This window comes from Cheilinus undulatus, linkage group 6 (genome assembly GCF_018320785.1).
Source record: "Cheilinus undulatus linkage group 6, ASM1832078v1, whole genome shotgun sequence".
In the NCBI taxonomy this organism is placed as follows: domain Eukaryota; kingdom Metazoa; phylum Chordata; class Actinopteri; order Labriformes; family Labridae; genus Cheilinus; species Cheilinus undulatus.
This window is the reverse complement of record NC_054870.1, coordinates 7501480-7788337: the sequence shown is the minus strand read 5'-3', so window position 1 is coordinate 7788337 and position 286858 is coordinate 7501480. Positions and strand designations below refer to the sequence as shown.

General features: G+C 39.5%; 3 protein-coding genes across 8 annotated transcripts; 2 read left to right on the top strand and 1 right to left on the bottom strand.

Moving 5' to 3' along the window:
- The first annotated feature begins 12949 nt into the window (after nucleotides 1-12949).
- On the top strand, nucleotides 12950-16908 carry chchd1 (coiled-coil-helix-coiled-coil-helix domain containing 1). The gene is made up of 3 exons (XM_041789828.1): nucleotides 12950-13360; nucleotides 15669-15787; nucleotides 16524-16908. The coding sequence occupies exons 1-3, from the start codon at nucleotides 13222-13224 to the stop codon at nucleotides 16632-16634; spliced, it is 369 nt and encodes a 122-aa protein (XP_041645762.1). The 5' UTR covers nucleotides 12950-13221; the 3' UTR covers nucleotides 16635-16908.
- Nucleotides 16909-50330: 33422 nt separating this feature from the next.
- mmrn2a (multimerin 2a) lies at nucleotides 50331-120384 on the top strand. 4 transcript variants are annotated; one of them, XM_041789147.1, is made up of 11 exons: nucleotides 50331-50564; nucleotides 76339-76461; nucleotides 80528-80634; nucleotides 81671-81751; nucleotides 89958-90185; nucleotides 103011-103408; nucleotides 104356-104550; nucleotides 104635-105099; nucleotides 108499-108862; nucleotides 113431-113925; nucleotides 117179-120384. In XM_041789147.1, exons 1-11 carry the CDS (start codon nucleotides 50341-50343, stop codon nucleotides 117580-117582), a joined length of 3084 nt encoding a protein of 1027 aa, XP_041645081.1. In that variant the 5' UTR covers nucleotides 50331-50340; the 3' UTR covers nucleotides 117583-120384. The 4 variants fall into 4 exon arrangements, with proteins under 4 accessions (XP_041645081.1, XP_041645080.1, XP_041645083.1 ...); XM_041789146.1 differs by having other exon boundaries at nucleotides 113428-113925; XM_041789149.1 differs by having other exon boundaries at nucleotides 113428-113925; nucleotides 117155-117273.
- Nucleotides 120385-121185: 801 nt separating this feature from the next.
- Nucleotides 121186-219790, bottom strand: usp54a (ubiquitin specific peptidase 54a). 3 transcript variants are annotated; one of them, XM_041789743.1, is made up of 22 exons: nucleotides 219712-219790; nucleotides 187957-188754; nucleotides 168744-168836; nucleotides 168514-168648; nucleotides 168307-168420; nucleotides 162260-162342; nucleotides 160132-160234; nucleotides 159876-160022; nucleotides 158023-158172; nucleotides 153045-153213; nucleotides 152532-152723; nucleotides 151404-151538; nucleotides 149872-150541; nucleotides 148290-148414; nucleotides 147874-148041; nucleotides 144953-145072; nucleotides 138744-138933; nucleotides 137512-138398; nucleotides 135589-135686; nucleotides 133136-133249; nucleotides 128925-129192; nucleotides 121186-125534 (listed from the first exon to the last, which is right to left on the bottom strand). In XM_041789743.1, exons 2-22 carry the CDS (start codon nucleotides 188134-188136, stop codon nucleotides 124927-124929), a joined length of 4749 nt encoding a protein of 1582 aa, XP_041645677.1. In that variant the 5' UTR covers nucleotides 188137-188754; nucleotides 219712-219790; the 3' UTR covers nucleotides 121186-124926. The 3 variants fall into 3 exon arrangements, with proteins under 3 accessions (XP_041645677.1, XP_041645678.1, XP_041645679.1); XM_041789744.1 differs by lacking the exon at nucleotides 219712-219790 and adding an exon at nucleotides 209817-209917; XM_041789745.1 differs by lacking the exon at nucleotides 128925-129192 and having other exon boundaries at nucleotides 125311-125534.
- Between the last annotated feature and the right edge of the window lie 67068 nt (nucleotides 219791-286858).

The following is a 286858-nucleotide window of genomic DNA, read 5'->3' as shown; positions in this document are numbered from 1 at the left end:
ATTACAAAACTGTATACATTAAGAGATGAAAACTCCAGAGATCTTCCCCTAGTATAGAGGCTGTGTTTCTCCAGATGCCTCTGTTTTGTCTGTTAAGTTGGATGGTTGAGCCGACAGTGGGTACACCTCAGGAATCCTCAGCTGGTGTAAGCTTGTCACTGTTTGACAGCTTGTCTTCTTCTAATAAACCATTCAAATAATTTTACAAGGTTGCCAGATGGTCCACAGCTTTCTGCTGTGAAGTGACAACAAATTACTGCTGGCTAAGTTTCTGCAACCAGCTCAGTTACATCCATAAAAGATGTCATCACAGAAATGCTCTATTGAAGATGAAACAGAATGATTGGCTGGTTTGAACAGCTTTGATTGTTTGTGTTGGTGTTTCCTCTCCCTAATTATTATTAATGATTCCATCCCACCAGCTCAGGCTCGCTCTAGCTCTCTCTCTGTATTTGTGTGTGTGCCTGTGTGTGTGTGTGTGGGTGTGTGTATGTGTGTGATATTCAGGATGCGATACGCAGGGAGGGGAAATGTTTGTGTGTGATGAGTTCAGATAAACAGACCCAGTAGAAAAAAATCAAACACTCCCACAATAATGTCCGTAACTTGAAAACACAGCGTCCTGTTCAGCAGACAAAACATCAAACACACACTGTACACACTATCTTCCACAAAACACACACTATCTCACATTAAACACACACTATCTCACATTAAACTCTCTCTATCTCACATTAAACTCTCTCTATCTGTTTCGCAGTGTTTATCAGGTCTGACATAAACACATAGCAGAGGGTATTTAAAAAGATGAAACAGTTTAATCAGATGTTTGAATAAAATGAATAAATAAAGTTCTGGAAGCTTCCCAAGCATGACAGTTTCACTCTCTGATGTTTTATTATCTGATCTTCATTGCCTTTATAAACCTGGAATCAAAAATTGAAATAAATGAGGACAGATAAAATAAACAGAAAAAGAAATCTTGCATTTTACAGTGAAAATTTTCATGTTAATCCTTTCAAAACTAAAAGGCATTATTATTATTATTTTAATTAATTAATTAATTTATTTTTTAACTGCCTCTTAAAATCATAGAAGAAACACTTCTAGAATTGTTTAAGGAATGGTTCAGGGACTGAAAGATTCAGAGTTGAGTGATAAGGAAACATACTGTATCATGAAAAACCCTGTTTTCAGTCATAGTATTTTTGAATATTCAGGGTTTGTCCCAAGCAGAAGCAGTGAAAGTAAAAGACTATCATACTGAAGTAAAAGTGCACTTACTTTGGTTAAAATTCTCTTAAGCAGAAGCACGGCTGCCCATAAGGGGGATCAAGGGGGGAGCTTACTGGGGCCCAACCACACTGGGCAAAGTTGTAAAGTTAAGCTGTATTAACTATATTTTATTTCCTGACTAATAATCAGTCTTATCAAAGTAACAAAAAAGAATGTTATTTATTTATGCTGTTGCTCAATAGAACTTTTTTTCTGATATGTAAACCCCTTTTTCTAAAACAGAATTACATTTTTAAGTGATGTTAAGAACCTGGATGGGCAGGATAAACTAAACAAAAAGGAAGTAATATCAGACATCATTGAAAAGCCCTGATGTAGGCCACACAAACGTCAGGATGCCTGAAAATAATATATCAGAAAATGAAAAATCTTAAATGGAAAGAATTGAATAATTGGGTAGGAGAAGGGGGGCAAAATGGGTTAACAGTGGCAAATGGGCACGAAATGGTTAAATAAAAAGCTGGATGACAAGGGTGGAAGCAGCAACTATGGGTTAAAAGTGGATAAACAGGGCAAAAAATGGGTAAAAGTGGCAATTACAGACAAGTGTTTAAAAAGTTGGTAAATGTTGTAAAAATGGGTAAAGGTGGCAAGAAAAGGGCGTTAAAAGTAGCAAAAAAGGGCAAAAAATAGCAAAATGGCAACACCAGATATGAGTGGCAAGAAGTCGTAACAATGGATTACAAGTGGCAAAAAACTGATTAAAAGAGGCAAAACAGGGCAAAAGTGGGTAAATGTGGTGTGGCAGTTACCGATGACTAGGAGCTAAAAATTGGCAAAAAGAGGCAAAAATAGGGCAAAAAGTGGCATAAATTTGTTAAAACTTAACAAAAACGGACGAAAAGTGGCAAAAGTAATGGGAAAACGTCCTAGAGTTGGAAAATAGGGCTTAAATGGCAAAAATCGATGACAATGGCAAAGGTGGATGACAAGGGTGGAGGCAGCAGAGCTGCTGTTTTGATGTGAACTGCCTCCCACCCTCATAGATCTTTAGCTTGAGGATGCTCCAAAGGTTCTCAGCAGGGTGGAGGTCAGGGGAGGATGGGGGCCACACCATGAGTTTCTCTCCTTTTATGCTCATAGCAGCCAATGACACAGAGGGATTCTTTGCAGCATGAGATGGTGCATTGTCATGCATGAAGATCATTTTGCTACTGGAGGCACTGTTCTTCTTTTTGTACCAATGGAAGAGAGTGGTCAGTCATAAACTCTATATACTTTGCTGAGGTCATTTTCACACCTTCAGGGACCCTAAAGGGGCCTACCAGCTCTGTCTTCATGAATCTGACCCAGAACATGACTCCACCCCCTCCTTGCTGACGTCACAGCCTCGTTGGGACATGGTGGCCATCCACCAACCATCCACTACTCCTCCATCTGGACCATCCAGGGTTGCACGGCACTCATCAGTCAACAAGACTGTTTGAAAATGAGTCTTCATGTATTTCTGGACCCACTGCAACCATTTCTGCTTGTGAGCACTGGTTAGGGGTGGCTGAATAGTAGGTTTATACACGACTGCAAGCCTCTGGAGGATCCTACACCTTGAGGTTGGTGGGACTCCAGAGGCACCAGCAGCTTCAAATACCTGTTTGCTGCTTTGTAATGGCATTTTAGCATCTGCTCTCTTAATCTTATGTATTTGTCCGTCAGAAACCTTCCTCATTATGTCTTTATCTGCATGAGCCCATCTGTGCTCTGAATCAGCCGCAAATTTCTTTACAGTATGATGATAACGCTTAATTTTTCATGAAATGTATAATGTTTTTATACCTTGTCCAAGGCATTGCTCTATTTGACACTTTTCAGCAGCAGAGGTCCTTTTTTTCACATATTTCTTGAAACCGGTTTCCTGCTTAATAATGTGGAACAGTGCATTTTGAGGTTTTTATTTAAAAAAAATTATGGTTATCTTTATGAAGTTTGTTCAAAAACATTTGAATTATACTCTAAAGGCTGATGGCTTGAAAAATAATCTGACTGTCATTTGCATTAATATTTAGGAAAATAAGAGGAAAAATATAATTTGCATAATAATTTGGAACACGGTGTATAGTGCATGAATTTGTTTATCTCTCACACAAAAAAATATCAGGAGTTTTTTTAAACAACACCAGCTCTGTCTTGTTTTCAACCCTCCAGACTGTATTCTATCTGAATTAGTGATCCCATTTTTATCTGTGGGCCAAAGCAGCAGAGAACTTTGTGTTGTTTGCTGAAGAGGAGCTGTCATGTTAGTAAAAAGAGCACAAGTGATGCAAGGACACAAGCCCTATTCTCAAAAACACAAAAGCCTGGTCAATTTTCTGACCTTGAAAAATTGCTCATTTTTCAAAGTCTGAAACCCATCACCAGAGTCTGGCTAAAGTTTGATTTACACAACAACTGTAGTTTGAAAGTGGGCTCCAGAGTGCAAACGTCTAAAAACAGATTCAAATTGCTTTTGGAAAAAAAGGCCAATGAGAAAAAGAATGATCCAGATTGTTATCAACACAAAGTCCAAAGGCCAGCATCTGTGATGGTGTGTGTGTGTGTGGGGGGGGTATTAGTACCAATGTTATGGGTAACTTGCACATCTGTGAAGCTACTATTAATACTTAGATGTACACAGAGGTTTGGAGCAATATATTCTTCCATCCAGAAAGGTCTTATGGATGCTCCTGCTTAATTTTAGCAAGACCATGCCAAGTCACATTCTGCATGAGTTACAACTGGATTCACAGTAAAAGAGTGTAGGCCACTGATCATCAACTGGCGGCCCGGGGGCCATATCAGGCCCCCCAAAGCTTCCTGTCCGGCCCCTGAAAGATCATTAAATTCAGAAAAGGAGGAAAAGAAGATGTTGTGGTTTTAAGAGTATCCTTTGGCTTTAAATGCCTGCTACTGTTAAGCACCCCACAAACAGTTCATGTTGAAATAGTTTGAGAATGACTAAACATTTGGTCTGTTTTACAGAAATTTAAAGTCATAATTAGTAGATATTTAAAAATAGGGTTAAGGTTGGTAAAAGAGCTGCAAAAATGACCAGATAAAGTGGTGAAAAGAGGTTTAAATGAGGCAAAAAATTGGTTAAAGAGGGAAAAAATGGGGAAAGGGGGAAAAGTATCATAAATTGGTTAAAAATGACAAAAATTGTTCAAAAAAGTAATGAAAATGGGTTAAAATGGGCAAAAATACAAGAAAGGTGTCAAAAATGGATACAAGAGTGGCACAAAGGGGATAAAACGTGGAAAAAGTGGTTTAAATGGGAAGGGAAATGGCAAAAATTGGGTTAAAGAGGCAAAAAGTATCAAAAATGGATTAAAAGTGGCAAAAATAGCCTGGCAAATCAGTAAAAAGGTGTTCAAGAGTGGTACACAAAGGGAAAAATTGGCAGGAAAGTTGCAAAAGGGGGTTAAAGAATAGCAAAAGTGGGTGAAAATTGGCCAAAATTGGTTAAAAGTTGAAAGTATTGTTGAAAAAATTTAAAGAAAAGAGGTTAAAAAGTGACAAAAATAGAAGAAAAGTGGCAAAAATGGATAAGAGTGGCACAAAGGTGATAAAACATGCAGGAAAAGTGGTTTAAAGGGGTTAGAGAATGGTTAAAATTGGGTTAAAGAGGCAAAAAGGGGTTAAAATGAGTTTATACTGGTGCTAAATCAGAACTGTGGAGGGCCCAGTCTCTGGGACTTTCTGGGGCTCAGCCAACTCTGTTGTCAGGCCTGTCTCCTTGTGGCCTGCTGCATTATAGATAACAGGGTTTGATCTCATTGGTAATGTCTAAAAATGTCCTGCATTTTGAAAGAACATACAAATATGTTAACCAGACCAAAATATTTATATAATTTTTGTGTATTGTAAAGTCCAGCTCCCAGAGTCTCTGTCCAGACTATCTCTGGCCCTTGTGCAAATGTACTTGATGACCCCTGGTGTAGGCAGTCCCTTTGTCACTCTCCCTTACAGGTTTTACTGGTGAAGAACCTGAGCAGCAGTTGTTGCATGTAATCTTCCCCATCTCAGCAGCTGAAGCTTGTAACTCCCTCGGAGCAGTCATGGGTGTCTTGGTGGTCTCTCTCACGAGTCTCCTTCTTCACTCAGTTCGTGAGAACGGCTAACCTTGCAAAGCAGATGGATACGCCCGTGTCTGTGTTTCTCACTGGCGAATCCATCTTGCAATGCTCCCATCTGAACTGTTTGGGCCCGGTTAGAAAGTGACAGGACCAATCAGTGTTGAGAGGCAGTACTTTCAGGTGCAGTGGAGTCGTGACGTAAACAAGCAGCGACAAGAGGTCAATGCAATTATGGTGGAAGAGATTAGCATGGATGCTGCCAGTGCCAGTTTTATCAGAACTTTTCTTAAAAGAAGAATAAAGAACAGCATTGAGTTTTTTTCTTTTCAAAACCCACAAAAGTTGTGTACTGACATGTCTACAGTCGCCATGGTTTGCATTATGCAGATCTCTAGTTTACTCCTTCAGTAGGGGCGCATCGCGGTAACAGCTACGTCACGTGTTTTGTTGCGCTGATTGGCCTGTAAAGATGTGACAGACAGAACGTTCATCCAATCACCCTCCGAGTGTTTTTTCAAAGGCTCTGCCCTTTCCCAGACACTGTCTATGTAAGGTTTACCAGATGGATGTGTGAAACAAACCCATCTGGCGTGTCCGGTTAGAGGACGGCCTGATCTCGGCAGATTTACACGTGCAATATTCCTTACATTTCTTGATGACAGACCAAACTGAACTCCAGAGGATGTTGAGTGCCTTGATATTTATTTTGTTTTCATCCACTGACTTAAAATGTTCTATGATCTTTTCTCTGAGTTGCTTGGATTGTTCTTTTATCTTCAGGGTGTGGTGGTAGCCAGGAATTTGGATTAACCAGTGACTGGACCTTCCAGACACAGGTGTCTTTATACAACTGTCACTTGAGGCATATTTACTGCACTCAGGTGGTCCCCTGTATTTTTCACATTTTTGTTTAAACTGCATTACTTCATAGAAATCTGTTTTACCTTGATATTAAATTTTTTTGTTTTGTTTCTTTCAAAAAAGCCAAATTATATTGACCATAACTGGGGGTGTGTGGTCCTCATCCCTGATGTTTACCTTGAGTCCCTTGGTGCACAAGGCCCCAAGCAACTACCTACCTTTGCCTGATGGTAAAACCACCTATAATGGAGAGCCCAGTGCCAGTGCCAAGCAGGCATCTGTTTGAGTGTTGTTAGATTTCCTTTGCACGTTTTCAATTTGTCTGTTTCAGGTTTGATTTATATATATATAGTTCTGTCTCTTTAAACCACAACATGCTGTGAAGTGTCTGATTTGATTCACTGCAGGCTGTGGTTAGAAGATCAAACTGTGACGTCAACATGTTGGCTGATATCGTGACTGAACACCTGAATAAATTGAGCTTTATTTAATGTGTGAAGACACCACATTGATAGTCTTATCTTCATATTTGATAACCGTATGTTTATTTACACACTGATATTATTGATAACTAACATACTAAATAAATATAACTATATAAACTTTACAGATGATGTGACTCTTTTCTTAAACCTGGCCTAAATGTCTGTTGAGTTTTATGGTTTCACTTTCGACAGTGTATTCTGTGTATGCATTTTATTGCAGTAATAACCCGCTGTGTGTGTTTGTCTCCTGCAGGAATGCTCAAACATTTCATTGTGTCTGTGTGTGTCAAAGGTTAAAAGTTCATACATCCTCTCAATTTTGAAAACTTCAAAATAGAAGCTCTGTCACACGTCAGCTCCTACTGACACGAAGTGCCATGACAAACAGAGAGAGCGAGGTGAGAGTCAGGAGTCTGTGTGGATGAAGTGGTCTTCAGGTTCAGATCTGTCTCTGCAGAGTCAGCAGGTGAAACATTTCTTGCAGGTAGAGAACGTGCAGAGACACAAACGTCACACAGCTTCAGGCACACACGGCAGGAATGTTCCAGAAAAAAAAAAAAAAGGCTCATCCCTTACTCTCTGCACAAACTGTGGCTGTTAGCTCCATCTGATCTGGATAAAACAGATTTTAACCTTTTCCACATCAGTTGTTTTCTAAAATCAGACACATCCTCTCTCAGAAAGATGCAGAAACACTTGCCCATGCATTTGTTACCTCTAGACTGGATTATTTAATGGCATCAGTCTGTCCAGTTTCAGCTGGCCCAAAACGCAGCAGCCCTTTTACTTGGAGATCACGACTCCTGTTTAAACTTTTCTTCACTGGCTTCATGTAACCTAGAAAGAATTTAAAATTCTTCCTCTCACTTACAACGCCTTTAATACATGAACACCAATATATCTCATAGCTCATAGTGCTTTATAACTCCTGGAGGACACTGGGCTTCCAGACTGCAGGCCTGCTCTTTGTACCTTCTGTCTCTAGTACAGGAGGCAGAGAATTTAGTCATCAGGTCCCTCTCTCATGTAGTATGCACCTACCAGTCAGGGTCCAGGGTGCTGACTTCTCTGCCTTTGACAGTAGGCTTGAAACTGTCCTTACTGATAGCATTTATTGTTATAACTGTAGTTGCTATAAGCTTAGACTGATATAGCTGCCATAGGCTTTAGACCGGTGACACTCAACGTGTGGCTCTGGAGCCACATCTTTGCAAAACTCTTTTGTGATTATTTGTGACTCTTTTCTGTCTTAATTTTAAAAATTATTCCCCCAGAAAACCTTACGAAAGGAAGACTTTTTTTTGCCCTTTTCTCACAGTTTTTTGCCACTTTTTATCCATTTAAGCTATCCTTTGCCATTAAATAACACATTTTTCCTATTTTTTTGCCCATTTTTGCCACTTTAATCCCATTTTTTTGAATTTAATTTGCCTTTTGCCATTAACTACCACTTTTTCCCTACTATTTTCAAATTTTTGACACGTATTTTTTTTATTACTTTTACCATTTTTTTCCACTTTGTTCCATTTTTGTCTCTTTTCACCATTTTTTTCTCCTCATTGAAGCTACTTTTTGTCATTAAATACCACTTTCTTCCTCGTTGGTGCCCATTTTAGCCTCTCCTATTTGGCAATTTTATGCCATTTTTGCCCTTTTTGACCCTTCTTTTGCCACTTTTTGCCCATTTAAGCAACTTTTTGCCATTAAATACCACTTGTTTACTCTTTTTTGGCACTTCTTTTTGTCCCTTTTATCTCATTTTTGCCCTTTTTCATCACTTTTCACCCATTTCATCTACTCTTTGCCACTCAGTACTACTTGTTTCCCATTGATGCCCATTTTTGCCACTCTTGTCTGCTTTTTGCCCATTTTAGTCACTTTTCACTAATTTTTTGCTAGTTTTTGCCACTTTTAAAAATTTTTTTCCACCTGTAACTCAATTTTTTGTCACTTCTCACCCAATTTTGCTACTTTTTGACCCTTTTTCCATGTTTCCTCCCCAATTTCGCCCCTTTTTACCCATTTATGTTGCTATTCGACCATTTTTGCCACTGTTAACTTATTATATTGCTACTAAAAGCTTTTTTGCCACTTTTCACCATTTAGATTATGGCTCTTTCAAAGGTATTTTTCAACAATTCGGCTCTTTGGTTGAGTAGGGTTGAGTTACACTGCTCTAGACTGATGTAGATGCTTGAGGCTTGGGCTACAAATGTTGACTTCGACTGACATGGCTGCTACTGGCCTGGAGTAATGCAGGAAATATAGGCTTAGACTGATGTAGCTGCCATAAGCTTGGACTAATATCACTGATATAGACTTAGACTGATTAAGCTGCAATAAACTCAGGCTGAAATAGCAACTAGAGTGTTGATTTCTCATTGTTGAGTTTTCAGTGTTGGAGTTATTTAACAGTGGCGATCCATTCATTGTTAATCCAACTCTGGAGAGAGTCGAATGATCTAATCTCTGCCTACTACCATTTAAAATCTGCACAATTTTCCCATTATGCCCTCAGGTAGAGTGTTGATATGTGTTTTAGATGTTCTGCTCAAGTCTATCTATTTAACTATGCCTCAGCCACCCTTAGGTACACTGGGTCCCCCGGTCTGCGGCACTGTTACTTTGGGTGTCGCAGGCTGAAAGTTGAGAACCCATGAAAAAGAGTACACACCAAGTGGCAACCTCCGGCCCTGGAAAATATGGGCAGTTATGGTTAGTTGAATTAATGTAGTCTTTGGCATGAGGCATGAACATGTCAACATCCTTTCATCCATCCATCCAGAAATATTTTTCAGCCCTTTGTGGGGGATTCTGAGGCGTTTCCATGACCAGGTGGGATATTCAATCTCCCCTGTGAGTTCTGGATCTGGCCTGGGGTTTCCTCCAAGTTGGATTTGTCTGGAAGACCTCCAAAGAGCTGTTCCCTGGAGGCGTCCTGATCAGATGCATGAACCAACCTCAATGACTCCTTTCAACATGAAGGAGCAGCAGCTCTCACTTGTCTCTTTTCTAAAGCTGAGTCCAGCCACGCTCTTTAGGACTGTCATTCTGACTGCTTGTTTCCATGATCTCATTCTTTCTGTCACTACCAAAAGCTATCATGTTATTCAGTATTGTTCTGGTTCTGAGGGGTTTTTACAGTCTTAATGAGATTCAACTTTAAATTGTCCTCATGATAAACAGAACACAGAATGTCTGACAATTATAAAACAACTTTATCAACATTGATCATGTTTTAAGTGAAGGAGACATCTTTCCTTATTAGTTCACCTGAAGGTGTCTTAAACATGTTCACGTGGTCATATTAGCCACACATTCTTCATTTGAAACAGTTTACCTGTCAGAGCTGAACACTCAGGCTGGATGATTTCTGCCTCAGGTATTCACAGCTCACAGGATTCAACAGGTGAGTGTGTAGGTGTGTTTTTATACCTGATCTCACCTGAAATGATTCAGACTTTAATTCCTGAAGCAGATCGCTGTCACAACTCGCCTGAATTCTCCCTAAAGGTCACAAAGGAGGAAAAACAAATTTTCTACAGAGTCAGCAAGGCAAGTTTATCCATAGAGCACCATTCATAAACCACTGATGAATAAAAACAGAATATTAAGAGGTGTTGCACACTGAGCAGGAAGAACACAGAAATATAAAATAATTGAATATAAGATCAAAAAGACATACAGAATTTAAGGACATTTAAAACACATTATTGATAAGTTATCTGCTCTGTACACCTGTCAGTGTTATAGTGTTCTGAAGTCCCTAACCACAAAGTCTTATCTTCCTGATGCAGATTCACCAACGCCCTTGTCTTAACGATACAGGTCCAGTTTAACAATCCATCCCAGGACGTCTTCCCAGGGCTCACAGTAGAAAATGCCTGCAACAGTGATGGGGTGGAAAAAATCCACTTACAATCTTTAAATCCAGACACTCCCACTTTGTTGGAACAATTCATTAAAGTTTTCTTGAATTGTTACACAATATGGACAAAAGTATTCGGTCACACCTGTTAATTATTGAACTCAGGTGTTTCACTCTGATCTGTTGATACACAAGAAGTATCCAGTGTGGGCCCTTGGCCAAGATCCTTCATGCCACAAACACCTGTCCCAGATCGTCACTTTGGATAAATCTGCTAAATGACATTGTAACATTGTAAGGTGCATGGTGTGTGAAAGTCACCAAAGCTCTGCTGATTCCATTGATGGAGAGATCTGAACTTCCACTGACATTAGTGTAGGCACAAAAACTGTGTGGCTGGAACTTTGGGAATGGGTTTCCACGGCTGAGGATGGCTGCAAACAAGCCTCACATCACCAAGGCCAATGCTAAGCGTCTAATGGAGTAGTGTAAAGCAGTGGTTCTCAACCTTTTCGGCCCCCAAAATAACCCCCAAAATAAAGGTGCCAGAGACCAGGGGCCCCCACTGTACCTGAAGGTGTTTGAACACAGCCATGAAAATTCTAGAATAGTCATGTGCAGACAAGGCTGTCCATGAAGGGGGAGGGTTCTGGGACCCAGCCAAATTGGGGGGCCCATGGAGGTCAGCAAAACCATGGTCCATTGTGAAGTTAACATGTGAAAACCATATTTTATATTTGACCTGAATAATAACCACTCTTTTTAAAGAACGATATCTTTATTCAGTTACATAGTAAATAGCCTTCTTTAAATGAAAATAAGTTCTCTTCAAAACATAATTAAAATGGGTTTAAAAAATACTAAAATTGGTTAATAATGGCAAAAAAAATGGTGTAAAAGGTGATAAAATTGGATTTTTTAAGAACATAAATGGGTTAAAAGTGGCAAAAATGACCAAAAATGGATTAAAGTGGCAAAAACGGGCACAAAAAAGCAGTAAAAGGGATTAAAAGTGGCTGAAATGGCTTTCTAAGTGCAAAAAACTGGTGGAAATTTGGTGGAATGGGATAAAAAATTGATAAACTGGCTAAAATAGGTTAACTGTGGTTAAAATGGGCAAAAAGAAGAGTAAAAAGTGGTCTTTAGGGGAAATTATGGGTCAACAGAATCAATAATAGGCACAAAGTGGCAAGAATTGGTTTAGAAGTGACAAAAACAAGTAGAAAAAAGGCGACGGAAAGGGTTTAAAATGGACAAAAGTGTTTTTTTAGTGGCAAAAATGTGCTAAAATGGGCAAAATTGGTGCTAAAGACTGATGAAAAAGGGTTAACATAATTTGGTAAAATTGGTGTAAAGTGGCAACAGTGGAATTTAAAAAAATATTCTTTGTTTTTTTTTAAGGATTCTGGTGACCCCCTGTCAGTGTCTCGTGACCCCCAATGGGGTCCCGACCCCAAGGTTGAGAATCACTGGTGTAAAGCACACCAACACTGGACTGTGGAGCGGTAGAAACATGTTTGGAGGAGGGATAATGTCATGAGGCTGTTTTTTGTTTGGGCTGGGCCCTTCACCTCCAGTGAAGGTCAATCTTAATGCTTCAGCATACCAAGACATTTTTGACAGTGCTACGCTTCCAACTTCATGGCAACAGTTTGGGGAAGGCCCTTTTCTATTCTAACATGATTGTGCTCCAGTGCACAAAGCAAGGACTATAAAGACATGGTTTGATGAGTTTAGTGTGGAAGAGCTTGAGTCCTGACCTTAACGCCGCTGAGCACCTTTGGGACCAACTGGAATGGAGAGACCTTCTCGTCCAACATCAGTGCCTGACCTCATAATGCTCTACAGAATGAATGGGCACCAATCCAAAGTCTTGTGGAAAGTCTTCTAAAAGACTGCAGAATACTTTTGTCCATATTGTGTATTACAATTCATGTTAACAGCAAAAAAGAAAAAAAAATCTGGAAATAATTTAAGCTCTAATCAGTTGGAGTGTGGCACAAAGGAACATTTTACCTTGGACTTAAAAGTGGCCTGAGTCAGGCCTCATCTTGCAACATAAAGAATATATTTTTTCAACTCTGATCTCCATGATAACAAACTCACAGATTATCAGGAATAAAAGAGATTCCAAATACGCTATATGCCGTACATTTTACCTATGTTATCTTTGTTTAAAGATTTAAAGATTATAGACTTTGATTCTGTCAGGTTCGCATAAAACGTGGGTCCTCTGTATAGAAATATATGATTCTAAATAAATACGTCAACTACGTCAATTATTGGGATACTTAAGTTTTCATCCATCCACACTCTATTTGGCTCAGTTTCTGTCGGACTGTCCCGAAACACATCACTACCTAAAGTGTATTTTACGACAGTGACACGATTTACGTTAAAGATGGCGGCACCCAGACCAGCGCTGTAGCGGAGTGTCAAAAGGATAACTATTTATTCTTTCTAATTTACTCGATTCACAATATTATTAAACATCAGAGCGGAGTAGCGAGGAGCCCTGTCAGGCTATAAAGATCTGTTTATGAGCTTATTTTATGAGGAAGAGTTGGTCGAGGACGAGCTGTTAGTGAGGAGCCCTGACTGTGACGGTTCCGATTAAAAGGTTCATATTATTAAGAGGAGTTTGTCTACGAGGAGAGCCGGGATGGCAGGACCGATGGGTGTATCTTTTCAGGAGAAAGTCAACAGGTTAATCAACAAACAGAACCGGAGACCCGTCCTCAAACCGAACCGACCCCTGATCCTCAGAGACAATGTGGCCAACCGGAAACCCAAGAAAGGAGGTAAGAGATGAATAGTTGGTACAGAAATTTAACACAACACAAGAGATCCTTTATCATTAAAATAATTAAAATACGTCTCATTAAATCAGAGAGCCTAAGTCAATTTAACCATTAAATCTAGCATTAATCGGGTGATCCCCAATCATTAAAATTGTCAATAATAAGAGCTGTCCAGTCATTGAAATCTATCCTTAAATAAAATACTTATTTAATTAAAATGGTGATGTAGCTGTCAGAGTCTATGGACTGGTTCATGTCCTCTAGTCCTCTCTCAGAGCTTTATAAGAGTTTAACACCGTAATGCAGTGGTGTGCGGGGGGGTCCAGTTGACCTATGGCTAAGCCACGCCCCCTCCACTCACTCGGACAAACAATGAACATTCAGTGACAGACGCTATGGCAGCAGGCGACATTTTACAGGAGACCACTGATGATTTTTGGAGACAGAAGGATCACATATCATCTAGAAGTCACCAAAAGGGTCTAAACTACACATTGGAGGGATAAATTAATCATTTTATTGTCGAGAAGGTCAATAAAAAGCTTCAGTTACAAGCCAAAATTTACAGGTCCCAGTGCAAACATGATAAACCGCATCTCGCTGTCATCACAATCTCAGACCACAAGATAGAGGATAAACATCAAAGTGCCACTGAAGTTAAGGTTTTTGGCTCAGAATATGAGAAAAATATAACGGCCTTTTTATCATCTTTACCAAGAGTGTCTCTCCGTTAGTCTGGTGCTACAGTATTTACATTGAATCATTAAAATTAACGCTTGCCAACCATTGTTATCTCAGCTATTACAGATAAGTTAACGAAGCTAAGCTCTGCGCTGCTGTATGTGCCCTTTTTTTCTTTTCGCCCCTGCCCTTGAAAAGGTCTATGCACACCACTGCCATAATGCCTCCATTAGTAATGAGAGTTAAAAAATCTGATTTATCATGAACTTCTTTAAACTCCAAGGCCTCATTTTCTACCTGTCCCAGCTATCTAACATTATAGTTTATTACAATTTAGCAATGTTTATTTTTCAAAGCATTTTTTTGTTAGAATAAAGGAATGACGTAATGATTTTTTTAATGGAGCTGAACATTAAGGACCTACACTCATATTAATTTAAAAAATTCTAAGTGAATATGGAATATTTATACATATGTTAAAAAGTCACTGGAAATAACTACAGTGTCTATTAAAATGTTCACTCTCTTGGATATTTTACACATCTATCGATTTTGTAAATCAGTCATAGTCAATATAATTTGGCGTTTTTGACCACAATTTGCAGGTCATTGTTTTGCTAGAAAACAAATCTTCTCCTAAGCTGTATTTCTCTTGCAGACTGAATAAGATTTTCCTCCAGGAATTTCCTGTATTTTTCAGCATTCATTTTAACTCTCTACCTTTACAAGCCTTTCAGGGCCAGCTGCTGAGAAACATCCCCACGACATGACGCTGCCACAGTGGGGATGGTGTGTTCGCGGTGATGTGCAGTGTTTGGTGTCAACCAAACATAGCGTCTTATCTGATGGCCAAAAAGCACCATTTTTGTCTCATCAGACCAAATAAATTTTTCCCACTTGACCATGAAGCCTCCCATAAAGCTTTGACTGGTGAAGAACCTGGGTAACAGTTGTTGTGTTCAGAGTCTCTTCCATCTCAGCTGCTGAAGCTTGTAACTCCTTCAGAGTAGTCATAGGTGTCTTGGTTTCCTCTCTCACTCGTCTCCTTCTTGCGCAGTCACTGAGTTTGTGAGGACGGCCCGATCTAGACAGATTTACACACGTACCATATTCCTTCCATTTCTTGATAATGGATTTAACTGAACTCCAGAGGATGTGCAGAGCCTTGGAAATGCTTTTTCAAATCTATCTCCTGATGTAAAATTTTCAATAACCTTTTCTCTGAGTTGCTTGGAGTGTTCTTTTGTCTTCATGGTGTAATGGTAGCCAGGAACACTAATACAGCCACTTTAAAGAGGTTGGATATTTATGCAGTCAGTTATTTTACCTTACTTATTTTTGTTTAGTGACATTACTTTGTAGGACCCTGTTCTCACTTTGACATTTTTGTCAAAAAGCCTAATTATATTGACCACAACTGATTGAAGGCCAATAAAAGGGTAAATATCCAAGTGGGTGAATACTTTTTATAGGCATTGAATTTTTACATATAGTTAATTCTACTATTAATAAATTAATGTTAGATCATTAAGTCCTTTAGTGAGTGTTATAAAGAAATGTATTAAATGAATAAATCTTGTAATGAAAAAACATTTACTGATAAAGTTCTTGTGTTTTTTGTTTTCAGAGGCGACCTGTGTGACAGAGATGTCCGTCATGATGGCGTGCTGGAGGCAGAATAACTTCATGGATGGTTTTTGTTCTGAAGAGATGAACAAGTTTTACACCTGTGTGGAGAAAGCTCAGGTACATTTTTACTCACCTATACAGGTGTGTCATTTTTAAGCAACTGTGCATAAGTAGTTAGAGTATCTCTTTAAAAATCAGAAGGTCATGGGCTCAATCCTGAGCCCTTTTAAGTCACATGGCGATGTGCTTTTGGGTAAGACACACGTCAGACGCGTGTGGATGTGTATGGATCGGTTTGAATGGGATTAGTTTATAGTCTCTACATAGCAGCCCTCATTATCAGTGTGTCACTGTAGAGTGAATGGTTGGGACTGAGTCAGTGTGATCTACAGTGGAGGAATTGTGTTGAGTGGTCACATGACTAGAAAAGCACTATACAAGCTTAAGTCCATTTATCATTCTCAAGATGTTTTTATAACATAAACACGTGTCTTGACACAATCTATGAAAATTAAATACGAATTTAATAGAAATCATTGAGCTTTGTGTGTTTCACATTAAAAAATATTTTTGAACTTTAATAAATCTGCAAACATGTAAATATGTTGTTTGCAGATATTTGGGGCTGGTCCATAATAATCAATTTCTGTTAAAAATACACGAACCAAACAAATGGGTTTTATTCTGTAATATATTGATCAGTTTATCTATAAATCAGTCACTCCATTCATCAGTGATATAAATGTATCACAGAGAAGAGTTTTAATCTTAGCTTTCCTCACACTGAAGACCACTTTGGTCGGCTGTTTTTAGCCTGTATCTTAACCATGGTAACTCTGCGCCTCTTTCACAGATGGCTATGAAGAATAAATCTGACCAGAGTGTCATGCAAGGAGGACAACTCCCCGCGAAACATGCCACAACTCTACTGAGGAGATTCCCCAACCTGACCTCTGAGACTTGACCAGAGAGGAAGAGGAGGAAGGAGATATACAGACTGTTGAATGACGAAGAACTGCAGGCTCAGGCACTACACACATTTAATCAGATAAAACAATTTCCTGTGTGATATCTTCAGACTACACCTTCATATTTGTGATATCTGTGATGCTGCAGCCTATCTACTGTTTAAAAATCATCCCTCTGTTTGATATGTGCTTTATATTCAACCAAGCTGTGTATGCAACCTGGTTTAAATGTGATCTGTTTCTGATGGATAAAATATAATATGCCCGTGATAACTGACTCTGTATGTTTAATGTGATTAAACTGAGAGCTCTCCACAGTCCGATGATGGTATTAGGGGATTTAATGGAGTTAGGTTTCAGGCTGTCTCCACAGTTTCCCATCATTACCTGAACAACTCACCGCCCTGAAAGTCAAACAGAAATATCTCAGATTATTAACAGTAAATAACTCAGAGGGCGTCATCTGAAAACTTAATTTAAACTGTTTAAATCTAAATGGGCAATCGTCTGTATGTTTAATGTCTTGATAGCTTCATAAACACAAACTTGTCAGTGTGAATTTTAATGTTTCATTGAATACAAGGCTAATGGGTATTTTGACATCACAATAACAACCAAACAAAAGACATTCAGGAGGACTCTTCTGTTTTTTTGCCAGCTGCTGTAACAATGACATCTACGATCGCAGTTGGCTGAAAGCCACCAGTTAACATGGGCACTAATTAAACCGATACCCCAAGAAAAACGTAGAAACAACGTGCAGTTTTACTTTTAACCACTGATATTATGTTAGCTCTGATCTCAGAGTTAACATCATAGTTACTTCCTTGAGTGTTGCCTTTTGTTGTAATTAACATCCCACTCATCACGTAGTTGAAAACAGCCTGAGCTCTCTGGTGTAGAGGTGCTCTTTGGTACACTGGTTCCCAACAGGGGGGCACCAAAGATCTCCGGGGTTACATGAGGCCCTGTCTGCTTTGAGGTTGTCAAAATTAGACTTGCGTATAATTCCTTTCTGGATCGTGATTGGAGCCATAATGGACACAAGGATCTTTTGGCAAGAACACAAACATTTTCTGTTGGGATTTTATAAATGAAAACAATTTAAATCAATATTATTTTTTTTCTGTGTAGATCCAGGGGGGCAGGGGCTTAACAACATGGGTGGAAATGTACCAGACCATTGTATTTAAGGAAAATTACAGTTACTTTAAAAAAATGTACTTGAGTAAAAATAAAATTAAGGGTCTATAAATCTACTCAAGTAAACTAAAAGAAGTTATTTAAAGTTTACCCACAGTACTGGGTAGCTTTCATACCCAAGCGCCTTTCACACTGTAATCGGATCTTTCCTTAATGCACTAACTACAGGAGAATATGAATGTCCAACCAGGGTGTTCTTGGTCACCTCTCTTACTAAGGTCTGTCTCCACAGATTGCTCAGTTTGGCCAAGCGACCAGCTCTTGGAAGAGTCCTGGTTGTGCCAAACTTCTCACATTTGAGAATTAAGGAGGCCACTGTGCTCATTAGAACCTTTAGTGAAGCAGGAGTTTTTGTAGCCTTCCTCAGATCTGTGCATTGCAACAATCCTGTCTCTGAGCTCTGCAGGCAGTTCCTTCGACCTCATGGCTTGGCTTTTGCTCTGATATGCATTGTCAGCTGTGAGACCTTAAAGAGAGGTGTGTGCCTTTTCAAATCATTTCCAAACATTATCAGTATAGATTAATAAGAAAACAAATTAGTTTTCAGACTGTAGCATCAGGCTGAAACATAGAATTGAAAAAGTGAAGGTGCACTTATGTCTATGGCAGTGTTTCCCAATGATTTTTCCTTGGAGCCCCCCCCCACCCCCACTGCATGTACCTAAGAAAAGCAGTGCCCCCCTAGGAACCAAGAAAGAAGAAAAAGTGACACACTGCTGCCGAAAAATCAACATAAATTTTAATTGTTTTATTGATAACCCCTAAAAAAGGCCTATGCATGCTTTTGTTATCAAAATACCTTTGTATAAACTGCTTAATAACTGCTTTATCATGGTTTTAGTCAATATTTGCAAATCAAATTTTAGCAGCCTCAGATCCTTGCCCCCCCCAGATCTTTGGGGGGTCCTGGACCCTAGTTTAGGAACCACTCATCTATGGCCTGTAACACCCTTTCTTGTAAGGCTTGATTTTTTGTGTCTCTCTCTTTAAATGTCAGTAAAACCCTACTTCTTCAGCCCTTTCTTGTATCCACATCAGTAGAGTCCATAATCGTGGGTGGAGATACCAGGTGAGTGCCAATTCTGAACAGACAACCAGATTTTGTGTTTTCAGTCGTAAGCAGACTGTGAATAAAAGACACACTGTCCAGATCTTATTTCACTGTGCAAAAACCCAGAGAATGAGTTATCAATGCATGTGTGTTGGATCAGTAGCATTGGTCCTGGTTAACAGTTCCCCAGTTTGAAGCTGAAAAGTGTATGAAGCTATTATTGGATTTTAATTTTGAAATGATTCATTCTGGCCACGTTTTAACCCTTTTCACCACTTTCTCCGCCCATTTTTGCCACAAACCCAACATTTGCTGTTTTTTCCCTTGTCTGACACCTTTTCTTGTCAATTTAAAATACTTTTGACCATATTCCCCCCTTATTTTGTCAATTTTTGTAATTTTTTACAAATTTATGGTACTTTTTGCCTATTTTTGCCTCTTTACCATGCTTTAGCCACTAGTCATTTGTTACTGCCACTTCTTGAAACCACATTTACCCACTTTTTGCTCTATTTATCCACTTTTAACCTGTAGTTGCGAAGCCACTATTCATACACAAGTTACAACAAATAACGTCCCCTTTTTTGATATTTGCACTTCAATAAAGATAAGCATGTAAAGGGCCCTGTGCACATTTTTAAAGGGTAGCGCTGAAATATCTCCAGCATTCATAAATGAAATCGCAAAGGATTGTGGGAGACGTAGCTCCTTAACTTTTGGTAAAAATAAATACTCTCAAAAACTTGTTCCTAAGCACACTGCCCCCTTTTCAATGCCGTTTTTGCACTGAATTAAATGACTTACAGTCACGAATATTCATGTAGCTGGTTGGCTTAATTCCAGGATGAAAAATATTTAAAAAAGGATTTTCTGAAATGCTAATGGAGCATTTGAATGAAGAAGTTGAAATTCGCGACTGCTAGCTATGCTAGCTATCACAGCCCAGTGTTTTGCAAACATTAATCTCAACAGACATGCCATCAGGCTACAGGACATAAAAGCACTTATATAACTGGACTTGTGCAGTCTTTCACTTCATTAACATTTTAAAACAGTAGTTTTTCATGCTTGCTGGGTTAGTGATGACGTGCTACCATAGCTCCAGAGAAAGCAGGCAGCTTGAGCGTCTCAGGTGACGTCATGACGCTCCAAGCATGAAGCCTGGATCTGAGGGAGTCTGCAGGCCATTAAAATAGATGCGAGGAGTCAACCCAGGGCCTGTTGCACAAAAGTAGGATTCAGACATCCAGGGGAAATGACTGAGGCCCTGTCCACATGGAGACAAAACCGATATATTGCTGTTTCGTTTTGAAAAAGTTTTCTGTAAAGACGGATAGTTTCAGGAAATAGTCGCGTAACCACGGAACTACTGAAAACAACGGAAAACGCTGTAGTGCATATGCCAAGCCTTTACTTTGCGCTGTAACGCTGCCATGGAAATGCATTAAAAGAGAGAAAACCGCGCAGAAAACTGCCCCAAACTTTCTCCTAGCTGCCTTCCTTGTTGTTCTCGGCATTGGATTTGAAAACATATGTGACCAAAGCTGGTAAAAACTCCAGCAAGTCATCCGAGGTCATTTTTGAGTTTTTACACATTATGAAAGCGTAGATTCCAAGCTTTCAAATGGTGTATCACACACCCTAATCTGAGCATATTTTACAAAGATATGCTCATTTGAATGTTATCATCTAGTTTCTGTTTGTTCTGAGAAAACCAGGTTCAAAGTTTCAGGACTTTTCCTACCTTCAGGCAGGCCAGGTAATGGGCGTGAACAATAGGACCACATTTACATAAAGTCTACCAAAACCAAGCTTCTGAATCAGACTGGTGACGCTCATCAAAATATTCCCATAGGAAATCCACCTTCATCAAACTTTCACTGTCAAGTGATCTTGAAGTTGTCCCAAGTCTGTTGATAAATCTTGCTGCTTCTTCATCGTCTCTTCTACTTTTCTTCGCTGCAGGGCGCATCTTGAGGCTTGTTGATAAAGGTGGTAACTAGAAACAGCTGTAGTTACGTGCCGAGGGGGGTGGCGTTTGAGCCATATGATGTTTGTTATTGTTGATTTCAATGGGTGAAACTGGAAACAATGCCAGGCTGAGTGGCCAATTATCACCCAGTAGTTTCGCTTTCCCCTCCCCTCAATCTCCCCACAGAAACTACGAAAAGAGGGCATTTTTTTAACACAAAATTAACCCTTTTAAATATGACATTTGTGTTACTTTTTTCATCGAATGAGTAGTTTAAATGTCGGACTTGTGTGAAATGAGAAAAAAAAACAAAAAATGATCATTTTGAAGAAAATAACTTTGTATCCATTTTTCTCAACCACCAGAATACCGACTTGCAGGAACTTTATCTGGCTTCAGTCACATATGGTGTATACGTTTTGCGGTGGTGGTAAAGGAGCATCAGATTTTGCTCTAAAAGTTGTAATAAGCTCAGTCGCTTCTGCAGCACGAACACATCCCTGTAGTCCGCCATGTTTGTTTTGGTTGGACCCGCACAAGCGCCTTAAGGGTGCTATGCTGTGTGTGATGTAATCGTTTCAAAAAAGATATGGATAGGGGAGCAGGTGGCCTAGTGGTTAAAGGCGCTCCCCATGTACGCAGGCGGCCGGGGTTCGAATCCGGCCTGAGGCCCTTCACCGCATGTCTCTCCCCCACTCTAGACCCTGTTTCCGGCTCTATCCACTGTCCTCCTCTATCTAATAAAGGCACAAAAATGCCCAAAAATAAATCTTAAAAAAAAAGAAAGATGCAGATAGCTGTCCACACAGAGATAAAACAGCAGTCGTTTACGGATTTAGGCACTCTGGGACCCATTTTCGAAAAGTATCGTTTACAGTCACCCAAAACGCCGTTTCCATGTGGACAAAATGCTGATACCACAAAAAAAACTTTTGCGTATACTCCTGAATTCATCTCCGTGTGGACGAGGCCTGCGCTGGGTTCAACGAATCCAAAACAAGAGCATCCAGGCTTAATTGGTTGCCCAAAGACCAAGCCAGGATGAGCAGACATGGATTCATCAAGCCAGGTGAAACCAATCCTGGATTAGTGCGCACATGCGGCTTCCTCAAATACACCCCGCCATCGATCACAGATTCACCATGACAATGAGAGCGGCGTACTTTTTCCCATCGGAGGCAGAAATCCTCATGGAGGCTTACGAGGAGGTAAAAGACCAAATAAAAAAAGAAAGGCAACACCACCACAGGTATAAAACTAGAGAAAGCGTGGCAGAGTATTGCAGACTGCCTGAATGCGTAAGTAGTGCGCAAATACACACTTACTGCTCCGCTGAGACCATCACAATTAGCCTACAATCCAAATAGTTAATTAACATCTCCGAAATTGTAGTTGTACTCTGATTACGAATCATTTGGGATTGTAAATGAAATTGATGCAGATTTGAGTGAAATTGTATTAATGTAACTCCATCAGATTGTAAAATCTTATCTTAGCTCCTCATGCTCCATGCTCCTCTGCTGTTTCATTAGCCTGTATGTATGCAAGTGTATGCAATAGTCTTCATTATAATTTCAGATGGTCTGCAATGCTGACTGTCTTATCAGCAATGTTGTGGCAAAGTGGCCTGGCTTGTTCCATGACTCCCAAGTCTTTCGGACCTCTGGAATCTATCAGTGCCTATCACAAGGTTAGCCACACAACCTCTCTTAATAACCACTTTTTACATCATGGCTGCTTCAAGAAAGTCACTCTGTTATGAGGTTGTGATGATGAGATTTTGTATTGACAGGTGAACTCTCTCGTGTGCTGCTGGGGGACAGGGGGTATACCTGCCAGCCTTTTCTCCTGACACCATTCACAGACCCCCAGGAAGCACAGCAGGCCTACAATCATGCCCATGCCAGGACAAGGGCCAGGACTGAAATGACCTTTGGCCTCCTGAAGTCACGCTTTCACTGTCTTCAAGACTTAAGAGTCAGCTCTTTGAGGGCATGTGACATCACTGTGGCCTGCCTGAGGAAGGAGGCCCCCAGAGTGCCATCACACATGGACTGAGACAATCCTGCCATCTTCCCTGATGATAACAATGGTCGGCTGGTCAGGGACCAATATGTGTTACTTTTTTTTTTTTTTAATTTAACATGCATGCTTTAAATTTAAATTAAATATGTCCTGCAGTGGTAGAGACGCATGCTGTGAATTTCAGTTAAATATGACATGCATTGGCAGAAGAAGTTGTCTTTTTTTAAATTCAATTTAAATTGATTTGGTCTCTTATGATGTTTGTATACTGTGTGTATACAAGCTTGCAGGGAGGCTACTGCATCCATTATTCATTTGTTGTATATGGATTTGTCCTGCATTTATTTCAGTGTGCAGACATGTGGGGTGTATTATATAAAGACCTTTGAATGTGTATTTATTCTTATGTTCTATAATATGCTTTGATTCTTTCTACAGTCTATGGTCTCTGCTAACATGTAAACACTTTGTCCGTTTTGTCGCTTTGATGCATGTTTAAACTGCTGCTTGCAGATCTCTCTCTTTTGCTCCCTCTCTCCCTTTTGTTGACTGTCCCTTGATTCCACTGTTGAAAATACATGCCCATACACTTAGCCAGTGCCCTCCATGGTACTGACACAACATCACACAATCTATTGTTAAACACACTGCATGCTACGCACACAGTAAGAGCCACATCACAATACGTTTCAGTAGGTTTAGGCTGGGTCAGTGAGGCTGCACGTTTTATCATGCTGAGATACTTTTCCTCTGTAAGTTCCACCACTGTCCAGCGTGGGCCCGTGATTTAGAATAAATCTCAGCCTCCAGTGGCACGATCCCTTCCGTCAGCGCAGATGAGATCATATGAAACAATTTGGCAATTTTTGAGGTCAGGTTTTCAACCTCGCTGTCCTCTCCAAACAGAAAGCATATGAATGCAGCAGTCGCCTAAAGTACAGCAAAGTCTTGGGAGCGTGTGTCAAAGTCTGAGAGGACTATCAGTCTCTAAAGCGCTCTCTGATGCGTGCCAAGTGCGCTCCTTGTTTTTCTGTTTCTGTTGTCTTTTGCTCCCCACATGTTACGTATTAATTTAAGATAGGCTGGGATGTTTGCTCATAAAATCAGTTAGTTAACTGGCACGCCTTGCATTTTGGGTTTGACAGACTGGCCGCTTTTCACGTCAATCACGTCACCACTGGAGTGACTTATAGATAGCCTATCTGTCATACGACTTTATTAAAATGACACATGATCGGCCAGCGTAGCAGTCGATCGCGATCGACGTATTGGGCACCCCTGCTCTGAAACGGTCTGGATCCTGTTCCATTCTGTAGAACTTCAGTTCATTTTTAAGCTGCTGATAACATAAATATCAAGACGTAGATAACGTGTTCACCATCTGATGGTACGTCTAAGTGGCCGCCATCTTGGTGCGGGCAAAAGAGTGAGAGCTCAACAGAGTTAAATGGGCAGACAGCAATGAAAATGCCAACTTCATGTGCTGACGCCCACAGAAACAGATACCTCGCTCTGATGTTAGTGCTCTGGCCTTACATATGTACGAGACTTCTGACCGGGTTGTTGTTACCTTACTTAAAGTACAGTGCACCCGCTGTTTTGGAAGGAAATGTGGAATCTTTCTCTCGCTATGTGCAAGTACTGACCGTCATCTGATTGTTAAAGGTACAATGTGCAGAATTTGGCATTTTAGCGACATCTAGCGTTCAGATTTTAGAATGAGCCGATGTTACCAAAACGTCACATCACTAAGCGACGAGAGCCTGTGAAGACCAAGAAGGATCATGAGCCAGACATTATTTACAGCAGTGACGAGGTGGGGGTTTATTCATTCATTTTTGTAACCATTATTTTTATAGATTATAGGTCAGTCTTCTTCTCCAACTGCCTTCCAAGTAGCTTGCAGGACCGGCGGGCAGGTTCGTATTTAAAAATCGCATTTCGCTCTTTCTGTCCCCAAAACATTGCCTTAGACAACATGGCAGTTCGTTATGTCAGCCTTCGTGAGGGCGACCCGCGGTAATGTAAATTTAAAAAGCTTTTTTCTAATTTTGTAAAAAGAAAACAAAAGTTTAAAGGGGATGATTGTGCACTTATTTTAACATACTTCACATAGATATATAAACATTATATCCCATGTACACCGTTTCTGTTTGGTGAAATGCAGCCAAATTCTACACATTGTACCTTTAAGCCAGACTGGTCGTTTTGATGTTGCTGGCAGAAAGCTTGGACCTCCTTGTTGTGGCCTGAAGTATTTATTTTTTTACTCAGTGTTATTTTAATAATATCATTAAGTACAATACTTAAAATTACAGTGGTGTATTGCATTCACTTAAAAAAAAAAAAAAAATTCTCCTATTTTTACAACATAACTATCTCGTAAAAAGAAGAATTTATTTTATGATTTTCCTGTTTTTACGAGATACTATCTCGTAAAAACAGGATTCCCCCTGACGCTCTCCTGCATGACTGGTTGCTTCATTTATCAGCCAGTAATTAGAGGTGCGGGGTTAAGAAGTAGCTAAATCCTTAAAGATATTGATCCAGTGCATATTGTTTCCTCAAAAATCCCCACCAGTTCTCTATGCATTGGTTATGATTGCTTGAGCCATCCAAATAGCATCTGCATGAAAACTCATCCACATGACCATGTCTCAGGAATATCTGCATCTGCTCCACGCAACAGTTCTCTGTCCCTAGGTGTGATCAAATTCTGTTTTTCAAGTTACTATCTCATAAAAACAGGAAATTCAAAAATAAAGTCCTGTTTTTACGAGATAGTATCTTGTAAAAACAGGAAATTCAAAAATGAATTTTAAAAATCCTGTTTTTATGAGATAGTTATGTCGTAAAAACAGGAGGATTTTTTTAATGTTCAATTGAATTCAGCAAATTCCACCAGCTTGGCTGCGTGGTCATTAAAGAATCAATCAATCAATCAATCAATATGCCACCATATAAAATATACAACTAAGTCACGTAAATTTTATTGGCGTTAGTAAAGCACACAGTTTTTATCGCCTACTCAAAAAATATGATTGCCTTAATTTTCTGCTATCCCAAAGACCCATAAATCAGTTATCAGAAGACTGGTATATGCAGGAAAATTCTCTCGTTTTGACAATATATATTATTTACATCGCAGAGAGAGTCAGTGTGAGAGTGCCAGAGTGTGAGAGTCAGGCACCATTTAAAGGGAAATAAACAGGCTTTCCAACTGTATAAAATGTATTGTCATAAGCATTGTTACAACAAAGACAACAATCTACCAAATACAAATTTCCTAACTTTTTGGGGGAGTAGGAGACCATTGAGGGGGAGGTGTCAATTTACTCCTCCATCTCACTGATCTCCTCCTCCCCCTCTACAACATCTTGTCCCAAATCTTCTGTGACATTTTCAAGGTCAACAATTACTCCAGAGACATATGTTAGCAGCAGTCTCTGTGGGATTTTGACGGCTTCTTCAGGAAATTCGCTGCTCCAAATTTTCATTGGGATTCCATACGTGGCAAAATACTTGTCAAGGATTTCCATCGCATCTTCGAGATGCCTCAGTCCTTTTATGGTGATGTCCAGCTGGATATCAACAGCCTAAAAAGTTAGAACAATAATTAATACATATACATGCATACATAATTATATTTTTACTTTGCCGCCCATTGATCACTCATGACTCAGGTTCCTTTTTCACTGATGATTACTTTATAGCTTCATAAACACCGTTGAACTAAATATACAAACAAATAAATACAATCAGAGAAAAAGTTCATTGTTAAATTAATAAATCTTCATAAAAGAAAACTTTCTTATGAAAACAAATGTTTATATAATCATATGCAAATAAAAGACAAAATATATTAACCACTTTGCCTGCTTGCAACCAACGGGAGGGGTTAGAACGAATGCTTTTGAAGAGCTCTGGACCTTTTCTTGAACATTATAAACATATCTTTCATTAGTATATATTGTACACAATCTTGATAGTCTCCAATATATATCTCCCATCAAACTACTCACTTTCTTGATACATACAACACTCCCACAATAACTCCAGACTGCTTCCCGACAGGAAAAACATGGGTCTACTGCCAGCATGCAACCAAAACAAAAGAAAAAAGCAGTAGAAACTGCAAGACAAAGGACTTAAACTTACAAAAATAGAGTGACACCATGACAAGTGGTCAAACGCTGCAACTACACCAAACAATTAATGACTGCATTTACAATTAGACCACCTGTCATAACACAAATATTTTAGAAATCTTTCAAAAATGTGTTTAAAACTAAAAATGTTATTTATTTGGCAAATAACAAACTGAAACAAATAAATAGTCCTATTTCACACATAATAACCCAAAAACTTCATATTTTGTGTGGCCTCCTTTGGCCTTGATAACAGCTTGCATTCTTGCTGCTGTTGTTTTTACTTTTCCACAGTCTCTTTTGTTATTGAGTTCCAAATAGTTTCTAGCTGTTCCCACAAACTTGCTTTAGATGAAACTTTTGTGCCATCAATCTTTGAATCTACTAAATCCCAAATTTGTTCAACAGGAATCAAATCTGGACTTTGACTTGGCCAGTCCATCAGTTCCAGTACTCCAGATTCCTTTCTCTTGGTCAAATAGTCTCTGCACAGCTTTGAAGTCTGCTTGGGGTCATTGTCTTGTTGGTATATGAACCCACGACCAATCAGATTCAGTCCAGAAGGGATTCCATGATGCACTAAGATGTTGTGGTAGACGTTCTTGTTCATGATACCGTCGATTTTCACTCATTTGCCCTGATCTAGAAGCACTCATCTCTGCCTGAAGATCAGCAGTGGTCTTCCTTCTGTCTCTAGTACTTCAGATCTTGAGGTGTCTGACATCTGCTTCAGTTAATTTGGTTTCCTGCCTCTTTCTTGGCGCATTTTGTAAGTACCAGTCTCAGCATTGACTCCAAAGCATCCTTGACCACACTGTGAGAACACTTTATGTCTTTCCCTGTTTGTCTCAGAGACCATCCAGCATCATGAAGTGCTTTACTAAAACTCATTTTTCTGTTCAGGAATGCAAGTAAATAACTATAATTTGACAAATTAATCAAGAAACATTAATATGCTTTACTATTTTTTCAGTTTTCTGTAAATCAGTAAATTTGAACATGCATGGATAACAATAATAATTATATTTTAACATTAAAAATATCATTTGGGTTAAAGAGCTTCTACACATTGGTGTATTAACCATTGCAGAAACATAAAAAATGATTTTGGTAATTACCAATGCTGTTAATTTAGGGCAGCTGTGGCATAAACCTTACTTTGGGTGGTGGTCTAATAAATTTGTTAAGCACTGTATGTAATGATATTAAGTCAAATGATCATGAGTCCGGCCACAGGAAATCTAAAAAAGGCATTTACTTACTTCAACTTCTGAGGCAGAATGAAGAATGAAGAATGAACCCTTCTTGTGGATTTCACCTCCTCACAAGATGAGTTATTTGTCCCAACTATGATGTGGGTGAGGTTGGCTTCACACCAAAGGTGAATCGTGGCCTCTGCACCTTTCTGTGTTAATAGTTAAACATAAATAAAAACATTTTTGACTTTGTATAACCCATAAAAAGATATGAATGCATAGTATAGTAATGGGAATCAAAGAATCATATTATGAAATGTTTTTTCTTACCAGAGACATTCTAATGCTTCTCACTGGTGACCAAACACCTTTGGGCTCCATATGTTTCTTGACTGGGTCCATCTAATGGAAAAGGAAAATAACAGCAAAGTAAGAAAAAAAATGTTTTCATCAATCTACTCATATGTATATTTCTTTATATATTTTTGTACTCATTCATACATTATTTCATGTATTAATAAATGCATTACTTTTTTTTGTTGGTCTAGTCATTTATATTTCAATAAATTCATTTAATTGTTTATTTTTTTCAAATGTATTCATAATTTTGTTATTTACTGTGGAGATGGATATGTCTGTTGATATGAGTGTGGATATGTCTGTGAATAAGAATCTTGATATGAGTGAGGATATGATTGTCAAACTGACTAAATAGAGCGGTGTGTGGATAGGGCAGTGTTACATCCACAGACATATTACCTATTCAAATATATGTATCTATTTGTATCTATTCAGTAGTCATTTTATATTTTAACCATAGCTTTACTTGATTTATTGTTGATATTTTTGTTTTATAAACAAAATGTTATTTTTTTATAGTTATCACCATTTTTTTGTTATTACCTTTCCATTTATTCATGTATTTATTCAAATGTTCAGTAATTTATATCTATATTAAGCAACAATATTTAAATACTTTTTACATTATTCATTTATTTATTCATACATTTATTCATACATTATTCACTTTTTTTCTGTTAATCATGTTTCATAATTCTCATTATTTTTATACACCTCATTCCACATTATTATGCAAATGACATTTCTCTCTGATTTTCCTACATATTAAAGCAAATGACAGAATATTTTTCAAGCCATCAGCCATAACAGCATAATTCAAATGTTTTGGAACAAACTTCATAATGACAAGAATTTAAAAAAATAAAAAATAAAAACCCCAAAATGCACTGTTCCACATTATTAAACAGGCCACCGGCCTCAAGCAATATGTGAAAGAAAAAGGATACCTGGTGCTGAAAAGTGTCAAATAGTGTAATGCCTTGGACAAGGAATGAAAACATTTGATATTTCATGAAAAATTAAGCGTGATCATCGTACTCTGAAGAAATTTGTGGCTGATTCAGAGCACAGATGGGTTCATGCAGATAAAGACATAATGAGGAAGGTTTCTGATGGACAAATTCATCAGATTAAGAGAGCAGATGCTAAAATGCCATTACAAAGCAGCAAACAGGTATTTGAAGCTGCTGGTGCCTCTGGAGTCCCACCAACCTCAAGGTGTAGGATCCTCCAGAGGCTTGCAGTCGTGTATAAACCTACTATTCAGCCACCTCTAACCAATGCTCACAAGCAGAAACGGTTGCAGTGGGCCCAGAAATACATGAAGACTAATTTTCAGTCTTGTTGACTGATGAGTGTGCAACCCTGAATGGTCCAGATGGAGGAGTAGTGGATGGTTGGTGGATGGCCACCATGTCCCAACAAGGCTGTGACATCAGCAAGGAGGGGGGCGGAGTCATGTTCTGGGCCGGATTCATGAGGACAGAGCTGGTAGGCGCCTTTAGGGTCCCTGAAGGTGTGAAAATGACCTCGGCAATGTATATAGAGTTTCTGACTGACCACTTTCTTCCATGGTAAACCAAAAAAAAAAAAAAGAAAAAAAGAGCAGTGCCTTCTGTAGCAAAATCTTCATTAATAACAATGCTCCATCTCATGCTGCAAAGAATCCCTCTCTGCCATTTGCTGCTATGGGCATAAAAGGAGAGAAACTCATGGTGTGGCCCCCATCCTCTCCTGACCTCAACCCTGTTGAGAACCTTTGGAGCATCCTCAATTAAGAGGGTGGAGGGTTATTCTGACATCCTGCAAAGAAATTCAAGCAGAAACTCTCCAGAAACTCACAAGTTCGATGGATGCAAGAATAGTGAAGGTGATATCAAAGAAGGGCTCCTATGTTAACACAATCCCCAACCCATCAAGTCAACAATCACAATTTGCAGACAAAAAAGGAAATGTACTTCAAATACAAGTAAAAGCCCAAGACAAAGCCCTGTGGTTCAGAGGAAAAAGGTTTCAACTCTTGTAACTTCACAGGCATCAAAATCCAAGACTTCTAGTCTGCTTTTCAAAATTTTTAATGGTACCAATGAAAATGAACATAAAACATGAGAAAGACCAAAGGGAATCTAAAAAAACCCTAAGAGGGTATCATTTACCCCTAGTGCATCAGTGCCAAAATTTACAACCAGTATTCCCCTCAAGCTTTCAGAGAAATCCACAAAAAAACAGCACACAAAAAACTACAAAGAGACCTGAGACCACAGTTGACCTGTTTCGGAAGAAAAAGGTTTCAACACCTTCGTCAAGACCATGTCATGAACCATGAACTAGAACACAGAATAAACAGGACCCAAAATGCAGACTCTGGAGACAGGTTATCGTGGAGCAAAAATCAGAATCTTTAATACAGTCCAAAGTCAAAAACCAGAGATTCAAAAAACTCACAGGCTAAGGTACAAACAGGTAGCAGGCTGGAGCAGGGTCAGTAAGGCAGGCGAGGTTGTGATAAAAAAAAACTAGACGTGAGTAAACTAGAGAGCTGGAACGTGACTGTGAAGATCAACGGACTAACAAAGGAGGTGAGTGAGCAGGTGAGTATTATACTATGGCTAATTAGTGATGCAGGACCGGTGTGAGGAGCAGGGTGCAGGACGGAGAGCAGCAGAGGGAGGAGGTGAGGTGAGTGACACATGAGGTACGGAGAGTCAGTGAGGAAAAGGCGGGGTGGAGTGAGCAGAACATGATCAATCCAAAACAGAAAAGAGAAATTATAACATGCAAACATAAAGTGGACATGAAGGTGCAAAAATAAAAGTGAAAAAATAGACTTAACAGACAGGGATCGTGACAGACCAGGGCCAAAATCAACAGTGTGCCTGGCCCCCAAGCCCCTGGCAAAATCAACAGCTTCACCCTACTGTGGTGAGAAGTCCCAGACCGTCTCAGTGAGCTTCAATGATGCTCGGGACACAAACCAAACAGACCAGCAGGATGTAATGGAGGGCTGGAACATGAGAAAACCCCACCAATGAAAGTCCCCTCAGCGTGGTCCTCCTTGGGTTCAGGTGTGATCCGTATTGAAGTGAAGTCTGTGGTCGTGGTAGAAGAAGGACTCAGAACCACCACACCACCTCCAGGATCAGCCGGCTCTCTTAAATCTTCATCAGGAGACTTTGAAGAGGACCAAAACATGGAGGAAAGCAGCAAAGGCCGATCAACAGGCTCTGGCTCTGTGATACAGGAGGAGCAAGACCTCAAAGAAGGCTCTGGAACAAAACACTTGTGGCGTGGACATTGAGGTGGTGACATATAAATATTTAGGTGTGCACCTGGATAATAAGTTGGACTGGTCTAAAAGCGTAGACTTCATCCACTAAAAGGGGCAGAGCCGCCTCTTTTGCCTGAGAAGACTCCGATCAATAGACATCTGCAGGTAGATGCTGCAGATGTTTTATCAGTCTGTGGTGGCAAGCATTCTGTTTTATGCTGGGGAGGCAGTGTAAAACACAAGGATGCAAGGCGTCTGAACAAACTGGTTAAAAAAGCTGGCTCTGTGGTTGGAATCAAGTTGAACTTATTGGAGGATGAGGTGGAGAGACGCACAATGAAGAAGGTGGAGGCCATTCTGAGGAACATGGATCATCCACTTCATATCTCCCTAAATGACCAAAAAACAACAGTGGTGGACGGCTCCTCTCTCTTCGCTGCAGGACACAAAGATATAGAAGATCTTTCATACCATCAGCAATAAGACTATATAATTCTACCATAAACAGATGAGACTCCAGACAGGGATAAATAAAGTTATTATTGTATTGTACTGCATTAAAGTCTCCTGATATTATTATAAGTGCCACAGGATGTTGAGTCTGTATCCTAGCAACAGGATCATGCAAAACTTCGCACAGAACCAAATCAGTTGTCTTGGGTGGGATGTGTACAAGTATTGTTATGATATGACTGAACTCCCGTGGAACATAATATGGCCGAAGGGCAACTGCCAGCAGTTCAATATCTGGACAACACAGCTTCTCCTTGACAGTTATGTGTGAAGAGTTACACCATCTCTGGTTAACAAATAAAGCCTGTCCCCCTCCTTTCTCCTTGCCACTAGCTTTAGCATCTCTGTCTGACCTCATGAGAGTGAAGCCAGGTAGATCCACAGTAGAGTCCGAGTTGTTTTGATTCAACCAGGTTTCAGTAAAACACAGGAGACTGTATTCACGGTATGTTTTGTCAGTCTTAACCAATATCTCCAGCTCGTCGCTTTTGTTGGGCAGAGAGTTGATGTTTCCCATGATGACTGATGGAAGAAAGGGCTTGTATTTCCATTTCCTAGCCTTCATCTTTGCACCAGCACAGCAACCATTAAAAAACGCCTGAAGATGTCCTCTGGAATTGGATATTGTCCAGATTTGTTCCATCTCAATGAAAGAAGCTCCTCTCTTGAATAAACTCTTCTCCCAGCAGAAAAATCCACCAGTAGTTGACAAAAATATGACAAAAATATGAAAAAAAGAGTAAATTGCATAAAATTCAGAGAGAGACCAGACTTTGCAGCCACTTGATCAAGCGCAGGTTCCAGAATGAATCAATTTGGTTATGTTAACAAAATCTTAACTCATTTATTTCAGTATTTTAGGAATTTAACAATGATAGACTAAATAATGATAATTATATGTTTTTTCTTAAGTTCCTGAGAAATGATCTCCTTATCATGGGACTGGAGTTAGACAAAAATGTGTTTTTCATGCCTTTGTGCTTAAAAATGTATGTCTTCAAAACAAAATTCCACTCACAGAACATCTTGTTTACCATCACAGCCCCCCCTAACCCAAAACTATTGTCAATTCATGAATAATATAAATATTTACTCTTTAACAGCATGCTGCTGTACCTGGGCACATGCTTCATAGCAGATCTGGTGCCCTTCATTTGGTGTAAAAGCCAATGATTGTCTTCAGGATTTCTGGATTTTTCTGCCAGTCCAGAGACTGAAGGTAGTTGGCAGCCATGATGAAGAGCTCCTTATGGTGACAAATGTTGGCCAAGTATACAATCGTTTCTGTATCGCCTGACTTCAGGAGTGCCCTCATGGCTTGTTTGAAAAATATACACAACATAAATAGATGTCTATGGTTGAGTGCTGAAATATTTGACTTTAGAAGTTTATCCAAAGAGGAGCCTCGTCGCAAACGACTGCCTGAATAATCCTCGTGTGTGTGGTGTCAACACCATTGTTTCACTGCTCCAAATCATGTCGTAGCCTTCAAAATCCCAAATCATAAATATCAAACACGTTTGATATTTAGCCTCTGGGAGGATATTCTTGTAAAGAAATTAAGGCAGAAACTCTCCAAAAACTCTCAAGTTCAGTGGATGCCAGAATAGTGAAGGTGATTTCACAGAAGGGCTCCTATGTTAACATGTTACTTGTCCTGTTTAGATGTTTTTGATTGAAATAGCTGTGATTTCAGTAAATATGACCTCCTAATGCTGCAAATTCATCAAATGACCATTTTCATTTCTTCACAACCTATAAAATCTTTTAAAACTTTGTTTTGCATAATAATGTGGAACAGTGCGTTTTGAGGTTTTTATAAAAAAAAATAATGGTGAACATTATGAAGTTTGTTCAAAACATTTGAATTATGCTCTAACGGTTGATGACTTGAAAAATTTTCTGTCATTTCCATTAGTATTTAGGAAAATCAGAGAAAAATCTCATTTGCATTAATATTTAGGAACGCGATGTAAATGGAACTGAAAGTGGACATGAATCTGCAGGCATGAACTGAGTCCACAGGCTGTCTGAGCGCTTAAACACACACACAGTGCCCTGCAGTGTTGTGTGTTAGTGTGTGTGTGACCTTGCCTACAAGTGGAGTGCTAATCTACAGCCACAGCTGTTAAACTGATAAGTGTGTAAAGCGGTAGAGGAGACAACACATGATGAGCCTTGATCAGTCACTGAATGTCCAGTAAATCCTACTGTAACATGGATGGTGGCCAGGGTTATACAGTTAGTACACCAGATCATTACCAGTTAGTGCAACTGCTTTATTCAGTCAGTACACTAAATTCAAATTGGATTGTAATCAGCAGTAAACTGGATTATAACCAGTAGTTCACTGGATTATATCCAGCTAATAATCTGCATTACCACCAGTAAGTGAACTGGCTAGTACACTGGGTTAAAACCAGTCTGAGTTATAACCACACAGGAAGGTTGATGTGTACTGCACAGTGCATTGGATTATAACCACTCAGTTTACTAGATTATATAAACTCAGCACACTGGATTAAAATCATTTTGTGTACTGGATTATAACCAGTCAGTACACTGGATTATAACCAGTCAGTACACTGGATTATAACCATTCAATACATTGAATGATAACCAGACAGTACATTGGATTACAATCATTTTATACAGTGGATGATAACCATCCAGTACACTGGATTATAACCATTCAGTAAACTGGATTATTAACCAGCCAGTACACTGGATTATAACCATTTAGTATGCTGGATTATTAACCAGACAGTACACTGTATTATAACTATTTAGTACACTGGATATAACCAGGCAGTACACTTGATTATAACTAGACAGTACATTGGATTAAAAACAGACAGTATGTTGGATTTTTTACTGGACAGTTCTGTGGATTATAACCACTCAGTACACTAGATTATTACTTTTCAGTACACTAGATAATGATAAAAGAGCCCACTGGATCATACCCAAACAGTACACTGCTTTTTAACTCATATATTTTTGATTTGTGTCAGGACGTTTCATCCTGACCTCTGCTCCCTCTTCTTGATGTTCTCTGGGGTTCAGGGTTTAAATCCTGTCTTGGGTCTTCCTGGGTGGAGCTGGAGACATCTACTTCTCTTCAGCTGAATCAAAAACAATAAACAGGAAGAAGCCTATAGTTATGTAAAGAACACAAACTTAAAAGAGCCAAACACTGACAGGCAGCCCAGTGGTGTAGTGGTTAAACTGCTGCCTTACAGTGTGAGGAATCAGAGACTAAGTCCAGCAGAGAACAGGAAGACAGGGTAAAAAGTTACATGGTTGATAAAACTGAGCTTGTATAGTTCTTTTCTGGTCTTCTGACCACTGAAGGCACCTTATACACTGCAGATCACATTCACCCAGTAACATCCACACACTGATAGTGGAGAATTTGACCACTAGTATTCATTAATCTCAATCGTTCAGATGCTACTGACCACAGCAGAGGGAGCAGTTTAGGGTTCAGTTAATTGCCAAAGGAAACACCAACATATCAACCATCTGACCTTTTGATTGTTGGGTTTAAAAGAGGCCAATATGAGCAAAAATAATTATGTGAACAATTACTAACAGTGAACTGATACCAGATAAACAACTTAAATGTGTTGTTATGTCTTTAAACAGGTTAGAATCAGTTTGTTCAAAGTTTGTTTTCTTGATTTTTCTTTCTGTCGCAGGGTGGGGGTGGGAGGGTTATAGTTTACAAGAAGCTGTCATAATTTAAAGTAGCTGCAGAGTAACCTCATCCTCTGATTACATACTAATGATGAAACTGGATGTAAGCCCAGTCCTCCTTCTGTGTGTGCGTGTGTTGGTTTTTAAGTGGACCCCACACTTAAAAATATTTGATGATTTTTGGCCTGATTTCCCTGCTTCTGACCAAAGTCAGCAAGAGCTTAATTAACTGATGGTTCTACAGTTTATTTTACCAGATTTTTCTGTTGTTTCAGGGGTTAAAAGTGATTTTACCCCCTGATGTGCACAGATGATGATCAGGGCTGCCCTGATTTTAAATAATAAATGTAGAAATATTCACAGCAGGATAACCTTTTCATTTCTAATGATAACAATGTGGACTGGCATACTTAATGAAACAATCAGCAAAGTAATGTCAGACTTCAGAGCTAAGCCATGCTCTAGACCAGTGTTTCTCAACCCTTTCAACCCAGGACCCTCAAAATAAAGGTGTCAGAGACCGGGGCCCCCCACTGAACCTGAAGGTGGTTGAACAGAATAGTCATGTGCAGACAAGGCCGTCCATAAGGGGGGATAAATAGGAAATCTTTCTGGGACCTAGCATAACTGGGGGCCAGCAAAATCACGGTGCATTGTAAAGTTAAACTGTGATATTTTATTTTAGACCTGAATCCTAACCACTCTTATCAAAGAATATTTTTTAAATTCATTTGTGTAGTAAGTATCCCTCTTAAAAATGTAAATCCTTTTGTTAAAACAGAATTAAAATACATAAAAAATAGCTAAAATGGGTTAATAGTGACAAAAATGGTGGGAAAGGTGGTGGGATTAGATTTTAAAAGTAGCAGAAATGGGTTAGAAATGCCAAAAAATATATAAAAGTGGCAAAAAAAAATGGTTAAAGTGGAAAACATGGGTATATTAAATGGTAAAAGGGGATTCAAAGGTGGCCAAAATGGTGTTAAAGTGGCAAAAATAGGTGGAAATTTGGTGAAATGGGATGTAAATTGTGGCTAAAAAGTGGTAAAAGGGTTTAATAGTGGCAATAATGTGTTAACAGAGCCATCAGTAGGCAGAGTTGTAAGATTTGGTTTAGAAGTGGCCAAAGCATGGGTTTTAAATTGGTTATAAAAATTGTTATAAAGTGGCAAAAGTGTAATTAAAAAATGTTTTTAGTGTTTTTAAGGCATCTGGAGACCCCCTCTCAGTGTCTTGCGACCCCAAAACAAACAAAAATCTCTGAGATAATCTTAATAGTAAGTAATTACATAATTATGAAAAGAGTCAAAAATGGGCTAAAAATGGGGAAAAAATGTTAAATTTGGCAAGAAAATGCAATAAAAAGGCCAAGATGCAACAGGAAAGTGGCAAATGAAGTGTCAAACATAGACAAAAGTGGCAAGACAGAGTGAAAAACATCAAAAATGGGTTTAAAGAGGTTAAAATAGTGGCGAAACAGCGGCATAATTGGGTGTACAGTGGTAAAACATCAGCAGCAGGAAAAGCAGGAAAAATGGTTAAAAAAACAAAAACAAAAATGGGTTAAAAGTGGAAACAAAATGTTTAAAATGGCAAAGGGGTTAAGAGTGTTTCTAAAAAAGGGCAGGCCGAAAAAATATTAACCAAAAATTTGAAGGGGACATAATGTGCAAAAATCACTTTTTCAGGCTTTTCTAACAAAAATATGTACCCCTGGGCCTGTCCACAATCCCCCCAAGAATCAGAACGCCACCTCCCACCCCTCCTTCTCCACCTTTCAGAAAATGTGTGCCAAAACAAATCGTTCTCAGATTTTCCCCTCATGATGTCATGTGGGGAGTTAGCACCTCCCCCAGGTTCGGTTGGCCCTCCCCACTTGGCAGGGCGGCTGGCAGCTGAGAGGGGGGTCAGGAGAGCCACATCCATTTCCTGAGAGGGGCGGGGTCAGGGACCGGAGTCAGACAGCTCATTCACATTTGAAGCCACGGACACAGAAACAGCTCATTCTGAGCAGCGGTGAAACAGAAAATCCAGTACTTCTGTGTTTTTTCTGCAACAAACTTCACAGGTATGTTTTGGGGACCTCTGAGACCAATATAAACTGGTCTTGAAAGGGTAAAATATGTCTCCTTTGAGGTCCACACACCATTATTTGTTCAGTCCAAGGCAATTTATCCGTTCAAGGAGACTGCTGTAAAGATTCATTTAATTACTACTATTGCTGCACAAATCCCAGGGGTGTCTTTATATTCTTCCATTTTTTAAGGGTGCTTTGACAGAAAAAGGCCGAGTACCACTGCTTCAGAGTGTCAGTTCTGTTAACAGCCTATCGGAGCAGACACTAGTGCAAACACTCCCCCTGCTGGCCAAGTAGCCACAGTTCACACTACCACACCATGCTTCTCTGCAGAGTGAATTCATCTTTCTCTGCATTGTTTATAGACTGGGATTATCAGGAAGCTTCTATACAGTGATGTGTCCATCATCTGAGAGCTTACATCATATTTGACTCCATCAGAGTGATCTCGGTCAACTGCTGCAAAATAATACACTTGAAAAAGCATGGAACAACATGAAATCATGTTTAAACCAATGCAAGTGGTCTTCAATGATTAAACACAACTCTACTTTAAATCTATTTATTCATACAGGATTTTAAACACCAAAGTTCTGCACAGTTAGTTAAAGTAGCAAAGCTAAAAATGTTAAAACACATAGAGATCAATGGAAACCTGAAAAAGGTCTGACCACCACACTCTAAAGAAGCAGAGCTGCACCCTAAGGGTGTCACTTCCTTCTTGATGTGACCTTTCTACTATAACAGATCATTTCAACATAACTATGCACCAAACTGAACATCCACATACATTAGGAAAGCAGACCAAGATGAGTTTGAAGCAGAAAAGCAACAAACTTATATACACAATCCATAGACAAATCTGCCTCACTCTCTTCTGCTGTTATTTCTTTAACATTTCGTCCGTCTCAGTCATGCTGTGCTGATGGCAGACTTTCCACATATAAAAACATCACAGTCTATTTGCATAAAAATAAATAAAGTTGAATTTGCAGCCAGCTGCAGCTCTGTAGTTTTGGCCAGCAGATGGCAACAAAGTGAAATAAATGGGCAGTTTTTCTTTTGGGTTTACTTAATAATGAAAAAAAGGCTCTGTTTCACTTCTTTATGTTTTCAGTTTAAAATAAAATAAAATCAGGACGCTTGAAATTTTGATTTGTTTAATTTGTGTTTGTAATAATTTCTCTGTTCTGTGTCTGTAAATCTGTGATTGTGCTCCTGCCTGTGTTGGCCAGGACACTCTTGTAAATGAGATTCTTTATCTCAGTGAGGTTCTCCTGGTTAAATATATTTGAGTGAATAAATAAAATTTACTTTTAATCATAATCATAAAAAAAAAAATGACAACAATAAAACTTTGCAACCTTTAGAGGAGTAAAATATGACACTCTGACATTTAAGACATTTGAGGTGCACCCTACAAGATTTTGCAAAGACTGAGTGTCCTGCTGGGGGCAACGTTGCAACATTTTTGTCCATTAGAGAGTTTTATGCTCTTTTTTTGGCCATTCTAAACATCCATTGAGATTTAAACTCCAAAAAACCTTTATATCATCAAGGCAAAAATGATACAGTTTCATCCATGATGAACTCCTTCAGGGCCAACACCATTAATAATTTCTGGTTGTTCTCAGGGTGTTAAATCATTCTGAAACCACAATACAACATCATTCAGAGAGACATCCCTGGAACCAGGGATTTCCAATCTTTTAAGCCTGCAACCCCTAAAATAATGGCGTCAGAGATCGGGGACCCCCACCTTGCCTTGAGGGGATAAACTGCATGTTGCACAGAGTACCATGTAAAAACTTTTTTATTTCATTTTAAATTGAACTTTTATTTTAACTTTATTTTAAAATAAATAATAAAATGTATGATTTTAGACCATTTAAACCATTTTTTGCCTTAAACCATGGGTGCTTATGGAAGGGAATGCTTGTTGAAGGCCTGGACCTGGATCATTTCTACCAGTGATTCTCCTCCACATGTAGATGGACAGATCAATATACTTTAACCACATTAAAAGAGCAGGAATTTTAAATGTTTATTTTTTAAAGTTGCGTAACACAAATAGGGTAGGAATTTCTGCTTCCAGATGTTGATTTTAAAAACAAAAATGCTTTCATTTTTTCAGTTCGACTACAAGGATAAAACTTCCATGTTGTGATCAGCAGGTACATCGATTGGTCTAATTTCCTCTGCTTATTCAGGGCCAGGTTGGGACAGCAGCTTAAGAATATCATCCCAGACAGTCATCAAGTACATTTGCACAAGGGCCAGATTTAGTCTAGACTCTGGGGAACTTTCAAATACACAAAAACTATATAAATATTTTGGTCTGGTTAACATATTTGTATGTTCTTTCAAAATGCAGGACATTTTTAGACATTACCAATGAGATCAAACCCTGTTATCTATAATGCAGCAGGCCACAAGGAGACAGGCCTGATAATAGAGTTGGCTGAGCCCCAGAAAGTCCCAGAGACTGGGCCCTCCACAATTCTGATTTAGCACCAGTATAAACTCATTTGAACCCCTTTTTGCCTCTTTAACTCAATTGTAACCCTTCTCTAACCCCTTTAAACCACTTTTCCTGCATGTTTTATCCCCTTTGTGCCACTCTTATCCATTTTTGCCACTTTTCTTCTATTTTTGTCACGTTTTAACCTCTTTTCTTTACATTTTTCAACAATAGTTGCAAATTTTAACCAATTTTGGTCAATTTTCACCCACTTTTGCTATTCTTTAACACCCTTTTGCAACTTTTCTGCGAATTTTTGCCTTTGTGTGCCACTCTTGACCATCTTTTCACTAATTTACCAGGCTATTTTTGCCATTTTTAACCCATTTTTGATCATTTTTGCCTCTTTAACCCAATTTTTGCCATTCCCTTACCCATTTAAACCAATTTTTCCGCATGTTTTATCCCCTTTGTGCCACTCTTTTATCCATTTTTTACACATTTCTTCTATTTTTGCCCATTTAAACCCATTTTCATTACTTTATGAACATTTTTTTTGTCATTTTTAACCAATTTATGATATGTTTTGCCCCCTTTTTCCCTCTTTAACCAATTTTTGCCTCATTTTAACCTCTTTTCACCACTTTATCTGGTAATTTTTGCAGCACTTCTGCCAACCTTAACCCTTATTCTAATTATCCACTAATTATGACTGTAAATTTCTGTAAAACAGTTCAAATGTTTAGTCATTCTTAAACTATTTCAACATGAATTGTTTGTGGGGTGCTTAACAGTAGCAGGCATTTAAAGCCAAAGGATAATCTTAAAACCACAACATCTTCTTTTCCTCCTTTTCTGAATTTAATGATCTGTCGGAGACGGACAGGAAGCTTCGGGGGCCTGATATGGCCCCCGGGCCGCCAGTTGATGATCAGAGCTCTACTCAATAATGTTTTCCAGTAGGGCTGCAACCAACAATAATTTAAACCAGTACTTTGATCAGAAAACATCCTATTGATCAGAAGATTAATATAATCTAGATTGTTGAATAAGAGAAAGAAGACATTTTATTAAAAAGGAACTTTATATTCATGTTGCATACAGTAGATTACAATCTGCAGCAGTTTGGATTAACAATGAGGTTTTTTCAGCATGTCACCCCATTTGCACTGTTTTGAACAGGCACCTGCACAGACACCTGTATTTTCTTTCCTTAAAACTCACTTTGTGACAACACAAACACCTTCCTCATGACCTTAATGTCTCTATAGACAAGAGTAAAGTCCTATAGTAGAGCAGCAGGCAGGGTTATTGCATTTTAATGCTATATAAGGCCATCAACCGAAGCCACGCCCCCTGAACATCTACCTCGATTGTCTAATCTGAAGCCTGTTACCATGGGCTGTTGTAGTTTTGTGTATGTTTAGCTTTATCATTTTATAATTATGTGTATCAATGCCACGATGATGACTGATATATTTAGATCCTGACTCTGTCGATATATTTTTGAACAAATGTGGCTTCAGAATGCTGAAACTTAATTTATATGTAATAATAAAGTATTACAGTCTCTCACGTCAGTATCTGTCAACACTTTCTCTTTCACTGGCACACATTTTGAATTTCCTCTCCTCCTCCTCTTCCTCCTGCACCTCCTCACAGCTGTAAAACAATCCTCGGAAATGACCCCCACCCACTCACTGATCAACCCACCCCCCTCTGGCCCGGTGGAAAAGTCCCCTGCTCTCTCAGCCTGGCAGGAACCGGCAGCCTCTCTACCCCAGGCTCTGTCTCCTCCTCCACATTTTAATTAACTTTAATCTGCTTTATTATTGTTTGCCTGATTTTTTCAAGATTAATTTTCAGAATATTCTATATTCTTAAAAGAAGAGGCAGGCTGATGAGAGACAGATTTTGTTATGTTGCAGGATGATGCTACAACTGTTTGAATTCCATTTTTTCATTTATTAATCTATTCTGAGTGTGCCATCATGACAAAGTAAGAATTGAATATCAGAAAATTTTGCAAATTTATCAAAAATAAAAAATCACATTGACTCAAGTATTATGGCCCTTTACTCCAAACTCTGTTGGCAGCATTTATAGCCTTGAGTCTTTTTAAATAAGACTCAACAAGCTTTGCACACCTTGACTGGATGATTTTCTGCCATTCTTCTTTGAAAATCCTCTCAAACTCAGTCAGTTTGGATGGGGACCGTTGGTTGACAGCCATTTTCAGGTCTCTCCAGAGATGTTTGATACAGTTCAGGTAAAGGCGCATTTATGCTCAACGTTAAATATGGATATGGATACGGAGAGAGCCTTCTGTCCGTGCTCCGCGTTCATTTCGTCCATATTTCTGCACGTTTCCATAAAGCTTACGGATACGGGACAAACGGAGCAGTGCCACTGTAAACTGTGGGGGCAGTGTTGCTGTCACTACCCGATACGTAGCTCTAGTGAGACACGAAGAAGACATAACGATGGCGGAACTTTTTTAAGGAAAAGTTGTGTGAGTTGGTTAGAAACGCTGCCTCCGTTTTCGTCTTTTATGCAAGAGGTACATTATCAATACCTCCTCCACAGTCGCCATGTTTGTTTTTGAGTTTGTTGTTGTCATAAACTTTTGACTCTGGACTGCCCCCTCTGGTGGATGTATTGGTTAACATCCATGCCAATGTAAAGGACACATGGAAGTATGTGAGCAGTGACGGTAACATCGTTTGAAAAGGACTAAAATACATTTCGTACATAAAGGGAGTATAAATGGGCCTTAAGGGCTCCCGCTGGACCACTCTCACAGCGATGTCCCTAAACCACTCTTGTGTTGTCTTGGCTGTGAGCTTAGAGTCATTGTCACTTTGGAAGCTGAACCTTTGGTCCAGTCTGTCCTGAGCGATGTGAAATAGGTTTTTTTTTATTGAGGATATGACTAAACTTTTCTCCATTCAGCCTCTCTCAGCCCTGACCAGTCTCTCAGTCCCTGCTGCGGAGAAACACCCCCACAACATGATGCTGTCATCACCATGTTTCTCTGTCAGGATGGTATTAGGCAGGTGATGAGCAGTGCCTGGTTTCCTTCATCAATCTTTCATCGGACCAGGGAATCTTGTTTCTCATGGTCTGAGAGTCCTTCAGGTGCTGTCTAGCCACTCTGCCATAAAGCCCGGACCAGTGTAAGGCTTTAGTGATGGTGGTCTTTCTGGAACTTTGTTCCATCTCCACACAAGATCTCTGGAGCTTAGGCTGGCCACACACTACAGGATTTTAAGTGCGATTTGGAGCAAGATTTGCCTCCCCCGACGATCGTGGGGGTGTGTACCGACTGGAGCCCCGTCACAAACGATTATTTGTCTGCGTAGTCTGCATGTGTGTGGTGTCAACACGATTCATTTACTGCTCCAAATCGCGTCATGGCCTCCCAGATCCTGAATTGTAAATATCAAACATGTTTGATGTCGTAGTGCCGCTGACGGAGTACCCACAACAACCAATGAAAGCGAGCACACCGGGTAGCGTCACCAGATAAATCATACGTACTTTCACCACTCACGACCATGAACACAACTGTACCTTAATTACAGCCAGGATTTTGTCCTGAGTCTTTCCCTTGTTTTATGATTGTTGCTGCACCTGTAATGCATGCCAGGACAGCTTGTTGTGGAGAGACAGCAAGACGGTATTGACAGACATCCGTGTTTTTTTTCTGAAGTCACGTGATCACACGAGATCGTAGGTAGGTTGGCAGGTGTGTGGTTTCAAGTGATCTGACAATCTGGCTGAGTCGTCTAGTGTGTGCGTTCAGAGGATTAAAGATGAAAAATATTTGCAAACTGTCCTGAAGTCTATGGTCTCCCATGGTTTTAAATTAGTTTCAGATTAAAAAATCGTCTAGTGTGTGGCCAGCCTTAGTCAGAGTAACCATCAGGTTCTTGGTCACCTCTCTTATTAAGGCCCTTCTCCCTTGATTGCTCACTTTGGCCAGGCGTCCAGCTCTTGCAGGAGAACTGGTTGAGCCAAATGTCTTCTGTTTGAGAATTGTGGAGGCCTCTGTGCTCTTGGGAACCTTCAATGCAGCAGATTGTTTTTCTAGCCTTCACCACATCTGTGCCTTGCAACAATCCTGTCTCTGAGCTCTGCAGGCAGTTCCTTTGACCTCATGGCTTGGCTTTTTCTCTGGTATGCATCCTCAGCTGTGAGGCCTTCTATAGAGGCGTTAGTGCCTTTCCAAATCATGTCCACTCAATTTAATTTACCACAGGTGGACTCCAGTCAAGGTGAGAAAAATCTCAGTAACACTTCATAGAAATGTGACGACCCTGAGCAAAATTTGTGTTTTTGCAAAGGGTCTGTCAGTGTGATATTTCTTTTTTTTTTTTAAATTCAATAATATATAATAGCAGAGAAACAAAAATATAATGTTATTTAGGGGGGCTAAGATGTAGTTAAGGGGTGCTTGAGCACCCCTATAAAGGGTCTAAAACAGGGGTGTCCAACCTTTTTTCCACTGAGGGCCTCAGACAGAAATATACAGGTACATCTAAAAAATTTGAATACGATGAAAAAGTTCAATATTTTTACCACTCTTTTCTGAAAGTGAAACCCATGTATTGTATAGACTTGTTATACATAGAGTGAAATATTTCAAGCCTTTATTTCTTGAAATGTTGATGATTATGGCTTACAGATAAGAAAAACCAAAATTCAGTGTCTCAGAAAATTAGAATGTTACATAAGATCAATAACAAAAGGATATTTTAAACAGAAATGTCAGGCTTCTGAAAAGTATGTTCATTCCTATGCACTCAATACTTTGTTGGGCCTCCTTTTGCATGAATTACTGCATCAATGTGGTGTGGCATGGAGGCGATCAGCCTGTGGCACTGCTCAGGTCATCTGCATTGCTGGGTCTGGTGTCTCTCATCTTCCTCTTGACAATATCCTATAGATTCTCTATGGGGTTCAGGTCAGGCCAGTTTGCTGGCCAATCAAGCACAGTAACACCATGGTCGTTGAACCAGCTTTGGTACCTTTGGCAGTGTGGGCAGGTGCCAAGTCCTGCTGGAAAATGACATCAGCATCTCCATAAAGCTTGTCAGCAGAAGGAAGCATGAAGGCCTCTAAAATGTCCTGGTAGATGGCTGCGTTGACTGTGGACTTCAGAAAACAGAGTGGACCAACACCAGAAGATGCCATGGCAGCCCAAATTATCACTGACTGAGGAAACTTCACACTGGAAACTTCAAGCAACGTGAATTCTGTGCCTCTCTGCTTTTCCTCCAGACTCTGGGACTTTGATTTCCAAATGATAAGCAAAATTTACTTTCATCTGAAAAGAGGACTTTGGACCATTGAGCAACAGTCCAGTTCTTTTACTCCACAGTCCAGGTAAGATGCTTCTGACATTGTCTGTGGTTCAGGAGTGGACTGATATGAGGAATGCCACATTTGTAGTCCATGTCTAGGATTGGTCTGTGCATAGTGGCTCTTGATGTGCTGACTCCAGCCTCAGTCCACTCCTTGTGAAGCTCCCAAAAATTCTTGAATGGATTTTGCTTGACAATCCTCTCAAGGCTGCGGTTCTCCCTTATGCTGGTGCACCTTTTCCTACCACACTTTTCCTTCCACTCAACTTTCTATGAATCTGCTTGGATACAGCACTCTGTGAACAAGCAGCTTCTTTAGCAATGACCTTTTGTGGTCTTCTGGACATCTGTCAAGTCTGCAGTCTTCTCCATGATTATGTAGCCTTCTGACCCAGACCGAGAGACCACTTAAAGGCTCAGGAAACCTTTGCAGGTGTTTGGAGTTTATTAGCTGATTAGGGTGTGACACCATGACTTTCCAATATTGAACTTTTTCACAATATTCTAATTTTCTGAGACACTGAATTTTGGGTTTTCATTATCTGTAAGCCATAATCATCAACATTTCAAGAAATAAAGGCTTGACATATTTCAATCTGTGTGTAAAGAGTCTATATAATATATGGGTTTCACTTTCAGAAAAGAGTGACAGAAAATATTGAACTTTTTTCCTGATATTCTAATTTTTTTGAGATGTACCTGTATATGACAGTCTATTCAGTGTGTTAGGTTAACCATATCTACTAAGTGTGAATATAAATGATATTGATCAATTCTTCCACCTTTCTGATTGTTATCCATAATTGAGCATGCTACAGCTGTTCTTATGCTGTTACTTTTGTTTAGCTCCTTCTGTAGCTGGTAATGTATTTATCCAAGAAACTCTGCAGGTCAGAGGTGGCAGCTCACTTTAAAAGACTTGACTTGTTTCCTTATCACATCATGATTACAGTGTATTTACATCTTTTAGCACAGCTGGATTTGGTTTAATCCTACATGAAGACTCGACTCCCAAAAAGGAGATGATCTGAAGTTCAGTCCAAACCAAATGTCCCGACTCTCCTAAATGTCCTAACTGTGCAGTTATACAACTTTTAATAATCCCTATAAAAGCAGGAACATACACATACATACACAAAGGAAGGAGGTCATTTCTCCTGCAGGTTAGTGGATTTCCTCTCCTCTTATCACTTCCACAGGAAGGGAATGAAGACAGACAGAGAGGTCTGAGACAGGCAGGATCAGGCTTCAGGAGATTAAAACCTTAACTGATTCAAAACTGGGTTTAATCACACACATAAGGAGAAGTTTTTACAGATAAACTCATTACATACATGCACTCACAAATGAAAAATACAGGCAAGCCTCAAACTACAGGATATTAGAGATAATCATGCATTTAGGATGGCACAATTGTTACACATTTCATCATCTTACAAGAAGACAGACATAAACAATACATAAGTGCTGCTTTCTTGTAATTAGGCTGTATGGTGTCAGTGCAGCTGAAGAGCATTTTGGCTTTGTTTTGTACTGGCCACAAAATCCATCACTTTAATATTTGTTACCACTGGCATGGCTGCAGCTGTTAGGTTCAGGCCAATAATATTTCACCAGTGACTTTTTCCCTTTATGTCTTTAAGTCATTAACTGGGTTTCTATTACAGTTTTTCACAAAATAAAAGTGATATGTCTTAAATTTCAACTAAGTACAATTGCGCTTTGAATGTGTTTCCATTGAAGGGAGTTTTGGGCATGAGTCCATCTCATTTCATGCAGATGTCCAGTAGATTTTCTAAATGGCTAGAATTCTTGAGGACTGCTGGCCAGTTTGGCTGTTGACAAAACAGTCAAGTGAAAACTCTGCTCTACAGATATATGAAACTTTCCCTGCACACATCACAGTTTACTTCTAAGCCTTTTAAGTCCAACCAAGTTCTGGCAGACTTAATTTTTGTTTTCAAAAGTAGACATATAACATTCTCTATCTTTTACAGATTTGTAATTATTCCTATTAAAGTTTTATTTTCATTTTTGGCTTTTAGACTTTAACAGTTAGCAAACGTGACAGGTAGATCCCGTACTTGTTTCCTATTGGTTGGTTCATCTAAAGCAGTTGTTCTTGAATTTTTCTGGGCTAGGAACCCCTTACAGGACAGAAAATTTTCCAAGGACCCCCACATTACTCTCACGCTGATTAAACATGTTAACTGCCGTTTGTACTCCTAGATGCAGTATTTTCAACCCTTCAACCTAAATACAAGCTCTTGTCCAGTTGAGTGTGGCTTCTTACACAGTTCACAGTTCACTTCACAGTTTACACTCTATTGTTTTACATGCTACACACACTTACAGAGTGATGGCCTTGCTGCTCTCGTTGAAGCGCTGCTGTGAGCTGTTGGGGGTTTTGTGCCTTGCTCAAGGGCACTTTGACAGTGCCCAGGAGGTGATCTGGCACCTCACCAGCTACCAGGCCAAAGTCCAGACATGGTCTGACCGGGACTCGACCCGGCGACCTTTCGATTCCCAGCCCAATTTTATCAGAAAAATATTATAGTTTGCCCTTAAACTCTGCATGTTTTATTATCAGATGACGCTTTAGCCTGGCGAGCTTCATGGCTTCATATAAAGACACATGACACATTTTGGTCTTCTGTCACTGCTTTCAATAAAACCAAACTGGAGATACATGTCATGTCTGTTTCCCCAGTTTAGTTGGCTTTGGCCTAGCATCACCTAATGGAGTGGACACCCTTAAATATTCATCCATTGTTGCTGGACCTGCACACCAAATGCATCCTGAGCAATGACTGATGAGTAATGACTGATAGATTTACGTGATGTCACAATCATATCTGAGTTTCCATTGGCCCAAAGCTGACTTATGTGGGAGTCCTTGGTTTAGTATGGTTGTTTTATGGTGCTGTGGTCCCTGTATGTATTTATTTGTTTTTTATTAACATGACATTACTTTAAACATTTATTTTGAATTATTTCACGGACCCCCAAGCTGCAGCTTGTGAACCCCAGTTTAAGAGCCACTGATCTAAAGATCCAAGAGCAGAAATACAGCTCAAATTTTTTTTGGTGGCACTGGTTTCGGCAGTGAAATTCTACGTTTAAATCCCCTGTAAGACTCTAGCTCTGACTCTGAGAAAGGAACTATATATCCCAGAATCCTTTGTGATCCATTCTATTTGTTAAGGATAGATTTTCTAGCTTTCAAACCATATATGTACCTTTTACTGCACTTATTTTTTTAAGTGATTTTTTTTTGTGAAGTCATAGTACATCAAAGTTTGAGCATTTATTGCTTCATACTGTGGTGGCATTTTTTGTCATCTCAGTACATATTTCAAACATAACCGGAGACCTCACCAATCAGAGACATTACTGTAACACTCTAGGATTATGGGTATTTTAGTGTTGTTGGCTAAGATCGGAAATAAACATACTTTTTTAAAAACAAGGTTGGTATCTTACAAATGTTTGTCTTCTCCAGGAGCATGTACAATTGCTTCTCACACATGGGGATCGTAGTAAGTCTAGTTTGGTGCTTCGGCTAATATGGCTATTAATTAGATCTGCTAAGGAGAAAATGAATGGGATTTTCATGGTAGCAGAATTACACCGTTGAGCCCTATAGGTTTTGAGTATGCAAAGAAAGTTTCGTACGCCTGTAGAGAGAGTTTTGTACACCTGCACTGAGAAAACTCAGAGTGGTAGTTTCATAACAAGTAGAAGCAACCTGACTGAAAATTTTTAAAACACAAGGGAAAGAAATTTGTGCTAGCAACTACAGATTTGAGAGCAAGCAGACATTTTAAGCACAAACAGAGAAAATCTCAACACAAGGAGGTGAATTTGAATCAAAAGCGGGTTTGAATGAATGTTTGAATCCAAAATCAATACGCCTTAAAATGTGCTTTTGAGTTTTGAAACAATAATTGCTCCATAATATGGAGCAATTAACGAGATCATGTTCTGAGTAAAAGGTTGACTGGGCTGATCCTCTGAATAGTGAGCTAATTTTCGACATGATTACCATAACACTTGTTTCTGCAACCTGTGGAGCCCCCTGCTGGCCATTAGAAAGGATAAAGGTTAGGATTAACGTTCTAAACCAGAGGGCTAAATCTTCTTATTATACATCGTCTATGGTCAGACTGAATTTTCTCCACAACTATTGGATGGGGTATTTCCTCCCACCCAGAGAGAGAGAGGGGGTCATAATAACACACTACAACAGCAGAGGAAATAGGAGGTGTGTCCTCCCCCTCCTCTTCTCTCTCTCTCCTCCAGCTGTTTAAAAGCTGCTGGTGGTCGTGCAAGCTCCCACTCAGTGATGTGGCTGGGAGCAGACATGGCAGCAGTGGGAGAGCTGGTGCTGGTACTGGGCTTACTGGTGAGCGCTAACTGTGAGGTGAGGGCGCGAGACCCCGAGGTGGAGGAGGAGGAGGAGTTTGGAGGAAGAGTAGCACCGGGGGGAGGGGGAGGAGTGTTCCCCCCTCACCTCGCGGGGTTGACCCCTGGGGCGACAGAGACACCCCCTCAGGGAGAGGGAGGAAACTACCCAGCCAGGACGGGGTAAGTCCAAACAAAAATATCTTCACTCTCACAAACTTCATCTCTGGGAGATTTTAATAGCGTCCCATCTGGGCTCCATTCACCAAGGGCAGCTGTGTGATGAAACACAGTGATTAATCAGCCTGATTGAGAAATTACCCGCTGGTTTCATAACTGAATTATTGTTGGAGTCAGTTGTAGGCAAGAGATATACATTTTCATGTTAAGATTTTCTGCTGTTGTTCAGCAGCTATCAGTAAATTGAGCCTTGTTAGGCCCTGACATGTGGACAGTTTTCCCTTTTTCTGATTTTTATTTTGTATCTTCCAGAAAATAATGGACAGATGGAGGAGAAAATGAATGGAATAGTTTGTCATACAGTCATCTTTATCTTCACTAATAATGCTTCACTCTTAAAGTTATCACAACTACAGTGTAAGTTATTTTAATGTACAGCAACTTGAAATAATCTCTTACCAAGTTAGCATAACATTGAATTTAATTTGGTAAATTTAAGCCTAGTGGGCCTGGCAACAATTTCGAAGCAGTCATATTCCACTTCATCTCATAGGGATTTGGTTGACTTTTTACTCCAGTTTACCCTTTAAACTTGATGTTTGCATGTATTTCTCCAACTTCTGGTTTTCCTTAAAGCACAAAACAAGGTTGGTTGTGAGTGTCTTCCTCATAATCTTTGTCCTGTGTGACTTCATGGCAACTTTTAGTTCCTTAATTATTTTCAGTTTGACTAGAGACACTTTGGTTTAATTTTAATGTCTCTCTAGGCATAACATTGTGATATCAATAAATATATAAAAATACAACCTCTTTTCTTTCCTCTACCATTAAAAATAATACAATGTTTGTGTGTGGATTATGTCCTTTTATTTTATGGATTGAACCAGTTCACTGTGTAGGGATCAGTTCAAGCCACTAAAGTTGAATGGTGTGTATTTCTGTGTGTTAAATGCTCAGTTTTAGTTGTAAGCATGCCAATATTGTGGTTCTGACTAAACCAGTGTTTCTGATCTGTACACTGGGAGAATTAGTGACTGAATCAAATGAAAATCTGAGCTGCATTTCCTGTGTGTCATTTCGTGTGTGCATGGGCACATGATCAGCTGGAGAGGGGTCTGGCAGCAGACCGATCATTTCTGATGGCCACTCTCACAGACCGTTCATCTGGGACACCGTACATCTCAGAAAGCAAATGCTGTAATTTGCCAGAACAACATATTTACAGTTTTAGATTTCTTTTTATTTAACTTTACTCATAAACAAAGTCTGGCAGTTACATTCATGTAGTCACCACACTGCAAAAATTACAGACCAGGAAACATTTCAGAAATAAAGTAGAGAGAAATGACAGAATCTAATCTCGGATTAAATTATGCATAGATCTGGTTTAAGAAGGTGTTAATTGAACAGTGACTTGCTTTAGCTTCGTTAACTTGAGCTAAAGCTAACAGCTGCACTAGCTTTGTAATTAACGTTACTCCATAGGCCGATGTAGCTAGGCTAGCTTTAGCAATGTGAGCAAACATAGCTATAGCTAACATAGCTAAATAGAAAACCTATACGCATAGCTTACATAGCTGCTTTGTGAGCTTAGCTTTAGCAATGTAGATCTGTTCTCCATATTTAAATTAGCTTTAGCAACAGGAGCTTTAGCAAACATAGCAAAAGCTGACTTAGTTACACATAATAATGCAGATATGTTGCTCCATTAGCTGCGCCATCTACATAGCTAACCAAGCTATGTAAGCTACACTGGCTGCGTTGGAATGTTTTCATTGAGGATGGCCTTTTTTCCTGTGAGCAGACTGGTTACTCTATGTTATTGAACATTTTGTAAACAGGTTTTGCAGGTCAGGTTTTTGACTTTCTAATTTTGGAGTCCTAACCCTTACCCTAACCCTAAATGAAAGTTGCATCCAGACTGTCTTGAATTTCTGGCATGTCTAATAATTTGATCGTACCACTACATACACTCCCACAGTAAGGGCAGAGCCACTAGCAGAATCCTAAACCTTTCTTTTGTAAACTATCAGACAGGATGTTTAATCATGCTGTTTTGATGTACCTTCCCCAGGTGTAATAAAGGAAATGAACAAGAAGGAAATAGGCCTCCCAGCTGAAATGAGATATTTGTTGTTATCTAACTGCTAGTTGTGTTTGCTGGCAATGCTGAGAGAGAGATCCTAGAGTGGTTTTGTTGCTGTAGGTAGCTGAAGCATGAAAACGAGACAATAGATATGACTTAAACTCCATGTGGGAAACTTTTCCAAGGAAACGTATTGTTACAGTCCATCCTGACTTCACTCGTACAGTGTGAGCTTGTAAATCATGTGCGATTGGTCATGCATCCAAAGGATTCAGTTGTTCAGAGTGAGCTGACTCACCATTACTGTTATACTTAAAATCACACAGACCCGGCCCTGCTTCAGTATGCATGTGCATGCATACATTTTACTTTTCTCCATTTTGCCATGATAACATGTACATTTTTCTGGGATCTTGAAGAATGACTTTGTTACTGAGGAGAATTAAGCTTTTCCTGAGGATGTAAGTTGAAATCTTGATTAAAAACAAAGTATCCAGTATCAAAGGAAATGGAGTAAAATGAAATTATAGGTGTCCATCTGTGTAGGGCTTCCAAACATCACAGAACGTTTTTTCTTGACCCACTTTGGGGTCCTGACCCACCAGTTGAGAACCACTACACTAAACCCTTTGTTGAAACTAACTGGTTTGTAACTTAAGTTGCGCCACTGATTGCGTTCACTCGAGGGTTTTTCTAACGGATGGATTGGCCATTCCACGTCTGTCGTCAGGTGGATCCACCTTGCAAAGCTCAATCTGAAATGCTCGCTCCCAGTGCATGGATGAAGCCACATGGGCAGTTTTAGCATTTCTTTACAAAAATAGCAAAGAACCACACTGACTGTTTTTACTGGTAGAACTGGTAAAGATGCTTTTGCTCTTTTTCCAACTGGCTCTGGTAAGAGTTTAATTCACTGTATCAACTGATTGTGAAGAACTTTGTCCTGACAAAAACAGGTGGCCGGTTGAGCTCAGGTTAATGTAGTTAAGTCATTGGTGGTGAAGTGTGCCTACTATGTTATTTGTTTTGTGACTCTGATGGCCTGTAATGAATGTGACAGACTGAATTTTGTCTATTCCACTTGGAGTTTTGTTGTTAGAAAGGTTCTGCCCCTCCCAGACACTGTCTATGGCAGGGGTTTCCACTGAGGGCCACATAGAGGAATATATAAGAATGGTGAGGCCACTTTCATATTCCACACCTTGAGGATTTTAAAGTTATTAAAATCAGTCTAATGTAGTTTAAGAGATTCTGATTGAGTGTGCTCACATGGCTAGTTAGTGGTGGACCAGGCAAAACAGCCAATCAATTTAAGGATTTTGGGGAGGCCAATCAGATTTCAGGGTGCCCTTGATGGCCCTGGCAACCACCAGAACTGGCCCTGGAATGCTATTGGTCCTGCTATTTGTTTAATCAAACAGGCAATTATAAATCAACATATCTATATATAATTTTGGTTGCCTATATATTTACCGTTTACAGTATCCTCTTAGTTTAGTCACAAATTTCAAAAAACAGATCATTAAATTCTTCTTGTCAATTTGTTTGTTTACAGAATTAGCACGCTAGCAATTTGTGCCACCTAGTACCACCTTGTGCTGAAACTAAGGATTATAAAACACTTGAGCAAAAACTTAATGTTCCAATATGGGCCCTACGTGATTTTATTTTTAGAATTTGCTGTGGGCCAATTAAAAGTGGACCACAGGCTGTATTTTGCCCTGGGCCATAGTTTGGACACCCCTGGTCTATGGGCTGTTTTCCAAATCGATGTGAGGTATATTGTCAAATATCCCATATATGAAACAATCTCTAATGTGTCAGGTTAGAGGTTAAAGGCAACATATTTTACCCTTTAAGGCAAGTTTACACTAGTCTAAGAGGTCCCAAAACATGCCTGTGAGCTTTGCTGTTGAAAAAAACACTCCAGTAATGGATGTTTGCATGTCTAAAAAAACCCTCTGTTTCAGCCCTGCTCAGAACAAGCTGTTTCTGTGTCTGTGGCTTTAAATGTTAATGACCTGTCTGACCCCGTCCCTCTTAGGAAATGGATGTGGCTTAATGGAGCTGGCAGCTGAGAGGAGGATCAGGAAAGGAGGGAACTTTCTTCCATTCTTCTAAGCAGGGAGGGCCAACCCAACCTGGGGGTGGAGCTAACTCCACACATGACATCATGAAGGGAAAATCTGAGAACAGCCTGTTTCAGCACACATTTTCTGAAAGGTGGAGGGGGGGGTTCTGGTTTTGCAAAATATGTCCCCTTTAATAGCCAGATTTACAGAATATTTCTTTACTTAAAATGTTTTAAGTTTATGTGACAATCATTGATTCCTCTCTTGTTTATTTACTTCTGAGGAGACTCTAAGCAGAAAATAACTTCTGTCATAACAGACATCCACAAACAGATGGATAACTTTGACCTAATTTCCTAATCTGCAATCGGTTTAAAATAACAGCAGTGACTTCATGTGTTGAACGACTGCAATATTGATTACAAGGTAATTAGAAAGCACACTTGGACTTGGAAAAATGACAACAGGAGCACAAATCAAAGACATTTTACATTTCTGGGAATGAAATCTATTGCAGTGAACACACTGTTGATGCCAAACAGCTGTTAAATCTGCTTTTCCTCATTCTCCAATTAGTTCACAATAAAACACCATGACAACTGTAATTCAGGCAGGACCACTTTGTCAAGAAACACACATGATTAGTGGTTATAGATGTTTTTCTTTATTAGCATTTATTTATTTATCGCTGTTATTTATACTTGGAGGTTTGGCTGTTCTGGATTCCCCTGCCCTTACACAAGCCTATTTGGAAAGCATCAAACAGAAACAGCATATGTTCCAGCTTCCCTGTGCATGCCTGAGGCAGGGATAGAAGCAGCACAATACCCCTGAGCTGAGCAGGTATCAGTGACAACAGAAAGACACTGGTTAAGTCAGAAGCAGAAGAAAGGAGGAGCTGGGGTGGAGGAGGGTTGCAAAAGCAGCTTGCAGAGAGGGCAGCAAAGCGTAGCCAGGTCAGAGCAGGTTAAATATGGCAGCATGAGTAAGATTGGCCAATTGCGTGATTAGAAGCAAATCAGCTGGCCATCAGCTCATGAGGGCTTGTGTAAGATCAGCTGATCTCAACTTTATGGCAGAATTTGAATTCATGGCCTGCCAAACTAATGCTTTTACTCATGAAGAGGAAATTTCCCCATTTAAGAGTAAATTTAATATTTACTGTAGGTGCCTAAAGTAAAACTATCTCAGCTAATGCAACGCTTTAAGGAGCACAATTAGTGCTTATTTTCAGTTTGTTATTCCCTTCTATAATGCGTCAGGGAAATGCATTGTTGATTATTTACCGTTTATGTTCAGAACAGGCTTAAGAGACTCAGTTGGGTTTTTTTCAATGAGCTGAACTTGTTTATTCCAGTCTTATCAGTGCTTCATGTGGTGTAAAGATTCCTGTGGAGACTTAAGTTTGAACATCTGTATGAATCATGGACTCTTTAATGACCAGCAGACATGGTGTATTAACTCAGCTGAGACTGAAAACGAGTGAAATTGGTCCGTGTGGGCAGAGTAATGTGAGCAACAGCTTTTGTGGTTCCTTTTGAGGCTAATTACAAATGATTTTATCATTTATTTTGGATGGCTTGTTATCAAAACACTTCTCAAGGAACATATGCAGAGCCTCTAAACAGCCGTCTGATGAAGTGGACCACTCAGAATGGTCTTACTTTCCAAAAATATCCAGACCAAACTCTTGAGCTGGTCTTACAAAGATAGAAAGGTCAAACACAGACACACGAAGACAAACACAGTTATACGAGTCAGGCTTAAAGTATACATGAGTACAGAGCAGGGAGCTTTTACATGTTTTGACTTCCAGCATGCTTATAATAGGCTGCTACCACCCAGGCTGCTGCCACAGAGACACACAACCCAGACGCCATACATTAATTTTTTGATTTTACGAGTCTGAGACAGGCAGTAGATGTTCTCTCTGTGTATTTCCCCCAGGAATTAGACCGAGCCGATCTTCACAGGCTTCATATGGAGTATAAAACAATCTTCAACCTTTGCTTGTTGTTTTATGTCTTAGCTGAAAATAAAAGTGCAGTGGCATGTTGAGCTCTGTCGCCTCACAGCAGGAATGATGGAGGGCCTAAAAATCCTCTAGAGTTGAAGATCAGTGAAGATTTGGCATTCAGCTGCCAGAAGGGCATTAAATCAAAATATACTAAATTTTCACAGAGATGGTTTCAGAGGACCTCCATAAGCTAATTTATTGTCAACCCAAATTTATGCGGGCATAATAGATTATCTATTAGGAGTTCGGGGAAAAGGACCAGGGACACTGAGGCCCCGTCTCGTTTCGGAGACGAAAATGATATATTTCTGTTTCGTTTTGAAAAAGTTTTCTGTAAAGATGGGATCGTTTCAGGAAGTATCAGCGTAAGCACAGAACCACTGAAAACGCTGCAGTGCATATGCCAAGCCTGTAGTGCTGTAATACTGCAACAGAAGTGCACCAAGGAGAGAAGAAGATCACAGAAAACTGAAACAAACTTTCTTCTAGTTGCCCTTCTGGTTGTTCTCGTCGGATTAAAAAACATATGGTGCGTGCGTTTCACAGTGGTGGTAAAGGAGCATCAGATTTTGCTGTAAAAGCCAAAACAAGCTCTGTAGCTTCTGCAGCACGAACACAACCCTGTAATTTTCCATTGTTGTTTTTGTCAGACCCGCACAGGCGCCTTAAAAGAGCTACACTATGTGTGACGTAATGGTTTCAAGAAAGCTGTGGTTGGCTGTCCACACGGAGACGAAACGGTAGTCGTTAACGGATTTGTGCACTCTGGGATCCAGTTACAGAAAGTATCATTTACAGTCACCAAAAATGTAGTTTCCGTGTGAATGAAACACCGATATGACAAAAAACTTTTGCGTATACGCCTGAATTCGTCTCCATGTGGACGGGGCATGAAAGGGAACTCCTGAATTGGGTGTCTTTCAACATATTAGGCAGGGAAGCCAAACAAACACAAATAAAGGCAAAACAACCACAAAGACATGCAGAATAACTACAAAGAAATGAAACACAATGAAAAAGAATTTTGGAAAGTTGCCCTAAAGCAGGGGTGTCCAAACTTTTTTCACTGAGGGCCTCATACAGAGTGGGACTTTAATGATTAAATCCACACCAGTAAGCCCGATATTGAACATCTTTTTATCCATTTTAATCCAATTATGATCATTTATTACCCCTAGCTTGAATGCTAACTCGAATGTTAATTGCCAAAGTTGTTTGGGTCTGTCAGTCAGTTGCAGGCTTGTTCTATGATCACATGGTGCTCCCTGGATAGAGCATAACGCAGAGAGAGAGCCTGTGATGCAGCCCCTTGTATTACTGTTGTTTTAATATTTAGCAGTAAAACTTAATTATCAGCAGAAAAACAACTTTAGGGTCACAGAGGTTTTGTATATTATGATTCTATTTGTTGACTCATGTTCTGAGTCGAATACAGGTCTAAAATAATTTGCTAGTCTGCACAGTCAGTCCAGAAAGTTCACACTGGTATCGGATCAGTACTCGGCATCAGCAGATTCCCAACACCTTGGTATCAGAATTGTATCTGGAAGGAAAAAATGGTATAGGAACATCCCTACTACAAAGACATAAAATTACAGTTCAATTACCAAAATGTTAACAAACACAGAACAGCTAATCCAAATCAGCAACAGAAAGACACAAAAGTTACGTTAAAGCCACACAAATGTTGTAGGGTTGACGGGTGTCAGAAAGAGAAAGAATGATAAAGAAGATAACATGGACCGTTTAGTTCACGTATATTTCCTGGAGTGAAATGACCTGCTGCCTTCTGAGATCCGAACGTCACTTTCAGGAACAGTTTTCAAACCTGTGCCACTCTCACAGACTGACAGACTAAATAAGGGGATCACATGTCTCGGGTGACATTTTTCCAAGCGAGCTCATACAAGCCTTCGTCATTTTTCTGACCCACATCCATACATTAAACCGCAGGACTGAACCACAGATTCTCAGATAAAATAATCCCTGAGGGTTCCTGACAAAACAACCCACCATTACCTCAAAGACCCACCCCCCACCATCGCTGATCCCTCCACTTTAAATGCTGTTTTAATGACATCGTTCACAAACGGAGCTCTTTGTGCTGTAATGGAGAGCAGCTTTCAGGGTCCCTCTGTTATTTGTAGCCTCAGTTATCATTGGAGGCTGATTGGTGAGGGAGGGGAGGAGGTGAGGGGGTTATTCATACATGCTTTAGAGGCCAGAGGTCAACAGGTAGTTAAGTACTGATGAAGTGGATGTGGACAAATTTGTTGTTTAGCAGCAAGAGAGAAGATTTTGTCAATTTCGAAGAACTCAAAGGATTGTGTTTTTTTCCTATCGAAAAGAAACCTTATGGATTTTTATTGTTGTAATAGAGCCACATTTTTGCTTTTCAGAATGACTTTACTACGGCCAGGAGCGGATAATTCAATTTCATTTCTTTGAAACCAGCTTTAAGCATAAACAGCATGCTCTTATTCTGGAGCATGCATGTTTTTTTTCTCTCTGTGCACTGTTTTTGTTTCTCCAAAAGAAGACAAAGACAAGGAAGCGCAGTGAGCAGAGATTCGGACGGACTCACATCAAAGTGAGCCAAACCTTCAGATAATGCATCATCACCGCTCATTCAGCCATTATCCAGAGGTGCACAGCTGGCAGATGAAAGGATGAATCTGAATAGTCAAAGAGGAGAGAGTAAGAAAGTGTTATCAGTCTTTAGATCATGCAGGTGGATTTATACTGCTGCTGAGATGGTGACTCTGAACATGGCCAGCAGCCAGATAATGTCTTTTGCTGAATAAGAGAGGTGAGGGTCTTGACTTTTCAAGCAAAAGTTTAGTATTGGAAGGCTAAAAGCTGTTGATGGTAACCTAACAATAGATAGCAGACTGTCCAACTTTTTCTACAAACCCTAGATAAGTGTAAATCAGAATATTGCTCACATACAAATGAATGAAGTCACATGACTCTCCTCATAATATATATTTTTGTTGCTAAAATCATTAAGAAAGTACTAGTATATATAATTGGAAATAAGTGATTGCATAAATATTCACCCCCTCCAAGCCAGTCTTTAGTAGCACCTTTGGCAGCAGTCACAGCACCGGTGTCAATCAGGCTCAAATATCTGGACACTGCAGTTTTGCTCCATTCTTCTTTGCAGAACTGCTCAAGCTCTGTCAGGTTGCACAGGGATTGGGTGTGAACAGTACTTTCAGTCCAGACACAAACTCTCTATTGGACTGAGGCCTGGGGTTTGACTCTGCCACTTCAGAACATTCACCTTGTTGTCTGTATCAGTGGTTCTCAAATGGTGTGCCTTAAGGCAAGTCTAGGTGTGCCATGGGAATTTGTACCATATGTTATTACTACAACTTCATGGCAAGAGCTGTAACCAGGTCTGCCCACAGATCTGGCTGGACCCCTGAAAAACCCCAGATAATGGGACCTCCCCAGTCGGGATTTATTGATGATATCAGTGTGTGTGTGTTGGATCAGTAGCATTGGTGCTAGCATCCTGGCTAACAGCTACCTCATCTAGAGCTGGAAAGCATGGCAAGCTATTATTGGGTGAGAATTGGTGTTAAAGTTATGAATTTGTGCATTTTTAACCAAGTTAAAAAGAATTTCTACCCATTTTTGCCACTTATTTTGACTGCTTTTTTGCCACTTTTTATTACTACTTTTGACCCATTTTTGCCACTTTTTTGGGGGGAACTTTTTGCCACATTTAACTGATTTTAGCTACCTTTTTGCCACTTTTTGCACAATTTTGCTATTGTTTGGCCATTTTTTGCCATTTTCTCCCATCACTTTTAACCCCTTTTTACCACATTGTAGTAACTTTAACCCTATTTGCCACTTTTCTGCCACTTGTGATTTATTTATGCCACCTTTTAGCCACTTTTTGCCCACTTTTGCCTTTGACCACTTTTTTGCCCACTTTCTCCCTTTTTCCTTATCACTTTTATCCCATATTTACCACCTTTTCACACGGTTATTCCTTTTAGGCCAATTAAAACCCATTTTTGCCACTATTTTGACATTTTCAACAAGTTTTGGCCAATTTTAACCCTTTAGTTGGCCACTTTTTACCCAATTTTGCCATGTTTTGTCATCACTTTTAACCCATTTTTGCCACCTTTTGTCTACTTTTGCCATCTCCATGATCCCCCAGGTGGCTGGGCCCCAGAAAGCTCTCCCCTTTATCTCCCCTTATAGGCCACCTTGATTGTAACATTATTTAAAAAGTCTGTTTTGTATCGATTTAAATATGGTGTACCTTGAGATTTTGGCTTAACTTTAGGTGTGCCTTGGGTGAAAAAAGTTTGAAAACCACTGGTCTATATAATCATTTCTGTAATCTTCAGGTCATTGTCTTGCTTGAAAAAAAAAAAAAATCTTCTCCTAAGCCAGAGTTTTCTTGCAGACTGAATAAGACTGTCCGCTGGGAATTTCCTGTATTTTGCCGCATTCATTTTACCCTCTATCTTTACAAGCCTTCCAGGCCGGCTGCCAAGATTTCCACAGCATGATGCTGCCACCACAGTCCTTCACATGGGGACTTCAGTTTGGCCTGAGAGGTTCATATATATATATATACTAAAAACAGAACTTTCTGTCATCCATGGCCCCCAGTATTTTCTGTCATTTTTCTTCAGTTTCTGGCTCCTGGATTTTTTGCATTTCAGCTTTTGGCATTTTCCCAAACATCCTTTAATCTGATTATGAACTTGTGGACTCTTATCTTCCGCAGACTCTCTCAGGAAGAGTCAAGGTCTTTGCTCTGACACTCTAAAATCTTCCTATTGCAAAACCAAAGCAAAGTGACGGACTGCAGCTGTGACCCTTTAAGTAGCCTCTACTAAAGAAGGGAAGCCCAGTGAGATTTTGTTCCATATTGAGAAATACTGTTCGAAGGAACTTCCTGTACAGAATGACTGACAGAAGAAAATTAAACCAAATGCTGGGATGTTTGTGTTGGACAGATGGAAAATCCCATTTGTTCTCTTTCACAAGGTCCCAGAAATTTATTCTGACACGTGTTTTTTAATTGTGGGACAGTTTTAATCACAAAAGTTTAAAAGTCAAATTGTGATTGTCTCTTGTGCCTATTTGGGGCCAAAAGTTTCAAATAGGAAATCCAGAACCTCTTTGAACACATGAAAAAAGGTTGACGTATCCCATGGGGTCTCACCTCTTCCTAGTAGAGATGTCTACTCATGCAATAGGCAGGGCTGGAGAGTAACTAATTACATTTACTCAAATTGCTGTAATTGAGTAGTTTTTTTTATACTTGTACTTTTTTAGTACATTTTGAAATCAGTACTTTTACGTCTACATACGTGAGTTTGAAACAGAGTAACTGTACTTTTACTTGAGTACAACACTCTTGTGCTTTTCCGCCTCTGTTGACTACACAGTAGGACACGGAGAGAGAATGATTCCACAGCACATCCCAAAACAGCAAAAATGGGAGTGTTGATATCTCAGGGTTTAACATTTCAGAGTTCTTTTATGGGGCTTTTCCACTACTGCTTTTGGCTGCACCGAGCCGAACCAGGCTGTGCTGATTTGCATTTCCATCACCAGTGTGGCCGCCCGGGCCGCCTTCAAATAGCCCTGCTCATGAGCAGGGCCAAAGCAGGCCAGCCCCAGCTTCAAGCGTGCCACGCTGATGTTGAAGCACTTCACGGGGTCTGCTTTGTTGGGGGGATTTACCCCCTCTGCTACTGATAACCCCTCCAAGACAAATTTTCACCCACGGGGAGACGGGGGAGATATGTTTCATTCCTGCCTCTGCTCCAGCTGTCCATAACTCTGTTACAGCAATGTCAGCACTCACTGTATGACTTAAATATTTATGACACAAGAACAAAACTCCAGATTTTTGTGCATTCAAGGTCTGATAGTTGTGCACAACTTCTCGCACTGATGAGTGGGATCAGGAAAGACCAGGCACTGATCCAGGAAAGCTTTTTCTGCAACTACTAATAACAAAAGTTTGACCCTTTCCCCTTCTTATAGTCAAATAAATTATAGACTTTTAAAAATAAAATGGAAATGTTCGAAACATTTCACCCATGACGGAGTCCGTCTTTAATTTATTAACTGGCGCTGAAAAAGCATGCAGTTCTTACCTCCCCATCCAAAAATATGATTCTGTTCATTTCCTGCTCTTTAGAAACCCATAAATCAATAATAAGGAGACTGTTCTTCAACTTATATGCAGGAAAATTCTTACCTTTGATGATAAGCGTGAATTATTGTTTGTTTACAGATCGTGGATAGCAGAGAGAGGGAGAGAGAGACAGGGGAGAGAGCAGCGTGCAGCTCTGTCGGCCTACAGTTTGATTTTTGCTTTAAAACGTTGTAAAGTCATTCAGATCAGAAAGTGTAGAGAGATCGAGGAGGGCTCAAAACACCGTGTCATCAGCTCTAGACTCACCCTCAAACGGGTAGCTCGGTTGTGGTAGAAAAGCAACTCCCCTGCTGCGCTTGGCTGTCATGCCGAGTTAAGCGAGCCATGCCATGTAATGGAAAAGCCCCATTACTTTCAAAGTGTCATTTTGACTTCATTCTGAGTGAAATGGTCTTTAGTGTTGGCTTTAGTGTCATACTCAAGAACACACCATCTGAGACCAGGACTTGACCAAGACCAGAGTGCACCCAGACCAAGACAAGACCAAGACTTCTGGGGGTCGAGACCAAGTCAAGACCAAGACAGAGACAAGCTGAGACCGAGAAAAGACCAAGACCATAAAAATCAATTTAAAAAAAAACCATGACAAGGTTGAACAGTTAAAGAGCATTCTCTCTTTAGTTTTAGTTTTCTTTTTAATAAATTTGACTCATAAAAACAAGGTGTGTGCAACTCTTTCAAAGCACAACATGCAAAAATCTGAAATCTAAACTTATTTGTACAATTAACTTCTTGTAAAAAATAAATTATTGTGTGTAGTTAAAACCCACTGACAAGTCTGCAACTATTCTAAATATCTGAAAAGAGATGTTTATCTAGATTTGTCAGGTGAACGAGGCCTAAAGTAAGTTTTAGAGGTATTTCTGACTAGAAAGAAGATGGACTGATGTCTGAGTTTTTGCAGGTGTAGCTATTTGTTGTTTCAGCAAGTTCTTCTCCTCATTATCACATTCATGAAGTAGAAGAAAAGCAGATCAGTGCTGGTCTCGACCAGTCTTGATGGAAAATCCCAAGTCCGGCCAGTCAGAGTAAAAATGCTCTAGAGCCGAGACAATACCAAGACATTCAAAATGTGGTCTTGAAACATGTTTCAAGACCAAGACTAGTCTCAAGTACTACAACAGTAGTTGGAGTTATTTGACAGTGTTGATCCACCAGTTCAACTCTATGAAGAGTCAATTGATCTGAGCTCCACCCACTGTGATTACTAATCTTTGGGGATGTGTGGGCAGAGTGTTTGGATGTGTTTTATTTGTGTTTGGATGTTGTCTGTTGTATAGTGATCTCTGTTGGGGTTTTTTTGTTCTTAAAGGGCATGTAGAGTGTAATCCTCACCATTATGCATTGCCTTACTTGAGTAGATTTTTACTTGTAGTTAAGATAATTTTAACCAGAGTACCTGTACTTTTACTTTACTATAACAGTCCTGTACTTTGTCCACCTCTGTCTGGTGCCTATGGTCTGTCTAGGGATGGGTAAAAAGTGTTTCAGGTACGCTGCTCTTACAGCCTGGAATCTTCTGCATTAAAAAGTATGTCTTGGGGAGCTGGTATCTTTAAATTGTTTTAAAAGTAGATTGAAGGCATTGGAGGAAGATGTATCAGGATGTAGATGTTTTGACTGATGACTTTCTGATCTGTTGACTTGGGATTAGTTGATCTGTGTTTTGCAATGTTGTTATGTTTGAATGTTTCATGTTTGTAACTCTGTGAATGTGCTGCTGCTTGTCTTGGCCAGGATATAGATCTTTCATCAGTACTCAGGAAATGAACAGGGACCTCCCTAACACCCAGACCAGTCTCATACTTTGATCTTTTCTGGGACTAGAACTGTTGGTCCATCAGTGATGGGTATCTTATGTTGCATAAATGGCTGTCATCTTGTTTCCACATCTTATTGTGACTCAGACATCTTCAATGCTCTGCTCAGGGTGGTAACATGACAAGTTTCACAAGTCCCATTGTTGTGTAAGCAGCCGTGAATTTGCTGACCAAATCTGTTTTGTCAGCGTTGGGCCTTTTAACACCTAAGGCCAGGGGTGTCAAAACTTTTTCCACTGAGGGCCTCATACATTAATATATAACAATAGTGGGGCCACTTTCATATTCCTCACCTAAATGAGGAATACACCTAAATGGCTTGTTAATGGCTGACAAGGTAAATAGACAGTCATTTTCAGGATTTGGGGGAGCCAATCAGATTTTCGGGGGCCCTTTTGGGCTCCAGCTACCACTGGTTACGCCTCTAAAATGCTATTGGCGCTGCTATTTGCTGCAATAATCTATCAAGACATTATTAATCAATATATCTTCTTGTCAAAATGTTTGTTTACAGAATCAACATGCTGGAACTAAAAAGTGTAATACTATTTTGCACAAGCTTTATCATCTCTTGGGCCATGTTTCATTTTATTTCTAGATTTAGTCTCGGGCCAATCAAAAATGGACGACAGGCCACATTTGGCTTCCGGGCCATAGTTTGGACACCCCTGCCTTAGGAAAAACTATCAAGATAATGTCAAGTATTGACCAAATGAAGTTTGAATTGAATAGAATTGTTGTGACTAAAGTGTGTACTTGAATGCAGGAATCTTAACATTGAAACGTGATGACAATATGAAAAACCTGTTTCTTTGCATTGTGGGACTGAGGGCCATTTTTCACATTAGAAATGACAGTCATTCATTAAAAAAGGTAACTCCTGGATTTAATTAATCTCCTCTACAGTCAGGGAGCATCAAAGAGGGCTTTAGATGATCCAACATGAATATACCATCACATTAGTTTCCACCTATGCTGTAAATTGAGAAAATGTACATCATGTTCCTCTTTAAATTTGGTAATAAGGCGTGATATCAGACAGTGAAAGATCCCAGAGGAGTTTTCTTCTGTTTGGACTTAACTTGGTGAACTCCTGAATCGAACTCTGCTGCACAGGTTGCCCATAATTCTGCTCTCACAATAAAGCTAGTTTACATCGGACTAAATGAGATCATAAGAGGACACATCTGAGCATAAGCTGCATCACATGAAGGAAGAATATGGGTCAGAAAAATATAAAGGCTTTAATTGATGCAATTTGGTGCCCAGAATTCAGCCTGACAGGATGGATTAACCTAAAGGTGAAGATTAGAGATTTACTCTCTGAAGTTGATCCAGTGCCCTCCGATCTGTCCTCGGCTCACTCCTGATGTTTTTAAGTTCACCTCTGCATGAAAGTGCTCTGACCTGCAGCAGCCTGCAGGTGTGTTTGTATTCAGCTGACCCTGTTCACTGTTAATTATACCCTATACAAACATTTATCAGGAGCACGCTTGTCAAGGGTCAGAGGTGGAGAGCTGTGGTATAAAGCAGAGACCAGGCTGACGTCCTCCTGAGACTTATGTGTGGTCAGATTTAGACTTTCCTTAAGGAGATACTGGATGTTATAATAATCACAATGTAGAAAATGAAAACGTCAAAATGTCATTTTCAAGGATACAATATTTGATGCAAGAGACTAAGGTTCTGTATGAAACAAAAAACAACTTTTAATTTAGTATTTTAGCCAAGTACAGGATTTGTATTATGCCCATGGGAACTGAAAAACCAAAATACCTACAATTTAAGTAATTAAAGGTTGAGTACATGGTTTTTAACATCTAAAATGCATTTTTACATTTTATAAATAATTGGTCATGGGGAAAAAAACAAACATTGTGATTTAGGACTCTGTGAACTTTTGTAGTTAAACTGGGCTTGGTGGTTCTTGGCTATTTACTGCAAAAATGAGCAGTAAATGAGCAGATTAGTCCCCCGTCTTGTTCCTGTGACATAATCCCTTCAAAATTCGTAAAATCAGCTTTGCTATGAGTCACAAACCATCCGCTTTTGCAGGCAGACAAAAGTCAATATTCAATTCAGTCCCTCTCAATTTAACTGCAGCACTGACACCATCAATCATGCCATTTTACTTTAAAGAGGGGGTATTATACTTTTCTGATTTTTAAAACATAAATATTAAGTCACAATGTTGGGTGTCCATACTCCACGTATGCAGTTTTTCAAACCGCAAGATAAACGTATGTGCCAGTAAGCTTGAAATTCGAGTGTAAACTGATGAAAACGGTTTGTTGGGAATCTCTCCGAGATCTTCCCAAGATGAGATTTCGATAGCCTTCAGCCTTTTTTAATCTCATTTAAATAATAGACATTTTAAGGTCTATATTAACAATCCTGTTTCCTCATCTGCTGTGTGGAGTTCCCCAGGGTTCAGTTCTTGGACTAATCCTTTTCTCCCTCTACATGTTGTCGCTGGGCAGTCTATTCAGTCTGAGGATGTTTCATATCACTGTTATGCTGATGATACTCAGATTTATTTTTATGCTTAACCACATTCCCTCAATCAGCTCTTATCTCTCCATAACTGCTTAGCCTCTGTCAAAGACTGGATTAGGGATGGGAGCAATTAATCGATGATCGATTAATTGGTCGTTAAGAATTTGGTCAATCACAGGGAATCCAATCCAATATACAATGTTTGTGCCAAACCAAAAATGGTCACCAAATGCATCACCTTCCTCTAAATGAGTGGTTCTCAACTGGTGGGTTTGGACCCAAAAGTGGGTCACAGAGTAGTTTTTCCTGGGTCACAGATGTGTAATGGTAAAAAATGGTAAGAGCATGTATCCATACCTTTTATTTTACCCTTTTTTATTGTAATAATGGGTAAATGTTTATTTACATTTACACTAATTTATCTCCTTTTCTTGCAATAGAAAAACTGCTTAAACCAAGAAAATGAAGTAATTTCTCAAGATCTCTGGAAAATAGTTATTATGGGGAAAGGGGATGTAACCCATGTCAGTTTTGTCCTGTCTTTTTCCTGTCATAAATTATGTTCCTCCAAAAGCCTAAGTGTAACATTTTTGTTTACTAAACCTGCATTTTTTATGTTTTTTTTTTTTTTTTAATTTGGGCTGTGATTTGATCCTTAAAGATATTGGTGGGTCCTGAGACTGGACCAGTTGGGAACCACTCCTCTAAATCAATTTATCATCCGGGGAGCAAAAAGTTATTCCATCGTGGTTATGACCACTTAAGTAAATATGTGATGGTCCTGCATAACAAAAATTTTGTAAAAATGTTTGATTTTAGACCCTTTCTCTTGTTTTTGATTTTTATTTTTGGTTTTGTTTTTTTTGTTTTTTTTTTTTGGTGTGTTTTTAAGGCAAGGAAGTTCTAGTACTTGTAGTTCTGAGCTTAATCAAGGTGTAAAATGCTGAACTATCGTGCTATTATATGGAAGTTTCTCAACCTGAGTCCCAGTGTTTATCATGAATAAACATTCTTGTGGGTGTTCATGTCTGGTTTGTGTGTTTATTCTGAGGCGTATTTGTGGTCTGGATCCTAATAGATCAACTGCACAGTGGCTCAGGATGAGGAGGATCTTCCTGCCCTCTCTGAATCATTGATGTCACGGCTCTTCACAGGAAACGACACCAGAGGAAACGACACAAAGATTTTCCCTGTCAGGGAAGTTTTTCACATGTAGAGACTGAGGATGTGCCTGATTAGCTGGCTAGACGATTAAAGTCAGCGCTCTCACTTGATGGAGTTGATGTGTTAGTTGACTGGGAGCCAGCAGAGCCGCTGAAGGAGAGGACTGATGTGATTACTGGATGGTGTTATAGAGATGATACCATTCAGCACAACCCCCCACCGGGGGCCACGAGACACTGAGAGGGGGTCTGCAAATGCCTTAAAAAAAACTAGAAACATTTTTAATTTTCACTGTTGCCACTTTACACCAGTTTTCCCAGATTTCAACCCGTTGTCAGCACTTTTTTCCCACCAATTTTGCCAACGGTAACACATTTTTGCCACTTAAAACCTATTTTTTGTCAGTTTTAAACCCTTTCCACTACTTTTTTCCTGCCTGTTTTTGTCACTTCTAAACCAAATCTTGACACTCTCTGCCTATTGTTGGCTCTGTTAAACATAGATGCCACTAAAAAGCCCTCTTCACCACTTTTTACTCCACATTTCACAATTTAATATGCCAATTTTTGCAAGTTTAACCCATTTCTGCCTATTTCTGCCTCAGCTAACCCTTTATTGCCAGTTTATATCAGTTTTTCAACCCATTTTCAGCTATTTGTGCCACTTAAGCACCACTTAAGCCACTTTTAGAATCCCCTTTTACCACTTAATATGCCAGTTGTTGCCATTTTAACCCATTTTTGCTTATTTTTTTCCACTTTTATCCAATCTATGGCACTTCTAACCCATTTCTGCTACTTTTAAACTCCAATTTCACCACCGTTCCCAGCATTTTTTGCCATTATTAACCCATTTTAGCTTTTTTTTAATGTATTTTCAGTCTGTTTTAAACAAAAGAATTTACATTTTTAAGAGGGCTACTTACTACATTGAATGAATTAAAAGAAAATATTTGTTTCTTTGACAAGAGTGGTTATGATGCATGCCAAAAATAAAATACCACAGCCTAACTTTACAATGGACCATGATTTTGCTGGCCCCCAATTTGGCTGGGCCATTTTTCCATTGCCTTGTCTCCACATGACTATTCTTGAATGTGCATGACTGTGTTCAGCTTCCTTCAGGTACAGTGGGGGTCCCTAGTCGCTGACACCTTTATTTTGGGGGTCGTGGGCTGAAAGGTTGAGAACCCCTGCCATAGGCCATGCATAGTCGATACATCCACTGCTTCCTGTGCCCTAAAGGTGTGGACTTTGTTATTTCCCCATGATCCTGGTACTATGCTAGGAAATACAGAGCTCAACCATTAAAACCAGTGCATCAGTGTCCTCCTAAATCATGTTTTATCAAGAGGAAGAAGATGAGAAGAAAATCAAACTTTCAGCTGCTCTGGAAGTTCAAGGCTAACAGCCTGACTTTTTTTCATATAAGGGACAGAGGTTATCTAGTCAGCCTGAGTCCATCTGGTTGGTCCAAGATGGCGACGATGATAAACAGGAAGGAGATCAGTGGGATTTCTGTGTGTGTTTGCTGACTTACAGTTGAGCGTTGAGTTTGTGTTTGAGGAGTCTCTTCAGAAACAAAGGGCTGATTGTGAGACATGAAAGTGAGGCTGAACTGTTGGTGACACTGTCAGCCAGAGTCCACAGACAGGAAGTACTGAGACAAACAGTCCAACAGCAAACAAGCACACAATCACACACATGCAAACACACACATATACCATCAGGGTCACATACAGAAGATGCGGTACAGTGGGGTCTTTGCTTATTTACAAACCAGAACAATGGCAAACTCAGAGTAACTATAATATCTGCTGTGACTGACACAGCCACAGAAACAAACAGAAAATATAAAAACAGCAAAGACTACAGAAATAACTGACCAGATGTGTCATTATATCAATACTAGAACATTTTTTCTGAAATGCAACAGGTGTTATTTCAGAAAACAAGTGCTGTCATTGCCAGTACAACATTTTTTATTAAACTTTATGCATAAACAAAGTCTGGCAGTTACATTAATGAAACAATCACACTAAAAACATTACAGTCAAAGCAACATTTCATACATAAAACAGAGAGGTCTTATCCAGGTGGCCTGCTTTAGCTTCATTACCCTTAGCTAAAGCTAACATAGCTATGCTAGTTACATACACAACATTAATACATAAGCTAATGTAGCTTAGTTAGCAAAGTAAGCTTTAGCATATGTAGCTAAAGCTAACATATATACATAGAGGTCATAGCTACGTGGCTTACGTAGCTGCTTTTTAGCCTTTAATTTAGCTACATTTTCTATGTAGCTGTACAAATCTTGAAATTGCATTTCATTTAAATTAACAAGTTGATTAAAAAGTCATGAACACAAAAGTAAAATGTCGCAGTTGTTTGTGTAAATTCGTGAATATTTTAAAGGAAAATTCACTCAACCTGACATCTGTTGAGCTTATGTGCTATACTGAGTTTGTCCAGGAGGTGGTGCTCTGCACACAGTAACAAGAAGTCTGAGTTCTGGCTAAGAGTAAAAGAGCCAGGAGGCGATAAAAACGTCAGAACAAGCTACACAAGCAACTCTGTGATTTCCTGTCTTTGTTCTCAGGTTAGTAAACTGTTAAAAGCATATAAAAGCACACTTAAAATGTGCAGAATACCAGCAGGTTAATTCATAAGCTATGTGAGAAATGTCAAAAGTGACTGGGTGATTATAGAACGTTGTTAACTGTGAGTTTAAGATTATATTAGCCACTATTTTTTTTTTCAAGCTAATATGTTAGCTTTGTGCTTGTAGGCTGTAGCCATATTGCAATGTAAACTCAAGTGCATAGCTTGCACACTGTTCATGTATGTGTTTTAGTCAATGTGTAGAAGCTACAGTAAGTTGTTGCTAAAGTAAATTAATGATAAGATGAAGTAGTAAATGTCACATAGGCTCAAGGATGTGATGTTAGGGATAAGTTTGGCAGCAATTGACCTATGGCTAAGCCACGCCCCCTCCACTCACTCGGATGAACAATGAACATTCAGTGACAGGCGCTATGGCAGGTGTCACAGTAGGAGACATTTCAAAGGAGGCTATTGGTGATTTTTGGAGACAGAAAAATCACACATCATCTAGAAGACACCAAAAGGGTCTAAATTACGCGTTGGAGAGATCTAATAATCATTTTATTGTTGAGAAGGTCGATGAAAAAAAAAAAGCTTCAGTTACAAGCCAAAATTTACCGCATCTCGTTGCCATCACAATCTCAGACCACAAGATAGAGGATCGGCATCAAAGTGCCACTGAAGTTAAAGTTTTTGGCTCAAAATATGAGAAAATATAACGGCCTTTTTACCATCTTTACCAAGAGTTTCTCTCCATTAGTTTGGTGCTACAGTATTTACATTAAATCATTCAGCATAACGTTCGCCAACCTTTGTTATCTCGGCTATTACAGATAAGTTCATGAAGCTAAGCTCTAGAAGTTAACGTTAGTTTAGCTAGAGCCCTTTGGACAACAGCTAACAATGATGTACGATCACCACAGGATAAAAACTAGAACAAACAATGTCAATGAACTCCCAACAAACAACGTGACACAATGAACAATGCAACTAGGAGCTAACGTTAGGCTAACTTTGGCTAACATTAGCTAACGTCAGAGATGTTAAAGATAACTTTATATTTCTTTCCTGCAAAGTGACAATATGCTGCCTCAAATACGATCTTGGCTTACCTTAGAACAGATGTAGACATCCTTGTTAATTTTAATCCATGTTGAGTTGATGTTGAGATCTACTGCGCAACTTTATCCAGAGAAAACACTTTTCTCGGTTTAGATGTGGCTTAGGAAAGGGTAAAAAAAAAACACTCCGTCGCCCAGCCTCTCAGGATACCTTGTGCTGGAGTCGCATGTACCCCATGAACACTGTTTGACCATTTTAAAACTTAAAATCTCAAAAAAAAAAAAAAAAAAAACCTCATAAAACCGGACGAAAACTGACTTTCTCCCATTCAATTCAATGGATGTCCAGGCAGCAGATGTCCGACTGTATGGAACGGCTATACGCACTGTGATTGGCTCATCGCGTTTGAGGGCGGGACTTAGCCATAGGTCAATTATTACTGAAGGTGATTAACACTAGCATAGCCTATATTATGCGCGATCCATTGTCAAAAGGAAGGTTTTATTAAGTGTGTATTGATAAGTTAGCAGGGAGTTCACTGTCTTAAAGCTTTTTTTTTTTGTTTGTTTTGTGGTCCACTAAGAAATACTTACCTTAGCAGTGGGTTTATAGGGATTTTGCACGGTACTGTTTAAGACTCAAGAACTAATTACCCACACTGATGAAATCGGCAGGGGGTTTGTTTGTTTGTTTGTTTGTTTGTTTGTTTGTTTGTTTGTTTGTATGTGTACAAGATAACTCAAGAAGGGAAAGTCGGATCTTCACCAAACTTTCAGGGAATATTGGGATAGTGACAGGGAAGACTCGATTAGATTTTGGTGATGATCCGTGCTCCCATTCAGTTTTTCTCAGACATAGAAATTTTGAACACCATAGTAATCAATGGGAGTGAGAGTTCCTTACTGACGCTGCTTAGGCGTGGGTCTGCCCCCTCAGACGGCCATTCTAGTTTGTATGTGAGAATATTTACATTATTGTTAATAAACAGAACAAGCTACACAAACAACTGTGTGACTTCCTGTCTTTGTTTTCAGCCGTTCTCAAGGTGCAATCTTGAGGCCGGTAACATGGCTTATGCAGTAAATGGAGCACTGTGAGCGACTTTTCCTGCATTAGAGTGTTCTCCTGTAAGCAGACTGTTTACTCAACTTTGTTAAACATTTCTTAATCAGTTTTTTTTCAGGTTTTTAATGTTTAACTTTTATCCTAACCCCTACCTTAACCCTTATCCTAACCTAACCCTAAATGAACGTTTAATCTGGTTTTATTCCAAAAGTTTAATGTGAGGAGATGTTCAGTCTGCAGCTAGACCCAAAGACTGTAGAAAGAATTGGACAAAGCCTGTGTGACGTCAGCTGTCTGCTTACAATATGCAGACTCAAACTGCTTTGAAGCAAATAAGCGGCGGGCTCCATATTGAAATCGCTGTCCCAACAGAACTTTGAATCAACCTAATGGCAGACAAGAGCCCGCCCACTGAGCTTGTCTTCCTGTCAGCTAGCTAGCTAGCATTCTAGTCGACAAATAGGTAGCTTCTGCCTGTCAAGCTATCTGTCAATCAAATGAGACGCACCAGTCAGTGTGAAGGGAGGTTGTATTGCAACTTTTTGTACTTCCGCATTGGCTTCATTTTTCAGGACCGAAGACTGCTGCTTGGCCAGACCCCATCTGTGTAGTGAGTCCTCTTAAAGGGACAACACTGAAATCACTGGAGGGTAGTGCTGCTACAATTGCTAGTATTTAATGTGACTCAGCTTTAAAAACACTGAAACATCCCTTTGACTATTTATCTCCTAACCATGAAAAAATCTTTCACAAAGATGGTTGGAAAAAAAATGCTTTTTTGTTGTTTTTTTATTTAAGTTTTTAACATTCAAATAACATAAAACAACATTTAATACAGAGGACAAGTGACAAAATACAATAAACAATAATAAGGGGGACAATAAGTTAATGAGTGAATATACAGAAGGGAATGAATAATAAACAAATGATAATTGAGCATATTGAGCTCAGTCCTCTCCAATACAAGTAATTGCTGACCACTCGTTATCAAGAACACATTAAGGGGGGCTACTCTTTTAGGAATTCATCAAGGGTTCCTTGTAGTACATTTGATAACCTCTCATACAGAAGGACTGATTATAATTTATCATACCAAACTGATGATGATGGTGGGTGTCCATCAAGCCAGACATGTAGAAATGAAAGGTGTGCTGCATACAGCATGACACTGAGCAGTTTTCCTTTTAGGTCAGACCTGGAGTTTTGGATCCATTCCTATTCTGATGTTAAGATGTTTTTCAGTCTCTTGATGAACAGAGGACCAGGAAGTTGTTATGACTGGACTTGACCATATTAGATGATATGTGAACCTACTTCTTTTTGACATTTCCTACAAATTGCAGAGCATGAATTGTCATATTTACTCCCTATTTGAGGAGTAACATGTAATCTATTAATAATCTTATACTGTGTTTTATGTGATTTATCTGACCTTGTAATCTTTTTCGCATTGTACAACACTTTGCACCAGGTCTGATCATCAAGTTGTTCACCAAAGCCCCAGCTTTCTTTCATATTCATTGTGATCTTAGCATTTATTATCAGCTGATCATATATACAATCACTTTCTTTTTAAGTGTTGCTGCTTTTTTCATAACAATGTCAAGTAGCATATGCTTCATTCCACTTCTGTATTATAATATTGAGTTCAGATGATTTCTAGTTTGTAGATACCGATAGAAGTGTGTACGAAGAAAATTAAATTCTTCCTGTAATTGCTGAAAGGACTTTAATGTCTTACCCTGATACAAGTCAGAGACAGAATGCCAGCAGCCTTCCAATCTCAAAACCCCACATCCATACACGAATATTCAAAATCAGGATTGTTGGCAACAGGTGCTACAAAGAATATTGGCTTAAACCACAGTGTTTTTGTATAAAACTCAGACTGTAATACATTTCTAACAATGAAATTATTATTGACTTTTTTTGTAATTTCCTGAAGCATACAAAGGGAATATCAGCTTATGACACACTATCTTAACCTATACTTTGTAAGTCAGAGAAACAGGCCTGTCCATCTTTAACCCATTCTGTGACAAATCTCAGTTGTGGCGACCAGTGATAATACAACAAATTAGGTAGGGCTAACCCACCATTTCTAATAGGATACTGTAGCTTTTCTAATTGAATCCTTGGACGTTTATTTTTTCAAACAAAGCTTCTATTTGCATTCTGTAATGATTTGAACATCTTTGAGGGAATGCAGGCAGGTAGCATCTGTATTGGGTATAATAGACGAGGAAGGACGTTCATCCACCTCTGCAAATCTGATTTAACTTTAGTCATGACAGGTAAAAAATTGGATTTTATTAAATTATATAGCTTTGGTGGGATGAAGATGCCTAAATATTTAAATCCATTTTCAGCCACCGTAAAAGGTAAATATTCCGACAGATCGATACTGCTGCTCTTTGCAAGTGGTACTGCCAATCTGTTATTGATTCAGATGGATTTTTCATAAATAAAAGCACGTCATCTGCATATAATGAAATTTTATGTGTTTTAGTTTTAGTTTGAATACCATTCAAAAATGCTCAAAATGCTTTTAAGACAGTACAGCTTGTCTTTTTGTGGTGCTTTGTGTTACTCAGTTTATGTTGTTCATGTCTAGTGGATTTTTGTCTCTTCAACTAGTTGACTTTGTGTTGATATCCTTCAATTTTATTTTTATTCTGTTAGTCTATATTGGAGTCTTTATCTCCTAGCTGTGGTTTTATATATGATGGTGTATGTTTTGTGTATGTTCTTGTTATGTTTGAGAATGCATGTTTGGGTTTTATCTGTAGGTTCTTTTACTGTTGATGTTGTTTGGGGGCCTTATCTGTTGGTCGTTTTGTTGTCTATCTTTTGTTTGGGCTGTGTCTCTTTTCTTCTGTAAACCCTTATTCTTAAAAACTGTACATTCTGTTCTCAGCAGGTTGGTGCAATTCACTCATCAGATTCTTTCCCAAATGTCAAACTTTCTTTCACTGAATTGTTGGTGGTCAGTGAGGAGGCAACCAACAATCACGGGTGAATTTCAGCAGCATTTTAATACTGTGTTTATGTGTGTTAATGTGTGTGTGTGTGCACATTTCGTGACTCCAGTTTTGCCTAATGATCTCATCTGTTTTCCTGAAACACTGTGGACGTGCTATCACCCAGCATCAGCATCCTGACCCTGTGTGTTTGTGTGTTGCAGTAATTGGTGTGCATTCGTGCAGAAGCGTGTGGTTACCACGGCGATAGCGTGTGGGTCAGAGGAGTACACAGTCAAGTCTCAAAGCCCCTGTCCAAGTGGGACGCCCGACTGTCAGCTGGTCATGTGAGTATGCTCTTTACGGTGGTAAAAGTTCTAAAAACTACATAGTGAGAGCAATTTATAAAGTATGTAATTTAAAACCCTACATTCATCCTGTGCTGTTAGTAAGAAGTGTGAAAGTATGATCATGAAAATGTAGAGGATTCACATGAGCTAGACTTAACTGAGGAGACGCTCATTGTACACCACTTTGTAAAGAAAAAATATCACTTCAGCTTATCACTTGTTTTGCTTAAAACTTTTTGGACTTTGGCCTTTAACCCTCTGAGTATGTGTTATTTGAAGTTAGATAAATTTTAAATTGTGGCCACTTGTTTCTTTCCTCTGAAAGCCCTCCATTGTGCTGTTCTAATTACACTATTCATGCCTTTGTAGCTCTTACAGAATGTTTTGGAGTGAGTCTGACTCTTGGGTGACTTTCTGGAGTTTTTAAAGATTTAATCCACACCAGTTACTCTGATATTGGATGTCTTTTTATCTATTTATTATCCCTTTTTCAATTGTTACAGCAGCTAGCAAGTTAGCCTGCTGCCATATTTTCTGCTTGCATCCCAGAATGCATTGTGACTGTGGCCGTGGCCATGAGAACCAATGGCAGAATGTTTCACATCGTGCTTTGCTGCACAGCGCATAAGCACAGACTCAGAAACTGAAGAAGAGAGCCAGAATGACTCATGATAGAGAGAAAAAGACACAGAGAGGCTGTAATCTGTCCCTAAGAGTCACTGCAGACAGGAAACGCTTTGAATAATGACTCAAATTCCCAGAAGCGCAAGAACTTTTTAGTAAAAATGTGAACGTTTTGAAGACTTTTTGTCACAGAATGTTTATTTTTTTAACTTTTTGGTCTCAAGGAGATGGGAGAAGAAGTTTGTGCAAAAATTTTCTTATTCATTATTTTTTAACTGTGTTTAATACATACTTTTTACAGTTTCAGTGGCATTACTGCAGCACAAATATTCTTAAAGCCCATGTTATCCTGAAGCCAAGGATGTTTAGAGATTGTGCAACACAGGGTTGATGTTTTATAAGCTTCTAAAGACAAAAAGTCCAGGAGAGACACAATAGTTAAAGAATAGCTGAGGGCTCAGAGGGTTAAGACTGATCAATTAATCAATCGATCCTTGTTTGTATTCATATGTGCCAATTCATAACCGAAGCTAACTCAAGACACTTTACAAAGAGGACAGGCCTAGACCGGACTCTTGGATTTAATATAATAAAGAGTCATGCTAATAGACGCTCATAATTTAATCACAAATAAAGAACATTTTCCCTTAAAATGATAAATATAATTAAAACCGCCAAAATGATCTGACAGCTCCAAATATTGACTGATAAGTCATGATATATTTCATATCAAAGTGATTACTATGACAGTGTTTCATATGAAGCTGATAAATATATGACTCAGTGTACCCTGTTAGCTAGCTAGCCCCTTGTTTACTTGCATCCTGCCTTATGGTATCTCCGAAATTGACCTCAAAAGTTCATTTTTTTCTACAAACTCTTGGCACATTCTGGTCAAAAATATTACAGTGGGAGGCAAAAAAAAATGCATGCGCAACTGCTGTAAGTTTCTAATAAGTGAAGTCTTTAGTTCACTGATTTAAGTGCATGTGTTTTTGGCTAAGGCGTCAGATGATAATTTGCCTTAAAGTTGAACAACGTCAGGGTGCAGGTGGCCTAGTGGTTTAAGGCGCGCCCCATGTACATGGTCAGCCTAGGTTCGAATCTGGCCTGTGGCGCTTTCCCACAAGACTCTCCCCAGCTCTCTCATCCCTGTTTCCGATTCTATCCACTGTCCTCCACTGTCAGTAAAGTCATAACAAGCCCAAAAATAAATCTAAAAAAGTTGAGCAACTTCCTAAAAAAATGTAGGTTTCCTTCTGTTTGTTCCAAAATGTCTCTACAAGTTTGCTTGTGTTTTTCATTTTGATCATGAGTCAGAAGCTTTGGGACAACTTTGACACACACTTCTGTCATGTTCAAATTTTCATGCAAAATTTGCCAAACTGTCTCTTTATCAATGGAGATCATTTCTTCTATCAATCTTTAACGAGTTGTTGATCATTTTTTTCATTTTGTTGAATGTTATGAGTGATTTTTGATGTGACTGGACCAGCGTTTCTGCTAGACCTTTTTGTCCCCGGTCAAAACAACCAGCGGTCCTCAAGAATTCCGTCCATTTAGAACAACTACCGGACATTTGCTTTAACATTATTTTGCTGCATTAACAGCAGCAAAACGCAGAAATCTCTCTCTTATTTTTTTGTGTAAGTGGTTTAAAGTATCAAAATGAAAGCTGCGCGCTTTTCCTTACACACGCAGTCAGTTACACAATATACGCCCACGTTAAACTCATAAACAACAACCATTAGCTTCCCATCAGCACCATTAGCCTGTTAGCACATTGGCCGCTATCATAACTTTGCAGCTTGCAGCAGCCAAATACCTTCCTCCACCGACAACAACGAAGCATCTAAACACATATCAAAAGGGCTCTGTTAACTGGACACTGCGTTAGAACTCTACATTTCAAATGAAAAATGAGTCTTACCGTCAGCTGCTAATATCAGTCCTCATGATGGTATAACTGTAACCTCTCTGAAGAGAGACAGAGCCTGCGTTATAAGCTCCAAGCGGTCCATGCCGTTCTGCATGATGTGAATCTGTGTTGACTACAATCCAACTTTATCTGAGGATTGGTCATAGGTAGTTTAGTGAAGTCCACTACAACTCTGTCCAGCGTAGGCCTCCTCTCTCTGCTGCTGCATCGGTGTTTACGACGCTCAGCTATGCAATTCCCTTTGTTTCAACCTCTCCATTACTCACAGCGATGACACTAAATCCCTCCATACCGCTGATGATATTAAGCCTTTGGTTAACCAGGAAAACCTCACTGAGATTAAAATTCTGCTTTACGAGAAAGCTCTGGTCAAACTTTCCCACTGTCCCTGCATAGTCCCCAGCAATACTGAGTTCACACAGAGAGAAAGATTTGCTTTGATGTCATTGTGCATACATAATTAGCCATGTGCTTGCCGTCTGAGGAGATAAACAACCCCAGCACCGCAGGACAGTAGAGGTAGTAAGATTAGGCAACTTTAGTTTATATTAATACATTCTCCCACCATATCTTCTAGGTCACACAAAATATAATATGCAAGTATTCAGTGTTTCCTTATCTGGCCATTTTCATGTTTTCTGCTGGACATTTTGACCGGTTTTATTTTAATCTGCCGGACTTCCGCCCTTTTTACCGGCCAATGGTCGGCAAATGCCGGCTGACAGAAACTCAGGATTGGACTTCATCTTGGACATCCTCTCTGCCTTCACAGAATCTTTTGTGCCATTCAAACACATGTGCACGTGGCATGTAGTGTTCCTCATACACCTCAGTTAATGTACCAAAAGATTCAGCTTCTGTTTTGTTTGATTTCACCAAAAATTTAAAGTTAATGCGTTGCTCACCCTTTAAGCTAATAATTTATGACTCCTTTGCAAAAACAAGTGCACTTCAATCAGTAGCAAGCAATGAACTGAAGATGTCACTGATTGGAAACTTACAGCAGTTGTGCTTGAAAACCCAGCTTTTAGTATGTAACCACATGGGTTTATCCTCATGAGTGCAGTTCCATTTTTTGATAGCAATACTTCGTATATGGATATGAGGCATCAGCTTAGCACTAGCAATATTTATTCTGGTTAAAGTTATGAGGAAAGCCTTCTCTTTTACAGGCAGATACCTGCATGCTGGAAATGGTTAGGGGGGTAAGGGGTAGGGGAGAAGCAGGAAGAGAGAGGAGGGGATGCATGTTAACAACAAGATTTTATCCCAACTTTTAAAAATTGAAATTACGGTGTGTTAAAGTTGACATAAAGGGATAACTACTAAAAAGCCAATCATCAAATGGAGGTGGGGAACCTCAGAGCACTGCCAGCTTCTGTTTCACTCTGACCCTGAGAGTAGCAGAACTCTGATCTGAGATCATTTCTCTCACTCTCACTTCAGGTTTGTTTAAAATACTGTAAGGAATAGATTTATAATGTGTGTTTTTGTGTGCAGGTACAAGCTGTCCACCCGGCCGGTCTACAGGCAGAAGCATCGGATCATCACTGCTCTCCTGTGGCGCTGCTGTCCAGGACATGGAGGACACAACTGTGAGGACACAGGTAGATAAGCTCCTGGATATACAGGCAACAGGACACCCATGATGGATGGATGGAGATTTTTTTTTAAACAAGCTTTTTGCCACTTTCTGTCAGCAGTGCTATTGTCAAATATGGTCATTCACTGATGAGTTTGAATTATTGATATAACTATTTATCTGATAGAAATCATGCATTTACTCTTAAAGCCTTTATGCACAGTTCTGATTATTTTTGCTTCGGTGACAGCTGAAGCTGTAGGTCGTCTGTCCATGTGTTCGTACCATAAATGTTTGCCATGACTCAAGATGAAGTGATCTGGTTTTGGAAGTCAGGGGGTCAAGGACATTGGGCCTCAGGTTAATCCCTTGCCTTCCAGGCCATTGTTCTTAAGAACCCTTTGGGGGATTTTCTTCAAACTTTGCACGAATGCTCACACTAACCCAAGGATGAACTAATCAGGTTTGGAGGTCTCATGGACAGCCCATGCTTATAACATTTAAAAAAATTCACAACAGGAAATGGCAGTTGGATACCTTGCAGAGGCATAAAGCTGCCAGGCAGTGGGTCTAGTTTTGGTTGAACTTTCAGATTCAGATTCAGGTTGCTTTGGCCTGCAGAGGGATTGTAGTCTAAACACTAAGGTGTCAGCTGTTCAGGATTATAAGCAGGTTATTTTAGACCTGGACTGTTGGTTTAGTCTAGTTTTAGTTTCAGAAAAGAGCACAACCCAAACTTTCTCCTTATTTTGTTCTATTTTTCTCTGCTGGAGTCTAATTTAAACATCCTTTCCACAAACTTGGGTATCACTCAGGAACTTAATTTAATACAGATTGTCTGTGTGGGAAGCCGCAGTGTTTACCAGATGTCCGAAAAAGGACGTCCTCTCTTCTATTCTCAGAGTTTCTCTTTTTGCTCGTGCTGAAAGTCAAAGTTTATCAGCGTGGGAAAAAAGCAGTTTCCTTTGACCTTAGGAGAGGAAGATCCTTCATTTCCACTGTCACAGGTGACGGCTGAGTGCAGATGTTAAGTTTCCTATTGGTTGTGTTTTCTCTTCCAGTGTTTGGCACAGAGCTGAAATCTGAAAACTCGGATCAGGCTGAAGGACCTGAAGTACAGAAAACAGAGTTCCACACCTCAGGTATGCTGACCACATGGCTCAGTTTCACTCAGGTGTTTAATGCAATGTTTTATAGAATATAGCAAAAAAACCAGACACGCAAGTACTGTGTCTGTGTGTGTCAGCCACTTTTATTTAGCCAGCCAGTAGGGGGAGCTACAGATATTTTTGGAGATAGCGTTTTGTCGTATGGGTATGACCAACATGATGAATATAACACTTGCTAAACAGCACGTGAGCAATGCTGTGATTGATGTGGTTGTATTTAGTCCACTGATCACTGTGTCTACATACAGCCTCTCAATGCTGCTATCATGGCTGAGGTTGAAGCCTCTTCCTGCTGATTCCTTGGACTTAATGATAACAAAACACATCTCTCTCCTATTTCTGTGCTGTCTGTGGAGGTAACTGCCACACAAAGCATGCTTTGTCCAAAATCTGGAGCAGCAAAGAGAGTGATTACTTAGTACTGGAGGGGAAGAATTTATTTACAGGTTTAGATGATAAATATTTGAAATCTGATTTAACTTCAGAGTGGGAAAAAGCCAACAAAGCAAATCTGACAAGGAAGGTAACTAACAAAAGCTGAGAGAACCAGAGAACTCTGAGGTGAACAGGAGGAAACATGGTAAACGTCCCTTTCAAATGCTTTCTATGGAACATTTCCCAGATGAATGTGAAATAAATCCATGCAGTAGATGTGTCAGATGTGTCTGGTGTGTCAGGCTAGTAAATCACAGCCACTTTTCCTCTTGCAGTGTGTCATTTGCTGTTCCAAAGACACTATCCAAAGATTAAAGATTTAATCCACACTGGTTCTTCCAATGGTGAATGTTTTTCAAACCATTTTTATTCCATTTTTAATTGTTTTTGCTGCTAACGGCTAGTGCCACAATGCGTTCTGATGGGCTGTGACAGCCAATGGCAGGCTGCTCTGTTCGTACGTCATGCCTGGTGAAACTGTGCATGTCTTTACACTTAGATCAGTGGTTTTCAACTGGTCTGGTGTCAGGACCCACCACCCCCTACTTGACATCAAATTGCAATCCAAATATCTTAAATATTTCAGTCATTACCAAATGTTTTTTAATGAAAACTGGGACAGTTTGGACTTGAGATGGAAAAGGGATGAGATGGAACACAGCAACAGAGACACATCCTTCAAAATAAAAGCACATCAAAGATTTTTTTGACATATTTTTTTTACCAGTTGCACGCTCTTGACCCTTTTTTGGGTCCATACTTACCAGTTGAGAAATCAGGACTTGGATCATGGTGGAGACGGCCTGAATAGCTAATACTGGTGAGAATGAGAGACAGAAAGCCTGTGATGTAGCCCTCTGTGTCTCTGCTGACAGAAAGTGCTTTGGAAAATGGCAGATAGAGCTAACACAAAAAAGGTACATGACTTTTTCTGTAACTATGTGAATATTTCAAAGATTTTTTTTGTCACAGGATGATTATTTTTCACTTTATGGTCCCCAAATGGGAGAACAAGTTTGTACATAAAAAGTCAAAGTCGTTATTGATTACTGTGTGTCACACATAAAAATCCCTGAGTTTTAATTTCTGTTAATTTTTTTTTTTTCCATTGTCTTTTGACCCATCAATTTGTTACAAGTTCAGTTCACATTACTGCAGCACACATATTCTTAGAGCTCAGGTTGTCCTTTAAATAACATGTGTAGCTCTTAGGGGTCCATGATCATTATACATTGCAATCACTTCATGTGGAAAGCATGATCTTTAAGGTTTCTTTCAGTTTTTGTCTGATGTCAATAGGCCAAGTAAAACAGGAAATATGATCATTTTAATTTGATATAAAAATTAATGTTACACATAGGGGACAGTGGACCATGCTGCACAGGACTGGCACTGGTATTTTTTCATAATTTCAGCATTTTATACTTTCTTTTTAAAAATGACAATATATTGTTTTAAATAATTATTTTTAAGAATCTATTTTTGTGGGGTGTTGTGTTTTTTGGAGGCCCTATTTCTAATACAGTAAATGAAACTTTAGAAAATATATAGTTTTCATTTTATAAAGTTGAGGTAATGCTGAAAAAATTATACCAAACATGAGCATGGTAAACATTTTCTGAGAGGTTTATTTTGTCAAAAGAAAATTAACAAAATGGCAAAATAGCCAGCGGACCTCCAAGGGTTAAAGCTTGACTGTGCACCACAGGGCTGATGTTTTACAAGCTTTTAAGGCAATTGGTCTATTTTTAACCACTTGTCTGACAAAATAGTTAAGAATAACCTAGAGCTCAAAGGGTTGATTTAAAATCCCTTGAATAAATTGTACCGACATACAACCAGGGTTGAAACAACAGTTAAAAGTTGCAGAGATGTTTAAGTGGAACTTGAGTTGGTCGAACTGGCAGTCTTACACCCTGCTCTAATTATTTTTGATTACACTGATTACTTCTGTAATATTCGGACAGCATGAAAGCTGTGCGGAGCAAAAGCACAGCATTTTCCCCCATCACCCTGTTCTTATTTTCTACTCTCTGTTGCTCTTGGGGCAAGGAACAAGGAAAGAGGGGGGTGAGAAGGCATCAGCAGTGTTGGAAAGGAATATTTTGTTACTTCTCTTTCCCTTTACTAGTTCAACAGAGCTTGTTTGCTTGCCTTACAAAGTGGATATAGTTGTGCATTTATAATGTGCACATCTGTTTTAGAAATATTGGTCTCTGGCTTATGTTATTACAGCAACAAAACTATACTGCTCAAAGCTGTCAAAGGCTCATTGATAGAAAGCGCTACATTTTTGTTTGTATATATTCAAAATAAAAGTGGTAGATGTCCACATTTTTACAAGTGAAGCCTGAAATGTACAGAATTAGATTTGTTGACAGAATATACTGTGAACGGGAAACAGGAGATGCGATGTGATTGGACACGATGCTCCTAGGGCACAGTGCAGTTTCCTAGAGCTCAGAGTAGCTTTCAAACATTACCCACATTGTGTTCAGAATTTGCAATAAAGGCTGTGACCTCGGTCAAGCTTCATCCTCATTGTCTGACACAAAAGGTTTAATCATCCATCTGATTTCGACTCCCCAACACCTCTTCTATGAGATGTGCAGTGTTTGATTCTGGCTTGCTGAAGGCTTAGACACAAAATTCTCCATTAACAGCCAAACATTTCTCTAAAGATAGGATCCTAAACAGTGGCTTTTCAACCTGACGCACCAGATTGACTGTTCCACTCCTCATGGAGATCATGACATATGCGTCAACTCCTTGTGATAAGACCTGTGCCCATGACCTTAAGCAATATCCTTTCCTTTTCCTTTCCATCAGAGATGGAAAGATTGCTACGGGGACTTCCAAAACCAAGGGGACTCTCCATGTTGTGCAAAAAGATTTATGACCCCTCAACATAAGCATTACAAATCCACACTAAAACACATCTAACCCCCAGCCTCTAAATATGAACATGTCAGAGTGCTCTGACTCATTCCTGCCTCTTTAACAAAGTGAGGAAGCTGAGAGGCTCAACTTCGATAAACCTTCAACTCAGGTCACAAGGAGGTCCAACCTTCCTCCAATACCCCCTCCCACATGGGAAGAGGGTGTGGGCGAGCTGCTCCCATAGGACCGCTGACCAAGGTCAAACCCCCCACACATGCATCCTCGGCGTGTAAACACAGTGACTCACACTCTGGAGAAGATAGAGTGCGTCATTGTCCTGATGAAGGTTTGTCATCAGCCAGCACAGTTAGACTCTGTTCCAGATGTCAGAGGTTACAGCAGCTTGATGGTGGATGAATCTGATGTATGTAAACGTGACCTAATGAGGTAAAGGAAGAGCTTTGTCCTTTTTTTCTTACCTTTTATCCAGGGTGGCTGACCCTTGGGTGGAAGCTTGACGATCACATGTAGTTGTGGTGAATCGATGTTTGAGATGTAGATAACAGTGTTTGGACTCTACTTCACCTGAGGAAGTGTGTGCATATCTTTCCACTGAGAATTTATTCTTGCCATCAAGCTTTTTGAACATTTTTTAACATTATCAAGTTTAACTTCTGACAAGATAAATGTGACACCCCTCTCGCAGACCATTCATGTGAGATGCCGTCTCAGGAGAAACTTCTGTTTAGGGTTAGACGAAGGGTTGAGGTAACAGGACATCAAAACATATAAATTAAAAACCTGGTAACAAAATTTTTAATGAAGTTGAGTAAAGAGTCTGGCTGCATGAAAACACTCTAATACAGCAAGCTTAGCTTACAAAGCTCTTTTAGCTGCATAAGCTACATAGGTACATAGGCAAGGAGATGGTGTGTGGATGGAACGGGCAGAGGAACCCTAAAGCCTGATGATGTCACACTAACCAGCAGTCTAAAACATGGCGGCCTCCTAGTAAGTTCATAATTTCAAATTTTCCAAAAATACAGATATCTAGTAAGGTCTTTTTTTTTTGTTCACTATACATTTACAAGATAAAAATATATATCCACCTAGATATATTTACATCATGTAGGTTTTCTTTTAAGATGAAACCAACCAAATTACTCTGCACAGACAGGGGAAGGAAAGTTGAAGTGTATGATAAAAAGCTTCACCTTCTCTTCTCTGCAGATGACCAACTGGGACGTCCTATATATGCAGGGTGGTTTGCAGCCAAGTGTAACACAGTATGCCTGAGAGTCAGAGGTCATTGTTCTCTGTAGGGCTTCAGTGAGGGTAAAATGGATTGTGAGATTATCAGATTACTGCAGTGCCAGAGGCCTTGCAGATGTTATGAAGCTTATATTTACCAGCCATATATATTTTACAACCCTCATCTGTCTGGGTCAACCTCTCTCATTGAGAGCAGTCAGCCTTGGTAGTCTTGGCACCTGATTAGGAATTCTAGTGTTCCTTTGGAGTTTTTCTATTAGTTTTGAACTGGGGGGAAACCTGAGTTGGTTGAAGGGTTTATACATCTCATCTGTCCTCGAAAGACCTCAGGATGTCCCAGGTGGAACTGGAAAATGTTGCCTTGGAGAGGCACATCTGGATTAACTTATTTAACCTGCTGCTATGGTGATCTGGTCCTGGGATAAGTAGATGGAAGGGTATTTATTCATGAATGGAGGAGTAAAAAGGACTGTACAGATACTACTCAAAGTGCTTTGAGGCTATGCACCCTAAAAAAATGGTTTCAGTGTCTTTCCAAGAAGGTACTGACATGTAGTCTGCAGGAGCTGGGATCAAACCACCATTCCTCTATTGTAAGCGACCGACCACTGACCCACAGACAAAACCTGTTGCAGATGATGACATTAGCAGCTGAACATGGTCGAGATATCTGCAAGGCTTAGCCTCATTCTGACCCTTATTTTGATCCAGTGTAAGTTTCTCTAGTTGGTATATACCTCATCGGGCACCTGGATGACAGGTCATTGTCACTAGAGGGTCTTTAAAAACAAGTTCACAGGCTTGAAATTGAAGGCTTTGCCTTCTGCAGCAAGATTCTGCAGATGTTCCACCAGTCTGTGATGGTCTGAGCTACTGTATCTTTAATGAGGCTGTTTGCTGCATGATAATGACAAGTACATTAAGAAAGTTGGAAGGACTCTTCAGTGATTTGTAGGAAGAAGTAAAATTGGACTGTGGAGGCACTGAACAAGATGCTGATGCTGTCCAAGCATGCATATATCATGAAGAACAGCTTGCCAAAACCGCAAGCTCTGGACTTCAGACAACTCCTACAGAACTCTAAATGGTCTTAAATGTTACAGTGGCTTGCAAAAATATTCATACCCCTTGAATTTTCCCACATTTCTCCATGTTACAACCACAGATGTAAATATATTTTATTGTGATTTTGCATGACAGAAGATCACAAAGTAGCACATAATTGTGAAGTAGGAGGAAAATTATTCATGGCTTTCAGATTTTTTTACAAATGAAAATATTAAAAGTTTGGTGTGCAAAAGCCATAAGGAGTCTCGTTTATGCCAAAAGCCATGTGGGGGACATACCAAACACGTGGAAGAAGGTGTTTTTGTCTGATCAGACCAAAATTGAACTTTTTGACCTAAACACAAGGCGCTATGTGTGTCAGAAAACTAATACTGCACATCACCCTGAACACACCATCCCCACAGTGAAACATGGGGGTGGCAGCATCATGCTGTGGGGATGCTTTTCTTTAGCTGGGACAGGGAAGCTGGTCAGACTTGAATACAAGATGGATGGAGCCAAATAAAGGGCAATCTTGGAGGAAAACCTGTTAGAATTGGCAAAAGACCTGAGACTGGGGCCGAGGTTCACCTTCGAGCAGGACAACGACCCAAACATACAGCCAGAGCTACAATGGGATGGTTTAGATTGAAGCATACTCGTGTGTTTGAATAGCCCAGTCAAAGATCTAAATCCCATTGAGAACCTGTAGCGAGACTTGAAAATTGCTGTTCACAGATGCTCTCCATCAAATCTGACTGAGCTGGAGCTATTTTGCAAAGAGGAATGGGCAAAATTTCTGTTTCTAGGTGTGCAAAGTTGGTAGACACCTAGCTCAAAAGACTTGCAGCTGTAATTGCATTGAACGATGGCTCTACACAGTATTGACTCCAGAGAGCTGAATACTTTTGCACACCACACAGATATTTATTTGTAAAAAATTTTGAAAACCATGTATTATTTTCCTCACACTTCACAATTATTCGCCGCTTTATGCTGATCTATCACATGAAATCCCAATAAAATATAATTATGTTTGTGGTTGTAACGTGAAGAAATGTGGAAAAGTTCAAGGGGTTTGAATACTTTTGCAAGCTACTGTACATATCTGTTCCTTCTGGCTCTTTGCACTCTGTCTTAACTCTTGCATGTCTGTCCTAAAATGGCAGAGTCTTAAACTTTTATGATCGTAGTTACATTGACACTGTTCAGGTCAGTGGGAACAGAAGAATCAGTCCAGAGTATTTCTGCAGCACAACAGGAAACATGCTGTGTATATAGCATGAATTATATGCACCACTCTCTCAGAGAACATGGTGAATCAAAACAATAAGTGTTTTGGATGGAAATCAGACAAAAATACACTTTTGGCCTTTAGAGGTTTGATATAACAAAGAAAGAAAAACAAAGAGGCTTTAGACACTCACACAGACCTCCACATGGTACAATCCGCTCCCACCACACCTCTGATTGAACCTACTTCCTGCAAGGTCAAGTCAACGTAATTAAATTGTGAAAACAGCAGAAACAGCTATGACACAATAGCAGGAACACCTTTAAATAAAACATGGACACCTCAGAGGTGAGTCATCGACTCTGACACCATTAAACGTAATTCTCTGGAGGTTAATCACAACCAGAGACACCCAGCATTCAACAGATTTATGATGTTTGGTTTTTATTTTTATTGTAAGGCAGCTTTAGTGTGGGATGGGGTGGGATGGTGGGGCGGTCCTACAGCCCACCATTTGGTTGGCCTTTTCTTATATCCCTTTTGTTCTGTTTGCCTGTGTGAGAGGTTGTACATGCCAGGCATAACTAATCATTCATCTCTGATTTTACAGGTGTCCATCCTCATCCAAAGATGCCCTAATTCATTTGCAACATTGCAGTCAATTCCCTAATAATAACTCTGTCTCCTGCAGACACATTTTTGATTGAGAGTCCGGGACTGCAACCATCATAATCTCATCATAACAAGTCTTAAGTCTGTGCCAACATGTTAAAAGTGATGATGAAAACAGATTTGATGATGCTGCTCATTGTAAATCCAGCTCTGCTGTGTTTCTGCCCTCAGCTCTGACTGCAGGTCACTGATACTGAGCTCCTTTTTCCTGCTGTCGCTCTGATTCTGTCACTCACTGAGTGTTCAACAATAAACTCGGAGCGAGGGCTGAGGAAACTCTGCAAACAAATTTCCAAATACATCAGCCTGTTTCCCATCAGCCCCTCTGTCTCATTCTCCACCTGTCTTATAAACTTCCTGTCAAGCGCTGTCTCTCTCACTTCACTTCAGTTTGCAAAGATGGTTAACATTATACTATCACCACTGTGAATGCTCTGGAGCTGGTTATGGTTAGTGTTCAAAACTTTGCCTACAGAATTATCTGATGTTTTGATACAAGTGAAACTGAGCTTGGTGAAAAGGAGGGAGGAGGGCGAAATTGTGTAATCTATTTGGATGATGTTTTACATGAAATATTTAACCATAACATACTTAAACAGAGGCTTAACATGTAATCTTATTGTTATCTGTGTATTTCAGGTGTTAAGGAGAAGCTCCAGCTGCAGCGTGTTGACCCAGACCGTGAGCAGAATGACCACCAGACCTCTGGCTACACAGACGACCAGCACAACAGCACACGTCCTGCTCAGACCCAAGGCACTGCCCACAACCCCCATCCTGCATCACATCAAGCTGCAGACTCTTATGACCATCACCATCAACACCATTCCCAACATCCTCACTATCCTCAGCCCCAGCACCTGTCTAGTGAGTTTTACTTCAGTATGACTCCAACAATGTCTCCACTAATGTCAGCAGGTTCTTTGTCAGATTAGAGTTTCTGTGTGTGTGCGGGCATAAAAATCCCAATGTCTCAGTCACGTCCTCAAAGGAAACTCTAACACTGAGTCATGCACACAAAGACACACACTGGCATCCATTCGTTTGTAGTGACACAGCCATCAACCACCCACACACACACTAACACAGACACTTCCTCCACAGGAAATCCTCTCTTTCTCCTGTTCTTTTGTCTCCCATACGTTGTGTTGTTGTGTCACATTATAAGATGTTTGCTGACACTTTATTATATCTCTTATGTCACCAGGCCAGCATGCAGATTACATCAGACACACCGACACAAATTCTTCCCTCTTCCTGTGTCTGTGTGGCTTGTTATGGGTTCCCACAGCACTCTGTTGTCTTTGACCTTTGACCCCACTGAGCGGCAAGCATTACTTCATCCGTAAAGGAAACATCGACTCACTTCATTCAGATCAGTTTCCCATTAATTTACACTGGCATCTGGGTTCAGTTTCATAATATGATGAGCTGTGCTCAGGCATTATCTCAAATGTTTCCACTGATCTAGAAAACAGATTAATGTGTTATTTTATTTGAGGTGACAGTGTGTTTCATTGGGTCGCCTTTGTTCAGGGAAAACACCCTGCGATATACATCAGAGTGAGGAAGGAAGTTGACCTACTGAACATTGTGTTCAAAGTAAAAGTGAGATCAATTTTTCACTTTGTGTACAATTCAAAGACAGTTCAAAGACAGGGAAACACAATCACACAATTAATCTGAACTCTGCTTGGTATTATATATGGTACCTACAGTATATAAAGTATTCACCACCCCGGATGCTAATGTAATTTGGCTTTTTAACAAAAAAAAAAAAAAATCCAAAAAAACCTCTTTAATGTCAAAGTTAAAACAGATTTCTACTATGTAATGTGAATTTCCTAAAAATATTGGTAAAATAAGTAAATGCATAAATATTCACCCCCTTTAAAGTGACTGACCTCATTAAACATTATTATAGTTAACTTAAACTAACTAAATAACTAAAGTTAAAATGTAAAAATCATTTAGTTAACAGAAACTAAATAAAAACAAAGCTTTCAAAAAAAAAAGAAAACAAACTAAAATGAAATCAAATTAAGACAAAATCTCTGTGGTTTTAGTCTTTGACAACAGCATAATGACTGACATGTGTACCCGAGCCTGAAGAGAGTGAAATCACCCTATTTGATTGGAGGAGACCTGACACAATGGTACTTTTTGGTTCTTAATTTGTATAGAAACATCGAATTGAATAATTGAAATGAAAAGTGAGGAGCCCTTTTGAGTCACACCTCTGAAAGAAATCCAATATTGCCAACAGACTAAAACTAACAAAGTTAATAAAAACTAAACTAAAAGAAGCACTTTTGCAAAATAAAAACTAAACTAAACTAGCAACATAGCAGGAAAAACGAAATAAAACTACACTGAAATGTAAAACACGAGGTATAAATAAAAACTAATGAAAACCCCAAATTATTAAAACCTTGGTCCAAACAACTGGTGCAGTGGTCTCACAATTAGTGTAAATGGGAATCACCTGAGTGCATTGAATGTGTCTCAAGTGATTCTAGTATAAAGATGCCTGTGTCTGCAAGGTCCAGTCACTGGTTAATATCAGTATTCCTGGCTACCATTACACCATGAAGACAAAAGAACACTCCAAGCAAGTCAGAGAAAAGGTTATTGAAAAGTATAAGTCAGGGTATGGCATACATTAAAACTTCCCAAGCACTGAACCTCTTCTGGAGTTCAGTTAAATCCATCATCAAAAAATGGAAGTCCTCACAAACTGAATGACTGTGCAAGAAGGAGAATAGTGAAAGAGGTACTCAAGACACCTGGGACTACTATTCAGAGTTAATGTGCTATGCTACATCAGAAATGGCTGATCATTTCTTTTATGGGACACCCATCCATTCATCCATTTTCTGTACTACTTATCCCATTCAAGGGGGGCTTTTCTGGTCATCTAGCATGAGAAACAAACAATCAACATAAAGAGACAGACAACCAGGCACGCTCGCATTCACACCTACAGCCAATTTAGAGTCACCAATTAACCTAATGAGCATGTATTTGGTGGTGGGAGAGAACCCACGCATGCACAGGGAGAACATGCAAACTCCCCACAGAGAGGCCCTGACTGGGACGGAACAGCACTAACCCCTGCACTGCCGTTTAGCCCAAGTAATAACTCAGATATATGGTAATATTAAGGAAGTATTTATGTAGTACATGTCCTTGTGGGGATTCTTAACTTACAAGTGAAAAGGCTGAAGCATTGTGAATGCCTGTTATCTGCATGTGTGAAAACAAAAATCCAGGAGTTTTCCTTGGATACTCCTATCGAATCTGTATCTGTGTCTGCTAATTGTGAGACAGAGCTTTAACAAAAGTCAGAGTCTTTCAGTCATTGGTCCACCCAGTCTTCCTATACTCTTGTGTGGGACGTTTATGCTTACTGGACTCCTGTGCTACAGCTTTTCTTCTGGGCATCTTTGGGTGTTGTTGGTAAGATCGTGTGTCTAATGCTGACTGGGAAGCGAGAATGGGAAGGGTAATTGGTTTGATATGGGAACAGCAGCTGCACCTGGCATTATTTCCAGGTCCTGACCCAGCTCACTGCATACTGGGTGCCCTGGACTCGGTGGGCTGGTTCAGATCCCAGGGCGATTGTGTGGTTGTGGAGTGGGCAGCTGGTAGGATACCCTGAGACATGGGGCATGGGTCTGGCACAGGCCTGGAGGATGGTCAGGAGGCCGGAACAGTACAGGACCAAGGTTTGTCACTGCAACAAGGCAAACTGATATATGCGATCATACCTGAGCTAACCTGAGCAGAGAATTCCTATATTTACGAGGAAGTTCTTGATTGATAATACATTATTACCTTGTAAAATACTTATTTGATATACCATCTTTCCAAGTTACTTGGTAATATGCCAACTTATTACGTGGTAATTACTACCTCTGATGTCTCTTCAACTCACTAGTGCTGCAACTTTCCCATTCACTTTACTCTTTAGCCCTTAGGATCGGGTTCAGTGTCAGTCTAATCATCGTGCAGCTTAACACAAACCACTTTAACTCACTGTAAAGGTCTCCTCTGATCTCCTGAGGGACTAAACATAGTAACAGGCAAAGCCATGATCCGTAGTAAAAGAGTGGGATATGACTGAGATGCAATACATCATAACGAGACCTGAACTCGAGCCCATACATCCCCTCTGGCAGGGTCTGAATTGTAGGGTCCTGGTAGTCCCATGAGGACTAGTAATGAGTTAATGAAATGATGCAGTGATTGCAATGAGTGAATTAGCTTTGGGCTACTTTTTGACCTCTTTTCACCTATTTTTCTTTCCATATCATCTAATTGCTTCCATTAATAATCAATGACTTATTTGTTTTATAAATGCCCTCACAGGACACAAATAGCATACCTTTAGTTTTACTATTTACAAAGACCCAACTGTTACACACAAAGCAACTGGTATCATTTTTAAAGTATCAATGGCAAAGAAAACATAACTTTTAAGAGTCCTCAAGCAACTGAACAACCATACGTAAAACTGAATATAGTATTAGCAGGAAAAGCAAAGTTTACCACATACTCATACACAAATAACAGGATCCAACTTGACATAATTGTATTGGAATGATGATTCAGAGTCAGATGACGTTAAATGTCTTGCTGTCATCAATTTGGGGATGTTTCTCAGGGGATCTGCCATAAATAAAGAGTGAGAGGGAGGCTAGGGTAAGGTTTGAATTTATTGGAAAGCTGGAAGAGCGGTGGTTGAGGTGTAGTCCTGCTCCTGTGCTATAGCATCACTAAAGTCACATTAAAATGGAGGAGAACTGATGATTTCGATCAAAGATGGTCAAACACTAGCTCCACATTAACATTTATAATAATGGTGACTTTAAACTGGTTTAGCTGTAGCAGTCGGAGTCAGGCACAGCGGCAGAAAAAAAAATTGGCAGTTCCTTTGAATGCAACGATGTGCAAACAAATACTGCATTGCTACTCACCAACAAAAAACAAATAAAACTGCATGAATTGGGCATGACTCCAGAGAGTAAATGGATGTTTATTTCAGTTAGTGGCAATTTTATCCTCCTTAAGTATGCATGCCTGACAACCCAAAACTATGTGTGTAGAAACTACTAAAGCTTCAATATGTCTATTTTTTTTCACTGAAATGTGTATAAATTTAAAAAAATGACAACTCCCATCTTACATACAGTACTGTGTATAACCTGTAGGCATGTTTGGGCCCAAAACTGAGACTGCACTATGACATAGATTTGGCAAGTAAGCTGCCTGAGGGCACCATTGGGTGTGAAGGAGGATTGACACAACCCAAATTGGGCTTTGGATGCCCCTGCATATTTAGGAGGGTGTGGGAAAATAATCTGTTGAAAAAATAACGAAGTCCACACCTTTGGGGTGGTGTGCAGGGTGGATGTGAGGTATAATAGATTTCCATGAGCCCCTGGATGGGCTGTAGATGTTCTAGGGGCCCGAAAAACACCAGTGGTCTCCAGGGGTGCAAAGGTCCATACAAAAGAAATACTGTTGAACTTGATGTTAGCTGCTGGGCGTCAGATGTGTTGACATGTACCAAGCTTGACACTGGCCACCCTCCCCACTCTCTCCAGCTCCAGGTTGTGGCACATCGGCCCCCCGTAATGAATCCCTAGGGCCCTACATCCCTAAAACTTACATAACTGTATATTTTTCAGTTATGGTCTTAAATTACCTCCAGTGTTTCCAACAGTTTTCAGTTTGAACTGCTACTGGAAGATGTGATGTGAAGATGTGATGGACAATGGTTATTCTCTGTCACCAGTTACAAATTCAGTCACCCAAACTCATTCCCCCGGGACACTGAGGCATCAGAAGGCTTTCCTGGGTTGAGTAGAGACCAGGTCAGCTGTTCATGGAGCCAGCCTGCATGGCTTAAGGACTGTTCGTTAAAAACGACACTCCATACAGTGTATTTACTGAACAGTAAACAGATGTTTGGTTTCATGAATGAGTTTCTCATGATGAGGGAGAAAAACTGTTAAAGTGGACTGCCTGGTTTGGCTTAGCTCAGCTGATAAAGCAGCTACTGTATACAGAAACACAGTCTTCAATGCACCGGTCAGTGGTACAATTTCAGATCCTGACCATTTTTAGGCCGTGTTTTCTTCACTCTCTCTCCCCACATACTGTCCCACATAAATCTCTCTTGGCCAACATTTTTTTGTCACCATTCAAATTCTTGAGCATCATTGAAAAGTTATAAGCATATAAACTCTTTGAAATGTCCCTTTTCCTTCAGTGTTTTTGCACTCATTCCTCCACAGTTTGGAGCTGTTTTGTCCCCATTTCCCCTCACAGCTCATTAAAGTGTCCTCTTACCTTTTAATTGTGACATTTACAACAAAACGTTAGAAGAAGCAAACAAACCCACAGACGTTGTTTTGTCCGAACAGGAAGTGGACTCAGCCCGCCTCAGTAAATCACGCTGACAGTCATTAGATACAAACACTAACAGCTGACTGGCCTGTGTTGGATTTCAAGCTTTTGATCGCGCCCCTTTCACTCCTGCAGCTGGAGTCGGAGGAGGTGACCTGAACTTCCTGTCGAAGTGTGGCCTCACTGTAGCGTGACCTTTGACCTCTCAGCACCCTGCAGCATGTGGAGAAAGAGAAAGAGAGTTTGGTTTGTCCTAAGTAAAACAGGTTGTGATGAAAGAGGCTGAGGTTACTGTGTCTGGACTGTGTCTCTACGGGAGAGTGACAGCAGTGACCCGAGGTGAACGCTCTCTCGTGTTTGTGTTTCCATACGTACCTGTGAGGCCACCGTACATTCCTGAGCTGTTAACCCTGAACTGAACCTAAACCTGATGTTAACCTGAAAAGAAAGTCTGAGCCTTCAAACAGCCGAAAGGAAAAGTGAGGACAGCTCACAAATCTATTCTAACATTAGTTTTTAAAACCACAGTGAAACTTTTCATGTTTTTACAGTTTGGGGCCCACTGAGATTGAGTCTCTATGAAACACTTTGTGGTTGTCCGAGACCAGAGTGCACTGAGACTAAGACAAGACCAAGATTTTTGGAGGTTGAGGCCGAGTCAAGGCCGAGACAAGCTGAAATTTTAAAAACCATGACAAGGTCAAACAGTTAAAGAGCATTCTCTCTTTAATTTTGTTTTATTTTTAATATATTTGACAAAAACAAGGTGTCTGCAACTCTTCCAAAGCACAACTTGCAAAAATCTCAAATCTTAACAAATTTGTTAAACTAACTTCTTGTAAAAGATAAATCCTTGTATGTATCTAACAGCCACTGACAAGTGTGGAATTATTTTAAATATCTGAAAATGAGATGTTTATTTAGATTTGTCAGGTGAATGAGGCCTAAAGAAAGTGTTCGGAGGAATTTCCGACTAGACATAAGATGGACTGAGTTTTGCAGGTGTAGCTATTCGTTGTTTTAGCAGGTTCTTCTCCTTATTATCTCATGAATGAAGCTGAAGAATAGCAGATCAGTCTTGATGGAAAATTCCGAGCCAGTCTGAGACCAAGACACGACTGAGTAAAAATGCTCTCGAGTCTGAGACAAGACCAAGACATTCAAAATGTGGTCTTGAGACCGGTTTCAAGATCAAGACCATTCTTGAGTACCACAACACTAATATGTACTACACTGTTTTGATTGTTTTTGCCAATCTGTGAGCATGGTGGTTGTTATCCACTAAAAAACGAAGGAAAAACAGATATTCTGTTTTCAGTGGATCTTTTCCTTGTAAGAACAGCATTAATCTATATTTATACACTCTACTGTAAATGATGTTGGTGTCAGAAACATCTATAGTTTTCCAGCTGTAGTCTGAGTAGTAACCTCAGGCTCTGCCTCTTTTCAGAACAGCTGCTCATGAGAGTAGAAGGGGAGGAAAGCATCATCTTACACAGGAAACAGTCATCTTACTTTGATTTAGCTTTGACCAAAACCTTTATTTGGCATCAGTATAGCTCAGTTAGTAGAGCAGATCCTCCATAATCAAGGGCTACAGCCCTCTTTACTTTTGTCACAGGTTCAACTACTGATCCTAAGGATATTTGGTGCATGCCATTCTCAGTTCTCTCCCCCATATTTCCTGTCTTTCTTCAGCTATCTTAATAAATAAAGACCTAAAGCCTAAAAATCATCCCAAAACATATATCTGCATGCTAATGGAGTAAACAACCCTCTAATGACAGTAATTTCTGAACAGCTACTGCTCGTTAGACTGTAAACATTAAGCTACATGTAGTGAAAAAAAGAGTTGTTAGTTTGACTAAAACTCAACTTTTTAAATGCATGTTAACGTGTTAGTCTGAGTGAAATTTTACTAAATCTAATTTGCCCTAATTAATGCAGTTGAAGATCATTTTAGTCTCTCCTGTGTGCCTGAATTGCACCAATATTGGATTAGGCATATCTGTGCATGCTGCAGTTTCTTTGAGGAACTTCTTACTGCAAGTTGAAAAGCATCAATGCTAAACATAGCTGAAGTCACATTGTTATCTGCCTTCAGATATCATTCTCAGCCTGAGGGATAGCATGCATCTGATTAATGTAGAGTATATGTGAAAAGTTTAAGCTTTATAGTTTATATTTTCACTATTTGACATACAACAGGTTAGCTGCCTGCTAAGTTATTTGCAATTTCAACTTGAAAAACTGAACCTGAAGGGATGCATGTTGCCACCTAGCATTGTGGAGTCAAAGTACTTAAGCTATTCTCTGTTACATAAAGAGACTAGTGCAGTAGTCCAGTTTAGTATCCTAATTGAGATAGGCTACACTTTATTGACAAAGATATTTGCCCATGTCAATGATTGAATGAGGTGTTTCAATCAGACCCATTGACACAGATGTGTAAGATCAACCTGGCCATGCAGTCTCCATTTACAAACATTTGTGACACAAACGGGTCATTCTGGTGAGCTCAGGGACTTCAAACGTGGTACTGTGATGGATGCCACTTTTGTAATAAGATGGTTTGAGGAATGTGTGTAAAAGTCACCAACGCTCTGGTGAAGAGTTCTGAACTCCCACTGGTGTAATGTTAGCAGCTTTCTGTGTGGCAGGGGCTTCATGACATGTGTTCCCATGGCTGAGGAGCTGCATGCAAGCTTAACATCACCAAGTACAATGCCAAGCATCAGATGGAGTGGTGTAAAGCACAGCGTGGAGTTACAAATCATACTCCTCTGTTTGTCAGTCAGATGGGCGAGTATGGGTTCATTGGCTGCCAAGAGAACATTACCTGCCTGACTGCACTGTGCTAACTATGACGTTTGGTGGAGGAGGGATAATGGTATGGGGCTGTTTTTCAGGGTTTGGGCTAGGCCACTTATCTCCAGTGAAGGCTAATCTTAATGCTTCAGCATACCAAGACATTTGGGACAATGCTTCCAACTTTGTGACAGCAGTTTGGAGAAGGCCCTTTTCTATTCTAACGTGACTGTACCCCATCAACAAGGCAAGGACTATAAAGACATGGTTTGATGAGTTTGGTGTGGAAGATGTTGACACAGAGCACTGACCTCAACCCCATCAAGCACCTTGATGAACTGGAATGGAGATAGTGAGCCAGGCCTTCTCATCCAACATCAGTGCCTGATCTCATCAATGCTTTACAGAATGAATGGGCACAAATTCCCACAGAAACACTCCAAAACCTTGTGGAAAGCCTTCCAAGAAAAGTGGAGACTGTTGTAGCAGCAGATGAGGGCCACCTCCATATTAAAGTACATGCATTACAGTCCTTGTTGGTGTAACAGTCAGGCGGCTAAATACTTTTGCCAGTATAGTGCATATCTAGCTCAGCATAACTGTGCATGTAAACATATGGGATGGCAACACCCAGAGGAGAAAGTCCCTGCTCAGAATTCTTTACTGCTAACCACAGGCCACGTCAGAATAATTAGCTGTCATCCCAAGACGCTATAACTTTATCAGAGGATGGCTGATGGGTAATAGCATGTCTGATTTTGTGACTGTAAGAAAACATTGAGGGGGCTCTTCAAATTTAAATACACCTCCTGAGAGCGATCACCTCCATTACACTAAAGCGTGAGTCATTAACGTAACATTAAATATTTTTGTCTAATATATTTTTATATAAGAGTGACTAACATCTGATGTATTGCTCTTTGGGGAAACGTCTGGGTTCTATGCCGTCATTTAGAGTCTCTAATCTGGATCGGCAAGAGAATAAATAGCAGGAAATTTCACCACAGTTGGGTTTGTTTCAAACTCCAGAAATAACAACAACACAGAGGATCAGATGGATCCAGTGATCCCCGAGGCGTCTCCGACCCCCGATCAATGAGGTCCATCTGGGGAAGTGTCAGCGTCCTGTGGTCTCTCTGTTCTGGCTTCAGCCTGTTGGTCTGCTGCACCAACAGAGACAGACATACAAAGCCTTTGAGCATCTGTCCTGCCTGAAACACAGTGTCGACTACCTCCTGAATGTCCCCGCTGCCCTTCTGTGGGTCCCTGTTATCAACATCTGCAGAGGACAGGAACACCAGCACGGCGCTCTGAGCTGTTTTCATACGTTTTTGTTGACGATTTGCCAGGCGAAGGCTGTGTCCTGTTTATGTTTGACTTTGGAAACTTAACTGGTTCAATTTTAGAGCAGATCCATTTACTACTGGTCCCCAGAGAGCAACGGTTCAGCAGGGAGGGTGTGTGTTTTTGTTGTCTCTCATGTTTTAAGATTAGCTTGGTGTTTTTGTAGCAGAGAGGGGTGTGTGGGTGGATGGAAGAAAAACTATCTCATCATGTTTTTATTTTAGAGGGACTAAATGGAGAAATCTGGGAAGTTTTCCCACAAGAAGAACCCTGATAAGTTTAAGAAGCTTTAAGTATTTTTAGCATTTTAACAGTATAGCATGCTAGCTACCATGCTAACTGTATACATATATAAATTAGGGTGACCATACGTTCCAATTTAATCGTAACCATCCCATTTTCAGGCTCTGTTTTGAACAACTCTGATGGAAATAGCAAAATAATGCACCATGCCTCCAACACTTTGTATTTTTCTTCATAAACTTAGCACAGAAAGTAAGGAAATTTGTGTTTGGTAGATTATTATTTGTTGTAACAATGCTTCTTGGCAATACATCTTATACTGCGGGAAAGCCTGTGTATTTCTCTTTTAAATGGTGCCATATTTATAAGGAACATGCATTTGTGGGATGAGCAGCAGAGCTGAGTATGTTGGTTGCATCCATGAAAAATGCCAAATCTTCTCTGCAGATGCTGAACAGCTTATTTTCCTGTTGCTTTTGACTCTTGTTTGAGCTTCTGGTACCCCTGGGTGCTGCCAGTCAGGTACCTGGTTGGCATTGTCAGCACCTGTAAGCCTTTGCAATAAGGCAACTTCAGGGATATCAAAGTGGGAGTCCCAAGAAGCAACACCCCAAGAAGACCGTTTCCTCACCCTTTCAGCCTTCAGGAACTGTACGTTGTCTTCTACAGATTTGCAGTCAAGGTTTGCAGGACATTATGGCCAACAGCTCTCTGCCTAGACAATCCTGAACAGACTGTATGCACCCAATCTTTGGTTTCATAGGGTCGCCAGGAGGCCTGCCATGACTGCCCTTCACCGTCAGGCCTGTTTGTGCTGGTGCCGGCACTGGAACCCGAACATGTGGAGGAAAGTTATTGTGATGAGTTCAGATTTTGCCTATGGAAGTTAGATCATAAGGTCAAAGTGTGGAGAAGAGGTGAAGCATGCTATGCTGATTGCTGCAGCGATAGAGTAACATCTTTAGGAGGAGGTAGTGTTGACGGTGTGGGGCAGCATCTCCCTCACTGGAAAAACAAGGCTTGTGCAGTGCCAGGGACCCAACTCTGTCCTCCAAGATGACAACACTTGCCCCCACAGAGTGGGATTTGTCAAAAGCTGTGTTTCCATTACCCTTAGAGATGCACTAAATCTAAATAGTGCAATAAAAAAAACTGGTAATGGGAACGCCTGAATTTCAAAAAAACCTCTCAAATATCGCAAAAAAGTTTTAATGCTCTCATGAGGAGGTTTTTCAGACATTTTGATATAGAAATAAATCTCAAATGTGCAATGAAAACACTTTTTCTGCATTTACAAGTCATTGGACATAGTGTACAGTGTCAAATGACCAGTTTACCCCGAGACAACATTGCACGGTACATGTGGACAGAAGAGGAGATCGAGACTTCTCTTAACATTATACTAACACCCTTATACATGGCTTTTAGCCCACAGACGGACTTTGCCTCTGAACTATCATCTGTTGCCTTCGTCTTTTGTTCAGAATTATCAAGACAGCCGCTGTAAATGCAATCATACCCGTACCAACTCTCAACAGGTCTCACAAGATAAGATTTTACGAGAATTACAAGGCTAATGCCAAAGAATCATTCAGTGGAAACACATTCAAAGCACAAGTGTACTTAGTCGAAATTTTAAAAATATCACTTTTATTTTGCGAAAAACTGTAATGGAAACGCAGCTAGAGACTCCAGAATCTGGGAGTGAAGAGGATGGAATGGCCTGCCGGCATTCGTGACTTCAACCCCGTTGAACACTTTTGAGATCAACTTGGGCGTGCTGTCCGTGCCAGAGTGACCAACACAACCACATTGGCAAGGGAAATAAAATGTCTATTCAAGGGTATGAAATCCATTCCCAAGAATCATTGTTACAACAAGGAAATTATCTACCAAACACAAAGTTCCCTACTTTTTGTGCCAAGTTTAATTTGTCAGTCAATGTCATTGTGCAGGCTGTTGTCCAAACATAGCTGATGTACCTGACGTCAAAGCTCACTACTGATTTGTCGACAGATGTGTCAGTCGGTCTTGGATTGCTGCCTGGACCTGCTGCATAACATCATATAGGCTAGCTGTCATGTTATGATGGATGTCAGTGTTTTGCTTGGAGCCCAGAGAGAAAAACCTTTCTTCACGAGTAATAAGTAATGATATGCTGTTTTTTTTCATACATCCCAAGTGTTTATCTGCTTACAGTCTGATATATGTCATGTTAGAACTAGCAAACACAAACCATGGGTATGCTGGGAATAGCTACAGTATGTTACGGCCCAATTCAGTGAGGCAAATGCCGAAGACATGTAGTCCTAGTTGTTCAGTAGGGCTAACCTGACAGCCAGATAGACTGTTTCATTTACTCTATTGCATGGGATATATTCACATTTATTGAGTAAACCTCCCAGACAGAGTGTTTGGTAATGGCAGGAATTTTCAAAAAACATTCTCAGAAGGTGAAAAGTATGTCTGGTCTGTCTGTCACAATAATTACAGGCCAATCAGAGCGACGGGAGGAAGTGAGGTATAGCTCCGGTCACTAACGTGAGTGTGGCGCGTGCTTTTAGTTGGGTGAGCTTGTTGATGGATAAAACTCATGCTGAGACTGGTCAGAGAGTGTTAAAACACCTTCCCCACCAAGAAAAGTTTTCAACTTTTCTGAATGAAATGGAAATGTTCACACAGGAGGAGGGTTTAAACGTTTTTTCTTTGGGAGATTTGAAAATTCCTTTAAAAAGGATTATGATATTCTCTTTTTGTTCATTTACTCTTAATATGTCCACATAGTACAGCATGTCTCTCTCAAAATAATCTTGATGTGTGATTAGATCATTTATTTCTTTTCAATCATGGATCATGTGGTTGCTGCCCCCCTCACATACCCAGACGCCCCTGCTGCCCTCCCTGCCCCCCACATGATGGCTCTGGTCATGTCCCAGCTTCAGCCAGTCCTGGAGGGCTTTAATCGCTCCCTGGAGCACCTGAGCCGACAGGTGGGGGACCTGGCCCGCGACGTGGCCCAGCTGAAGAGCAACCAGCTTGGGGCTGGGCTACAGGCGCAGCCGCCAGATGTCTCAGAGCTGGATGAAGCAGCGGAGGAGCGCCTGAATACCAGACTGGATGAAACGCTTCAGCAGATCAGTGAGGTCAGGAGGCAGGTGGAGAGACAGAGGATCGACATGGAGAACAGGCTGCATTCCCAGCATGCAATGCTGCACTACAACCTCACAAGCTTCAAGACAGACATTGACATGAAGCTGAAACGCCACCAGAAGATGCTGCAGGTCAGTGACAACAAGATGATATCCCTTATCAGAAGACCTTTGGATAATGATTAAGGACACAACTTCTGATTAGTATTACCAAATTGTTCTGATTAGTTATTGTCTTATTTGTTTAACCAGCCTTTATTTAGTATCAGTAAGTAAAGCGACTTAAGAAATGTCTCCAAAAAAATTAAAAATCTCTATTCCACTCAAAAAGTCTGGCATAGAGACACAAAACATTAAAGTTATTCTTTTTTGTTTACCCACATTATCAGCCAATCAACAATCTATGATTCATCCTCTACAGTTTATCCGAAAAGCTACCAGAGGGCAAGACTACAAGAAAAACATATGACCAACAAGACATCCAACAGAATACCGCATACAATAAAATAAATAAGATACCTTATGTACATTTAGTTTTAAAAAGGAAGGCCAAAACAGGGATTTGAAGGTGCATAAAATTACAACCAGAAAGCTTTCATGAGTGAGGATACACTCACACTAGGCAATCCTCACTCGTACCATGCTAAAGCCATTTGACATGTGTTTTCTGTCATCAGGCTGCTTTTATTTTATGATAAAAATATTACAAAGGTTATGAACCTCCATCATTTTCCACACAGTTCTACACACAGGGTAAGATCCAGTAGGGAAAGTACTGCTTTTTAGATAATCTGCATGAAACTTTGACCAATTACTGAGCATTTTTACAGCGCATTACATATTTTGGTCCTCATGTAAAAGTCCCCATGTCAGCACAGACTAAGCTTGACGTAATTATGCAAAAATGCAGCAAATTGGTCCATGAGTGAGACCAGAGTAAACAACAATGGGTGTGAAAACACCCTTAAACACTTCAGAAACCAAAGGTTGACATCTCTGACACTGCATTTATGTTTCAGAGACTATGCTTGATAAAAGATTCCTCCTCACAGTCAGTAACCACCTGTGTCTGGTCTCAGATCAACCTGCAGGCCATGAACAACACGCTGGCTGAGCTGAAGATGGATCAGGATCAGGCCCCTGAGGATCTGCCGGAGGATCACTCTCCTCCTCCAGTCCTGCCTACACCCCATCCTCTGCAGCCCGCAGACACCTCAGCGCTGTGGGTGGCCATCGAGCGGCTGGACAACATGGTGGTCAACAACACTGTGAAAGTGGGTTGTAGAAAAAGTTTGAAACAGATAAAGTAACAAAAGTGTGTCAGTGTCAGTTAAAGTACACTCTCTGTTGTTCCTCAGGTGGATGGGCTGATGGAGGACCTAGAGGTGACCTCAGGGAGTGTGCAGCAGCTGAGGCGAGACTTGAAGGATCTAGGGAAGCAGATCAACCAAACAGCCCGGACCAGTCAGATGCAGTTCATGGAGACAGGCTTGGAGGTGGAGGCGGCGAGGGAGGTGGTGCTGAGACGGGTCGGTGAGCTTGCAGGGAACCTGAGTCTGCAGGATGTGAGGCTGCAGGAGCTGGATCAGGACTTGGAATATTTGTGGAACCACTTCCACAGACATAACTCATCTGTAGACCATGACTGCAAGAGCCTGAAGGCCGCCATGGCTAAACTGGAGAAGAGCGTCGCCAGTGTGACAGAGCTGGCAAATGAGAACAAATTAGCCCTGGACGAAAGCAACGAGGGAGGGGCGGGGCAGTGGGAAGGGACCAGCGACTGGGAGCCGGCAGTAGGGACTCTCCAACAAGGTCTCCAGCAGGTATACAATAGCTGTTAGTGCTGTTGCCTCACAGCAAGAAAGTTCATGACAGGGTCTCTCTGTGTATGAGTTGCACGTTTTCCCCATGCATGTGTGGGTTCTCTCTGGGTACTCCAGTTTCCTCTAAACACCATAGACACGCTCATTAGGTTAATTGGTGACTCTTAATTGGCTGTAAGTGTGAGCGTGCCTGGTTGTTTGTCTTTGCATGTCAGTCCTGTGATTGACTGGTGACCAGTCCAGGGTGAACCCCTCCTCTCACCCAATGACAGCTGGGATAGGCTCCAGCCCCCCATGACCCCCCAACGGGATTAGCAGTGTAGAAAATGAATGAATGGATAGCTGACAGTCACATAAAGAGACATTACCAGCTAAAAAGTCAGATATTTCTCTAAAGAGTAGGTGGGGACCAAAAACAGACATGAAAGACAGTAAATATCTGACTAACATCTATTAGGAGGATAAGCTTTACGTGTTTTAACTGTTGCCATGATGTCCATAGAGTCTGGCTGATTGGCTACAGCGGAGAGAGTCATTTATTACCTTTGTAAGCGGGTCATGAAGCCATTTTCAGCAGGGCATGGATGTATGCATGGAAAAATTTGAGGCAAAAGGTCTATGATGTGTTTTTATTTTGAAGGATGTGTCTCCATTGCTTGATTTCATCACATCTTTTCTTCTACCTTAGGTCCAAATGCCCCATCCTTCAACAAAAATATGCCTCATAAGGTCCCAAACTTACGTAGCTAACAGAAGATCAAAAAGAAAGAGACGCCCTATTCCCATGACATCTGAGCCATTACTTTCGTTAGATGACTTTCTTCATCTGGTAAAGCTGCTAAACATGAGACAAAGATAACATCGATTACGATATGTAGAAATCTTTTTTGAATATCTACAGGGATGTACACCCTGTAGCACCACATTATGTAATAACAGTTACCATAGGACTTAGTGTGGGCTCCAAGGTATGCCCTACCCAACTACTTTGCCCTAACTCTAACTGCTTAGTGACTTATGCCTAAGCCTAACCCCCCTTTAGGGCTCTAGACTGAACACCTAACCTTAAACCAATCCAAATTATTGTGCAAATTGAATTTTTAGTGTCATAAACATTCAATCTTTTGTTTTTCAATGAAACTCATGGATGGTATTGTGTCTCAGGACTCTTTGGATTGCTGAAATTTTCATCCCTTGGACAAGGGATGAAAACATTCAATATTTCATGAAAACTTAAGCGCGATCATTGTACTGTGAAGAAATCTGTGGCTGATTCAGAGCACAGATGGGTTCATGCAGATAAAGGCATAATGAGGAAGGTTTCTGACAGACAAATTCATGGGATTAAGACAGCAGATGCTAAAATGTCATTACAAAGCAGCAAACAAGTATTTGAAGCTGGTGGAGCCTCTGGAGTCCCACCAACCTCAAGGTGTAGGATCCTCCAGAGGCTTGCAGTCGTGCATGAACCTACTATTCGGGCCCCCCCTAACCAATACTCACAAGCAGAAACGGTTGCAGTGGGTTCAGTTCTTTACAACGTTTAAAATGTTTTGAAACTCTGTTGTGCATAATAATGTGGAACAGTGCATTTTGAGTTTTTTTAATTTTTAAAAAAAAAGTTATCATTGGGAGGTTTGTTGAATCAAAATTTGAATTATGCTCTAATGATTGATGACTCAGAAATTAAACTGACTGTCATTTTGCAGAAAATCAGAGTAAAAATGATTTGCACAATAATTTGGAATATGGTGGAGTCTGGACTCTTGTATAGTTACTCTCCTCATCCATCACCATCCTTTTCTGTTTGTCAAGCCAAGGTCAGATGACATGATGGGTCACTGTGTTGGTTTAGGCAATCCCAAAGCCATAAATTCATACCAACAGAAATGATAACTATCAGTGGTTGTGACCAGTGTGAGGATGTTAGAAGGAAGAGGGGCTGAGTTAGATTACACCCAGAAGGAAGGCTGTAAACAAACACTATTTTTTTGTTTATCCAAACGTTATGATGAATGATATGCTTGCTTGATGCCATGCCAATGGCAGTGACTCATCAGCTGCTATTTCTGGCCAAGTATTCTGTTTTCCATCTGTCACTGTAGTCCCGTATCATAAAGGCTGTGATATTGTTGTCAGAGCTCAACCAGCTTTTCCACTGTGTCACTGTTGCATCTCACAGCACCAGCTTCCTCACTCTTCATTCACTTTGCTGTTTGGTTTGTTTACATTGGTGATGGCTGCATGTGCAGAGCGCTCTGTGCTCAAACTGCAAAGGACAGAAATCAAACATGCTAGACTTTATGTCAGGAGGTTGTGAGGTTTCTCAGATGTGTTCATGACTGCTGTTCACATATCCTCCAACAGTATTGGAACAATTGGCCAATTCCTTTATTTTTGCTGTAGGCTAAAAACATTTGGGTTTGACATCAAAAGATGAAAATGACACAAGAGATCAACATTTCAGCTTTTTATTTCCAGGTATTCACATCTGGATCTGATACACAACTTTGAAGATCGCACCTTTTGTCTGAACCCAACCAATTTTCATGTGAGCAAAAGTATTGGAACATGTGGCTGACAGGTGTGTTTTGTTGCCCAGGTGTTTCCTATTACATTGATTATTCACACAGTAAATAGTACTGCATGTCTACACTCAGTTTCAGATTTGGGTTTTGCCTGTGCAGACTGCATTTATAGTTAGAGGTGAAACCAACATGAAAGCCAGAGAGCTGTCTATGCGTGAAAAACAAGCGATTATGAAGCTGAGAGAAGATGGAAGATCCATCAGAGCCACTACAAAAACATTTGGCCAGTACAACCATTAGGAATTTCCTGAAAAAGAAAGAAACCACTGGTGTACTCAGTAACAGTTGTGAATGGTCAGACCAAGGAAAACAGCAGCAGTTGATGACAGAAACATTGTGAGAGCTGTAAAGAAAGACCCTAAAACAACTGTTAGTGACATCAGCAACAACCTCCAGAGGGCAGGAGTGAAGGTATCACCATCTACTGTTCACAGAAGTCGTCATGAATAAAAGTACAGAGGCTACACCAGAACATGCTAACCACTAACTAGCAAGAAGGAAGGGAAGGTCAGGCTGGAATTTGCCAAAAAGGGCAGAGACGAGCCTCAAAAATTATGTCAGTGGGTCACAGACTTGATGAAGTTACAGCAAGAAAAGGATTTGCAACTGAATATTAAATCTTATTCACTTTAATTTGTTTCAAGTCTATCTGTTCCAATACTTTTGCTCACCTAAAATTTTGGTGCGCTGTTACAAATAAAGCTATTTTGTGGGGAGTTTATATTGTCTTCATAACAACAAGAAAAATTTGAATAATAAGAAATATAAAGTCTTTGTACCATCGATCACTTTTCTGTCCCTTGCTTTGCAGGTGAAGGAGACTCTGACCTCGGAGCAGAGCAGGACCAGTGCTCTGGAGCATAGCCTGTCCCAGCTGAGCAGCTCGTTGACGATTGGTCTAGCAGAGATCTCAGGCCTGAAGGCGATCGACAAGAGGCTGGTGGAGGATATGAAACGCCTGGACGGCTCCTTCAAATCTCTGCTGAAAGACGCCATCAGACACAGCGACGTGCTGGAGCTGCTGCTGGGGGAGGACGTGCTGGAGTTCCTGGAGTGGCCCATCCAGGACCAGGATGCTCACTCCATTCCAGCCCTGAAGGTTCAGCTGAGCCACCTGCAGGAGCAACTGAGAGAACAAAACCAGAGCATTACCTCTCTGCTGGGGAACAGGCCAGGTATGAAACACCTGCAGAGAAGTTTATCTTTAAAACAAAGCTAAAGAAGCTGTAGGTCAGTGACAGGGGTGTAGCATGGGGGGATACGGGTACTGATTACCCAGGCCCACAGTAGGGAGGGGCCCTTGAGGAGCCTGCTATTAAAAGTTTATTTTTTTCTCAGTAATTAGTGTCATTATTGAATTAAAAGCGACAAAATGAACGGGTCAACAGACCAAAATTTGTATCAAATGGAGTAAAATAAATACTGGGGGGCCTCAACTCCTCCCCTAAAAATGTCCAAATGGTACAGTCCGGCACTGTGACATAATGCTAGTAAATTAAATTCAACCATAGTAAAAATATCGTTCATAAATAGGGAAATTATGCTTAAAAAATGCATTAAAATTCATATATATTTGCAAAAAATGATGCAATATTTGTTGCTTGGCTAGCCAGTTAGGGGAGCCTGTGTAATACTCTTTTTGGGGGCCCAAAATCCCTAGCTATGCCGTTGGTCAGTGATCATCAACTGGAGGCACAGGGGCCATATCAGGCCCCCCAAAGCTCCCCATCCGGCCTCAAAAAGATAAATTTCTGAAAATATGAGAAGAAAAAAGGTTGGATTTTTAGAGTGTCTTTTGTTTTTCAATCCCAACAACTATGAAAATCAACTCCAAAACAATCAACACTAAAACACTTTTATCAGGAATGATTTAATATTTTTTGTTTATTTATTCTTTTAGAGAGATCCACTTGTCAGTCATTATTAGTAAACATGATGCATGATGATCATACTTAATAGTCCAGTCCTGATTAATCAGGCATTTTTTTGTGTCAGCTTACCACTTCAGGCTCTTGGAGAGTGCAACTTCCCTGCTCAAGAACCAAAACAATACACCTTTTTCCTACACGTTATTCACCAATGCAGCAAATAAGCCTAAACCCAGTGATGGATAACATGACAGCCCCAAAAATATCTAGATAATATTTTTTAATTGCCCCCTTGTAGCTGGCTGCAGTATATGCTGTAGAGACTGATCTCACTGCTAATGTCTAAAAAATGCATTTTGAAATAAAATACAAATTCTGATCTAATGTTAATTAGATCAGAACATCTGTTTTATTTTCATTAAGTTAGATGTCCGGCCCCCAAAGAGTCTGCCAAGATAAAATGTGGCCCATGTTTAAATGTTGTTAATGACCTCTTCTGAAGGTGAAACTGTTTGCTGTCAGAATTTATTTATTAATTTTCGTGCAAAGCACGATTTCTAATGTGCTTCCCTGAAATGAAATTTTGACATTACACTCCTTTTCGGAGTTCTTCCACTTCATTTGGTTTGCTCATTTAAATTAAATGCACAATAAGTAAATTCTGCAGCTCTCAGTCATCATTACAGTAACAAACTAGAGAAGCACCCAGAGAGCACAGACCTCCGCCATTAGTCCTATCTCCCAATAGTGAAGAATACTTTAAAAACATTGAGACACTGTGAGGTAAAGTATTGGCTTCACTACGTGTGGGCTGTCATGGCGGAAGCACCCATACTCTCACTGGATGACTGGAAGTCATGGCAGAGGGTGAATATTCCTCTCTTCCTCCCAGCATTGTGAGTATTCTCACTACAATTCGCTGTCTTTCTCTCTGTTACACTCCAACTTATGTCCTGGACTGGGCGTGTGTCTTTCAAACTCTATAAACTCCGAAACTTTGAATGGAAACACACCAAAAACATGCTGCTGGGATTGAAGTTACTCATGTCCGCCATCTCCTGGTGTAAAATGGTAACAGCGCAGACCGCCGCCACTAGCCCTATCTCCCAATAATAAAGAATCCTTTAAAAAAATTCCTGGATCAAGACGGTGATCTGGATCACTCCCAAAATGTAATCAGTTTTTCCTTTTGCCATTTCTCACACTTCCTGAAAATGTCCTGAAAATCCATAATCTGTTATGTTGCAAACAAACAAACAAACAAACAAACAAACAAACAAACAAACACACAAACAAACCCACCCGATCACATAACCTCCTTGGCAGAGGTAATGATGACCAGTGGAAACATGCTGCTCATGTACCCCAACCTTCTCTGCTTACATCTTGCCCAGTCTCTTTCTTATTGTTCATTAATGAACTCTGACCTTAACTTAGTCAAGTGAAGCCTGCAGGTCTTTGGATGTTGTTCTGGGTTCTTTTGTGACCTCCTGGATAAGTCATAAGTCATTGATGTGCTCTTAGAGTAGGTTAACCACTGTTCCAAGTTTTCACCATTTGTGGATAATGGCTCTCACCAGGGTTTGTGGAGTCCCAGTGCCTTAGAAATGGATTCCCAGATTGACAGATGTTAAAGACTATGTTTCTGTTCTTGAATTTCTTTAGATAGCGGCATTAAGTGTTGCTTTTTGAAATCTTTTAGCCAAGATAGATAGATAGATAGATAGATAGATAGATAGATAGATAGAGAGAGAGAGAGAGAGAGAGAGAGAGAGAGATAGATAGATAGATAGATAGATAGATAGATAGATAGATAGATAGAGAGAGAGAGAGAGATAGATAGATAGATAGATAGATAGATAGATAGATAGATAGAGAGAGAGAGAGAGAGAGAGAGAGAGAGAGAGAGAGAGAGATAGATAGATAGATAGATAGATAGATAGATAGATAGAGAGAGAGAGAGAGAGAGAGAGAGAGAGAGATAGATAGATAGATAGATAGATAGATAGATAGATAGATAGATAGATAGATAGAGAGAGAGAGAGAGAGAGAGATAGATAGATAGATAGATAGATAGATAGATAGATAGAGAGAGAGAGAGAGAGAGAGAGAGAGAGAGAGAGATAGATAGATAGATAGATAGATAGATAGATAGATAGATAGATAGATAGAGAGATAGATAGATAGATAGATAGATAGATAGATAGATAGAGAGAGAGAGAGAGAGAGAGAGAGAGAGAGATAGATAGATAGATAGATAGATAGATAGATAGATAGATAGATAGATAGATAGATAGATAGATAGATAGATAGATAGATAGATAGATAGAAAGATAGATAGATAGATAGATAGATAGATAGATAGATAGATAGATAGATAGACAGACAGACAGAGAGAGAGAGAGATAGATAGATAGATAGATAGATAGATAGATAGATAGATAGATAGACAGACAGAGAGACAGAGAGATAGATAGATAGATAGATAGATAGATAGATAGAGAGAGAGAGAGAGAGAGAGAGAGAGAGAGATAGATAGATAGATAGATAGAGAGATAGATAGAGAGAGAGAGATAGATAGATAGATAGATAGATAGATAGATAGATAGATAGATAGATAGATAGATAGATAGATAGATAGATAGATAGATAGAGAGAGAGATAGATAGATAGATAGATAGATAGATAGATAGATAGATAGATAGATAGATAGATAGATAGAGAGAGAGAGAGAGAGAGAGATAGATAGATAGATAGATAGAGAGAGAGAGAGAGAGAGAGAGAGAGAGAGAGAGAGAGAGAGAGAGAGAGAGATAGATAGATAGATAGATAGATAGATAGATAGAAAGAAAGAATTTTCCTCTTATGTTTTTGACTTTTTCTCTCCTATTGATGAAGCACTGTATATTTTCTTTTTGACGAGCCTGTGATGAAAAAAAGATGATTAATATTATCTTGTGAAATATTTGTAATACATTCTTATAACTGTAAATCTATGCCAGGTAGAGGTAGATCAAAGGTTCCATCCATTTTCAAAATGTAAATAGCTTTGTCTCATTACAACCATGATGAGATTATTGGCTTTGTCAGGTCAGTTGTCTTCAACATCTTTAAAATGCTAATATTCTTTTTTCTTCTTTTTTTTTATGGTTCTTTTCCTTTCGCATGTCAGAGGCTTCAGAATTAAAGCTGCAGTGTTTTATGGCAGGTAAAATATATTGACAGGATAACGAAGATAGTTTCTGTATCTTATGTTTTTTACCTTACAATTTCATGGTCTTTTAAGATGATTTTAATAAAAGATCTTGGATTTAAAAAAAAAAAAAAAAAAAACTGAGTTAAACCTCAGATTGTCTTTTGAACTGATGTCACTTGAACGTAACTTTATACCACCATCTAGTGGTAAATGTCAGAAACTACAATATCACAGTTCACCAGTCTGGCTGTGATTAAAGGGGAACATTTTCAAAGGGAGTTTAATCAGTTCTGTATTTTGTTCTTTAACTAAAAACCAACGTGTACCTATTTGAACATGCCCTACAACAACCTCCTGAGTTTGTTTCATTTATAAAGATTTTCAGACCAATTGATGAATGAACTGACAGTAAAATTCAACACTAATAAACTTCAGCCACCCACTGACTAACATCTGTGCTACATTTAAACCATCCATTCAGCCACAGTTATAAATAAAAAGTAAATCGTTCATGACCGTCCTCAGGTACTTTGTTTTAGACACAAAACAGGTGAGTTAGCTGCAGTGTCATTGTCAGCGTTCATTTTAAGAGAGTGCTGGGAATTTTCTTGAATTCATCATGACTTTGGAAAAGTTGCCCTCTGTTGGACTGAGTCTTTACTCTTTGTGCCCCCAGAAGGCAGAGAAGAGGCACCATCTGCTGATCAGCCCCCCTCCTCCTCCCACCCTGAAGATTGGCCCCCTGCAATCAGCAGCAGTGGAGTCCCAACTAGAGAGCGACAGCTCCTCCAGAGGAGGCATCCTGAGCTCGGAGGAGACGGCAGCGATCTGTGGAACCTGGAGAAAACCGTGGAAGAGCTAGGGAGGAAGGTGCACCACCTGGAGGAGAAACACCGCAACAACAGTGTAGAGAGAACAGCGCATCCCAGTGGTGTGGAGGCCAAACTGCAGGCAGAGGTGCTGTGGCTGAAAAGAGGATTGGAGGATCATTTGAGAGTGTTCAAGAACGTCTTCAGTAACGCTCATGTGCTTATGAGCTCTGATGCCACGCTGCAGCTGGACAAACTGTGGCAGCTGGTGAAGAACAGAGAGAGGAAGAAGGAGAAGAAGACAGGAGAAAGGAGGGAGAGTGGAGGAAGAGGAGGAAACCAGCGGAGCAGGAGGGAGGCATCAGGTGAGTGAACTAATAAGTACAATCAGTTTTCAATCTATTCTTCCCAAACATTCCCATCCTTACATCTAATCTGGTTACCACAATGCCACAGGAGCCTAATTTGTCAACAGAGCTTTCAGTCATGGTATTTACCAGCTGTTTATAGCATCAAATTATTAAATTAAACTTATTCTTAGAAACGTTAATACTCATGCATAAATCACCATAATAAGATGTAACTTTAATGGCAGGAACCATTTTGTAAAACATTTCATCAAAGGTGTGTCATGATGTTACAGTTTGGCTCATGCCCCATCTGTTAACATGGAGGAGCTTATGATCTATAATTTAACCAGTCAGTAGTGGGGGGTTTAAATATTTTTGCTTCACTTTTGGGGAGATGCCAGGTCAGCCAAGATGAGTGGAGGCCATTATTGCTGCAAAAGGGGAAGTACTTCCATATTAAAGTGCATGTGCATGCAAGTGGCCAAGGCGTGCACCATATACGCAGGCGACCCGGGTTTGAATCTGTCCCATGGCACTGCTTCCTGCATGTCTCTCCCCGCTCTCTTCCCTGTTTCCAACTCTGTCCACTGTCCTGTCTCTAATAAAGGCACGAAAAAGCCCCCAAAGTGCATGTATTTGAATATTACAGTCACGGTTGGTGTAATGGTCAGGTGTCTGAATACTTTTGTCCATATAGTGTATGTAGCCTAAATGCATTAAAAAATTCTTGTACAGACGTTGTTCCCAGATTCACCCATATAATAAAGAAGCTTTACTTTAGATTGTTCCTTGTTTTAACAGTACCAGAACCTTTGTTAAACAATAATCCACTGTTAAAGGCAGTTTCTTTGACTCTGTTGTAGACAGCAGGAAGTTTATGCTCCAGCCAGGAAATAGCCAGTAAACTGTATAACCTAAACAACAACTGTATTCGGGTTTAGTGCTGATTGAAAACAGGAAATATCTTGCTTATTTGTGAGAATTAAGGGGTTTAAAGTTCATAAACCCTGGTTGGATTCATTTATATCCACCAAAGGAACTTTCTATGTACATATTGGCACTTCCACTTCCTCCATAGCTAATTTAACTGGCAGGGTCCCTCAAAGAGGCTCTATTCTGTTCTCTCATACCAAGTCTTGGCAATATAAAAACCTGGACAGCCACACTTTCCTTGAACAACAGTAAAACCAAGGCAGTTCTTTTCCTCAATAGCATCTCCTCAATAACTCAATAACCTTCGACACAATATCCCACACCATCCTCCTTGACTGCCAGTCTCACCATCTTGGCATCACTGGTACAGCTCTCTCCTGGTTTCACTCATATCTCTCACAAAGAAAACAGTTTGTTACCATCGGCACCTCTCACTCATCCCCCACCCCAGTTAACCAGGGTGTGCCTCAAGACTCTGTTCTTGGACCTCTCCTTTTCACCATCTACATGCTTCCCCTTGGACAGATTATTCACAAACACAGTCTCAGCTTTTACTCTTATGCAGATGACACCCAACTCTATCTCAGCACCAAACCATCCACTCAGCTCCCTCCCCACTCCCTGGTAAACTGCCTCCATGACATCAAAGCCTGGATGACCTCTAACCAACTCAAATTCAACAGCAATAAAACAGAGCTCATGGTTGTGGCCCCCAAAGCGCTGCAGCAGAAGGTTTGAGATCTCATGCTCGATGTGGACGGGACCTCCATCTGTCCGTCCTCCAAGGTCCGAAACCTGGGCGTAATCCTGGACTCCACCCTCTCCTTCCAGTCCCACATAAAGTCTGTCACCAAATCTGCCTTCTATCATCTCAAGAACATCTCCAGACTCCGACCATCACTCCCTGATTCTGTGGCTGAAACACTCATTTATGCTTTCATAACCTCCCGCCTGGGCTACTGTAATGGAGTCCTGTCTGGAGGTCCCAGCAAAACCCTGGACAGGCTTCAGTACGTCCAAAACTCTGCAGCTAGAGTTCTCACCCGCACTAGACCCTGGCAACACATCACTCCGACCCTTATCCACCTCCACTGGCTCCCTATCAAGTCCCATATCAACTACAAAGTCCTCCTCCTCACATACAAATCTCTCCATGCTCTGGCTCCCCAGTACCTTTCTGATCTCCTCCATCCATACACACCATCCCGCAACCTTCGATCTTCAGACACCGGCCTACTTTCCATGCCCAAAACCAAACTCCGAACCTATGGAGACAGAGCCTTCAGTGCTGCAGCTCCCACCCTCTGGAACACTCTTCCTGCAGACATTCGTAGTGCTCCATCTCTGGACATTTTCAAAAAACGTCTCAAGCACCACCTGTTCACCACAGCCTACAGTCTTCACTAAACCACCCCTTAAATTCATCATACCCCTCACATAGTTTGTCCATGTATATGTGTTCCTGTAAAGCGTCCTTGGGTTTCTTGAAAGGCGCTATATAAATTCAAGATATATAAATAACCTAGGTCATTTATCTTCATATAGTAAGCCCCATGCTAAAAATTAGGGATGTTCCCAAACCATTTATTCCTTCCCGATACGATTCTGATACCAAGGTGAAGAAGAATCATTTCTTTTTAGCATGGCTAAACTAAACAAAATATAAAGCTAAACCTAAAGGTGTTGGATCGGTGCATAAATTTGTGTACTTGCTGATACTAATACCTGCATTTTAAGCAGCGTTGGACATATTTCTGACTCTGGTATCAGAATCAGAACAACCCTACTTAAAAACCTTGGATTCATTTATGGCCACACCTCTACATTTGATAATCAGGTAAAATCAGTTGGGCCTTCTGGAAGTCCCTTATTCTATAAACTTAAAGGTAATCATGTTTTCTCAGTCATGGCCCCTCGACTGTGGAACAGCCTTCCAATCAGAACTGCCCTGTTGGTTGACATGTTCAAATCCCGCCTCAAGACATTTATATGCTAGCATTTGAATCTTCTGATCCTCCGTAGGAGTTTTCTTGTATTGGGTCTGTGATTTGTGTTTGCAGTATGTATCGGTGCATACCTATGTGGATTATGTGTGTGTGTTTACATATGTGTATGTATGTATTTATACACACATTTGTATTATTTCTGCTTTATCTGTGTTTTTGTGCATGTGTTTTTTTCTCTTTTTCAGCTGTTTCTATTTGTTGTATTTCATTCCTCTTTAATGTACAACACTTTGGTCAGCTCCTGTGGTTATTTGTAAATGTGCCATATAAATAGAACTGATTTGATTGTTTGTGTTTGGTTTCAGACTGCTGATGCTCCTTTTTTTCAGGTGTTGTCCCCACCATGTACAGCCAATCAGACGACCCTCTGCCGCTTGTGGCTGGATCTCCACGGAGCGTCTCAAACGGAGTCATCTTGTTAGACGCCTCACTGAACCGTGGTCAGCTGTACTCTGACACCGGTACTTTCACTGCTCCAGTGAATGGGATCTATCTGTTCGTCCTCACTCTGGACCTGAGGCCAGGCCCCGCCCACGTGGTCCTGAAGAGGGGGTCAGGAGGAGCTCCAGTGTCTCTACATCAACAGGAGGTGACGGAGACGGGGCCTGTCACAGGAGTAAGTCTCTTGGTGCTGAGTGAGGGGGAGGAGGTGAGGCTGGAACTGAACGGAGGAGGGTGGAAGGAGTCAGAGGACAATGTGTTCACCACACTGCTGATCCACCGGACCACCTGAGGGCGCTGTGGACCAATCAGCTCAACAGAGACCCTGATCAGAGACTCTGGGAGGGGCCAAATCAGAGACCACAGAGAGACTTTTTTTTAAATGAAAGTTTAACTTAAGTTTGTGGAGGTTTGTTCCAGTGCACCTTTGGAGTCATGAAATTAAAACATAAAACACTTTACATCATGCTTCTATTTGAATATTTACCTCCTAAAATATTCTGGACAAAAATCTTAGCAGACTTCCAAATCATCCAACTGAATGATATTTTTTCAAATGTTAAATATTCATGTTATTTTTTCAATTTTCCCTCATGTAAAAGGGCATGTTAGGCTCCTGTTAGCCTAGCCTAGCTTAGCATAAGTAGGATGAAGACGAAACAACTCACCTGTCTCTGAGTTTAGGCCCGATATGTGACGTTTTGAAAATCAACACAGAAAACATAAAAAATACACCATGTAAATACGATGTGGAGTATTCACTTCCTTAAAAGACAGTACAGTCTAACTCCCCTTGGGTTTGTTGCTCTCAGCTCAGTGTTTACACTGATGGTGTCCTTCAGTTTGTTTATATTTCACTCAAAGGTCAATCATCTTTCATGCTTTATGAGTGCCTGAGCACTGACCTCTGATTCACGTTTTAACTAACTACTCCATGGGATTTCACCAGAATGTCTCCAGATTTTTTTGGTTCATTCTAGATATGAATGAGATTTAAAGTTGTGCAAGCAATGAGTTTTCGCCATAGGGCCGGGGGGTTGACCAATCTTTTAAAAATGTTTTTTTGCAATGTTTCTATACAGATGACTCAATAGCTTTTCAGTGCTTTTGTCAATCAGCACCAAATTTCACAGGGATAATCACATATTCAACCTGAGTAGATTGATGCCCCTGATTTTTTTTTCTGTGTGGCAACAGAAATTTCATCCTTTTTTTTTTCTCCTACAGAACATTAAAACATACAGTCCCTGCTCTGCTTAAGGACTAGACCAGTGATTTTTAGCATGTGTACTAGGGATGCACAATATTATGAGCCTGATATCGGTGTCGGCAGATAGGAAATTTCTGCCAATATTTACCTTAAATATTTTGGTCATGAATATCGGCATATATCAACTGTAAACTTTGGCCATAAATACTAATAAATTAGTGGATTTTTGGGCTAGGCCAACAGATCTATGTAAGTAGAGATTACTTTTCTTTATTCATCCTCATTCTTTAAACTTTAAAGTCGTTTTAAGAAAAAAAGTTTCTTAGTTCATCTTCAAACCTTAAACTGTGTTCAAAGGACTGAATTTTTAGTTAAATAAAGCTTTTTTAAATATAAGTATTGGCTAAATTGAATCTGTAAATATCGGCATATTGGATATCGTTAAATTTAAAATTGTGCATCCCTAATGCGTACACAACATGCCCACACCCACACAACAGCCTCTTAGACCCATACCAGGATAACAGAAACAGGAAGTCAGCCAGCTTCACCTCAATTTTAAAATAATGCCTTTTTGAATCTTATTTACTGAATCCTGTGTAACTTTGGGTAACATTATTATATGTTCTTCAAAACTTTAATTTAGTATAACAATGAACACACCAATATGCAAACATCTCATCATGGCACCCTCTGTTGCCAACAGGAAGTGACACATGAAGGTCATTTGTTTATCCCTCTTACGGCACTGAACCCACACTCAGATTTTGAACTGAAGTCCTAATTAATTGTCACCAACACTGACATGTTTAAATCTTCACTGGTGATGGTGAGCATTTCAATATCTTGCCAGTGTCATCGGAAGTAGACATAACTTTGGCATGAAACATCTAATTTCATTCAAATTTCAAATGTATGATCGAGGTCTGACCCTCTACACATCCAGAGGTTAATTTTATTGTTTTGCTGTAGTGCCCCCTACTGGCAACAAGGCGTGACACAATTAGTCTATTTCTGTATTCCTATTACTGAACTGAACTTATCAAGCTCAGATTTTGGTAGAAGGCCTCCATATTTGTCCACAACATTGACACGTCTTATTAAATGAAGCCTCACTGGTGATAGCGAGCATTTAGATATCTCGCTAATTTCACAGGAAGTTGGCCTAATTCTGATTAAAAAACATCTGATTTGCTTTAAATTTATCATGACTGATCAGTATCTGCCCATCTACATATTTAAATGTTTATTTGGGTGGAGGTCTGTTGGTGGATGTGCCAGGTAGGGGGCAGGTATTAAAATGCCTGGGTAGGCTTATTTTACATTTTGTTGGTCAGTAGGCTCTCACAAACATAACTGCAAAACTACAAAAAGGGAGTTTTTTTTTCATGACACCCCCCTTTAAAGTTCAAAAAAAGGAAAAAATGATGTAGTAAAGTTTGGATTTTAGACCTTCAGGGTTCCAAAGTTGCAATGCAAAAATATAATTGTCTTGTGATATATCAATAATTTGACCTCCAAATATGACTGAGGTCTACTTTGTATCCTGACTTGTGAAGGGTGTGAAGTGTTAGCTGCAGCTCTATGGAGGCCACACCATCGTCTCTGGTGTTTGAGCAGGATTAAAGATGTAGAGGATGTTGATCTCAATTTCATTAAAGTGCGTTTTAAGGGAATTTTGTACCAGATGTGAAGAAAATAGTCCGATGTCAAATCAGCAGTTATTTTTGGTATTTGTAAAGTTTTGATATAGTTACATGAGCCCTCACAGAGCAGTTAGTATTTCTATAAAGGAGCCAAGCTGTTTGTCGTAAACATAGTGATGGATGTTTTTATAAAGTTTTATCTGAACTGTCACCAGCCTGTAACTTAATAAAGTTCTATCTAAACAAGTCACTTTGTGATGTTTGAAGGCTGCAAACACAGATTTTGTTCTTCAGCATTCAATGGACTAAGCCACTGGTTCCCAACTTGGGGTCTGGGATCCCTGGGGGGGCCAAAGATCTTAGGGGGGGGCACAAGGCTTTGTCGGCTCTGAGGCTGCCAAAATTAGATTTGCAAATATTGACTAAAACCACGATAAAGCAGTCATTATTTTATTATTTAAGTGGTTTATACGAATGCCTTTTTGTAGGGTTTTATCAGTAAAACAATTCAAATCTATGTTGAAATTTGGCAGCAGTGTGTCACTTTTTCTTCTCTCTTGCATATTGGTGGGAGGGGGGGGCTACAGGGAAAAATGGCTGGGAAACACTGGACTAAGACAGCATTAACTTGATGTGATAGCTGTCACCTCACAACAAGAAGGGTCTTCGTTTGAATCCTGGTCAGACAGGGCCTGTGTGGAGGTTGCATGTCCAGGGTGTACCCTGCATTTCCCCCTATGAGAGCTGGGATAGGCACCATCTACCTGTAACCCTGAACAGGATGAGGGGTGTAGATAATGAATGGATGTTTGAGAAAGGTGTGTAATGTTCATGATCGTCTGTGGAGAGGGAAATGTGAACTTTTTACTCTCATCATAATCTTTTGTTCAAAGGTTTGAAAAGAAGTTGGTTTTAAGGGTTAAACTTGATCACTTTTGCAGGAAGTAAGCCCCAGCGTTTAAGGAAATAAAGGTTTGTGTGACAGATGTGTTCACTGCAAGCTAAAAATTTAGACGCACAAACACTGAGGATTTTCCATTAAACAATTTAATCATCTTATCTTCTCTGTTAGGTCTACAGTGTAGAAAAATAAGCATCAAAAATATACCAAAATCAACAAAATAAAATCTGGCAAAGCAAAACATGTCAAAAAGAAAAACAAAACTTTAACATGTTGAAAAAATAATTTCTTTCCATGTGAATTAATTAATTTTAATTCACCAGTATGATTATTAATATAATGAACTCAGGTCTGGTCAGAGCTTTTATTCTGAAAAGACGGCATCCTGTTGATTTAACAGCACAGGAAGTTTTGGAGCAAATGAATCATGATATCCAAACTGATTAAACAAGTCTTCATAATTGTAATAAATGTTGTTTATATTATCAGCAGACCAGACGTGGGTTTGTTTGTTTTTCTCACCTTTAACACCAGGTGAGCCGGGTGGGTTCTTGGCAGTCAAACAGATCTTATATCAAACATGATGATGCTTTTTTTCCTTCATGATAAAACCAAACTCAAGAGTCCTTAAATGAAACAGGAAGCGTCTCCCTGAACAACGGGAGAGATGTCAAAATAAAACAAGCAACAAGCACAGAAAGAAAACTATGGTCAACACTTCTGAAGTGCACTAAAGTCGAGTTACATGCAGCCAAGCCGCTGCACTAAAAAAGATCTGCATATATCATCGACATTACAATAAATGTACACACAGTTGAGTGATTCTCTCAAGGCTATTATATGTCTGAAAACATCATGCTAAATATTAGCTGCAACTCCATCAAAATAAAAGCTTTAGTCATTAATCTAAAATCTTCTAATGAATACAAGAAGGCTTCACATCCCAAACCAGGCAACTAACTAGCTTTAGAAAATTAGATGAGGTCTATAGAGAGTATATTCAGGTTAGCCAGGTAGAATAATTTGTTAATATACGCATGACTCAGTCAACAAGCCTACAAAAATAAATAGAGTAATAAGTAGAGGAGATTTATATAGAAAGACACTGAAGAAAAGAGCTTTTCTACATCCTGTCGTGTCTTCACATCCTTCACTTTCTGTTTAGATTTGTGCAGCTCTGAGGGTAAACCTCATAGGTATAAAATACATTTTATAACTGGCAAATAAAACATATTTTAAACAAATGCTGCAGCTGTACCCCAGTAACATCAGCTTAACTTTACACCCAAAGATCAAATGTGACACACTGAAGCTGAAGAGATGAGGAAATATTGCTCACTATGCCTACATCTGTCTGCAAAATTTATCTGCCTACATTTGTGATCGTTCTGTTGTTTAAAGTCCTTTTGAGATCCAAAAAAAAAAAAAAGATCCTCAGTACTTGTTTTCCATAACAGCAAACTGAACATGTTTGTATTTTGGACTGTTGGTTGAAAAAAAAAAAAGAAAAAAAAAAAAAAAAGACACAACAACAACCGATAAAAATAATGAAGACTTTCAAACAACAACTACACTCAGCTGTAACAGTTTAAAAGGAAAGCACACTTTGCTCTATCAAAATGTTCAACATCTTTTAAATGTTCATCATTAAATCCTGTGATATATATATACACTAATATATTCATCAGAATGACCCCAAAGTATTTCTATTCACAGCTAATGCTCATAAATCATATTATTATACAAATAAAATGAATAATGTACCCACAGCTGGAATATACATTTTTTGCAGAACTGGTTTGTAGTTAACTTAGTTAACTTTCTATTTCAGATAAAAATCAGACTGGAGAAATATTTAGAAGCCACTCCAAGCTGTCCATAAATCTACATCTCTACCTGCACAAAGACCCTTTTAACTTAAGTGTCTGCTAAATTTGAACTCGTGCAAACCTGACAAGCCGTATAACACAACAGAACTGCTTGGATGTTTTCATCAAGGTTGGCCTAAATATCACCCAAAAACAACATGAAGGATGGGTGCAGAGCATGCCGGGACACATAAAGTCTGTAATTCAAAATCAGAATTATTCTACATATTATCACTTCTTAACTCCAAAACATGACATGAGGAAAATAAACCTGCTTCAGTACGATTATTCACAGCCTGACAAAAAATACACATTTCTGTGTCTTAACCATCAGTCATTTTCTACATTTAAGAACCAGAGATGAGAGTATTTTATCCCTGACCTTGGGAGAATGTTTTTTTTTTAAATAAAAAGTGGTTGCTATCTTGCTCACCCCTTTTTTTTATAAAGAAAAAGACAGAGCTATCCAAAAACCACAGAAAAAACTGATCTACTGCTGTCAAAAGATTAACATTAATTCATGTTACCTCAACAGATTAGGTCTAAAAACTCTTTCTTGCCAAAAGTCTTTGGTATAAACAATTTAATGAGTGTTTCATCATGATTTTAGTTTGTAAGTGCAAATCGAATTTTGAAAACCCAGAAGCAGACGAAACATCCTACCCCTTGCGATCTTTGGCACCTTCTAAACTTAGGTAAAAAAAGAGCAACATTATGGCAGAGGATCAATTGTAGTTTCTCTCTAATTTTTCAACTAGCATTTTGTTAAATGTAAGAAGGAAGCGCCTGTAGAGGTACGTGCTCTGCTCACTGTTATTGAACGTGCACGCCGAGAAGTGCCCATATTATGTGGTTTTTAAACAACTGGCAGTAATACCGTATACTCCGGTAAAATTTGAGGAGGGTATGATGGTATTAAAAAGTGAATTAAGCCCAATCCTAGCATCACCTGTAACACTGAATGTATAATCTTCTTTAAATTTTATATGACAAATATGAATCCTGCCCTGATCACATTTGGTAGTGCCTAGTGCCTATGCATTAGTGTCTGGCTTTGTCATTGTGCCACATGCTCATTATTTTTGATTTTTTACTTTCCTAGGAGAGTCTACATGGTCTCTCTGCTGTACTGCAGCACACTGCATGATTTATGAACACCTAGCTGTGGCAGCTGTGACACACCCCGACATGCGCCAAGGTGCAAGGGCCATTCAGTGCTGCTTGCAGCCCTGGTTTATTTCTGGGCTTAATAATGTCAGAAAAATGCAGCTATTTTCCCAACCAACAGTCAAGCACTCAAATACGTTCAGTTTGCTGTCATAAACAACCTGGATTTATTAAACTATTTCCGAAAATAACAATGTTTGTTGTTCTGTCTAAACAAGCTTATTTTTCCTTACTTTTCATTATCCAACTCATAAAATAATTACCTAAAGCATCCTGCATGTCTTGTGTGTCAGTATTTTGATCAGACTGAAGGTGCAAAGTTAAACAGACTGCAGGTATTGACCGCTCTCAACTGCATGTGTTGCATTCAGTGTCTGTGTCCTCGTGCTTTTCTCTGTTATAAATCTTCATGTGCTTTAATCCAGTAGACATTCATCGACGGATTCTGTTTATAGTTCTGTCTTTGTGAGATTGTTTGTGTGCATGTGCAGGTTGGCAAGTGGGTCCAGAGTGTGGAGGAGCCAGCGGATTGTAGAGAATCTCAGTTTGTGTTGAGGTGACTGCTTCTAGAGTTGGAAACTAAAGTGATTAAACTGAATTAGGAGAGTTTTTGCTAAAGTTTGGTTTCCTTGGATGAAGCTGCAGACCAATCAGAGAGCTTATTCCACAGTGAGGTCTCCACCAACCAGAAGGGGGCAGGGCCTCACAATCAGAAGAGGCTATACTGATGTATTGGCACGATTTATAAACAAAAAAAAAAAAAAATTATATCCCTTACATGTTAATTGAAACTCTTCTATCTTGGTGTTTGCAGAATGGTTGTTAGTAAAAGCCTTAGTCCCGATCAGCTGACTGGGCGGAACCGAGCCACATAAGCACCACAGGACGCACAGTAGGAGCGTGACGGCTCAGCAGGAAGCTGCTGGCACAGTGAGCAGAGGTGGGGGTCCCTGCGGGGCCGGGTGTTAGGGAGCTGGTGCGAAATGGACCGCTGGAGGGGGTGGTGGAGGTGAGCAGTGCGGGGGTCCCTGGAGGAGCTGGGCTGGACAGTCCTGTAGTCTGCCTCCCTACGCCAATCGGTCTCAGGGGGCACATCGAGACGGAGTGGCTGGGAGGGGCCCTCCCCATGTACCCTAATGGGGTGTGGAGCATAGCAAGAAGATCCGTTGATTTTACTGGGCAGCGATGGTTGTCTGTAGTGGCCATTAGTGTTGGCAGAGTGGCGAGGGTGGGAGAGGGTGGCATAGAGACTTTGTGGACCTGGAGGGGGTGCCGGACCGGAGCTTGTACGGGGTCGAGGAAGGGAGGCAGTGGAGGAGGGAGGTGGAGCTCTTCGAGGAGCCCTGGGCAGGGTGCCGTAACTCATCGCGACACTGTGGAGGCTTTGACCTGAGAGAGCCTGATGCCTGTCAGACACAGCCAGAAACTGCTGCTGGACTCCTGATCCAGGTCCTGAGGGGGGTAAAGGGAGGGGATAATTGTTAAAAAATGATTAAAACATGATAAAGAAGAGCCTTGAATACAGGTCCTCTTTAACCATTAAGAAAAAACAAAACAACTTGTGAAAAAAACACTGAGAAACAGGATTGAGTTCAGCTTCCTCTGGCTGCTGAGTGCAACAACCCCTCTGATATCAGGGCCTCAAGAGAATAGGAGAGATCTAAGACCGTATAAAGGAAGAGGACTTGTCCTAAGCAGCCAATACCGTGTCCTATCACATGAGTGAGTGTCAGTGACAACATTTTCTTGGTGATTGATTCCTTTTAACTTTTCTTACAGAGCTTCTTAGCTTGTTTTAAAAAGAGTAAAAACAGGTTTGCATTAACAAGGACCACATTTGTATTAAAATGGTTTTCTTCCATTTGTCTGCATTCAGAAAAAAAAAACATCAGATATCATATTAACAAAAGCACGTCTGAAATTCCCAAGGTAGAGACTTAAGTTTTTAACGAATGCAGTGTGGATAGTTAGTGTGGGATGCTGTGACACCAAGTCTACTGCTTGCGTCTATTAGGACATGGAGTAAGAAGTGTGAATATCATGAAGAACTTTTTTTCTTCCTTTGATTGATATCAAGAGTTAAACATTGGTATATTCTAGATCACTGGTTCTCAACTGGTGGGTCAGGACCCAAAAGTGGGTTGCGGAGCAGTTTTCAGTGGGTCGTAACTAGGTGTCTAAAAAAAATGGTGGCAAAGTCCTTAAGTCCTTTATGGACGTACATTGATACCTTTTATTTTACCCATTTTTTTTGGTAAATTTCAATATTGGATCAATATTTCAACGAATTCATCTCCTTTTCTTGTAATAAATTGCCACTTTACCTATGTATAATAAGATAATGAAGTTATTTAACAAGATGTCTAAAAAATTGGCAAAAATTGACACATAATGTTGGGGAAAGAGGGCATAAAGTTTGTCAGTTTTGTCCCTTTTCTTTTTTTATATCAGGTGTTTTGGGCCAATCATGCCCCAAACTGCAACATATTCAATTAACTAAGCATGCATTGTTGCAAACTGCTGGGAAACTTGGGTCACAATCTGTCATAAGACAGATTTGTGGGTCCTGAGGCCGGACCAGTTGAGAACCACTGTTCTAGATTCATGCCACACTAAGCAAAATATTGCCAGACTTGTTGGTTTTAATGTTGATTTTTATGGCTTCTGCTCATAAAATAAAAAAATCCACCATCTTTAAATATTAGAATATCACGAAACACTTGTCCAAAAAGTAATTCATACAACAGAAATGCTGATCTTGCAGAAAGTTATGCTCATTTATGCACTCAGCAATTGGTTGGAGCTCCTTTTGCACAAATTACTGGATCATGAGACATGCAGCCAATCAGGCCCGTCCAAACAGAGACAGATTCAGGAGTATATGCAAAAGTTTTTTTGTCATATTGGTGTTTCATCCACACGGAAACGGCATTTCAGGAGGCCACTTTTTGAAACTAGGTCCCAGAGTGAACAAATCTGTTGGAAAGCCAACTGCATCTTTCTTGAGACGATTACGTCATCCATAGCATGGCCCACTTAAGCCACATGTGCGGGTCCAGCCAATACAACAAAAGCATACTACAGGGTTGTTATATGCATGCTTCGTAATTTACTTCTCTCTTTTTAACGCATTTCTTTGGAAGCATTACAGCACCACTACAGCGTTTTCAGTGGTTCCATGTTTATGCAGACATTTTCTGAAGTGATCCCGTGTTTACAGAAAATGTTTTCAAAATGAAACGGAAATATATCGTTTTCGTGTCTGTGACGACAAGGGCTCAGTCTGTGGCACCGCTGAGATGTTAGCAAGCCCAGGCTGCTCTGATATCAACCTTCAGCTTGTCTGTATTATTGAGGCTGGTGTCTCTCATCTTACTCTTGACAACACTCGATAGATCTCCGTGGGGTTCAGGTCAGGCCAGTTGGCAGGCCAATCAAACACAGTAACACCATGGTCAGCAATCCAGTTTCTGGTAGTTTTGGCTTCACAAGGGGCAGGTGCCAAGTCCTGCTGGATAGGGAAATCAGTATCTTCATAAAGCTTCTCAGCAGACGGAAGCATGAAGTGCTCTAAAATCTCCAAGTAGACAGCTGACAGTGTTGACTTGGGACTTTATAAAGCACAGACCAACACCAGCAGATGACATGGCACCCCAAACCGTCACTGACTGTGAAAACTCTAAACCACTGGACTTCAAGACCTTAGATTTTGCACCTCTCTGATCTTTCTCCAGACACTGGGACCTTGATTTCCAAATGAAATGCAGAGTTTAGTTTCATCTGAAAACAGGACTTTGGACCACTGAGCAACGGTCCTGTTCTTTTTCTCCTTAGCCCTGGTCAGACACTTATGATGTGCCTCTGGTTCAGGAGTGGCTTGATACTAGGAACACGACGCTTGTAGCCCATTTCCTGGATCCATCTGTGTGGTGGCTTTTGATCCACTGACTTTAGTCTCAGTCCACTCCTTGTAAAGCTCCCTAAAGTTCTTGAATCTGCTTTTTTGACAATTCTCTGAAGGTTGAGTGCATTGCTGTTGCTTGTGCTCCTCTTCTTACCATACTATTCTCTTCCAAAGAACAGCTTGTTCTTTCAGTAATGACCTTCTGTGGCTTATCCTTCTTGTGAAGGGTGTCAGTAAATGTCCTCTGGATGACTGTCAAGTCAGCAGTCTTCCCCATGACTTTCAAAAAGTCTTGAAATGTTTCATTTTGTATGAGATTAATAAAGAATGAATAAAAGTTTAACTTTTTGAAGTACGTCATAATCAAATACTTATGGACCAAACTGTATGGAAATAGTATAAATAAAAATGATTATAGCATTATTCAAACCTAAGTGAAGCCATTCATTGAAGGAAAAATGCTTTTAACTAAAATAATGAAGCTCTCCACCAAAGTAATGATTATGTTTTTCTATTTCTAACAATGAGAAGGCAGATGCCAGGGAAATTTCTGGGAGACAAAAATAAATATTTTCATGTTGCTTCCAATGAGAAGTTGATTTATCAGAATAAACAAATAAAATAGTACATTTGGTCAATAAAACCCTTAAACTGAAAGAATGCACAGATTGTACCAGGGCAGTTCTGTGAGCACTGTGAACTTAAAGCCTGTTTTCCACCTGCAAAACACATCAAATAAACTGTGGAATATATCCACCAATAATGAATGAGAATAAATCAAAACAACACAACAATCAAAAAACACATCATTAACTTGCTGCTGTGAGACACCAGTGTGAAACTCAACACTGCTGGTTGTTTTGGGTTTGTTAGTGTCTGTAGGAGTAGATGTGGAGGTGTGAAGGCGTGAAGGTGGAAGTGGAGGGCCAACAGGTTACCTGAGTGTCCCCAGGAGGAGAGGCCTGAGCTCGGGGGCCGTGAAGTCTGCATGGGGGGATGCTGTGGTGGAGGTGCAGGAGCTGAGGGGCCGTGGTGTCGGGGTTGGTGGTGTTGGAGGTGGTGGGAGTGATCTGCAGTGAAGGAGGTGGAGGAGGAGGAGGAAGTGGAGGAGGAGGGGAAGTGTAGGGATGAGGTGCTGGGGCGACGGAGGAGGGAGGAGGAGTGATGGTCTGCTTGTCTGAGTGGGGGTCTGGGGACAGAGGGTTCCTAAAGTGACGAGGAGGAAGAGTGGAAAAAAAAAACAAAAGAAAATATGAAGACATGATGATGATGATGGTGGAAGAAAGAAAGATAAGATGGAAGAAAGTGAAAATAAAGGGAAGAAATTACAGCAATATATATGATTAAAAGAGGGTAAAATATGGCGCAGAGAGGTGGAGATCATATGAGAAAAAAAGTTTAAAAAAGAGAATGAGTCAAAATCAAAAGGATGGAAAAAAAAGAAAAGTTGACAAAGGTAGGGAGTCAAGGAAAAAAGGGGGAAAAAGATGAAAAAAAGTCAACATGATGAAGGGATAAACATGAAAATGACATAACAAAACATCAAACTGAAGGAGGAGCAGAAACTTGAATCACTGAAATACAAGTTTCTTTTTCTGTAAATACAATAAAGATGAAGATGAGTCTACGTCTGGGCATCAGTCAGAGAGCTTAATCTTTCTTCACCCAGCAGTCATGAACAACAAGATCAGGTTAAGTTGTGTTTGTTTCTACCTGAAAAATGTTAAAACTCTCTCTGGCTCAGCTCTGCTTTGCCTCTCCACCCTGAGACAGAGTAAACTTGTCTTTAAAGCAGTGATACTCAACACTTGGCTCTTTTGTGATGATTTGTGGCCCTTTAAGTCTACATTTGAAATATTATTCCCCCGGAAAACCATAAAAGGGGAAACTTTGACCTCAGAATTATCCATTGCAATCTGTTTCCCACATTTCTACAGGAGGCTTAAATTGTCAAACTTTATTGTCAACCTTTTTTTGTCTTTTTTGTCAACAATTAAGCTCTTTGGTTGAGCAGGATTGAGTTACACTGCTCTTAAGCTTTTATACTCTACTATGTACTGCTGCCCTCATAGTGTTAGTGTGCTCTTCTCTGTCAAGCAGGCCGTAGGACTTTAACACATTTAACAGAGGCCTATCTGTGTTGCTTTATATATAAATAACAGGGATACATTGATGTATAAGCAGGGTACATGTTAGAGCTGGGCAATTAATAGAAAAATAACCAAAACTAACAATTAGAGCCTCTAACTGGAATAAACCTGCTGTGTCAATTATTTCAGTTTTTTTCCCTTGTAATACTCTCTATTAATGTGCCAACCTCCAAACTACTGGCTGTTTAGTCACGTGATAGGTAGCCAGGTGTTGAAAGGTGTGTAGCCTGCTGGAAACCCAAGAGAAGAAGAAGTACTAGTCATGCTCTCATTCCCATCCAGTCCACTAAAACTCAAACACTCACTTAGATTTGAGTGTTTGCAGTGAAATCTTTCTATAATGTTGATTCGTTTTAGCGCACTAAGCCCAGACAGGAGAAAAAAAGCAAAAAAATGAGTGAATAAAAAACGCAAAGGCAACCATTTTTCTCATAAAAACATTTGCAGCTGAGCTGGCTATCAGCTAATTTTTATTTCTGACTCTGGTATGGGTGGTTTCAGTGAGTAATTTCTCAGTGTATCCCTAGTAAATGATAAGAAGTGAGATATCAGTGGATGGTAAAATCTTCCTACTTGCACAAATGAAGCTGCACAAATCTGTATTTCAGTCCACTTTAGCAAAGTTAATTTTCTTTCATGTCTTGGCTGAATTATTGATGAGGATCACTGATTTCAGGTCTGAGTTCACTTTGCTCTCCCTGTTAAACTCCTCCCTGTGTGAGTTATAACATTTCGGAGAATGCTACAGACACAATTAGCACTCAGGTGAAGACTCAAATCCTCTGGCTACAGTTAAACATTGAGATTCTTCCTGCACACGATGGAGCTGGGAGGATTTGACAGAGATATCCACAGTAAGACCTCAGCTGTCGGTTCAGATCTGGCAGCCATCGCTGAGGTTAAATGCTTAATGGGAGAACTAAATCAGTGATCAATGTTTAATGCCGGGGCCTGAGGCGATTCCTGAGGGCTGAATACAAGATGGCTGAACGCCAGCGGCAACAGAGAGGAGAGAGAGAGAGAGAAAAAGGTCTGTAGAGAAACACAGGCTGCTGCTTCAGGCTCACCTAGAAACATTTACAGTTCACAGGCTTTCACACACTCGTATTAACATGGAAAGCACAAACTATGACTGGCAGCAGTTACTGTGGATCTACAAAATGATGTTAAATGTGCTCATTTTATGGCCTTTTATCAATTAGTCTACAAAAGGTTCTTTGGTCAATCAAGAGGACCTATGACACAGCAAAATGTCTCATTTTTGACACCTTTGTGGATAAAACAACTTAAAATAAATATCTACTTGAATAGAAAACAAAACTATAAAGTTGTTAGATTGGTTAAACATATCAAGGAAACTTTTACAGCCAGGCTAAGCTGATATTGTTATTTTCTTTTGAGTCATGATAAAGGATCAGAGGAAAATCAGTAATTTGAATTCACCTTCTGGAGACAAAGAATATCTGAACCACTGTGCCTTTTTGTGAGCCTTTATAACAGTAGAGCAGATATTTTAGCTTTGTGCTAAAGGAAATTCCATGGAGCTACAAAAACGCAAAACCAATTAAAATCAAGGCCATGTTAAAGGTACAATCTGAAGAATTTTTGCACTGAAATGTCTACATTAATCAAGAATGATAACCCTCTTGCTTGAGTCTTTAAGTTGAATATATTAGCTCAACATTTTTAACGATTTTAAGCCAGAGAAATTCTTTTTCATTTTTGTGCCGCTTACCTGTAATGGACCACATTTATTTTCTGCCATTGGCTTTGCATTCTGTCTCCCAAGCGCCCTCTATTGTGTAGCACTCCATCGCCATTGCCCATCTCACCATCTGACCTCCATTACATTTTAGACCCACCAGACATTTCTAAGCTGCTCACCTCCACCCAGCTCTGCTGCTTACTTAAACTAAGGACTGTTTGATGAAAACTGTGATTATAATAAACTCCTTGTCATTGTAAACTTCATGAAGACCATCTTTTCCTCCTCTTCCTTCCAAGCCTCTTCCTCTCCATTATAATCTGTTTAAAACATCTATCCTCATCGAAAAATCTTTTACCAGATTTATAATTTCACCACCAACATTGCTACTGAAAACACTGTTAGTTTAGTGCTGTGAAGAAATGTACTCTATCTTTATCCTCTGATTTTCTTTAGGTAGTTCTACATCTTCCTCTACTATCGTTTCTGCTTCTTCTTTTGCTACTGTTTCTTCTACGACTACTTTTACTTCTCCTCTGAATGTTCCTGCACCACTATTTCTTCTTCTGCTACTTCTGCTTTAGTTTCGTCTTCTACTCCTTTTTCTGCTTCTTCTTTGTCTACTAACTCTGTTTTATCTTTTTTTTATTCTTCTCTTATTTATAACTTTACAGCTATTAACATTTTCTGCAGTGTTTTTCACTGAATTTCCGCTCTGCAAGGAAAAACTTTTTTTTCTAGATATTATTGAAGTCATAGTGGGTGATGGTGTACTGGATCACCTTGTATCTTCAAATTATCATAATATTCTGTTCTCTTTATGTATGTCACAGATAAAGCAAATTATTGTGAGCTTTTTCAATATAATGCTGACCAGTTCATTGACATCACCAATCAATGTGACTTCAGTAATACAGAGAAGCGTTATCACCTCTTTGACCATAGTGTTATCACTATACTAATGCTGCAGAAACTTTGTAAAAGCAAAATTCATGGTACAGCTATTGTGTTGAGTTGCATTACATTGCATAGGTGGTCATAATCATATGACAAATCAGAAAAGGGCTTACATTAAATGCATATCAAATAACGTTAAAGAAAATTCAAGTGTTTTCTGAAACATTTTCCTTCTCTTAAACAAAAAGTCTCCATTAAACCAGAGGGGAAAAAAAACATTAGAAAAGACAATCAGCACACACAGAGTAGCAGCATGTTATCAAATTAAACCAGCAGACAGACATCTGATCAGTCTCCCAGCTTATGCAATGTTTATATGTGAGTGTGTCTGACTTACGCAGCTGCGGGAGGGGCCAATGTTTTGGGGACGCGACCCAATGACGGTTCCACTCAGGCTGCGAGCGATTCGTCTGAGGTTTTCTGCGCTGTAGTTCTCGTCCTCATGCGACACCTGCACAGAAGACTGAGGTCATGATCACATGGACTAAAGAAACTACAACTTCTGGAGGCTACAACTTAAACTAATAAATACATCAGAATATTCCAGCATTACCGTGAAACCTCACCAGAGCTGTATTTACTCCCAGTGCATTATGGATTTAGGGAAATTATAGTTGAAATAGGTTAGAGCACGACTATTCACTCAAACAGAACTAAACCACCTACCACCTGGTTTTGTGGCTGTCTGAAGGCCATACAGTATAAGTCTTTAAAACCTTGATGGTAAAACCCCAAGCTCAGATGAATCCAACATTTAGATGCCATACACTTCAAGCCAACCTGACCCTTGTGTTGTGTTTCAGGCCTGCATTTGATAAGGCAATGTAGCAACGGATTATAACATTGTGAAAACACAGATTGTACTGAATTTGTCAGGTCAAATCCATCCATCCATCCTTTCATACATACATACATACATACATCCATTGTGTATATAACTAATTCAAAGTGCCCTCTCCTCTCCTGTATGTGCCACACTGTCATAAACTAATAGTAGTTCATAGCTACTGAATGCACGGCCCATGTATCCATGGCTCTTTCCGATAGATCAAAAAATTTCATTGTGAACATGAATGTTCGGCATATTCTTCTTAAATTCTCTACATGTACACTGGCGGCCAGGGTTCAAGTCTAGCCTGTGGCTTCTTTCCTGCATGTCTCGCCTCCAAGCTGCCATCCCTATTTCTGACTCTGCCCACTGTCCAACACTCTAAACAAAGGCATAAAAAGCACAAAAATTAATCTTTTTAAAAAGGGCTCTAGAGGTATTGGGTGCTGCTTTACCAGCTACTGAGCTTTTACTTTTTAGCAACTGTATACCTTACAAAGGGAAATAACCGCCAGATGCTAGTTGTAGTTTCTTGTTATTGTTTTCAGGCTGCCTTAATGTGTCTTATGTGCGTATTAATTTCCCAATAAGGCTGACAGTGATAATGAAATTTGGCAGATCTAAATTGTGTCCCTGCAGATTTTAAATCCAGGCTCAGCTGCTGTCATGCTGAGAAGCCAAAAACCTTACCTACATGACAAAACTGTTTGTTTTGTCATGTAGGCAAGGTTTGTTCATTGACTCCAGTCGCTAATATTTATTTTTCATAAGCTGTAGCTTCAGCCCTCTTTTTAAGCCTCCTTCCTTTATCAAGCACCATGCTAGTCAGGGCTGGGATTTCACTTTTTTGTAAACCTGCCACTGTGGCATGTGGATTCAGAAACCTACCAGCTGCAAACATTTTTGACCAGCCACTCCATTTTAACAAGCAACATTATTTAATGAGGTATGATGTAATAATCAAGGCTTATAGTAGTCAAGTTGCAAGCTATTTTATAAGATAGAGTTGGTGTATAAATGATCCAAACTGTTGTTAAGTTTAAACCATATTTTTACAAACTCATACTGTACTCAATCATGCAAACTTTGCTGCACTTCCTGTGGGAAGGACTGTAAATTCATAGGTGTTCTCCTAGATGATGAAAGGCAGACTTGCTAGAATTTATTATTTTGTGCACATTTCGTGCAGTCTCATGCTAAAATTCAGGCTTCATTTAACTACTGGACTTGTGAAAAGCAAAGCACAACACTGTTTAAAACACAAGCAACTGGAATACCAATTTTAATCTCCTTTGAGTGAGACTGTTAGCAGTGATGATCATATTCTATGTTTTGTTATAGTAGCTGATTTAGTGGTTGGCCAGTCTGCTTAGACAGCTGACAATGATTGGTTGACATTTGATTGGTGCATCTACAATAAAGGTAAGTGCAATCCCAGATTGCATCTAAAAAAGTCAGAGCAGCAGTACAGAGGGTTTAAACTCACTTCTTTTTAACTCCAAACCAATAGATTTGTTTCTTTTTGTCATGTCAACCCAAATTCACACTGACTGAAATGTATGAGGCTTAGAAATAAGTCATTTATTGTTAAGTGCACAGATTGAGTGGTTATTTCTACAGCTGCTTACACATAAAAAAGACACAAAAAACACTAGTCAGTTGTTTACTCTGTACTAGATCAGTTTTGGGTCTGCTGTCTATGAAGGATGAAATCTGCAAAGAATAAAAACCCTACCTCAAACTTTTTAACTACAGCAAGATCTGAAATATATTATTCTGAAGTCTAAAACACTCACAAGCCCGGGAAGGGGTGTGATGAAACTGAGATTATGTAGCTGTTTGGCAGCTGTGAAATTGCTTTGAGCAAACGATCACATAACACATTATTAAAGGGAATGGCCAAAACACACATAAACAAACAAAACACACAGAAAGAGATTCATACACACAGTCATTTGTACCTTATGAGTAGGTGTAACTGGTGTTCTGTAGGCGTATCTCTCAATCTCAGCTGTTGGTGTTTTTGAACGTCCAAATCCTGACAGCATCCTCCTCACACCTACACACACAACAAACACACTCTTTTAGGAACCACAGGCACTTTAGAATCAGTCACAACAGTAGTTACAGTTAAGAACACTCCTGTCATACATTTTACCATTTTATTGCAAAATAGATTTCACAGTTTTACTTAGTGGAGAAGGCTCTGCTCAAAAAATGCTCTTTGGGTTAGTTGAGTAGATTGCTTTGACTTTCCAGGGGGCGCATAGCTAGAAACCCCCATATGGATAGATACATTAATGACAATGTATACTGAATACAATAAAATTGGTTCAAAAGCAATTAATCCAAAGTTTAATCCAAACATTCAAGTGTCTTTTACAATTTTTACAAAAGTCCTACTGTTCTTGTTTATATTTATTTAAATTCTTAATCAAAATGAGAATAACATAAAAATCCCCTTGATTATGACTATTGATATTAAATTTACAATAGGAGCAAAAATCACATTAAGTTTTTTTTCCCTAAATTGTTTATTATCCGTTTATTTGATCTGAGTTAACTTTAATGCCCTCAGGCCGCTGCTTTATTGCGCCCTCCTTAGTTTTTGGCACATTAAGGTCAAGGAAATTGTGATGAAAATTTTCTTGACCTTATTGTATCAAAAACTAAGGAGCTTACACAAGATAAAACCAAACACTTAAAGCAAAAAAAACCTCAAAGTATTTACAATTACCTAAAAATAGCTGTGTATTAAATCGAAATCTCAGTATTGGGGGAGAAAAAATTGTTCAGCCCCAGACTCTACTATTGGTAGGCTTAAATTAGGTTGCATCTACAGTGCAGGCCAAAGCGACATGAATCTGATTTTTTTGACTATATGGCTCAGAACAGCTTATGTGTTGTAAAACCTGATCTTTGTAAATCTGATTTGGATGACTTTTATTATACAGGAGTCTTACAGGAGTCTGAAATAGGCTCCTCTCAGCTGGCAGCTGGAGTGCCACCTCCATTAAGCCATATCCATTTCCTGAGAGGGGTGGAGTCAGACAGCTCATTAACATTTAAAACCTAGAAAAGCACTCAGAAAGTGCAGACCTCTGCAAATAGCCCTATCTCCCAATAGTAAAGAATCCTTTAAAAAATCTTCAGTATGACCCAAACTTTGTGATGAGTGTAAATTCAGTCATCTAGTTTGTATATTCTGACATCACCAGGCAGCCTCCACTGCCATTGGCTGTGCGTTTTCTCCTAAAGCTTCTACCACATTTCTGGGGGTAAATTTACTCATCTAATTTGATTTTTCTGACATCACCAGGCAGCCTTCACCAGCATTAGCTGTGCTTTTTCTCCCATGGCTTCTACTCTAGGCTTCTACCATGTGTCTACCTCCGTGGTGTTTTTCATTCCTATTCACTCCTATTCACGGTGTTTTTGAGTTATGTTGCTAACAAACAAACTAATAATCGTATAACCTCCTTGGCGGAGGTAAAAAGTGGCTCACACTACAAACTATCTTGAATTAGAGCACTGTCAGCCAAAGATTGATGGACAGCACTTGCTAAGCATCCTGTTAAGTCTGTCAACAAGTTTGAGGCCTGAAATGTAGAAATGATAACACTTCCAGTATATTTTCTAAAGAGAAAGCGTGATCCTTTTCAAGGCTTATCTTGAGCTACCTGCGTTTTCACATAAAGCTTTCGTTCTGAAGTGGTTTCCAGGACAATATTCAATTAATTAAGTCACTTGCAGAATTGATATGCCCTTTCTTGGAGTCTTTGCAAAAACTTTCTTAGTGAGCCTCGATTATCTTGTTTTAATGATTGTAGAAAGCTAAACTCAGTGTCTGGGCAGCAAAAACATCTTTGGGTGTCATATCATACCTGGTTTGTTTGTGGCTGGCTGAGGACTTACTCCTCTGCTGCTGCCCCGGTGCATGCTGGGAGCAAGCAGACTGGCCTGGTACAGAGAGTCCAGCTCTGACAACTCCTCATCTGGCATTGTTCCCCCTCCTCCTGCTGCATTCTGGGAGCCATAGTATCTGTTGACGTTCTCTGCCCATCGCTCCACAGGCATGGTTGCTCTGTACTCATGAGTTGGGGGTATGGAAGGGTTCAGACTGGGTCGGCTCACAGGCGGTGGGGGGGCAATGGAGGGGGACTCTGGTGGGGAATAAGAGCTGATTGGTTGGTCAACAGGGGAATCGACAACATCAGAATGGTCGAGGTTTAGGCAGGTCCAGTTCCTGGTTGTGTTAGCAGAAGGAGGCAGGGCTGGTCTGGAGATTTGGGGGTGTGTGATCTGAGGGTAAGTGTAACTCTCCTCCTCCTCCTCCTCCTCCTTCATCAGACGACACCTGTCCCCGGAACCAACAGGTGATGGGGTTTGTGAGTAGGGCCTGTGCTGTGGGGTTTCCCTTGTTGGGATGGGCACAGGGGCTGTTCTGGTCCATTTCGCAGGGAGTTCCTCCTCCTCAGGTGGAGGCCGTGGAGCAAAGTCTTCAGTCTGCTCCAGTGGGTCCACACACACAGCTGGGAGAGATCCAGTGCTGGCGAGAGGTTTTCCAAAGCGAGAGCAAGGACCTCTGGTTCTGCTCTCTTCTCTGGATGAACCTGTAGCGGCACCAATGCTGGAGCTGGAGCCAACTGAGCCAGGAAGAAGGGGCTTGAGAAGGCAGGAAGAGAGAGGTGGGGCCTGCTGGTCCAGTTTGGCAGCTGATTGGTCCCCCTGTCCCTCAGTCAGAAGTATTTGGAGCGGGAGAGGCTTTTCACTGAAAGGAGAGAGAAAGAGAGAGAGAGATTGGGTAAGAACGTGTATTTGTTGGACTGCAGGGTGTTAAGAGCAGATGGTGGTGTTTGGGAGCACTGACTTGTGTGAGGGTTTCCTAGGGAGCTTAAGTGATCTCTTACCAAAGTTTACCCAATTATCTGAGTATCAATTCAGAGTCCGTAGGCGATGAATGGGTTTTTGGTTTCAGAAGAATTATTTTTAATTTAAAGCCAAAGAAGAATTTTCCAAAATAGAGGGAAGATTAATCTGAAGCTTTAAAGCTGAAATATCGTACACATGTGACACTACAAGTCTACTGACTGGATGAGCAAACTACAGGTGATACCTTGGCTGTTCCTGGAGCTGCTGCTCCTCCTCCTGTTGTTGCTCTGGTTGTTGTGTGCCTGCCTCTGAGTCCTGCTGTTTCTGCTGCAGCATTTGCATGCGTTGCTGCAGACTGCGTGCTCTCCTCATGCAGCGCTGCAGCCGGCTGTGACTACTAGCTCCACTCTCAGCCGCCAGCAGCTGCAGTTTGGCTGCAGCCAGGTCATATGTCAACAGAAAATATACAAAAACAAAGAGAGAAAGAATAAAAAATGAAAAAGAAAAGAAAGATGCAGAAATTAACTTGTGATGATTTCATGCAAAAATCTTAAAAACAAATAATCATCCAAAATCAAAATATCATACCACTAACATGATGGTGTGTGTTTTTTTTAATGGGATGACGGCCATGAGAAACACTAGTAGTAAAGGACAAATGAAACGTGTTTGTTCTTAAAAATGAAATGTTAAAATCATATTTTGAAAATATCACATGAAAAAAATTTAATCAAACCAAGAACATTTTGCCGAAGAGACTGAAACGAAGATGATGATTCTAGTTTATTTAAATTTGTGTCTTTTGTGGTTTAGAAAAATTAAATTTTGTTGTACGTATCCCTCATGCTGTGGACCTGCTTAATTTCATATATACATGAGCTTTTTTTCATGAGAGATAATCAGAAAAATGAAAATATTCAAATGTGTTGAATGTATTTAAACAAGCATTTTAATGATCTAACAAAAATAAACTTTCTGTAAAAAGCGAGGGGTCAAACTCCCCTTGGAGTATGTTGTTCTCAGCTCTATGTGCACACTCACAACCCTTCCCTGATACTGTTGATGTCGCACATTTTTTTTAATTTATAGAGTGACTAAACTCTAGAAGTTTGGCTGAAATGCGTCTACCCTGGTATTTCTTTAACTGCCTTTAGAGCACCTTTAAAGTTATTTACACATTTACAATGCACTGAAATGAAATAGCCAACTAAAAACACTGTTAACATAAAAATGAACTGGGTGACTTGGGTCTAAACAGGTTGATGATGTCAGATGCTACCAACTCAGCCAATAGAAAAATTTAGTTGCAGTTGCCAGGTTTCAACCTGTAGAGGGCAGTCACCATCAGCGTTTCTTACACAAAGAGCTTTAAAACTCTGTGCACAAATGTTGACGGCAGGATCTAAACTATTCATAGAGAATAGTACAGTGCATTCAGAAACCAACCAGACCCCCTTCACTTTTTTCAAGTTTGTTATGGTGCAGCCTGATACTACAGTCGAAAAAGGTTAACTTCTATTCTCATTAATCTACACTCTGTACCTCATCATGACAAAGTGAAAACATTTTTTTCCTTATTTATTAAAATGAAAAACTGAAATATTACATCAATATAAGTATTCTGACCCTTTGTAATGACACTTGAAATTTAGTACCACCTCTGGTAAATTATATTGATTGGACATGGTTTGGTAAGGCACACACCTCTCTGTAGAAGGCCTCACAGCTGACAATGCATATAAGAGCAAAAAACCAAGCCATGAGGCCAAAGGAGCTGTCGGCAGAGCTCAGAGACAGACAAAAAAAAATTCTGTTGCAGTGAAAGTTCCAAAGAGCAAAGAGCCTCCATAATTCTCAAATGGAAGACGTTTGGCATGACTTTTCCAGAACAGAAAACTAAACAAGAGAAAACTAAAAAATGGAAAGACTGCTAAAGTGTGAGGAGAGAGATAAACTAGCAAGATGCTGGGGAAGGCAGAGACAGAGTGAGGTACCCTGATGGGGGCTAGCACTCACCCCGCCTGTCCAGGCTGAGGCATAAATTCACAGACTCACATAAATCTTACTACTATAATTGGAGAGTTGTCTATCTGTTTGGATGAGACAATCTGCAAACCTCCCTGTTGCTTAAATTGTGTTTCATACCTCTCAGAGGACTTCTTGGTATACTGGTTTGAAACTGGAACCATGACAAAATCATAAATATTTATAGATTTTCAAAAAACTCCAAAACTAAACTGCTGTTTTGGCTTCAGTTTGTTTCCCCTCACGTTTCCATCCACCAATACGGCTGACGTGCTCACTTCCTGTTTGTGTAGTTGCTCTGTTGTTGTGTTTCTCTAAGCGTCGATTGTGCTACAGTTACATTTTTTACTCTTTCTACCACTTATCTCTACTGTTTTATAGCTGTTGTGCATTTAGGCGTACATATAGTTAACAGCAAGCACCCCTTGCAGTTTAGCTGCTTTTCTCTTTGCCTCCCTTTCCTCTTTACCACAAATTAGCCTAGCTTAGCCTCGCTTTCACTGTCTGCTTCTGACCTCTCCTGCTCAGTGTGCCAGATGTTCAGTGTTTCCCTGTCCTCCTTTACTGATAATGGTATGTGTATTAAATGCTTATTTGTAGCTCTGGAGGACAAAGTAAGTCTTTTGGAAACCCGGCTCCACACCACTGAATCCAAACCTTTATTCTCAGCTCTAGCTAGCCCCCTGTAGAGTTTTCATGATCAGGACATTAAAAAGTATTTTGTGCTTTTAGACTTGGAAGACAGAACTTCAAATGGCTGAATGAACTCATCCTTTTCTTGTATTTACACAATGAGAAACTGGCACTAACATAGCTCTTTGCTAGCATTGGGAAGGACATTATCAAATGCTATTTCAAAGCTGAAGCTCTTCCTGCAAAAAACAAAACCAAAAGAGATACATGTTGTTTGGTTGAACAAGCAGCAAAGTTGAACTTTAAAAACTCCTGCAACTGCTCAGATTAGCTGCCTTTGAAAAGAAACTTAAACAAATGGGACACCAGTGAAATTCACATGGATCTTTTCCAATCCATTGCGTTGGTGTACGGTTTCATGATAACGACAAACCCACATCTTTTCTCCTCTGTCACTTTCCTTTACTGACTGCCAATGGATTTGGGACACTCAAAAGCCGTTGAATGTCTGCAGTTTGCAGAGAAGCTCCTATTTACTGTGTGGTCTGAAAATGTCAGTTTTGACATAAGAATTCTTCACTAGGAACTTCACAAAAACAGTACTTGTCTGCGTCTCACAGTCGCTGTACCTTTCAATGTTGTAAACAAACAGAACTCTGGAAGATAATGATGCTGTAAGGGCTTTCTTTTGAAGGAGAGGAGGTTTTTGATCTGCTGAAGCTCCTTTCACTGGTCCGCTTCTCGCCCTGCTGTTTCCGTTTAAATTTTTGAAGCTTTTCTTTAATCATCTTGTCTTTAGTGGCTTGCCAGTGTTTTCTTTTTATCCGTCTTGGTCCCTTTTTGATCATCATGCAGGTTTTTTGTTGATGAAAAGAAATGACTGAGGAGTTTGTTGCTGCAGTGACGACAGTCTGCTGGATGAGGCAGTATTTGTGCCTGTGTTTGGGGAAGTGTGGCTGGCAGAACAAATGAAATGAGAAAAAGATGTGGGTAGTCTAAATGATTAGAGTGTGCATGTGCGTGAATTATGTTACACACAAACATGCTGAAGTCTCAGTGTTGTTGTCAGTTATCAGCAAGCCACTCTGATGACTGTGGTTGCCATTAGCAACCAAGCAGCAGGTTAGTGGGCGGGGGTGAGGTGACCTCATTTATGATGTGTTTATTTGGTAGATAATATGGAAGACTGGGGGATGAATTCACTGAGAACGGAGTGCAGCCACTAGTAATAATATAGACACATCACTTGCCACTGCTATCAGCCTTATGATCTGATAAACAAACTGGGATAATGATACCAAAGCACAAACTAGGGACAGGTATTCAAGTAATCTAGATCTGAACTACATTTAAATATCGGTAAAATCCAAAATTGTGTGTCCCAAGCAAACTGGTCAGAATACTGATATGTTTTCTATCGTTAGTATTGGTCTACTCAGTGCTTCTTTTTTTTAACAGAGACATTGCTTTGGAAAATTCTTTGTTTTACACTTCATAAAATGAATTGCAGACATCCAATGCAGACTTTTCAAGCTTTTTAAACTATCTGTGTGCAAAATGTGCATCACACAGGGAATCTGTGGATGGGAGTATTTATTTAGCATTGGAATCCAGTGAATAAAATGCCCCTTACACCATCCTGGCAGGAACAAGGCTGAACAGAACAGACTGTGTGTAGTTGTTGGGATGATTACCGAAATCTAGTACCAACGTGGAACCATGTGGAAAACATGTCTGATAATACATGTTGCCACTAAACGGAATCAAAACAAAGATTTTGGTGCCACATTTCGGTACTGCTCCACTCCAATGCAACCCCACCAGTGAAATGAAAGGCACAAAGTACCTCGGACCTAACGTAATCCACACATACCTACACTCATTTCAATTAAGTGGCGCATGAACGTCTTTAAAGTGCTTTCGCCGTAAAGTAATGTCTCTTCTCCACGCCAGTGCATCTTTGTCTTATTTACTTGATGAGGTGTCTCTGACACAGCGCCAATGGAGAATTTTTGGCAGAGTCTTTATCTAAATTAAAGTACAATTTGTTTTTGTTATCCCATACCCAAATGGCATCTTTTAAAGCTAATTCTCTGAATTATTTAAGCCTACAGTGCCAAAATGGTACCAAGGAGGGAGGGAGGGATCATAAATAAGGGAAAGCCCTAAATTAGAGAGAGTGCTGTACACTGTTTTAGCAATTCGTCTCTGCAAAAAAGATATAATATTAACAATCAGACGAGGCAGGAACTTCTAGCAATACCTTCTGTCCTTTCCAACTTTGTTTCTGGCATGTGTTGGTCTTACTATGAAATGTTTTAACAGTATGAAAGCAGTCAGAGACGCATGCAGCAGCGTCTCTGCACCGTTGTGGATCAAATCCTTGAACGAGAAACAAAAGTTGTTTGATTTTTACCTGGATGAAAATGTTCTCCCTTCTCTTCCCTGTTATTGTTGCCCTCTCTGTCCTATCAACAAACCTCTCTGACCTGAGGCTCACTGTTAACCTGATGCACGTAACGCGTTCGTTGGTTTCAAAGCAGGGGTGAATCTAAACTTTGGTTGGGGGCCCGGGCCCTGATTTATGCAGGGGGAAATTAAGTTGTACGCACATCAACAACAGATCATCTTTAATTATTATAATATTTTATTTTATGATTTAAATTTACTTTAAAAATAGCCCAAAAAATAAAAATTTAAACAGAGTATGAACCAATGAGTTGTTGACATTTAAAAAAGACTCTTAAAAATAGGTCATTAGACATTTAGTTCAGAGTAGAGGGTAGAGATGTTAGCGAAAAGAACAATTTATCAGTGCTTGGTAAGGTTTACTAATTAATTGTCTGAAGTTGTTTATAGTGGATTTTTAATTTCAAGCTTTAATATATTGTCCAACTTGAAGTTTAAACTTGCCTTTACAATTCTAATAGTATTTTTTAAAGTTGTTGATCACTGACATGTTCATTTCCTTCTAAAAGTTTTGACTAAGGTACGATTAAGCAACAGTACTGCTCTCAAAGTACTGTTTGAGCACCGCTATAGGAAAAAAAACCCAAACAATACCCAACCTGAGACTTTAGATGCAAAAGCTCTCAATGCTTTCCAATGTATGTTCCCCTTGAAAGAGCAGATTGTTTTTACACCATTGATATAATAAAATGATCATAAACCTGTGAAACTTGATAGCAGTATCAATTAAGCTGAAATGCTGCTTATTTTCAGGTTTTTGAACATCTGAAAGACTCAGGCAAAACCAAAATTTTCCTTTTAGAAATTCTGTCAGTGTTCAGTAATTATTAAAAAAAAATAAATCTAATTTTCTCATTTTTAATGGAGGCCAAGGTCATTTCATGTCAGTGATATGTGGTGATTTAGACATTTCAAAGATGATGGTGAATTAAAAACATTATGCAGCAAAACCACACTTTAAAGCACAGTAAAATCCTCTATCTTTTTTCCTTTCCACCGATGTTAATTGGTAGTATGTTGAAATATCCACCTAGATTAGTTCTGATCCATCATCTAATATTATTCTGGAACAGCTCACTTGCAAATGTTGGCCTTTAGGTTCATCCATGGTCAAAAATTCAGTATTAAAAGTGTAAAAGTGGAGTTATGGCTTTAACCCTTTGTGAGAGCTTTGTCAAACTGTTTATTTTGCCTTCTTTGTGCAGATTTAGAGAGTTCAGAAGCTGTGCAATCCTTTTTGTTAATCAGGCCTGGAGAATATTTTCGTGTGTGAGTGTGTGTTAAATTGAGGAGGTGGGATTGGAGATACAAGTGGAAGAAGCTTACAGACTGCTTCGTTAACAGCTGATAGTGCCGCTGCAACTTCCCCCGCCTGTTCCAGACGCACAGACTGGTCCAGCAGAAGTTCCGCCTCCGACACGCATCGTTCAAAGCTGTCGCCTTTACCTACAGCAGCAACACATGGAAATCACACATAAAAACATTTAGTGAGCCTGCATCCAAGGTCATAAAAAAACAAATATTTTGTTATTTGGTCAAATAAGCTGCTAAATTTTCTGCAATTACATCAGTAGAGGGTTGGCCTGAAGTGAAGTTTTAGTTAGCACATTTCAGTATTTTAAATTTTAGCTGTATCTGGCCTTTAGAGAAAAAAAAAATCAAACTACATCAGGAGACAAAATGCTGCTTAAAATGTTATTCTACAAATCAAAATTGAAGGTTGAGAGAGAATTGTGCCAAATGTGCCTCGATAATTTGTAGCTTAGGATTTTAACCAGTTTTTTTAACCAGTTTTTATAGTTTTTTCTAGACTAGTCAGAACAAACATTTTCTTCTTACATTATCAATAGTATTTGGACAATTTGCTCTCACATGAGTGTATGTTAATTATACACTCACAGCTTAAAGAAGGTAAACACTAGTGATGCATGTTAAATATTTTTTTGAACCGGTATCGAAAATTTCCTACTCCTGATGGCCGTTAACCGATAAGAACCGATCATTTTTTTCCAATTGATGAATTTAAGAAAGAAGTTTATTTGATGTATTTATGCACAGCTGGGGGAAAGAAGGGGTTAATATGTGATGAGCAAAGATATTTATAACTAATTGTAACTGACATCACTCGTGTTTAAATCAAAAAACAAAGAACAATTGTGACTTAATAACTGTTGTTTTAGTTAACTTTTTTTGTTAAACATTTTAGTACCAAACAAAGAACAACATATACAAATAACTGACATGTTTTCCCCCTTTCCCTTGAAATGAATTAAAGCATCTTGACAAGTGGTCAATTTTGACATTTCAATCAACTAAACAATAGTTCAGCTGACTCATGTCAAATCAGACATGAAACCAAATGATAACAGGCTGTCATGCTTAACAAATGGAGATGTTTGAGGGTCTGTTTTTCTTTTTTTTTCTTTTTTGCTGCACAAGCCAGAAAAGAGAAAAGAGAGCTGATGTTTTACAGTATATAAAGATTAAAATATGCACTGACCGAAGTCATATCAGAAATAGGTTTAAAAATGTGACGTACACCATCGTCTGTGGCTAAACTTCTGTTCCTAATTTTGATCAGACTGAATAAAACCACATCAAACAGAGCAGGCAGGGATACGTGTGGATACGTGTATGAAAGCAGCAGTGGATCAGGAGACTGTCATACTGATTTTGTCATTATTATCATTGCGCCTTTTGGCTCTGGCAAACTTTCTGCAGTTTCCAATGTCTGCTCAATCAGCACTCTGCCTGGTATTAGCCTTTGGCTTGGTCCTAATGCCCACGGCTAAGGCTAATGGCTACTGCCGCTTCGTTTTAATGTCATTAGGATGAAGACTTTTAAGTGACCGCTGTGTTAAAACTCGAGGACTTTATTCCACTCTTCGGGATCTTGGGGAGCAAATTTTACAAACACTGTCGTGTTATCCTCCCCGTAAATACTGAATAACTCCACCATGTTTTAAGCCTCTTAGCACTGAGGCTGTCTCCTCATCTTCTCTGCTGCTTAGCAGCGGGTCATGTACCGCTGAGCCACCTGCTGTTTCAAAGGTCTTGAGAGAAAGAAAACAAACGCCTTTGCTATCGGTGGATTTTGTCAGTTAGTATTTTATTATCGGGACAATAAAAATATGTAAAATATATGCATTATCAGTGAATGATTTATCAGTACCGATAATTATCGTGCATCCCTAGTAAACACGTTACTGACTTTATAGATAAAGAAAATATTTAGTTAGGCCAAATATTTAAGTTACTGCCACTCAGTTTCAGTTTCAGTGAAGGAATACTGGATGAATTTACAATTCCTGATTTAACTGCTGACATCATATGTATCATTACTGAACTTGTGCTATTACACATTAAAAACAAATGAGAGGCACTGAAACTTTATCTGATGGCAGAAATAGACCAGTTCACAAATATACAAATTAAAACTATAATTTTCTGTGATTTATCTCTCAATGTTTGCAGCAACAATGTCGTTATAAACCTAAAAAACTTTTATGAATCCATCAGCCCTTCTCATTATTAAAGCCTGACAGAAGCAGGCAGCCAGTGATCCTTCCTCTTTGTGCGGTAGAATTGTCATATTTTGAGGTAAATTTTATGTGAGCTTATCTGAAGCAGAAAGCCTGGATTTATAAATAAAGTTATTCACCAGCTTCATGCTTGACGCATGTGATTAGTCACAGTTAAAACAATAATAATATGCTAGTTATGGACATTAATTGCATCGACCAATTAAGGTCCATAACTAGCATATTATTATTGTTTTAACTGTGACTAATCACATGCGTCAAGTATACCAGATTTTACAGTATATTCGAGGGCCGTTTATATTCTAGATTTTATGGTAAATCTCTACACATAACTAGACATACATGCACATACAAACTCACAAGCACACACCCATAAACACATTCACACAAACGGACTACACTACGGTGTGAGTCTTTCTATCTTTTGTCCATCTGCTGAGTTTTGCTCTTTCAGTGGCTCAATGAGGAACATTCCTGTTGTTCAACACAACACAAAAACACACATATATTACACACAGAGAGGTCGGTGACCCTGTGGTGAATTTGGATTGAGCTATACTCTGATATAGATAGGTTTTAGGTGGAAGTTTCTGCAGCTAGAGAAGTATAGAATTCAGATAAATGCCATTATTATTTATTATTTATGTTTTCAGTATAACTTTATGAAAGAATAAAGTGTGTGTGAAAGCATAGGCCCTTCTGTACCCTGGATCTGCAGCTGGTCCAGGTCCAGGTACTTGCTGGGTCGAGGATTGAAGCCAAGTGCTGCCTCCCTCTCCTTCTCCTGTCGTCTCTGCTGCTCCTCCTCCCTTGCCCTCCTCTGCACCTCCTCCTGCAGCTCGTCCAGCTCACTGCGGCCTGCAGGGGGCGTTGCTGAACAAACACACACACACAACTGTCAATATAGTCAACACTGTCACAGAAGATGGCCCAGAAACTGTTGAACTGTCTGGGATTGATAGCACTGATGATGAAATGTTTAAGTCATCTGCTTTGTGAACTGAGGCTCTCGTCTGAGACATTCAGAACAGTCTGGTTTGACAGTAACACTGCAATCATGATAAAAATTACACTAGTTGTTTGAACATGCATTTAACAACACACATACAGACTTATCGTACCAAGTTTCCCCTTGCTGGAGGAGCTGAGCTCCTGCAGCAGAGCGCCACTGCTCTTTGACCTCGAGTTCTTCCACGCCGGTCCTGAGGATGAAGAGGAGGATGGAGCCTTCTTCACAGCACATTCCCTATGGAGAAGCACATGGAGAGATTCAGGTAAGTAAATCTAGATGAAGCTAGTTACTGTTTGAATATTTTGTGCCTCTCCTTTTTAACCTCCTGAAGTACTCGTCTAGCAACATTTCCACCCCAGGTAAATGCAGTCTTGTAGCACATTTCCAAACATGCAAACTTTCTAAGTACATGTGTTATATGGATTATTTTAGTCGCTTTCTCTGTATACATGTAGCCGATGTGTAGTTTATATGATATTAGTCTAACATGATTAGAATTAGTCTATTTATGTTTCAGCACCTGTAAGACTTGCAAGAAGTATGACATTTTAAACATAACACTGAACAAGATTCTTTTCCATGACTTATGCTAGGCAGTGAATAAGAGCTCTTTTTATGGGTTTGTTGCCTTCTTCTAGCATTAAAACACAGCACAAGACAAATCCATAAAGATACAAAACAACATCATTTATAAATACAGACTAAAAGGATAAAACAGTCACTGCACTTCTCGGTATTAAAAACCACCCTGAATGAGTAAGTCTTAAGTTTAGATTTGAAGAGGCCAAATTTAGAGATAACATGCATCTCAGAAGGGAGATTATTCCAGAGCCTGGATGCAGCAACTGAAAAGGCTCGTTCACCCCAGTGTTTATATTTAGACCGAGGCACTTCCAACAAAAGTTGGCTGGATGACCTCAAAGCCCTGCAATGTTCACGAACAGTTAAAATCTCAGATAAATAGGACGGAGCAAGGCCATTCAGCACTTTAAAAACAAACATTAAAACTTGAAATCAATTCAAAAAATGGACCGGAAGCCAATAAAGGGGAAAGAGAATGGGAGTAATGTGCTCTCGTCTGGTTGTGTTTGTTAAAAGATGTGCAGCTGCATTTTGCATTTTGCACAAGTTGTATCTGATTGAGAATTGGGAGATGCCAACATAAAGTTCATTTCAGTAGTCCAGCCTGGAACTTATTAAGGCATGGATAGCTATCTCAAGATCATGACGGCTCAAAAAGGTTCGCATTTGGCAAGAAGACGTAATTGATAAAGGCTTGTCTTAGCTACATTGTTAAATTGTTTGTCAAATCTTAGATGACTGTCAAAAATCACTCCTAGATTTCTGAAATGTGTCAGGAAAAAGTATGTCTTATAAAATCCCCCCAAAAACACAACTATGGTTTTAAAAATGTCTTATTTTGTTATCACAGTGGATGACAGTCATGCAGGCTTGTAAACAATGCATCAAATATAAAGCTTGCAGAATAACATCAGTAGCAAAAAGCTGAAACAATGGTAATGACAGGGTCATAGTTACAATGACATGTTACACTTCAATCATGGTGTCTAAAGAGGAATGTAACACCAGACTACTCTCTCTAGTTCTTTATCATACTTCTCAGTCTGAGATCTATCCTGTGGTGTATTAGGTTACTATAAGAACTTAATGAGAAAGTTCTGTGCTCCCACCTGTCTCCCAGGTTCAGATCCAGGCTGACTGGGCTATTGCTGTTCCTCTCACTGCTCTCGTATCCGCTCTCCATCCTTTGGATCAGCCGTGGAGGAGGGGGAGGAGGAGGCAGCTCCACTCCTCCTGCTCTGTGGCTGCTGGAGGAGGTAGGTAGAGTCCAGGAGGAGCCCGGCATGACGGACGCCACAATCTTCTGGCTCTGCAGGGATGCGTCTACCGCCTCAGTGGTTGCAGCTCCACTGTCCTCTGGCAGGGAAGCTCCGAGTGGGCTGTACCCCGCCTGTCTTCTCCTCTCTCTTGTGAAGATGCTGTCAATGTTGAGCGCCTCTCTACGTGGCCTCCATGCTGGCCTGTACCTCCCTGACCCTCCTCCCCCTGAGCAGCTGGACTTGGACTCGCTGCTGGTGCTGTCAGCCTCCCAGTCTTGGGGTTTACTGGCAGAGGAGCAAGGAGCAGTAACGTTGGCAAGGTGGTGGTTGTTGGTAGAGGAGGTGATCTCAGAGAGGACGGCAGCCGGTAAAGAAGAGGAGGAGGAGGAGGAGAGGGGTCGGTTGTGGATGATGTTGCTCATGGTCTCCCTCAAGTCTCGCAGGCGACTGGTTGAGGATGAAAAGGAGGAGGAAGGTTTGGGGAGGTGGCGGGGAACCTTCTGCTCCTTCAAAGTCTCTCCTAAGTAGGGAAAAGATGGAGGAGGGGAGTGAAGGAAACAACAGCAGAAAGGAGAGGGATAGATGGAAGCCAGAGGAGAGAAGTGAAGGAAAAGAGAGGGGACAGAAAAAATGTAAGGTCAATGCAGAAAAAAAAATGCATAGAAAGGTAAAATTGTAAAAGAGTAGCAGCAAAAAAGATAAAGAGAAAATGGTTTAATGAATGGCAACTAAGGAAATGATTACAGCAACACAAGTAATCCTCCTTACATTTTGAGTTCGTTTTGTGGTTTATTACTAGTTTTTCATTAGATATTTTTTGCAAAACTTCCCCTTCTATATAAAATCCATAAAATATCCAGTTCACTCAGTTTTGTTGGGAAAAACTGGACTGTGAAGCCATTGAATTACTTGAATTTTGACAACAGGAATAAAATGCTAAGGAAAAAAATATAAGTGTGTGCATACCAAGCAGCTTATACTGTCTGGATTTTTTTTGTTGTTGTTTTGAATTCACATTTTGTCAACATTTATGAAACACGATCTAGTTACGTTAGGAACTTTGGTTTGCATTTTGAAAAGCTTAAAATGACAATATGCTGACAATTTTAGCATTATTTTTATAACAACATCTCACCACCCATATTTTACTCTACTTCTAATCAATATTACAATAAGTTTTATTAATACTGGTGGGGGTAATAGTATGTAGTAACTGCAGCAGTATTATTTCCTCTCTCAAAATAGTAAAGTGATAAGTAATTCTGATTAAGAAAGACTAAAAGAATAACAGGATTTTAAACAAAAACTTAAAATAACTCATGTTATTCTCTACCCTCTGTGATTAAAGTTCCCACCCCTACTATTGTACAAATCCCGCCTACCCTCACTGTGGTAACCGGCAGACGAGGCTTCGTTGTCTTGTTTAGATCGGCGGTGGCGGCTAGAGCTCCGCCTCCTATCCCCGGCCCCGCCTCCCTTCCTCAGAGATTGGTGCTGCTCACTGTCCGTCACGTGGCCTTAGCAACAAGAAGCATGGCAACAGATGTTTACAGCACGATCACCACTTGATCCACACAATGACAAAAAAATGAAGTGAAGAATGACAGAGGATGATTGGCTACAGCGCAGAGGCATTAAGGGCTAAATCTGTTCATGATGTTTGGTCGATCCAAATTCAGATAACGTTGTCACTTAGAAAAAATGATCAAATTAAAATGCAAAGAAATGAATTTGATGCTTTATAATGCTGGCCATGCAAAACCCTGCTGACAACATGCAGGGCAACAACTGAATGTCTGCGGTTTGGTTCCCAACCTGGGGTTTGGGATTGCCAAGAGGGTCGCCAAAGATCTCATTGAGGCTTTGTCTGCTCTGAGGTTGTCAACATCACATTGGCATATATTAACTAGGATCATGTAAAAATGTACTGAAATAGTTTATACAAACATCTTTCAGTATGATAATCATATGTAGAACAATTTTCTTCGGGTTTTGTCCATGAAACAATTAAAGTTGGTGTTGAAATTCCAGCTGAGACACACTTCATCCAAAACTGTGAGGTTTTAATATTAATGATAATAATATATTTCATTTATAGGGCGCTTTCAGAAACTTACAGACACTGTACAATAGTTAAAAATACATTACACACACACAATTTACATTTCTTATTAACTCTTATTAATTAATGTAAAACCTTAATACATAATAAATAATTGAACACTTAGAGTTAACTAGTTTCACTGTTTTGAGTTTAAGATTCCACCGTTTTTCGTAGTAAAAAGATTACAAACAGGATATTTTTAGGTTTGTGGCTGTTGGACAAATAAGGTATTTAAAGATGTCACCTTAGATTTTATATAACGTTTGACATGTTATAGTTAAATAAACACAACTGAACACCAAGTCCTTTTTTTAACCATTCACTGTCCACCTGATCCATCTTTACCTGAATCAATTACAGGCTTTATTCAACCATTAAGACCTTTCAGGTCCTTCCAGCTACTTACCTAAGGTATCCAAGCTGCAGAGCGAGGTGTGCAGGGGTCCATCGGGGCGCTCGATGCAGATGACGGTTCCTTGGGAGTCAGAGGAGTAGTGACTGGCCAGGGACTCATGGTGCGAGTGGGAGGGCTGTCGGTACGAGTAACTCTCCGTTGACGAATCTGTGCGAGTGTCGCTGGAGATTGACTGCTCGCGGCCTGGTTGAAGGGGTGTAGGGGATGGGGTTAGTACACAAGTCAGGGCGTGAGTGGAGATGTCCATGTGCTCTTAGACACACATACTGTACATAAATATAAATCATCATAGGCTGCTTTAAGACTTCAACTACAACAGCCACAACAACTACTACCTCTACTAGTCCTTAGACTGTTAGCTTTCTTTAAGTTACCTCACTCCTATCTGTCATTGAACTACCACAACTATTGTCTAACCATTACTGAGTACAGCTAAGTGTGGTTTAGTTACCTGAATGTTTGCTGTTGTGCTACTACTACGACTCCTAGCTGTGTTGTAGTTACCCGAGTCTTCGCTGTCGTAACAAGCCTTGTTCAGCTGTTGAAGATCAAAGCGTGAGGGAAGGTCCTGCACTGACACTGGAGTCCCACGGGGGTCGGCGTAAAGCAGCAGCAGAGGCTGGTAGTGGCCCTTGATGCAGCGAGAGACGACGTCCTTCCACTTGGGACCAATCTAAAAAAATGACAAGAACAAACAGGAAACAAGCATTAATGAAATCCCTGATAACAGAATCACTAAACTTTCCACATATTAGTATACGTTTCAAAACAGTTCCCTTGTTTTTGCATCAAGTTTCTAGCTGCCATTACTTTTTTCATTTAGCCTCTTAAACTCAGAGTTATCTTAATAAAACAGTGTAGAGAGAAGGGTTATAAATCTTGGCAAAGGCTCATAGATGGTGTTTAGGAAGGGAGGCAGAACCTATGAAAAAATTGGAGGGTGAGTGGATGAACATTCATTAGGAGTATCAGAGCAACAAAACATGATGTAGTAGGTATTCGCCGCCCTTGTGAAGAAACTTCATACTGATATCATTGCTCAGTATTAATAGAGCCAATTGGTAAATCAAACTCATGCCAAAGCTAAACAGGAGGAGAACAAACATCTCTTCCACCAGGAAAAGTTTTGAATGTGGTTCTTCGCTCTGTTTTTAATAAAGAATTGTCCAGTTCAGATAAAACTGCCGCTATAGTTACATCCATGCATCTCTTTGCTGGCAGCCATTGTTTAAAAGCTTGCAGTACAACTAAACCCTGCCCTTGTTCTTCTCAAATGACTCGATCGTTTACACTGAGCAGGCCGGTTCAGTTTGGTACGGCACGGCACACATTTTTCTGCATTTACATAGACCAAAAGTTGTAAAGGGTCCCAAAAACCCCCCCGGCCCGTACCGTCCCACTTTGGCACCGTAAAGGTACCAATCTTACCTATCCGTCCCAAAAAGGTGGTGCTACACACACAACAAAAGGGGTTTGCAATGATGCCATGTCAGCGCTCGACATGACTGCTCGGCTCCAGGCTGCAAAACATGTTAGTCTCTGTGAGGAGCGTCTGAAAATGGAGGAAAAACAGACTAATATCTGCTTAAATTGGGGATATTTGGACTGGACAGCGATCTACACTGTTTCCTAGTCTGTGGATGTTGATATCTAGCCACAAATCAAGTCCTGACATTTACCTGGACCTAGTTTTAAGTACACAAAGCAGAACCTGAAGGCTCACATCAGCCTGGTCTATCCACGGATGTGGATATGGAAATAAATTATTGACAAAGTTGTGTGAATATGAAGCTTTAGATTAGTCGATTCTCTGCATGTATTTTTAATTTGGCGAATTCTAATAGTAGGCTCTAAACTTTTATAGTAAGTTGTATGAAGTGTTATAGACTAGACATATTCACATATTTATGCAATATTTATTCCATCAGCTGAGGATCTGTAATGACCACGGTTGACGGTTATTTTTTTGAAATGCAAAAGCTGTTTAATGCTTATTCCCTACTGATTTCTGTCACTCATCCTTTCTACAACTCAGACTCGCGCTGCATGTGAATTCACATGCATGCCTTTACGGCCCGCCCACCAGGTCAGGGTACGGGTGTCTGTGGAAACACGAACTGTTTTGGTGTTCAGTGTACCAAACCATACCAAACTGTACTCAATGAAACTGGACCACCTGGTGGGAATGTGGCTTTAGTGGGGCCATTCTCTGATCTGGAACATGTGTTTCAGCTTGAAGCTTTACAAGATGAACCTGCCTGATGACAGACATAGAATATGGTCATTGGCTTCACAAGGTTTATAATACAGCAGATGTTATAGAATTGGATCAAATGTGCCCTCGCAGTATGTGAGTCAATCTGTAATATGATAGTGTTAAAAAATTATTTTGATCATATCCTTTGTAAAAAGGAATATTTTTCCACAAAGAAAGATGCTTTATTTAAATTAGATAAAGCTCCAGTATTGGTTGTGCTCTTAAAGCATTTTATTTTAGCCTTAGCAAAAGCGCTAACTGGAATTCTAATACACCCTTTATGGACCCTCATGTCTTTCTTAAACAATACAAAAAATTTAAAAAGTGCTGTGTCTTCCGTGCTGAGTTTTGATGGTTGTTTCTTTTGAAGGTTAAAAGATCATATGGCATACACCGTTTTAAGGGAAACTAAGTGATTATACGAGTAATAATCAGAGCAAATCCAGGTGACAAGTTATGCCAATGTTGGCAGCGGTGCAGCAATCAGTCTGACATCACTTGTTTGAAAAACAAAGTTAAAAAGAAAATAAGGATTTTCTAAGAGAATATACTAAATAGTTATTAATATGACACAAATCATGATATATGTAAAACTTTAGCTATAAAAATTCTAAAAACATAAATGTAGACTAAATTTATGACCCTGAAGGGTCAGTGTTTTTACAGTTTAATGTTCTGAATTATTTGTTACTAATGATATAAACTAAACCAGATGACATTTAAAAGGAGACCCAATACAGCTAAAATCCTATTGGTCCACCCCACGCTGAATCTAGATTCAATTAATAAACAAAACTCAAACACAACAGACGTGTTCACAAATATCAGACATTCTCTATTTCAAATAAACTTTTCTAATCAAACCTTCCATAGGCCATAAGAAGACTATGGCTATGTCCACACATCGTGCAGATTTACCAGCTTTGAAAAACACATCTAGTTCACCTTAAAGGCACCGCTCAGCAGGTAAAACAGTGATGGCAGCTGAAATGTTCGAGGCTGTTCCAGCCCCTGCTTCGTCAGGCTTCCTGCTCTCTGTCCGTCTTTTTGTGCGACAGAAATCCTCCTGCTTGTTATTTCAACCTTTCCTCCATTTCCCAAAAGTCCACCTTAGCGTCCATCTCTTCAAACAGGACGTCACAAAATCCAAAAAGACAACCTGTCCATCGGCCGTGTGCAGAAAAATGTGTTTGTTCAAAGGAAAGAAAGATACAGAATGAAAGTGTGCAGTGTGTGGGCAAAAGTGTCTGCTGCGGTGGGATGTGCGTGTGTTAATGTGTGTGTATGTGAGTGTGAGCCCTGACCACACCCTCGGTTCTGTCCAGCTGTACTGATAAACAATGGAGGGATATCCTTGTTTTTACAACCAGCACAGAGAGGGGGACAGAGAGAGAGAGAGGGAATGTGATATCTCATTCCAACACTGTTATTAGAGAGCAGCAATAACAGAAAAGAGAGCAAAGCATGAAGAGAGAGGTTAATTTCAGTTTGAGAGTAAAAAAATCAGACAGAAGGAGGCAGGAAAAGGGGAGAGGAGAGTTAGAGCAAGGGGAAGGTCAGAGGGAAAGACAGGAGAGGAGTTGGGATTGACAGGAAGAGAAAACATGAGGTCATTTCCTGTCCTTAAACTGGCACAGACATCCATATCTAAGCCTCTTTACCTGTAAAGAAACACACACTGTAATAACTGATCCCACTTCCTGTAGTGCTGAAAGACGTGTTCTGGCACATCGCTGGACTGGTGGCTATGTCCACAAGACTCACGTACAGAGGCTTTTGTCCCCAATTAGGGTTCAAATCTGACATGTGGGCTCTTTGCTGCTGCTAAGTGACATCAGCGTGCCAGTGCGGACCAAAATATGGCGGCCTCCTGGTGAGTTTATAAACTCAAGTTACTCAAAATATTGAGATCTACTGAGTTTTTTAGTTCAATTTGCACATGAGAGATACAAATATCTATCCAACAAGATGAATGGATGCAATGGTTGTTAGGAAAAAAAAATGGGGTTTAGGGCTACTTTGTTTGGATTTACACAAAAAAATAATAACAATTTATGTTAATTTTAGCCATGAAGCGTGTATCGGTTGGGGGGGGGGGGGGTCAAGTTTTCTTAGATACAAGTAGGGGGGGCTCAAAGGAAAAAAGGTTGGGGACCACTGGTCTAGTCAGATGAAGGGAGACAAGAATCTTTAAGCTAAGAGGCTAGCTGAGCCCCTTTACCATGTAAAAAAATCCAAATTTTTGTCATAAACATGCTTTTAATTGAAAAGATGATACGCTATAAACCAAAATAATAAATCTTGTGGGGTAAGCGACTGAGTATTGATGTGCTGTTCATGAATGAGCCTGCACAATGAAATTGCTCTTTTATGTGAGCCACTTTAGCTAGCTCTGTTTGAGGTTCCCGTTTCCTTACCTCCATCCCTGTCCTTATTCAATCCACATTTAAAAAGCCAAAATGTGACCAAATGAAGAGATGCTTGGGAGCCAAACAACTAGCTCTACGGAGCTGAGCCAAATGATCTGGATCTCTAAAAAGAGACAGATTTCTCTGTCTCATTGAGAGAGGCGGGAGGTTGATGAGACGGATATCAGCTGAGGAAACATGGGTAAAATCAGAGTTTAATGTGCCAAACCAAACACACACCGCTTTGTGGAGATGGACCATACACTTGTGTTGTATGACACCATTCGTCCAGGTTTTAGGTGGAGGGTTGGTAACTTTTTCTTATTTTTGTTTTTTGCCTGAATATCTACCTACTTTCAGCAAACAAAAATGCTTAAGAATTAAGAATGTTTGAATGTACTGGATGATGACTAAGAACCTTAACAGATATCGGTTTACTTTTGTTTTGTTTCAGTTTATAAACATGAAAACTGTCTAATAAAAGAATTTTTAAATAGCTCTACGTACATTTTTTGTCATAAAGTCCTTATATATTTTCTCATGTAAAGCATCCTAACTCACTTTGCCACAGTGGTTTAGCTCAGATGGATCCTCATGCACTATGTGATTTAAAATAGCTACAACACAACAGGCTCCAGCTTTTAAAGTGAGTCAACAACAGATAGATAAAAGGAAACAAGGAAGATAAAGAGACAGAAAATGATCCTGAGCCAAGTTTCAACCAGCAATTCCACAGTTTGTTTTCCATTTTTAACCCTTATTTCATCTTCCTGCTACCTGCCTGTACATGTGACATATGATGCCTGACAGATTATACCTCCTTAACGTGTGCGTCATCAAAGTACATCCATCGTCGGATCTTCGTCTGAAAGAAGAAAGTGGAGTAGTGTTTCCCGTAGTAACACACCATGCCAACCAGGTAGAGCTCTGACTGACGAGCCTTTTCCTCTGTCACCCTGTAAAACAACTGCACAGAGAAGACAGAAGACGTTAGCAAAGCAGATGAACATGTTTTCTTCTTTCACTATCTACTGATGGCATGCTCTCATCAAAGAGTTTATCCAGGTGAGTTTTTAATGCCTAAAACTCTTTGACAGAAATGCTCTGCCAGTGACAACACTTTTTTTTAGTGTTTTGTAATGTTACTTGTAATTTTTCTCTGTTTTCCACTACCACGAGCTTGAACAAAAGGCAAAAAAAGACTGATTACAGCGATTAAACTCAGATACAGTTGATCATATCATCCTCCTGAACGGCCTTGAGCAGCACCTTGGCATCAAAGACACTGCTCTGAATTGGCTTTGTTCTTATTTATCTGACAGAAATTTTTCTTTTTTTCTTCTTTTTTTTTTGTTTTTTGGAGAGTGCTCCTTATTCCCTGCCCCCCTAACTTGTGGTATACCACAGGGGTCCTGTCTTGGTCCCCTATTATCTTCCATATACAATGGAAAATAACAGGGTCACCTTATTCATAATTGCAACATTAAATAACATTTCTATGCTGATGACACCCAACTATATGCCCCCCTGACAAGACATTTAATGTTTGATGTCCCGAAATTCCCTCCAGCTCAATGAAACAAAATCAGAAGCTCTGTCATTGGCCTCTCCATCTTTTTCCTGGGTTTCTACTGCACATACAAATGTGGGTGAAACTTCCAGTAAAGAAATGGCAGTAGAAAAATATGTTTCTCCAAATGGCTAACTATATATCTATAGTGATATAGCGACAACAACTACTGTTTTGAAAGGAAGAAAATCCTCAATTTAGTAACAACTGCTTCATTTTTCCTGTTGCTTTCTTTGTGGTTGTACTAATAAGTAGACAAAGTAAACACCAGTGCTTTAAACATGCTGTTCACTGAATGCATTGGGGATGTCATTCTATTAATATCAATTTAATATTAATTCTCAACATGGAATTTTAGATTTACCAAACTGAAGAAGTGACCATTTGAAGCAGGGATATTAATGAAGGTCACATATCCAAAGAGGGACAAGTGGAATAAGAATTTCAGAAAACCCACAAGCGTACATTTAAAGCTCTGACTGGGCTCCACAATCTCTCTGAAGTATATAAGATTGCGTCCCAACTCTTGACAAAACCTGGTGTCTTTATTACTATGCAAATACTGATATGAAGTTAGCTATACAAGTGTACCTTATCTTACCTTATCCAAAGGTGGAGCAATTACAATATTATCCTGTTTTAGGTGTAACAAATGATGTTTACATATTTTAATCCTATAATCACCCTTATAACCTGAATTAGCCTCTCATTACAATGTAAAATCCTGGACTGACAGAAGGTACCAGAAGTCACTTTCACAATTCTTGCAAAGCATCATGGGGGCTGGGAATCAGGTGGATAGATCTTAGAGTTTTGAGATTTTGTACTTTTAATGACCAGAGAAATGGTCATGGTCTGAATAAGAGGGTATTCACTGGCTTGAAAATGAAAGAAAAAAAAATAGGAGGGATCTTGTTCTTCTTGCCAGCAGCTAATGATTCTTTTGACTTTGTTACTTTTCAGCACTATTGAAACAAAATAATGGATTTGTACTGTTTAGAAGCACATGGTGTCTAGCAGTATTAAAATACTGAATATTAAGATAACTTCATAACAGGTTATCTTAAATAAGATTATAACAAAGACAGAAAGTGTCTTACATCCCCAAGACGCAGGCAGGTTCCCAACGTGTGAATAACATCTTCAGCGAGGTCGGAATGATCGGAGTCCCAGACCAGACCGATAGTGATGATCTCTGGACTGTTGAGGAGGACACGAGCCATCCTGAGCTGCTGACCACACTGACTCTGAAGAAGAGAAGGACCAATACTAATCACTATAAGTATGAAACAGTACAACCAAGAAACTGTCTCCATACTTTAATATTAAATATTGATACCAATAACAGTGTCTTACTGGACAGCTGCGCAGGTCTCCCATGCTGGCATTTCGCAGCAGCTCCCCAAACATGCCAGGAGTAGCTTTTTCTCTTGACTCCAGCATCTTCACTGCCTGGTTACTGAGAAAGAGGAGCAGGGATCTTTACCTCACGTATAATCACATTTCTGAATCATGACCTTTAAAAGGCCACAGATTCTGTTGACTTAAACTGCAACTATGAGTGGTTATATTGATTATTCTTTTATATCTCAAGTCTTGATTACTCTACTTTCTTAGAATTCTTACACATTAGTGCCTTCATTATTGTCATGTTGTGGTTTAATTGTCTGTTTACAATGTTTCGTTAAACAATTTTCTATATCGATTATCGCAGTATCTCTGTATCGTGATAATATGGGTTTCTTGGGCCATGTATCATGTATACATGGATCGTGTATCGTGAGGTACCCTGTGATTCCCACCTCTAATCTGCATCAAGGTGAGATTAAGTTAAATTAAATTACAATAAAATAATCAGCTTACTGACATCTAGGGCTGCTTGATTATGGCAAAAATAATAATCACGATTATTTTGACTAGTACTGACACATGATTATTAAACACTCATTGATTTTGCCACATCAGCATCACATGCATTTATCAAACTTAAAACACTCTTTACACTTTGATAAGTAGACAGTCTGGAGGAGGTTAACATTTTAAGGCGTCATTAAAAATGTCCAGGGCCCCCAATGGGCCTCCCAAGTCCAAATATTCAGATATTCGTGGTAAATATTTTCATTTCGCTCTGAAAAAGATTTAAGGCTATGAAATACTAAAGGATGTGAAAGTACGGTATTTTGGTTTGATAACAGAAATTTTTGTTATTATTATAGAGACTTTTTTTAGTTAATTATGGCTCAAATGAAGTACAAGGAGATGGTATAAGCCTAGACGTCAAGAAATGGACGGATATAGCAATCTAAACTAGGGCTGGGAAATTAATCAAAATTCAAATTAAATTACAGTATGTACTACTGTAATTCTCAAAGAGCAGAAGGTGCAGTATGTCCTTGACCTGAAATGTGTGTCAAAATACCAGATTAATACATTTTTTGATGCAGAGATGTTATGCTTTATATATCATGCAAACATTTAAGTGACATTTTTTTCTAAAGTAGATTGCAAAAATACTTATTTTGCTTCTTTTTGTCTACTTCTGTTTTATTAAAAATGCTATCGACATAACATCCTCACTCTCTTTAATATAATGATTCATATGAATCTGCAATGGGTTAAAATTATCACAGACATTTTTTGTTTAATTACCAAATATTTTGTTTGTTATAATATAGAATGATTATTGCTTGTTTGTTGAGACATACACAAGACGAGGAAGTAATTTGTATATTCAAATACAATCCCAATATTGGGGGAAAAAAAAATCACTGATTAGATTTTCCAAAATCATTCAGCCCAAACCATTTGTCCAAAATGGAAAAGATGACCTTCAAAAACTAAAGGGAGCAGCTTTTGCTGAGAAGTGGGAGAAATTGGACACTTTTGTTGTAGATAATAAGGATGCCATCTTCTTTTGACTCTGGACATCAGTGGACTTCACATTATTATTTCAGCTCAAGTTTTCTCCAACTGTTGTTCTATTTATTACTTTTTCTGCCTATTCATGCCGTTGTTTTGCTTTATTAATGTGAAAACTGATAAATAAAAAGCTGAAGAGAAAAAAGGAGCTTTTTTACAACAAAGATCTAAGCTTTTACCCAAAGGTCTGATTGAAATGACACAGCCTGGCTGCCATTATCATCGGTTTTGTGGGGACTGCAGTTATTCTTCATTCATTCAAAGAATGTATAAAACACAGATGATGATAAAATTAAGTCTACAGCGAATTTCCTTCTTTACAAAGTGACAAACACAAACCACTTTTTTCCTGCTTGACTGATGAATCACTTACATGCATGTATGTGTGAGTGTAACATTTCTCAGCAGCCCTATGATAAAGACTGATTAGATGGTTGCCTTGGTGACCCTCAGAAGTAACCTAGCGACAGAAGCTGGAGGGAGGTGAGGCATCAACTTACTTTTTCTGAGATGTGATCTAAACATAGAGTTACACACACACAAACACGCACGCGCTAGGACTTACCACAGGGAGGTGGTGGAGATGTAATGAACCATCTGAATGAAGGGCAGAGGGTCTGAAGACGCTCCACAGCTGCTGCAAACACACTGATATACAAAAAACACACGAACAAACACAATTAAAACTTTAAACTAAACATACACAGATGGACTTTTTAATGGAAGAAATATTGAAGTAATAAATAATTTATCGGTGGTTTCTGGGGAAATTCATGCAGCAAAAACAAATTCAACAGAGTTTCACAAACTGACAACTTCAATCCATAGAGTTTAATTTGAGAAGATGTCTAAAAAATAGCTGCTTTTGCCAGAACAATATCAAAATAATATATGAGATGATTTCTAAATATCAAAAAATTAAAATGCTTGCATGTGATAGAAGATAGTTCAGCAAATTGATGCCTAAAAAAAATCCTCATAATTTGTTAAAAAAAAAAAAAAAAAAAAAAAAAGATCTCCAAAAACTAGATCTGTCTTTTAAGACAAGTTTATATTGGTCTCAGAGGTCCCCAAAACATGCCTGTGAAGTTTGTTGCTGAAAAAACACTCCAGCATTGGATTTTTGCACGTCTAAAAACTCCTCTGTTTCAGCCCTGCTCAGAACGAGTTGTTTCTGTGTCTGTGTCTTTAAATGTTAATTAGCTGTCTGGCTCCTCCCCTGACCATGCCCCTCTCAGGAAATGGATGTGGCTTAATGGGTGTGGGACTCCTGATCCTCCTCTCAGCTGGCAGCTGAGGTGGGGGCGTTGCTAACTCCCTGCGTGATATCATGAGGGGAAATTCTGAGAATGGCTTGTTTCAGCACAAATTTTCTAAAGGGAAGAGAAAGAGTGATGGTAAAGAATGGGTCTTACTGATTCTTGGGGAGTTTTTTGTTAAAAAGCCTGAAAAAGTGTATTTTGCTTGATATGTGACCTTAAACACTGTCTTTTTAATTGGGGATGCATGATCAATGATTTTTGCACACATCCAACATGCAGATATTTCCTAATTCATTTAAGCCAGACATAAAAAGTCAGTCCATAGATGCCACTTTAAATTTTAAGGGATAAAGATAAACATAGAAAAGAAATTGGTCTGTTGGTCCAGCCTGAAACTTCACAAACTTATTCATACATATGCTGATATTTACAGATGATGCAGGTTGATATTTACACAGAACAGCTGACATTCAATTTAATACTTTTAAAGACCTTTTAAAAGACCCTCCTCATATATTTAAAGACCATCACATCTTCAATTTCAAACCTATGAAATATAAAAAATTGGTTAAATACGAGTAAAAACATAAAATCTGAGGCCTAACCTTCAAAATGAATGCAAAACCTGATGAAAATCTTGATTTTATCCTGCCATGGCCAAGGAATAAGAAACACTAGTTTTATGGCTTTTCATGAGTTTACAAATTTGCATATTTTCCCATAAGGATTTCATTGTCTGTGAGAAGATTACACAATGACACACACCTGGAATTTTTTTTTTCATTTCAACCATTCTGACTGAAAGATCTTATCACTAACTACACATCAAAACCATTTTAGTTGTAAAAAAGATTTTTTTTAACTGGTCTGCAGCCATGCCAATTACTTATATGGCCACTGGAAGTCAGTTTTTTTTTTGTTTTTTTTTGGGTGGGTGGGGTGCAATTTTTTGATTGACTTAATTTTTAGAAAACATCAAGCAGTTTGCTACAGAGCAATTGGAAATTACAGGGAAAATTTATTTTTTTTTTTTACTTTGTTTTACATGTAAGGTCAAAAAATGTGTTTATAATGGAAGTCTATGGTACAAACTTTGTAGTGAACAAACCAAGTTAACTTTTTTGGACAAACTGACGCTATGCAAAAAGTAATAATGCACCAAAATCAATTTTCTCACGTAATATCATGATAGCCGGTAATACTGATAATAAACAAAGTTTAAAAAAAAAAGTTTTTGAAAATTGACTTATATGTTTTTTTTTTGTTTTGTTTTTTCAAAAAAGCAGGTAGTGGTATATGATAAAAAATGGCATCTGAAGGATTAATTTTTAATGGGATTCATTAACTCATGATATAAATCAATCAAGAACCTCTTCATGAAGAAACTGGAAAAAAAAATTTGGAAAAATATTGATCTTTCACAAAGTTATTCCATTTTAAAGGTCAAACTACAAACTTTGTAGCTAACAAACCAAGCAACTTTTTTTTAACAGGGCATAAGGGTTAAGTGACCTAAAAGTAGTTTTACCACAGTCTACAAGACGTTTCTACGGGTTTTGCACTTAAGTCTAAGCTTCAAAGTAGTAAGCTATGGTAAAATGACCATTGAACAGGGTTTCTCCTGCATATCAAATCTAGAGGCAGCCACCTCCAGCAAATTTTGTGCTGCCTCCAGCTCTCAAAGCTCTGAGAAACCGTATTTTCTAACAAGCATTACAATAGATCGATAACATTTTAACTGAAGTTATGGTATTACGCCAATTGGGCAGCACTGGGCCCAGGAGTGTTACAGATGATTTTCTGGTGGCATTTAGTTTCAGTTAAAATCTGACATGGTCATATGACCTCTTTAAGGGGACAATGAGTCAGTAGTTATGGGCATAAAATTAAACATCCATTAAAGAAAGACTAAAAAAAGCTTTTTGATGTTAATAACAGCTTTTTTAGGCACAAAACTAGTATCTTTAATACCTTCATCAAGTCAGACCAGGAAACCGTTCAAAATTATAAAGCACAAACTTATAAAAAGACAAACACTTTTAATAGATTCAGCCTCTTAATTTCACTCCTAAAGTGTACTAAATTGATGTAATTACCTTTAAAATGTACAAAATATTTCCCCCGGACCCCCCAGAAAGGTCGGAGTTCGCATGATCAGAATGGTACCACCTCTCTCTCAATTTGAGCTAGGAAAAACCCTGATTAAAGGATACTTATAATACTCTTTTATTCTAATTTTAAGGCATTTTAAAGAAGCAAAATCTCGATTGCTATACAAAAAAATGAAGACCTTAATTCTAGCTGTTAAGAGTTTTTAATACTTTGTAAAAGTCTTCATTTTGTCTAAATTTAATTCATCAAATTCTAATACTTTAAAAGACCCAGCGACATAATAAAATTGAAAAAAAGTGAAGGGGTATGAATTCTTCCTGAAGGTACTGTATAGCATCTGTTCTAAATGGGTAAATAAGCACCAGAGAATAACACGTTTCTAACAATCAGAAAAACAAAAATCTAACAATCAAAAGAAAAAAGTTACATGTTTCCATCTCAAATATAGTGTTCCTCTCCCATGATTCCTGTAATTAAGTTTTAGGAGATTATATTCTTCTCATTACTTAAGCTCTGTTTAATTTGAGGTTTTGCTGAAATTATCTGCCTCTGCCAGGCTGCGTATAACCCCTGCTGCCTCAGCAACATCATTATATGAAGCACTGATTATGCTGTAATGTATCTACACATTGGCAGATGTATTTAAGATGTAATTAAGCAAACATTAGGTTTCAGCCTTCTGCTGCAATACGAATAAACACTTCAACTAGTCTAATCTTGTAAAAGATTATTTTAAAAAGGATTATGCAAACCATATGCTTTGGCTGCTTGCTTGATCTTTGTTTTCACTGGGTTAAAGGACAGATCGATAAGTCTTACTTAAAAGACTTTTCATTATTCAGTCATACAAACTTAAAAAACATTTAAATGCTTTCAATAAGAGAAAAAGGGGAACAAAATCCACGGACCTCATTCTGAGTAATGTATTTTGATCTGACATTAACTTCAGGTTTAACAACACGAGATCTTTTGTGTAAAAATCCCTTTCCTGATTTTTCTTGCTGAGCACAGTAAAGCTGACAGAGATAGAATATGACATAAGGAAAAGTAAATCTGGGATATCCTTACTTCATCCCCCTGGCTCAGACAGCTGAAGTCTCACATTAGCTTCATAAAAACTGAGGAATATTTTATCACAAAGATGATTGTGAATTCATAATTTGCATAAGAAAGAGATCCCTTAATATCCTGTACTCACAGGAAGAATTATAACAAGAAAAATGACTTCTTTCCCTCGAGTCTAGCAGAAAGTTTCAAAAGGTGACTAGTGTGCATTTGATTTACATTTTTAAAAGTTTTTTTTCCTGCAAAAGGGAGGATGGCAGCTCAGCATATGCAGTAGGACTCCTTTCACACTCAGAATAGACGTTCTGCCCATCTATTGGGCCAGGATCCTAACCCTTACATTTAGTACCAGGCTGAATGGGGATCAGACATCCTGTCAGACATAGCAGCATGATCCCATGTTTACCCTTGATTTATAAGTGTTTGACATTTGCTTGTAATAACGGCAGATCAACCTCCCTCATGCAGACTCACCCCAATAATTATGAGACTTGCTGATCAGGTTTGCTGGTCTTGTTTCTTGAATAAGAAGTTTTTTAAAACTACACAACAAGGGGTTCACTAACTAAATATTATATCACTGTTATCTTTAAATGCAAATTTAAAGACACAATGATGGAGAAAAGTGATGTTGCTAGTTTGCTCCATATCATGAGCTAGGCCTGGGCGATATGGCCTTAAAATCATATCAAAGTATTTTTCTTGCCTTTGACTGTAACAGTATTATATTGCAGTATTACTAAATAAAAAATGAGATAATGCTTTGTGTTATAAACTCCCCTCTCCTTTTAAAACAAGCCTTTGATGGCATATTTAATTTATGTGTAAGCATAGGAGCAGAGAAAAAAAATGTTTTTTTGAGTCTCTCTAGGTTTACTTCTGTCTAACTGTACTCCAAGTTTCACATTTCATCTCTATCCTGATGAGGTGTGTTAAGCTGCTAACGACTTGAGCACGTTTCCTGGTGAAGGCGTTCACAATAAAAGTGTTTCAGAAAAATAACAGCCACAGGCTTTTATTGTGAAGAGCTTGACGGAAGTAGTGTGTTCGAGTTTTTGCAGATAGTTTACAGCAGCTTTTCTAATCTCAATTAATGTTGCAGCCTGGATCTTTGACTCACCGTGGACTTAGAAAAGAAAGTCATAAGTTAAAAACACACCTTTCCTGAATAGCTGAAGCGCTGGGCTCCACCAAGACCAGCCAAAGCAGCACTTGGCTGACAGGTATGGCACATTGACTCTGCTGCGGTACAGCGAACAGAGTCACTGAGAGGAAAGAACCCATATTTGCTAAGCTACAGAGGCAAGAGCAGGTGATGGTCGGTTATTAACCTAGCTACATGTAATACTAGAGCTAAATTGAGTGAGTTGAATTGAGTGAGGAGTAGGTGTGCACCGATTGCAATTTTCTGGCCGATCACCGATCACCGATCTTTAAAAAGCCTGACCTGCTGATTACGATTTTGGCCGATACCGATTTTTTTTATAACTGACAGCATACGCCTTCAATAGTCCAATCTTATTTTATTGAATAACACTGAACAATACCCGTGAAACAATACAAACTTGTTTTAACTGCACATGAGGTAGTTCTCTCAAATATAAATGAAAAGTTTAGAGCATTGCTGTCCAAACTAATAAATTATATCAGTTCCTTTAGTCTTTCATTTTTCACATTTTAGTAGGTAGAGGCATATGAACCTGATCTTATCCACCAATCTTATTTTAAAGGATCGGCCAATAGCCGATCTCCTAAAATTAAGGAAATCGGCGCCGATACCAATTTTGGCCGATCGATCGGTGCACCCCTAGTGAGGAGTAGTGCAGACTGTAGCTGTTCAAAACAGACTTATACTCTCCAAAATGCTCCACGTGTTCAATGCAGCTATGCCGACATGTCAGCTGTTCCTCTCTGCTCTCATTATCAGAAAAAAAACAAATAGACCATGTCTGGACTACATGCTTTGGTATCATTTCATTATGATCTAATCAGAACAGTTTTCTTTCATTTAAATGACTCTAAAAACATCTGTTTAAATCAGATTCTGTCCCATAAATACAGATATGCGATGGGCTGGGCAGGGCCCAGAGAGAATCTGCATGGGCTTATTTAGAGTTTGCCAGAATTTTTTAGCCCAATCTAAGCTCTGACTCTGATCCCTTTTCTGTCTCACCTGTTCAAAGAGTGTCATGGCAAACTTCTGGTGTGGAATGCAGTGTCTGGCTGTGCAGATGTCCTCTTTGGTCTCATCTGCGATGTGGAAGTGGATCCTCATCAGGATGTTTTCCTGCACAAACAGAGCACAGTCTCAGACTTAACTCAGGCCTAGTTTTCAGTGTTAAAGGGGGTATCGCTGTACGAAGTGTAGGGACTGTCTTACAAAACACTCTGCGGCATCATCCATGATACCAAGCTGAAACCTCTGCTCGTCCTGAAAGGTTTTGGCGAGAGCGCTGCGAAGCGCATCGGACGGCAGGACTTTCTCACTGCTGTACTGAAACTGAGCGAAGATGCTCTGAAGATGCAGAAGACAACACGGGCAGACAGATAGAGAGGTAAGAAACAGGAAGATGGATCATGATCAGCTTCATATCAGTCAGACTGACTTACCTTTAGAGCACAAAAAATGCACGAGTCCTCCATGCACTTATGAGTCGTTAGCTGACGGAAACTTCGTCTGAAGATATCAAGATGCCAAAGAACCTGAGAGACAGTAAAGAGAAAAGAGAATAGCAGTAAATATCAAGCAGAAAAAGTTACAAATAAATACTTAGGATTAAACGAAAAGACAGCTGACAAAACAGTTTGATAGTGTTAAAAAAATATGAGAGACTCCACTCTGCGGTGGAGTTAAAAGAAGATGAGAAGCAACAACCTTTGAAATTCTCACCTCTGCCAACAACATTAAAGAGACTACAAGCAGAAAACAGCGCGGATTCAAAGGGTCCAAAAATCTGATGCAGCCGCTGCTCACGCTCCACTAAAGGGGAAATCTGACGCCTATAAATCATGAAACAACACCCAATCACCTGTCAGCACTGATGCTCTGACTGGAGACTGCAGCCAATCACAGAGCTTTTTAGTTTAGAGACCTAAGGATGAGAAAATGTCAAAAACACTAGAAATGAAAGCGTTTGTGTGTAGGCATGTCACACTGTGTTCATCACTTTCTCTGTTTGCTTCAGGAAACTTCTTTAGCTTCTGCGTGACGGAGACAAGAGTGTGTGAGATGAACGAAGGCAAGAGTGTGTGAGATGAACTGTGTATAAGTGACACTGATGTTCAGAGAAGGAGGGTGCATGTGGTAGTGTGTCGTAGTGTGTGAACCAATCTTTAAATTATTTATGAATTACTCAAAAGTTTTTTAAATATATTTATTCTGCATCAGCTATACGTTAGAAATAAATATGCAGTGTATGAAAGCATGGCTCAGTTATAGTGATAACAATATTTGGTGCCATAAACACACAAAAATTCAGGCACTATTTTAGCAATAATCACCAGGTTTTATGTTTATAGTATCTGCTGTCATTATGTTTTATAAGATAAAAAAATGAGTCAGCACCATCCATCCATCTGTCCATTTTCTTCCCCTTATCCAGAGCCAAGTCATGGGGGCAGCCCTCTACCCATCAACATTTTTCAACTTTTCCTGGGGGACACCGAGATTTTCCCAGGCCATATGAGACATATAATACCTCAAGCAAGTCCTTGGTCTACCCCGGGGTCTCCTCCCTGTTGGACATACCCCGGAGACCTCCTCAGGGGGCAACTAAGAGGCATTTTTAGAGTCGAAGCGTCAGTGGCTTTATTTTGATCTCCCTCTGGATCTCCGCACTCCTCACCCTTTCCCTAAGGCTGAGCCAAGCCACTCTCCTAAGGACTCTCATTTTGACAGCTTGTATCCTCAACCTTAATTTTTTCAGTCATTATCTGCAACATGCTCTCCTTAATATGAATCAAATCTGAAACTGGAAGGGAATTTTGTCACCTTTAAATTGGCACTAGTTAATCTGATGACAGCTGATGGCTTGCTTTAGCCTCTTCTTTCTGTGGTGTCAAAGGATGACTGTTAAACCCAGGCCTTCATCAGGTAGATAACATTTATACTGTAGCAAAGTTATGTTGTGAGAGAGTGCTGTTTACTTAGGACTGGGCAATTATGGTAAAAATTAAAATCCTGATTAATGGAACTTTTTACCTCAATTACAACTGATGGACGATTCCCTCTCCCCAAATCCCTGACTCTGTTTGAGCTGTAAACATTTGTATAATTTTAAAACAAATGACTGAAAGGGACATGCTTGGATTAACAATTTATGGTTAATTCTTTAAATCAAAACATACAATGCTTGACAAATTTATTAGACCCACTTGTCATATTTGTCTCAGAGACCATCCAGCCTCATGAAGTGCTTTAATGCAGACTCTTTCATTTTCAATGATCTCTCCACGTTTTACCATTTTGAACAGGAATGAGTGATTTCAAACTGAATTCACCTTTTTATACCCAAATTTGAGCCGGCTCACTGGGCTTCTCTGAGAAGTCAGAAATTAATCAAGCATAACATTCAACCACTAAAACTCATTTTTCTGTTCAGGAATGCAAGTATATAACTATAATTTAACATATTAATCAGGAAATAATAATATGCTTTACTATTTTTTCAGTTTTTTTGTAGATCAGTACATTTGAAAATTCATGGATCACAATAATAATTATATTTTAGCATTAAAAATATCATTTTGGTTAAAGAGCTTGCACATATTGGTGTATTAACCATTGCAGAAACATAAAAAATGATTTTGGTAATTACCAGTGCTGTTAATTTAGGGCAGTTGTGGCATAAACCTTACTTTGGTTAGGGTTAGGGTGGTCTAATAAATTTGTTAAGCACTGTACATCAGCTGAATTATTGTTTTAAGCCACATTTTCTTAGAAAAGTTGGAAAATAAACAAATGGTATTTCTTGATAACAAAACTTATTACTTTTATACTATTGTATAAACAGTAGAAAACAACTTTCCTGCTCACGCTGCTGGCTCCAGGTCTAAGTTTTAGCGGACTGGATGGGACAATGTCATGTGACTACTACTTCTCCTTTTGGGTTTCCATCAGGCTACATGCACTGTGACACCTGGCTGCCTATCACATGACTACACAGCCAGTAGTGTGTTTTTTAAGGTGGTAGTGCATTAGTGGAGAGAGAATTACAAGGAAAAGAAATTGAAATAATTGACATGGCAGGTTTATGTCAGTTAGAGGCTCCAAATGTCGGTGATGATTATTTTTCGATTAATTGCCTAGCCCTATGTTTACATGAAATACTCTTTATATACAGCAAGAAAAAAAACAGAATTCCATTATGCAATTACTTAGTAAGTTCATGTTAGAAAAATGCTGACACAGAGATTTATTTTGCAGCTTAGAAACACCAGTGTTATTTGGACTGAAGAAAGATGCATGGTTAAAGTTTGGACATGCTTATTTGCAGAAAAGGTACTGTTGCACTTCGACTGTCCTGCTTCATCATGAGTTTGTTATAGTTACGGGAAAGAGTTAGCTGTTGTGAGAGGTTGTATAGGCCTGCTAGTGGAGCGATTAGCTCAGACTTAGCCATGGTGGCACTTGGCAGTCAGAACTGGACAACATGTCTTTATTAAAATCAAGGACAGGGAACAGAACTGAAAGCTTTCTGTGACAGAAAAGATGTTTTCGCTCTTTTCCCGCTCTGTTTTTGGCACGGGTATGCAATTGTTATGGTTCTAAGTTGTCAGTTTATCCAGGGGCTACTGCTGTAAACTCAGATGTAGCTGTAATAAAGCAGCAGTTTAATTGGCACTGGCCTACATTTTTTTATGAAATAAGCGCAAAGAGTCACACTGAAAGCTTGTTTTGGCATGGAAGTTGTTTTCTGCACTTGGCACGTCCCTGCACAAGACCTGCGCATGGGCAAGAAATTATCTGTCGCTCTGATGGCCCGTCATAAATTGTGACAGACAGAACTTTCCTCCAATCACCTTCTGAAGATTTTCTGAAAAGTCCTGCCTTCCCAAACGTTTTCTATGGGAGCATTCCAAGATGAATGTCAAATACATTCAGTCGATCTGGCGTGTCAGGTTCGCTGTTTCCTGCCGACAGGGCTTTATGTTTAAACTTTAAGGGTCCTTCAATTCTCAACCTACAGACATTAGGGACAGCACAATTACACACCCCAAAAACCACTCTGCCAGAACACACAATTCACTCTGGCATTTCAACAGGCATCCCAGATAGATGCTGTCAGCCATGTACTAGGTTTTAACCTAGACTTGTTTTCCAAGTAGCCACGAGAGGGCAGAGAGCAGGGTTTAAATTGCCTAGACTTTGCCAAGGATTTTTGCAATGAATGATACTTTGTTCTACAACTGCAACAGCCTTTTTTTGCACGCCCAATAGTCACATTACAGGATGTGTGATGCTAGTCACATGGCCTTCAGCACATCAGTCTGCAACTTCTGTGTTGTTGGCTGCAAACCAGAACTGCAAGTTCTCTCATTTCCCTTAACCAACCTACACTAAAATCTGTCTGATCACCCCCCAGCAGTCAGAAAACTGAACAATGTGCAGACAGAGTCTGTGACTGTGATGTGTGTTCAGACCACAGGTGATGCTGCTGCCATCACAGATACACTGGCATGAGGTTTGAGGCAGAAACACAATTTTGCTAGGCCAAGCCTAGTTAAGTGGACTCCAGCAGTCAGCAGCACTCTGTACCAGTGCTCATTAATAACCTATTTTAGTGTTTGAGAATCACAGCAGCTTGACACCGTGAGCGTATGTTTAATCAAGCATTGCACTCATGGAGCTGTTTGACTAAATGTATCGTTGAATTATGAAGGGAAAAACACTCCATCCACCTGTTTACCCTCTCGTCTTTTCCTCCTCCTCTGTATGTGTGCTTGTGTCAGAGCTACTTTCACAGGGGTGCATGGTTTAAAAATGTAGTGAATCCCAGAACGAACAGCAAAAAAAAAAAAAAAGAAAAAAAAAGAAAAAAGAAAATGTAGTGAATCAGAGTCAAATTCCTTGTTGCATAAGTATACTTGCCAGATAATAATGATTCTGATTTTGAAAAAAATACGTTTGATTTGAATTCAATAAATGCAAATAGGCAAATGATGAAAGCAGACCATTTTTCCCCTTTTACTGCATGTGTGAACGTGAACAGGTGACTTTTTAACCCCACTCAAACCAGTTTTGCATGTGTAACAACAGCTTATGTGTGCAGTGATATTATCTTGATTACACCATTCATTAACAAACATACTGAAGACACTGAACTGTGTTTTTCTCAGAAGGATGCAAATACAGAAAGGCTGTCAGACTTCACTCCAAAAAGGTATCTGTTCTTAAGTTTGACGCATGAATTAAAAAGAAAAAAAAAAAAAAGAAAAAGCTTTGGCATGGTTCAGTCAAGTAAAACTGGAGCTGTACCAACTTCTGAAAGGATTCTTACAGGCAAAGCTTCAATTCAGCCTGCATGGATCAATCCAAAGCCATAAAAGACCAGTCTACGCACACACAGAGGATTTTAAGCAGCAGTGACGGCAGCGTGTGAAGGCAGCCAGAAGTTTCATAACGGGATCAGAAACATCAGCGTAACACAAACTGAGGAGTAACAGCTCAGAGTATCAGTGAGCTGAAGCTGCACATGATGAAATAATTATATAATGTTAAAACCGGCTGTGTTTAATTTAATACGACTCCCCTTAAACCACAATATTAAACACTCTGATCTTCAGGTTAAAAGGTTTTTATACAGTTTAGTTGAATCGTGTTGTCGTCTCCTGCTGAGCGGAAGGAATCCAGACATGCAGGAATGTTTTCATCACTTTATTTATGAGAAGGGTTTAAAAAAACATCCAGTCTGGAGGTCAGAGTGTGTTTGTTTAGATGCCTGCAGTGATGTTTAAGGATACCATTGTGGTGTTTGGAGATGAGATGATTGCTTAGTTTGAGGCTCAAACTTGAGATCATTTAGAAAGAGGAGAAAGAAAACATAAACTAGACTTCCTATTAAGATTAAGAAAAGTAAATAAGGCAAGAGCTCCAAAGATTATTTAATACACTGATGTTTTATAAACACAGCTAAATCTACAGTCATGGACGAAAGTATTGGCACCCCCGGATTTTTTCCAGAAAACACGCAATTTCTCCCAGAAATTGTTGCAATTATAGGGCTGGGTATTGTTAAGAACCTCACGATTCAATTCGATTTGGATTCTTTAGGTTGTGATTTGATTCGATATCGATTCGATTTGATATTGATTTAAATGCTTCAATGTCGATTCATTAAGAAGTAGAAATACACAAATAACCTGTTGACAATTTTTTAATAATTATTTTCATGCCCATGTGAACATATTTGGTAAGTCACCTCACATTTTTATGCAATCACACATCTGAAAATAAAACTTTACACAATAATAACTTATTGGTGTATATGGAGTACAAAAGTAAAAAACATGACAGTTCTGTATAAACACTGAAAAAGTAAAGTGCATGTAAACTTAAATAATGTTTCTGTCCTCTTGGAATTGTGATAAACCTCACATAACATGGTTATAATTGGTTGTTGTTTGGTTGAGTGAGGCCTCCATCAATACAATGCACAGCGACCCCCATTGGCCAGGAGGTGAATCGATTCAGAGGATTTGCTGAATCAATATTGAATTGGGGGAGGAAATATTGCGATGCATCGATTAATCGATATTTTTGCCCACCCCTATGCAATTACAAATGTTTTTGGAATACACATGTTTATTTCCTTTTTGTGCATTGGAACAACACAAAATATCTGAAGAAAAAAAAGACAAAATTGACATAATTTTACACAAAACTCAAAAAATGGGCCGGACAAAATTATTGGCACCCTCAACTTAATATTTGGTTGCACACCCTCGGAAAAAAATAACTGAAACCAATCACTTCCTATAACCATCAACAAGCTTCTTAAACCTCTCAACTGGAATTTTGGACCACTCTTCTTTTGCAAACTGCTCCAGGTCTGTCAGATTTGAAGGGTGCTTCTTGCAACAGCAGTTTTGAGATCTCTCTATAGGTGTTCAATGGAATTTAGATCTGGATTCATTGCTGGCCACTTCAGAACTCTCCAGCACTCTGTCTCCAATCATTTCTTGGTGCTTTTTGAGGTATGTTTGGGGTCATTGTCCTGCTGGAACACCCATGACCTCTGACCCAGACCCAACTTTCTGACACTAGGCCTTATATTGCGGCCCAAAATTTTTTGATAGTCTCCAGATTTCATGATTCCTTGCACACAGCCAAGGCACCCAGTGCCAGAGGCAACAAAATAACCCCAAAACATCCTTGAACCTCCACCGTGTTTGACTGTAGGTGCTGTGTTCTTTTCTTTGTAGGCCTCATTCTGTTTTCTGTAAACAGTAGAATGACGTGCTTTTCCAAAAAGCTCTACCCTAGTCTCATCTGTCCACAAAATGTTCTCCCAGAAGGATTGAGGCTTACTCAGGTACATTTTTGCAAACTCCTGTCTGGCTTTTTTATGTCTCTTTGTCAGCAGTGGGGTTCTCCTCGGTCTCCTGCCATAGCGCTTCATCTCATTCAGAGTACGACGTATGGTTTGAGCTGACACTTTTGCACCCTGAGTCTGCAGGACAGCCTGAATTTGTGTTGAAGTTGACGGAGGATGTTTATCCACCATTCCAACTATCCTGCGTTGCATTCTTTCGTCAATTTTCCTCTTCCGTCCACTTCCAGGGAGATTAGCCACAGTTCCATGGGTTATAAACTTCTTGATTATATTACGCACAGTGGACAAAGGAATTTCAAGATTTCTGGAGATGGTCTTGAAACCTTGAGATTGTTCATATTTTTCCACAATTTTGCTTCTTAAGTCCTGAGATGATTTTGGGCTCTTCTTTCTCTTCTCCCTGCTTGGTGTGACACACACAGGCACACGACACAAAGGTTGAGTCAACTTTTAGACATTCTAACTGGCTTCAGGTGTGATTTCTAGATTGCCAGCACCTGTTACTGCCACAGGTAAGTTTAAATGAGCATCACATGCTTGAAATAAAATGATTTACCCACAGTTTTAAAAGGGTGCCAATAATTTTGTCAGGTCCATTTTTTGAGTTTGTGTAAAATTATGTCAACTTTGTCTTTTTATCTTCAGATTTTTTTGTGTTGTTCCAATGTACATAAAGGAAATAAACATGTGTATACCAAAAACATTTGTAATTGCAACAATTTCTGGGAGAAATTGTGCATTTTCTGGAAAAATTCCGGGGGTGCCAATACTTTCGTCCATAACTGTATATGTTTAACTCTTGAATTTATAAACCAAATACTTATTACTGCACTGATTAAAAATCTACAGATAAATTGTTGACGATTTCAATTTAGCTGAAATTTGCAGCCTTACAGAGACCTTATTGGAAACAAATGCTGATGGGCTAGAGAGAGAAAAAAATTAAGTACCCACATAAATTTGTTCATTTCTAAGCACCTTACATGAAATCTGCTTCTTATGTGACAGAAACTTGTGACAGCAGGCCCTTCAACTGACAAGTAAAAGACTGAGGTTTGTTTTGGAAAATAAAAGTTAATCCCTTATAATGCTGATTGAAAATACATCAGGAGACATACACATAAGAAGTATGAAGGATGAAATTGTTCTAAATTAAGTAATCTCTTTCAACCTTCAAGTCATTTCTAAGCAGAAGATAATTTTTATTCAAACAGACAGAAAATGCATAATGCCTGCTGAAATGAGAGGTCTAAGGTAAGAAAATATGAAATCTTTGGGCATACATCCTCTGTTGTGTCAGCACTTTGGGTGTGTTTGTTTGCTCTTCCTGTCCCCCCCACCAGGACCAATATGTTGCTTTGTTCCTGCAGGAGGACGCTGCAGCGTTCAGCAATAATGCAGGTAACAAACCTCACATGTTTATTTATTTATTTCACCATCGATCCATCTTTTACTAAAGATCACAGGTTTCATTTAGGTTTGCTATGAACAATTCTTTTCAGCAATTCATCTGCAGAGTATGATTTTAAAGAAGAAAATCAAATTTTACGTATAAAATTTAAATCAGTGATAATTTTGTTAAATCATGATGAATATTTCAGTCACCTAATGTTGTAAATGAGGAGACAGTTGTTTTCAATGTAGAGACCTAATCGCTGCTGCAGATGATAAATAAATCACATTTGGTGTAGTGCTTACTTTATTTTTTCAGCCAAACTCGACACAGCAGTAGATTAGTAGGATTACTGAACACCCCTAACACATCTTGAAACCAAGAATTAAAACAAAGCAATGTTAACTCCCTTCAACACAGACTACACACCTGAACATGAACAGACTTTACTCATGGTGCCCCAAAGAAACCTCAGATCACCCTGTTAGGACTTTAAATGTAAGCTGGAATGTCATTAAAAGGATTTTTATAATGACTCAAAACTAATGGAACTTTAGGAGATCATTGTTAGGGTCTGTTTATTGTACCAGGATTGTCAACCAATTATAATGGGCTCTTAGTTCATTTGTTTTGTGTTAGCTTGCAGTACATTCACTTCACGTGTGTTTTTTGTCTTGTAGTAATGTTTTACATTACTAGATCTAACAATCTTGATGGTGCTGAAACATACAAGGCTCATCAGTGTAAAACTGTCAGGGACAAAGAACATAAAAACTACAGACTATGGATGCACAATACTGGATTTTTGCCTATATACGATATGCCAATATTCAAATTTGTTTTGCATGACTAAAAATTCAGTCCTTTGAAAACAATTAAGGTTTGAAGATGAAAAAGAAAACCTTTTTTTTTTTCTTAAAAGGAACCCTGCATGATCAGACAAGTTCATCTTGTTGGATAGATATTATTATCTCTCATATATATATTGAACTAAAAAGATGATAAAAAGATGTCTGCATTTTGAGTACATTTGAAATTATAAACTCAGGCCGCCACGTTTTGTTCCGTGCAGGTACTGTGAAGTCATTAGCGCTCCTCGCTGTTCCTATGCAGTAACTGGTCTTCCAGACTGGCAGTATGTTTTGCTGCTTGCAGATCTTGCTGCCATAATGGCTTTCATACCAGACATGAGTTTGCTGCGTGATGATTTTGTCTCCCTGCTGTCAAAGCTCTGTCATTCCTCCTAAGTTTTACCTCAATAAAACCCCCTACAAATGACTGGATTCAGTGTATAGTGGGAGCGTACTGGTACCTTTTCAAAATAAAAGCATTATGTACATACCAAGGGAGTTTCTGCAAAGAAATGCTAAAGTGGGCTTTTAATTTGGAAAGCTTGAACCGGAAGTGCTTTTGTACTGTGTTTATCTTTACCTGAACCGTGTGGAAACAGAATGCTTCAAGAGTAGACATTTGGGGAACAACTTTATCAAACAGACAAATTTTAGCTTGTGGCCTTCATCTGGTTCATCAAGAAACAGATTTCATTCATATTCTATCGATATGGAGGTAAATATTTGATATGAGAAGGTAAAAATGGCTCTGTATTTTTCATTTTCCTGTCTAGATTTTATGCTACATGCTATCTTATATGCCACAGTCTGCTGGAGAGGCAGTGTAAAACACAAGGATGCAAGGCGTCTGAACAAACTGGTGAAAAAAGATGGCTCCGTGGTTGGAATCAAGTTGAACTCATTGGAGGATGTGGTAGAGAGATGCACAATGAAGAAGGTGGAGGCCATTCTGGGGAACATGGATCATCCACTTCATATCACCCTAAATGACCAAAAAAAACCAACAGTGGTGGACGGCTCCTCTCTCTTCATTGCAGGACGGAAAGATATAGAAGATCTTTCATACCATCAGCAATAAGACTATATAATTCAATCATTAACAGATGAGACTCCAAACCGCAGCAGCCTCCTGGTGAGTTTATAAACTCAAATTACTTAAAATGCAGATATCTAGTGAGTTTTTTAGTTCAGTATTCACATGAGAGATACAAATATCTATCAAACAAGATGAACTTGTCTGATCATAAAGGGTTCCTTCTAAAAAGCACTTTAAAGTTTAAAGAATGAGGATGAATAAAGAAAAAGATCTCAACTTACATAGGTCTGTTGGTCCAGCCTAAACTCCACTAATTTATATGGCTAAATCTTACAGTTGATATATGCTGATATTCACGGCAGAAATATCGGATGTAAATATTGGCTGTAATTTTGATATCTGCTGGTACTGATATCAGGCCAATAACATTGTGCATCCCTACTAAAGACCGTCTGTCTTCACTTAAAACTGTTTTAGCTGTCTGCTTTTCTAATTCTCCCCAAATTGTTCTGTATCTGTGTGTCCGTCAGCAACTGCACTCTGCAGACTTTTGAGCACGTCCATGTTCTAACACTGGCCTTGTCATAACACAGGAGTTGAATGGTTGAGTCGTGCCATGCGTGACTAGTGTTAACGCAAAGACAACAAAAGTAGCACCATTTGAAACTGAATACCATTGAAATGCATTTCAAGCAGCCCCATTTGAATGGGAACGGTTATTATTTGAGGTAGAGTTAAATACACAAGCAGCATCAATTATGAGCTGCCTCCTCAGAACTGTCCATGTCTGCATCACGATAACAGAAAAGTGCCAAAAAGTAACAGTACAGGTCTGATACTCTGTGGCTCTTCCATCTTTCCACAGATGAAACACGACAACCCAACTGAACCAGACCCCACATTGAAAATGCAGCTTCATCAAAGCTAAATGGCACAACACAAATACCCAAATCAGTTGAAGCCACGGCATGTAATACTCTGCCAGCCCCCTAGTACAAAGCCTGTGTAATTTCAGCTCAAGAAGATAAGGGAACAGGGAACAGCAGGTGATGTCCAGAGTTCAATGAAAAAAAAAAAGCCTCAGATGGATGACTTCTAAATGCGACTCATCTGGTGTAACAGGAGTGTGTTATCAAATATAAAACCCTACAGTGAGGAGGGAGTGTCTGCTGCGTGAGTGACCAGCTGAGAGCAGAGGTGGCTGCACCCTGAATCTGAATTCATTTTTGGAATATCTGAAGAAGGTGCGTTCAAGAAAAGCTGCTTTTGACACAAACTGTCCTTGGTGACATCTGCAACATCCAGCAGTGAAAACTGCCTTTGACCAAAATAAGAGAATGAGTACATTGAGTACAATGTAAAAACAAGCTTTCTGGATGGAATGGTACTGATGATTGGGCAAATTCAGGTATCCAAAGTGCAGATAAACCAATAGGGATCCACCAATAAACAAATACATATATCTATCTGAAGATATTTGCCTCAACCTGTTTTGACCATTTTCTGTGTTGCAGTTCTATTTCATGTGTTTTTGAAGGGTTTATGAGAAATCTTAAGATCAGTATCAGCCTGGACTGAATTGCAGATCCCTGAATCTCTGATACAGAGAGTAAACGGACCATCTCTTTAAGTGCCCTGTGAAAAAAAGTTGAACAAAGTGAACCCAGAGTTTTGAGTCTTCAATGTTTTTCTTCGACAGCCTGAGTCTTGAGCAGCAGGGAGGATGAGGAAGACGAGGAGGATGAAGGCATGTGAACAGCTGAAGGCCTCAGTTGCTTTTTTATTATGGCAATGTTCTTCCTCTTTGCTTTGTCTTCATCACATGTCAGAGCAGCTGAGCCTCCTGACGACTCCTCCAACACGCCACGCCGCCTTCTCTCAGCTCAGCATGGCTCAGCCGGCCGCGGGCCCACAATCCTTTTGATCATTTCGGTTTGACGTTAGCCAGCAGTGACGAGTGTGGACGGACGAACGGAGGGCCAAAGGGCTGACGGAGGTGCTGTTGGGGGTCAGGCTGGTGAAGTTTTACAGTTGGCCGGTGCAGAGGAGTCATGAGGAAGTGAGCATGTTCACGGTACGCTGGGCTCAGGAGGGATTCAGATCCTGCAGGGCGACAGACTGATACCTGAGGCTGAGAGTTTGCTATCACAGATTGAGTGCAGAACTACAGTCACTGTGTTTGAGCAGCAGTGGTACGTGTTTGCACTGAGTTATGAAAACGGATGTCAATCCTTTCTGTATTGATAGACCCCAAAGTTACAGGAGAAAATAATCACTAGTATGTCATGGAATCTGTTTCCACAGCACAAAGGTTCAGCAAGTTACTCCCTTTCGAGAGAAGTGTACATCTCCTGAACTCTCCAATGTATTATGACTGGACATAATAACTGTATCACAGGGGCCAGGGTGTTAATGCATTGCTGTATCGATATTTTGACATCATTTCATTTTTGAGCTCAAGTATGACTTATTTCCAAGCATAAAACTAAGAAGAGTTTTAAAGGCATATGTGACAGAGCTGTTGTGTAGTTGCATCACTAGAGTGTACTGTTGTGACAGAGTCGGCTGATGTGACCTATTTATCGACTCCATCCATGGTGTTACACAGGCAGAGCTCTCATGCAGAAGAGAACCAGCAGATATATTTCTCTACCAGTGTGACACATTGATATATAGAGAAGTAATTGATCCCTTCATAGAGGGCTTAATGTTATCAGTGTTTTAGGTACAATTTGTAATTGTATGCCTCATCACCAGTAATAGCTAGGGGCCATTATGTTTTCAGGTTGTCTGTCCAACATCTATGTCCTGGCCAAAACTGTGAATGCAATATCTCAAGAACTCTTTGAGCCATTTTCTTGAAACTCTGCACTTTGACTCAAGGATGAACTGAATTTTGGAGGTTAAAGGTCAAGATCACTGGGCATCATGTTTATTCCTTTAAACAAAGCTTTCAGGAATTTTCAACAAACTCTGCATACATGTCTGCTCTGACTCAATAACTGCTTACATTTTGGAGAGACAGGGTAGAGCTTTCTTAATCCCACTCCCGATTTCTGACCATTCCTGTCAACAGGTCCAGAAGTCTCAGTTAGCGTTACAGAAGTCGCTTGATTGCAGTTATTGCCTCAAAAGGTTCTGTGACAACATGTTAAGTTAAGGGTACCAAATTTTTGGTCCAGGCCAGTTTCATTATTTTCTTTTAATTATTATTATTCTGTTGAACCATGATTCAAAAGCAATGTCTAATTTTCCTCAGTTAATTTTTACTAATTTCTATTTATTATTACTTTGTCAGTTTCAAGTTATATCAGTAACCATTGAGTTTTCTCTCTTAAATAGAAGGGTATCAACAATTTTGTCCATGTGTGTATTTGATAGGGCTGGGTATTGCCACTGATTTCCTGAATCGATTCGATTTCGATACACAAGGTCCTGATTTGATTTGATTTCCAATTCGATTTGATTCAATTTAATTTAATATCAATTTATTGAAGGATATTTCAGCTACAGTACCTGTTTTGCTTGAATATGCAAGGGGTATTAGAGAACTAATGGCAGAAATTATACTTTCAGTTAAATTATTAATAAGAAACCTTCTAACTAGGCCCAATATTTAAAATATTTAAGTTCACACTAAAAACTGACCCCAAACTTGTTTCCTGAAAATACTTTTTATTGACCAACACATTTGATCCATCAACATAATAAAGTGCAACATGGACTTAACAGTTAGTAATTAAAGATTGATCTTTGGAAAAAATAAATCGATATAGAAAATTCAAACAAAAATCGATCTGAATTGGAAAATCGATTTTTTGAACCCAGCCCTAGTATTTGACATGAGGCATTGCACCTCAGTCACTGCCATTCAGGAGAAATGCATGTTACGAAACCGTGTTTCTTTCTCACAGGTTGTCACACCGTAAAATTTACAAGAGTTTTTTAGTCAAATAAACAAATTTGGTTGCCATTTGTTTTAGGATTTAACCATTGGGTTTTTCAACCAACTGGTTCTTTATAGTGTGGAGGTCAGGGGATGATGGTGACTGCATCATGATTATTTCTCCCTTGACGCCCTGACAGCCAAGACCTCAGTGGTATTTTTTGCATCATGGGATGGTGCGTTGTCTTGCACAAAAATGATCGTACTCAGGGAGGCACAGTTCTTCTTTTTAAACCATGGCAGGAAATGGGCAGTTAGGAACTCCACATATTTAGCTGAGGTCATGTTGACACCTCCGGGCACCATAGGGCTGGGCCCCTAAAAAGCTTTCTCCTTTATCCCCCCTTATGGGCAGCTTTGCTCATGCATCCTTGATTCATAATGTCTTTGGTTGATCTGATTGTCTTTATTCATTTCAAACATGACTAAAAAGGGAAAAGAAGAGTTCACAGATTCAAAAAGCAATCAAACATTTCATAGGCCAGTAGCGGCCAAATAAAGTAAAAGAAGAAAAAAAAAAAAGCTCATCTGGTCCTGCCCCTTTAGTCAGTGAAAGCGGGGAAAGTAATTACAACAGGCCAACAGAAATGAGAATGTTACAGCTAAGTCGTTCACTTCCTTCTTAAAATTGCCTCAAATAAAAACTTTAAACAAGGGGGACTGGCAGAGTAAAAGGTATTTTGATACTGGTTTAAATGATTAAGCTTTGACAAATTAAGAACTTGCTCTGGAGTGGAGTAAATGTGTAAAAGGGAAGTTTTATGATTGTCAGATGACAGAAGACAGCTGGATGTTTGTCATCCTAAACTCAAACTCTAAAGATAAATGTGTGCTGTGATTCCTGACCTCTGGCTGTGAGCAATGTTGTTGCTGAGTGCACACTAAGTCTCTGTGGCTGTAAGCATCAGTTAAATGCTTTAATGAGTGTTTCTGTCTCAGCCTCAGTCTGTCATTTCAGCAGCCCCGCCCCTCAGGGTTAATGAGTCAGCCTTCAATTCTACCATCAACACCAGTAATTACCACTCTCATACACACACGCACAGCATCTCAGTTCCTTTTGTTGCAGCTGGCAGATGTAGACAATACACACCTCCCCACCTCCTCCCTCAGAAGACGATGAGTCATGAATGAGTGTGATGTGCAGTCTGGGAGGTGCTGCAGGCTGATCAGCTCCTGAAAGCTGCACACGCTCATTACAGGCTCACGCTGATACAGAGGAGGCGACCAGACTGGTAGTTATATGAATGTGAGCTGGATGGCGGAGTCGTCTGTCTGATTGCGGTTCACCAGACAGACGAATGAGCAGCTCAAAAGCGCTGTGGTGGAACTGCAGTTTAAAGAGTCCTGTGCGGCTCCAAGCTTTGCTCTGCAGAGCAAGCATGCTGACAGTGATGTCAGTTTAAAAGAGGACCAGCGTAATTACTCACATACATGCTTTCTTACACACAGAGTGATTTTTAGGACCATTAGTGTTCATGTTGTGTATGTCAGGAGTTTGCAGTCAAGCAAGCAGCTCTATGAGGCTGAACTTCTGCACCGCACTGCTTTGAGCTTACTGCTAATGTCAGCACACTAACATGTTTATGCAGAGCAGGTTAAGTGTTTACTACAGTATGATCACCTCATTTTAGTCTATCTGTGTAAGTGCTGCTCCCCTAAAATGGATGATTGGAGTCAGCTGTCGGCAAACTCCTTCAAGATCATTTCCCTCTGCTGCTCGGTGAATGTCTGCACCAAGCAGGAGATGGAATTAAAAGAGCTATTTCTCATATTTTTGTTGACATTGTGTGTTGACAGGAGGGCCCAAAATCACAAGAGCTGTCTGACAATTCATTATAAAATGAACTGAGTTATCCTGCTGAGTAGGATTGTAACTGGCAACATAAGAAGGTACGATGACTGCTCTCCAAAAGTTTATTATTTGTGCTATCAGCCCAGGAGTCCCTGAATAAACACAACATTTTGTTAGAAGACTTTCTATACTTTGTTTTGATGCTGTGTCATTGTAGCAGAAAGATGCAGAAGCAAACTTTACAAATTCTTAGTCATTATCTGCTTCCAAATCACAACTAGGATTTTTCCTGATACTGGTATTAAATGGATACTTTTAAAGTTGTACCAGCGCCTGAGTCAATACTCTTAAAGCTACAATATGTAGAATTTTTGCACTGAAAATTCTATATTAATTCAAAAGTGACTACACCTATGTTAGATGTATTTTTTTAGTTAAGCTCGTGATAAAGTATGTGCCCCCCTTTCTGATTCCTGATTATTTTGCATATTTATCAAACTTCAGTGTTTCGGGTCATCAAACCAATTGTAATATCTCACAAAGACAACCCAAGTAAATACAAAATGCAATTTCTAAATGATGATTTTATTTATTAAGGGAAAAAAATCTAAACCTATCTGGCCCTATGTGAAAAAGAAATTACCCCCTAGAACTAATAATGACCTAATAATAACTGAAATTAAGCATTTGTGAAATCTGGTGATGAGTCTTTCGCATCACTGTGGAGGAATTTTGACCTACTCTTCTTAAAAGAGTTGTTTTAACTCAGCCATATTGGAGGGTTTTCCAGCATGAACTGCCTGTTTAAGGTCACACCACAGCATCTTAATTTAAGTCCAGTCTTTAACTTGGCTGCTCCAAAACCTACATTTTGTTTATTCTGAGCTATTCAGAGGTGGACTTGCTGGTATGTTTCGGGTTGTTGTCCTGCTGCATAAGCGCTTGAGCTTGAGGGCACATACTGATGGCCGGACGTTGGCCTTCAGGATTTTCTGGTAGACAGCAGAATTCATTGTTCCATCAATCACAGCAAGTGGTCCAGGTCCTGAAGCAGCAAAGCAACCCAAGACCATCACACTGCCACCACTATGATTGACTGTTCTTTTTATCAAATGCTGTTATTTTTACTCCCGATTTAACGGGCCGCACACCTTCCAAAAAGTTAAACTTTTGTCTCGTCAGTCCACAGAATATTTCTTCAAAAGTCTTGGGGATCATCAGGTTTCTTGACAAATATGAGACGAGCCTTTGTGTTCTTTGTTGTCAGCAGTGGTTTTGGCCTTGAAACTCTCCCATGATGCCATTTTTGTCCAGTGTCTTTCTAATGGTTGAGTCATGAACTCTGACCTTAACAGAGGCCAGTGAGGTCTGCAGTTCTTTGGATGTCATTCTGGGTTCTTCCGTGACCTCCTGGATGAGTCGTCGTTGCACGTTTGGAGTCATTTTGGTTGGTAGACCACTCTTGGGAAGGTTCAGCACTGTTCCTTGTTTTCTCCATTTGTGGATAATGGCTCTGACTGTGGTTCACTGGAGTCCCAAAGCCTTGGAAATGGCTTTGTAGGCTTGTCCAGACTGATAGATTTCAATCACTTTGTTTTTTCATTTGTTCTTGAATTTCTCTGGATCGTGGCATGATGCGTTTCTTTCTGAGATCTTGCAGCCTACTTCACATTGTCTGACAGCTTCTATGTAAGAGATGTCTTGATTCAACAAATCTGGTGGTATCAGGCCTGGGTGTGGCCAGTGAAACTGAACTCAACTTTCCAAGAGCTGTGGTTAATCACAGTTAACTTGTGATTTAACAGGGGGGGAATTACTTTTTCAAATAGGGCCAGATAGGTTTGGATTTTTCCCCCCTTAATAAATAAAATCATCATTTAGACATTTTGTATTTACTAGGGTTATCTTTGTGAGGTATTAAAATTGGTCCATAAGGTTTAATATAAGAAACAATAAACTAACATTCCAGTTTCATGGTTTAATTTCTCATAATAAGGGAGGAAAATTGTTCAAAGGGGCTTTCCAGGTTTGCGGTGTAAGGGATCCCAGTATGTTTTCCAAGTAACACTGCAAACCTGGAAAGGGTACCATGTGCAACTTTTCCCTGTTATGTGAAATTCATAAATTAAATCAAAACAATGGTTTATGGTTTAGTAAAGGCACAATCTGGAAGTGCAACTGTCCTGTGTTCACCCGTCAATAAGCCACCAATGTGTAAACAGAAAGTTCTAGTTAAAGTTGCTGAATTTTAGAAAACTTAGTTAGACCTTAATTAGCTTGTGTCCTTCATCGGGGTCATCAAGAAACAAACTGCAAACATGTTCTACTGATGTGGACAAAGATAACTGCTAAAACAAGGTCAACATGACTCTCCATTCATCATTTTCCTGTGTGTTTATCAGAGATATCAGAGAGACGCCAACAGCTTGCAGGAAAAATAGACAAGCCCTCTAATCACACGATTCTCGCATGAGAGGCATGCAGGCGGTCTGAACACCCTTATTTGTTACAATCACACTGAAATGAAAATCAAGCTGTGACACAGATGAGACACTACCGCCACACACCAAGTCTTAACAGTCTAAATATCTGCATGTATATCTGCAAAAATCCAATATCATGCATAAGCCCCATCTTGTTAAGCCCTTCTTGATGCCTGAAAACCAAAAGAGATCACCAATTCAAAATAAATGTAACCATTTGATAAAAGCCTTCTAAAGAGACATTTAGACATTTTGTATTTACTAGGGTTGTCTTTGTGAGGTATTAAAATTGGTCCATAAGGTGTAATATAAGAAAAGAAAAAACCTAACAAGGTGTGGTTTAAGGTCAGAATCTGTGATTGTGGGGTGACGGTTTGCCAAGCAGTTAAGCTGCACCTCATGTACGGAGGCTATAGTCCTCCGGAGTTTGTGTCTGATCCATAGCAAGTTTCCTGCATTTTATTCCCAACTCTCTCTCCCAGGTTTCTTCTCTTAAACTGTCCTGTAGACTTCTTGTGTTCCTCTTCAGCCGTCTTTAAAAATCTAAAATCGTCTCTTTTGTCTGCAGAAAACATGAAAGTCCATACAGTGGATGAGTTCGGACTCAGCAGACATGCTTTGAATCAGGTACACTGTCTGTCAGAGGTCAGGTTATGTAAACAGCTAACACCTACTCCAGAGCTCAGAGGTCAGAAAGACAGGTGGCCTAAGTACGTGTGTGAAAGTGGAATAACTGTGTGTGCGACTGTACGTGTTTGAGTGTGTCACCTGCAGGGCGCTGTTTAGGAAGCAGCTGTTCTGTCCCGGCTCGTTGCTCAGTCCTTTACTGGGAGCAATGGACGTCATGGTGCGAGGCGTCAACATCCCAACGCCACCAACTCCACCACCGCCACCACCCGCTGCAGTCCCTACGCTGCCTGACGCAAAGTAGTTCCTCTTCCACGACATAATCCCCTCTCTCTCTTTCTCTCTCTCTTCAGTTGGGTCCCTCAGCCTCGCTCCCTCCAGGAGTCAACTTCCTGTCGTCAGTTCTCGTATTGAAGGACTCTGAGCCATTTCCTCCAGCCAAGAAGAGAATCGAAGTCAACAGGTGAGAACTCCCAACAAAAATGTAAAAAGGTGAATTGTGGGTAGAATAAGTTCCAGAACAAGAAAGACGTCTTTAATCAAAATTAAATTCTTTAATGCTCTTCGGGTTGTTCTAATTTCTCTCTCTGCATTTCTGAAATGTAAAATCTGGGATGAATATTCCACACAATTAGAGTCTTTAAATTATGATTAAAAAAATATGGAATCAAAAGTTCTCTTCCTTATAATCCAAGACTTTGAAGAAATAATCCTCCAGTATCCATGTGGGGCAGGTGTTGTGACCTTTGCCCTCCTCTCACATGCCAACACGTGAAGCTGAGCCAAATCTACACTTCATCCTCCTCTTCATTGTCACACCGTTCAGCCTCAATAAGAGCAGCCCACAGCAGAGGTCCTGACGCAAACAGGCCAGAAGAGGGGGTCGCAGCTCAGAGGTCAGAGGTCAGAGACTCAGCCCAGCAGTCATACAGGATGGATCTGCAGGAGAAAATATACATTAGTGTTTTGCTCTGAGTTTTTTTTTTACTTCAGTAAAACAGTATTTAGATTCAGTCACACCACCTTCATTGCACAAGAAAGCTGTGAAGAAGAGGAGAAAACAGAAGTGGAAATGTGAAGACAGATGGAGCAGATAAAGAACATTTCTCAGAAAAAAAAACAGGATGGATAATCACTGCATTTAAGGCCTTAAATCTCCTCTAAGATCTCATTTTGAGATAATTTCAGGTTTCTGCAGGCAGTGGAATGACTCAAGCAAACACAGCAGAGCCAGCATAACAACAGACAAAAGGATTTACAGCCTGTGTGTCTCTCTCCTCTTTTCTTCTCACACAGTGGTTTGACTGTCCTGACTATTTGTCCTGACATGTCCCTGGAGCTGTTTGCTTACAATTACTATAAAACACACATTAAGACAAATCAAAATACACAGATGGACAGACAACTATAAAGCTGTGTCCCTCTGGATGGAGAACTGGGATAATCTTAAATGTGAAGTGTTCAGAGTTGTTTAATAGATTTATGGAGTTGTGGTTCAAAGTATTTTTTCAAGTCAACAAAAACTTTCAGTTAATAACCTAAATGTTTTCATGACAGAAGAATGTAAACATTTATCTCAGTAATTATCTTTAAATGTGACCGCATTGGTTTCTTCAGGCCTGGGTGGAAAAGGATGAAAACTTGCCAGATAACCTGGTTCTAAAGTTATGACCTAATTTACTGTTGTTCAGGTAAGCTACCTAAATGTTTGAAATAGATATGTGACAATGACAATGGCAATGACATGATGCATTAAAATGCTAATTTTAGCTGTTTTCATCCAGTGCTGTTGCTCTGTGCATGTCCTTCATTTACACATTGAAACTGGGGCTGTCAAAGGATTAAAATTTTAACCATGACTGATCTCATAATAACTGTAGTGAGTCACAATCTTCCTATTTTTCATATTTTAATATTCCACTGTTTTTATTTAAAACTGTATTCATTTTATTTGGCTTTTTGTACTCAAACTAAGGGTTATTGGCTTCCTGTTTGCATACAGATCTGCCTGATGGATTTACTCTCAAAGTGCCTTTGTCACACACATAAGTTTGGAGTTTTATTCATATCTTTGACATTCTCTGGTTATCCTTCATTACAAGTAGGCAGTTGTTTTAACAGAAGCATGTATTCATTTATGAAAGCAAATGTGTGCATATGTTAATTTGTGGGAGAGAAAGAAAAGGTGCTGCAGTAGGCTTATTTACTGCTGTTTATCTATGTGCATAACAAGCACAAGCCTATGAATATATATCAGAGAATGTGCAGTACCTTGATGTTGAGTCACTGACCATGCAGCAGCTAAAAAATCCAGCAGTTTTCATTGAACTAAGTAGCCGGTTGTATTAGGGATGCGCGATAGGATGATCTTAGGTCGTGAAGAAACAATGTATTGATTATCTGCCAAGGCACAAAAATGGCCTCATCACCTGTTCTAACTGTGTAGCTCTTGGCTGACCCACCCCTCTCCTCCTGCTTCCCAATGGAGCGCAGATGTATGGCTGAAAATGAAACTGAAACTTAACATTAAGTCCCTTAATGGCCTATATAAAACTACAAATCTTTCTAAACCATCAGGGCGCAAACACATTTATTTTCAAAATCTGCACTAAGTTTGCAAACTTTCTAGACAATCTCATGAAACGCATCTTTAATGGTCCGCTGAGAGTCACGCAGGTGAGAGATCACACCCCGGTCACCCCGGTGAGGGTGACAGAGGCTGATCTCATCCTGTTGTTAAAATAATTATGGTCGATATTATCCTGCTTATTTGGTGTTTTGCATAGTTATTTATAAGTCTCTTCATCCCTCCACACAAGGATTACCTGTCAGTGTAACTTCATAATGACTGTAACTTTTTAACTCCTGAGTCTTTTTTTATGCAGGGAGGCAGTCAGCAAGGTCTGGACTTAGGTTTTTATGTAAAAATGTTTTAGACAGCATAATCTAGAATGGTTTATTGCATGTGTTGAAAAAACATGATATGAGGAACTTGAGAAATAACCGCATATCAAATCGCAATTGCGTTACTGGGAAAAAAAAAATCGCAATTAGATTATTTTCTCAAATCGGTCAGCCCTAGTTTTTATACACTGCGTTTAATCTTGGGTTTGGATGGGACACATGCTATCATCCCCTGGACCGAATATTAAATGGGAGAAACTGCAGGTAATGGGGGTCTTGGTTCTGAGGTCTACAGGCGCCATCTGATGACGGTTAATTGCTAAATTGCTAAATTGGACCCGTGCAGGACTCTGAGTTGAGGTACCACATTGCAAATAGGGATGCACAATATTGGATTCTTGCTTTACGGATTCATTTTAGCTGATACTGATATTAATACTGATGTTTAAATATGTTTTACATTACAAAAAATTCAGTCCTTTGAACACAAGTTAAGGTATGAGGATGAAAAAAGAAAAATATCTCAACTTACAAAGGTCTGTTGGTCCAGCCTAAAAATCCACAAATTCATAAGTAAATATGGCCAAATTTTACAGTCAGTATGCTGACATTCAAGGCCAAATTATCAGATGTAAATATCGGCAGAAATTTTGATATCTGCCATAACCGTTATCGGGCTGATAATATCGTGCATCCCTAGTTACAAGTCAGTTCATCTTCTAAAGGAGAGATGCACAGCCCAACCATACGTTACAGAAAGTTGGAAATATGGAAAAACTTAAAGTGTCATGTTCTTGCCTACAAGTGGCAATAACTAGAAAAACAAAAAGAATCAAGTCAAATATGCCTCTGCAAGCTTACTTCTCAAATTCAGTGACAAAAGCACATTTTAAAACTCCATAGTTATTATTGACTTATCTGGAAAACCCTTTTACTCATTTTTTGTATGATTCAATAAAACTTCAAAATAGGATCAAGGAGGGTAAAAACATCCAAAGCTGCTGTCTGGACTTAAGAACATAAGCACACGTGTGTGCAGTAAGATGTGGGGTGTGTCACTCCAGGGAACGGTTGTTTACTACAGGAGGGATCAGCTGACAGGATCACACACATACGCATGTACGTACGCAACAGACACACACAACACAGTCCATCAGCAGACGACATTTCACTGCTCTTTATCGCTCTGAATCTTCCTCAGACCATCCATCACCAAGTTATATTACCTCAGTTTTGCATAAGTCTGTAAACAAACATCAAGTTGAATTCTACAAACCCTGGAGCTATCAAGACATATCAAAGTGTGTTAAATTATTGCTTTAAAATAAATGTATAAACACAAATTTCACTTTGATCTATGACAAATTTAACTTGGACCTTTCAAAGTGAGAGCTTTAAAAACAACACTGAGCAAAAAGCATGCGTGTCTGATCTCCCATGATGCTTAGCAAACATTCAGAGAAGTCAAACTGTTTCTTCTCTGGAGTTTAAAGCTTTCAGAAGTTTTTTTTATTTAAGATCTGGGATTTTGACTCACTTTAGTTCCACAGTAAATAAGTCAGTATTCATAAATGAATCAGCAGACTCCCACATGAGTCAGGGAACAACGGAGAGATAGAGAGAAAGAGAGACAGGAAGTAAGACAGTAATGTCTGACCTGTCTGTCTGTCTATATGTCCTCACGTTACATCTGTCTGTCTGCCTGCCTCCGTGTTTCCGTCCTGTCCCGTCTCCAGTGACAGAGAGGTAAAGTGGCGGTCAGAGCAGAGGGAGGTGACGAGGGATTAGCCTGATCAGACTGTGTCTGTCTGCACGGGATTAGACTGTCTGTGTATGTGTGTGTGTGTGTGTGTGTTTGTGTGTGTTGAGCTCAAGGAATGATGAATGGTGGAAGGAGGTAAACACCACACTGCTCCCACAGGACAAGTCATCATCTTTCATCTCTGATTCTCTATTTTCAAATTTTAATGTGTTTACTTTGTGTATGTTTGTTTACTCTCTGTGAGCACACAAACAACAACAAGATATCATTCAGTTATGCTCAGTGTAATGCCGACCCATAAAAGCTGAAAAATTTCAAACTTGGTTAACTTAACTTGGTTAACCTTTGTTTCATTTGACATAATTATGTGCAGTTTCACCTTCTATTGTAAACAAACATACGCAGAGATGTAGCTCATTTGAGTCATATAGAGGTATCCAGGCGTCGATGACAAAAATATGCCAGCTGGTTACTTCAAAATGATTTAAAGGGGACATGTTGAGCAAGTGAGGTGGAAGCAGCAGGAACTGTTCTGAATCATTAATCAACCATTTAAATGACTTGGACTGATACAAAATATCGCATAAAATCAAACCTGTTCTGAAAAAACGGAACGACAAAAGACGACAATTCCAGCATCAGCATGCAGACATGATTAGAACAACAGGAAATGGACTCATTGTATAAAGGCCTTAACACTCTGCACGCCAACCTGTATCCCACTGAGACACCTGCAGCAGCCTCTCAGTGCACTGTCAGCAAGGAGACTGACATGCTTTCTTTTATCCACGGTGTCAAAGTCAGTGATAGAGCCCACTGGCTACAAGATTTTTAATAGATCAAAAAGCCTCCCTGATAGTCCATGTGTGCACTGTGCAAAATGGAAAGGGTCTATGCATCTGTCTGTGTGTGTGTGTGCGCTGAAATGCAGGCTCATCCTCATCATTCCAGTCGGTCAAAATGATGGACAGCCTTCAAAACTCTCCATCATCCCTCCAAAAAAGGTGTCAATGACGGAGAATATTAGGTTAACTTGACCTCTGGTCTAAAAACCCCTCTGTTTCAGCCCTGCTCAGAACGAGCGATTTCTGTGTCTGTGCCTTTAAATGTAACTAAGCTGTCTGACTCCGCCCCTGACCACATCCCTCTCAGGAAATGGATGCTGCTTTATGGAACTGGCTCTCCTGATCCTGAATCAAGAGAGGATGGCGGAATTTTCTTTCAAGTGGGGAGGGCCAACCAAACCTGGGGGTGGGGCTAAATCCCCACATGACATCACAAGGGGAAAATGTGAGAACGGCCTGTTTAAGCACTCATTTTCTGAAAGGTGGAGAAAGGGGGGGATTTGAGGGGATTGTACACACGCCAGGGGCACATTTTTCTGTTAGAAAAGCCTGAAAAGGCGATTTTTACATAACATGTCCCCTTTAGTAAGTGACACTTGCACAAAATGAAACAGCAAGAAATTAATCAAATTTGCATTTGAGGTCATCTCTGGTGAAGGTGCATGAAGCTATGATCAGACACAAATGAAAGTTTCAACCTCATGGCGCTCACAGGGGTTTGCAGGTTCCTGTTTACCCATGTGTCTGTGTATTCACCCTTCCTGATACTTCACAAAAAAACAATTAAGCTGTCATATTGAATTTAATAAGATTGTCTCAAGGTGCAAACAGCTCAGTAAGTTTCATCCCTTTTTCTTTAGGAAATGTGCCTGGATTAACTTCACTGCCTCTTTCAGCTTCTTGATGCTGAGCAGTACCCTCTTCCACAACCTGATAGCTCAGATCAGTGCCAGGATTTCTCTGATGGACACCAGCTACCGGCTTTCTGTTTCACTTTTGGACAGTCCATCTGTTTGTATCTTTAAAGTTGCAGTTTCACTTTATCTAGTAAGTCACACGTCAGCTGAAATCTGGCTTACTACAGCAGTTTGAACCAGAAATAAACTGATTTGCAACAGATTTTTTTTTAATGGAAATAAAGATGTGGAAAAGACCCAAAATAACATCATAATGCCAATGCAACCATATTTTAATTGCTATTTTTCTAACTGAGTTCAGATCAGTTCTGATGCAACCTCAGGACATAAGGAGATTCTCACTGCTGATGGGCTTTAGCGACACAGCCTTGTGTGACTTTCTTACTCAAGTTGAAAAGTTCAGTGGGACGATTTCCAATTGGTTGATTCCTGTTGGCCTCAAATAACTTCCCAATAAAACACTGTTGCCTTACCTAGTCAGCAACAGAATGACTAGTTCATTAAAGAAAGTATTACTACTTTTCATAACTGCAGGCTCACATTACCAGTTAAACTTTGTGATTTGGCAATAACCCGGCCTATAGAGTCCATTAACGGAGCTCTGGTTAATTATAGCGTGGATGTTAACCAACACAGTAAATGGGAGTCATCTTGTAACACAGTAGTTTGGCAGCATTTTGATCAGGAAAATGGAAATAGAATTGTGTGAATGCTGTTTCAGGGTAAACTTCAACCATGATGGACCAATGGGTGACAACAGGCATGTTAACATTACCCTGCAACGAGGACTGAAGGCTCTTGGTACCAGTGCCTTTTAACATTAGCTACACTTGGCAAACCAGTTGGAGATCATTTAACAGCAGCCGGCCTTCCCATAACACCAGCCCAACGGCCAACTATCATCTGATTACAATCAGTTACTATTACCTGATTTACCTTAATAACAAAGTGGCAATGTCACTTTGTCTGTACCTTTTAGATTCATTTCAACAGTGTATCAAACAAAAAACTGTAATGAAATCACTCTTCCGTTTTGTGTGATGGTCTTAAACTGTAAAAGTTGTCATTTAATTTGAGTGTTTGCACTGGTAAACCCACGAGATTGTCTTTTATATTTAACCACACATTTTTAAACAACTATGTGAAAAGTAAAAGATGGTGTCTTGTAGAAATGTGAGCCACATGCATGACGTAACTGAACTTTGTTGATAATGAGTCAATACTTTTTCCTTTTACTTCAGTGAATTCCCACCACAAATTGTTGTCCAAATATTCAGCAGACTGCAGGGAATTCAGAGCTGGGTTTTGAGGAGAGGACTACCAGATGTCTTCTTGTGCCTCACTTTGGATTTTTTCCCTTACAACGTTGGATGAATAAAAAATAACAATTCAGACTTGCCGACTAGACTACAGGTGAGAATAAAAACGTATGAAACAGCCAAACGGAGCCCAGTTCATTCAGGAAGGATCAACATAAGTTCACAGTGTCAGTGTTCACTAAAGTGGTGGGGAGTTAACCTGTATTGATACCATCACCAATTAAAATTTCTAGCACAGAATGGATTTTTGAAACACCATCATCAATCGTGTGCATTGTGTCATAGCATAGCGGTAATATTTGACAGACAACAGCTCTGTCAGACTTCAACCTAGAGCCCCATGACTTCAACATGCCATTGCCAAATGAAACCTGACACAGCTAACATGCAGCTTTGTCTTCATTTTGGATCCAAATATTGCCAAACCATGCTGCTCCCATTTCATGATATCAGTTTACTATGCTTGTTTACAGCTGGGTGGTTGAGTAATTTAGCAGTTTGACAATAGACATTAACCACAGCTAAAGCTCTGACTATTCAGGGACAGCTGCATTGCAGTAAATACAAAACAGTTGACCAGGACTGCAGGCCTGAATTGATAAAAATATGAATTTAATTGATGAGTTAGCTATCTGGTGCCAAATTTATTCTGACTGTTTCACAACAATATCTAGTCAGAAGGGATAACAGAGGCAAATAGTTGGCAATTACTTAATATCAGTACATGAAACACTGATCAATCACCCACTTTATATATGATTACGCTCCAATCAAAACAGGTCTGCCTCACTTGCTATCACTGAGTATGAGCTCCTGTATTCATCTTTTCCTTCCCTCAGAGGTAAAAGTATTTGTATTTCAGTGAATCCAATGTGAGAAGCTTTGAGAGGAGCTTAATGGAGACAAAACGTCTGGCTGACATTTATGAAGCATGGAGAAGCTGTTTCCACCCGCTATCACATCTCAGCAGAGAGGAGAAAAATTGTCCCTCTAAAGCTGCTCCTCCTGAAAGATTAGAGCTTTTTATATCCCGGAGAAACACACCAGGGTCCTGAGGTCGAAAAAATACCAAGGAAATGTTAATTAAAAGGAAGAGAAGTGTCAAATTAAGAACGAGCCAGAGGCAGTTTGGGGGTTTATGGAGCTGGTAGGATTAGAGAAATGGACCTTTGATAAAACTCTGGTGACATTCATACTGAAATACTTCGAACGGCTTAAAACACACACATTACTGATGTCACTGGTTCCTGCTAAAAAAAATGTAATCCGTGATAAATAATGCAAATTTAGTATGGTATGGCAGAAAATAAACAGAAAATGTTAGTCTTTTTCTGATCCTTTACACCTAGCTTTGTTGACTTACCATAAAATCTAAAATACAAGTCACACCTGTACATGCATTTAGAAGAGTTCACAACTTGCAGTTTCTACACAACTGTGTAGCTTTTTTAGTGTCATCTGTTTTCACCATGAGGAGTTTGTAATCCTGCTAGCTATCAGTATGGTAGACTAGCTAAAAGCCTATGGTTAAGTAATAGCTTTAGTTAAACCAGCACTCAACTAGGTTGATTTACTTAGCAAACTGCTGTTTTCTTTAAATGCAGGATTCTAACCAAACGACTGAAAGCCAATTTTAAAATTCGCACAACTTCAGTTGCTTAGAAGACTTTCTACAACCTTTAAAACCTGTAAGGTATCAAAGACCATTTAAGTTATATAATCTTAGTGGGAAAAAAACCCAACATTTATGGTCAAACTTTCATCAGTGTTTTGTGAGCACTGCTGCAGCCTGATCACTCTTCAAACATTTTATTTTGACAGGAAACTATTTTCACCTTAACCTGCTCCCAGCACGTCAACATCAAGGTCAAGAAAGAGAAAGGACAACAAAACGAGACCCAGGTGACATCAACAAACCTGGACAGCAAACTAACCAATCAGAGAGTCTGGATTAGTTCAACTGGTGAGAGGTTATTTCCTGTCCTGGAGAGCACTGAGGCTGATTTGGTGTAAAATTGGTTATATAACAAAACGACAGTCTGTCGCAGAGGCTTAACACACACTCACTCATAACATGCAATACACACACACACACACACACACACACACACACACTGCGCTATAATCACCTCTAATTCACCATGCTGGCTCAGTGCTGCTTCCATGCAGCCACTCTGCAGTTCCAACAAAACTGCTGCCAGAGGATACTACTGGGAACACTGGGATTGAAGGAGCAGAGGTAAAGGCAACAAAGGTTGTTATTGATTTTATAGAGTGATAAGACTGGATTAATTTTCAGCAGATTCACGGTCCATCATCATTAAAATGTAGGAAACATTCTATCGACACTGAAGGCATCACAGCTGAATCCACACTGATGACCACAGTTTTTTGTCACTATCACAGTCTCTCACATGTGATTCTGTTTCTGAGTCAGTCCTCATATAGGCTGACTGGACACATTTATAAAGTTACTGTACATTTTTATGACTTCATGACAGGAAATGAGGAAGAGAAAGGAGTGACAGGGACCAAAGTTCAGAGGTAGGATTCACAGGGACAACAGGAGTGAGGGGGAGAGCTAGGAAACAGCCTGAAGATACACTGACATTTTTTCTCTTGCTATACTGAACAGAAAAACTGACATCTATGCTTAGGAAGGTTATTAAATGGAGAAATATGGCTGAAGGAGCTGGTGCTGAAATGCAGCATCTGATATGTTTATAAACCAGACAGGGCTGGATCACAGCTTATGTCAGTGCTTGGACCAAAAACTTCATTCGGAACCATTTCACTCTGAATGAAAAGAGGGCTCATGTACCCACAGGTACCATAGTCTTGCATGGTCCTTTTCAGACAACGTGTAGAATTTCTGCACTGAAATACCTATATCAGTCTAAAAGTGGCTGTGTTATTTTCTTAATTGATCACTTACAGAATCTTAAATATTTACAGAAGTTTTCCAAGACAGAGAATTTCTTATCTTTTGGAAGCAGTGCATGTGCATCCATGGACCTCTTCTAAAACAATGTAGAAGTGCCATTTTTGTACAGTTCTACCTCATTATGAGAAATGTTGTAATGCCAAAAAAATGTTTTTTATCTCTTTAGTAAATATGCCGATTGAGGTGCCATTTTTATTGAACAGAGGCCTTAATTCAAAACAAAAGTAAAAAAGCAGAGATGGGTGGAGCTGGGCTGCATTGGTCTGTACTCTTCATCTGGTGTTATTGTTTTGGTTAAGAGCCCCCAGGTGGAGGGATATTATATACTGTGTAGTCACAACCACAGGTCAGGTCAGACCAGTTCAGATCTTGTATGGGAGCATATGCTTATTTGGCACTTTGCCCCTGTGCTGGTCTGGCCTCCTGAAGGCCATCCTCTAGGCCTGCGCCAGGCCCACGCCCTGTTTCCAAGGCATCCTCCTAGCTAACCCCTCAAAGATGCACACAGCTACCCCCAAGGCCAAGTCCAACCCACTGGGTTTGGGCATCAAGTATCCCATAAGCCAGATCAGGCACGGGAAGGCTCTTCAGGTGTGCATAGAAGTGCAGCTGCTGCTCCAAAATCCATCTACTGAACCTTCCCATCCCCACACTCCTGAGCATGTCAGCATTGGACACACAGTCTTACCAACAATATCCAAAAATGTGCAGCAGAGAAGTCATCACAAAGGAGTTCAGCCGATGCCTCTGGCTATCAGTCAGCGTCCAGGTCTCACAAAAATAAAGTAGAAGGACCAAGGACCACATGCCCCACTAAAACACAGCTTGCTCCTTTAAATCTGGCTCTAAACTCAAATAACGCAGATGAAATCACTAGAGATCTTTCCAGATCACTGTTACTGCCACAGCTTTAGTTTTATATGTTACCGAGTTACTTGACACGGATTTTGAGAACAAATACAACAGTTAGACTCTGACCAGCAGGCTTCTTGTATTTTATTTCCATTCATGCCAACTGCTTGAACAAATGCTGGATTTCCTGCAAAACAAGATGTGAGCAAACAGCACTGAAACAAGATGTTTGTGCATGTTGACTTTCAAAACATGATTCAAAACTTTCTCTGTGGTGATTAAGCTCAAGGAGGAAAATTATGAGGGAATAAATGTTTTGAGTTTGAGGAGCTAAGAGTGTCCTTCACCCTGAAATCTGTCATTAAGCCTTTACTGGTGCATAAATCAGTGCAGCTCATACAGAACATAGTGATATTTTTAACTCACTGTTGTTCATTTGGCAATTTTTTTTTCTTTTTTAAAAATGTTTGACAAATAGCAATTTTTTTGGTACATTTTTATTGACTAACAGTTGTTGTCACCTCTGGCCAGAGATGTGTTGTTTATGAACGAGCCAGTTCAATGATCAGGATCCTTAATGTGAACAATAAGATCGGGACCCCGTTTAAAAACTTTTCTTTTAATGATTGACTTGCTGCAAAAGCCAAAGCATAACCCTCACTTTTAACCCTTAGAGCTCACAGCTATTTTTTTCATCATGTCTCGCCTGGACTTTTTTCTTAAAAAGCTTGTAAAACATCAAGCCTGTGGTGTACAGTCAGGTTCTATACATCTTTCTTTTCAGGACAACCGGGGCTTTAAGAATATATATACAACAGTAATGTCACTTGGATTATGAAAAGTTGTAAGATTCTAAAGAAAAAATAAAAAAAACAAATTGGAAATTGAAACTCAAAGGTTTTCATTGATAACACATAGAAAACAATAGTGACAAAGCATTTTCTTTGCATAGACTTATTCTGCCATCTCTTGGGGACAAAATGGTGATAAAATAAACATTCTGTGACTAACAGTTTTCAAATATCTAAATAAATACAAGAGAAAGTCCATCGCTTTCTTGCAGTTAGATTCATTTGTGCCGTTCCTTTAAGCAGTAGAGAAGCAAATGGTTGACTACAACTCCCACAATGCTTTGCATCTAGTTGCCCTCATGTTGCCCTCAACAAATATGGCAGAAGAAAGCCAAAGTACATGATCGAAAATGGATTAAAAATGGACAAAAAGAAGCTTGTTATCAGATCTAACATCGTGGATTTAATATTTAAAGACCCCGAAAAGTCACCGAAGTCTCGGGCTCGCTAGAACGGCTTCCTTAAGGGCTACGGAGACATCGAGGGTAGCAAACGATCGGCAAAATGGTCAGCTTTCAGAGGAAAAAAGAGTGTCTACAACATATGGTTCGAAAGTTATTTAGGTTTTTCTAAACTGTATTGCTTCTTGTTGTATACAACAACCCTTTCCTCAGAGACCCCGGACTGTCAGCCAAGTTCTGGGCTCACTAGAAAATGTTCTGTAAGGGCTATGAATACATGAAGAACATATACAGAAAGGCACAAAACACAGCTTTCATAGAAAAAAAACAAGTGCCTCTGACTTACAGTTCAAAAATTACCAAGCAATTTACAAAGGGGTGTGCCTCTGGCACGGATCCGTGCCACTGGAGCTCTAAGGGTTAATAACTGTTTATTGGACTAAAATTTGGCTGCAGCTTATATAACACAGCGAGTATACTAGTAGAGCTGAGACATGCAACATCATTATCACAGGTACAGCTGCCACCATCACACGGCTTCACCGCTCGGAACATGCTGGAATCTGTAACAACAGAGACCAGTGGAGGTTGGCGCCACTTAACTGCTTTTCCTCCTTGTAAGTTTATAGTTATTAAAACTGGGCAATTAATCGCAAATTAGATTAAATCGCAATATGGCCTGCTTCAATCTAAATATTGCAGAAGTTGCAATATTTCATGAACTTCAAATGTGTCAAAATACCAGTTTAATACATTGTTTTTTTTTTTGTTTACAGAAGTCCTATGTTACATGTTTTAAGTATGTTTTTCTTAATAAAAACAAGTAATATAAAAATAATAATCTTCTTCAATAAAGCTATTGATAAAAATATTGCAATATGAGCAAAAATAACTACAATTAGATATTTTCTTTAATCCTTCCACCCTAGTTCATTCCATCTAATACTGATGAAGCTTAGCTTTAGTTCAAGGAAGTCAAACCTCCAGCCACGATCAGCTGATAGCCAGCTGATACCAATAATCACCTCCCAGCTCCCACAGCCAATCACAGCTCTTTCTCTCAACACAGTGGTGTATTTACATATGATCTACTTCTCACTAATCCCTGCCTGCATTAATGCTGATGCACCACGCTGCTGCTGGCAATGCTTCACCTCCTCCACCCCAGCCTCCTCTTTTATAGCTTAGAGCTTGTTGCATCCTCATATTTAGATTCATGCTACTATGGATTAATTGCTTCTGATTTTTTCCCCCAATATCCAGTGTCATTAATGTATCCATCCATGGGGGTTTCTAGCTATGCGCTCACTGGAAAGTCAAAGCATGTTCTTGACTAACCCAGGGAGCATCTTTAAAGCAGAGCCTTCTCTGCCAAGTAAAACTGCAGATCTATTTGCAAATAAAATGGTTGAACATATGATGAGAGGGTTCCTGACTGAATGTAGTTTATGGTATAGAATGATTTACTGCTTGAATTTGTCTAAAAAATAAATCAGATGAGGAACCTAATAATAATCGCATATTAAATTGCAATTGCAATATTGGGGGGAAAAAATCGCAATTAGATTATTTTTGCAAATTGTTGAGCCCTAATAGTCAAACATTTGAAGAAAATGGGGATGTACCATTTTGTAAATTAGTGCAGGTAAAAAAAAAACTACCATCTGAACAACTGACTATGTTTGTTTAGCAATATAAAATGCCAAAAAACAATCATGCAGAGTGTGTATCAGTTTATCAACTTGTTGTTTAAGCTTGTAATCAGCTAATAAGGTGGGAGAAAATTGATTTAATTTCAGCAGGGGACACAAGAAGACTCCAGCTGAGAGCTATTTAATTTTTCTTCTAATAAATAAGTCAAACTGCTGTGATAGAAAAGGGAAGGTAACACTCAATAGCACAAGACAGATACTTCCAGGAACCAAATGCAGGGAAGAAGAGGAAGAAAATGAAGCCTGGAAATGCCCTACAAGATAAAAACCTTTTTATTAAAGTGTGTTTCCTGAGGACAAGACTTCAGTAAAATCTGTGCGTGTCATTTTTTTCCTGAAACTCTGGAGAGAATCACTCAGTGAAATGTTCTCTAAGATGCTTTCTGGGCACAGGAGCTGAAGCCGCTCTCACTGCTGACCTCGTTGGCAGCCAGTCTGGGGGAAGATTTGGGGCCTAATGACTAAAAGGAGAGCTCATGAATATACAGCCGCCCTTCAGAGCTGCAACAGCACCAAAATAACTCGCAGAATTTGGGAATGTGGAGCACTTCAATCACTTAATTCCATCCAGTGAAAGGAGGAATTAGCTTCTTGTCGTTTCCCTCTGAGACCCTCAGACGAGTCGACGGCTCGGCTGCTGGTTTTAGTCAAGGACACTTCAGTTCTGGTCTGAGGAGTCGGGATGCAGAGCGCACACTGGCGCACGCAAAGATGCAGTTTGGTCTCTAACACCGAAAGGACAGACTGACTCAGTCTGAAAGAACATTCTTCTCACTGAAGTAGACAGGTGTGTGGGGGAATCATTTAAACCCCACATACAGGTAAAGTTTTACTCAAGCAGAGCCCTTACTCCTGGACTGATTACTGGACATTGGCAATACATTTTAAGGCTGTCAACGTTAGGGATAGACTGATTATCGACGCTGATATTCAGCATTTTGACGCATATCGGCATCGGCCTTTTTTTTTTTAATCCGGTGGCCGATAAGAGATCAATCTAAACTGGGTTATTTAGGCTCTGATGCAGCCCCGCCTCTCTGTCTGGAGTCACTACTCTCTCTCCAGCACAGTCTGAGCTGCAGCACTGTCCCACCCACTTCACCATCTGATTGGTTACACGTAGCGCCACGGAACGGGTAACAGCCAATCAGCAGTGAAAGCTGTGTGCATGCACACGGCGGAGATTAGAGGAGGAGAAAAAGTTTTGCCGAGAGGAGATGCTCTGGAGAGCAGTTATATGTTTCGAGGGTAAGTCAAGGCAGCAGACTCTCCTGAAATTGTAATAAACATCCAAGTCCTCTACAACTCAGTAACTAGTAACGTTACTGTGAGCCCAATAACGTTATATAAACATTATCAGCAGCTCTGCTCGCTTGCAGTCCCTCCAGACGTGTCTGTTCATCACTGGAAACAAGGTTGCTGGTAAAATCGATATGGAAAAAGTCTGTGGTAGTAGAAGTATGTGTGTGCGAGAGAGAGAGAGTAATGAACTCAGTTCAGTCCAGTTTTATTGCAGGAAAGCACAGTCAGGTGAAGGCTGATTAGCTTTTAGCGTGACGTTAGCACACCAGCTAGCCCACCGGTCCGCTTTCTCCTCCTCTGGCTCTCGACGCTCAGCAGACTGTAGCGATGGGGAGAATGTCTGTTATGGTAGAGAATAGAGTGTGTTTGTGTGGAAGCCACATGAGAAACTCTACAACGCACGACTACTAACATTAATGTAAGGCACATTATGTTAGCGGCAGCGTCTGTTCCTTCTTCTTATTCGGTTGTACGGCGGTTGGCATCCATCACTTTGGTGCATTACCGCCCCCTGTCTGTTCCTATGATAAACACTGATTATTAAAGTGAAGATGCTGTAGGCTATTTAGTGTTTTTAATGGTTTAGTCACTTGAAATAAGGTTGCTGATAATATTGATAGGGAAATAATCAGTGATAATAGTAAGACGTGTGTGTGTGAGAGGGCAATAATGGCTGTTTATCTACCAAGCTATTTTACTTTACATTTTTCTGTGTTGATTGAGAGATCTCAAGCAGCAGAAAATGACATATTGTTAGATGAAGTGTGTCCTGAAGCTGTCTTTGATAGTTTCTTGTAGAGAGGAGCACGATATTGCTGTTCAAGACTTAAGATATAATGTAACTTTGTCATAAAGCCTACAGGAACTACATGGTGTTCAGGAATGAATAGTCTCTTCTATTGCTATTGTACTATTTTTTCAGCTATAGTAACATTAATTGATAGTAATGTAGCAGCCTAGTTTTGATGAAGTTAGGTGTTGGAGATTGTATTCAAAATTTTGACGCCAAAATTTTCACTTTTACTGCAAATGAATATCGGCTCCAACTATCGGTTATCAGCCTCCTTGACAACTAATAATCGGTATCAGTATCGGCCCTGAAAAAAAAAACACCATATCGGTCTATCTCTAGTCAACCTATGATACATTGGTACCTTTCAATACAACATTTTTAAAAATACATTTTCTATTGTTACAAAAAAGCCAAACTGGTGCCAAATGCGGACTGGTTTGGGAGTAGGCCTGGGCGATATGGCCTAAAAATCATATCACGGTATTTTTCTTGCCTTTGACAGTAACAGCATAAGCTGTATCGTGGTATTAAAAACATATAAAAGAGATAACACTTTTCAATCCAAATTCAAGTGTTATTAACCCCCTTCTCCCCTTAAAACAAGCCTTTGATGGCATACTCAATTTATCTCTAAGCATAGTAACACAGAAAAAAAATGTTGTTTTTTGAAGTCTCTCTAGGTTTACTTCTGTCTAACTGCTCTTCAAGTTCCATTTTTCATCTCTATCCTGATTGGTTTAGTACTTCCCTGATTATAATCCGATGATTAGCGGTAAACTAGAGTAGTTATATTCATCATCAACCATGTGTCATGACAGAGATGAGACTCTAGCGATCTAAAAATAGCTCGATGTTGTAAAAACTCCAGAGGAACTTTAGTTTTTGTTTAAATATGAGACTGGATATAAACAATAGCGCTGGACCGTCAGCCGTTCATGTAATCCATGATATTTGCCTCACTTTGGGTTCTAAATGTCGGCTAAGAGAGGAAGGAAAAGCGTGAGCTGCAGTCACAGGGCGTGTTGGGTGTGTGTCTGTGTGTGTGTGTGTGTGTATGTGTGACAAAGGAGAGATCGTTTGTCTGTCTGTGAGTGCAGGTCGGTCTGACAACAAGCATCAACGAACTAACTTTAGCTTGTTGAATAAGTGAGTGACCAATGTTTATAAGTTATCAGAATTTCAATAACTTTAAGAGGCTGAGGCTGACCTGTGGCTCCTCTGGGATAAAATAATTACAAGAGGACGTAATAAAAGCAGAATCCCACTATAAGAGTCCGTCATTCAAATCATATCCTCAGGCTGTTGTCATTAGTATGATCTTAAAGTGTTTATGTATGTTTGTAAGGAGGGAGGCAAAGTAATAACATAAAGAATATCATTTTCATTTTTTAAAATAATTTATTATTGTGTGTTTATTCTGTGGCATGTTTAAGTTATTTAATGTTAAATTTTGAATTAGTGGTTCCCCCGGGGGAAAAAAATCATCCGTTTCATCAATGATTGAAATCACTGTTTGTAGCAGCCCTATACATCACAGCACAACGTAGGCATTTAAACCGATGATGACGGTGTTGCAGAAATCCATTTCGTGGCAAAATTTTACCAGTGACAGTATTAATACCGGTTTATCGGCCACCTTGTTGGGAGGTACAAGATGGACTTTTATTACCGGCCTGAGCAACATGATCTTCATCTCTAAAGAAAGGTGCAAAGATCACAATAAGCAAGGCTGAATGGACATCAGCTGTGGAGAAACATATAACCAAGGTCAGGGTCAACCTTGTCAAACCATTACTAGCTGTACTGTGCCAAATATGACTGCTTGGTGAAAACAGGGCAGATGTAAGCACTGTCCGACTCCAGGCTTTGGACCGATTCTTCTAATCCATGTCTGCTGCCACTTCTCTCTCTGCTTTATAAACTTTAGCCTCAATGTGTCACTAGGTTCAAAAGTAGATCATGATTTTTGTGTTTTGATGTGTGAACCGTTGGCACAGCCATAAACAGTACAAAATGTTGCCTTTTTTTGCACAAATCACTTCCTGCTCTTGATCTGGAGTTCTTCACTGTAACATAACATCATCTAAAAACCACCAATCATGCCAAAACACACCTGTAACAGCTACTTAACAACCCAGCTGCATTGTTAAAGCCTCTTGTGTGCACCACATGACCGCTTTAACCGGTGATGATGGTGTTGCAAAATTCCATATCATGGCAGAAATGTTACCAGTGGCGGTACTGATACTGGTTACTGGATACTCTTCACTAGCTGAAAGACAAAAAAATGAAACACAACCTAGAATCACAGCATCACTGACTGTGTATGGAGATGCTTTGAAAGTGATGACAACTCCCATTAATCATGCCAGGCTAATTTGGCAAACAATAAACACACACATATATACTGGCATGTTTATATTTGTGCGTCATGGCCTGGCACGGCTGGCACCACGGTACGGTCCTCTCTAGAGTCAAACTGATAAACGTCTACCACTGGTTGGATTGTCATCCATGGAAACTGGAGTTTAGAAACATATTAATTCTTCTTTCTGGGTGAAGCTCAGTGATGACCAGTGGTAAGGTTTATTTAAATCCACAGGTGCTGTGTCCTTTCACAAGCTTCCTGTATCACCATCAAAGCACAACTATATATATTTAATATATATTGTTATTTATATATATATATATATTTCCTCACATTTCCAGATCCTTTATGATAGTAGTTTATTATTATCTCTCATATCACCTCTCACCCATGTGAGAGGAAAGAGAAAAAGAGAGATATTACATTTGATCCTCTGTCCAAATGTTGCTCATTTTACTTCGGTTTAAAAACAACGCTTCAACTGTTAATCACCTCCATCCTGCACACATCGCCTCATAAACATCTCTGTTTTAGACCTGTAGCATTTTGTTAAAGTATGAAGGAAGCATTGCTGTAGGTAGTGAAGTTTGTAGTGCATGCACGCCGGTCAACGAAGTTCAAATCACCTCTAACAACTCATAACATCAACTACTAAGAGTTAAAAAGTTTGTGCATCCAAACTGTTTTCCTGATGATAACACAGGAGAGCGCCTTTCTCAAGGCCTAAAGATGCTCTCATGTTGTGAAACTTGTCAGAAACTTGTCAAGAGTGCATCAGCAGAGGTAACAGGACTAATGTAATCAAAGCTTTGACAAGACTGCAGTGTTTTGACCATCAGCTGCATCCTTGGGATTGGAGAGTTTTGTGTAGGTTTGCATCACTCTTAATGAAGAAATAAAAACATTATTTTTTATAATCAACAACACAAAACAGAGAAAACATCTAAACTTTCCAATCACTATAAAAGACTGCTGAAAGATTGTGAGAGTATTTCATGATCTATGTTTTTTTACATGAATGCCTGACATGGCATTTTCATGGCATAGACAAACTCTGATCTGTTTGTTGGTTAATGTGATAGAAAATGTTAGCATATCAGGTATTTTACCCCAAAGAAGAGATTAAAAAAACTGGCGTTGGCATCTGAAAAATGTTTAAGTTAAACATCAACATCAGCTCTAATTTTAAAATCAGTACATCTCTAGTAATAAGTTTGTTCTGTACATTTTCTGCTCACCAGTGTGTTCTCCTCTGCTCTGTTACTACTGTGGATAGGTTCAATAACAGAAAGCATTTCTATAAAGACAGAAGCTGTCATTATAGTATTGGACTGCTCTGCCCGCTGTCTTGGACATCTTGTAAACACTGATACCTCGTGTCAGTTATAAGCCCTGCCTCTTGACCCCCCTGACCCTACTGTCAGACAAGAAAGCATACTGTGAAGAACTTCAGAAAATCTCATGATCAGGCTTTGTTTAAGGAACACTTGCTTCCTTGTAACCTGTTCTTTAAATGTTATAAAATGAAAATTGTCATTACCGAAAAGTGATTTCCCACTAGATGTACAGGCCTATCCATCGTATGCCCAAAAAAGTCATTTTTAAGTTTTTGCAATTTCCTGCACTTTATTTTGCAGGTTGTAAAAGCCAGGAGACTTTTAGTTGTTTCTCCTCCGTTACATCCCCTGTTGTGAATGTATTGTTCTAATTTTCACCCCCCTCACATTCCTCACAGAGGCAGCAGCTTCCATCGGCTGAGTGAATAAACAGTAAATCATGCAGACTGGGAGGAGCTCCTCCTCCTCTTCTTTCAGCACATTATTTTCCCATGAATCCTGCTGAATAATGTCCCTTTAATTTAAAGCTTAGTGGCTGCACTAAAGTGCTGCAAAACCCTTTATTTCTGCAAAACACTGGAATCCTAGAAACGCATCACTTCCACCAGAGGTTTCCTGAAGAGATCCCAGCATCGCTCTCAGGGTGGTTCCTTCATCTCAGATGGAGACCAGCACTGCCCACTGACAGATCTGACCAGCACTAGTCATTTAATTGTGTAATAAATGTCTCAATTTATTATTGGAAAATGATGAACCATCGTTGTTAATAATCAAGTTTAAACCACCAGGACTTGAGTTTGCACACAGGAATGTGAGCTCAACAAGTCAATTCATCAATGTCAGGCAAACTCTGTATTTAATAATATATCTCATGCACACATGATCTACTTATTCCTTTATAAAATCTGTGTTAATCATAGCAAGTTTCCAGCACATATTGCCCCATTTAACATGCTCAGGTCGGCACAACACCAAACTATATTATCAAGTTTTCCAATTCTAAATGTATTAGCTCACCTGCCAGTGTAGGATCACTACAGAAAAGTCCTAAGTTACTTTAAAATCATTGTTTCACTTAAGACATCAGCAGATATCAGAACTGGACACAGCACTGGAAATGAAAATGCGTCACTTTTAAACGTGCTTCGTCTCTTTCTCCCATAATTTTGTTCAGCAGTGATGAGGAAAGCACGCTAAGGGTCGAATTTCACGAGGACTAAAGTGCTAAATGCATGCCAAATTAACCGGAGCACTCAGGCCAAATTATACCCCCCACCATATGCTGAGGAGAAATGTTGTGTTTAAAAGGCTGACTGTGTTTTTGAACGGAGTGTGGTGCAGCAGCAGCAGTGCTCACTCTTCTCACTACAACCAGACTACAACGCACCGGGGCTACATTACATCACTTCCAGCAAACTTCACGGTGAACAATGAGGACGAATCAGCATCAGTGCTCCGTTTCAACGCACTATTATTTCGAATAAATTCGCTAATAACGACAAAATAGCCCAATTTATCCGCGTATTTAGAGCGTGTCGTTCACTATCAAGCAGCCTGTTAGTAACCGGTGCCGACAGCGTAGTATTAGCTAACGCCGGTGAATGAGAGTAACGGTTGCTACGTTGCAAACCAGTCGTCATCATCAAAGCACAAACACACGAAAACAGCCAGACGGAAGTTGGACAGTGGCTCACCTAGGGTCCGTTATCCGGCGAATAAGCAGGAATCCCGGTCGACCTAGAGCCAGTTTGTTCACAGCTCAGAGAAGCGGCGGTTATTGTGTTTAAAGCGGCAGAATGGAGGAGTGTGATAGAGGGGGAGGAGTTACTACCTGCAGCACTGTGCGCGCGAGCGGCAGCGCGTGCGTCAGTGTCAACATGTGAGTGAGTGGAAGACGGACTCAGCCCATTTTTAACAGTTAAAGCACCAGTACAGCGCTGTCCAAACTCTATCCTACGAACTGAATCACTGCATTTAAACTCTACTTACGTAAACATGCTGCCTCCTGTCTGGCTGAATCTACTGCACAATAGCGTTGCCTCTTCTAGCACTGCACCAACCGATGATTACACCCACTACTAAAAAGTATGCTATCACATAAATTTATGAAAGGTCATTTCCACCTCTAAAATGAGGTATTTTTAATACTGAACTGAAATTTTACAATAATATAATCATGACTGGGAGATAGAACGATGAATTTATGAGAAGAAAATCATAATTATGTGAATAAACAGTGAGAACTATGAGAGAAAGTCATAATTACAAGACAAAAAGCCAAATCATGGTTTAAAAAAGTCATAATCGTGGGATTAAAAGTAATCATCAGATATAAAGTCCAAATATGAATGAAAGTCATAATTATGAGATAAAAAGTCAAACTTATCAGAAGAAAGGCATGATCATGAAATAGTTATACGAACAAGATAAAAAGTAAAAAGGTTAGATAAAAGAGTCATAATTATGATAAAAAAGAATAAATGAGATAAAAAGACATGGTCATTAAATAGAGAGTTGTAAGTATGAGATAAAAAGTAAAAAATGAGAGATTAAAGAGTCAAAATCATGATTTAAAGTTGAAATGAGATTCATAAAGACATAATGAAATAAAAGCCACAAGTTTAAGATAAAAAGTCAAAATTATGAGATAAGTCATGATCATGAAATAGAGATTTATAAGTAGGAGATAAAAATTAAAAAATGTGACATTAAAAAGTTGTAATCATGATAAAATGTTGAAATGAGATAAAAAGACATAATCATGCACTAAAAAGCCACAAGTTTAAGATAACAAGTCAAAATTATGAGATTGAAGTCATAATCATTAAAATAGAGAGTTATAAGTATGAGATAAAAAGTTAAAAAATGTTAGATTAAATAGTCATAATTACAATGAAATGTTGAAATGAGATAAAAAGACAAAACCATGCAATTAAAAGACACATGTTTAATGCAGTGCTTTCCAGCAGCAAAAATAATTGATTTGCAGTTTAGCAAAATATAAAGCTAAACCAAACAATATCATAAAATATAAAGCTAAACCAAACAATATCAGATCAGTGCATAAACTCATGTACTCGCCAATAGCACTACCTGCATTTTAAATAGTAGTAACATATTTCTGATACTGCTAAGGAATCAGAACAACCCTACAGAATACCAACATTTTTTTCATGAATTTTTATCACCAGAGATCTACTTTTAGCTGATCTATGCTTAGTTTTCCTCAGGGAATAAAATGTAATCCACTCTCATTTTTAATCGCATGAACAGTATCACCAGCAAACACAGGTCAAGTTTCAGCTGGTGGGCCTATCTCCACCTTATTTATCATTTTCAGGGAAAGGAATTTAAAAAAAGAATTTCAGCTGTTTTAATGGTGATTAAAGATGCGGTCCAACAGTTAACAAACGGTGGGGATGTGTGCAGTTGTACAACCAGAATATCCAAAATACAAAAAACACATCAGAGATGAGGGCAGCTCGTTAGGCCATAGTCGGCCGTTGTGTGTCCCTGTACACTGCTTGACAAACAAAGCATAACCAGGCTGAAAGAAGGCTCAGCTTCCAATGCTGAATGGCTGAAAATCAGTAAGTGTATGCCTAGCTAAAAAAAAAAATAGCCTGAAAAAAAATGTCTGCCTTTAGTTTTGTTTCATATGTATGTTTGTATAAACAAGAATGCCCTTTAGAGAGTAACAACGACAAAACAACAATGAATAATGAAGTCATCGAAATATTCTAAAAAACCTTGAATGATTCCCAGAATCTGTTACTGAAACACTCAAATACTCAAGGGTTAAAGCTGGGAAAATCAGTGAGCAGTCACACTCAGGTTGTGTGTGCGTGTGTGGCTGTATTGACCAGGGTATTGATCACATTAGAAACACCAGAGGACATGTAAGGATCAATACATGGCAGCTCACCGCAGCCTGCCACAACACACAATGCAGATTTACAGAGACTCATAAACTTCCCAATCAACATGTTCATTATAATAACGGTGTGACCGACACATTACACAGTCGTGGCAGTTCAATGACTCTACAGCTATCAGCCAATCCTTCAGATATGTCTGTTTTAACCAACTGATACTGCAGGTACTCATCTAAATCTGTTCCATATTAATCTTACAGGGAAATTCATGACTACTTTCTGACTCTAAAGCTTCTGTTGCAGCTGTGAGCACTTAAAAATTGAAAAACAAACTAACTGAACCACCACATTATAAAATTGATTTATGTCTTTTGGGTCATGGAGACAATTAAATATGAGATGATTTTTTACAAGTGGAAACTGATGCAGTCAGGCAATAACAACAACAACCATACAGCACTAAAGTGCTGGTATGTTCTGTTCAGCTTTTCACCAGTATTTTTTGGTTGTCTGAAGAGAGTAGTACCAGAACTAGCACTGGAATGAACGAGCAGGGTGCACACTACAAAATAATCTTGTGGGCCAAGATCCCCTCTCCAACCAAAGTCAGCAAAGGCCCCATCATTGTATAGTTTTAAAGAGTGACTTGCCAGCTTTTCCTGACAAAATTATTCGGCCACCATACATTTACAGCAACAGGGACAATAATAACACCGTATTCCCCCCTTTTGCAGGTATAGCTGTCTCCACTCTTATTGTAAGGCTTTCCACAAGATTTTAGAATGTCTTCTTGTGGGAATTTATGCCCATTCATTCTGTAGAGCATTTATGAGGTCAGGTACTGATGTTGGACAAGAAGGCCTGATCACAATCTCTATTTCAGTTTATCCCAAAAGTGCTTGATGGTCGTTGAGGTCAGGGCTCAGCCAGTCAAGTTCTTCCACACCAAACTCATCAAACCATGTCTTTATAGTCTTTGTTTTGTGCAATGGAGCACAGTCATGTTAGAATACAAAAGGGCCTTCCTTGAACTGTTGCCACACAGTTGGAAGCATAGCATTCTCCAAAATGTCTTGGGGCTGAAGCATTAAGATTAGCCTTCACTGGAGATAAGGGGCCCAGCCCAGATTTTTGCTAGAAAAGCCTGAAAAGGTGTATTTTTCATAATATGTCACCTTTAACCCTCAGGCATCACTAGGGACATTTTTGTCCATCTGGGCAATTTTTTCATCTTTATCTGCTCACCATTTTGTCTGTGTTAGTCCATATGGTCCATTTTTTTTTTGCAACAAAGTTTCTTTCAGGGCAAATTTTTGAATTCAGAGTTCAATTGCTCCAATACACAGGTGTCAAACTCAATGCCTGGGGGCCAAATCGGGCCCTTGGAACAGTTAATTCCGGCCCGCCAGATGATCTCATATTCTGTTATAACTGGCCCATCAGTATGAGGTCTACAGATTTCCTCCAGTATAAAAATGTGAACTTATCTTTGATAATTTAAGATATCCTTGTTAAGTCACAAAATCTGGAAAATTAAGGAGTAAAAATATGTAGATAAGAAGTCAGGAACGTGGGAAAAGAAATTAATTTGTGTTTTAATTTCACATTTTCAATTTAGCATCTCACAATTAGGACTCAAACTTAGGATTTTGACTTTTAATTTCATACTTTAAGCATTTCAACTCATAATTTTGACTTCTCATATAATATATTGAGCTTTAAGATTCATAATTCTAATTTTTAGTGATATTTTGACCTTTTTAACCAATTATTTTGTGTTTTACCTCAAACTTTGACACCATAATCCCATAGATTTATACTCACAATTTAAAATTGTTAATCATATTTTGACTTTTAATTTCATGATTTTGACTTTCTACTATTTTTGCCATCAAAAACATTATTTTTCAATTTCCATTTCATGTTTTGACCTTTTTGAACTAATACATTTACTTTTTTTCAGATTGTGAGTCTTTAAACATATCTTTTTAACTTCTTAAATGTCAAAGTCATTTATCATCAGTGCAAAGTTTTTTTTTCATATTTTATAACTGGTTAAATAAGAATGATAGTTTCTGGTTAAAAAGGTGACCCTGTTAGGCCCTCAGGTTAGTCCTGAATCCAGAATCAGGCCCCTGCTGAGTTTGAGTTCAACACCCCTGCTCTAATAGGTCAGGGGAACACTGTGAAACAAATTTACTACCCTTTAAAGCCATTAAGGACAAAAATGTCCACTTCCAAAAAACTGCTTTAAAAACAACAGATTGATTTTTTTTTCCTGCTTTTTGCATTTGCATGGTATAATCATGCATTCTGTAAGGTTATGGTTTCATTTTTGAGAAATATAGTCAAACTTGTCATTTTTACTGTTCATCACTAAAATCAGCCATTTCCCCATTATAGGCATATGCATAAAAAGCCTGTAATTTCATTTCAGAATGCACAATTATATCATGCAATGACTATGAGATCAAAAAATGTGGTTCGAATGGGAGTCAATGGAGACATTTTTGTCCACAAGTGACTCAAAAGAATAGTAAATTTTAAATTGGATGCTACACAAAAACTAATAATGCATCACAGACAGTTTTTTGGCTAATTTTTGACATACCCAGGACTGATTTAAGAAAACACCCCCCACCCCCCCAATATTAGTTATTTGGAAAATAATCACTGTTTTGTGTGATTGTTTTTAGAAAAAATCTGACCATCCTGTAATCAAACTGGCATTTAAAGGGTTAAAATCCTGAAAACTATTCAATAATTGATTGTTTTGATCAGAACTGAAGTTGATCAGAAGATTTGACCAAAAAAAGCAGAAACAATATTAACACATGCTGTTTTTATTGCCGTTTTTGGAAGTGGGCATTTTTGTCCTTAATAACTCAAAAGGGTAGTAAATTTTAAATCGTATGCTCCACAAAAACTAATAATGCATCAAAGGCAATATTTTGACTAATGTTTGACATATCCAAGCTAGATTTAGAAATAATGCCCCAGCCATACAACATTTGATTTAAGGATGATATCACATTTTTTCACTTTTTTTCATAAAAAACAACATTGACTTTAACTAATCAAACTGGCATTCAAAGGGTTAAAAATTCTCAAATGATTGAATGCTTGGTAGTTCTGAGCACAGCTGAAGTTGTTTAAGGGATTTATGCAAAAAAAGCTGAAAAAAATATTAATCTGTTAAGTTTTTATAGCAGCTTTTTGGAAGTGGGCCTTTGTGTCCTGAATGGCTTTAAAGGGTAGTAAACTAAAGTGATGCCTGAGGGTTAAAAATCTCTGTCTCATACAAGAGAGCTGGGTTGCAAACCCCAGCATTTCCCAATCTTAATGTTGTTATGTTTTTGAGCTCTGCAGAATGGCAAAGTTTTATTTGCTGTATCCATGGCTTGACATTAACTTTTTACTCACCAGACAGGGTGGCTAGTGGTTTTGCAAACTTTTTAGCCATGCAGTGTTGACACTAGCCACATTTTTGGTGTTTGGAAACTGTATGCTATTTGCTAAATTCGGTACGTATGGTACAACATGACACACATGCTTTATTTTCCCTCATCAGTATGATCATATCAGCACTCCTATCAATAAAGCACTTCTCTCTGTACATATGAAGCAGCACACTACAGAGACATGTATCACACTTCACTGTTAGAGATAGTCATCTAACAGTCAGTGGCTAGTTAGCGGGTTTAAATGTCAAGCCCTGGCTGGATTATTCTGGTTTTACAATTAAAGTAGTTGTTCTGTTTGTCATCAGTCTTGTAATATTTACACACTACTTTTGTCTGTTAGCTACTCCTGCATTGAAAAAGCCATCATAATCTCTGTGTATTAGTTTGAGGTATTATCCAGCTACAACAGATGCTGCAACTACTGAGCTAGCCTCGTAGCTCGCTATACATCAAATGTTTTTTGTTATGTTTGGTTGTAGCTTTTCGAGACTTTGTGTCCCATGCAAATCAAAAATCATTTCAGAGTATTAAGAATAATTCACATTTGGTGAATTGATGTTGTACCAGAAATGAAGTTTTATCTCACAAAAAGTCCCCCAAACACGAGCTAAGTAAGCAGTTTGTTCATATGAAACAATATATCCCAGGGTAACAAAGTTTCAATAGAAAAACAAACAAGAGCGTGAAATATGTGAGAGATGGAACGCAGTCAAATGTGGTTAAAAATAAATTTATGATGTTTAATGAAATAAAACTTGAGAAGCAGTCAGTCTCATATGTTTTTGGGTGGAGAGAAGATTGGAACCACAGCTCAGCCCTCAAACATTCCTCTGCTGTAAACTCCTCAGCCTGCTTCCTATAAAACAGGGCTGAAGAGGGACAAACAGGGCAGAACTGAGTTCAGCAGGGCTAAATGCAGTAGTATGACACATTTTTATCACTTGTTTTCTATAAAAGGACATTTCTTTCATTTTATTAAAGGTTCATGTTGCATTTTTTGGAAGCTCAGCTGGATTTCTCCACGTGTCATTCCACAGAAAGTCCAAACAAGTTCAGCTTGTTGACCGTTGTTTTTAATGTCTGTTCATCTAAAAAGCATTTACAACTTACAGTCCCTTTTGTTGACTTAATGCTGGATTTGATGCTCCACTGTCCCTCCATAGCTTCAGTTATTGTCTGTTTAAGAAAGTGACTTATTAAATGGCTGCAGTTTTCCTCTAAGAGCATGGTCTTGTTGCCGTGTTTCCAAGCTGTAATTTGCTTCCTCCAGATTCATTTTTACTTCAAATGGCAATAGATAAGTAGGGTAATGAGGTATGAGCATATGCATATTTCAGGTTAGCATGGTTACTTGATAAAGATTATCGTTAGCCAGAAAGCGTGCAAGACTTGTGTTAAAATTTGGAGCACATACCTAGTAAATGGTAATAATGGTTGAGTGATAGCATTTGTGGCTAGGACTTTGATTGATGTTAACATAGCTGTGGATGATGAATGATCAAAACAGCCTCTTTGCCAAGTCTTTGAAGCCCTCTGTGAGCCGGCCCCGCCCACAGTGTCTGGACCAGCCCACCAGGTCCTGGGCACCCAGTATACGGAGAACTGGATCAGGCCCCGGAAAGTACACCAGGTGCCTATAACAGTGCAGCTGCCTTTCCCATATGAAGCAGCTGACCCTTCACATCCCTGCTCTCCTGAGCACGTCACAGTCTTGCCAATGGTACCAAAAATGTGCAGAGGAGAAGTTTTCACAAAGGAGTCCAGCCAGCACCTCTGGCCATCAGTGAGGCCTCACAAAAGTAGAGTATACTGAAACGCCACACTGCCTTGCTCAGCCAACCCATCACCCCATGCATGAGTCAGAATGTGACTCATGCACAGGGTTGGTGATCTGCTCTACAAACCATTCAAACACAAAGATCCACACAAAGACAAAGATTCAATGGCAGCATCCAAGGCATCCCCAAATGCCTGAATCTTTGTTTGGCTTAGGATATGTGCATTCCCAACATAAGTAATGAGACCAGCCTCAGTGATCTAACCTGACACACCAGATGGATTTGTTTCACACATCTATCTGGAAAACCTCCCAAAGACTGTGTTTGGAAAAGGGTAGAGCCTTTGAAAAAAACACTCAGACGGTGATTGGATGAACATTATGTCAGTCACATCTTTGCGGGCCAGTCGGAGCAACAAAACACATGACGTCGTAGGTACGAGCCGCTACTGAGGAAAATACCCCATAGAGAACTGCATAACGTGAACCATGGTGGCTGTAGACATGTCAGTACACGACTCACTGCTGTTCTTTGTTCTTCAAATGTCATCAAGTTCTGATAAAACTGACGCTATAGCAGCATCCATGCTAATCTTTTCTGCCATAACTGCACCAGCCTCTTGTCACTACATCACGACTCTGCCGCACCCAAAAGTACTGCCTCTTACTCGTGATTGGTCCAGTCACTTTCTAACCGGGCCCAATCTGTTCAGATGGGAGCTTTGCAAGATGGATTCACCAGTAGGAAACACAGAAACGGGTGAATCCATCAGCTTTGCAAGGTTATCAGTGATCTGTACATCACCAAATGACACAGCCCCTGTTTCCCACCCCACTTTAATCAATACAGGTTAAGTCAGGTGAAACCAATTTTTTTTATTGTATGAAGAACAACAAAAACACAACAGAGGGGGGCATTTCAAGTTTAAATAGTTAAATAGATCGTATGTGCTCTGTAATTATAAATACATTTTAATTTTTTCATTAGATCTCAGAGCATGTGAAACTACAAGTTTAAAGTGTAGATCCTTAAGACTTTCCCTATGTTATTATTTTCTACAATAAAGAGCAGCTAATTAGTGAATTTTGGTATAGGACGTGTTTTCACTGGAAAGACTCCCTGTCAGTGATATGTTTATGTTTTGACTGTACCCGGAAAGATCGAGAAGGGGGTATCTGCAGGCCTCAGGCTGCAGTTTTAGGACCACAGATTCAGGACCGTAGAAATAGGACCCTGCTTACGCACATGCGTGTTGTTGATGAGCATTTGTTTAAATACAGATTGCTAGCTAATACTATTGCTACGATTAACAACAGTGATGGGCGATAAACAGAGTGTAAGCATTTGGGGAGTTAAGTTTGATCTGGTTAAACAAGACATAAATTTAATCCAAACAAAATGAACAGCATGTTGCTGCATGGGGTTGTGGAACATTACTGATAAGAAAACATTGATGATGTTAAGGGAACTAATGTTTTTTTTAATAATGTTACACAGGTTATTATAAACTAGCTAACATTAGGCTAAATATATATTTATATGTATATTTTCTTGCATTTCTCCCTCCCTCAGGTGTCCCTGAAGCCTTCGGCAAGCCCTGTGCCCCACTTACCCCCTGGTTCTGTTCTAAATATTTTGTTTTTTCTCTTGTTTTCATGTTGTATTTAGTGGAAAATAAAGAAAAGTTTGGAATAAGAGTTTGTGAATTTAATGGGATCAAAGACTTTGGGGAAACAATGGTTTAACATGTATAAAAGGTTATATAAAATAAAGAAAAACACTTATCATGAAAAAGTACTTCAAGTTAACTTAAAATTCCTGCCTATCAAAGTCATGTGTACTCGCTGCGGCGTGTGGCGCTGTTGCGAAAAACACGGGTCCTGGTTCAACGGTCTAGAATCTGCTGTCGGTTTGAACCTGCTGTAACTTGTTTTTTAATAGCAAAGCTCCTCCGCTTCACTGGTGGCGCTGTTGTGACAAAGCACGGGTCCTAGATCTGCGGTCCTGAAACTGCTGCCTGCGAGCCTGCAGATAGGGACTACTGGAAAGATCAGCAAAGAGAAAAGAGGGAAGACTTTGTCCACAGGGGGGGCCAAAATCACCACAAACTCAGAGCTCCTCATAGATGCAGGCCAAAAAAGCTCACATGAGCATTCAAACCAACTCATAGCTCACAATATATAACCAGTGTAGGTAGGTGTCTTCTTTAGACATGGATTTACATCCACCATGCAGTATGATATAAAGGTATAATAAGGTTAATGCTGGCTTTGAAGTGGGAAAATAAAATTGTTAACTGATACCTTTAGCTAGTGGATATGCAAATATCAATCTGATGTCTCTTCATGGCTCATCAATCTAGTAGCACTAAGTGATTGTCAGATACCCTTTTCATAAGAGTTTCACAAGCTTGGCCTAAAACCAGAGTGAAATGGCTCTAATGATAACAGACAATGGCAGATGTTAGCTTACCTTAGCATAAAGACCAAATGGTGTTTACAAAATGATCCTGTCAGCACCTCTGAATGTCCTCTGATCGCCACATTATCTCTTCTTTGTTTATTCTGTATGAAACAGGAGCAAAAGGACATGTTGTGATTTATTTCCCCCTTGGTTCATGCGCTGAAATATATCTTGCTCTGTTAGCAGCAACTTCCTCAAGTTTTGGCAGCCTGTCAGTGATGACAGGACTTGTTTGTGTAGCTCAAACAAACAAATATTTAAGTACTTAAGCTGGACTGTGCGTGCAAACACGCGTCAATTCAGACACCCGGATTCCCCTGTTTTATAAAAATGTCATCTACAGCATACATGCGATAATAAACCTTAGTTATCATTTTCCCAGAATAATGTAAAAGAAAGCGCAGGTGAAGTGAAGCGAGTATCATAGCAGTCTGTAGAGAGAGGGCAGTCTTATGACTGTCAGATGGATGCTTGTTTTTACACTCACATGACAGGATGTGTTTGGACAGAGATCATGCAGGAAATGTAGAAAACTAATGTTTGTGCTTCATGCTTACAGCATGTTTGGATCAAAGTTAAACTGCTCATATTTCAAATCTCATCTGTTTCCATGTGAATGAAATCTGCACAGAATGAGATGGGATAGCTCAATGAACCAACTCTGACATGTTTTAAAATGAATATCACAGTAGCCCACTATCCTGGCAGTGTTTCCAGCAGTGGAAAGAGTCCAGCCTTTTTTTAACCCCCTGGTGAGAATTTCCACTGCAGGGTGACAGAAACAGCAGCAGTGATGATATGATGTTCATCAGCGTGCATGTTTTTCACACTGTCAAAGCACGTTTACATAAATGGATCACTATCTGGTAGTGCTGGGCAGATGATCAACTTCCAGTCCCAATTAAAATTTTGGCTTTCCATGATTTTAAAAACACACTCAAAAATGATTCTAGGCCTTAGTAATAGCTAAGTTTTATTTTGGGGTAAAGTTGAACTGAATTAAATCAAATCAGATGTTGTTCAATCATTATAGCTAAATAAAATGTAAACAGGTTTCATATAAACTCAATAAAAACATTTGAGTAAACTTAACATCGATTTCTGAGTGAAGTGTAACTCAATGACACCAAATTAAATATATTAAGTATATATTAAGTAATGCCATGTCATTAAAAAGCAAATAAATACATATAGGGACCAAAGCGCCATAAAACACCCATATTAAACCAGTGACCCACATGAGTCAGCTTTCGGCCGATAAAAACTCAGATATGATTGTGACATATCACATAAATCTATCACTCCTCACTCATCAGTCATTTTGCTCAGGATGCATTTGGTGTGCAGGTCCAGCTAGCAAAGATGGATAAATATTTAAGCGCGTCCACTTCATCATAGGCCCAAACCAGCCAAACTTAGAAAATATGATGACGGCTATCTCGAGTTTGTTTAATTGAGAACAGCAACGGACGATCAAAACGTGTTGTGTGTCTTCATGAGTTTGCAAATGAAGCCATGAAGCCTGCTAAGCTAAAGTGTCATCTGATTTAAGGACAAAACAAAAAACAAAAGATTCTTTCTTACTTTTTTTTTCTTAACGAAAATGGCAGTTAACATATGTTTGTTGTAGGTTTGTTATCATTACTCATATTTTTCACTTTGATTAAATACTAACAAATAACTGAAACTTCAAACATGATATTTCTCTAGTTTAATGCAGTATGTCTCCCCTTTTCTTCTCATTGCATTTAGAAATTCCCTTATTTTGCAAATTAAACTGTTATTGTTTCATTTTGGATTTTTTTACTGTCTTAAAGTTTGGGTAGCTGACTTCCTGCTTGGATATAGAACTGCTCTTGTTTTGGAAGAAAATATTAAACCTTGGGTAGGTCAAAGATCATGACATGAAACTAATGGTGGAAAAAGGAACTTGTTATGGACTGAAAGGAAAACAGGGAACCCTAAAAGTAGTAAATGTTATCGTATGTTTGAATGATATTACACGCTGGAGATGACTTTTGACCTTAAGTGAAATGAGACATTCAGGAACAGTGGTTGACTTACACCCACCGGCCACATTATTAGGTACACCTGTTCAATTGCTTGTTATCACAAATATCTACTCCAACTAATCCCATGGCAGCAACTCAATGCATTTAGACAAGACGACTTGCTGAAGTTCAACCTGAGCATCAGAATGGAGACTGGAGAACTGGCAGACTGGTTCAAGATGATAAAAGGGCAACAGTAATTCAGATACTCACTTATTACAACCAACTATGCTGAAAAGTTCTCTACCTCTACAAACCTCTCCATTGCTTCACAGTTTAAGATTTTGATTTTTGTTCTGAGTTGCAGTTTGTTAAACAGGAGCATAAATATGAGAAACACAGAGAGAGAACACACTCCAAAAGCTGAAGACTGAACCATTTGATGCATTTTCTGCTAAGAACAGCTTTTGTATAACATAAAGCACAAACATCTAACAAATCATCTCTGTGTTCTCACAGGGTCTGCTTTAAGTCTGTTGTCTGGACTCAAGAGCTCCAAAACACAAGATCTCTATCTTTTTTCCCTTAATTGGACATTAAAAATGTTGAATGGGAAAAAAGGGACAAAGCTGAGCAGAGTGAGCCCAAACACAAAAGGCAGTCGGGACATCAGAGGTCAGATGTCACAGTAGTTAGACAGTGTGGTCATTAGTGGGAGGTTAGAGCAAGAAAACCAAAAGGCCCTCTATTTAAAACTAAAAATGACAGGGGCACTTTTTCCAGCCCTTGAAGGTACAAGTTATTGCAAGGAAATGTGTCATGCATTTATTTTGAAGGAGCATTAAGGGTAAAGTTTGTACTAGAGCCAACTCTGAAAACATAACTGATCACAAAAACGTTTTTTGTGTATGAACAAAGTGACAATGCTTTATAAAAATACTTGAAGCTCTTGTGGGCAACTTCTGGTTTGTATTGGTTTTGGTCCCAACCACTTTTAATTGTGTCACAAACTCAGTAAATCTGTCCCTCCACCCTGTGAAGGGCTAACAGATGAAAAATGAAGAGAGAGACCATAAAACTAACTAGAGAGACTAGTTTAACATGCTTGCTTCCTGTCTAAGGTTAGTCCAGACGTTAGTCGATTGGTCCACAACATGATTGCTGATGCCACAATTCTGCCACTTTCTATTACTTACTGAAAGAGAGCTCAGCTCATGTTTGTTTGGTAACTTGTTATAAGGTGCTTTTATTAGCAATGGTGAATGATAAAATACTGCAAAATTATTATAATCATAATTTAATAATATCACAAAGGTTTATATCACTCCATCTTCTCCATTATCTCCTATAAAATTTACCTGATGTTAAATAACAAGCCTAGGTTAAAACCTAGTATATGGCTGACGGCATCTATCTAGGATGCTTGTTGAAATGCCAGAGTGAATTGTGTGTTCAGGCAGAGTGATTAGTTTTTGGGATGTGTAATTGTGCTGTCCCTAATGTCTGTGGATTAAGAATTGAAGGACACTTTAAGTTTAAAACATAAAGCCCTGTCAGCAGGAAACAGTAAACCTGACATGCCAGAACGACTGAACTCAGCCACAGACGGAGTACATGCTGGTCGGCTCTGTCCTGCAGACCACCGTTATTTCACCCTGTTGTTCGCCTACTATAAATATGCTTGCTACAATATTCCCTCATCAATATTATGAACATTATGTCAGCTAATGTGGTGCAGGCTATTGTTTGCTAGCAAGTTAGCCACTAGGAAGCTAACAAACAATAACAATGCCTTAAAAATCCTGAAAAAAAAGCAGCACCAATAATCCACTGTTTAGTTATATTACTGAACTATATGGTAATCAGCAACATTTCTTGCTCATTTTACAGTTGTTGACTGTGTATTTGGAGGCTGTTACCACAGCCAGCATCACCAGTCCCATGTTGCAGGACGCCTGTTCCATCCTGCAGCTCATCTTCTTCGTCTTCCTCTCGGACCAAAAAGTTTGGTTTAAAAGTTTATTTGTGATTATGTTCATTTGTACTTTCTGTAAATGAAGTTATTTGTCAAAAGAGATGCATGTTTCGTCTATAAACCGCTGATCGTTAACTGGTCACCTGAGGGCCAAATCAGGTTCTGGTTTTAAGAGTATCTTTTGGCTTCAAATGTCTGCAGCTGTTAAATCCACCCCAAAAACAATTACTGTTTAAACAGCTTTAGAATGATCTGATGTTGATCTGTTTCTACAGAAATGTACTTGCCAGCCATTGTTAGTATATCCTTTTAAAAAAAAATGGGTTAAGACTGGCAGAAATGTTGCAAAAATGGCCTGAGTGAGGGATTAAAAGGGGTTAGAGAGTGGCAAAATGTGCTTTGGAGTGGCACAAAGGGGCAAAAATATGCAGGAATGAAACACTACAATCACTTGAGATGCATTCACTGCACTCAGGTGATCCCATTTCATTAATTGTGAGACTACTAGCACCAGCTGGCCGAACCTCTGTTGAATTAGATCAGTCACTTTAAAAGGGGTAAATATTTATGCATGTACCTATTTTACCTTACATATTTGTATTTAATTTAATTAATATTACTTTATAGGAATCTGTTTTCAATTCAACATCAAAAAGGTTTTTAGTATTTATCTATTTTTTGTCATAAAAGCCAAATTACAATGACCATGATTGATTTTTAAACTCAATAAAAGGGGTAAAACATCCAAGGGGGTGAATACTTTTTATAGGCACTGTATTGTTCATAAGTATTTTCTGAGGGGGGAATACCTTGCCCCCCATTACATCAGTTCACCCCTTTTTTAAAGCTTTCAACACCCAATGTTTTGGTGCTCCCTGTGGACAACCTAGTGTCTGTTCTCTCTTTGTTGATATTGATCTGAACATGTCTATGAAGTGTTAAAAGTCCTGCTGTCTTTAAAAAGTCAAACATGTCACTGTTAATCTTTGCAAAACATACACAATGTTTGAAGACCATGTTGTCCCATCACTTGTCCAGCACATGCCCTGCAGCTGTTTTTACAAACATTAAACTATATAGCCGATATAGGAATAATCAATCTAGCTGCTGATGGTCTGGTTTGTTTTTGAAGGTCATAAAGAAGCATTGATTTCAGTGTGCTTGGTAACCAGATATAAACCCCTTTACAAGAGCCTGAATGAAGGCTTAGTTACTGCAAGCCTGTGGAAAATGGCAGCCAGTGAAGACATGACGTGGATGCCGCTATAGAATCAAAACTGGACAGTTCACCATAATCAAGAAAAGAGCAAAGATCATAGTGGAAAAAAAAGCATTTCTGGTTGGATTTTTTATTCTTAACTCTACTCTACTCTACTGTCAACTGCGTATTGATATGAAAATGAATGTGGCACCAAAAGTTCAGAGTTGAATTAACTCCCACAGAGTTGATTTTAACTCTTTTTCAGGGTTTATATAGCTCCACCCTGTCTTAAGTTAAGTAATCTCTTTCGAAGTAGTTAAATATTTAACACTGTGTGGGAGTTAAAAAAAAGCAAGTAGCTCTTTTGAAAGTGTTTGAAATCTCTCAGTGTTCATTTTTAACACTCACAGTGTTGGTTTTTACATATTAAAGTGTAATTTTACACAAGATTATTTCCTTTTACACTGTAAATCTGACCTACCATTAATTCAATTAATTACACAATGCCAAGTAATTTAAACACCAAAATTTCAATGCATTGCCACCAAACATTAACCCCTTAAAGCCTGTTGTATCATATTTGATACATACTTTTATGATACCTCTCTCTAATCAATATGGTCATAAATCACTAAAAAAAAAAATTCTGAATACGATCTGATAAATGATAAAAATGCCCTCAAGTGGATTATCAGTCACCAAAAACACCTAATGTGTCAAATGAGATACAAAAAATATATATGGTTAATTTTAGGGAAACTTCGATTTTTTAAATTTTAGTAGAGAGTGAAATTAACATTTCAGTTCCAAAAAAATGAGAATTTTCTGACCATAATTTATGTTTCCAAGCTTTAAGGGGTAAAACTACTACAGCAGTCTGAGGTGTATTACGGCTAACATAGAGCAGTGAGACAGACAGAGTTAAAGTGTACCCTGAGTTATAACTCTTCAGAGCTTCATTTAATGCCACGGCAAATCACTCACTCCCACAGTCAGGAAGTGACTAACTCAGTAGACAACTTCACTCATGGTGCAGAAATGTTTCACATCAAAAACAATAACTCACCCAAAATATGAGCATAGGAATCCCAACAGAGATCACTGTACAACAGGAAACATCTGAAAGCAGCTAAACATCTAAAAAAAAAAAAAAAAGCATTATTTCATTTGAGTTTGACGGCAGCAACCCATCTCAAAAAAGTAAGAACGGAGCAATAAAAGGCTGGAAAAGTAAGTGGTATTCATGAAAAACAGCTGGAGGAGCATTTTGCAACTAATTAGGTTAACTGGCACCAGGTCAGTAACATGACTGGTATAAAAGGAGCATTTTAGAGAGGCAGAGTCTCTCAAAAGAATACTCCAATATGTCTAAAATGCGCCTCATAAAATTGTGGAAAAATTTAAGAAAAATGTTCTTCAACATAAAATTGCAAAGACTTCAACATCCCACCATCTAAATTTCATCAAAAGATTCAGAGAACCTGGAAAAATCTTTGAGTGCATGGGACAAGGCCAAAGGTAAATATTGGGTGATTGTGGTCGTTGGGCCCTCACTGCATTACAAACAGGCATGATTCAGTATTGGAAATCATGGGCTCTGGAACACTTCCAGAAATTATTGTCAGTGCAGTTGGCCGAGCCATCAACAGATTCAAGTTTAAGCTGCATCATGCAAAGAAGAAGCCATGTTTGAATAAGATCCAGAAACACCACCGTCTTCTCTGGGCCAAAGCTCATTTAAAATGGACCGAGGCAAACTGAAAAACTGTTCTGTGGTCAGACAAATCAAAATTTGAAATTCGTTTTTGGAAACCCCAGTGTTCTGTGGACTACAGAGGAGAAGGACCATTCAGTACAAAAACCAAGCATATCCGATGGTATGCGGTTTTCTCCCAGCTATTTTGGAACTGAGGTTGTAATAAACTACAGTGAATAGCCTATTCACAGTCTTTTTTATCTCTAATCACTTGTCACTTTGATTGTATCACACCATCACTGAGACAGTTTTCTATTTCCATCTGTTTTCTTTCAGTCACGTATGAAGTTACAGTGATCTGCACTCAAACATCTGATTGGAGTTAATTGCACTTTCCTGACTCACTCTGCTGACTGCGATATTGTTTTTCCGATGAGTGGCGTTGATTGTATAACGGCCTGTGAAGAACAGTTTGTGCTGTCAGATCTTGTTTTCAAACACAACAGTGAGTCATTTCCACGTCCTGGCTGTATGTCTGATGGTCACCGTCCCTCTAGCTCCTGATGGAGGAGCGATTGAGAGTTTGTGATGAAGAACAAAGAGCTCAGTGAAGTGAGAGCGAAGACTCCACTCGCATTCAGCTTGCACACAAAAACCTGCTGTCATTACAACACAAAGAGTCTGCAGCCCAAAATGCTGCTGACCTGCTGCAGCTTCCTGCTCATTACTGCACCATGTGTATGTGTGAGCGAAGCTATGTGACCTCCTGCTTGAACTTATTTACTCTGGCATGAAGATTTTCAACAGTAAACAATACTAATGATGTTATTACTAAACCATGGATTACTACAGTTGATAGTATGACTGATTGAGAGTGAAAGTATTCAGCTTTACTCAAATCATTGACACAAAAGTTTATGTGACATATATTTGTTAAAGTTGATAACAATAACTTATTTTGTACATATGTTTGAGTGACGTATTTAAACCTGTAATAAAAGAAATGTCGTCAAGTTCTGATAAAACTGGCGCTTTAGCAGCATCCATGTTAATGTCTTCCACTATAACTGCACTGGCCTCTTGTTGCATGCTTGCTTGCGTCACGACTCCGCTGCGCCTGAATGTACTGTGCCTCCTTGCTGATTGATCCTGTCACTTTCTAACCGGGCCCTGATGGTTCAGACGGAGGCTTTGCAAGATGGATTCACCAGTGAGAAACACAGAAACGGGCATATCCATCAGCTTTGCAAGGTTACTGCCAAGGTCCTTTAAAGCAGTGTTAACTAAGACTAAAAATGTTCATCGACAGTGAGGTTATTATAGTTAACTAAAACTAACTAAATAACTAAACTGACATTAAAAGATCATTTTAATTCACTGAAACTTAAAAACTAAGCTTTAACAAAAAAATGAAAACTAACTAAAGCTGTTTAATGCGCTTAAAAAACTAACCAAAATAAAATAAAAATAGAGACAAAATATTCTTAGTTTTAGTCTTTGACACAACCATACTGACTGACACGTACAACCAAGTCTGGGGAGTGTAAAATGGTCTGATTAGATTAGTTAAGACTTCACACAGTGGTAGTTTTATGTCTGGAGTTGTTGTAAAACCTCATTTTATATTTAATAGAATAAAATAAGTGAAGAGTAGCCTGTTTGAATATGTTTTTAAAAATGTAGGATGTTCACTCAGCCCTGACATATCCACAAAAAAATGAAACTAGCACTAAAACTAATATAAACAAAATTAAAACAAAGCATTTTTGCAAAATAAAAACTAAACTCAACTAAGAAACTAGCATTAAATACTATCTAAAACTAAACTGAAATTGAACACAGAAAGGCTAGACTAAGACTAGCCAAAAAAAAGGTTTATAATGACTAAATCTGACTTAAAGTATGTTGTGTTTTTATTCACGATGACTAAAACTAGACTAAAATGGAGTTTAGTCCTCGTCAGACATTCAAAATCTATGATATTTCTCCACTGTGGGTAAATCTGTCAAAAAACAACGTATCTGTATCTCTTCTACCTCTCAGCTGTGGGAAGCAGGGACCCCAGGCCTGCCAGGGTGCAGAGAACATGTTACCATGATCTGGTACCAGATATAGAGAATAAATGCTTGGACTAAAAGTAAAGACTAAAATGTAAGGATTTTTTATGGACTAAAACCATCAAGGGTAGAAATGACTGCAGAGACTAAAATTTAACACAGCTGTCAAAATTAACACTGCTTTCAAGCGAGGCGCTCTTTCACATTCAGGCCCAATCATTTTCTGTTGGTGCATGTCCAAAGGATCCTGTTTGTGCTTATGTGCAAGGTTTTATTTTCAGTTTTTCTAAACAACAGAGAGTAAACCTGAATTTCTCCTTAGGAACTAATAGTAGATATCTTCTTGATGACAGCATGTTGGTCATGTTTTAAAAAACATGTTTGTGTACTTCTTGTACTTCTTATCAGTGGTTTTCTTCAGGGTAACAGCTGTTTTTATTATGTCAATATACTCAAGGACACACTGGGAACAAAAGATGACACATCAGCATGTTAGGAAGGAATTCAGCAAACTTAACATCTGTTGACTCATTTTTGGTGTTTTTTTTGCTGTTTGACATCTGTTATACTTGATGAGCTGTCAATGTAAAACACAATCAAATGACTGTATAAAATGAAAGATAATGATAGAGGTAGGGATGCATGATATTGGATTTTTGCTGATATCCATCATGCCGATATTTACGGATTCACTTGAGCCGTTACCAATTTTGATACCGATATTTATTTAACTAAAAATTCAATCCTTTGAACACAATTCAAGGTTTGATGATGAACAAAGAAACCAACTTTTTTTTTTCTTATAACAGACTTTGGAGTTTAGAGAATGAGGATGAATAAAGAAAAAGATCTCAACTTACATAGGTCTGTTGGTCTAGCCTAAAACTCCACTAATTTATCAGTATATTTGGCCAAATTTTACAGTCAATATATGCTGATATTCCCGGCCAAAATATCGGATGTAAATATCGTCAGGAATTTTGATATCTGCCGATATGATATTTGCCCTTTTTAGCTAATATCTGCCAACACCGATATCAGGCCGATAACATCATGAACATCAGCCAAGTTCCAGGCTCACTTGAAAATGTTATGTAAGAGCTATGAATGCATGGAGAACATGAGATTTTACTTGTTACTTTTAAAGCACTGAAGGGTCTGGCTCCAGAATATATTACAGAACTTTTATTCCCCTATGTCCCAGCCCGCAGCCTCAGATCCTCGGGTGGGAACCTCCTGGTCATTCCAAAGTCGAGACTCAAATCTAAGGGGGACAGGGCCTTCTCCATCAGAGCGCCTCGACTTTGGAACGACCTGCCCGAGGAGATAAGGCATGCAGAATCATTGACATCTTTTAAATCACTTCTTAAAACTCATTTTTATAGAGTGGCTTTTATGTGATGTTGTCTCATCTTCGTCTCATCTTCTTATTTCATTTTTATAATTTTTATCCTCTCACAGATTCTTACATATTCTAGTTTAATTTCCTCTTAATCTCTCCTTTACTGCTTCCCCTTATGTTTACCTCTGTTATAATACTTATCAATTTTACTGCTTTTACAGTTTTAGAGCTTGTTTCACCATGTTTTAATATCTGTTTTGTCCTCTCATTTATATTTTACTGTTTCTCTTTTAATTTCTTATGTCTTTAATTTTGGTCCTCTCGGTCTCAGCCTGTGTAGCTGGGTTCCTGCTTTGCCTGGGTTCCTATCATTTTATGCTTTGCCTGGGTTCCTATCATTTTATGCTTTGCCTGGGTTCCTATCATTTTATGGTACTGATGTCTGTGTCTTGCCTGCATCCTGATGTTCATGATGTCTTAGCTGTGCAGTTCATGACTGCACTCTGATTGACGTCTGTGATGTCTTAGTTTGCATGGCATCACAGGTCATCTAGGTTTGGTTCTATATTGTCGCTCTTTATCGATGTAGATGAATTATTATCTGTCTAGATGTCACGTTCTGTTTCTGTCTTTTGTCTGGGTTGTTGCTTTGTTTTTGTACTTGCTTCTGCACTTGTCAAAGCACTTTGTAAACCCATGTTTTTAAAAGTGCTATACAAATAAAGTTATTATTATTATTATTATAATTAGAAAGGCACAACGGAGAGCGTTCATAGAAAAACAAGCTAGTGCCGACGACTTACGGTTAGAAGGTTACCAAGCAATTCACAAAGGGGGTGCCTGCAGCACGGATCCGTGCCACGTGAGCTTTAAGGGTTATCACTACGTGTAATGCAGTAGCACCAGTTGCTCATCAGCCATGTGATTTAGCCATCACGGCTTGCTGTGTATGTGTTGCTCACCCCTGCCTTCACACACAAAGGTTACCTGCAGGCTGTTTTGAAAATGAACTCATGGTGGCATCTCAACCGTTTGTTGTTGCACATGCAGTTTAGCCTGAAAATTGTGTACCTGTATGTGAAAACACCATCTGAGTGATACTTAGTCATACTCAGCCCAGACAACACAACAACAGAAACGATCGGTGAAACTGTGAGGTCATCTAAATAAACAGCATTTGACTTTAAGCCTGTGTCACTCATCTCTTGTTTGTTCTTTAAGCTATTACCTCACCAAGGGATATTTGTATTTGACTTTGTCTATACTGCTCTGTCTGCAGGAGGTCACAGATTTGATAACCAGCACTAAATATGCTGCACGAAGTTCCCTGCACATAAAATTTTTATGGTTCAGCTAGAACAAGAGCTGTTTGATTAAAATTCAGACTGTGACAAAATAAATCAAATTATTAAGTGTACTTTAAGATGTGTTTTATGACGAAACTTTAAAACAGCCTGCAAGTAAGTGTATTAAAGGTCACACATTTTACCCTTTCAATACAAGTTTATATTGGTCTCAGAGGTCCCCAAACATGCCCGTGAAGTTTATTGCAGAAAAAACACTCCAGCATTAGATTTTTGTATGACTAAAAATCCCTCTTTTTTAGCCCTGCTCAGAACAAGCTGTTTCTGGGCCCGTGGCTTTAAATGTTAATGAGCTGTCTGACTCCACCCCTGACTGGGTCCCTCTCAGGAAATGGATGTGGCAGAAAAGAGGAACCTTCTTCCAAGAGGGGAGGGCCAACTGAACCTGGGGGCGGTGCTTACTCCCCACATGACATCATGAGGGGAAAATCTGAGAACGGCTCGTTTTAGCACACATTTTCTGGAAGGTGGAGAAGGCGAGGGGGGTAGGGAATGGATTTTTTTCTGATTCTTGGGGGACTGTGGACAGGCCAGGGGCACATATTTTTGTTAGAAAAGCCTGATAAATTTGTATTTTGCACAATATGTGATCTTTAAAGGAATCAGGAGAGTCTTGTACTGAGTTAAGAGGCTAGCTGGCGCAACTTTAACCACATTTCTCCCTCACTGTTTGATAAACATGCTTTTAATTGAAACACTGTTATACTAAGGATATTTCAGTTTTCTTGAACTTGGGTTATATGAGGAATTCTGCAGTACTGCATTAGCCTCCAGAGATTTCAGTGTGCATTGCCCCTATAAAAAGACTCCTGGATTTTACAAGCAGAAAAGCGGCAATACAGCACTACAGATGGGTACAGCTGCTCTGCATAATTCACAGAGTTTAAGGAAAAAAGGGGCCAAAACACAATGTTGGCTCAATTGTACACTTTATAGAAAATGTTTGAAGAGTTTTATTTTTCACCCAGAATGGCTACGCGTTTGGCACTATTTTGCAATGCAGGCTTCGGCGCCAGCTACGTGTTCATTGCATATTGTCATCTCCTGATCAGTTGTTTGGGTCTGTGGGCTTTTTTTTAGAGGAAACAACAACAAACTAAGCTAAAACAACACTACAATGAGTGGCAATGACATGAGTTTACTGTGGATATGAGGGGATACTTTTACAAGCTGGAGTAAAATGTACTGATGATCTCCAAGACTTTTGGAGAAATATTCTGTTGACTAACGAGACAAAAGTTGAACTTTTAGGAGGGTGTGTGGCCCGTTACATCTGGAGTAAAAATAACACAGCATTTGATAAAAAGAACATCATGCCAACAGTCAAACATGGGGGTGGCAGTGTGATGGTCTGGGGCTATTGCTGCTGCAGGACCTGGACCACTTGCTGTGATTGATGGAATATTGAATTCTGCTGTCTACCAGAAAATCCTGAAGGCGACCGTCCGGCTGTCAGTTCATGCCCTCAAGCTCAAGCGCTCTTGGGTTATGCAGCCGGACAATGACCTGAAACATACCTGCAAGTCCATGTCTGAATAGCTCAGAGAAACAAAATGAAGGTTTTGAAGTGGCCAAGTCAAAGTCTGGACTTAAATCCAATTGAGATGCTGTGGTGTGACCTTAAAAGGGCAGTTATGCTGGAAAGCCCTCCAATATGGCTTAGTTGAAACAATTCTGTGAAGAAGTGTGGGACAAAATTCCTCCACGATGATGTGAAAGACTCATCACCAGTTATCACAAACGACTGATTTCAGTTATTGCTGCCAAGGGTGGAACAACCAGTTATTAGGATCAGGGGGCAATTACTTTTTCCCACAGGGCCAGATAGGTTTAGATTTTTTTTCCTTCAGTAAATAAAATCATCATTTAGAAACTACATTTGTATTTACTTGGGCTGTCTTTGTGAGATATTGAAATTGGTTTGATGAGCCGAAATACTGAAATGTGATAAATATGCAAAAAAAAAAAAGGAATCTGAAGGGGACAAATACTTTTCATGGCACTGTATACGTCCTATAAATTACATGCACTTCACAAAAATTTTTAAAAAGCTTCACTTAAAAATATGTCATGTAGAAGCAACTGAGCACTAAACAAACGAGCATGTGACATTATGATATAGTTACCACCATGTCGACTTCCTGTATGACATCACCCTCAGTGTTCACCTGTATTACATCTTCAATGTTTACTCTCCCAGTCATATGATGGTCACAAACACACAGTTGCCCCAGGCTGCATGTCTAAGTGTGTCTACAGGTTTTGCACTGTACTGTTTGACACATTTCACACCTCCTTAAACCTGTAAACTGACTCACAGTGCTACAGTATGTGACATCTTTATGTTATTCACCACTGTTGTGTTATCTTTAAAACTACACTCCTCTTCCTGCTGTTCAGCAGCTCAGAGTTAAAAAAAGACTCAAGCTAAACAGCTAAACTGTTGGTTTAAATTTACCTTTCACTTACTGTAACACGCTCTAAATAATCATGTGCCAGTGACACCATTACTTGACGTTAACAGGCTGACTCAGCATGACAAAAAAAGCGACAAGTAAACCAGACACACAGCATTCAAAGATGTCCTTTTCAGGTTTTTAATTCTGGGCAGTGGCAGCATGTGAACATCTCCCACAGTCTGCAGTTATCAGGCTGAGTGAGCTACCTGTGCCTATTAGACAGGGTGGTGCCACCAGATAAGAGTGATTCTTCACTGATCACTACAAGCTGAATATAACCTTAATCAACATTGTTGTTTTTGGATTTATATGAATGAAAATTTGAAGTGTTGTGCTTTGCCATTGTTTCAGTGGAAATCAAAGCAGCCAAGAGAAGTATGAAAGTAGACTCTACAGAAGAGAATTATGGCCGGGGTGAAAGACAAAATAATGCTGTACACTTCAAAAATGAAGTCAAAATGACAGAATAAAGTCTATATGTTGATAAAAAGACTGAAATTCAGTTTAAAGACGGGGCGTGGCATAAGACCTAAACTACAGCTGGTCAGTAGAAAGAGCTCTGAGTACAGCGCCTATAAAAAATGTTCACCCCCTTGGATGTTACAGCATTTCATTGATTTTATAAATCAATCATGGTCAATATAATTTGAAAAAAATACAAAAAAATCCTCTTCAATATCGAAGTAAAAACAAAATTTTACAAATTTTTTAAACAAAAATATGTAGTATAAAATAAGTGATTGCATAAGTATTCACCCATTTTAAAGTGACTGGCCTAATTTAACAGAGGTCCTGCCAATTAGAAAAAAATTGGGATCACCTGAGTGCAGTGAATGTGTCTCAATTGAAGTATTGTAGTATAAAAACACCTGTGTCTGGAAGGTCCAGTCACTGGTTAATCAGTATTCTAGGGTGCCATTACTAAACGGGTATTTTGGTCAAAGAAATATCACACCTTTGATGATTTAAAAATTGCAGCAGGACATACAGTGCTTAACAAATTTATTAGACCACTACCCAAAGTAAGGTTTATGCCACAGCTGCCCTAAATTAACAGCATTGGTAATTACCAAAATCATTTTTTATGTTTCTGCAATGGTTAATACACCAATATGTACAAGCTCTTTAACCCAAATGATATTTTTAATGTTAAAATATAATTATTATTGTTATCCATGAATGTTCAAATTTACTAATTTCCAAAAAAAAAAAAAAGAAAAAATAGTAAAGCACATTAATATTTCTTGATTAATATGTCAAATTATAGTTATTTACTTGCATTCCTGAACAGAAAAATGAGTTTTAGTGGTTGAATGTTATGCTTGATTAATTTCTGACTTCTCAGAGAAGCCCAGTGAGCTTGCTCAAATTTGGGTGAATTCAGTTTGAAATTCCTCATTCCTGTTCAAAATGGTAAAACGTGGAGAGCTCACCGAAAATGAAAGAGTCCTCATTAAAGCACTTCATCAAAATATTTATGTTTTCTCGTTCTTATGACAGGTGGTCTAATAAATTTGTTAAGCACTGTATGTGATTCAATTTACATTTCGATTAACTGTCCAGCCCTATATGGCACATTAGTAAATCTGCCTAGATTAGGCCGTCCTCACAAACTGAGTGACTGTGCAAAAGGAGACTAGTAAGAGAGAGGTCACCAGGACACCAATGACTACTCTGAAGGAGTTACAAGCTTCAGCAGATGAGATGGGAGAGACTCTGCACTATATTTGGAGGACACCAAAGGGCTGCACATCACCACAAGCACACCATCCCCACCATGAAGCACAGTGGTGGCAGCATCATGTTGTGGGGATGCTTCTCAGCAGCCGGCCCTGGAAGGCTTCTAAAGGTAGAGAGCAAAATGCCTTTGGCTAAATATAGGAAAATCCTGGAGGACAATCTTATTCAGTCTGCATGAGGCTTGGGAGAAGATTTGTTTTCTAGCTAGACAATGACCCGAAGCATACAGAGAAATCTGCACACGCATTGTTTAAAGAGAACAGGGTGAATGTTCTGGAGCGGCAGAGTCAAAGCCCAGACCTCAATCCAATCGAGAACTTGTGGCTGGTCTTGAAAAGGGCTGTTCACACCTGATCCCTGTGAAACCTGGCAGAGCTTGAGCAGTTTTGCAAAAAAAGAAGAGAGTAAAAGTGCTGTGATTGCAGCCAAAGGTGACTCTACTAAATACTGACTTGAGAAGGTGACTATTTATGTAGTCACTTATTTAACCTCACAGTTTTTATTCAATTGACATTACTTTGTAAAAATCTGTTTTTCATTTTGACATTAAAGAGGTTGCCTCTTTTTGTCAAAATGATATTGACCATGACTGATCAATAAAATCAATAAAGTTGTAAAATATCCAAGGTGATAAATACTTTTATAAACACTGAATTTCTGCTTCACTCCCTGGCAGCTGATTTTCACCCATCTTAATATACAGCTTGACCAAAGCTGTAACTTACCTTAAGTGCAAATTTCACAAATGCTAATGCTCTTTTAAGGTTATGTTCTGTACTTTCTGAAATTATGGCTATACTTGATGACATAAAGCCATGCACTGTGCTATGCCTTAACTTTTTAGTTCTTTTAGCACAGTTTGAACTGCTTTGGCCTCAGAATGTTCTTTGAAGGTCAAGCTTATTCATCTTGTGAGTTGAACGTTTTCACTTGGTTTTAGTCTAGTTTCCACAGGTGAATCAGTTGAGAGGTCAGCAGGTAAGACTTTCAGAGCAAGAGAAGAGCACAGACATGCAAACAGTTACCAAACACATGTTAATCTGGGGGGGCGACCAGGAACAGGGAGTGACGTAGAACCGAAGCCAAATCGACCACTTAACCAAAGTACAGCTGCAGAAATTACAGCCTTCACTTTAACAGGCTGTTCCACCTCCTCCACACTTCTACAGATGTGCCAACAGGCTTCACGTTTCCATAGACAGCACTAATTTTACCATGTTGGACCCAACTTAAAACTTCATAATGCTAATGCATTCAACCTCATCTCCACGATTTACATAGACATCATTTCACCTTATGTACTAAAAAGACAACTGAAATGAGAAGATTCTTGGAAGCATGGCAGTCTTCTTCTTTGTTGCTTTTAAAAGTTATCATAGATGCATTAATGTAGCTGAAACATGTTAAAACACCAGAATAGTCCTTTAAAGAGTGGAGGTTTAATCTGAGTTCAGTGGCTAAAAGAGGCAATAAAATGAGCTCATTTTTGACTGGAGTTTGGTTGAGGAGGATCCTCCACAGAGAGGAGAGCAGATAAATGTGAGCCACTATTTGACTATACGTTATCTCTCTCTCTCTCTCTCTCTCTCTCTTTCATTCATTCCCTCTGTCTCTCTCTCACCTTGACACTCAGCAGTATTCAAATATCCTCCTCCTCCTCCTCTTCCTCCTCCTGCTCCTCTGCCGGGACTCCTTCCTCTCACCGACGCCTCCTCGGGATAAAAGAGCAGTAGTGGTGATGGCAGCCCGCTCCCTCCTCCTCCTCCTCTTCCTCTTATCTCTCCCTCTATCCACGGTGCCGCTCAGCGGCCGTCTCCCAGGTGACTCAGCCAAAGAATGACATCATCCCTGTCAGCACACACACCTGTTTCCTCACATAGCACCACCCCTGAACCAGGAAGCCCCGCCCCCACACCAACGCCCCCTCGCTCCCATGCACTTCCTGGATCTCTTAAAGGGGCAGTGGCAGTCAGACTCTGCTGCAGGGCAGAGACAACAGGTGAGTTTCTCTCTAACAGCACAGACACCACTGGGGATTTAAGGGTTATTTACAGAGGCATGAAAACAGCTGACATGATGCTTTTTAAGGAGGATTATTAATGTGGGAGCCTGTATTGTTTTTGCTCTCTGTCTGCTGTATGGCTCTTCTCACTGATGGCAGATTCTTGCAATTGAGTAGTTTATTAAAATGTGTCGTTGAAAAGAAATAGGAATTTAACATCAATGCAGCATGATGAAAAAATACACAGAAGTTTGAAACTTTCAAGACAGTGTTGCTGCAGACTGCAGCACTGTAAAAAAACTGACTTGATTAATGTTGAATGAAAAAAATGTGAAGTATTGGGTAGACTTTTGACAACCTAAAAAGTTTAAAACAACACATAAGAGGAAGGATGCCAGTGAAAAGTTGAAAACCAGGCATGCAAAACCTGATAACAAAATGTTTACCATTAGCTGGTTAACTACATTACTAATGTAGCTAAAGCTAAGCTCACAAAAGCAGCTATGTAAGCAACATAAACTACATATCTACATAGCTAAGTTAACTTTAACTATGTTTTCCAAAGCTCACATTGCTAAAGCTAACTTAGTTATAGATGACGGAGCCACATAGCTAATGTAGCTAAAGCTAAGCTCCAAAAGCAGCTATGTAAGCAACATAAGCTACATATCTATGTAGCTAGGTTAACATTAACTATGTTTTCGAAAGCTCACATTGCTAAAGCTAACTTAGTTATAGATGACGGAGCTACATAGCTAATGTAACTAAAGCTAAGCTCACAAAAGCAGCTATATAAGCAACATAAGATACATATCTTCATAGCTAGGTTAACTTTAACTACATTTTCCAAAGCTCACATTGCTAAAGCTAACTGAGTTATAGATGAAAGAGCTACGTAGCTAATGTAGCTAGAGCTAAGATCATGAAGCAGCTTTATTAGCTACTTGGATGCATTTTTTATGTAGCTACATTAGCTTTGGCTTTGCTGGCTAAAGTTCACATTGCTAAAGCAAATTTAACTACATTGGCTTATGTATTACATTAATTACATAGCTAGCATAACTATAGTTTCTATAGATATCTATGAAATTTTTCTTTGTCTAGCTTTGCTTTATATTTTATGAATGCAACTGCCAGGCTGTGTTTATGAATAAAGTTGAATTAAAAAAAAAATTCAATACATTGTACTGTCAAGTCACAGCACTTCTTTTCCGTGTGTGGTGTCTCAGATGAAAAGTCTGTGAGAGCGGCCATCAGAGGTGTACAGTCTGCAGCCAGACCCTCTCCAAAAACCTGACCTGCAAAACCTGATTACAAAACTTTTGACAAAACTGTCTGAACAGTCTGCTTACAGGACAAAAGCTCTTCTTTGCTGACAACTTTCTAATGCAGCTAATGTAGCTAAGGCTAACCCTAACAAAGCTATGTTTGCGCCATAAGTAATGTAGCTATATTGCTGAAAGTAACAAAGCTAGGTTAGCCAAGTAGCTCAAGCAAATGAAGCTACATAATCTACTTTATCATATGCTACATGTGTGAAAGCTATTCCCATATTAGAAGTATGTTTTCTAACTATGGCTTGACGTTAGGTTTAACTAAAGCTAATGAAGCTACATTGTCTTATGTAGTAGCTGTAACTAAAGCTAACTAAGCTAGTGCAGCAATTTTAGCTATAGCTAAAGCAGCTAAAGTGAGCTACCTCTCATATTTGTACTTCTTAAACTGGTTGGTACATAATTTAATCCCAGATTAGATCTTTTACCTTTTTCTCTGTTTTATTTATGAAATGCTGTTTAACCTGTAATCTTTGCAGTGTGGTTATTTCATGAACCTGACGGCCAGAGTAGTTTGTTTATGAAAAGGTCAAACTTTTAAGAAAAGGATCTGTGGTCCTCTGTACATTTTGGGTTTTCCACTGGTGGAAAAATTTGATCAGATGTATTCATCTCTTCTTTAAAGAGTTTGAAAATATTTCAACATACATCACTTTGTAAATTCTATTATTAACAGTTTTTTGGGGGCACAGATGGCCTAACGGTTAGATTGCCTCACATGTTGCTGTTGGGGTTCAAGTTTGGCCTGAATGTCTCACCCCCATTCTCTACAAACATTTAACATTTCTTTTTGGGACATAAAGCTGTGAACATATTCTTCCTTCATAAAATCCTCAGCAGAGCTCTTACTGAGTAGTTTTTAAAGTTAAATCAACTGTTTGTCGTCATATAAGTCATCATCAGTGCTACATCTTCAGTAAAAAAAAAAACCTTCAGCAACAAAGTGAGACTAGTGAGCCTGAGCAAGCTCTGAGAGCGCTGTGTTTATAGCTCATAATGAAATCTTGTGTGGAGTATTATGTGTAAAGCAGATATTAAAGTTGCTGCATGACTTCACTGCAGGTGCTGGCAGATATCCAAAATGAAAGGAGTCAGATCAGGACAGAAGCCTTCCTGAATTTTAACAGTCTTTAAACCCATTAACAAGCAAGAGAACAGAGGGAAAGCTGAGCAGTTACCATCTCTGGAAACAGCAATTAGTAGAGTGTTAAACTTCTATTATAAATCTGATCCAAGAAAACATTTATGACTGGTATAGAATTAGATTCTGATCTATGGTTGCTCAAATAATATGTGAGAGTGGGATATCTTTACTACATAGTTTCTGGAAAAACAACCTTTATGATTATGATTTAGCAAGGGTTACACAATTTGCAGCTCTTTTAACATAAAGATTTCCCTGTGTTTGATAAAATTATAAAGAACCTAAAGTTTGGTGATTTGCAAAAACATTTTATCCACAGGTTCTTGAAAATGGCCAAAAAGTGTTCATTTTTATGAATGTGAGAAACTTTCCTGACCTTTTGTCTGTACGGCACATTTTGACAATACCAAAAGGTCTTTGCAAAGTCAGTTATGTAGACACTGAAGTCCACGTTTGGAGCCAAATTTAAGGAAGCATATGACTCTCAGGATGTTGGTGTCCAATGGGGGTTAGCCCAAATCTGGTTTCCAGCATAAAAATCCCTTAAATGACACACTTCCATTATATTTACTGTACTGTATACAAAGGCTTCAATATCACAGACATGCTGCTATAAGTATATTTACATGCTTTTTTGTGTTTTATCCTGGTCTTAATCAGGATATAATGCTGATATTGAACCTGATCCTGACATCTGGTTTTGATCATCAGAATAAACTGTTGTTTCTTGATCTTCTGAAGTGGCATGAGGAACCTGAAACAGGTGTTGTTGTGTAATGGTTTTCTAAACGTAAAGATTGCATTGTACTGTTTTTATAAACTGCTATCCTAGGGTTTGGGGTAAACCATAAACGCTGAAGGCTTAAGCATCTACAGAAGCCATAACCTGTCATTTCAAGGTTCATGTCCACAGCATTCTGGGTCCATTTTTGAAGCACAACTCAGTGTAGCTGGATCATGAGATCAGAGGTTCTTTCAGGAATAAAGAGAGCAGCTTTCAGAGTTGATTCGCTGTCCAGTAACTTCCTGTTTTAATGTAATGTTGATAAAGTGAAGAGAACTATTACCAGTTGATACCTGGTATTTATTTTGATATTGAGCTCTCCCATGTTGGGCCCAGATGGGTTACACTTGGGCTTATACACAGGGCCCAGCATGGATTTGGCCCTGCTAATTTTGTCCTCAGTTTCTATGGAGGCCCCACATGGGTTGGCCCGGATGGGGTCCTAAAAGGTTCTTGACATATGCAGTACTCACATCACAGTATGTGTGATGTCTGTCACGTGACCTGAAGGATGTCATGTGACGAACACTTCTTTGAGGGTGGATGTAAGCCGGAACCACAAGTTTTCTCATTTCTGTGACAAATCTACCACCCCAGGTCCAAAAAGTAGGGGCCCTGGGTAAGATGTCAATAAAAACAGAATGCAATGATTTACAAACCAACATTTTATTCACAATAGAACATAAACAACATATCAGATGTTGAAACTGAGACATTTTACCATTTCATGTAAAACATCAGCTCATTTTGAATTTAATGACAGCAACACATCTAAAAAAAACTAGGGACAGGGCCATTTTTACCATTGTGTACCAGCTCATCTTCTTTTGTCAACAGCCTGTAAACAGTTCTGGGAAGTAAAGAGGCCAGTTGCTTGAGTTTTGGAGGAGGAATGTTGTCCCATTCTTGTCTGGTGAATGATTTTACCTGCTTAACAGTTCGGGGTTTTCTTTGCTGGATGTTTCACTTTGTGATGCACCAAATGTTTTCTGCTTGTGAAAGATCTGGACTGTGGGCAGACCAAGTCAGCACCTGGACTCTTCTACTGTGAAGCCATGCTGTTGTGATGGATGTGGTGTGTGGTTTAGCATTTTTATATGCTTTCTAAAATGCATGGCTTTGAGTGAAAGAGACGTCTGGATGGGAGCCACATACTAGACGATTTTCAAATCTTAAATGATTTCAAAATGTGGGAGACCACAGACATCATGGAGAATTTCAAATGAATTTTCCCCTCCACAACTGGCTGTCCTAGCATGTTCACTGGTACAGCAACAATCATAGACAAGGAAAAAAATCAGGATGAATTCAAACATGTTTGATATTTACGATTCTGGGTCTGGGAGGCTAAGACGTGATTTGGAGCAGTTAAATAACCATGTTGACACCACGTACATGCAAATTATTCCAACAAATAATCGTTTGCGACGAGCCTCTGCTTGGGATACATACCCACGGTCGTCTGAGGAGGCAAATCTGGCCTCAAATTGGGCTTAAGATCCTGTAGTGGTTGCCAGCCTTACTCTAAAATCTGTCAGCATGGGATCTTTCCAGATGTGTAAGCTGCCCACGCCATAGACACTAATGCAACCCATATCAGAAATGCAGGCATTTGAACTGTGCCCTGATAACAAGCTGAATGGTTCCTCTCCTCTCTAGTCCGCAGGATGCAGCATCCTTAGTTTCCAAAAAGAATCTTAAATTTTGATTTCTCTGACCACAGAACAGTTTTCCATTTGCCTCAGTCCTTTTTGAATAAGCTTTGGCCCGGTGAAGACGGTGGTGTGTGCACATATGGCTCCTCTTTGCATGATACAGCTTTAACTTGCATGTGTAGATTGCAAGGCCAACTGTGTTGACAGACAATGATTTAAGGCCGTGGTTCTCAACCTTGGGGTCGGGACCCCATTGGGGGTCGTGAGACACTGAGAAGGGGTCTCCAGATGTCCTAAAAACCTAAGAATATTTTATTTGAATTACACTGTTGCCACATCGCACCAATTTTGTCAAACTTTTTACCCCTTTTCATCATTTTTCCCACCAATTTAACTATTTTTTACCATTTAACACCTATTTCTATCTGTTTTAAACTCTGTGCACCACTTTTTTTCTGCCTGTTTTTGTCACTTCTGAACCAATTCTTGCCACTTAAGCCCTCTGATGACCCATTATTGCTACTTTTACCTCATTTTTACAATTTTTTATGCCCATTTTTCCCATTTTAACCATATTTCACCATTCAATATGCCCATTTTTGCTAGTTTAACCAATTTCTGCCAACATCTGCCTATTTTTCTTTCCCAGTTAACCAGTTTTTTGCCCGTTTATATCAAATTTTCATCTCATTTCACCACATTTCCACCCATTTTTACCTATACAAAGCCATTTCAGCCACATTGTAGCTCCTCTAACCCCTAGTTTTGCCCATTTTTGCCACTTGAAGCTATTTTTGCCTGTTTATCTAATTTTTGCCACTTCTATCCCATTTCTGCTACTTTTAAAATCCAACTTTATCTCCATTTTTCTGTCATTTTTTACTCATTTTGGCAATTTTTAAACCATTTTAATCATTCTTTATAACAAAAAGGATATGGATTTTTAAGAAGGCTTTTAACTACGCAAATGATGAAAAAAAGATTAGTTTCTTTGATAAGAGTGGGTTTCAGGTAAGATATGAAATATGGATATCACAGTTTCACTTTACAATGGACCATGATTTTGTTGACCTCCATGGGCCCCCAGTTTGGCTGGGCACCTAAATGCTCTCCCACTTATCCCCCTTTATGGATGGCCTTGTCTACACATGACCATTCCAAATTGTCCATGGCTGAGTTCAACCACCTTCAGGTACAGTGGGGGTCCCCGATCTCTGGCACCTTTATTTTGGGGTCACGGGCTGAAAAGTTTGAGAACCCCTGATTTAAGGAAATGTTGAGCCTGTGCAGTGACTTCCAATACAGAGTCATGCATGTTTTTAATGTAGTTCCACCTTAGGGCCTGAAGATCATGAGCATCTAATTTTGACCTTCAGCCATTGTTCCTTGCACACAGAGTGCCCCAACATTTTTGGAACTGGGGTGGTTCATCAAAATGAGATATTCTTGTGACATGATATGATATCCTAATTAGCAATAAGAGAACAAAGTGCAGTGCAGGCAGAGTCTTGGAGCTTTAACTATGGTTTATGACTCTCTGACTGATAAAGATGTCTGTCAGAATAATCTATCAGTAATAATCTTTAAGTCAAATACCTGAGGTTCAGGCTGTATGGGAGGCAACTGCTCAGGGAATCAGAGGTGTGGAGCTTTTGGTCTGAAGCATCAATATGTCTGGGCCGACATTCCTCTCAGAGTCCCATTAAAACACATCAGACACTTCACCACAGGAGACTCCCTCCTCATTTACTGAGCGCTGTGTGCGTGTGCATGGGTGTGTGTAGGTGCGTGTGTGTGTGAGACTGCTCATCGGTCACACACACTCTGATTGTTGTTGCTGCTGCAGCGTCCATGTGATGCACAGTGATGATGTAAATGTCCCATTTCATCTTTTTCCTTCAAATCTCTGCAGGAAGTGTCACAGCTTCCTGCACTATTTCCCGATGATACATTAACTTCAAACTAATTAAGTGTCAGCTGGTTCTCCCTCTCTGTCCAAAGCAGCATGAATTTATTCACTTGAAAATCTACGTACTGCTGGACCCATCAGAGAAAATTCATTTCTCATTGCTCTAATATTTCTCTAGTGTGAGGATTTCTAATCTTGCTTTCCAAACTCTTTTTTCCCCTCATTATAGCTGACTTGTCATTCCTGTTAGTGGCTATTCAAGGCTTTAAATAATCGACAATTCCTCAGATTAAAACCCTGTTCCAACTACCAGAAATGTGGTTCCTTTAAGGATAATGTGAAAAGCCATAGATTCCTTAAGTTTGGAATGATGGAGGATGGAATGACAAAGATTCTCATCAATCTACACTCAGTACCCCATAATAACAAAGTGAAAACAATCATTTAAATCTTTTTGGCAGATTCATAATAATAATAAAAAAAAAAACTAAAAAGTACTCCCATTTCTCTGGATCTCTGCTGAGATGTTTCTACACCTTCACTGGAGTCCACATAGGTTTCATTAAATCAATTGGACATGATTGTGAGAGGTACACACCTCTTTATAGAAGGCCTCACAGCTGAATACAGGCCTGCCTACGGATTTGGCTGGGCCCCTGATGACCCCAGAGAAAGGGCCCTCTCCAGTCGGGATGTACTGATAGAATGTATATGTGTTGGATCGGTAGCATTGGTGCTAGTATTGGTGCCATTTTTCATCAGTCTTGTGTATCTTTACTTCCTTTATTTGCTGTTGTTAACCTGTTTTTGTCACTTCAGACAAATTTTGGCACATTTTTGACACTTTTAAATCCTATTTCACCAACTTTACTGACAATTTTCGCCACTTTTAATCAATTTTCGACACTTTTTCGGCCAGTCTTTGGTCATTTTAAACAGTTTTTTGCCACCATCTACCATTGTTGCCCACTAACCCATTTTTCCCACTATTAAGCCCTTTTCACCAGTTTATATGCCCACTTTTGACAATTTTAACCTGCAATTAGCTTTTTTATGCCCCTTTATGAAACTTTAAATCACTTGTAACCTTTTCACCACTTTTCTGCCTGTTTTTGACTCTTTTGACCCACTTTTGCCACTTTTTGATCAGAGTTAATTTTGTTGACTAATTATTTTCGTCACAGTTTTCGTTAATAGCCTTTTTTCCCCTGACGACCTAATTTTGCCATGTAGAAAGTAGGGGCAAGTTAGGCATTTATCCAATCACAGCTACTTTTGCTGTGTGGTGGTGGGATATGTTGGGGAGAGATCCAATGAGTCGACTAAATTTATTGTAAATTTTGTCGACTAGAATGTTGGGAAGTTTCATCAACTAAAACTAGACTAAAACTAAAACAATTTAGATGACTAAATTATGACTAAAACTAAAAGATATTTTTGGCAAAAGACTAAAACTAAAACTAAATTTAAAAGTGCTGTCAAAATTAACACTGTTTTTGATCCTATTTCATGACTGTTTTTGCCACCTTTATGAAATGTATGAAATGTGCGATAGAAATAAAGCTGCACTTGAATAACTTTTTACCACTTTACACCTTTTTTGCTTCTGTTAACCAATTCGCCTCTTTTGACCTGTTTTAGCCACTTTTTAATCCAATTTCACCACCTTTTTGCCCTTTTTAAACCCATTTTTATTCTTTTTTGAGAAAATTTACATTTTGAAGAGAGATATATATTTATAAATAGATAAATTGAATATTGGTAGCTTCAGCAAAAAAAAATCCAAGTCTTGTTTTCACTTAGCCATCATGGGGTAATGAGAGAAAAACTGATTTCAGGCTGTGACATAACAAAACTGAAAAATGTCAAAAAGGGTCTGATCTAACTGCATACGCCATTTTCTGTGCTACAAGCATCACTGATCCATTCTTGGCATATCTTTCTTTGTCTTCCTTGTGCAACAAGTGAATCCCCCGTCTGCTGGACAATAGAAGTTTGAGGTCCTCACAGCTTCTTGTACCTCAATCTCTTTGAATTATTTAAATGACTAGGCTCCTGGAAAAAAAAAAACAGGAAATGGGTCTTCTATAAATCTGATTTTTTTTAGGCATATGCCTCATCTTTAAGATGTTTTATCTTGCACTAAATTACATATCTGGATATTTAAGAGTAGGCAATTACACGTGCATGACCTGCTTGCACTTTTACAGTGTTTCTCTCCACATATCAAGTCTAGCAGTTAAGGCCATGTGTGGCAAACCCACATTGCAGTTCCTACACTTTGACAGGGCAAACAAAGAGAAAAAGTCCTACCATTTTCAAAAGAGCCATTTTTTAAATTGATCAACAGCTTTTATTTTGAATTAAATATAGAATTTTGTTGCAAGTTTAGTGCATATTTATTTCAGATTTACTGTATATTTCATTGCACCATTAAAGCTTTCTTTTTCCCCCTTTATAGGTGGCCCTGCTCGTTACAATAAATGACCAGATTGTCACTGAGAAGTTATCAGGTAGAAGTTTTCTCCACAGCTGATGTGACCTTTGACCTTTCATCTCTGATCTGGGATGTCTCGCCAAAGCTTCACATGAAATAAATACTAAGACTTTATTCTCTTCCCCAGAGTTGTCTAATGAGGCTGAGAGTTTCCTGCAGGCTGCTGAATATGAGCCACACTATTATTGTAGAAATCACGCCAGGGCTCCAAACACTCACACAACACACACAACCAATTACTCCTGAAATATGCAAATGCAGACGGCAGTTAAGGGTCTTGTTAACTGTATTCTGGAGACGAAACGCCTGCAGGAAGAGGAACAGTCGGCTTCCCCTACAGGCTTCAGAGTTCATTACAGCCACAATATCAACAAATACAGCCTGAGGATTTTTCCTTTATTCCAAGAGTCTGAAGCAACACAGGAGCTAAAAATGAAATGTTTATCCTCAGGGTGTTCATCCTCTGAGGAGCAGGTTTGGGAGACATGAAACAGAGTTATGTAATCGGTATACCAGAACAACAGGCTTTGTTTAATTGAGCAATACTAGGGATTATTAGCAGGATTACTATTTTAGAATGCATTAGGAACAAATCAGGATGCTAGACCACCATGCAGAGTGAGCACATTTTTTAAATACTTCAGGAGCTTCAGTTTCTGTTTTCAGGAGAAGGTTGAGCTAATTTTACAGCAGCCAGGGTTATTTTTCAGAAATATTACTTTTATACCCCTCTTTTCCTCTCATTACCTCACTATTACACTGCTGTGCTACCTGCCAGTGAACTTTGTTTTCAGGGTTTATATCCTTCCTCGCCACAAAGTAAAAGGAGCTGTATGCAGAGCTCAGAGACAGTATTGTTGCAAGGCACAGATCTGGGGAAGGCTACAAAAATAATTCTATTGCACTTTAGTGTGTTTTGCCAATGAGGAGAGTACATAAACACACCTTTTTGCCACCCAAATGGGCAGTTTATCATGTTTTAACCAGCCAAGGGGGCAGTTTAGTGTGTTTTTTCCACTCAAGAGGGCAGTTTAGTGTGTTTTGCCAACCAGGAGGGCACTTTAGCACGTGTTTTGGCTCTTGAGGGCACTTTAGCTCGCGCTTTGGCACCCAAGAGGGCACTTTAACACACACTTTTCCTCCAAAGAGGGCACTTTAACACGTTTTTTTTCCAAAGAGGGCACTTTAACACGCATTTTGGCTCCCAAGAGGGGACTTTAGCACGCATTTTCAACAATTAAGCCATGAGGGGGGGCAACCTCTCCTGCCTGTTGCTGTATGCATCCAGCTGGTGAGAGGCTGCCTTATTTCTCCGACGCACGGGGGAGACCTTGCGGCATTCTTTAGCCTCCTTTAGCCTCCGGCCGAGGCAGATCAATAAAAGCGCCGATCCCTGGATTCGCTGTGGTTAGATTCAGTGTCGGTTTCAGTGAGTAAGCGATTTCTCAGGCAAAAGTTTAAAGTTTCTTTCCGCGTCTAAGTTAGAACTTTTAGCTTAGATTACCTATGGAACAATCGCTCTACTCTTTGACCCCAGGGTCTCCACCTCTGATGTTTGATCTACCGTCACTTCCAACTGTAGTGTTGCGACTATGAATCCCAGAAGCCCCAAAATTACTCACAGGGAGCATGAGAGTGCCCCCTCGTGCCAGCTGCCAAAGAAACACTGACGTATATATATACACGTCAGTGGCACTCAAGCGTTGGTTTTTAAATGACAAATCTACACGTCAGTGGTACTCAATGAGTTAAGGAGTTCATATGTGAAAATAGCTTTACTGAGGAGAGGGATGATGCAGTCACTAATACCTGCTAACAAGCACAGGTGCATATAAAAATAGAATACAAAGTAAAATATTTCAAAAGTCTTTTGGTTTAAATCTTGGTGATTGAGCTTTTATTTCTTATTCCAGTTTGGTACACACAACTGCAATCATGGGTTTTACCCAGTTTCGCCCATTGAGATGGACAATAACAAACACTGCATGGCTCAAACGCCACCCCTCCCCTGGCACATAAATACAGCTGTTTCTAGTTATCACAAGATGCACCCTGCAGCAAAAAAGAGTAGAAGAGATGATGAAGAAGTGGCAAGAATTGGGATGAATTGGGATTGGGATGACTTCAGGATCCCTCAACAGTGAAAGTTTGATGAAGGCGGATTTCCTATGGAAATATTTTGATGAGCGTCACCAGTCCAATTCAGGCCCCGTCCATACGGAGACGAATTCAGGCGTATACACAAATTTTTTTTTGTCGTATTCGTGTTTCATCCTCATGGAAACGGCGTTTGGGGTGACTGTAAACGATACTTTTTGAAAATGGGTCCCAGAGTGCATAAATCCTTAAACGACTACCGTTTAGTCTCCGTGTGGACAGCTACCTGCATCTTTCTTGAAACAATTACGTCACACACAGCTTAGCTCCCTTAAGGCTTGTTATGGCTTTTTCAGAAAAATCTGATGCCCCTTTACCACCACCACGAAACGTACACACCATATGTTCTTAAATCCAACATGGGAGAACAACCAGAAGAAAGTTTGTGTCAGTTTTCTGTGATGTTCTTCTTCTCTTTTGGTGCATTTCGGTGGCAGCAACACAGCGCCACGTACAGGCTTGGCATATGCAGTACAGCGTTTTCGGTCGTTCTCAGTGGTTTCAGGCTTACGCGGATATTTCCTGAAATGATCCTGTCTTTATGGAAAACTTTTTCAAAACGAAACGTCAATATATCGTTTTTGTCTCCATGTGAACAGGGCCTCAGAAGCTTAGTTTGGGTGGACTTTATGTAAATGTGGCCCTATTGTTCACGCCCATTACCTGGCCTGCCTGAAGGTAGGAAAAGTCCTGAAACTTTGAACCTGGTTTTCTCTGAACAAACAGAAACTAGAAGTTAACATTCAAATGAGCATACCTTTGTAAAATACGCTCAGATTAAAGTGTATGATACATGGTTTGAAAGCTTGGAATCTACACTTTCATAATGTGTAAAAAACTCAAAAATGACCTCGGACGACTTGCAGGACTTTTTACCAGCTTTGGTCACATTTTTGTTTACTAAATGTTCATTGTTGAAAATGTTTGGAAATTTGGGTCATGATTCGACTTTGGTTTGTCCAGAGACTAGACCAGTTGAGAACCACTGGTCCATGGGCTAGACATTGTAAAAGCAGCTCCTTTATTGCAAGAAAGGAGATAATTGAGTTGAAACATTGATAAAACATTAAAATTGACCCATTATCACAACAAAACAGAGTAAAATAAACAGGTTGCATATTCTTGATAGATTTTTGCCATCATGTTTTTCCAGACACACATTCATGACCCACTGAAATCTGCTCCGTGACCCACTTGAGAGCCAATGCCATAGACATACTTAATGCTGCAATCAAAGGAACCTGGGCTTCATAACACCCCAGCAGTGCCACAGCCTGATTGGCTCCATGCTATGTCACATCGATGCAGGAAATTGTGCAAAAGGAGCTCCAACCAAGACCTGGGTGCATAAATGAGCAGAATCTTCCAGAAGGTCAACAAAGATGACAATTTTGAGATAGTGGATTTTTTTTTATTTTTGTTAGCTTATCAAGATTAAAACACAAAGGTCTTGAAATGATTCACTTTGTATGGTATTTATCCAGAGCATTAGGAAGTTTCACTTTAAATCACAGGTAAAAATGAACTTTTTCATGACATTCTATTTTTTTAGATGCATCTACTTAGTCATGGATAATGTACAGCCATATTCACTATTCCAAAACAAACTTAGAACAGTTTTACACAGTCTGGTAGAACAATAAAACACATCAAGATAAAATTATTTGTCTGACGTATGGAATGAAAACTAAAGGCGTCAGCATCACAAACAAGGCTGAGCAGTTTGGCTCAGAGACTGAATTAGCTGAGGTGTCACATCTAGCAGCAAGCACCTGTCACACAAACAGGCCACGCCCACAATTACACATGACTTCAACACTAATTATAATCTATCAGAAGAGGTGTGTAAAAAGTCATCCTCTGTGCTGATTTTGTGACTAATAGCAATGGTTCCAAACATGTGATTCTGCTTCTTAAATGCTGCTATTTATCTTTTTTTATCTCATTAATTTTTTAAAGACATGACAGACCTGAATGTCACAGAGCTCATGAACATTCAGGCCTGCTGAGTCTGAAAACTTCCACTCTTCAGTCTGCTGAAGGAAACGAACATGTGATGTTTGTTTTGTGGTTATGTAATGACTAAAAACTTGTTTTCAAGAATAAAAAGTTATCAAATAAATGTCTGATTTCATCGTAAATTCACATTTTTAAAAAGTTTAAAACTGACTCACTGCATCGCTCAGCAGTTGTTCTGGGTGTGTTTGTTTTATAGACATTCCCACAGAAAATTTCAGCAAATATCTTCAACAACAAAGGGGTGTGTGTTTGCGTGTGGGGGTGTGTTATTCTGCAGTTCACACACACTCGCACAGCGTGTGAAAGGATGCCTGGGAACTGAGTGTCAGTATGCTACATTTATTCATTTGCTAATTTGACACGACAATGCAACAATACACACTCTCATTAAGAATGCAGAGAGAGGGAGCTTCACAAAGACAGAGCTACACACCAGGCACACACGCACACACACACACACACACACACACACACACTAAAGAAGGAGTCATTTTTGTTAAATATTTTTTATTTATTTGAAAATGAATGAATCAAAAGCATTACTGTTGAGATTCTTTACAACTGCTGACTTTTATTTCTCCAACATGAATCATAAAATTAAACGGTTTAAAAGGAGCTGAGTGTATAATGTGAATATTTTCAAGTCTTGCAGTGTGAATAAACAAGGCCTTCCTGTTTACTAGTACTGTTGATGGGCTGGTCTTACCCAATCCAGCTTTGTGATTAGGCTTATGTTCGTTTCAGTAAAGGGTTAGTTGTCGCAAGTGCTTGCCTGCTAGTGAAGCGATTAGCTCGGACTTAGCCACAGTGGCAGTCTGGTCAGATCAGAACATGTCTTTATTAAAACAAAGGCAGGGAGCAACACTGAAAGCTTACCATGACGAAAAAGATGTTTTCGCTCTTCTCCCGCTCTGTTTTGGCATGGTTTTACAACTGTCCAGTAGGGTTTCCCAGTCTATTCAGGGGCTGCTGCTGCAGTAGCTGAAGGAAAGTGGCAGTTTAATCAGAACTAGCCTACATTTCTTTTTTAAACAAGTGCAAAGCACCACACCAAAAGCCTGTCATGGCACAGAAGTTGTTTTTGCTCTCTTGAGCGGCCTTGGCATCAAATTCACATGAAGCTCCACCATTAAAGGGGACATAATATGCAAAATTCACCTTTTCAGGCTTTTCTAACAAAAATATGTGCCCTAGGCCTGTCCACAATCTCCTCAAGTACAAGAAAAATCTATTCCCTCCCTCTGTCTTTCTCCATCTTGCGGAAAATGTGAGGTAAAACAAGCTGGTCTCAGATTTTCCCCTCATGACCTCATGTGGGGAGTTAGTCCCCCCCCCCCACCAGGTTAGGTTGGCCCTCCCCCCTTGAAAGAAAGATTGCCCTCCTCTCCAGATCCTCTTTTCAGCTTCCAGCTGAGAGAAAGATCAAGAGAGCCACATCCACTTCCTGAGAGGGGTGGAGTCAGACAGCTGAGTAACATTTAAAGCCACACACACAGTAACAGCTCTGAGCAGGACTGAAGGGTTTTTGTAGACATGCAAAAATCCTAACCTTGCAAAGCAGATGTTTCCTTGTTTCTCACTGGTGAATCCATCCTGCAGAGCTCCCATCTGAACTGTTTGGGCCCAGTTAGGAAGTGACAGGACCAATCAGCAATGAGGGGCAGTACTTTCAGGCAACAAGAGGATGGTGCAATAATGGGGGAAGAGCTTAGTGTGAATCCTGCTAAAGCGGCAGTTTTATCAGAACTTGACGACATTTCTTCGTTAAAAGAAGAACAAAGAACTGCAGTGAGTTGTTTTCTTTTCAAAAACAACAAAAGTTGAGTACTTACATGTCTATAATTGCCATGGTTCACGTTATTCCTCAATAGCTACACAAGCACAGCTCGATATGAACGAGTATGAACTCCCTCCGTCTGGTAGGAGATACAGAGTCCCCAAATGTAAACTGAACCGGTTTAAAAACTTGTTCGTTCCCACCTCAATTAGGGTTTTGAATAATGTTTCATGAGGTTGTAGCCAGATCGTTCAATAACGTCATGGTGTTATGTTTTTAACTGTTTCTATGAGAGTCTTGTGCAGTATGAGTATGTGCAATATGTGTGGGTTATGTGACTGCATCTTTGTTCTAGTCTATAACTTCTGTGTTATTAATTGGCAGCTTCATCTCTCCAGCTCTTGGAGTCCAAGACAAATTTCCCTAAGGGGACAATAAAGTGTATCGTATCGTATTGTATCGGATAGCGGCTACGTCACGTGCTCTGACTGGCCTGTAGAGATGTGACAGACATAATGTTCGTCCAATCACCTTCTGAAGATTTTCTTTCTGATTATTTACCACTCTCTGATCAGCATTTACCATAAGGTTGAAGGGAAGGCTAATTGCTGGAGTAACCATCTAATTTTTACAGGCAGTAGGAAAAAACATCTCACCTGCTAAGAGTGTTTTTCTCATTCATTTTTCACTTGTCTTTGGTCCTGGATGGTTAAAAGACGGGTGTTGTGGCTGTCGCTTTACAAGCAGCCACAGTTTAATCCCTCATGTCTGTTAGCGCCCTGATGCTAAAGTTTAGTAAAGTATCTGATAATAGACATGTTCTATTCCTGACTAGTCTGTCAGTAAAATCCTCCAAGCATCATTGAAGACTTTTATTTTAAAGAGCAACATCAGGAAATGGAATGATTTCAGAAACTTAACAACAAAGACATCTCATTAAACAGGAAAGAGACTGACCACATAACTAAGAAAATGAGATATAAGGACTGCCTGAAGATTTTAGCTCTAATCTGTCAGTCATGATAGAAGAAGGATTGTTTCTCCTGTGGCTTAAAAGAGAGTTGTAACATAGCAGCATAGAAGACAGATTGTAGCATTTATTTTTGATTTGAGAGGATGGTATTTCTTCTGAATGGGTATAGCACATTCAACAGACACGCCCACACCACCTGGAGTAGATTTTACTGCCTCATTTTTTATGGTTATGAACCTTTATTATATAAACTTAGAGATGTTTTTAATGGCTGAAATTTGGCCTGGCGGCTCATAACATGGTGGCCTGTCACACAACAAACCTAAAACAAAGTTTTTTTTAATCACTTTACAGGGTCTTTAAAGGACCAGTTAGAGCAATGTGAATACACTTACTGGAAGAACACTTCAATTCTAGTAGTTAGAATTTCCATTTTTAGGGTTAAAATTAAAAACTTCTGCTCATACTGGATTATTTTCACATTGTGGGGTTGGTAATGTTGTGGTTTTATTCCTTTAGTGGCATTTTAGGCTCAAATGTTGAACATGATTCAAAATTATTTGAGCAAATGTTCAAATAAAATAACTCAGACAGGAAGACAAAAAGCCTCACAGCATCTCCATTTAATGTGAGTAGAACAATGCTTTTAATTGTTTTGTTGTCTGCAGTGATTTTACTGGTTTTTCCACTGAGGTTCCTGTTGTTCCTGCTCCATCGCCTCTTTGTTTCTTTGTTGTCACACCCAGAACAGATTGGTCTGCAGGAGGTGACCTCATTCCATGTGCTATTAAAGTGTGGATAGAACAGGAAGTTCTCCTGGAAAATGGCATCAGTGTTTCTTTCCACAGAAACAGAGAACTCGTCATCTCTAGCATGGATTTGTTTCACACTCCCAAAGAAAAGGGTGCAGAAAACTGATTACTTCATAACAGATCCTCCTTTACCTAGTGTTTGTAAAATGCCATGAAAAAGTGCAATGGTTAAGGAGATGTCTTTCTTAGATAACCTACCAGTCATCTATACAGACCATATTTTGTCAACCTGACAAACCAGATAGAAAGTTTCACATATCCATGCGTTGGGATACATTTCACATCAATCTTGAAAACACCCTATACACAATGTTCACCCTCTCTGATTAAACAAGTGTTATATTATGTTCAGTACTAGTAAAAGTGGCTGCCATTATTTACTGTCTTGCAGAACAATTTAATCGTGCCATCAGTTATCATGTCAATCTCCTGAAATAACGCTGGGCCGGTCATTTTATGACAGACCAGGAAGACGTGCATCAGCTCGAAGCTTTGCAAGATGGATCTGCCTGATTATGGAGAAGGAATCTGGAAAATCTATGCAATGCCACTTTTTTATACCCCCCATAATTATCCAATAAAGTAAGCAAGCTTGTGTTTGATAGGTTATTTCTTTGTTATAACAATGCTTATTGTCAATAAATCTTATAAAGTTAGAAAGACTTTATTTTCCTTTCAAATGGTGCCACATTTGTAAAGAACATGCATTTGTGGGATGAGCAGCAGAGCTGAGTATGTGGGTTACAGCCATGAAAAATTTGCCAAATCTCATCTGTCAGTGCCAAAAAGCTGATTCTGGCATTGACTCTTGTTTGGTGTTTGATGAATTGGATGATCAAGGACATATTGGCCATTTAACAACTTATTTACTTAACAAACAGAGGCCTCAGTAACATGTGGAAGAACCATACACAGCCACAACAGCCTGGCACCTCCTCCTTATGCTGGTCACAAATCTGGTCACACACTGCTGTGGGATGGCATCCCATTCTTCAACCAGCATTTGTCGCAAGTCAGCCAGTGTGGTTGTGTTGGTCACTCAACACTTGCTGATCCCACAAGTGTTCAATGGAGTTGAGGTCAGGACTGCTGGCAGGCCATTCCATCCTCTCCACTCCCAAATTATTGAGGTAGTCTCTGATAAACCCCGCTCTGTGGGGGCGAGTGTTGTCATCTTGGAGTTCGGTCCCAGACTGCGGAGAAATGGGATTGCAACTGGTTGTCTCATCTCCATATATCACTCTGCATTGACATTGCCTCCAATGATGCTGAGCCTTGTTTTTTCAGTGAGGGAGATGCCGCCCCACACCATCACCCTGCCTCCACTAAAAGATGTTACTCTATTTGTTTTATTTAATGTTTTTTAAGTATAGGGACAAGTATGAAGCAAGTAAGCTGTTGCCACACACTACAGCATTTGTAGCTTGAGCTAATTTGCAATGCCCGCCCCTAGCAGGGCTTTTAAAATACATAAGATTCCCAAATACACACAAACAGTCATGACATTAAGGCCAGCCACACACGACAGGATTTTAAGCCCGATTTTAGCCAAGATTTGCCTCCCCCGATGATCATGGGGGTGTATACCGGCTGGAGTCTCGTCACAAACGATTATTTGTCTGAGTAGTCTGCATGTGTGTGGTGTCAACATGATTCATTTACTGCTCCAAATCGCGCCGTAGCCTCCCAAACCCGGAATCGCAAATATCAAACATGTTTGATGTAACGTTACAGGTGGTTAGACAGTACCACTGTCCTCTGTTTGAATTAGAATGAGAGAAGCTAGCTGTTGTGTCATGTGCATGTGCTAATAACTGACAAGCTAACTGACTGGATACCCATAAACATTATATCTTCTATTATTTGGGTGTGCATGCATGTACAGACAGATAGACAGCCTCATCATGGATATAAGATTGTTTTTTGGAAAAAAGAGCCAGGTTCAGGTAAGAGTGTTAGATCAAATGGTCTATCTAGAATGATGTTGTAAGTTGGATCAATGTATCAGTTTATATCTTTTATTATATAAAATGCATTGTTTGTTTTTTTTGCCTTTCGTTTGACAGTACAAAGAGAGAGAGAGGAGCAGAGAGAGGACTTTATATATTAGTATTCTTATTAGTATTTTTTCATATTTATGTAATTTTTCATCTAGTTGAAAACAATCTATTTGTGTATGATTGTCAGTCCAAAGAAGGAGAGATGAAAAAGGGGAAGAAGAGGAGAGAGTGCAAGATCAGGAAGAGCCAGGTAAGACAACAAACAGAGAATAGTGGCACACAAAACAGCAACTTTTAAGCTGACAAAGAAAAACATTACATTCATAATATAATTTTACGTACAGACAGACATTGAAAAAGTCAATTTCTGTTGATGTGTTTTCATGTTGTGCATTGCACTTCAAATAAAAGTCCAAAAAAATAAGTTCAACGTCCATTTTTGGTATTTTTGGTACTCACTATAGTGGGCTGGTTTACTCCAGAAACTTGCATACTGTTAATGTGTATGTTGAGGAGCTGCTGTATCAAAATGAGTCATCTTCCCCCAGAAATCAGGGTTAAGATATGTTTATTTTATGATTCCAATTCATTCCTCTTTTGCTGTGGCTCTGCATTTAAATAACCTTGATCAGATTTGATGGTTTAGTCACAGACTTTCCAAAAAAATGTTATGCTTTTCTTTCACAAATGTGGGAATGAAATTGTGTTAAAATGTACAAAACAGTGAAATTTATCTTGCGTGGCTGGGCAGCTCAGCACCCCTAAACCTCTGATCCTGGAATCGCCCCTGCTCACAGCTATAAACACAACTTTAACTTAATTCCAGCCAGGATTTCATCCTGAGTCTTTCCCCTGTTTTATGATTGTTGCTGCACCTGCCAGGACAGCCTGTTGTGGAGAGACAGCAAGGCGGTATCGACAGACATCCGTGTTTGTTTCTGAAGTCACGTTGTGACAGTGTCACCAAAGAAATAAATGAAAATGAGTTTGAACGCAATGAAAGTGTAATATGGAAAACGACAGGTTTTCAGTGTGAATTTAAAAAGAAAACATTCCCTGTATATTTGAGTGTATTGTACGAGGGTGCTGCTGTCATTCTGATATATTGATATGTAATTAAAATGATAAGGCAATAAAAAAGATGAGATAATATAAGGAGGATGTGTTGTAGGGGAAGAGGGGGAGAAGAAGAGAACCAGGAAAAAGGACAGAGGAGCATGTGGGGCCTGAAAATAAAGTAACAAGCCATACAAGTTAACTTAAGTGAAAAAGATGGATAAGTAAACAAGCAAGCAATTACATGTGGAAACAGGAAGCATTATCCCGGCTGGGCATCTCTGCGGAGGCTGGTGCATACGTAGAGGAGCGGAAAAGGAGCTTTCCTTGGTGGATTAACCTCTTGGATCTGGGTGAGATCGTTGTTTTTTGTAATTTTCTTCCTGGTATACCAGTGTAACGACCAATTACATATTTTTGTTTTTTACCATTTTTTTTGCCATGCTGATTTATTGTTTTTTTTTTTCCAGAGGAGACTGGTGGATTATAGACTATTGCGTTTGCGTGCGTCACGGACTTTAAAAAAAGACATAAAAGACACTTAAAAGTGCTTGGATAGGGACAAGGTTGTGTTTTTCATTTGATTGGGACTTTGAGTTTATTTGGAATTTATAAAGACTGATATCAAATCTTGAGTTTTGAAACTCTTTGAATTGATGACGTTCTCTGGAGAGCTTTATTGATTATATTTGTTCTGAGTTGTTTAATTGATTGTGATATATTCTTCACATATAAAGGTTTTCTATTGTCCTTAGAAGCAGTGGCGTGCACAGACTTTTTCAAGGGCAGGGGTGAAAAGAAAAAAAAAAGGGCACATACAGCGCGTTCTCGCCACTGAGGAGGGCACTAAGTTTCGCATGTTTTCAAGGGCACTTTAGACATGTTTATGTTATACAAATGGCACATTATATAGCCTTAAAACAGACTAACTAGACAGACTACTCAAGTTAGTTTGTAGTTAGGATCAGCATCCACAAGAACTGTGTAGATTCAACGTTGGACTATGAAGAACACACAGAAATAAATAAATAAATCCCTAGGGGGTCCTCCTGGACGCCTCCCTGGTGAGGTGTTCCGGGCAAGTCCCACTGGGAGGAGGCCCCGGGGAAGACCCAGGACACGCTGGAGAGACTATGTTGCTCAGCTGGCCTGGGAATGCCTTGGGATCCCCTGGGAAGAGCTGGATGAAGTGGCCGGAGAGAGGGAAGTCTGGGCTTCCCTGCTTAGGCTGCTGCCCCCACGACCCGATCTCGGATAAGCGGAAGAAGATGGATGGATGGTCTGGGGGTCTTCCCCCAGAACATTTTCAATAAGTAGATGTCATTTCCTGTATTCTAGTGCATTTTAACACCATATTAGCACCAGATAATCCAAACTGGTTCTGTGAGATATAGTTCTGGCTCAATATAGATCAAAAAAGGGCCCAACATAAAAGTCATTGCAACAGTGATGTTTCATAGTATTTCTTGGTCCCAATGGTCTTCTGGAGTTTAGTGTGTTTTCTTCACCCAAGAGGCAGTTTATTGTGTTTTGCCAGTGAGGAGGGTACTTAACACGCCTTTTTGCAACCCAAATGGGCAGTTATCATGTTTTAACCAGCCAAGGGGGCAGTTTAGTGTGTTTTGCCAACCAGGAGGGCACTTTAGCACGCAGTTTGGCTCTCGAGGGCACTTTAGCACATGTATTGGCTCCAAAGATGGCACTCTAGCGTGTGTTTTGGCTCCAAAGAGGGCACTTTAGCACGTGTTTTTGCTCCCAAGAGGGCACTTTAGCATGTGTTTTGGCTCCAAAGAGGGCACTTTTGCATGTGTTTTGGCTCCAAAGAGGGCACTTTTGCACATGTTTTGGCTCTCAAGAGGGCACTCTAGCGTGTGTTTTGGTTCTAAAGAGGGCACTCTGGTGGCGTTCCTCAACAATTGGCCACGGGGCGGGCAGCCCCCAGGAGGTTATACAGTAGCTGAGGTGGCAGAACCATCGGTGCAGCAATCAGCATAGCATGCTCCATGTTTTCTCCACATTTTGACAATTGATCTGCTGTAGGCAGAATCTGGACTGATTGCTGAACATAATATACCTCCACATTGTTGTAGTACAGTAATTTTACCAATGGATGGCACTGTTTTCTCTGTTTCCTCTGCTTGTCAGCTGTGAAGTTGTTCTCTGTATGCACTGAATAAAGCTCAAGTTAAACATGCAACACACATGTTAAAGTTTTAGTGCACGTGCTGTCGACACCAGTGCAGGCCTGATAGTGAAAAGGAGTCATGATGGACTTCCTAGCAGCCCTGTAAGATTTGAGTTTGGATTATCTGGACAGAGAGCTGTCAGCCATATCGTCCTGCAAACCAAACCAAAAAAAAAAAAAAAAAAAAAATTCACCCCCCGCACAGTGGGAGCACAACAAGACATTAGCTAATGAGACACGTTTGGTGTTTTGAACCAGGCTGTAATTGTCATGATCCAGGTTCTGATTTGTTATGTTTTTGAGATTCTCTAGTGTTTTCCTGTGTTTATTCTGTATAGTTCAGTTTAGTTCTTGATCCCTCGTGTTTTCCTTGGTTGTTCTGTGATTTCCATGTTTCTAGTTTTACATTGTACTTAGGTTTTTCTAGTTTGTATATTTCTGATGTTTAGTTCTTAGGTGTTTCTTGTAGTCCTTGTGTTTCTGTGTATTTTGTGCCTTATGTTAGATCATGTTCATGTTTAGTTACTCCTTGTATTTCATGTCTAGTTTATTCCTTGTTTCATGTCTAGTTTTACTCCTCGTGTTTCATGTTTAGTAATTCCCTGCTTCATGTTAGTTTTACATTCCCTGTGTCTCATGTTTAGTTTTACTCTCTGTGTTTCTTGTGTAGTTTATTCCCTGTGCTTCTTGTTTAGTTATTCCATGTTTAGATTTACTCTCTGTGTTTCATGTTCAGTTTTCCACCCTGTGTTTGAGTCTCCCTCTTAGTGTTTGGTTCTTTGTATCCTCCTGAGTTTCCAGTGTTTCTGTAGTTTAGCTTCTTGTGTCCAGTTTTCAGTCCTCGTGTGCTTCTTTTGAAATGTTCCATGTTTCCTGTTTTATGTTGTAGTTGCCTTCCCTTGTGTGTGACTCCAGTTTTGCTTCCTGCTTCAGTTTCCCTCCTGGTTGATTACCTTCACCAGTTCCACCTGTCTCTGATTGTCCACACCTGTCCTCCGTTGTTAATCACTCCCTGTACATTTAAGCTCTCTGTCTCCCTGTGTCTGCGTCGGTTCATCAGATGTCATTCCTCGTTGTTACTCTCAGTGTTTCTCCTCATGCTCCTCGTGCCTCCCGTGCCTTTTGCTTTGTTTTATGGACTTTTGTTTTTGTGGATTAGTTTTAGTAAGTTCTTTTGTTTGTTTAATTAAATCAGTTTCTTTGAGTTATCTGCAATTTGGGTCCTCTGTTTTGAGTTTTTCCTGAAACCTGACAGTAATCCAATTTATTTCATGTGTCAGAACCGGCTGTTTAACACGTGTCCAGACAGGACTTCTGGTGTTCCTGCAGCCAGCCTCAAGTGGACACTCGCAGTATGGCAGTTTTTTGCACTTCTGCATTGGCTCCATTTTTCAGGACTGGAGGTTGCCGCTTGCACACGACCCAACTTCAAAAATCCAGAAATATCCCTTTAAAGTGTCTGGGCAAACATGGCCATGGCAGTAGTAAGAACCGACCAGTGGACATTTAAACGGTCAATTAGTGAAAAACTAATTAACAGTATTCATGGTGATTGGTAATACTCCACTTTACACTCAGTCTGGATCAACAGAGTTTCATGGCTTGTATTGATAGAAAAACAGCCAGTCAGATACTCTAATTACACACTTGTTTTCGATCATAATGGGGAACTCATTAGCTGTACTCTTTACTACTGCCCTGGGTGTTAATTACTGTGTTTACTGTTAAATGGGAAGCTCAAAATTGTAAATAAAGTCAATTTCTCTGGAAAATAAGTCTAAAGATAACACAGGATGACAGGAAAAAAAGCGGCGAGGGTTTCAACGAAATCTCACAGTCCGAACAACCATTAAAATGTAAAAAAAAATGATTATAGTTTCTAAAATCATAACAATTTATGGTCGTATGACGACGTAATGAAAGCAAAATTTAAAATAAAAGCAATTCTCGTTATTACATGCCAGGTTATTACATGCCAGGTTATTACAAGCCAGGTTATTACATGCCAGGCTATTACATGCCAGGTTATTACATGCCAGGTTACTACATGCCAGGTTACTACATGCCAGGTTATTACATGCCAGGTTATTACATGCCAGGTTATTACATGCCAGGTAACATGCCAGGTTATTGCATGCCAGGCTATTACATGCCAGGCTATTACATGCCAGGTTATTACATGCCAGGCTATTACATGCCAGGTTATTACATGCCAGGTTATTACATGCCAGGTTATTACATGCCAGGCTATTACATGCCAGGCTATTACATGCCAGATTATTACATGCCAGGTTATTACATGCCAGGTTATTACATGCCAGGTTATTACGTGCCAGGATATTACATGCCAGATTATTACATGCCAGGTTATTACATGCCAGGTTATTACATGCCAGGCTATTACATGCCAGATTATTACATGCCAGGTTATTACATGCCAGGTTATTACATGCCAGGCTATTACATGCCAGATTATTACATGCCAGGTTATTACATGCCAGGTTATTACATGCCAGGTTATTACATGCCAGATTATTACATGCCAGGTTATTACATGCCAGGCTATTACATGCCAGATTATTACATGCCAGGCTATTACATGCCAGGTTATTACATGCCAGGTTATTACATGCCAGGCTATTACATGCCAGATTATTACATGCCAGGTTATTACATGCCAGGTTATTACATGCCAGGCTATTACATGCCAGGTTATTACATGCCAGGCTATCACATGCCAGGTTATTATACTTTATGAGTGGATTAAAAACCCAATATAGCTTCTTTCCTGCACTTGGAGAAAACGTGATATCAGCATGAAAGGTGCTGCCTTTTGAAATGAATGGGTTTTAATTCTGTGCTGCACACGGAAAAAAGCAGAAATTCGTGTCCACTGACACGAATCAATAGATTTAATTTCGTGAGTATTTCGCAAATTTTTTTTTTTGAGACTGGGTTGCCTCCATTTAGAAGGAACCAAGATGCTGCTGCATGTATAATATTTTAGCAGGTTTTTCAGTAAATATATGTAATAATTTTTAGTACACCTACATGTGTGGTAACCTTGCAAAGCAGATGGATACGCCCGATTCCTTGTTTCTCACTGGTGAATCCAGCTTGCAAAGCTCCCGTCTGAACCGATTGGGCCTAGTTAGGAAGTGACAGGACCAATCAGCGACCAGGGGCAGTTTTTATTTATGTATTTCTTTTTTAATTTTTATTCTTTTTAACTAAAAAAAACTTATTTATTTATTATTTTGTTTTTACTTATTTTAAATGTTTTTAATTGTTTTTTATTATTTTTAATTTTATTTTTTGTATATTTTTCAGCAACCGGGGCAGTACTTTTGGGCGTGGTGGAGTCGTGATGTAAGCGTGCAGCAACAAGAAGCCGTTGCAATTATGGAGGAAGAGAATAGCATGGATGCTGCTAAAGCACCAGTTTTATCAGAACTTGATGACATTTCTTGGTTAAAAGAAGAACAAAGAACAGCAGTGATTTGTTTTCGTTTCAAAAACCACAAAAGTCATGTACTGACATGTCTACAGTCGCCATGGTTCACATTATGCAGTTCTATATGGAGTTTACTCCTTGGTAGCGGCTATGTCACGTGTTTTGTTGCTCTGATTGGCCCGTAAAGTTGTGACAGAACGTTCATCCCATCACCCTCTGAGTGTTTTTTTTCCAAAGGCTTCACCCTTTTCCAACCGCTGTCTGTAAGAGGTTTTCCAGATGGATGTGTGAAACAAATCCATCTCGCATGTCAGGTTACATGTGTGGTACTTTTGGTAGGAAATGCTAAAAAGACACAATTAATGATCTTTCTGTCTTTTATTTTGGAGGGAAGACAGCATCCTTAAGTGTGGAAATGTTCACAAACAAGCATTTTAAGTGGTTAGAAAGTGAAACAAGTGCAAATCTTCAAATTTACAGCCAGCTTTGAGTGAAGATCAATGTAAACAATCTGGTGATGATGGAATAACAAGGACAGACCTGGATGGAGAAATAGGGCTCCTGGTTCTGAACTAGACTCTGGTTCAGCCTCACAGCAACTCTCTACAGACAGACACGAGTCCTAAATCATCATATTTTATTTATTTTATTTCAGCTGCAGAAATATTATCAGTATATCTTAAAGGGACATTTCAGGCTTCCTGTTGAGCTAGCTATGGAGTAAGGCGTGGTTGAGGAGGCTCCCACAGACTTTGCTTTAAATACTATTTTATTTGCATCTCCTGTGCGTCAAACTGTGATATTTGAGCAGAAATCACGTATTATTGCAATTTTATTTCTTGGTGAAACTTAAAAATGGCAAATAGAGGCAGAGGTGGACGTCAGGCTACTCAAACTGTACTCTGGCCTTGTCCCCAGGTTGTGACCTTGCCCTCGTGTGGTACCCCTCCCCGCTCAGAGCACTCCTCTGCCCCGCCTCGGGCACCTGCTGATACCTCAGCCCTGAAACTTGAGCTCCTTGCTGAGATGCGTAAGGAAATAGTGGATATTTTCAAAACCGAACTACATGCTGCTCTCGGTGAGGATCTATCTACAATCAAATCTGAGCAGAGCTGCAACTGATGCGGAGTTGGGAAAGCTAAAAGGTACTGTTGAGGAGATGGAGCTGAGTTTATCGACTTGCACTGACGACATGGTCGTGATTCAAGATAAAATTGCTACCCTCTCTGCTGACATGACCAAATTAGAAAATAAATGCGAGGATCTGGAGGCTAGATCGCGCTGTAATAACATCAGGATTGTGGGGGTACCCGAGGAAGGGGGTAACAACTCTGTCGTCTTTGTAGCAGCATTACTTAAAGACGCTCTCAGCCTGGACAAGGAGCCACTGCTGGACAGGTGCCACGGGACCCTCCAGCCCAAACCAAGAGCCGGTGAGCGGCCGCACGCTATCGTAGCAAGACTTCATTATCACTCTGACTGTACTGACATTCTGCGGCGAGCGAGAGAACACGGCAGGATCAACATCAGGGATATGGCCATCTCGATCTTCCCAGATCATACTGCAAAGATAGCACGGGCACGAGCTGCATTCAATGATGGACGCAACGGTTACGAGGGATGGAGGGCGTGAGATATGGACTGATCCACCCGGCTCGTCTGCGCATATCATATGATGGAGAAGGTATCCCAGACACCTGAAGAGGCCCAAGTCTTCATCAAGAAGATACACAGTGGAGCAAATGTTGGTAATGTTTGAGAAAGACTTTAGTACGTGCATTTGCACTATATGTGTGACCGAAGCCAGACAAAGTTCCTGCAAGTCGGTATTCTGCTGGTTGAGAAAAATGGATACAAAGTTGTTTTCTTCAAAGTGATCATTTTTAATTTTTTCTCATTTTATGCAAGTCTGACATTTAAACTACTCATTCGATGAAAAAAGTAACACAAATGTGATATTTAAAAGCGTCAATTTTGTGTTTTAAAATGCCCTTTTCTCACAGTTGCTGCAAGGATATTGAGGGGAGGGGAAAGCGAACTGCAGGGTGATAATTGGCCGCTCAGTCTGCCATTGTTCCCAGTTTCGCCCATTGAGATGGACAATAACAAACACCGCATGGCTCAAACGCCACCCCCCTCGGCACGTAACTACAGCTGTTTCTAGTTATCACCTTTAACAACAAGCCTCAAGATGCGCCCTGCAGCGAAGAAAAGTAGAAGAGACATGAAGAAGCAGCAAGAATTATCAGCAGACTTTGGACAACTTCAAGATCACTCGACAGGGCAAGTTTGATGACGGCAGATTTCCTGTGGGAATATTTTGATGAGCATCACCAGTCCGATTCAGAAGCTTGGTTTGGGTGGACTTTATGTAAATGTGGCCCTGTTCACGCCCATCTCCCGGCCTGCCTGAAGGTAGGAGAAGTCCTGAAACTTTGAGCCTGGTTTTCTCAGAACAAACAGGAACTAGAAGTTAACATTCAAATGAGCATATCTTTGTAAAATATGCTCAGATTAAGGTGTATGTTACACCATTTGAAAGCTTGAATCTTTGAATCTACGCTTTCATAATGTGTAAAAAACTCAAAAATGACCTCGGACGACTTGCAGGACTTTTTTACCAGCTTTGGTCACATATAAGTAGTGTATTTATTTATACACTATTCTTTAAGTCACCTCATCTGTCTTATATTGTGCAGCTTCTGTTTTCTTTTTTTTTTTTTTTTGTTAATGGTTGCACTGTAAATGATAAGCCTTGAATCTTCAGGGGGTTTCTTTTCTTCTTATATAGGCCTTTGGCAGTTTCCTAAGTTTGAAACAACTAAAGTTTGGCCTATTGCACTTATTATGAAGATCTAATACTGTACTCAAGTACACTTTAAGTTTAACTTGCACACTTTTATTTGATGTTTTTTTCCTGCATATTATTCCTTATTGAAACTAGTTTAAGTTAACATGTGTTGATATTTTTGAAGCACGTTGGAGAGGGGCTGCCTGTTTTCATAGCATTTTCAACAGTTTGTAATCATCTCATTACAGTTACTATTTTCCTTAACTCTATACTAGACATATTATGTTTTTCTCAAGCTGGTTTTTTTGTGTGTATCTATCAAGTTCATTTCATAAATTGCGGTCTGTGGGACTCCACTAGCTCACCTTGGTCTTAAGACGTTTGCACTTTTTGTATGTGAACGACTTCCTAGGGGATATACACAGCAGGCTTCACTGCTGGGTAAGGGAGACTATAGTTTTGTGGGGTGGTTAAGTTTTGGTGGGGTGGGTAACATGTTGGGGGTTTTGGGGAAGTGTGTGTGTGTGAATGTGTGTGTGAGTGTGCCTCCTCTTATGTTAATAGGGAAAGGCTTATGCCTCCTCACTCTGATTTAGATCTCTTTGTGTATTATCAGTCGTTAATACTTTTAAATGGTGGGTCGCTTATATAACCAAAACAAAGTCGGTACAGGTGCGCCAATTAGGTTTTTGACTTGGAACATTAAAGGTATGGGTGTTAAGTGAGGAAGTTTGTTGTAGGACCCAGAAGCAGACAGACGAGGTGAGCAGTTTGAAGGAGTTTTAATGTTTGCAGTTGTAGTTCTGGCTGGTTGGTTTGGGTATCAGAGGAGACAGGTGAATTCTGGTCCTGTTGGCTTTCCGTAGCTGTGTTGCAGGAGGAGTCGTTTAGATGGCTGGATTTGTAGAATCTGGGCACAGAGAAAAAGGCTGTTAGAAATACTGGTAAGGAGTATTCAAGCAGTAGAAACTCTGAACTAAATTTGCACAGAGGGGCCGATAATAAATACCACAGAGTGGATGTAATAATCTGGCGACGAGTGGAGCTGAAACCAGGCTTCTTATACTGAGGCAGATGAGCTGATGGGATCCAGCTGAGTCATCCAGGTGATCCAGCAAGGTGCTTGATTGCAAGCAGTTGGAGGGTGTGGCACACAAACAATCAGAGACAGACAGGAAGCAGCCAGAGCTGTGACAATGGGTAGCCCAATAAAGAGGTCAAAAGTCTTCACACATTTAAAAAGACTGTGTGCAGACATTATTTTTCTGCAAGAGACGCACTTAAAAAACAAAGATCATTACAGGCTTCAGATTCCATGGATCAGTCAGGTTTTTCACTCAGAATTTAATTCTAAGTCCAGAGGTGTTGCAGTTCTAATTGGAAACAAAATTCAGTTTTCCCCCACTGAAGTTATTTCTGATAAAAATGGCCGGTATATTATTGTAGTTGGTGTTCTTTACTCAACTCCTGTGTTGTTAGTTAATATATATGCCCCAAATTTTGATGACATCAATTTTGCCAACACTATACTGAGCAAGCTTCCTTACTTAAACACTCATTTATTAATGTTTGGAGGTGATTTAAATTGTGTTATCAATCCTGCTTTAGATCGTTCCAGTCTGCATAATTACAATCAATCTAAAATGGCTAAATCTTTTTCTGATTTTATGAAGCAATCCTACAACTAAAGAATTTTCTTTTTTCTCTCATGTCCACCATTCTTATTCCAGGATGGATTATTTTTTCATTGACCATTCTCTAAATTCATGTGTATCTTCCTCTGAATATTTAAGCATTGTTATATCAGATCATGCCCCTCTATCATTAGATATTGAATTTGCCTCCAATATCAGAAACCCTCCATTATGGAGATTCAATCAGCTCCTCTTGGCTGAAAGTGATTTCTGTAAATTCATCTCTGATACTATTGATGACTTTCTTGCTTTAAATCAGAATGATTCTACCTCTTTTTCCTTATTATGGGAGTCACTAAAGGCATATCTTAGAGGGCACATAATTTCTTACTCAGCACACTCAAACAAAGTACATAAAGCTAAGCTTGGCGAGTTAACATCTAAGATACTCCAGCTTGATCAAAAAAATTCTCTGGATCCCTCCCCTGAATTACTTAAGCAGCGACTTAATCTGCAGTCTGAATTTGATCTTATATCCACTCGTGATGCAGAGCAGGCATTAATAAAATCACGTTAGCTCATATTACGAAGACGGTGACAAGCCAGGGCGATTATTAGCCCACCAATTAAAACGGGGTGCAGCATCTCGCCTGATCCCACATGTTACAGATCCTTTAGCAAATCTAGTTTCTGATCCCTCACAAATCAATGATATTTTTAAATTCTTTTATTTGTCTCTTTATAAATCTGAGTTTCCCTCAGACACTTCTAATATGCTGCAATTTATGGACGAGATTGAGACTCCAAAGCTTGACCCCTCATGTGTACAGGATCTCAAGTCTCCTCTTACAGTCGTTGAAATAGAGCGTGCGATTAAGGCAATGCAGACAAACAAAGCTCCAGGTCCAGATGGAATTTCTGTCGAATTTTATAGAAAATTTAGTGATAAGCTGGCTCCAATTCTTCTGTCTGTGTTTAACGAGTCTCTTGTAGGTGGCACGTTGCCTCCTACTTTAACATGAGCATCAATAATATTGCTTTTGAAAAAGGATAAGGATCCTACATCCTGTAGCTCCTACAGACCCTTATCTCTTTTAAATGTGGATGTTAAAGTGTTGGCAAAATTACTTGCTTTTCATTTGGAAAAAGTTCTTCCAGATTTATAATTCAGAGGAGGAGACTCTCTTCGATTTGATTTACTCTAAAAACCATGCTGAACTCCCTGAGATAGCTCTCTCTCTCGATGCTGAGAAAGCATTCGACAGGGTGGAATGGGAATATCTTTTTGCTGTGTTGGGAAAATTTGGGTTCGGGAATAAATTTGTGTCGTGGATTCGTCTTTTATATACAGCTCCACAAGCCAGTGTACATACAAACGATAAACGGTCAGACTATTTTTCTTTAGCATGTGGAACACGTCAAGGATGTCCACTCTCTCCCCTCTTATTTGCGCTGGCGATGGAACCACTCTCCATCAAGTCTTCTCCTTTATTCACTGGGGTTGTACGAAAAGGTGTTGAACATAAACTTCTTTTGTATGCGGATGACATGTTATTGTTTATAACTGATCCTGCATCTAGTATACCAGCTATTTCATCCATTCTGGACAATTTTAGCACTTTTTCAGGTTACAAATTCAATCTTCAGAAAAAGTGTGTGTTACCCTATTAATACGCCTGCTCTCCATCTTCGATACACAGATATGCCCTTTAAATTCAGTAAAACCAGCTTTAAATATCTTGGCATTAATGTTACCCGCACACTACCTGGCCTGTTTACAGCTAATTTTGAGCCCCTTGTCTCCAAGACCAAGATTGACTTTGAAAGATGCAGCAGTTTGCCACTTTCATTGATTGGCAGAGTAAATGCAGTAAAAATGAACATTTTACCAAAATTTCTTTTCTTGTTTCAAAACATTCCGCTTTTACTCTCAAAAATTTCTAAAATTCTACTTCAGAGGTGCAAAATAAGTGGGGGTATAGCACTGCCCAATTTTTGTTTCTACTATTGGGCTGCCCATATTCACAAGGCTCTTTACTGGCTTGAATCCTCAAATACTCCTTGGTGTAAACTGGAAGCGCTCTCTTGTACTTCATCCTCCCTTTCTACTCTGCTGCTGTCCTCCATGCCACTAAAAATGAGCTATTATACAGACAATCCTGTAGTCTTTAACACTCTAAAAGTTTGGCAGCAATTTAGATGTCACTTTAAGTTTTTATCTGTATCAATTTTGGCCCCAATATATAACAACCACCTATTTCCCCCTTCATTGTTAGACTCGACTTTCTTGCAGTGGTACAAAAAAGGTATCAAGAATTTTCAAGATTTATATGTAGATGGGGTATTCTCTACTTTTCGTCTTTGTCATCTTCATATGGGTTACCTCGATCACATCTTTTCAGATATTTTCAAATTAGGAATTATACGTCTACCACTTTTCCTAATTTTCTCTCTTTGAATCTACATCAAAAAGCATTAATTTCCAAAATGTATAACTGTCTTGTCTCATTCAAAGATAGCGGAACCATCAAAGCCAAAGCTAAATGGGAAAAGGAGCTCAGAAAAGAGATAAGTATGAGATGTTGGGAGGTAGCAATTAATAGAGTCCAAACCACCTCTACTTGTGCTAGGCTTAGCCTTATACAACTTAAAGTGTTGCACAGAGCTCATCTCTCTAAATCTAGGCTTTAAGTTATATATTCAGATGTCCCAGACATCTGTAGCAGATGCCATAACACTCCCTGCAATCTCAGTCATATGTTCTTCTTATGTCCAGAGTTGCATGGTTATTGGAATGTACTTACTTCAAAACTATGTCCACAGTGCTCATGTAGCTATCTTTGGTGTCCCTACTGAAACAATTCTAAATGCTCTAAATTCTAGGCAGAAACAAATAATTGCATTTACATCTCTTAGAGCTCCACGTACAATACTGTTACACTGGAACTCCCCCAAGAGTCCGTCCTTTTCCAGATGGCTTAGGGAGGTCATGTTTTTTCTCAAATTGGAGAAAATAAAGTACACTGTTAGGGGCTCCAGGGATGAATGGCAAGCCTTCATATCCCATTTCAATGCCATGCACCGCTTGCCTTCCAATTAATCGGAGCATTGCTAGATTAGATAGGACAGTTAAGGTTTAATCCTGCACCTAATGGCTTCTACCCTTCACAGTGAGGCACAGTGTTAGTGTGTGTGTGGGTGTGTGTGTGTGCTTGTGCATCTATTTGGGTGTGTGTGGGTGGTTACGGGGCTTATAATGCACTATGTTGAGGTCAGTGATCATATGGTACTATTTCTGTTTGTTTTGAATTATAATTTGTCACTGCAGTTAAATATATACTTTGAGCAATGTCCATTTTGGGTTATTTGATGTGCATTTGTATGTGTATATATTATTATTTTATTTATTCATTTATTTTTTCTCTACAATTGTACCATATTACTTTTATTTATATTTGTACAAGGATGTTGTTGATCACTGTTGTTGTGTATTTCTGGATGTCATACCCCACTGTTCTAAATAAAAGTTATAAAAAACAAAACAAAACAAAACAAACAAACAAAAAAACAAACAAACACACAAACAAAAAGACATTTCAGTATTTTTAAGTTGGGTTAGGTAAAATTAGTTAATAATGGCAAAAATGGTGGAAAAGGTGGTGAAATTGGATTTTGAAAGAACATAAATGGGTTAAAAGTGGAGCAAAGAACCAGAAACGGGTTAAAGTGGCAAAAATGGGCACAAAAAGTGGTAAAGGGATTTAAAAGTGGCTGAAATGGCTTTAAAGTGTAAAAAAAAGGTGGAAAAGGATGAAAAATGGATTAAAAATGGGAAAATAAGGCAAGGTAAGTTTATTTGTATAGCACATTTCAGCAACAAGGTAATTCAAAGTGTTTCACACAGGTCATTAAAATACATTGACAAAGGGAAAAAGAAACACAATGAAAACATTTTAAACAAAGCATGTAAAAGGTGATTAAAAACAGTAAAAAAGACCCACACAAGATAGACACATCCCTAGTGTCATTTGTCTGAACTTTATATGTATAAAATCCAAAAAAGATAAAAACACACATAAAAAGTTTTTTAAAACAGCAAAAGAAAAAACAAAAAAGAAAAAACGCTGCAGTGCAGAGTTGGAGCAAAAATGGAAAATTTGAAAGGTAAAAAGTTTTCTAATCAAAGGCAGCAGTGAACAGGTGTGTCTTCAACCTTGATTTAAAAGAACTCAAAGGCTCAGCAGACCTGATGTTTTCTGGGAGTTTGTTCCAGATATATGGAGCATAGTAACTGAACGCTGATTCTCCATGTTTGGTTCTGACTTTAGGGACACAGAGCAGACCTGCACCAGACGACCTGAGCAGTCTGGATGGTTCATACTGGACCAGAAGGTCTCTGATGTATTTTGGGCCTAAACCATTCAGTGCTTTATAAGCTAACAGGAGGATCTTAAAGTCTATTCTCTGAGAGACAGGGAGCCAGTGTAGAGACCTCAGAACAGGAGTGATGTGGTCCACTCTCCTGGTCTTAGTGAGGACTCGAGCAGCAGCGTTCTGGATCAGCTGCAGCTGTCTGATGGACTTTTTAGGCAGACCAGTAAAGACACTGTTACAGTACTCAACTCGACTAAAGATAAATGCATGGACCAGTTTTTCAAGGTCCTGCTGTGACATTAGTCCTTTAATCCTGGAAATATTCTTGAGGTGATAATAAGCTGACTTTGTAATGGTTTTTATGTGGCTTTTGAAATTTAGGTCTGAATCCATGACAACACCCAGATTTCTGGCCTGGTCTGAGGTTTTTAACTGAAGTGACTGGAGCTGAATGCTGATTTTAAGAGAGTCCTCCTTGGGTCCAAAAACAGCTACCTCAGCTTTTTCTCTGTTTAACTGGAGAAAATTATGGCACATCCATTCGCTAATTTGTTCCATGCATTTGCCCAGTGCTTGTATGGGGCTATAGTAGGTTAACTGTGGTTAAAAATGGCATTAAAGGGGTGTAAAAAGGGGTTGATAGAGGCAATAATAGGTCAACAGAGGCAACAATAGCTAGAAAGTGGAAAAAATTGGTTTAGAAGTGGCAAAAAAGGCAGAGAAAAAGTGATGAAAAAGGGTTTGAAATAGACAAAGGTGGGTTAAAAGTGACAGAATTGCCCATTTTTTCCACTTTTTCTGCCCATTTTAGCACATTCTCCCACTTTTTCGCCCATTTTTTTCACTTTTTTGCTAATTTTTTACACTATTTTTGCCACTTTTTGACCCATTTTGCCAATTTTTTCCTTTTTTTTGCCCTGTTTTGCTGACTAACTTATTTTTATTGGCATTTTTTTTTGTTTTTGTTATTTTATTTATTTTTAAATAATGTTTAAATCATGGGGGGGTTCTAATCTGAGGTGTCACTTCCACAGCAACAGCAAAAGATTCTCCTCCACAGAGAACACCTTCTGGGCTGATCTGGAAGCTTCTCCTTCTTTTTGCTGCAGCGACTGAAGAATCCCCACAATCCTTTGCATCCATCAGCTGCCGCCGTGACCGCCTCCTCTGAGCCACCTCCAACCTGAACGTTTGGTGAGCTGAGCTGTTCCTCAGAAATGGACGCTACCTTGTTTTTCCTCCATTTTCTGAAGCAGTGCCACCATTTTGACTTCTTCCCTTGGACTGTGGAGGCGTTTCCTTCCTGTGGATTGCTCTGGCTCCTGGCAGTGTGGTCTTGCTCCTCCTGTATCACAGAGCCAGAGCCTGTTGATCGGCCTCTGCTGCTTTCCTCCATGTTTTTGTCCTCTTCAAAGTCTCCTGATGAAGATTTAAGAGAGCTGGCTGATCCTGGAGGTGGTGTGGTGGTTCTGAGTTCTTCTTCTACCACGACCACAGACTTCAATATGGATCAAACCTGAACCCAAGGAGGACCACGCTGAGGGGACTTTCATTGGTGGGATTTCCTCTTGTTCCAAATCCTCCATTAGATCCAGATGGTCCGTTTGGTTTGTGTCCTCAGCATCAGTAAGGCTCACTGAGACGGTCTGGGACTTCTCACCACAGGGGGATGAAGCTGCTGATTTTGCCAGGGGCTTGGGGGTCAGGCAGATCATTGATTTTGGCCCTGGTCCAGTCAAAGGTGTTGAAACCTTCTTCCTAAATGGGTCAAGCTTGGAGGGCACACTGGTTGTAGATTTTGGCCCTGGTCCAGTCAAAGGTATTGAAATCTTCTTTCGAAGCAGGTCAACTTTGTTCTTGGTGAACGGACTGACTGTCGATTCTGGCCTTGAAGGGTCAACTTTGGTCTCAGATCTCTTTGTAATTTTTTGTGTCTTGTGCGGGAATTTGTCTGAAAGACTGGAAGGGATATTGGTTGTAGATTTTTGCCCTGGTCCAGTCAAAGGTATTGAAATCTTCTTTCAAAGCAGGTCAACTTTGGTCTTGGTGAACGGACTGACTGTAATTTCTGGTCCTGACAGGTCAACTTTGGTCTCAGGTCTCTGTGTATTTGTTTGTGCCCTGTAGGGGGATTTGTCTGAAAGCTTGGAGCGCACACTGGTTGTAGATTTTGACCCTGATGCACTGGGATTCAATGATACCGTCTTCTGTGTTAAAATTTGCTTTGGTCTTTCTGTTGTTTTATGTTCAGATTGTTGACTTGCGTTGAGGATTGTTCTGGTGCAGTTTCTCCAGAACAGTTTCACCCACTGTTTTTGAAATGTTAAGGCAACAATCTTAAGATCAGTTTCATGCTGAAAAACACAACTGAAGACCGTGAATTCTTCAATATACTCGCATACAAATCTATGGGGGTTTGCTGGTGCTGACAGAAACACAGCTCTCTTGATACACTGTACAAAAATCTTGAATCCATGGGGAATCTCTGAAAATACCTGGGAACTGATTTCTGCTGACATGTCTCTGCTAACATGTAAACACCTATGGTAAACACTCTGTCTGATATTAACTGTTGTCAGCAGGTGTGAGCTGTGGTATATAGAGATTTTTAGATCAAAGCCAATAACGTCTTCCTCCGGAGATCCTGAAGCGTGGATGGCTGCTGCAACCCGTCATGTCAGACGCGCGGAAAAGTAACAAAAAAGTTTGTCTTTCCGTTGACAAGCTCTTCATTGATGGGAGGCTCTATAGAAATCCAGATATAACTTACTGGCTGAGTGGAGGTGATGGAAACTCAGCCAGTGAAGTTGTTCAGGGCTCCCGCACACTTGATAACAAAGACGCACTCTGATGACGTCATCAGAGCGACGGCTGCCACGGCAGCATGTAAACCTTCACTACATCACCCCGGCAAAGGCTGAACTGCACATTTACTGTGGTGATTACTCCTTCCCTTTCCACTTTTTGTCCTTGAATATAAATAATGCGTCCAGGGAAGGACTGGTAGAGTTTATTTTTCTGAGTCCTTCTTTCTATACACTATGAACGTTTTGTTTTGTACCTTCTTCTTTCCTGTACAATTGTTTGATTGTTTGTTGTGGTCAATGTTTTTTCTCATCCTGTCTGGGAGGGGCTTGTGTGCGCGTGTGGGAAGAGCTAAGAACGGTTTGGAAGGGCGCGTTGGGAAGGCTAAATGGGTGGGTAGTGAATGTTGGAAGGTAGGCCTTTTCTCTTCTCAGTCAAAGTCAGTGAGTCATGTTAACTCCAAAATCTGTTGCTGTCAGATAACCTAATGCATCGAATAAGCTGTTTAGATTTGGATTCATTTTCTTTTGCTAATGAAAAGTGCAAAATTAAGAATCATATCCTGGAATGTAAAAGGTGCAAATAATCAGGTTAAAAGAGGAAAAATCCTAAAGCACCTAAAACAATTCTCTCCAGATATTGCTTTTCTCCAAGAGACCCATCTAAAAAGCGGAAATCTCCATCACTTAAAACAGGAATGGGTCAGTGAGGTGTTTGGGTCAGGGCACTCCTCCAAGCAATCTGGTGTTGCAATCCTGCTTAGTAAAAAAGTTAATCTCAGAGTTAAAAAGATAATAAGGGACCCATTTGGAAGATACATCTTTCTGAATGGTTCCTTGGGATCAAACTGTATCACCTTGGCAAATATTTACGCTCCTAATGAGGATAATCTATTATTTTTTTTCTCCACTAGAAAATTTACTCTCCGATTTTTGCTGCTCCACAATCATTTTTGGAGGTGACCTAAATTTGACTTTAAATCCTCAAGTGGATAAAAGCGGTAGTGCAAGTCAGCCTAAAAAAGCTGTACTTTCTTTACTCAAGCTAATGCAGACATTCAATCTTTTGGACATTTGGAGAACACTGCACCCAGGTGTCAGGGACTACACTTTTTACTCTAACAGACATCAAACCTTTTCTAGGATTGACTTTTTTCTGATCTCACAAGAAGTAGCAAACAATGTGAGTCAGACTCTAATACATCCAATTGTTATATCAGACCACAGCCCTATCCAGTTAGACCTAACGCTGCAGGAGCAGTCTCTACGATCTAAGCAGTGGAAAGTCAATAGCTCTATATTTGAGGACCCAGATATTCAAAAGAAAATTAGTGAATACATTCAGTCATTCATTAAAATTAACAAAAATTCCATCCCTGACACTCCATTAATATGGGAAGCCCTTAAATGCTGCCTTAGAAGAGAACTGATTAAAATAAGTAGTGTGAAAAAGAAAAAACAGATCCAAGAAGAAAATGATTTGTTAACAAAAATCAAGTCTCTACAAAACATTTTGCTTAATAAATTTGATTATGAAACATGGGCTGAACTGTGTGAGCTTAAAATGAAATATGACGGTGTCATTTGAAGCAAGATCGAATATAAACTAAGAAGAGCAAAACTGAATTATTTGGAAAATGGAGAAAAAGCAGGAAAATTGTTAGCTTCAAGACTTAAAAAGCAAATGACTAAAAATACAACAGCTAGTATTAAATTTCCAAATAACTCCATCACCACTGATCCAGCTCTAATTAATGAAACCTTTGCTAACTTCTATAAAAACCTTTATACATCAGAAACTGAAAAAGATCCTGATTCAATGCAAGATTATTTTAAAGGTATTAATCTTCCCTGCTTAACAGTAAATGAAAGGAATACATTGGAGCAACCTTCAACTATAGATGAAATAACTAAAATCATTAAGTCATTCTCTAAGAACAAAGCCCCAGGACCAGACGGTTACAATGCAGAATTCTACCAGACTTTCACTGAGGATCTCACTCCAATACTTTTGCAGACTTTTCAGGCATCATTCGAAAATGGCAGGTTCACACCCGTGTTCAATTACTCACATATTACGCTTATTCATAAAAAGAATAAAGACCCCTTAGTATGCAATAACTACTGGCCAATTTCCTTAGCAAATTTAGACAATAAGACTCTGGCTAAAATTCTAGCATCAAGGTTAGTTAATGTGATAGGAAAACTCATACATACTGATCAAACTGGCCTCATGAAAAATAGGCACTCATCTGATAATACCAGAAAACTTTTCAACATTGAACATTTCACAAAGAAGCTCCCTAATGCAGCAGCCCTCTGTACCTTGGATGCTGAAAAGGCTTTCGACTGAATTGAATGGCCATTTCTGTTCTTTGTCTTACAAAAGTATGGATTTGGTCACAACTTTGTTCAGTGGATTAGGATGTTATACTTCAATCCAATGGCATCCATAAGAACCAACAATTTCATCTCAGACTCCTTCATCTTACATCGAGGAGCAAAACAGGGGTGTCCCATTTCTGGGCTTTAATTCAATCTAATTATTGAGCCACTGGCAGAAAAAATAAGATCTGAAGAAAAGATTAAGGGTATAGAAATGGGTAATGTAATGCATAAGATATCACTGCACTGTGATGACATCATACTGTATTTATCAGACATGGATTCTTCCCTCAGTCACCTAAACAAGGTTATCAGTAACTACGGCTCCTTTTCAGGTTACAAAGTAAAGTGGGGTAAATGTGAGCTTTTGCCACTGAACAAACAATGCAGGCACACATGTGTACAGAATATAAAAATAAAATGGAAGACAACAGAAATAACATATTTGGTTCTTAAAATTACTACCAACTGTCAGCTAACAAGAGATATCAACCTTAAAGAAATATGGAAGAAAATAATGTCAAAAATAGAGCGATGGTCCAATCTTCCCATATCTCTATGGGGCCGCGTCAATATTGTAAAGATGAATATCCTTCCAACTGTTAATTATGTGTTAAGAATGTTGCCCGTCATAATACATAAAAGCTGGTTTGACCACCTGCACAAGACTATTTCCACCTTTATATGGCATGGGACAAAGGCCAGGTGTTCCTATCAAAGAATGTCTAATGCATACATAAATGGTGGTTTACAGCTCCCCAATTTCCTTTACTATTACCTGTCCTTTGGCTGCCAACATGTCAATGAACTACTTAATCCATCTGTAAGCAAGGATTGGAAACAGATGGAGGAAAGTATACTACAAAACTTCAACATTGGTACAAAAGCTCTGTTTTATCTGAAAACACTTCCAAAGCAACTCATGGATAGTCCATTAGAAACATCATTTAACATTCTTAAATCATGTACAAAAATAATTGGAATTAACACAACAACATCAGTGAACTGACCACTATGGCAAAATCCAAATATAACAATAAATAAAAAGGTCATCAATTGGAGAAGATGGAAAGAAAAAGAGGTCACAAAACTTTGTCACATACTTTCCAACAACTGTTTCAAACCCTTTGATGAACTAACCACGCAATGCTGCATCCCAACAAGTGAATATCTAAATTACATCTCTCTACAGCATGCAATCAAAGAGAAAATTCCAATAGAAAAAGTAAGTTCTTATACACACAGCTTTGAAGATGTACTCCTCAACCATGACCAGTTAAAAAAAGGCACTGTCAGAAGGTTTATGGAGATATTAAATGGCAGCAGTGCAGGTGATTTTGAGATCATTAGACTGAAATTGGGCAGAGATCTAAACATCCCTAAAGATAATTTATCATGGGGAGACATCTTGAATAATGCAAGACAACCATTCCAGTATACAAAGAACAAATTACGGCAATTTAAAATCCTGAACAGGCTCTACTACACACCAACACAGCTGCAGAAGATGGCTATTCTTGAAAGCAGTAACTGTATTAAATGTGGTTCTGCTGAGGGAACGATTATGCATCTGTTATGGGACTGTAGTGAAATTAAAGACATTTGGTTTGGCATAACTAAACAAGCAGTGATCCAATCAAATATAGGCATACCACTCACACCCCAGACACGTATACTGGGCGATCTGCACAGCTGTAACGATATTCCTGTAAAATATAAGAAAATCTTTCTATCTTTATGTATGGTCACAAAAACAGTAATAATGAGGAACTGGATTGAGTCAACAGCACCATCCCATAAAGACTGGATCACAGAAGCAATGGAAATGATCAGGCTCGAAAAGGTTGCTTCTAGGTTGACAGACAACAATAAGGAATATATCGAAACATGGTCCTGTCTGGAAAGCATTCTGACATCACTTCTTAAACAGCAACTCAAATTATGAAGGGTATATTATTCAAAATATATCTTAATTGGTGGGAGGTCAAGTGTCGGTAATTCTCAACTCCTATGATCTGAGAATTATTACCTATTATTTTTGTGCTTTTGCATATTGTAAACAAACATGCAAACTGATATCAGTAACATACTGTAATGTTGATATTGTTTGAGAAGAATATCTGAGAGGATGAAAGGGGTCTACATCTGGGACGGTTTAAAGGGAGGGACAAGGGTTATGCTTTTGTGTGTGAGAAATGTGTATCATGTCCTTTATCTGTTGCCAATAAAAGAAATAATAATAAAAAAAGCCAATGACGTCACAAAGCTTCATCAGTCCCTTTATACTCAAAGAAAGCTTTAGCCACTTTTTAGCCCATTCCTCCACTTTTTGGCCCATTTTTTACACATGGGTCACGGGACACGGGTCACGACCACAGACTTCACTTCATAACGGATCACACCTGAACCCAAGGAGGACCACGCTGAGGGGACTTTCATTGGTGGGATTTCCTCTTCCAAATCCTCCATTAGATCCAGATGGTCCATTTGGTTGGTGTCCTCAGCATCAGTAAGGCTCACTGAGACGGTCTGGGACTTCTCACCACAGGGGGATGAAGCTGCTGATTTTGCCAGGGGCTTGGGGTAGAGGCAGATTGTTGATTTTGGCCCTGGTCCAGTCAAAGGTATTGAAATCTTCTTTCGAAGCAGGTCAACTTTGGTCTTGGAGTACAGACTGACTGTTAATTCTGGCCCTGACGGGTCAACTTTGGGCTCAGGTCTCGTTGTAATTTTTTGTGTCCTGTGCAGGGATTTGTCTGAAAGCTTGGAGCGCACACTGGTTGTAGATTTTGACCCTGATGCACTGGGATTCAATGATACCGTCTTCTGTGTTAAAATTTGCTTTGGTCTTTCTGTTGTTTTATGTTCAGATTGTTGACTTGAGTTGAGGATTGTTCTAGTGCAGTTTCTCCAGAACAGTTTCACCCACTGTTTTTGAAATGTTAAAGCAACAATCTTAAGATCAGTTTCATGCTAAGATTCACTGAAGACCGTGAATTCTTCAATATACTTGCATACAAATCTATGGGGGTTTGCTGGTGCTGACAGAAACACAGGAAACTCATTTCTGCTGACATGTCTCTGCTAACATGTAAACACCTATGTTAAACACACTGTGGCTGCAGGCTATCAGACCAGTCGACTGGACCGAGGTTACCATCAGCAATGCTCGTCTTTGCAGCGCCCACTTAATATCTGGTAAGTTGTAACTACACCTTCATAAATCTTGAAAACAGTTTGATGAACGGTACATGAACAGTATACGCTTTAACACCATCAACTATTAATAGAATATTAGCTGATGTTAACGTTAGCTAACATTAAAGTTAGCTAGTAAACAAACATCGTGTTTTGCTCATAGGCCAGGCGTCAGTGAACTCCAGTAGTCCGGATTTTGTTCCCTCTGTGTTTGTTTACAAGAGACAAAGCCAGAAACCCGAGGCAAAGATGGAAAAGTACAAATAATTTGACTTTCTACTTAAATTTTCTTTGCATTGCTATGATGTTCTTTGCTACGGTGGCGTATTGCATTCATTTGAAAATAAAAGAAATTTGTCCTGTTTTTACGAGATACTATCTCGTAAAAACAGAAAATTATTTACATTCAACTTTCCTGTTTTTACAAGATATTATCTCGTAAAAACAGGACTCCCCCTGACCCTCTCCTGCATGACTGGTTGCTGCATTTCTCAGCCAGTAATTAGAGGTGCGGGGTCAAGAAGTTGTCCGAATCTTTCCAATCCTGACAGATGTTGATCCAGTGCATATTGTTTCCTCAAAAATCCCCACCAGTTCTCTATACGTTGGTTATGATCGCTTGAACCGTTCAAATAGCATCTGCGTGAAAACTCATCCACATGATCATGTCTCAGGAATATCATCTGCTCCACGTAACAGTTCTCTGCCCGTAGGTCTGATCGAATCCTGTTTTTACGAGTATCTTGTAAAAACAGGAATTTCAAAAAGAAATAAATTCTTGTTTTTATGAGATAGTGTCTCGTAAAAACAGCAAAGTTAGAAAAAAAATAATTTTGGCTCTGTATCACAGAGCCAGAACCTGTTGATTGGCCTCTGCTGCTTTCCTCCATGTTTTGGTCCTCTTCAAAGTCTCCTGATGAAGATTTAAGAGAGCCGGCTGATCCTGGAGGTGGTGTGGTGGTTCTGAGTTCTTCTTCTACCACGACCACAGACTTCACTTCGAAACGGATCACACCTGAACCCAAGGAGGACCACGCTGAGAAGACTTTCATTGGTGGGATTTCCTCTTGTTCCAAATCCTCCATTAGATCCAGATGGTCCATTTGGTTTGTGTCCTCAGCATCAGTAAGGCTCACTGAGACGGTCTGGGACTTCTCACCACAGGGGGATGAAGCTGCTGATTTTGCCAGGGGCTTAGGGGTCAGGCAGATAGTGGATTTTGGCCCTGGTCCAGTCAAAGGTATTGAAATCTTCTTTCGAAGCAGGTCAACTTTGGTCTTGGTGAACGGACTGACTGTAGATTTTGGGCCTGGTTCAGTCAGAGGTGATAAAACCCTCTTTCTAAACAGGTCAACTTTGGTCTCAGGTCTCTTTGTAATTTTTTGTGCCCTGTAGGGGGATTTGTCTGAAAGCTTGGAGGGCACACTGGTTTTAGATTTTGACCCTGATGCACTGGGATTCAATGATACCGTCTTCTGTGTTAAAATTTGCTTTGGTCTTTCTGTTGTTTTATGTTCAGATTGTTGACTTGAGTTGAGGATTGTTCTAGTGCAATTTCTCCAGAACAGTTTCTCCCACTGTTTTTGAAATGTTAAGGTAACAATCTTAAGATCAGTTTCATGCTGAGATTCACTGAAGACCATCAATTCTTCAATATACTCGCATACAAATCTATGGGGGTTTGCTGGTGCTGACAGAAACACAGCTCTCGTGATACACTGTACAAAAATCTTGAATCCATGGGGAATCTCTGAAACTTCCTGGGAACTCATTTCTGCTGACATGTCTCTGCTAACATGTAAACACCTATGGTAAACACACTGTGGCTGCAGGCTATCAGACCAGTCGACTGGACCAAGGTTACCATCAGCAATGCTCGTCTTTGCAGCGCCCACTTAATATCTGGTAAGTTGTAACTACAACTTCATAAATCTTGAAAACAGTTTGATGAACGGTACATGAACAGTATACGCTTTAACACCGTCAACTATTAATAGAGTATTAGCTGATGTTAACGTTAGCTAACATTAAAGTTAGCTAGTAAACAAACATCGTGTTTTGCTTACAGGCCAGGTGTCAGTGAACTCCAGTAGTCCGGATTTTGTTCCCTCTGTGTTTGTTTACAAGAGACAAAGCCAGAAACCCGAGGCAAAGATGGAAAGGTACAAATAATTTGACTTTCTACTTAAATTTTCTTTGCATTGCTATAATGTTCTTTGCTACGGTGGCGTATTGCATTCATTTGAAAATAAAAAATTTCGTCCTGCTTTTACGAGATACTATCTCGTAAAAAACAGAAAATTTATTTTTGACTTTCCTGTTTTTACGAGATAGTATCTCGTAAAAACAGGAATTTCAAAAATAAATAAATTTGGTGACTACGGACAGGTGTACATGGCGTTTTAGTGTGGGTTGCCTACCAGACCGGAGAATCTTAACTCAAAAACAGCTCAAATCGGGCAGCAATTTGTCAAGAACAGACTGGAACGTATTTGTCAAAATGGATGTCTTTAGATCGGGCAACAAGACAGAGAAGCAAAGCAACTAAAGCAAAGAATACAGACATGAGTGCAACGAGGATGCACCTGTCTGATACAGACACTGACGAGGAGGCTCCTGCGTGGGCGAAATGTTTGACAAACGCTTTTCAAAGCCATCAAGCCTCCATGAATACTAAACTTGAAGAGATCAACTCTGCAATCAAAACCCTCTCCAAAGAGCACAGAGTCACCAATGCGGAGCAACGTATAAGTACTTTGGAGGATGACTTTGGAAAAGAGAACACGCTAGTTAAAGAACTATCCAAAAAAGTTTCATCACTGTGCCAGCGTGTTGACAACCTAGAATCACGCAGTAGGAGGAACAACATCAGAATAATGGGCCTGAAAGAAGGAATTGAGGCGGATGATCTGAGTGGGCTGCTGGGCCGTGTGTTTCAACATGTACTGGGTGAGAATGAGCCGGCATCTGAAGTGGACCGAGCCCACCGTGCTCTTCGGCCTCGTCCGGATCCGGGGGATCCACCTCGCAACATAATTGTGCGCCTATTGAGATGGGGTGACAAGCAGAAGATCCTGGCTGCAGTGAGGAAAGGGAAATCTCTTTCCTGGCAAGGTCAACCTTTTTTTATTCGACAAGATCTATCGGCAGAGGTGCAGAGGCAACGCGCTGAATATAATGACTTGATCGAAGATTTAAAAAGGAGGAGAATAAGGGTTGAAGTATTGCATCCTGCTTGGCTGGTAGTTACTATTGATGGAGAAAAGATTATTTACAACAACCCTGAGCTGGCACGGAAGGAGCTGCAGAAGCGGCTGCAGGGAGAGACCCCTCCCGGTACCAGCGTACCCGAGGCTGGCCCGGGGTGACTTTGTACAGTGAGTTCATTATGAGAACGGTGATCCTTTTGGCCCTCCATTTTCCGTCTCTTAGTTCAAACTGAGTTTATAATATAGGCTACTGTGATCGCGTTCAATTACAGATATTTTAGGTCGATCTATGGTCAGCATATACGCTGCAAATAATTTATTAGGGGACGTTTTTTCCTTTTGATTTGTTTGTTTGTTTATTAGTCAAGAAAACTTATACAAAACTAAGAAGCAACTAAATGTGCATAAGTCCTCTTTCAGTATTTAGCTGTTTGGAATTTAAGTGTGTAGTAGTGATTTCCCCTTTACGCATAGGCTGTTTACTTTTTGTGGGTCCCCCCTGTGATTTAAATCCTACTAATCGAAATGGTTATAATCTGGTTATCAATCATACTGCGCCTACACCCGACTATCACGGACTGAAGATGAGATGGACTTTCATCTTTTTGTTAATTATGTTTAATCTGCCTACTGTGGGTTATTTTTGTTGTCTGTGTGTTACTTGGTATGTTCTGTGTGTCTTTGTATGTCTTCCCTTTCCCTCCGGTAGTGCGTGCGCCCTCGCTACCTCCAAAGGGGCAAAAAGAACCTATGTAGGTTTTATTTCTCTTATCAAATATTCTTAATGGCCATGAATAAAATTAAAGTAATCTCTTGGAATATAAATGGAATCCAAAATCCAGTGAAAAGATTTAAAGTCCTATCTCACTTAAAATCTCTTGATTGTGACACAGCACTGTTACAAGAAACACATCTTTCCAAACAGAGTCTTTAAAGTTAAAACAACGCTGGGTGGGACAAATTTTCTTCTCTCCAGGTACAAGTGCCTCGAAAGGGGTTTGCATTCTCATTTCTAAGAAAGTATTGTTTACTGTCTTGGACGTGATCACAGATAAAGAAGGAGGATGGGTGATAGTCTCAGGAGAACTGGAGAATAGTAAAATTATTTTGATGAATTTATATGCTCCAAATCTGGCACAGGCCAGTTTCTTGTCCTCAATCAATATCTTGCTAACTCAGTTTAAAAATATACCACTATTAGTGGGAGGGGATTTTAACTTGGTAATCAATGCATCAATGGGCCGCTCAAGTCCACTCCTACCAGCTGATAAATCTCTCTCTCAAGCCTTTAAAGAGCTACTAGAGACACAGTCAATTATTGATGTGGCGCTTATTTAATACAAAATCAAGAGAATATACATTCTATTCAAAGACTCATAATTCCGATTCTTGAATAGACTATCTCCTTTTATCAAATTCTTTAATTGCAAATGTTTCAGACTCTACAATTCATAGTCTCCTCATCTCAGATCATGCCCCAATCTCAATTACTTTTTGTCCCACCAATGAAAGGAAATCCAAGCCTAAACACTGGAGTTTTAACAACTCATTGTTAAAAGATGATACTTTTGTCACATTAATTACAAAGAATATCAAAGAATTTATTGAAATAAATATGAACCCAGTAACTCCTATTTCAACAGTCTGGGAGGCATTTAAAGCAACCTGTCGGGGCTGGATTATCAGTTATGCATCATATAAAAACAAGGACAAGATGAGGAGGAAAACTGAAATGTTATCAGAGCTTAAAGATCTTGAGTTGAAACATATGAGAGAACCATTGAACAATTCTTTTAAACAGGAATTACTTTTGACAAGGGCGGAGGCACAAGCAACGTTACATGAGGAGTCTGCTTTTTCTTTATATAAATTGAGAAGGTCACATTATGAAGACGGAGAAAAGGCAGGGAAGATGCTTGCTTATCAATTAAAACTTGAACAAAAACACTCCATTATTTCTTTAAGGGACAGTACTGGTATGATTACTAGAGATCAGGGGGTTATTAATGATACCTTTAGAAGTTATTTTTCATCCTTGTATAAATCTGAATATAAGGCCAAACAACAAGATTTAAACAATTTCTTTAATAAATTAATTTTACCAAAGTTGAAGGAAGAAAATAAAGGAAAACTGGAGGCACCTATCTCAGAGGAAGCAATTCACAACACAATTAAATCTCTATCAAACAGTAAAGCACCTGGTAATGATGGTTACACTGCAGAATTTTATAAGTGTTTTTCAAAAGAACTCATGCCCATGCAGACGGCTAGCTCTCTTCAGCATCCAGTGGTAGCAATTTCACTGGATGCTGAGAAAGCTTTTGATTGAATTGAGTGGTCGTACCTGTTCGAGACTCTCTCCAGATATTGTTTCGGTCCAAGGTGTTTACAGTGGATCAGAGCACTATATCAGGAACCTGTCTCAGCAATAAAGAGCAATGGCATGATTTCAGCTCCCTTTCAACTTTGGGGTTCTACTAGACAAGGTTGTCCCCTACCCCCTTTTCTTTTTATTTTAGCCTTAGAACCGTTGGCATGTGCTATCAGACAAGACAAAGAAATTACAGGCATTTTGATTGGTGGTCATGATTTCAAATTAAATATGTATGCGGATGACATTTTGTTGACTTTGTCAAAACCTTCACACTCTATACCAAGAGTTTTAGAAATAATTAACTCATTTGGTAGCCTATCAGGTTACAAAATAAATTGGACTAAAAGTGAAGCCATACCTTTGAACATGCTTACACATTTTACAGATCTTGGATCTGCTCCCTTTGCCTGGAGAGCAGAAGGCATGAAATATTTGGGAATCAAAATTAGATCACCTATCAATGAAATATGGGACTTAAATGCCAAACCTCTATTGATTAACATAAAGGAAGACCTTAAAAGATGGTCTGCTCTGCCCCTGTCCTTATGGGGTAGGGCAGAAGTGTTAAAGATGAATGTACTTCCAAGATTGAATTTTTTAGTGTCCTCTATTCCTATGTTTATTCAGAAATCTTGGTTTGATTATGTCAACAGAATGTTCTCTTCTTTTCTATGGAATAACAAGAAGCCTAGAATTAAGCGGAAAAAATTATCCCTACCAAGAGACAAAGGGGGTCTTGGAATCCCTGATGTTTATTTGTATTATCTTGCATTTAATGCCAGGTATTCACTTACTTGGGGCTAT

Coding starts and splice junctions, on each gene's coding strand:
- chchd1 (XM_041789828.1), top strand. CDS start 13,222: ATGGCAGGACCGATGGGTGTATCTTTTCAGGAGAAAGTCAACAGGTTA. Junction 13,361..15,668: donor CCGGAAACCCAAGAAAGGAG/GTAAGAGATGAA, acceptor TTTTGTTTTCAG/AGGCGACCTGTGTGACAGAG. Junction 15,788..16,523: donor CCTGTGTGGAGAAAGCTCAG/GTACATTTTTAC, acceptor CCTCTTTCACAG/ATGGCTATGAAGAATAAATC.
- mmrn2a (XM_041789146.1), top strand. CDS start 50,341: ATGGCAGCAGTGGGAGAGCTGGTGCTGGTACTGGGCTTACTGGTGAGC. Junction 103,409..104,355: donor GCCACCAGAAGATGCTGCAG/GTCAGTGACAAC, acceptor GTCTGGTCTCAG/ATCAACCTGCAGGCCATGAA. Junction 108,863..113,427: donor TCTGCTGGGGAACAGGCCAG/GTATGAAACACC, acceptor TTGTGCCCCCAG/AAGGCAGAGAAGAGGCACCA.
- usp54a (XM_041789743.1), bottom strand. CDS start 188,136: ATGTCGTGGAAGAGGAACTACTTTGCGTCAGGCAGCGTAGGGACTGCA. Junction 160,023..160,131: donor GAGACCTGCGCAGCTGTCCA/GTAAGACACTGT, acceptor TCTCTTCTTCAG/AGTCAGTGTGGTCAGCAGCT. Junction 133,250..135,588: donor CAGTTACACCTACTCATAAG/GTACAAATGACT, acceptor TCTTCTGTGCAG/GTGTCGCATGAGGACGAGAA.